Source organism: Lepisosteus oculatus, chromosome 10 (genome assembly GCF_040954835.1).
Source record: "Lepisosteus oculatus isolate fLepOcu1 chromosome 10, fLepOcu1.hap2, whole genome shotgun sequence".
Taxonomy (NCBI): domain Eukaryota; kingdom Metazoa; phylum Chordata; class Actinopteri; order Semionotiformes; family Lepisosteidae; genus Lepisosteus; species Lepisosteus oculatus.
In genome coordinates, this window is record NC_090705.1 from 32,988,847 (window position 1) to 33,277,204 (window position 288,358).

The 288,358-nt window shown below is 38.7% G+C and overlaps 10 protein-coding genes across 34 annotated transcripts in view; 6 read left to right on the forward strand and 4 right to left on the reverse strand.

Annotated features, from left to right (window-relative positions):
* Positions 1-15,457, forward strand: part of stm (starmaker) — a 23,428-nt gene extending 7,971 nt beyond the window's left edge. The window contains exons 6-16 of one of the 3 annotated variants that reach the window (XM_069195094.1): positions 89-136; positions 2,755-2,799; positions 3,836-3,874; positions 4,449-4,493; positions 5,873-5,908; positions 6,908-8,539; positions 10,506-10,547; positions 10,756-10,794; positions 12,040-12,108; positions 14,039-14,128; positions 14,883-15,457. In XM_069195094.1, the coding sequence (XP_069051195.1) occupies positions 89-136; positions 2,755-2,799; positions 3,836-3,874; positions 4,449-4,493; positions 5,873-5,908; positions 6,908-8,539; positions 10,506-10,547; positions 10,756-10,794; positions 12,040-12,108; positions 14,039-14,079 (2,036 nt within the window). In that variant the 3' untranslated portion in view covers positions 14,080-14,128; positions 14,883-15,457. The remainder of the gene's footprint in view (positions 1-88; positions 137-2,754; positions 2,800-3,835; positions 3,875-4,448; positions 4,494-5,872; positions 5,909-6,907; positions 8,540-10,505; positions 10,548-10,755; positions 10,795-12,039; positions 12,109-14,038; positions 14,129-14,882) is intronic. The other 2 variants (XM_069195095.1, XM_069195096.1) reach the window with 2 other exon arrangements.
* Positions 15,458-31,701: 16,244 nt separating this feature from the next.
* Positions 31,702-65,037, forward strand: LOC107078615 (dentin sialophosphoprotein). Of its 16 annotated transcripts, none has more exons than XM_069195097.1 (43): positions 31,702-31,769; positions 33,526-33,590; positions 34,226-34,294; positions 34,794-34,829; positions 36,432-36,473; positions 37,831-37,872; positions 38,064-38,108; positions 38,253-38,288; positions 39,550-39,600; positions 39,705-39,749; positions 41,169-41,207; positions 42,126-42,182; positions 42,509-42,547; positions 43,972-44,016; positions 44,236-44,274; positions 44,762-44,806; positions 46,613-46,657; positions 46,839-46,883; positions 47,657-47,701; positions 47,899-47,943; positions 48,564-48,608; positions 48,711-48,740; positions 49,490-49,528; positions 50,198-50,236; positions 50,683-50,721; positions 52,462-52,503; positions 53,252-53,296; positions 53,409-53,459; positions 55,260-55,322; positions 55,551-55,595; positions 56,075-56,119; positions 56,449-56,493; positions 57,232-57,276; positions 57,585-57,617; positions 59,073-59,114; positions 59,450-59,488; positions 59,650-59,697; positions 60,459-60,503; positions 60,721-60,765; positions 62,224-62,259; positions 62,545-62,580; positions 63,747-63,791; positions 64,524-65,037. In XM_069195097.1, exons 1-43 carry the CDS (start codon positions 31,759-31,761, stop codon positions 64,556-64,558), a joined length of 1,863 nt encoding a protein of 620 aa, XP_069051198.1. In that variant the 5' UTR covers positions 31,702-31,758; the 3' UTR covers positions 64,559-65,037. The 16 variants fall into 16 exon arrangements, with proteins under 16 accessions (XP_069051198.1, XP_069051199.1, XP_069051209.1 ...); XM_069195098.1 differs by having other exon boundaries at positions 60,468-60,503; XM_069195108.1 differs by lacking the exon at positions 60,459-60,503.
* Positions 65,038-65,602: 565 nt separating this feature from the next.
* hsf1 (heat shock transcription factor 1) lies at positions 65,603-92,032 on the reverse strand. 2 transcript variants are annotated; one of them, XM_015357479.2, is made up of 14 exons: positions 91,581-92,032; positions 85,954-86,062; positions 84,367-84,503; positions 83,711-83,835; positions 78,303-78,378; positions 77,924-77,985; positions 77,504-77,600; positions 77,034-77,170; positions 76,557-76,760; positions 74,203-74,274; positions 72,260-72,365; positions 71,772-71,837; positions 71,549-71,612; positions 65,603-71,407 (listed from the first exon to the last, which is right to left on the reverse strand). In XM_015357479.2, the coding sequence occupies exons 1-14, from the start codon at positions 91,710-91,712 to the stop codon at positions 71,211-71,213; spliced, it is 1,584 nt and encodes a 527-aa protein (XP_015212965.2). In that variant the 5' UTR covers positions 91,713-92,032; the 3' UTR covers positions 65,603-71,210. The 2 variants fall into 2 exon arrangements, with proteins under 2 accessions (XP_015212965.2, XP_006635898.3); XM_006635835.3 differs by lacking the exon at positions 74,203-74,274.
* Positions 92,033-92,336: 304 nt separating this feature from the next.
* bop1 (BOP1 ribosomal biogenesis factor) lies at positions 92,337-170,438 on the forward strand. The gene is made up of 16 exons (XM_069195112.1): positions 92,337-92,472; positions 94,081-94,332; positions 103,096-103,245; positions 152,118-152,272; positions 152,781-152,898; positions 154,649-154,750; positions 156,231-156,443; positions 156,874-157,035; positions 157,201-157,281; positions 157,961-158,030; positions 164,328-164,460; positions 165,676-165,856; positions 167,176-167,464; positions 168,148-168,232; positions 168,540-168,647; positions 169,370-170,438. The coding sequence occupies exons 1-16, from the start codon at positions 92,356-92,358 to the stop codon at positions 169,521-169,523; spliced, it is 2,370 nt and encodes a 789-aa protein (XP_069051213.1). The 5' UTR covers positions 92,337-92,355; the 3' UTR covers positions 169,524-170,438.
* On the reverse strand, positions 122,298-131,514 carry scxa (scleraxis bHLH transcription factor a). Its single transcript, XM_006635789.3, has 2 exons — positions 130,751-131,514; positions 122,298-123,209 (listed from the first exon to the last, which is right to left on the reverse strand). Exons 1-2 carry the CDS (start codon positions 131,264-131,266, stop codon positions 123,171-123,173), a joined length of 555 nt encoding a protein of 184 aa, XP_006635852.1. The 5' UTR covers positions 131,267-131,514; the 3' UTR covers positions 122,298-123,170.
* A 30,976-nt stretch (positions 170,439-201,414) lies between the features above and the next one.
* On the forward strand, positions 201,415-208,498 carry LOC102694099 (testis-specific serine/threonine-protein kinase 5-like). 3 transcript variants are annotated; one of them, XM_006635837.3, is made up of 8 exons: positions 201,415-201,842; positions 202,765-202,872; positions 203,415-203,617; positions 204,111-204,166; positions 205,538-205,670; positions 205,921-206,036; positions 206,900-207,070; positions 207,839-208,498. In XM_006635837.3, exons 1-8 carry the CDS (start codon positions 201,642-201,644, stop codon positions 208,249-208,251), a joined length of 1,401 nt encoding a protein of 466 aa, XP_006635900.2. In that variant the 5' UTR covers positions 201,415-201,641; the 3' UTR covers positions 208,252-208,498. The 3 variants fall into 3 exon arrangements, with proteins under 3 accessions (XP_006635900.2, XP_069051214.1, XP_015212859.2); XM_069195113.1 differs by lacking the exon at positions 207,839-208,498 and adding an exon at positions 207,216-207,831; XM_015357373.2 differs by having other exon boundaries at positions 201,626-201,837.
* Positions 208,499-209,357: 859 nt separating this feature from the next.
* On the reverse strand, positions 209,358-216,509 carry hgh1 (HGH1 homolog (S. cerevisiae)). 2 transcript variants are annotated; one of them, XM_015357327.2, is made up of 7 exons: positions 216,425-216,509; positions 214,879-215,501; positions 214,119-214,219; positions 213,303-213,401; positions 211,961-212,052; positions 211,449-211,571; positions 209,358-210,323 (listed from the first exon to the last, which is right to left on the reverse strand). In XM_015357327.2, the coding sequence occupies exons 2-7, from the start codon at positions 215,418-215,420 to the stop codon at positions 210,123-210,125; spliced, it is 1,158 nt and encodes a 385-aa protein (XP_015212813.2). In that variant the 5' UTR covers positions 215,421-215,501; positions 216,425-216,509; the 3' UTR covers positions 209,358-210,122. The 2 variants fall into 2 exon arrangements, with proteins under 2 accessions (XP_015212813.2, XP_006635901.2); XM_006635838.3 differs by having other exon boundaries at positions 216,389-216,472.
* A 373-nt stretch (positions 216,510-216,882) lies between these two features.
* Positions 216,883-239,781, forward strand: recql4 (RecQ helicase-like 4). Its single transcript, XM_015357326.2, has 24 exons — positions 216,883-217,277; positions 219,437-219,470; positions 219,918-220,042; positions 220,720-220,866; positions 221,839-222,932; positions 223,069-223,168; positions 223,405-223,552; positions 224,496-224,612; positions 224,949-225,098; positions 225,515-225,607; positions 225,723-225,859; positions 226,283-226,366; positions 229,414-229,602; positions 230,435-230,617; positions 231,372-231,570; positions 233,148-233,425; positions 233,723-233,860; positions 234,540-234,726; positions 235,390-235,519; positions 236,102-236,268; positions 237,247-237,442; positions 238,045-238,213; positions 238,534-238,642; positions 239,456-239,781. The coding sequence occupies exons 1-24, from the start codon at positions 217,194-217,196 to the stop codon at positions 239,575-239,577; spliced, it is 4,380 nt and encodes a 1,459-aa protein (XP_015212812.2). The 5' UTR covers positions 216,883-217,193; the 3' UTR covers positions 239,578-239,781.
* A 2,513-nt stretch (positions 239,782-242,294) lies between these two features.
* mroh1 (maestro heat-like repeat family member 1) lies at positions 242,295-284,346 on the forward strand. 3 transcript variants are annotated; one of them, XM_015357481.2, is made up of 43 exons: positions 242,295-242,397; positions 243,468-243,570; positions 244,593-244,738; positions 246,012-246,143; positions 246,586-246,748; positions 247,188-247,286; positions 248,220-248,371; positions 248,851-248,991; positions 250,120-250,212; positions 250,666-250,744; positions 251,628-251,741; positions 252,028-252,101; positions 252,771-252,890; positions 253,260-253,367; positions 253,827-253,971; positions 254,590-254,630; positions 254,714-254,855; positions 255,691-255,743; positions 256,312-256,419; positions 257,572-257,691; positions 258,559-258,681; positions 259,236-259,382; positions 260,350-260,376; positions 262,381-262,503; positions 263,282-263,361; positions 264,749-264,884; positions 265,196-265,291; positions 266,107-266,211; positions 267,816-267,951; positions 268,276-268,388; positions 269,771-269,923; positions 272,889-273,043; positions 273,757-273,922; positions 274,010-274,212; positions 275,237-275,374; positions 276,065-276,179; positions 276,855-277,001; positions 278,362-278,550; positions 278,856-279,005; positions 279,623-279,757; positions 279,876-279,978; positions 280,448-280,513; positions 281,927-284,346. In XM_015357481.2, exons 2-43 carry the CDS (start codon positions 243,549-243,551, stop codon positions 282,007-282,009), a joined length of 4,941 nt encoding a protein of 1,646 aa, XP_015212967.2. In that variant the 5' UTR covers positions 242,295-242,397; positions 243,468-243,548; the 3' UTR covers positions 282,010-284,346. The 3 variants fall into 3 exon arrangements, with proteins under 3 accessions (XP_015212967.2, XP_006635903.2, XP_015212968.2); XM_006635840.3 differs by having other exon boundaries at positions 242,304-242,570; XM_015357482.2 differs by lacking the exon at positions 260,350-260,376 and having other exon boundaries at positions 242,304-242,570.
* An 826-nt stretch (positions 284,347-285,172) lies between these two features.
* Positions 285,173-288,358, reverse strand: part of slc39a4 (solute carrier family 39 member 4) — a 19,517-nt gene continuing 16,331 nt past the window's right edge. For both annotated transcript variants that reach the window (XM_015357359.2, XM_015357355.2), the window contains exons 11-12: positions 288,061-288,248; positions 285,173-287,384 (exon numbers count right to left, since the gene is read on the reverse strand). In XM_015357359.2, coding sequence (XP_015212845.1) covers positions 287,256-287,384; positions 288,061-288,248 — 317 coding nt within the window. In that variant the 3' untranslated portion in view covers positions 285,173-287,255. The remainder of the gene's footprint in view (positions 287,385-288,060; positions 288,249-288,358) is intronic.

Genomic DNA, 288,358 nt, shown 5'->3' on the forward strand with positions numbered 1-288,358 from the left:
GGATGTGATTGCCCATTTTTGTCACTGTCTGTAAGTGATCTTGATGATGTTAGTGCAGGGAACTCATTCCAGATTATTTTTCTTTCAGAGGATGACTCAAATGGCTCTTCAACATCCAGTGATGACAGCTCTAAAGGTAGAGTAATTATTTTATTGGTAAAATATTGCCTACATGTTCAATTTACTGTATGTTGGAAAACAAGAGGTTGCATGTAAGATGTAGTTCAAGTTACAAGTAAAACATACTGTATATTGAAGACCTGTAGTGTTCAATATATAGCTTATACTGTATATACTATATATAAACTATATATGATATATTGAACACCTTCAGACACAGATACACCCTGAAAAACTGAAAAACAGTAACTGATGCAGTATGTATTTTGCAACTTAGCTAACCTTTTTAGAAAATCAGTGTAGCATTAAACCCTAAGCTTTTACATTACTAAGGTCTTATGCCATTACATTGCTATTCAAGAACATAGAAGATGCAAAATGAGATCAGTAATTCAGACCAACATCCTCATTCAGAAGATTAGTAGCGAAATGAATTTAAATATTTGTTCAGGTGTTTCTTAAAGGTCCCAGAGTTTGGGCTTCAGTTACTTGGCTTTGGAACTGGTCCTAGATACTCTTTGAGTGAAGAACTGTTTCCTATTCCCTGTCTTCTTCCTTCAGTTTCCAATTATGACTCAAATATGCATCCTGTTTTCACTACTGCGTGTGAAACATTCCCTGTGTTGAACCTTCTGTATCTTTACACCTTGTATACCTGGATCAAATATCCTCTTAGTCTGTTCTGTTCGACTGAAGAGATTTAGCTCCCACAACATGTCTGTGCATGACCAGGAAACGTTGCGGTTCTTTTAACTTTTTCTATGGCAATATTATTTTTTATGAGGCATAGTACCTAAAACTGAACACTGTATTCTACATGAGCCCTTACTAGCATGTTTTAAAGCTCAAGCATAACTTCATTGGATTTGAATTCCCAAACGATTTGGATGGATTTGATTTGCTAATTCCCCAAGCCCTATGGCGTGCTTGGTCAGATTGGCCCAAAAGAAAGGTATTTAGTCCTATCATTTAATTTATAATAACTTGGAATAGCAAAAATCACCCTTTTATTTAATCTCAGAAGTTTTGTGTTAAACATTTAATGTCTTAGAGGTGGACATTTTAAGATATTTAGTTGCTGCCAAGTTTATGCGTCCTCTTCATCCAATTCAAGGTCACTGGGGAGCCAGAGCTTATCCCAGAAGCCAATTAATCTACCAGTACATGATTGGACTGTGGAGGAAACTGGAGCACCTGATGTAAACCCATGCAAACACAGGGAAATCATACGAATTCCACACAGCTGGCACCCCAAGTCCGGAACTGAACTCGGGGGACCAGAGCTTCAAGGCAACAATGCTAACCACTGTGTCACCATGCCACCCAGGTTCATGCATTGCTTGGGAAAATAATTTTGTATAACAAAAATTCAAATGTATTATCCAATTATAGCATTATACAGAAATAGCACTCACAGACCAATTACAAAATGGGACAAAAGTAACACTCATTTTTGATCTAGACACCGATGAAAGGGATTCAACTTGTAAGACATACAAGTCAATGGATGTAAATGGATGTTAATTTGGTTCACGCCAAACAATCGTTTTTTCTGACAGAAACCACCAGAGCACTTAATGTGTCTGCTGAGAGCAAAGAGTCTGCTGAAACATCAGGTCAGAAGAGAAATGGGAGGATTCAGGGCCTTGAACATAAAAGAGATAAAAACAAAAGTAGACAATCTAATAATAATCTAATCTAATATCGCTTTCTAAAACCTTGTAAAGTAATCTTTGTAAATTGTAAAAAAAAATCTGTTTTCTTAGGTGTACGCCATTGAACATTGGGTATTTGCAAAAACTGGTTACTTGGTATTTACAATTAGTTCTTTCATGATACTAACATTTTCTGGTGTTTTTCTGTTTATCAACGACGTGTACAGGCAATACCAATAACAATCTTTTAGCGTTTTCCAAAAACATTTTAAGGCTGTGACATTTCTAAAAGAATGACTTTGAGGTTGCTCAGTGCTTAGCCATTTTTTGTAGCTGCTACATTGTCCTACAACACAGTTTGTAAGTAGCTGTTGTCCATAATATTTCATAAACCCATAGTTTATGGTGACTTTAAACTTTGGTTTTCTAAGTGTGTGAATAAGAAAAAACGTAACCACTGTTGAAAGGTATAAAGCACCATAACACCAAATGGGAAAAATGAATTTTACAACATGAAGTTCTAAATAAGAGATGTTAATTTAAAATCAAGGCAAAATGACATATGGTATATTAAGGCTCAAAAACATCAACTTCAAAAACTTTGCTTTGACTATACCTCTCCGAGTAATGAATTGCATACTGTTCAAATTAATCTATGCTTAATTTTGACTTTTTACCTCATAGGTGTGCTCAATTCTCTATTTTCTTAAACTGAAGTAGCTCCTTGGGTTAAAATGTTTAGTATCTCTGGGCTTTTTGCCTTTGAATCTTCCTCGCTCCCGGCTTGAGAGCTTTGCTTCCTTTAACTTGTGTAATAATGTTTAACTTGAGATGAGAAATTCTCATCTCTCTTATTTGATTTCTTCTGACTATCCGAATACTCAGTTATCTGCTTCCCTTTTCTTTAGTTGAAAAGTACCTCCCATATTATTTAACGTTTTATTGAGATGTTCATAACATGAAATAATATATTCTGCAGATGAAACAAAGGAAGATAAAGAGAAATCAGATGAAGACAAGAAAGGTAAGATCTTAAGGCTTTATACTATATTGTATATACAGATTAAAAGCACAAACAGATATATGAGCACTTAATGCTTGGAAATTTACCAGAAAATCTATCAATCTATCCATTTCTTAACTGTTTTATCCAGTACAAAGTAGCGAAGGGCACCAGAGTCTATCCTGGCAAGAAAACAACCTTAATACAAAAAGTTCATTAGCTACAAAAACTGTTTCTCTACCACACAGACAAGTAAGGATAAAATAACTTTGGCTGCTGGCAGTGAGATTCCTGACTCCATGGGGGTTTGACCTTGTACAATGGCGTCAATAATTTGAGTCACTGCTTGAGGAATGGTAGCTAGCTGAGAATTCTGATACTGGAGCCACTCTGAACAGAGCAAACAAAATCACCCCTAGAGCGAGATCATTAAAATACCCAACGTCTCCCCAAGACTCTCTTTAGCTTTTTCATGTGATAGCAGTGGATGTGAGTAGCTGGACTATCGAAAAAAAAAGCTGGTCATCTTGTAGTAATGTACAGTACTTCTGGTACAGTACTTCTGACCCTTCTGCCAGAGAGTTGTAACATGCTATATTCATATACATTCCTCAGTGAATGGATAGAAGAGACTTTATGACAAGGTGTGGTGACTGGGAATCTTCTCACTGTGAAACTCAAGAACTGGGTGGCTATTGAGCTTAATGTCAAGCCATTCATCAGAACAATATTATTCTATATTATTTTACATTCTGTGAAAGATTGCTCTGATAATGGCTCTTTATGTAACCTGAGAGTAACCAAATACAGTATTCATGAAGGCAAGGTTAGTGTATCATTGTATGATCAGAATGATATGAACTGTTATCTTCTTAATTATGTTGTTTTAAATGTGACAGAAAATGACGAATCCATCACAAAGAGCAGTCAAAGAGTTAGTTTTTCCGGATTTAAAATAAAATTCTACTCTGGTTTAAATTTAGATTTAACACAGTACAGCATTTTCGAAGATTTACAGTACAATACACAGTAAACTCCTTTTTTTCTGTATTTGTAGATACAGATGAATCAGACTCTGCAGGAAATGATTCCCAAGGTAAGTTGACATATATATAGGTACAGTATTCTGATAATCTACTGTACAAAGCCACTGTGAGTTGAAATAATTTGTAATCCTTCTGAGATTGCCTCTAAGGGTAAGATAATAAGGCCAAACTTCAATGTAGTCTATGGGTTCCAGCCCGATTTTAGATATTATAGGAATGAGCATAAATTGTGACATGAGTAAAAAAGTGCTAGACAGTTAGAGTGAAAAAGTAATGATGTTTCAGACCTCCATTTACTTGTCCTATGTTCTGTCTTAAACCATTGTACTAAAATCAGAGCTTGTGGGACAATTTTGTGTGGATACTGTATGTTCATTTGCTAAAAGCAGACTACTGTTATACTGTAGCTAGAAGCTAATGTGGATCTCAGTCATCTAGTATGTTAAATGTTCAGGTGGGTAGCTGCGTCAGCATGCGTAGGCTGCAAAGGAACAAGTAATAGGTTTATTCCATGCTGAAGAAGGCTCCACGGCCGAAACGTTGTGTTCTCTTTCTTCTTTTTTTCAGCATGGAATAAACCTATTACTTGTTCCCTAGTATGTTAAATGGTGTTTCTTCCCTCAGAGCCTGAAGATAAAGATACTTCAGAGTCCAAAGAAAATTCAATTGGTAATGCTTTTTCTTTGATTCTAGTTTTTGATCATTGTGATTCAATTGTCCTTCATCCTTAAACATATTGAAGTCTTTGTTTCTTCGACGGAAATGGCCTACCCAATTTTCAGGATCTCATGAAAACTTACTTGATCCCTGGGTTTTCTTATTTCATTTCTTACATTCCACACAACTCTTAGTATAGTATAGCCTCTCACATGGTGAATAATTAAGTTCCTTCAATAGTCAATACAAGGGGCTCTGATCCCTTCTCTATATCACTTTTGTCTCTCATCTAAAACTATTCTCCTACTAATGATCTTTATATGGCACGTTGGGTGGCAGTTGTAATTGATGATTGGGATGTTTAGCACAGAAGTTAATCCATTTTTAAGAACATATGCAGTGCCAACTACTGTACATCTCCAAAATACATTTACTCAGGGTACACCTCATAGTTTGGACGTTCTCTGATGCAGTGTGCTTTTGGGTGGTTGTGACTTTTGTGCTGTCACTATGACTGTGCTTCAGAGCCCCTAAAAGCTCATTTCTAAAGATACTTCTCATCTTCAACTACGTCATCTGTTGTTCACAGGCTAACTGCTGCCAAAAAATCTAATTACCAGACATCTAAGATCAGACAGGATTTCAATACTGTGACATTTTAATAACTAAATGAATCTCGATTACTTGAATATAGAGGTGCATTGCTATTCTAGTTTGTATACTGTTTCAAAAATGTTATGTTTGAAAAAAGATAAGATTAATGCTTGGTAAGCTGGAGAAGAGAGAGTCTTTTATTTTCCACTGCTTACACCTCTCACAAAATGTATTTCACTGACATACTTTTCTGCCTTGACTAAAAACAACACATCTTTTGCAAAAACAGATAAATTAAATGAACTCAAAAATGTTGCAATGAAATCTATCGTTTAAGGCAGTATCCGTAGCATTTTGTGTAAATTCACTTTACTCTTTGTTCAAGAACAATGTCCCCCATCTAGGTCAAATGTATGGGTGAGATTTTAATCCTTAAAATGTCTAGGAGTTTATGTTCTCCCCAGATAAGCATGGTTTTCTTCTGGGGGCTCCAGTTTCCCCCCCGAATTCCAAATTCCATAATTGTAGGTAAATTGCCTTCTTTATAAAATTGGCCGTGGAGTGACTGAGTGAGTGTGTGTGTGTCTGTGTCTGTGTATCCCCTGTGATAGACTGGTGTCCCATCTAGTGTATATCCTGCCTTTGTCCTGCTGCTTTTTGGGTTAGTCTTTGGCTCCTGTGACCCTGTGCTGGATAAGTGGATCAGAAAATGGACAGGTGGTAAAATGTCTAGTTTATTCATGAAAGGGGTGTCTGATGGAACAAGTGCTCTAATATCCTGTTGGTTTGTATTACAGATGAGGCTCTGAAGTCTTTGAAGTCAGACGCCAGTGGTAAGCGAAGAGAACTTTTAATTATCATACAATTTTATTAAATTAATTGTGAAATGAATTGAGGTTGTTAGTCATACCTTATAAAGACTGAAAAGTACATCAGGGTGAATGGATGACGACAGGGTGAAATGGATGATGACAACAAAATTAACTGAATGGCTGCAGTCACATGACACAATTCAAAATTTCTATGGGAGAAAGATTCTTTATTTCAATATCCTCAGTGAGCAGGTTATTAACTTTCTAATAATGTTTTATGAGGTCAAATAGATTTTAAAAATGTTATTTGTAACCCTTTAACTAAAATGATCCTCTAGGTATCAGTTTTATGATTCGTATTGAGCCCCGACTTCAAAATGTTCATCTGCATTTGACCAGTAACGTTGTGTCTGTGCAGCACTGCTCATAGAAGTTGAAGAAAGTTCAGGTGCAAGTGTGTTAGCTACAGTGAACCTTAATCCATCACACCAAGGTTTGAGTAAACATGTTTTCTAGTTCTCTACTGAAAACATTTAAATGCTGTAAATGTTTAAACAGCAGCGTTGAGGTTACACCTGTTGTGAAAATGCAATCTGACATCTTGAAGGTGATTAAGTAATTTGCAAATTAATTAACAGTTGAAGCAATATATTGTGTGTAATTCTATGTATTTTGAAAACTTAATATTTGCTCTCCAAAACCAGCCATTTATTCTGCTGGTATTAAGCTTAGCTATTTATGATCCCACAGATGTTACAGGGGATGAAGAAGATAATAACAGTAACAGTAATGATGGTGGTAATAAGGAGTAATAAAAATAAGTACATCTCTAAAAATTCTGAAGGTAAGATACTATACAGAATACTAAAGTACATATAACTTAACCTTAATGTGTGATGTACTGTATACAAATGTTTTTAGCTATTGTTTTATTGTAGGGTATAAAAGTATTTATAGTAGGTTCCAAAAAACTCAGAAAATGTCTCTTTTGGCATGACCTTTTATTTTCTGTAAATGCAGACAGCGACAGTACAAGCAGCCAAGATAAGGATAGTGAGTCCAGTGAGGACAAAGACAGTCACCACAGCCACGATAAAGACAGCGAGTCCAGTGAGGACAAGGACAAGGACAAGGACAGTCACCACAGCCATGATAAAGACAGCGAGTCCAGTGAGGACAAGGACAGTCACCACAGCCACGATAAAGACAGCGAGCCCAGTGAGGACAAGGACAAGAACAGTCACCACAGCCATGATAAAGACAACGAGTCCAGTGAGGACAAGGACAGTCAACGCAGCCACGATAAAGACAGTGAGTCGAGTCAGGAGAAGGACAGTTCCAGCAGCCACGATAAAGACAGCAAGTCCAGTGAGGAGAAGGACAGTCACCACAGCCACGATAAAGACAGTGAGTCGAGTCAGGAGAAGGACAGTTCCAGCAGCCACGATAAAGACAGCAAGTCCAGTGAGGAGAAGGACAGTTCCAGCAGCCACGATAAAGACAGTGAGTCGAGTCAGGAGAAGGACAGTTCCAGCAGCCACGATAAAGACAGTGAGTCGAGTCAGGAGAAGGACAGTTCCAGCAGCCACGATAAAGACAGTGAGTCGAGTCAGGAGAAGGACAGTTCCAGCAGCCAGGATAAAGACAGTGAGTCGAGTCAGGAGAAGGACAGTTCCAGCAGCCACGATAAAGACAGCAAGTCCAGTGAAGAGAAGGACAGTTCCAGCAGTCACGATAAAGACAGTGAGTCGAGTCAGGAGAAGGACAGTTCCAGCAGCCACGATAAAGACAGCAAGTCCAGTGAAGAGAAGGACAGTTCCAGCAACCACGATAAAGACAGTGAGTCGAGTCAGGAGAAGGACAGTTCCAGCAGCCACGATAAAGACAGCAAGTCCAGTGAGGAGAAGGACAGTTCCAACAGCCACGATAAAGACAGCAAGTCCAGTGAGGAGAAGGACAGTTCCAGCAGCCACGATAAAGATAGTGAGTCGAGTCAGGAGAAGGACAGTTCCAGCAGCCACGATAAAGACAGCAAGTCCAGTGAGGAGAAGGACAGCTCCAGCAGCCATGATAAAGACAGCGAGTTGAGTGAGGAGAAGGACAGTTCTAGCAGCCATGATAAAGACAGCGAGTCCAGTGAGGACAAGGACAGTTCCAGCAGCCACGATAAAGACAGCAAGTCCAGTGAGGACAAGGACAATCACCACGGCCACGATAAACACAGCGAGTCGAGTCAGGAGGACAGTTCCAGCAGCCACGATAAAGACAGCGAGTTGACCCAGAAGAAGAACAGTTCCAGCAGCCATGATAAAAACAGCGAGTCCAGTCAGGAGAAGGACAGTTCCCACAGCCATGATAAAGACAGTGAGTCCAGTGAAGACAAGGACAGTTCCAGCAGCCATGATAAAGAGAGTGAGTCCAGTGAGGACAAGGACAGTCACCACAGCCACGATAAAGACAGTGAGTCCAGTGAGGACAAGGACAGTTCCAGCAGCCATGATAAAGACAGCAAGTCGAGTCAGGAGAAGGACAGTTCCCACAGCCATGATAAAGACAGTGAGTCCAGTGAAGACAAGGACAGTTCCAGCAGCCATGATAAAGACAGCGAGTCGAGTGAGGACAAGGACAATCACCACGGCCACGATAAAGACAGTGAGTCCACTGAGGACAAGGACAGTCCTCAGATTGTCTAGATTCTGGAATAGTTATATAATATAATGTAATTCCCATCTGTGTCTGTTCATTTAAGATAACGAACCAAATTAGAGCTATTTAATGAGAAACCATGGTGCAAAATCAAAATTAGAAAATTGAAAAAGCATATACAGAAGTGCTATAATGTGCCACAATTGTATTTATTTTTTAGGGTATTTTAGAAACCCAGAATTGAGAGCACAAAGAAATGCTTAAAGCAGCAAGCAGATCAATCTAGTCTAAACAATGTAAGAAAACAAAAAAAAGGCAACCTGAATGCTAGGATATATTACCTGAAACAGTGAAAGCAGAATTTAAATCAAAGGTAAAAAAGTGTAATTAAATGAAATAGTTCAATACACTAGTAAGGTCTAATTTAGAATATTGTAAATATTTGAAGACCTTTATACACAAGTAAAACTGAGATTAGAAAGTGGCAACTGAGTACAAGCCTGGGATTAAAGGAATGTCCTACTCTGACAGGCTAAAGAAATTGAATTGTTTTAGTCTTAGTCAAAACCACAGGGGACCCAATTCAAGTATTCTTCATCTTCAAAATATATTGATAAATTTAATCCTATAAACTTCATGAACGAATCATAAAGGGAAGAGAAACTCCTACACACTGTCGTATACAGTATAAAACCCTTGTATGTCGGTGAAAGACAAAAAGGTGATAGTTGAATAGTTGCTTTTTATCAGAACAATGAACTCACAGAGTATGTGAATGAGCAAAATCACTTTTAATTACTCCATCCATTTTCTACCCACTTCATCCAGTTTAAGGTCAGGGGGGTGTCAGCCTCTTCCAGCATGCAAGGAGCATAAAACAGAATACACCCTGGATGGGTGAAACACACACACTCAGAAACACACACACAGACACAAATACTCACACCAGGGCTAATTTTCCCAGAAGCCAATGAGCCTACCAGTACTGTATGTCTTTGAATTCTGGGAGGAAACTGGAGCACCAGGAGGGAACGTATGCGAGGCAATTATTACAAACTTCATTCAAACATACATATTAGCTATTGCAAATATCTGTTGTTACATAACCTGTTACTCAGATTCCTGATATAAACCCTAAGGTTTGAAGAGTAGAAATCCACAATTCTTCTTTATTTTCTATAATGTATCAACCTTGCCTGTCTGAGAGTGATGAGGAAATTATTTAGTTCCAAAAAACATTGGTAATCCTCTGTTTAAGCAAGCCAAGATTACAATGTACTGCAAATTATTTATATGATCCATTGTAGAGTAGAATATACTGGCAGGGTTGCTCACAAGATAAAACATTCTGAAGCTGTCATTTATAAAAGAAACACAGATGTTACCCTGTTGCATTACAGTTTAACCTTAGCATTATGATATTGCCACACTCAGGTTTTCCCAAACTGATCTGGGAATCTGGGAAGTTATTAAAATGTAACGGCTATTACAAAGACACGAATACTTACAAAAATCCCCAAATCTCCCATAGTCCTTTGAATTAATATCAATTGCTGTACACATCCCACATGAATACCCACAGAAATACAAAAATACCTCACAGTCCTTTGAATTAACAGTATATTATTTGCAGTGTATATCCCTTTTTCCATCCAGGTTCCTGAGTTTCTAAAATTTCTCATTTCCAGCTACTCCATAGGCCAGCCAGGAACAGCAATGAGTGCAAACTGGTCAGACCACTCATCACAAAATAAACTCACTGCTAAAAATACAATGTTATAGAAATGAAAGTTTATTTTCTATTTCATAAAGATGTCATGTGCACCCATTGTTAAGAAATTAATTTCTACACAGAAAATACTTTATTTTAGGTGGTTGGTATTTTAGGTGGGATGTGGGAAATGTTTTTGGTTTGTGTGTAAAGGCGATTGATAAACGGTTCATATTGCATTTTTCTCTGTGCTGTCTTTAGACGATGACAAGGATGAAGACACCTCTGAGACTGAATCAAAAGGTACTTGATCAACAAACAAATTTGTATGACAAAAAAATTAACATTAAACAATCATGCCAAAAAACATTCTGTTAAGCTTATCCCTAAATCATGAGGTATTTAAAGTGGCCAAGTGACATGAAATATATAAAAAAACACGTTTTTGTGAAAGAATGAGATGTTATGAGATCTTTTCAGGTCATTTCAGGTCATGCACCTTTTGTTTCAGATGACACAGAATCTGCCAGCAAGGAGACAGACTCTACTGGTTAGTTGAATTGATTCCTATTTTTTACAGATACAGTATTTCAAGTGGCATGTTAGGATAAGATGTTTTTAGGTTAAAATAAAAATAAAACAGTTGTTCAAATTTGTGTGGGGACACGAGAAATCACAGTGCATTTTGAAATGCTCTTTTGGAAGGCCCTTCCTCAGACTGCAACAAATATATGACATATATGTAATTTATTTCTTAAGTATTACATTATAAAATGTAGCAAAATGACAAAGCAATAAAAACCATTACAAAACCAACCAAATGCCTTACCTCTCCAAAGACTGGGTATATACAGGGTGGTAATTATACTGTAGATACTGTACAACAAACGAATTATCTACATAATCTATATGATTATTTAGTTATATGAATACTGAAAACCTGGTTGATTTCCAAGCCAGAAAAGTTGTCTAAAAATGTATAATAAATACTTAGGAAATGGACAAGACTAAAGAGAATCATACAAAGTACACACTTTATCTAATACTATCAGATTAGAAGGTCACACAAAAATGGTTAACTGAGAAGGTGTTGTTAATTATAGCATTATAATAGTTCAACATTGAGAAATGTTATGGACACTAGTGTTTTTCCACTGTATATGCGACACCGTGTGTAACAGATTTGTACGTCAAAAGTACGTCATTAATTTTGTAAGAGACTGTGAAATAAACCAGTGACATTAATTCCCAAGGTAAGATGAAACCTGCCTTTTAAAAGACCTTTTAATTCTTCACAACTGGTTGGGGGGGTCTGTAGCATCATTGTAAAGCTACTAAAATGAATTTAAAAACCGGATCTAGGAGAGAAAAGAAAGAAATCTAATCACACGCAAGCCAAGGCAAAGAAAACAAAAGATTTAAAAGCTCAACAGAGAGATGGGAAGAGTTTTCAATCTTACCATTGAAAAACAACAGGAGAGGATGAAGTCAAATTATTCTCAGATAAAAACAGGGCACTTCTGAGAGACAAAAGATAAATGGGTGATGTACTACATGAATATTTCACTCTCACTTCAATCTGCTCCTTACTCTACATGGGAAAGATATTGTACCTGAATCCAGATACTGAAAAACAAATTAAGAAAGACTATGAACAGTAACTCAAATTTTGCTTTCATTAGTCTTCGTAACTGGGATTTTAGAAAAATGTGTTGACAGATCCCACCAAGCAAACAGTTTTACTTTAAAAAGTTTTAAAAGCTGATGGATTACTGAGTTGTTTCTCCTTTATTAGATTCAAGTGATCAAGTAGATCCACTAGACAGACCAATCCACAGTACAGAAAGTACTCATGGTACTCCCGGTAAGTTAAACTAAAAAATACTTTCAAGTACAGTAGCCCTCATTCTGCAAAGACAAGCTTTTAAATAAGTTTACTGAATACTGAATGGAATAGTAGAGAAGTTTATTGCCATATGCACATGTACATTGGAATTCTTATTCGCACTGATCTCTCAGGACATACACAGTAGACAGTACATTAAAAACATAATAAATAATACAACCATTGGAGAACAAAAAATATGTTGTAGTGAAAAAAACATGGCAGTCCATGCAGAATGTGCATAGTGCAAAGGTGCATTGAGTCTGAGGCATTGCAGTTAGCTGTTAAGAATGCACGCTGCAGTAGGGTAGAAGCTGTTCTTAGGCCTGGTGGTCTGTGCTTTAATGGCGTTTTACCATTTGTCAGAGCGCAGGGGGTAGAAGTTGGATGGTTGGGATCTTTTACATCTCTTGATTTGTTGTGGAGTATTGAAGACGGCATCTTATCTACAGAGCAAATGAAGAAAATCACCTGCACATTATGAAGGGAGCCAATCGAATAGAATGGCACAGTCCAGTGATGTGCACGCCAGTTGCAGCATATGGTCAAAGAATTCATTCGGAACCAACAATATGTTCCAAGGAATCACGACATCCAAAAATCAAATACTTTAAGAATTTATGTTGCGTATTTGTGCATAATAAGTGCCCACTGGAAAGGTTTGCAACTGAGTGCGACGAGGTCGGGATGAGATTCAACACCTCTAAATCTGAGATCATGGTTCTCTCCTGGGAAAGACTGTCTGGCTCTCTCCAGGTGAGGGAGAACAGCTGCCCCAAGTGGAGGAGTTTAAATACCTCGAGGTCTCTAGTGAGGGTAGAGGGGATCCTGAGATTGACCAGTGGGTTGGTACAGCGCCTGCAGTAATGTGACTCTGGACCATTCTGGTACTGGTGGTGAAGAAGCAGGAGTTGAGTTTTTGGATGAAACTCTTAGCTTTGTGGTCCATCTATGTCCCCGTCCTCGCCTATGGTCATAAGCTTCGGGTAGTGACAGTAAGAACGAGATTGCGGGTTACAAGCGGAGGAAATGAGGTTTCTCCGTTGGGCTGCTCGGCTTACTCTATATGACAGGATGAGGAGCTCGGCAATCCGGGAGGACCTTGGAGTAGAGTCGCTGCCCCTCTGGTTCGAGAGGAGCCAGCTGAGGATGTTCGGGCATCTGGTGAGACCCACTGAGAAGAGACCCTGGGGCTGACCCAGGACACGCTGGAGGGATTATATCTCTCGGTTAGCCTGGAAGCATCTGGGAATCCCCCAGTTGGAGCTGGAGACTGTTACTGGGACTCTTCTGCCCAGCTCACCCATTACCACCATGACCCTCACCAGGATTAAGCAGTTAGAAAATGGGATGATTCCATTCCCATTCCATTGCATTCCATTCCATCCCAACTGGGGGACTCCCAGCGCCTGGGAATCCCCCAGTTGGAGCTGGAGACTGTTACTGGGGAAAGGGAAGTCTGTTCTGCCCAGCTCAGCCCATTACCACCATGACCCTCACCAGGTTTAAGCAGTTAGAAAATGGCTGAATTTATAATAGGTTTTGGTCAAACCTGCTTGGTTAAGGAGGAGAAAAAGGAGGCTCCACCCCCATTCAGAGAGTTAAGCAAAGGGGAGCTGCAAGGTGGAGATGGATGCATGAAATAAAAATGCAGAAAAAGAGAGATTTGTGTGAGATAGTGAACGTCAGGAATGTTGCTATCCCTCCCACACTTCACCAAAGAACTTCCTTTTAATTTACGCAAAATATCAAATGGCAGCTAGATAAACAGTATCATTATAAAGTTAAATGGAAAGCTACAATTATGATGTATTATTGCAAAAACACAGTATTGTCTGATAATGTATGTAGCATTTATGACCTTACATTGAATTTTAGAAATATACTTTATTTTTTTTTATTTTTTAAGGTCCCGATGATGAGGGCAGCGTCCCACCAAGAAATTCCTAGTGTTCTAGTGTTGTGCTGCTAGATTCTGTGCTTTCCTACTGAACCAGAGGTACAGTACAGTACAGTTAACATACAGTAATATGTTTATGTTCCTAAATTAATTACCTTCAGATGCGTTATACTCCTCTTCTTTTTATGCTCAGCTACTAAAATTTCCCTTTAGTGGTAAAAATTCCATATAAATATTCAATACTAATCAGATTAAAACGTGCACAGGAAAGAGATTAAATGATTAAATCTTTTCAATACTGACCAATGCAACTTGAGTGCCCCTGTTGGTCATTTTGGCCAGCCAATCACTTAACGTGTTGGACTGCGGTGGCTTGTGGGTAGTTGCGTGTGGTACGGGTTTGTACCGTGCATTTTGAATGGCTGCATCTGTACCTGAAGCTAATCCTCTTTAATTACATATACTGTACACTTGCAGACAAAGGATTTACAGTATCTGACCCGACATTTGAAACAATGACATTTGAAACTGTTTTTGTTTCTGCCCTTCTGCTTCCCAGCATGTAGGGTTTCCACGCTATTCCTGGCCTGTAGAGATCTCATTCATTTTTGAGGGTTTCTCCAATGGCATCCACATGAGATTCCTTGTCATTCACGTAAAGAAAAAAAGGAGAATTCCGTTATGAATATGCAGTGGAAAGAGGAAAACAACCTCACCTCACACCACTGTTTGTAACACCACTGAGTGTGCTGTTTTACATTAATGTATCTATAAGCATGCGCTGTGGTAAATAAAACTCTTCCAGTCTAGCCCTGGTGTTGTACAATGTTGACAATTTTGCTTTTTTTCCCAGACAGAAAGACGCCGAGACTCACCTAAAAGAGTAAAGAGATCCTGGTACAATCTAAACCCATAAGATACTGCACCAAAGCCGAAAAATTGTTCAATGTCTCCATTATTTCAATACTCAATTTTCCTATTGAGAAATGGCTGATGGATTTTCATAGGGCTATGGAGAAAAAATGCATTATTATACTACTGGTATACTGTACATTGTTTTGAGCTCGCTTTATTTTATTTACTGTAAGCAATATTGAGAACCTTTATGCTCCCTCCTCAAACCTGTGTCAACCTGTCCATATATTTTGATTGCCTTTACTTTTTGATGGTGAAATATTTTGACGTATTCTTTCTTATTAAGAGAATCAACTGATAAGATGCTGACTTTCAGAATGAAACTGAAACTAGATTGACATTTGTAGGGTTTCTCTTTTGTCTAGGGTTTCTAGTGTGTCTATTGAGAATAGTGTCTTTTAATTTGTACAATCCTACTGACAAGGTACTGTACATACCTTCCTAAAATGTATTTGAGTGTTTGAAACGAATTCACTTTGTTTATGGAATAAAATATACAAACTCAGTTTTAAACTGGCCAAGGACTTGCAATTTGTTTTATGAATACAGATTACATTTGCGTTTGTAAGTCTAAATAAAAAAACATTCAAACACATAGCCAAATGGTTTCTTACATCAGTCTTATGCTGGCTTGGGGCCACATTTTAGCTTTGGGTTTATACTGTAATTGATTATAAATGTATGTACAGTATATACTTATACAGAATGCATCGATTATATTTGTTAAATGGATGTGTTAATTTCTTCTAAAGAATTGTACTTTCAGAATTGACTTTATTGTCCGCTTACAGTGGTAATTTTACTTTGGCCTCACTGAGACAACAAAATGAAGAATACATAAAAAATCCACTGAAATCCAATCGGCTTTCCATATATAATCAATGCAACACATACAGTACAGTAAACATAACAATTTAATGGTAATTTTCCAAACAGAAAGTGTAGTGGGTGTGTTTTGCTCCCAATGATTTTAATCCTTGAGATCTTAGCTCTACCTCTGACACTAAGACTCCCATACCAAGTGGAAGTGTAAAAATAAAGCCCACTGTCTACCAGACTTGTGTAGCCCCAGTTCTAGGATGTGTTTGCTTCCATCAAAGCTCCTCAACCTTCAAGAGAATTAATCTCTGCATGGCTTTTTTAAGACTCTGTGTTGTCTAAGAAATGCTATCAAAGTATATACCCTAATACTTAACTCAGGGGACAGTCTCCACAAGCTCCACAAAACCTTTTATATTTATAAATTGGAGTTTGACTGGTTTAGACCTGCCTGAGTGTAGCACTATTTGCAATATACCATTTTCTTGACATCTATTTCTAAAGTGCATTTATTTCCAAGTGGTACCAATTAATAAGAGCTAATTCTTTGTCAAAGTAAAGTGCTTGGTCTAGCCTTTCTGTTTCCTGCAGAAGGTCAAGCAAGGCCACATCATCAGCATATTTTCATAAGTCACCATCAAAATTTTAAAATTTAAAATTAGGTGGTTTGTATAAACATCCAGACATCTTACCATGAAATACTATTGAAATTGGTTTTCAAATGTATGAGCCTGTAACCCTGTCTTAATGCTGCCCCATAATAGGCAGTATCTACAGTACTAGTACTGGGAGTATGGCTTAACATCAATCGTGGTTTCAGAAACTGGCTGCAACCATGATTGAGGAGGAGAGCACCAGTCTGCTGCATTACTTAAAGGAACTACAACTCCCATGAACCCTCTGGGCAACTTTTTGACAGCATCATGTCACAAGTCCTTAAGCTTCCTCACCATGGTGACATCCTGCAGGTCACCGCCAGGAGGTGGTCTGCTATGACAGGAACACACAGGGAATATACTCACTTCAACTTTATATAACTGTCTATGATAGAGATATATAAACATATTGGGTACAGTATGGGGTATTAGATAATGTCTTATTTAATAGACAATATAATGTAATAGACATCTAGTGCACATTGTGCACTATCAGAAATTCCCTAGCTGCTGCAGAGACTGTAAGAGTACAATGAGCTGTTCAGGGTGCTCTGTTTGAAATTCAGCATCTGAGATGGGTGACTCAGTTGTACGTCAGCTATCTACAGAAAGGAGCAAATATTGGGGGTCACTACCGTTTAGTGAGGACACAGAGCAAAGGCCAAAAGTCAAGATGGAATAAGCAGGAGCTGACAAACAATTTCTTCTGTTGAGGTCATCCATAAAGATCTCAAGGTAAAATTCTGATTTGAAGCCAGGCACAGAGAGCCAGGCGGTATTTTGGTAAAGCTTTACTTGAATGAAGCTAACAATCAGCATCATATATCCTTCATTAACATTACAGAACATGATATTATAACTTGCATAACCCTCTACAATAATCTAGTCAAATGACATTACATGCAATTATTTGACATGGTTTATAATGCATGATTTCAACCAAAAGCTAAAAGCTACAGTAAGTAGAGAGAAGTCAGATTAAAATTTTGGTAAGAAACATTAAGGACTTTCTACAGAAGCAACTCTGTAACAGTGTTACTACTGCATTTATGAGAACTTTTATTTAGCTTACATGTTTTTGTATGTTGTTTCATTACACTGTCTAGCGCTTAGGAGTTATGACAGTTTTTGTTTTGAAGCTTCATTCAAAACAATTCCCATCCGTATCAAACAAGTGCCCTTCAAAACAGTTTGGCGCAGAGCCCTTTCCGGAATTGTTTAACAGTTGCATATTGTACAGCAACAGCTGACTATGTGGGCACTGAAAAGAGGCAAATAAACCCCCCAGTGGCAGAAAATATACCTCTGGGGATCCAGTTACAATGGTTTCCACCCACTCCATGCAATGTGTCACGAAGCGTTTTTCAGGACCCTATGCAGACGGCAGATTCCGGAGGGGAGTGAGACAAACACGGGGAAAGCAGACTAGGATCAGGGCTGGAAGAAGAACATGGGGGGCGTGTCAACGGTGCGCTGTGCTCGGGGGGGGCGTGGCCAAGGCAAACAAGTTTGAAGGGAATCCGTAAGAAAATCCATGGTTGATCAAAAGTCCAGAGCCGGGTAATCCATCCTTGACAGACTCGACAGAAATTAAAAGCCGGAGTGGGATCCGGCGAAGGGTCTGGGTAATAAAAAGGGGTAACGGGGCCAGGCAGTCCCAGTCCTTGACCCAGATGGTCAGGACACCGTTGTGAAGCCTATGCTGTCGAGCCACTCGTGGACTGTCTGGTAGGCGGGCTTCCGGACGTCCATCTTCCGAAGATGAGCCCAGATTGGTAGGATCGTCGGGCTTTTGTAGGAAGGGGGGCTGGAACCAGAGGCCGGTGCAGAAAATCCAAAATAAACAAGAAAGGGCTGGAGCGTCCTTAAGAAGAGGGGCTTACGATCGTGACAAATGTGTTTGTGGTGAAATGATTACAATTACTGCAACATCAAGGGTTGAGATCCTGCTGTCCTGGGTATCTGATTAAAGTAACTGAGGTTCCCTGGGTCTGCCATCTTGGGTTTGACACTCCAGGTCATGATGTCACAGATCATCAGAAGATGCCTGTTTAGCATCAGAACCCAGTACCATGATCCAGGCAATGGGAACACAAAACGATGGTAAAGGTAGTAAGGTTTTTTTGACAGAAGACCGCAGTTTGAAGTACTGTCCCAAAATTATGTAACACACGCAGAACATTGGCAGCCCTAATAGACTACAGGCTCAGAAAGCAGAGAGAGAAGATATAGGTCTTGATGTTTTCCTTGATTTCAAAGCTAAGACCATTGGGGTAACTCTTACATGTTTTGGAGATCATTCCTCCATTTAAGAGCCCTGTAGGCAAAGTCAATACAGTGCTAATTAATATTTTGGAGATTCTTGGAATTGTTTAGTAACCCCAGATCTTGGGCTGGTGTACTCTGCTAGGTGTCTATGTTGCCATATGCAGTACCATGTCATAAATCCTGAAGAAGATTCACTTCATATCCTAAACAGCCTGCACAGGATGTAGTATATTAGTTCTCCTTGCATTCTGATACTCTCCTCATCTCCCTTTCTCTCTACCTGTGGCTCTATCTCTCTCCCATCTCATTCTGAAAGCTCTCCAAATTGGGAAGTGCAAAACTAAATATGAGAAGTTCAAGTGGCAATAACTGGATCTCCTTTGAATGCTTAATAAGAATGGTCTCACATGTGCAGAAGCAGACATGGGACTGAAAAAAACTGGCATGAAATTGAATTTATTAAGTTGGAAAACAATGAATCAGAGGTTTAGGAAAAATATTCAATTAGTGTACTATAACATGTTTGTTAATATTTTGAAAAAATCCAGCAATAAAATAACCCAAGAAGCTTAAGTAGGTAGCTGCATCAGCATGCATAGTCAGCAAAGGAACAAGTAAAGGTTTATTCCATGCTGAAAAGAGAAGAAAAGAAACACAACGTTTCGGCTGATGCATCTGCTAATGCAAACATGATAAGAAATGGTTAATTGTTTTTTAGTTAGTATTGCAAAGTCCAATAAAATCGTAGTTTGATGCCTCTGAGCAGATGACTGGGAGGTATTGAATTACATACGCATGGTTGTATCAGACGGAGCTCAACCACACTCAAGGATGATGCTGCTAAAATTGAATAATGCACCTACTGTATGAGACAAAGCCCATTGTCGGGTTCTGACCTGCCATAAGAGCTCTCACTAATTGTTTTAATATTGAAGGACTTCTATAGCTCCCCATTTAACTATACAGTCTGAGACACACATATTACACACATTCTGAAAATTTAACAGAAAAGAGTTTTAATATCTATACTCCTTATCTTTGGTTTAAAATCCTTATTTTGAGCAAACATTTGTCATTTAATTTTGGAAAAAAGTAACTATTATATACAGCATTGCCAGCATTTTGCTTCACGAAAGCATGTTAATTTTTTTTTTTTAATTTGTCACACCCTATAGACTCTTTCACCCTCAAGGCCATAGGGTGGTTTTCCTCTTCCAACCCAGGACTCGGGACTAATTAAATTAGAAATATTACTCAAGCAACATTATGCTGTTACTAACTAAAATCCGACTATATGATTCCCCTTCCGAATTTGGACCAGGGCCAGCAATGCCAAAATAGCATTTTATGACATAGACACATTGTAAATAGTAACCACATTACTAGCAAACCAAAATGTTCTTTTCTTTAACCAATCGCACATAAAAGAAAACACACACACTTCCCCAACATGACACGTTTCTCTATTTTTGTGAACCAAACAGTTCTATACATATATAATACTGGTGTGGCTCTGTTACTGATTTTTAAAAATTTATTTTCATTTTTTTAAGTTAAAAAGGATACAAAGGCAGGCTCAAGTAAAAAGAAAGAGACAGAATTCCATAAACAGAACCTCTCCTGCACCATAATAATATGTCATATTATGTTGTCAGCCATATTGTCAACAACTATACCACTCTGCAACTCACACCTGCAACAGACTGAAGCTAAGCAGGTATGAATTAGCCAGTAAAGGTACTGTATGTTTCATCATGCCTCCAGAGAACTCACCGCCCTTAATCAACTCCTTCACATTCCAGTGCAGTTTCCAATTAACTAATCAGACACACCTTCTTCCACCTGCCTACTTAAACCAACCTGACACACCCCTCCTTGCTCAGTATTGGGTTTTTACCCAGCTAGAGTTGCATTGTTCCCTGTTTTGCAAGATTTCTAGGTTTTTTTTTGGCTCTGAGCCCTGGCTTTGTCTTCTGGATCTCAACTTGGTTATTGTGGATTTACTTGACCCTGGCTGACCTCTTGACCCATGTTTTTGGATAAACTCCTGCTAGTACTTTTGACTTCAGAGGATTCTGCTTAGGGTCCTTCTTCTGCACTGTAACACTGGATGGGAGACTTCCAGCAGCAACCTGAGCTTTCCCAGGAGGAGGTGTTAGTGGGGGCCAGTAGGGGGAGTTCACTCTGTGGTCTGTGTGGGTTCTGCTCTTTTCCAATGATGGCCTCCCTATCTATGAATTGGCTTCATCACTCTGTCTTCTCCACTGATAGCTGATGAGTGGTGAGTGTACTGGTGCACTTTGGTATAGGTGGGTGCTACACGCTGGTGGTGGAGGGGAGTCCCCATTGCCTACAAAATGGTTTTGAGTGGGGTGTCCAGGAAAGTGCTACATTATTATGGTGATGAAATGAAGCTTCTAAATTTGCATATGTAAAGGAATTTAGTACATTGATAAATGTAAACCTAGGCCTGAACTAGATTCATATGAAGTACAGCCTGCCATCATGTTTGAAAGGTGTGTATGTATATATATCATAGTGTATTGACAGGATAAAGCCTCTTGAGATGCACCATCTCAATTTAATAAAAGTTGAGGGTGTCCAGCTGTTTTTCAAAGGGGCTGCTTTCCTACAGCACATCTGTATCTCATCTAAATAAGATGCTTATGAACTAAGGAAGTGAAGGTGTACTGAATTAAATATTGCATATACAGTAGTCAATGGGCAACCATTCCAATATTTGTTTATCATAAGGGTTTTCAACAGATGAAGCTTTAAAATTGTTCAAAGATACTTGGTCTCTAATCTAATTGAAAAGAGTTTGATGCATCATGGTTATAATTATTGGCTAATGCTTAGGAAGGGTATATTTAAGAAGGATAAGAATGGGCTTTTTTTCATTCACCTCTGCACCATTCAGATTTTACCCTTATTCTGCGGTTAGGTTTCTTTTTCTACTCTCAGGTGTTAAACTTGTGCCATTGTTCTTTCCTTAATCACAATAGAAATGGAATGCGTTTTACATATCTGTTTTTAAGGCACCAGTATTATCAAATGGGGAAAACTACCAAAGATGGAAACAGACAAAAGAAAAATGCCAAATGCCAAACTCGGTCATCAAATGTTTCTATATTCACCTGGTACTCCCAGATATATTTTCTTTGAAATTTAGACTTCATAAAAAAGATATAAATCAGATGAGTTTTGTTGCTTGAAGATTTTTGATCAATAAAACTACATAAACTGTAACACAATAGGCAGCTGCACAGTCCAAACAGTTTTAATAGCTCTGTTCTCTGAAAACTTATTCTGTCCTCTAATACACCTGCATTTCAAAATAATGGATATTTTTTATATTATTTCAAACCTAGGGACAAAGACAATAGTCAAGCATTTATGTAGCAATCTCATGCAATTAATTACTGCTATTTAATTGGCACATTACCCTACTGGCCTGGGTTGAGAGGGTGAGTTGTATTAGTCATGACCCCAATCAGATGTTGCCAAAAGAAATCACTGAAGGCTGCAGAGGAAGAAATTAATTAAAGTGTAGGAACAACTGGGTGATTAAAAAAAAAAAAACCTTGCTATTCATTGAATTTTGTTCTTTACCAATAATTGAAAGTGTTTCCTATTGCTTATCTTGTGGTAGTAAAACAGGTGGAAGGTGACTGCTTCATGAATACAGCAAGTTTGCACATTCTGTTGTGTGTGATAGGTCTAAAGTGAGTTCCCTACAAGAATTCATGATTTTGCTTGACTTCCTGTACTTCATGCATTTAGCCTTATTAATAACATTCAAGAAAGGCATAACAGCAATTCCATTCATTTTTTGTAGTATTCGGTTTTCACAAATGTTATCTTCTGCAAAACATTCCAAAGGCAACCAAACCGAATGCTTTTAAATATAACGTTCCTGCTTCTTCTTATTTGAAGCATTCCCCTATATGTGACTGCTTGACCCTCAGTGGTGGTTCAGAGATCTAGTTTCAGTGTTCACCTTTGAGGACCAAAGTTCAGGTTTTACTCAAGTTACAAATCAACTGAGCTTGGTGGTCCTGGACAGAGGAGAGGTGCACTGAACAAACACTCCAAACATTTCTCAACAATGACCAGACCCTTGCCAATATAAAGATCTCATTTGCTCCAGAGTGTAAATGATTGGTTACTTTTGACAAGAATGAAGGCATAGTGATGGAGCAGTGTGGTTTGCTTCCAGAACTATGTTCATTGATGCTTGACGTTTGCATTAGCCCCCACATTCCATTTTCTCCAAGATGAAAAAAAACCCTTGCAGACTCATTCATTCATGTAAGTATGTGCAGAAAAACTGGAATATTAGACTTCAGCTTAACTTGAAGTGGGTTATGTTTGGTCCGCCTGGGAGGTTCCATTCACACACCATGATATCTGTGAGAAAAAAGGCTACCTTTTACAAATTCTGAAGTGACCATTAGGGTTTAACATGTTTCCATGATGCTCAAAGCAAGATGGGAATTTCAGCTTGAAAACACACTCATATTCTGGTTCATTTTCCTTTTGTGAATCATAAAATGGAAAAGTACATATAGTACAAAAGAACAGCTGAAAAAATAATGAAAGACATGGTAAACAGGTATCAGTCCTCACTGGACAGAAGTCTTTTTTTTGCTCCATAACTCAGGGGCTGTGCAAGTAGTATAGTTACACAGATGTAAAAAAAGACAGGTTTCCATGATCACCACTCTTTGTCAGTACCATTTACACATTCACATTCTTGTGGATGTTTGGAATTTCTGTCAGGGTGCAATTTTCTCAATCCCAAATTTCCCAGTGATAGTTTTCCCTTTATCACAGTCTTCAATAACAGTCCCCAGGATATGCCAGGGCTAAGAAAAGGATCAGACAGACTCACAGTATCTTGTGATAAAAGAAGACCAGTAAATAAGTAATCTTGTTTGTGATCTAATAATGTAATAATGAAAAAAAAACAAAAACAAGTTTATACTCCATAAGAGAGTCTTAGGAAATAACAGCTAAACAAGTATACTAGTATTATTAAGGGGCAATAAAGGAAGCATTTGAATGAAATCATGGATGAAATATGATATAGTGAAAATTGATGTGTAAATAATACAATGTTCTTTATCTTGTTGGGTATTTAAAAAGTGAAATGGTATTAAGAAATGACTATTCACAATATGCTTTTATAAATTTCTCGGTATTGTACTCATGTACAGTATATAACCTAGGGAAATCTCATTTAACACCAGGATCAGGACAAGCAGTTTAACAATAAAGTGTAGAATTCTGGAATAAGTAACCCTGACATATTATTTATTGAAACCAATGTTCTGGTCTCATTGAAGGAATTACTGAAAGAAATAAGATCCTAAGAAACAGCCCATCTGTAATTTGTCACATTTTCTTATGTTCCTATAAATTTGTGAGGTGCTTGTATAGTACTTACATAACTCATATAATTACCATTTCTGATTACTTAAAATTGCTGTACAATGTTGTTAACCTATTAGAATGCTTATGTGGGATAACTCAATTGTTATTGTACTGTACCAACATGCTTTCATTAACAATGGTGAATACATTAAGAAACAGACCATATTTCTTTGTGATGAAAACCGGCTCATTTGAAATAGCCATTTTCTGATGCTGAATTACCAATTAAGAATTGTAAATGTGAATTTTACCAATCAAATGTTAATTTACAGAGCTACTAAATATGCAATGCCCTAATTAATTCACAGCTTATACAGCTGTTCCACCAATCACAGCTGAGAACTAATTACTTGATAGTGGCTTATTATTTGCAAGCTTTTTGCTCCCAGAAACTCACAACTCATAAGAAAGGAGGATATTTAGCCCCTGTGTTTTAGTGGCAAACTAAACTAACGGTCACATCCAGCTTAAAGGTTTCTTAAAAGAAGCCATACTATTAGCAAAACAGCTAGGTAGGTTGTTTTCAGTCACTACAACCCTTTTTGTAAAAAGATGCCCCGTTCTTTATTTTAAATATAGTTTCTTCTTGTGGCTCCTGGTTCATGTTTCTCTGTTGTTTTTGAAGTCCATTGCGTTGACTTTGTCAATGCCTTTGAGGATGTTGAATCCTTTTATCACCTTTCCTTGTAGATTTCTCTATTGAAGACCAAAAGCTTAGCTTTTCATTCCTGTAAGGAATATATTTGCTTTTTCAACGACAGATCCAATATTCCAATATTAATATTCCAATAAGTAATATTGGTTTTTTTTTTGCAATATGGGGACCAAAACTGAACACAAGATTTTTATTTATTCAAAATAAAGTATGAATTGTAAGTTGTTACTGTGAGTTGTTGTTATTTTATGTCAACCATCCTTGATTTCTGTTCTATGCTTTTAGCAATATATCCTTACATTCCATTAACCTTTTTTAATGATTCTCCACATTGTCTAGAAGAAAGGGTTACGGTATCAACACAAACAATTGTCTTTTTCATACTCATTCCTCGAGCTCAGTGTTTTGTATTTATCATTATATTTTTGCCACTTGCCTGCAATACTCTGCCCTCATCGATATTTGACACTCATTATTTTTAGCATGATATCAAGAAGGATGGAAACGAAAGTAGTGAGTTTAATGACACATACTTTTTTGCCTTTGTGTTGATTTAGTATTTAATATTATTCAAATCTCCATATTTGTTCTGCATGAGGTTGAATCCAGAACATCAAATCTTCTTTTATATGTAAGTTGTAACAATATTTTGAAACTGTATTTTTAGTAGATATGTGTGCAATTAGAAAATATAATAGACCTTTTATGAATTCAGTATCAAACTGAAGTCTGTTCATTCCACAGATAATCTCCCTTTCCCCCTGTAGTTATATATTTCAAAGTTTTCAAAGTCAAGGTGTAATTGGATCTAATGCTGGAAAGAATCCTAGACCTGTAATTCTAAACAGATCATGTTTCTAAACAAAATGAGTAATTTAGAATCATTGCCTGTTTGTGACCATAAATCAAAAGCCTTAACAAGTTTCAAGCTCAGGTTAAATTCGCTGTAACACGAGAAAAGATCTGGAATGTGTACAATGAAATCAGTGTCCGTGTCAATAAAGTCATTCGCCGTCCACCAACTTAATCTTTTTGTTCCTTACAGCACAATTTAATTGGACTTGTGTAAATATTTTAAATAATATTACTGGAATTATTTGCCTATCCTGATGTTTTACAGTGGTTTTGTTTGAGGTAAATGCTGAGGTTTGCTGAAATGAAATTTTAGTTGAAGATTGTCTGCATTATGTACAGTAGTTCAAGCAGATAGCTGCAAGGAGGAGCGGTGGCTCTGTGGCTAAGGATCTGCACCTGTTGCTGGAAAGTTGCTGGTTCAAATCCCACAGCTGGCAGAGGAATCCTACTCTGTTGGGCTCCTGAGCAAGGCCCTTAACCTGTACTGCTCCAGGGGCGCTGTACAATGGCTGACCCTGTGCTCTGACCCCAAGCTTTCTCTCTGTCTGTGTGTCTCATGGAGAGCAAGCTGGGGTATGTGAAAAGACAAATTCCTAATGCAAGAAATTGCATAGGGTTAATAAAGTGATGTTATGTTATTATCAGCATGTATAGGCTGTAAAGTAATACTGTATGCTGTATCATGAACAGTAATCATACGTAAGAGGCATTAAAATGCAACAGAGAAATATTTGAACACATATGTTGTTACTCTCAGTCAGTTTAATTTACAGTAGTCTAGATATTCAGTGACTGATCCAAAAAGATGTGTTGGGAAGGTATGGTTTGGAATATAGGTCTCTGTATGATCCATAGACACCCATATTTGGTGAACAAACTTTTTTTTCATACTGTACATACAGTAAGAATAAGATGAAAGGATTTCCCTCATTTTAAATAAAAAATAACATTTTTAACATGATTGCTTTAATTTGGTCACATTTCCAACCATGAGAAGTTACACTTGTTGCTAGATGGATGTCTTAATTATATATACAGTAGTAGAAGGGACTCCAGCATTTTTGGATTGAAGTCCCATTTATTAAGAAACTTCATGTTAAACATAAAATCCAGCTGAAATATTGTCATTAGAAATAATAATGCTGCTAATTGGTAACTTAGTGGCTTGAAAGCTAGAATTGGTTCCACATACAGGTTTTCTCGAGCTGCTCTGGTTTCTACTGGGGATCTGCTGACTAGATTAACAGGATAGTTAAAAAATGACTTTGTAAAATTTAATCAGTCTGGTTCAGTCTGTTAGACTTTTTGCTGTCATCTAAAATAATAATGTACAATTGAGACGACAGCCTTAGGAATCCAGATGTTCTATTTTTCCTTTCAGAAACTGGATAATACATGCATAGAAGCTGGTGTTACAAGATTTGTCTCACAGAAATAGATGTCTTGTTTGCTTTTGACACAATGTCTTTAATATACTGCATAAATACTAAGGTTGTTAAGCAATGATCATTATTTTGCAGTGGGCTGTTGAATTCTTTGGATTGAAATAGCTAATTTATTCTGTTTGTTAGACAACAGAGGTGTCATGACATCAATTAAAATGGAAGTGTGTTGTGCATTTTATGCCCTTAAATCCAAACTTGATTTCAAGTGAGGACTGAGCTTTGCTTATCCGTAAGTAAAGTACATAAGAGCTCAAAGAGAAGCCTTTTCATAAGACGTAATCTGACAACATGATAGTGGGGCAGCAGCCTTAGGAATTTAGTAAGATTGGGTCTGTATATCCTGCAGTGATAGGGGATCAATTTGATTGATCTTCTAAACTCGTCACCCAAGGCTGATTATGCTGCTATGGTTTCGCTTGATAACAAGTACTCATTGTCTGGCCTTCAGATGAGCTGATGCACCTGAGCCAGCAGGATATGTAACATGGAGCTAGCTAAGAGGAAACTTGGCAGAGAGGTCCAAGAACCCAGAAGTAAGAATACACCCTTTCTATATGTATTTTCCATTAACACAGTAGTTTCGATATGGACACTGCATTGTACAGGTCGCGTTAAATGCCTACTTCTCTGGAATCCTAAAGGCCATTTCCTCTACAGGATTTAGAGGCTGGATAGGGCCGTTGCACATGAGTATTTGTGAAACAGATATCTGTGTTGCTATAGGCGATCTTCAGAAAATATATACCCTTTTATACCCCTTTCATTCCACGAAAGGGTCAAGGTTGCGATACATGCTGTGGATGTTGTGGAAATGTTTTCCATTTCCTGGTTATCCAAAATGATCTGACTCTCTAATTAAAAGTAAAAAAAAAAGAAAAAAACAGATACTGCATGTTAACTTTAGCTTTGGTGGCCTACTAGAGACGACTGGAGGTTTTATCTGCAATTTAAGCGTCTAGAGATGATCAATTTGAAGACATTCATTGTTCTTTAACCTCTAAAGTGGGAGAGTTAAGATTTTCTACTATAAGCCCCAAATAGCCTGCTCTGTCAAATATTTTTGTCAAAGTAACATCTCAAAGGTGACCATCAACAAATGCTTCTTTTCCTATGCGCCATCCCTATTTCTTAAATGTACAGCCTTGGAAGTCATAGTTGTTAATTCACAACTACAATTAAAATATTAGTGCTTTTCATTTAGACAACAAGGGAAACAGTCATATTAGAACAACATTCACAGCAGGATAATAAAGGATTAAAGAATACCTGAAATGACAACATTGGTTAGATGTGACCCTTTGTAGTTCAGTCATGTCAATGTACAGTAATCTCTTAGCATATGATAATGGTCTTTATTTAAAATGAGAGAAAATTGCTACTGTAAGTTGTCTTGCAAACTATTTTAATTTGGGAAAAGATACACTGCAGGATGCCTCATATTGGGTTCCAAAACATTTGCTTCATCATCTTTGTATCAAGCTATTTTTAATATCAATTCTAAAAATGTCAAACTTTGTATTACTTGTTGTAGCTGTGATTGTAGAAGTAGTGGTATCTACAGATAAGTACCGGCAGCAATGCCCTTGTTTTGAAATGTTTTATTTAGTTCTGAAGAGGGGGGGTTGTGTGTATTGCCGGTTTAACAGAACTATTGCTGAAATTTAAATTTGTCACCAATAATGGATCCATCTTTTGGATAAGACGTTAAACTGAGGCCCTGACTCTTAGTGGTCATTAAAGATCCCCAGGCATTTCTCGATAAGAGTGGGGAGTTATCCCGGTGTCCGGGCCAAATTTCCCTCTTCGGCCTTTACCGTGGCCTCTAGATTGTCCCCATGTATGATGGGCTTGCACTTGCCCTGCGATGGACTGGTGTCCCCTCCAGGGTGTACCCTGCCTTGCACTCGTTGCTTGCTGGGTAGGCTCCAGCTTCCCGCGACAGCGTATGGTATAAAGGGGTTTGGTAAATGACATGACGTGACGTGACCAATAATGGATTTGGTGCAGATGACTAAACTAAACTGGTACTAAACTAAAGATAGAAGTGGGCAGTTATACTGTCTCAATATTCATGAGTTAATATGTGTACTATTTGTTCTGTTATTGACAGTTTATTCTATTACTTATTTTTAAGTTTTAGCCTATATACTGTATTAGAACTGTTGCAAAAGGTATTGTAATTTCTGTTTATGGCTATTTTTGATTTTTTTTCCCTTCTGATTATATTTATTGTAGATAATCAGACCCCTGCTTGGCTTTTAGCTGCCAAGAGATTGTGCCCGTTTTAGTACCAGTCAATTCAGGTTTAATGTGTATTCCAGCAGTTTCTTGGATTGTGCACAAAGTATTTTTCATTCTACTATATTAACATACAAAGCAACAGATAAAAAGCCAATGAAAACCTAGTCTAGTAATTTTTTGGAAGCTTTAGTAGTAAGGTCTAAATCAGTAACTTGTCTCCCTCACACATACAGTACATGATCAATATACACTTTAATTTCCAGCAATTCACAAAAAAAATACAACAAGCTTGACATTTTCACTCTGGGTTGTATTGAATTAATTTGTTCTTCATGAAATTGATTGTCTCCCCCCCTAAAAATTACGACCTCAAATATACAAATATACAAATGTTATTTTGCAGTGGAGCCCAGAACCTCCACTTTTTCGTGCAGATTATAACACACTACAGAATTCCATTAACTTTAATCCTTTATTGTGGTAATGTACAGTAAAAATGACAAGGTGACCAGTTATATTTAAAATTAAAGTGTTAGATGGTAATTCAGTCTTAGATTGAATAAGTCCTTTGTTTCTCTTAAAACTTCTTAACCCTAAACTAATCTTTTGTATTATCCAGTGTTTTGGTCACAGTTGAGGTTTCCCAGACATTGCTTAAAGAAAACCAAATGAGCATACAGGTATGTGTTTAAGATACTGCCTGTAGACTTTTCAGTGTTCAGTTCTTAAACATCCTGCCTTTGAATTAAAAACGGTAGATGAACAGGTGCTATCGAACATTGTCCTAATTTTAAAAGTTAAAAATAGGCCTTCATGTCTATCCACATCCACCATTCCTTAAAAATAATGGAACGTGAAAAGACTGCCGATGGAGAGATGTCATGGAGGGTTGAATTAAAAGAGGCAAATAAAGTGGCATCTTAACCTTTGACATAAAATACGTCAATATCACAGTGGATTGCAGATTTAGCGGAGACACTGGGTAATATATAATTAACCCAGAAATGATAGTCTTACATTTCACAGGGCAACAATCAGGGCCTGTCTCCTTTAGAAGCAATTGCTTATGTTATGTGAGACGTTTATCCAAACTCATTAGTGACTATTCATTAAACAATGAACAGTCTCCGTACATGACTATATTAATGTCTGCATAAAACGAGCATGTCATCAACAAATACTCATTAACCTGATCTAAATAGGAATGCCAGAGCTTTATTTGCTCAAGTGAATGGATTTGATGCGGTTTTGTACTGTCAAACTTAAAACTTATTTTACAGAATACACCTTAGACTGTATTGTGTGCTGTTCTAAATGCCATAGAATATTGGGTTTGATTAATACTTTCATAATCATGGCTCTTTCTAAAGAAGTTCTTATGTTTGAATAGAAACACAGTTGTACAATCAAATGGATTGAATGAATATTGTCAATAATGTATTTAAAACTGTAAAGCTCAACTTTTGGACATACATACACACAAGCATAACATTTAAAATACAGCATTAATGTGCATAATGGTTTCTCCGAGTTATTGTAGTTCCATTTTACCAAAGTTTAAGTCGAGCAATTTGAAATGCAACTGAAGAAGCTGCATAACAGACACTAAGAAAACATTAAATGTGCTTTCTGCAAAAAATATAGAAATGACTGAAGAAAACAAAAGCAGTATTCAGAATCACACTTAAAGAACTGGATGTTTCAGAAAATAGCAAATGGCTTTAATGCACAAATCCACTTGCTGTTTGGATTCATTTCACTTGGTGCTATTTCACCTTTAGTCAACATCTTTAGGGGAAGCTGGATGAAACTCAAAATCAGACTTGATTCTGGGAGTCTTAGCCTCCATTGTGTAAGACATGAGAGAGCCTCAGTGGGGCGTGTTTCTAAGATGCTTTTTCCCTCTATTGCTAAAACATGGTCTTCTCATTTCACAAGAAGGATGGCTGTGCCCTCATCTGGCCGCTCAGCTAAAATGTTTAACTCAAACCCTGGTCCGGACTGCATCACAGTTGTCTGGAGTTTGTCATAAACTCGGACAAGAAAAGACATGAAATGTGATTTGGAGTCAAAGACACAAAAGCTTATAAAAATGAGAGCTGATGGAGCAACTTAAAATACATTTTCTTTCTTAAAATTTTCTTAGAAGTAAATACAGTATGTAGTCAGTTATTCTAGCTCAATATAAAACACGCTTCCTTATAAGTTCCCCCAGAACAGCCTTTTTGTTTTATTGTATTTTAATTAAAGTAAGCTGGGGGAGCCACTTTGGTCCTAGGGGCTGGGGTTATCACTCAAGCCCTGCCCCTTCTGGAGAAAGGGAGCTGAAAGGGTATAAAACATTTGGAGATACCCAGTCAGGCACAGGGAAGTCAAGTCAAAAGCTTGTGTGTTACCTGCCCTTTCTTTGTTCCTGTGATATCTGTCTTCACTGAAAAGATGTTGTGCCGGTAAGTGAACAAAGCAGCATCTCTAAATAGTGTGTTATCTGTTACCAGATGAAAATGTATATGCCCTTTGGCTTTCCAAGCACACACATTAAATTTAAGTGGAGAAAAGGGATTATATTTCTGTTTTATTCAGTCACACGTTGGTATAGGTGAGACTTTTTTAGGGATTTTTTAGGGGGGGTTGCCTGTATGTGTTTTTCAAATGCTTTGGGCATCTTAAGATCATGTATTACAAAATTTGTGATCCAACACTTCAAATCAGAGGTCTTTATGTGGGACATTGCTCTTATGTTCAGTACAAAGTTTAGATTTTTTCATATGAGGGCAGATTGTTGTTGTTTAAATCTGCATTTTCACTTCCTACATGTGTTTATTTCCCTACGGGATTAATAAATTCTTATCTATCTTATATCAATATATCACAAAAAACAATTTTAGTTGTTTTATGCTAGTTTCCAAGAAATGTGACAAGAAATTTCTTTTTATGTTTTCATGCAGTTGGACACAGTAAATAGTTTGAATAATTTAACCAATTTTTAATTTAAATTCGTTTCTAAATTGCACGAATTATGCATATGCTGCATCTTTCCACATTGATGTCTATTTTTGTATGAATAAATGAATAAAGCATTCTTTAAAATAAATAACTTTTTGTAAACAGTGTATCCATTGTGCCAAGAGACATTTAAATCCACAATTAACTGCAGTAATTAAGAAGAGAAGCAGAATTAGAATTACATGTCTCACAATTTCATGTTAATGTAAAACACACATCAGAACACACACCTTTGTAGTGTGGTTGTATAGCATGGATGTCATCAATAGAAGATTTTCAAATGTCCCAAAATTATATATTGATTCTTACTTAGATTTGAATAGTTCTTATTCTGATTTTGAAACGATTGTCACATGTCCAAAACACCTTCCATTCATAAATTGAGTTGGAATATAATTGGATTGCTTTAACAGACTTTTACTGCTTTTTTAGTTTCTGTGAACCAAGGATGTTTCCTAGAATTATAATTTCTTAAATTTATTTTTCTATGGTTATTCTAAATTATTAACTAAATTATGGTGTTAACTTCTGTTCTTTATTCCACTCTGCATTACATATTTTTGCAGTGTTATATAGTTATATAATATGTTATATAATTGACTTATTTGAGCACTAGTTCCATTTGATCATCAAAAAAGCATCAGTGAAATATAAGAATAAACTTTTTCTCATAGAAGGGATATCTATGTATGCAAAAGTACTTTCAAAAACCATCAAACTAGAGTTATTATTTTAATGATAATTTAGTTTGTTATTTTAATAATAACATAAATAATTGTATTGATCTAAATAACTACGTATTTAAGATATTATCTTGTTAGTAATGCATGAATGTCCTACTGTGCTTTGGTTGAATTTTAATTCTATTTTGTGGTGATCTTTAATTCAGATCACTACAAAATAGATACTAGGACACAATAATGGCTTTTAAATGAGTAAAAGTGATAGGAGAATATTGGTTATAGTGGCATACATACTCCTTTTGCTCTACCTAATGCTACTACTAGTAAATTTATACTATGTTTTTGTTTGTAATTTAAATTATATTTCCTACTTCTGGGATTTCATCCAGTTAAATATTAGAGACGTGTAACACTTCACAAGTCGCAAACAGAAGGACTTTGGAGATGTCACTTATATTGTTCCCTTGCAAAATGGATGTTTTATTATCTTTTTTTATTTCTGCACTGTTCTTTGTAGAAATCTTTTAATATGTTCTTCTCTGCTAATACTTGCGGCTGTGGTTGCAACTGCTCCTGTAGAAGGTAAGCCATTGTTCCAATGTTCCAAACCATTTATTTATCATAAAATACCAGTCAATGTCCTCTCTGCAGACCCTGCCGTTATACCTGCTGTTAAACCTGCTGTTATATCTTGAGTGAGGTACTTTACCATAGTTATGTCAGTCCACAAAGCTGTATAGGAGTGAGCAGTGACCATTGCTGGTGGGTTATACCTGCGATGGGCCAGTGTCCTTCTGGGGGGGATGTCTTGTGCTCTGGATACTGATACTCTGAGCTCTGACCTCATGAAACACTGTGGTTCTAGTATGCACTCTTACCTTTTACTGAACAACAGTTAATCTCCCAAATCGATCTGTGGTATAAAGCAAAATGTAAGTAAAATTTAACGTTAGTCACTGAATGCTTTTCTTTGTGCCTAAAGAGCAGCAACACAATTAAAACGAATCAGTCAATAGAGATCAGAGGTTCAGAGGATGAACTGCATAGAAATCATGTGTTGCTGCCTTGTGTCGAATCTTTTCTGAAGAACAGATATTAAGCACATGACAAATCCAAATCAGACACTGGTGCTAAAATTAATATAAATGCCCTGTATTCTTAAAAATAATGCTAAGGAATAATTGCTCATCTTTTTCGCACCGATGCCTTGTTTATAGAAAAAGAGACCGAAGAAGTTGAAATCGAAGAGGTAGAAGAAACTGAGGCACTTTCAGAGGAAGAGGAAGGTATGATATTCTGAAGAAAAACAAAGCATCATCCTGTAAACAAACTGTGAATTTCCCAAAGGGATCGATTTCAAGCACACTTTTGCAAGGCCTCTGAGTGGTAGTGTTATACACACGTTAACAAATGTCTGGCATATTTTCAATCAGGGCTGTCCAGTCTTGGGCCTGGAGGGCCGGCTCTTCTGATATCAAAACCAGAAATCAACAGGGAAAATCTAACTATAAACAGGCTATAAACTAACACATCTACAGTACATATCCAAATGGCTTCCCAATTGACCTTAAAAATGGGAAATGAAAGCAAATGACTAAACTGAAATATAAAATAAGGATGTTTGAAATTGTACTTAAATTTGATCAAATTAATATTATATTCTCAGCCCTCCAGTTGAACAGACTGATAAAGCAGGCCTCCCAACACCTGTAATAGTCATTTTTCAGAAAGAAGGAAAAATGTGAACAGTTTTTATCAACTGTATCATTTTCCTTTTCTTTTCAGATGATGATGACACCAAAAGTCAGGATATGAATATGGGTGAGAAGTTAATAACTTACCACCACAATGAGTTAGGCGGAGAGCGTTTTGTTATGTGAACGTTCGAACTAGTTGAACAGAATCCTTTTCAAATTGACACCGCCAACTAAAAAAATGTTCATTTACAGAAACAAAATGTTTGAAGTCCATTTAAAAAAAAAATCATAGCTGAAGTACAGAAAGAAGAATAACAAATAATTTAAGTCCTGAACATTTCATGATTACTACGCAATCACTTTCTAAACAACAATTGTCTCCCAATTTGCTGATTCATCTTTGCATCTTCAACCTCCCTTGGCATGGCCTCCTCTTTAGGTCAATGAGCTGTCAAGATACCCCCTTCCATGGCCAAGTGCTTAACCCATCAGCTGAACACGTAAAATGCAAAGAAAACACAAAAGAGCTTAACTCATAAATGCTGGTTTGTTGCTGCCAAATACTGAACAAGTTTCTAGAAAGTTTGTCTTTTTTTATAATTTGATGGCATCTACTTTCATCATTTTTGATTTAGTCATACCAGACATATTTTTGATTGGAAGGTTTGTAACTGCAGAATATATGTACTGTTTGCAGACATCGAACGGGGGTTTATAAGGACATATACTGTAGGTAACAGTATTGTGCAAAATAATACGGTCGTATCTCTAAAGGTCAATCGAAACAGTGTACTGGAAGAAGAGACAGGTTATCTCCTTGGTGTAGGTGGCATTGTGAGGGTTTTAGGATATTATACATTGGGAATCATCCATCTGTTATCAGAAAGCTGCTTGTTCCTGATAAAGGTGCAACAATTCAGAAAATATCCCAGGAACATAAGGCGCAATACAGAATATTGCAGGCCACATATTCAAATAGAGACACAAGATCCTAACAACCACGTTTTTGGGTGAGAACAGGTGTACCAGGAGAAAACCCAAATGCACACAGGAGAACATGAGAGTTCCACACAGACGGTGCTCCAGTCCAGTGTGGTATTGAATTCACAACCCAGAAGCCACACTAACCACCTCTCCCATCATGCTGACTTAGATTTAATTCAATTCAGTCTAGAACTTCATTAAATGAGAACATTTTTCTGCTAACTGTGAAATCAGTGAAGTCTGTTTTGGAATCGCTAGTGCAAAGAGATTGACATCATTAGCATTATAGTGTTAGTTAAATTCAATACTCATGTTATCTCATATACGAAAAGCAAAGGAACATCTCTGTTGTTGCATTTCATGCGTTGTGCATAAAATCTATTTTCAAGGCACAATATTCATGCATTGGTTCCAAACAAAAATGTACTGTACTGAAGAAATGGGTGTTTCAGTAGTGCCAGGTACTCACATGAGAACAACCTTAATGAAGAACATATCCAGTATATTTTACAACCTCTCCATAACAATAGCTGTCTTATTACCAGTCTTCAGTTTTGATTTCTATAGTTTCTATCTATTAATACAGTGAACAAATCTGCAGTGTTTAGAAACAGGTGAGACAAAGCCTAGTTAGTGCTTTTCTTGTGAACTTTGGTACCTACTTCTTTTTTACCCAAATGCTTTGCCATTATTAGTTATTTGGTTGAATGTGAACCTAGTTGTTGTGGTTTTGTTTTTTAAGGAACTGGAACTCAGAAGACTACCCCTACATCGAAAGATAAAGGTAAGAGAAAGCTATTCCTGCTCACTCGTATGAAATGAAGTACTGCTATGTATTCTTCTGAACAGGTGTTTAACTAAGATCACTTTATTAGTCATATACAATTTTTTGCATTAGGAACTTGTCTTTTCACTTGCTCTCTATGAGACACACAGGTGGGGAGGGAAGCTTGGGGTCAGAGCACAGGGTCAACCATTTATTCAGCACCTCTGGAGCAGCTGGGGTTAAGTTGAACTGGCAACCTTCCATCCACAGGCATAGATCCACAGTGCCACTGCTCCTGAGGTCATAGCTTGCTCAGTGCTGCACAGAGTACTGTACATGTGTCCAGAATTTAGGTTTTGCTCAATCTGATCAACTGAAATTTCCCACTTAATGCCACTATTGCTGGGGCCCTGGGTTCAATTCCTGGAGTGCTTTGTGCACAGAGTTTGTATGTTCTCTTTGCGTTTGCATAGGTTTCCTCCAGGTATGCAAAGACTTATGGTAGGTTAATTGGTTTCTGCGAAAATTAGCCCGCGTGGTGAGTGGGTGTGTTTATGTCTGTCTCTGCCCTGTGATGGACTAGAGTCCTGTACCGAGTGTATCCTGTGCTGCACCCAAATAAAGTGGTTTGAAAATGGAGGAATAGAATTCTATTGTTCAAGTAATTTCACATTTCTCTTCTTCATCCCTTGGTTTGGGGTACCAAATTCAAATAAAAAGATTTATAAGAAATCATTTGTCCCCTCTACAGTAAACCTGCTCGATGAATGTATGTAAATGTACTCTCCTCACTATATGTATCACATACTGTTGTGATTTCATGTACATCATGTGATTTTATGTAACTTTTATCTTTTGCTTGTGTGTTTTGTACTTTTATGGGAGACGCCAAAGATACATTTTCACAGTAGCGGATAATATAGTATCTATCCTTCTCAGGTATTGGGGATATTCTGTTCTGGTATTATCTCAGTGTCATGCACAGGACGTTTTGAACAACATGTTTAGCGTTCGGTGTACTCTGGTTACATTTCTTTATTAACCACTAACGAAAGACTTTTTTCTGTACATAGAACATAGAAATTTAAATAAAACATTGAGAATTCCATAAATGAGAAACAACACACTCGTTAGCTCTAACACAGGGTTGTGGGTTGCACTGAGGGAGCAAACTGTTCAATGTTTTAATTAAGAGCATTGACAGTTTTGCAGCATTTTTCTTCAAACCTAATGGATAGGCAAACTCTGTACACTTGAAGTACATATCTACTAGACGATGAAACTTGAGAACCCTTCATAGCCATTTCATATTAAAGCTGTGTGCAAGTGAATTGTCAATTAATGGCTTCTGAATGAAACATTGGTCTTGTTCAAGGTACAGGAAGTCAACAGGACAGTTCTGAAACAGATCCTAATGGTAAGTTATACAACTCTCATTTGCCTCCAGATTTCCAATTGACCATTTCTATAGTACTGTATGTGCAGTCCATCTGCGCTGCCTTGTCAACATGAATACATTTTAATTGAATTAAAAACTGTATAATCCATTCTGCAAAATTAGTTTTTACTTTTTCACCGCATTGCATTGTTGTTTTGCCATCGCCACAGGAAAGAAGCAGAGCAGTGGCAGCGCCACACAGACTGATCCCAACAGTAAGTGTAATTCTAATCATTTTAGCCAAACTACTAATCTTATTTCAAGTAAACACTGTAATTAACTCAAAACACGATAATCATTATTGTCGTACGATTATTTCATTTTATGTAGACATTAATTAAATCTTCACTTTTACGTAGCATCAAGCAGTACCTCTGGAGAGGCAGGAACTAAGGGTGAGTGAAAGTTGACTTTTTCCATCAGTAATACTGAAGCATTGGTCTGGCATTCGTCACAATGTCTCTCACAGAGTATTTTATGTAGTATTTATTCTTTCTACACACGTGAATACCAAAATAGCAGTAAACTCATTCTTTATGTTGTCAAATTCTTTCTAGTAAATTCTTTCAATAGTTTGGTCAACTTCTAATGACGAAACATGCCAACGAGCATAAAAGGATAGCATACTTAATACTTAAGGTTTATGTCGCCTGGCTGAGAAATAACAGTGCTGGTCGGAGATCAGCGCTCTCACATCCTTTGCGAAAGTCTGGGAGGCATGAAGGCAGCCAAATTAATTAATTACGCCTCGACAGCCTTTTTTCACCAAGCATGGAGGTCACAGCCTTTCCATCCTACGGCCAGGCGGGTTAAGCCAAAGTCTCACAGTCTTCGGCTGCTGTCATTCTCCGAGAAGACAGTATGAGCCAGGGAGAAATCGCTGCAGCGGTGAAGCTGGGGTGGAGGGAAAGGTGCTGTAAAGGCTGTGCTCTGCACCTCGTGTTCAGCCAGCGAGCTTTTATGAGTAAGGAAGCGAAAGGTTCGAATCTGACCTCTTTCCGAACTTTTAGTTAGCTAATAATAATTAATAATTCCTTACACTTACATAGCACTTTTTCTGGACACTCCGATCAAAGCGCTTTACAGGTAATGGGGACTCCCCTCCACTGCCACCAATGTGCAGCCCCGCCTGGATGAAGTGATACCAGACAAATTGCGCTAGTGCACTCACTACTACTAGTGAGGAGGAGAACAGAGTAATGAAGCCAGTTCATAGATGGGGATTATTATGGAGGTCACAATTGGTAAGGGCCAGGGTGAAATTTGGCCAGGATGCCAGGGTAATACCCAGAGAAACACCCTGGGTATTTTAATAACCACAGAGAGTCAAGACTTTAGTTTTACATTATAGTTTTACAGTATAGTGTCTCTGTCACTGTACTGGGGCTTTAGGGCCCACACAGGCCACAGGGAGAGTGCCTTCTACTGGCCCCACTAACACTTCTTCCAGTAGCAACCTTACCTTTCCTAGCAGGTCTCCCAGCCAGGGTGTGACCAGGCTCACACCTGCTTAGCTTCAGGGTGATATAACTGTTGGCTAAACTAAACACCATTTCTCGTAAGTGTGGAACACCACTATTTATTCTCTCAGTTGGAGCCCAAATCATTCTTTTTTCGTCTTGTAAAAAGCATGACAGAGACATGTTTGCAATACAGGTAGCAGCGTTGGAGTCCAGACTGACAGGCCCTATGACCTCAGTTCTCACGGTGAGAGGCTTCTTTTCATTGTGTGATTTGTGTTGGCTTGATTCTGAATTGCCCCTTTTCCACTATTTTGTACAATCAGTGATATTTGTCTTTTTTTATTTTAGATATTGGCATCCAGACAGGTTCAAGCACTGAAACAGCCGCAACAGGTGTTTACTCACTGTTCATTTTAAACTGAAAATGAAAATGGCGAGAATGCAACATTTTAAAAATTCGGCTTGACGTTCCTATAGATTTAAAACTAAAAATGGCAATAAATTCTGGATTCATCATGAATTTCAGCCAAACTTGAAATAAGTTATTTGTGCATTTTATTTCTCTATCAGAATTGATTAGGAATTTTGTTCCCATTATCTGAAAAGTGACTTATCTATTTTTATATTGAATGTTCATATTCAAAATTAGATAATTTCTTTCAAAATAACAATATTAGGTAAATTAAAAGCCCCTTCAAAGCAATGCAGTTCAAACTAATTACGTCTGAGACTGAAAGAGATAAGAAAATGTGTACAAGAGGTACATTTTAAAGGTTGTACTTGACAGATCCCTGTCTTCAAGACATTTAGCAAACACAACATGCAGGCATTTCAATGGATCTAACAATGCAAGTAAATGATTGGAAAGTTCATAATATGTGCATGGTTCTAACATATCAGCTGACAAAGTGCAGTGGTTAGCATTGCTGCTTTGCAGCACTGGGGCCCTGGGTTCAATTCCTGGGGTGCTATCTGTGAGGAGTTTGTATGTTCTCATTGCGTTCATGTGGATTTTCACCTGGTGCCCCGGTTTCCTCCAGTTCAAAAGCATACTGGTAGGTTAATTGGCTTCTGCGAAAATTGCCCCTGGTGTGACTGTGTGTGGTCCTGAGTTTTCATCTGTCTACCCTGCAATAGACTGGCATCCTGTCCAGGGTGTACCCTGCCGTGGGCCCCTTGCTTGCTGGGATAGGCTCCAGCTCCACCCCGACACTGAGTTGGAAGAAGTGGAGGATGGATGGCTCTAACACGTTGCTAGCGTAATGCTTCTTGGGGTTTCCGCCCTTGCCCCTCCAGCCCTGGCAGCTCGTCCCTCACTGCCGGGGCACGAACCCGGGTCTCTGGCGTCACGCAAGAGGGAACTAGCCAGCTGAGCTAAAGGAGAACTCCCGCAGCCCGGGGGACTGAGATCCCTGTTATATGCAGGGGCGTATTCATTACACTAGGGAGGAAGTCAGGAAGGAGAAACTGTTCTATAGATCTTCAACATTGCAATGGAAGGCAGTGGCAGGTCTGCAATGTGTTCTGGAACATTCTATGTACAAAAGGAAGGGATGTGACGAAAAGGGCTTAACATGTATCATGAGAGTAGAAGATACTTAGGCTTAGAAGGCTTAGTAGGATAAACAGAAAGACCAGCTTGGTCACATTATTATACAAAGCACCTTACTGGACAAAAGAGAAAACAGGTAACACTGATTCGAGAGAAAAAGATTTTGAATGTCTGTGGCATTCAGGACTGAATTGTCTGGAGGGCTGTAGTTTGCTTAAAAAACATGTATGCTGAATCCAAGTGTTTTATACATTTTACAGGTGAACAAGGAAGCTCAAGCTCACAAGCACACTCCACAGGTAAAGCAACTCTTCTGTGTGAAACAGGGTTTGTTCAGTCCTTGAACCCATTAGATACGTCCCATAAAGTCAGTTTCTGTTCTCCCATGGTCAACGGCCACATTTTTGGTACAGCAGAATTCACTGCTGCTTGCAAAAGGTGCTGTATGGCTCTGACCCCAAAATGCACTTTTTCAACAAACATTTAGTTTTATAGACATATTCAACATGCTAACATGCTCGCAAAATCAAGCTGAACATCCCCATCTTCATATACATCTTTATAATGATCTCCAAATGAGTGAGATTGATGTTATGGGTGGTAATATAATAAACTAAAATAATTGAATATTTTGAAATCTGGGGAGTTGGTTGATTATGAAAAAGATGTATTTCTTCGTGTATTTTCATTTGGTTTTAGAAAAAGAGCAGGTACTTCACAGTGTAGCCTTCTGGAACCTATACTGAGAAGAATGTTGATATCTCCTTGGGTTTCTACCTATTACCTAAGAGAACGTGTGAAAATATGGGTGCGAAATATAAAAATTGTTTTTTACATTTCCCACAGTCTGTATACTGTTGAATTTTGTTGAGACTAGATCTGAAAACATTGTTTTATTCCCGCCATTAAAATCTTAGCATTTGTTTCACGTGGGAACCCAGTAATTTCAAATTGAATGTATTCTGTGCATTTTGTGCTGAGAAATCAGCTCCAAATACCACTGAAGCTTTGACATTATTTTTAATTAAACAAAGGCACTAAACTCAAGAAGGGGCATCTGAAATATTCATTTCAAATATTTAGAAACATTCTGCAGGGTTTCAGAGTTTTGCGGTCAGTGTAAAGTGATAAGATCAGAGTTCTGCTGGAAGTGTGTCCAAATAAATGTGAAAGGGTATGTAGTATTTCGCAGGTCATTAACAATATCATTATTGTAGGTTCTGGAGGTCAACAAGGGAACACTGCAGATACCATCATTGATGGAGATCCCACAGGTACGGTAATAAGGAATTGAGCCTTACCGCATTCTGTAAAACTGAGAAGGTCACTGTTTTCTCACTGTACTCTGACACGCTCCAAGTTCTTAGTTCAGTTGGCACTTAGTTAAACTACATTTTATGCCGTTCCTTTTGAGCTTACTTGAACACACAATAGTTTGATGAAAAATAATCTAAAATACAAAAGATGGGAAGCAGACAGAAGAAAATGAATCTTTCTAGAAAATAGACTACTTTATCCACAAATAGCCACAAATCAATTATCTCACTAGAATCCTGTTGCTTAAAGCATAAAAATCTATTTCTAAACTTTTTTTTTTTAGTAACAGATCAGCAAAGCAGTTCTCAGGTAGATGCAAATGGTAAGTTATGAACAATGTTGTGCTTGACTTTGCATTTTGATTTGGCAGGAAAGTGGCATTTTGGGCAGAAAAATGGCCTTAGAATGAGTAAAAAATAATAACTTGTTTAAATGTAAATTTTCAACATTTTAAATATTTTTATGTCACTTTGCTGAAAAATGTCAAATTTCAGGAAACGTCACACATTTAGAAGCAGCACTCATTGATATTTCTGGGAATTAACACCTTAACCTGCAGAAAATGAGAAGCTAATGTGAATTAAATAATCATTTTCTTTTTCTTTGTCACGGAGGTTAACATTTTCAATGCTTTAAGTAGCTTTCCCTAGTAGCAATATCCGAACAATAGCTAATAATTAACACTTTTATAAAGTGTTGTGTTGGGAATTTAAAGTGTTCATTTAAGACACATAAATAATGCAAAACATCTATTATCCATTTTCTAACCTCAACATCCAATCTATGGTCTGGGAGGGAGCCAGAGCCTATCCCTGCAAGCAAAAGGCAATTTTGCCCACAATGCAAAACAAATTCCTCTAAATATAAATTCATACTACTAAAATGAATCACTAGAATTGCAGGTAGGTTAACAGCATCCAAACAAAATTCCACAGCAGCATTTTGACTTATACTGCATGTATCATTCTGATCACTTTCATGTTACCCAGGAATACAAGTTCTGAATTCCAATTTCGTTCTGCTTGGATGATGTCTGAAAAAATTTTAGCCAGTTTTGAAGTTGTTTGGCTACAGGGTGTTCAACGACAAACAGTTTGAATTCTCTGAATAAAATGGTACATGGCCAATTTGATTTATACAGAAACTTATTTCCATATTTTAATTATATGATCACTAAAATTTATAATCTAACAAATTTAGAAATTGGCCAAACAATCTTTGAATGGTAGCAGATTTGTGGCTGGTTGAACAAGAGAGCAAAATTAAATGGTAGCTAAATAGCCTCTCAGAAACCCCACTTACTGCCATATATAAAATTAATGATACCTAACAGGAATGTAGATAATTGGCCAGCATACAGTGATTTATAAGAATACGCTTGCAATGTATCAACCAGAATTTCATGACTCACTGTGACAATAAAAAAGATTTATTAACCTTTTAGGAGTAAATAAATCTGAAGCATTGTTAAAATCTTTTAATTAAATTAATACACCATCACCAATTGTCCACCATCTTGGTTGCCACTGGGCCTTACTTTCAGCAGATGCAATTACACAAATGTTGCAATTGTTTCACATTTCAAAATGTGTCCATATACCCACCAAGTTTGAACTTCATCAGTTACATGTTTGCCCGGGGCCAGTTAGACACTTGGAAAGAAAAAAATAAACTTTTTTTGGGGTTCTGAGATTTTCCATCTCGGACACCTAATAATAATGAAAGATTTTTTTTCTTTTATTGAAGGTGCTGGAAGTGTCTTTGGCACAAGTTTACAGATAGAGCAACCAGGTAAATTTCCTTTTTCTGAAAAAAAAATTTGACCAGGGCTTTGAAAATTATCATAATTTTATTTAATGCAATCTCTGAAATGTGATATCTGTATAATACCTGGTTGTCCTAAGGTAAGAAAAATTCAATTTAACTATGTTATAAAACAAAAAATAAATTAAATAATATTGTCAATGTTGTGTTTTAGAATATAACTAGAAAATATTTTTCTTCCATTAGGTTCAGAAGCACATTCTGACTCTCGAACAGAGTTTAATGGTAAGTAAATCATTTGAATATTTGGCACATTAAATAGAAGTTACTTTTCTGAAGTTCAGGAGGGATAACAATGACAAGTCAATCTCACACACCTCTATCTAATCAACATCCTCACCAGCTATATACAGTAACTGAACCTGTTAATACTACCTCATGTTTCAATCCGTTTGAACGGGGTTCGAGTCTCCTTGTGCTGTGGCCATTCAAACTTTGAGTCAAACTTCTCTTACCAAGTTTCTTCCAAACATTCACAAAGTATTCAATCCTCCCAAGCTGCTGTCCCTAGTGAAGTCCTGATGTATCAAACTCGGGATCCTACTTATTAAAATTCATCATTTTAAAATGCTTTACCAGGTTTGTTTTGTATAGCCTTAATAACTAAGATTTTTTTATTAGCCCTTCCTCATAAAGAGTTATACATTTCTAGTTATACATTTTACTGAATTATAAAATGTATAGATTTATAAAGAGTTTGTTTCACTCTCAGGAAATGGGAATAAGCTTATGGCTGGATCTTACACTGGAACTACAGGTAAGTCAGGGGCCTGAGCAAACAACTCTTTACAGAAATGTGTTTTCTAAAACCCCCAGCAATATTTGGGGTGCCAAAGTGTCATTTTTATTTTACACTTTTTCAAAGGGTCTGTCTTTGTTCTTCGGACTGCTTGTGGGGCCCTAAATCTTAACCACTCATCTCCTCTCAGAGTGAATTCTGCATTGTTCTCTTCCCTCTTGACAACACAAAGCTGATGGTAGTAGCTAGAACTCTTTGATAGTCACCAGATACTAGAGCATTCACTTCATTGCCCCCTGCTGCTCCCTCTTCCCTCCATTTTAATCAGCAGGCACTGGAGAATTAAACTCAATTAACTCTACTTCACTCATTTCTCAATCTTCACTTTACACAAGTTGACACTACAGCACTGAAAGAAGCTTATCCTTTAACGCCCAGGTCTCAGTCTTCACAACAGCTTTTCTCTCGCACTGTTTCCCAAGCACCAGATCTTACATAACACAGCACCTGTATTTAACAGCCGATCCTGTTTGGCCAGGGCCGCCACCGCTCTTTAAATAAAAGGTTGTATCCCTGACACAGCAGCAGTGGGTTTGTTGTTTTCTCATCTCACATTCCCTGAGACGTTCAATCTGTCTGCTGATGTTAAGACACAGGACGTATTCCGGAGTCAACCTGTGTGCCAAGCTATGCCCAGTTCCTCAATGTCCTCATGCTTAGAGTCAGCCCTGGTTCAGCTAGCTCACCTTTTCCTCAGCAACATACTTCTTCCTCATTGTGCCTGGCAAGCTACCTATGAAACAGCCTCCTTGTCCAGCTCCTGCGACCCTTCACAATATAGCTTATGCTGTATTTAATTAAGCATACCTAGCCCACAATCCCCCACAGCCCTAGTCATTTTAAATCATCCCTCCACTTGGGATCTAAACTTCCAAACTAAAGTCTAAATAAAGCCTGAAGCCCTTTCCCTTCTATTTCTAGCCCAGTGCGCCAGCAACCATATCACCCTCCAGCTCACAACTGGCAACCCACTGAAGCTAAGCAGGTGTGCCCTGATCAGTACCTGGATGGGAGACCTCCTGGCAAAACTAAGGTTGCTGCTGGAAGAGGTGTTAGTGGGGCCAGCAGGGGGTGTTCACCCTGCAGTCTGTGTTGGTCCTAATGCCCCAGTCTAATGATGGGGCCACTATACTGTAAAACAAAAAAGGTGCCATCCTTTGGATGAGGCATAAAACCAAGGTCCCGACTCTCTGTGGTCGTTTCTCGAAAAGAGTAGGGGTGTAAACCTGGCGTCCTGGCCAAATTTTCCATTGGCTTTACCAATCTTGGCCTCCTAATAATCCCCATCTATGAACTGGCTTAATTACTCTGTTCTCCTCCCCACTAATAGCTGAAAAGTGATGAGCATTCAGGCGCACTATGGCTGGTCACATCATCCAGGTGGATGCTGCACATTGGTGATGGTAGAGGGAAGTCCCCATTACCTGTAAAGTGCTTTGAGTGGAGTGTCCAGAAAAGCACTATATAAATCTAAAAAATTATTAATTATTATTATTACATGAAGAGCCCACTAGCACCTTTCCCACACATGGAATTTCACTCCATCTGAGTATTAATGACTCACCCAGAGCAGCTGTGTCACATTCAACAGGTTAATTACTAGATGGCCAAGTTGGTTCAAGGCCCCACTAATGACCTTGCATTTTGAGCCAAGATGGTGGCTTTTCACAAACCCACTTCACATGTTGATTATTATCATAGAACCGAGGAGAAGTATGTATTCATGGTATGTATTATGACTCATACCTTGTGTGTTCACAATAGGAGCAGACCATCAGCAAAACATTCCTTCTGAGACCCATTCTGCAGGTATGGTCATCTAACTTACTTTGGTAACATTCATCCAAAACCAATCACCAACACAAAATATAAAAGTAGAATTCTTATTTAATTTTTTGACTCCCTATGCAACAGTGCAAACACGGATGTAACTTTTTTTGTCAAAAAGCTGTAGACTATATTGAGCCGGTATTGCACTGTTCTTTCTCAGACTACCCAGATCAAACTGCTGCAAGTGCCCAAGCAGATTTGACAGGTTAGTAAAACACAAAGATGGTGAAACTGTGGTGAGGATTGCTGCCTTACAGTACTGGGGACCTAGGGTCAATACCTGAGGGGCTATTTGTGTAGAGCTTGTATGTTCTCCCTACTGTATGTTCATGTGGGATTCTCCCAGGTGCTCCCACAGTCCAAAGACATACTTGTAGGGAAAATTGGCCCTGGTTTGTCCGTGTCTGTGTGTGCCCTGCAATGGACTGGCGTCCTGTCCAGGGTGTATCTTCCCTTGTGCCTTTGCCGGAGGCTCAGGTTCCCCACCGACCCTGTATTGGGAAAATCGAATTGATATTGGATAGATGGAAAAAACACATTTATTTATATCATAAATAATGTATAAATCTACATAATGAACAATTGTTTTGTTCTTTATGATAATTTGTACAATACTTGCACTATTACAACCATTTGTTGAAAAATATTAAAAATAAAAGACATATCGCCTTTTGCATCTGTCATCATTTACAGGTGAAGCACAGGGAGGTCAAATGTGAAACGGCTCCAAGTCAGTCACACCTGATTGTATTCTGAAATGACATTTAAATAGAAAATGATTTCTGCTGCAGGGAAGCAGATATGAACATTCAGTCCTAACAAATCTAGATTAATGAATCAATCTGCATTTCAAATGAATAATCCTGTCTTTATGAGTCTCTGTTCCTATCTCTATTCCTGTCTTTATTTAAATCCAGCCAATATTAATATTATGACATTGCATCTCCCTGAAATACTGAAATATTTATTTTTAAACAGGAAACGCATCAAGTGCCGAGGTTCTTACAGAGTCAACAGCCAGTGGTAAGTAAAACTCAAAGCTTTGTTTCATCAGACTTTAATAACCTGTCTGAGAAACTGGGACTGCAGTTCCCCCTTTAAGCCACATAAATAAAAAACTACAGTATAATTTGCAAAAATAAATTAATCATGGTGAAGTACAGTATTTCATTATTGATTATGATAATTATCATTATTAATTAAGTTAATTCTGATATTAGGAGCTATAGATCCTACCAACACCGGCTCCCAGACGGACATCACAGGTGTGTTCCTTTGCTTCGATTAATTTTTCTCTTAAGACTAATCTGCCCACGTTTGTATATGTTGATTAACATGAAGTCTGAAGACATCATCAAAAAATAATTGTCTTAAACACTAAATCTAAAAAAACATGTAATTTGGGAGTTCATTCCTCTGGTTGAACCTGAGAGAACTATCTGTAATGTACCTGTGTTCTGGTGGTTGTATATTAAGGATTAACTTTCAGAACTATTTTATTTTTTATTTTAGTATATTTTAATTTAAGAATATCCAGCTTGCTCTAGCTTGTACAGATGTATCTTTTTTTAAGACAAATGATGAAATGCACACACTGCATGGTTAATTCCGAACTCCCCCAGTTCTTTCCAAAGATATAGCAGTAAATCATCAGCATAGGAATAGTGAGGTCTATTTAGTAAGAGTGAATGAAAAAATAAGGTGCTGAGCGGTCTCCTACTTTACTTTACTTTCCTAGATTTTCCTAGATTTTCTCAAAGAGGTCTCACTGTTTCATTTTCCAGTTGTAGATTTAAAGGTATTGCAAATATATATTCAAGGTACTTCTGTATATTGAGTACGTATATTTCTGTATTATATTTTTGCATGATTTGTTTTATTTCAGATACAGGTCATCAGCTCAGCACTAGTTTCAGCACAGATTCTACAGGTCTGTGTGAATAATAATAAAACTTTAGATATTTCTATTTGAAAAATGTAAATATACAGTATAACAAATTAGAAGCTCTTTTTTCCCCTGTACATTCACCAGATTCAACTAGCTCACAGATGGATCAAAGAGGTGAGTACTTTTAATCAACGGTATTGAAACAATTTACCTCCTTTTTTATTCTTGTTTATTTTAACATCACTTTTATTTGATGAGACATTCAGATGTTATTTTTAAAGAAAACTTCTTCAGAAACAACCATATAGACGTATCTAGGGCTTCCAAAGTGAAACCGCCTTTGTGTTTGAAAAGGAAGAAGTGGAGGTTAATTTAATGCTGAATTCCTCCATTTGTTTCTTTGCTGCCTGTCCGCACTGACACAGTTCTCCACTCAACCTGTGCATTTCTAGTACAATGGAACAAGGTCCAAATTCAACAAAAGCAAAGACGCATTAGCTGAGTCTTAAAAATGCATAGTAAATGCTGCATTGGTGTTTAACAAATCCAAAAAAGTGAACTTTGTTCATTACAGTAAAAGTGATGTAAATTTGAAGAAAAGAAATACAATCATTCATTTTGCCTTGATCTCAGTCGAATATTTTAATAATATGGTAGTGCAATAAGACTGCTGTCAATGCCCTAACAGAGCACTGTAGGAATGATTAGTGTTAGTGTATTAATGATACAGTTACTGTAAGTTCGAGTTTAGCTTAGTTCTGAGAAGAAGGTATAAAATCTTCTGGAGTATGCCTGCCTTTTTTCCAAAATCAATCAAATTTCCACTTTAAACCTTCTGTACTTTTCCCCGAAAATAATCCTATTAATAAAAACAGGCATAGGATTGTGTTTCTCTATAATGTCTGTTTCTGTTTTGGCTCCAGGAGACCATCACAATAGTAGCTCTCAACAAGACAGAACAGGTACTGTCACACTAACCCACAATAGAAGGTGCAGTGAGCGCTTATGGCTTTTCTAAAATGTCAAGCCTGAGGTCCCTCTCATATATTATTAATGCTACCCCTCCATGAGACTGTTTTCAGACCTGTAACAAAATAAATCTCTTCAGGATCACAGAAGATATTCACTCCAGTACATGTAATGAGACCCTCCTAAATGCTTCAGTGAAAGACAAGTAGCAGAGTTCCTTAACCTGCAAATTAAATCAACGGTCATGAAGTCAGTCAGAAGGATATCATTTTAAACCAACTGGATAATCTTTACTTTTGCCACAAGAAATAGCAAAAAACAAAACTGTTGTGCGTTGAAACCATATCTGCATGTCCCGCTTTGTTATATATTTTTCAAGCCTAAAGAACATTGTGTTGTTTGCAACAACCTTACATTCATTAATTTCAGTTCAGTTTCAGTTCAGTTTATTATTTGTCATATGCACAAGTTCAATGAAATGGTTATTTGCATGTATGCTCCAATACAAAGACATTAAGGAAACACCAAATATAAACACAGATCAGCAAAGTTAAATAACATACAGTACAACTAAAATAAAAGTCAGCACAAGCAAAAAAAAAACATCAGAATACAAATAGACTAAAAGCTTGCAGGGAGAAGCTAATTTCTTGTTTTTACAGGGGATCCTTCTTCAAGCAGTTCACCAACAGATCCCTTGGGTCAGTATTTCATTGTATAGCGTTCCCCAATCAAATGTTAAGGGAACGTCACCAGTGACAGCTTTGTAAGACCTTGAAGATGTTTCTTTTAGTTGTCAACATCCTATTGAAAGAATCAGCACAACCTGATGTTAGCCAGTTTAATTTTGTTTTTAAACTGTGCACCCATTTTAGGGTTTCCATTTTAACCTAATTAAAAACTGAAATGAAAAACAGCTCCTCGTTACATTTTAGTTCTATGTAAGAAACCAGACAGAGCTTAGAGATAAGCTCACCCACAGGCTGTGCCTTTTATTATTTCTAAATGTGCTCCATGTAATTTCTTTGAAGCCTGGAGACAGGAGTCACAGGTTGGGAAGAAATGAATTGATTGATTGTTCTTACTTAAAAATGTCAAAAAACATCTAAAGCAGCAATCTTCTGCATGGTTTTGTTTATACTTGCAGGAGAACAGGCAGGAAGTACCACACAACCAGAGACATCAGGTGGACCAAATGTTTTTTTTTCTGTTGAAATAATATTCTCACAAAAAGCCTTGAATATCAAGATTTAGATCATTTATATCATTGTACAGTAGCAGCAATAGCAATTCCTTGCATTTATATAGCAAATGTCACCCCAAAGGATCCTAAAGTATTTGACATATAGGAGAGGGCCCACTTTTTCCACCAGTCAGGTGCAGCCCTGGGTGATGTCTGATAGCCTCACTAGACAACAGATCAGGCAGAGGAGTGAAAACATACTTCACCCACTGAATTAATAAGGAACATTGGGTAGCTAGGTCTGCAAACACAGAGTGAAAGCTAAGCTACGTCCCTAGTAGGGTACTATAGGGTGCTCTTACAAGGATCTTGGTTTAATGTCTCATCAGAGGGACAGTATGTCATAGAGCACAATGTCTCTGGCCATCATTGGTTTGGGGCATACTGCTTCAGAGGGAAGAGTGCCTCTTACTGCGAGGCCAGCAGGGGGCACTCACCCTGCAGTCTGTGTGGGTCCTAATGCCCCAGTATGGTGATGGGGACTCTACTGTAAATGGCACCGTCCTTTCGGATGAGACGTAAAACCGAGGTCTTGACTTTCTGTGGTCATTAGAAATTCCAGGGTGATTCTCGAAAAGAGTAGGGGTGTAACCCTGGTGTCCTGGCCAAATTTCCCATTGGGCTTTACCAACCATGGCCTCCTAATAATCCCCATCTCAGAATTGGCTTCATCACTCTGTTCTTCTCACTGATAGCTGCCGTGCAGTGAGTGTACTGGCGCACTTTGGCTACAGGCGCATCATCCAGGTGGGGCTGCGCACTGGTGGTAGTGGAGGGGAGTCCCCATTACCTGTAAAGTGCTTTGAGTGGGGTGAATATAAGTATAAGGATTTTTTTACTGGTCTCCCAACACCACTTACAGCAGATATCTTGTTCTCTTTAGACGTTTCCCAACAAAGTAAGGCTCACTTAGCTTTTGAGATCTGTTGAGTTCAGGTTAAAAGGCCTTGAAGCAGCTGCTTATTTGCCATTTTATATATGAGTACACAATGCAGATCATCTTTTTCCTATTTCTTCTTCTGTTAGAAAATGTTTAATGTGAAATTTGCCGCATGAATACATCAATCGGTAGCACAGTTTCATTTCCCTGAAAAGCAGTGATATGATTAAGTGGGTTTCCCACAGTCCGAAGACATCCTGACAGGTTAATTGGCTTCTGGCAAAACTGGCCCCGGTGTGAGTGTGTGTGTTTGTGTCTGTGTGTGCCCTGTGATGGCCTGGAGTCCTGTCCAGGGTGTGCCCTGCCTTGTGCTTGTTGCTTGCTGAGATAGACTCCAGCTCTCCCAAATTGTGCTAAAAAAATTGATGGATGGATAAATATTTGCTGCAGATTTTTCAATGCAATAAAAAACATTTTTACAAGAATTACGGCAATCTGTGGGACTGATAAAAGTATCTAAAATGTAAGTCTAAAAAAACAGATCTAAAACAAAACGCTATACAGTATATGTAATACATATTGTTATTAAATAATATGAAGTGAATGATATGATCGTGTGGGGCATGCTGGCGTTTTTAGACTTTTGAGCTATTTGGTATTCTATTAACTATTGAGTTGAAAATACCTTATGCAGTGTCTCTCATTGTTCCAAATTTCCCTGCACAGGATGTTCATTTCTAACAGATTGCATGGAAACCAGCTTCTTTACTTTTGTGCTGACAGTTCTTTTTTCTCTACTCCAGGGAATCAACAAGAAATCAGCTCACTGACACCAGACTCCACAGGTTTGCATGAGGAACCCATTGATGTAGTGACTCTCAGATTGACTCTGGGATTAAATCAGGAGCTAAACCAATAATAACTAATCTCATCAGATTATTTGGATCAACAGATCATGTGTATATCAGGTTTCAAAGAATAATTGAATTGGGAATTCTGGAAATGAGTTTAGTTTTGTAAAGGGCGGATTTCCTTAAAAAAGCAATTATTTGTATTTGATGCAGTGTTTTTGTGGAATTTACAAATCCATTTGTATTCAAATATATTTTAGTTGTCGGTTTTGCTATAGTGTTAATTGGGTTTCTATCACAATTCTGTGCTAGTTTAAAATATAGTAGCAACACAAAATTCCAGGATGAAGTAGAAAAATGGAAGAAAAAAAGGTGAAAAGTAAAAGATCTATAGCCTGTTATAAACCATAGCCTACAGTGAATAAATGTATGTTTCATAGACACTGAAAGTTTTGTTCCTAAATAGAAATTATCCCTGATGTTTGACAATGAAAGGCTAACCCTTTGGTACAAATGTTTAAGGATAAATATATTGTTAAGAATAACTTCTTTCCCAGCATTCATTGTTTTGTCACAAATTGCCACACATAAGACATAGACAATTCAGTAGTGGAGTTACACCCACAGAATAAACATTCTATCATCTTTTAACATCTCCAATGTCAAAGTACTCAAGGGGTGTGTCTATTTCAATGGTAAAAACGTGATTCCATTGTCTGTAATGTTTTTTTGTGGTCTCCAGGCACAACAGATCAGATAATATCTAGTAACTACACAGGCTCTACAGGTGAGGTACAGCACTTGGGTTCCTACATGTACTGAGCCAGAAACTGAATCAGAATTAGCACTGTAACTTTTTAGACTCAATGTCACTCAATGCCTTTATTTGCCTATTGCAGTTTTGGGTGCAGGAGAACATGCTGATACCAGTCTGCATACAGATACAACAGGTAATGATTGCAAATAACATTTTTAAAATGATCTCAGACCAGTGTAAGACAAGCCTCACTTATAGTTCCTTGCAAATGTATTCACCTCCTTCCAATAATGTCGAACACACATTCAGATAGCCAGCAGTTATATCAACCTGCAACTCACAACTGGCAACCCACTATAGCTAAATAGGTGGGAGCCTGTTCAGTACCTAGATGGGAGACCTCCTGGGAAAGCTAAGGTTGATGCTGGAAGAGGTTGTCGTGGGACCAGTAGGGAGCGCTCATCCTGCAGTGTGGGCCCTGATGTCTCACTATAGTGATGGGGACACTATATTGTAAAAAATATGTCTCTTGGAAAGAGTTGGGGTCTTAACCCTGGTGTCCTGGCCAAATTCCCCCATGCTCTTTATCTATCACTAATAATTCTAATAATTCCTATCTATGAATTTGTCTTCATTGCTCTGCTCTCCTTCACACTGATAGCTGATGTATGGTGAGCTTACAGGCTGCTGACGCATCATCCAGGTGGGGGCTCCATATTGATGGGAATGGAGGGGAGTCTCCTTTACCTGTAAAGCGCTTTGTTCAGAAAAGTGTTGTAGAAGTGTTAGGATGATAATGATTTTATAATTTTTTAAATCAAAAACTGAATATTCAGTCTTAAGAGTTTCATGGGTGATAACCTTATTCAGTAGCTTAATGACCCAAAACACTAGGGTGTCTTAACAAGAAGAGAGAGCATGTCCTTCGGTAGCCAAGTCAAAGTCCTGACTTAAAGGGTTAAAAAAATGTCTAGTGACTCTCGAAAATTGTATCCAGCAAGTTTGCAAAGAAGAATAGGCGAGAGTTGCACCAACCCAGAGTTATCCAAAACGATAAGCAACTGTATTTGCTCCCAGAAGGTTTTTACTCAGAGGGGTGAAAACTTGATGACAATATTTTGAACAAATATCTTAAGACATATTTTAGTTTTTTGTTTTTCTTTGTAGGTTTCTCTTATATTTAACTTCTTTCAAAGATATGAGTAAAGGTTTATCCCATGCTAAAAAGAGAAGAAAAGAAACACAACATTTCAGTTGTGGAGCCTTCTTCAGGTGCGTTTTCTTCCCTTTTCAGCCTGGAATAAACCTTTGCGTGTTCCTTTGCAGCCTACGCACGCTGACGCAGCTCCCTAAATTGAACTTCTTTCAAAGATATTCAAGTTTAAGTATTCAAGTTTTTAATACTTATATTCATTGTAAAAATATGTATACATAATTTGTAATTATAAAACTTTTCATTGGTACTTTTTAAACACATTTGTAAGGCATGGTAATGAAAATAGGTACAACAGCAGCAAAATATAAATTATAATATAATATAAAATATTTTTAGTTTTTTTCAAGAACAAAATGGCATTCTCTGAAACTCAAGAAAGTTAAAGTTTTTAGAAACAACAATTTCTGAAACAAGACAGAGATTTGCCATCTTCCTTTTTGTGCTACTTTTTAGGAGAAAGTTAATCTCTACTTGTTTCTTAGCAGCTCACAAAACGACACAGCTTTCCACTTGAAACCTTTAACAAAACACTCCATTAACCCAGTGAGAGCAATTACTTTGTGTAATTAATGGATTTTCTGTGGGAAATCCAAGGTTGATGACCATCAACAGATACTTAGCATAACATTATTAGAGTAATCCGCTCTTAATTAGAGATATGAAAATAAACAATTTGTGCCCATTACCTATTAGACCATATAATTATGAGAAAGCAGAAAAGCATTTAAATGGTAAGATCATTATCCGCTGTCAAAGAATATATTCATTTCTTTTCAGATAATGTGGGTGTTCAGGCAAGTACAAGCTCACAAACAGAACCTTCATCTATGGATTTTACAGGTATGTTAATAAATCATCATTTCGAAATGTCCTTATTCTGACAAACATTTGATCAAAGAGACCCTCATTTTTTTAATTATATTTACAATAATTAAAGTTAACGCAGCCACAAATGACACTGATATGTACTGTATGTACCACAGACTTAGTTCTGTTCTTAATAGGTACTCTGCAGAAGCGTCTTTTATACTTTATTACTGACTGACAGTAAAATGCTTTGCTTTGTAGAAGGCGGTACTGATCTGGCCAGTAATGACTCTTCAAATTCCAACGGTAGGAAGAAAAATGGAAAAATGCATATTTTCAGACCATTGAAAATATATTTTTTTATATAATACAAAGCTTATACCCTTAAAATGAAATTAGTCCCTTACTATGTTCACAGCCAGATTTTTCTTGTTTTTGTACATAGTTCATATTTTCTCATTTCATATTTAATATGGAAAAACCAATAAAGATATTGTTTAATTTGAGTACTATGAAAAAATGACTGTTATTTTAATAAAGGACTTAGTACATTAATTACAAAAAGTGTAATATGAGGAAGGTAAAGCTATGTTTTATTTTATATCAGGTGGTTATATTTGATACTAAATCCTATGAATCTTGTTCTTTTACATTTTGTCTGGCGATTGACAACATTCTGTTATGTAAAAGGCCACTAATAAACACTGTATATATATGAACATACACTGAAATACTCATTTGTTGCAGTTTAATGCCTTTCAGTTTCTGAAACATTTGTGTTTCAGGCAACGGTAGCCGGCAAAGACCTGTATCACACACACATCTTCCAGGTGCGTCCAGTGATGATACCTTGATTAACTCTAGATAATGAATTCCAGAATGATTAATTAATGTTTCATTCTAGGCGGATTCTTATTGCCTGGGCTGCATCAATTACCAATTTGCATTGATTTCTTTGGTTGTTGTGCATACCGTACGTGGGATCAGCCTGGTACTAGTTCCTACACACACAGGAAAATGGACTGCAGTAGTAATACTCTAAACTCTGCAGTGATATTGACTAGACAAAGTATGGAGCTGTTATTTTTTTCCAAATAAACAATAGATGTGTAATACTTCCACTTAGCATGGATTAAGTGTTATGTTTTCTTTAACACAGGAACAATGAATCACCATGGCACCTCCTCAGAAATACAGTCTGCAGGTATTTCTTTATGAACTTTCAGATATTCCCACATCATCTCATTAAGTAACCTTTTTTGTGAAGGAAGCATAAATGTATCGGCATATTGGTAATAAATTGTGTGCATATTACTGTATATTACTAATATTTTTCCTTTTCTCTCAATACTTGATTTCCAATACATTTTCTTTAAATGATTAATTTCAAATTTAGCTGTTAAATATGAATTGCAGCTTTTCTTTACTTCTGATGTGTAGAATTTAAATATAAATCAGCAACTAATTTTCTGGACAATGACTAACTTATCCCACATCTTAATACAGGGGATTCTCTAGAACAAAAAGTTTTTTTGAGCCTTTTACTGATGCACATTTTTATTCATAATCCTCCTTATTGAAATTCTAGAAATTAATCAGAGACAGAATATATCAAGCAATTAGTACATTGACACCATGCGTGAATTGTAGAATGCATTGAGGAATGCATTTCCACTAATAACTTTTCCTAAGGATTTTTCTTAAAGTTTACATGATGGAAATTATTAGGTGGAAGTATTCTGGAAAGCGCTCTGTAAGTGTAAAGAATTGTTGTTATTATTATAACAAGAAAGAAATCAACGAAAAGATATAGAGGGTGGGATATGCAGAAGTTACGTACTGTATATGCATACAGTACCTCAACTGTGGTATACAAATAAAAAAAAGAGGGAATTTAAGATGTTTACTTTCTCCCTTTGTCCTCTAAATGTTATTGCTTCAGTTGATACAGGTACAGGAGATATTCAGAGCACTGGTTCACACATAGGTGAGTTAACTATTAAATGTACAAGATACTGTCCTTCTACATTTGACTTCTACATTAATATGAACTTTTTATTCCTAGTTTGCTTGGTGGCATGCAACATTTTGAGTTACACTCCAACGGGGCCTGGTTTCACTTTCCTTAACATCTCATCAAACTTCTCACTTAAGCATTGCATTTGATTTGAGCGGTTGTTGAAGCGAATGTACTGTATGATATTTTTAGAATCTTGGACCTTCTCTGTTCAAGCATAGTAATCCGTTTTTCTTCGTTAAATTCTTGTTCCTAAATTGTCATTTCTATCATTTTAGGAGCAGGCGCAATTCATCAGCCGGACTTCACAGGTAATGGATTTCCGCTGTGTCACCATACTTTGCAGTGAATTTTAAATGTAATGAAAAACTATCATAACGTTTGGAAATTATCACACAAATCATTGCCAGCAGCCATATCACTCTGCAACTCACAACGGGCAGCCCACTGAAGCTCAGCAGCTGTGAGCCTGGTCAGTACCTGGATGGGAGACCTCCTGGGAAAAACTAAGGTTGCTGCTGGAAGAGGTGTTAGTGGGGCCAGCAGGGGGCGCCCACCCTGCGGTCTGTGTGGGTCCTAACGAGCCAGTATAGTGACGGGGACACTACACTGTAAAAAAAAAAAAAAAAAAAAGGCCCCACCCTTCAGATGAGATGTAAAACCCTGGGTGTTTCTTGAAAAGAGTAGGGGTGTAATCCTGGTGTCCAGGCCAAATTTCCCATCTGCCTTTACCAGTCATGGCCTCCCAATAATCCCCACCTTCAGTACTGTTCTCCTCCCCACTGATAGCTGATGTGTGGTGAGTGTTCTGGAGCACTATGGCTGCTGTCCCATCCTCCAGGTGGATGCTACACACATTGGTGGTGGTGGAGGGGAGTCCCCATTACCTGTAAAGTGCTATATGTAAGCTAATATTACTACTAAAAAGACAGTAAAGAAAATGGCTTGAAATAAAAGTAAATTATATGTGATACAATTAGGATGTCTTACAGTAGGCACATTTGTGCATACACTGTAAATCTAGTTAGTATATATAAATCTAGTATATAATATCATTATACCTATGTACAACCCATCTGAGAGATGTGAAGCATACTGTCCCAGCAGCCACACTAACAGGCCATAATCTAAAATTACTTCACCAATTGAATTAAGGGGAAAATTTAAGCAAGTAACAATGAGCGAACCTAAAGTGGAAACTAGTGAGGACACGGCGTTAACATCCCAAGAGTCTTTCATGTCCACAGTCCCATTACTTATGCATCGGGTTGGAAATTCTGCTCCACAGGGACAATCGCCACCATCTGGCCCAGAAACAGCACTTACAGTACAGCTGCAACCATGTTAATTCCATGTGTCGTTTAATCCGAGAGGTTCGATAGCTTTCAAGGTTATTTTGATGGATTCTTTTATAGCATTTTGACATGGGATATTTACTTACATGGGGTGTTTAAACATGAGATATTGTATTTAAGGTCGAATATTTATGTTTTGTGATATTTAATTATGATTTCCATCACATGTATTTTTGTCACTTTTCTCTATGACAGAGCAATGTGTCCTTGTTATGTGTTTATATTAATGAAAGATTGCCTATAGAGCCATTGTTACTTATCCAAATTAAGCCTTCTATCTGTTTTCCGAGTTCTGTATTTGATATATTTATTTATTATACTCATACATTAATGTAATGTATATTATACTTACTATATAGGATATAACTGGAATTTCAAATTGCATTAATATAGTTTTAATCTGTATTTCAGGTCCAGGAGAGCTACAGAGTTCAAGCTCACCAGATTCTATGGGTAAGTAGAGGCAAATCATAGCAATGGGATATTCCAAATATCACAATCCTCTTGTGAGGGTGTGAGAGCACTAACCATTACTCAATGGTGTAACATTTTAGTTACACCATGGTGATAGGTGTTAGGTGATATTTGATTCAGCCTTGTCATTCGACCCACACGTGTAACATATTGTCAAAACATCACTTTTCACCTCAGAAATATTGCCAGTAAGGAAATGCAAGGAATGTTTGATGCTTTGGGAAGTTACTTAATTGGGTCACATTATCTCTCAAATAATTTCCTAAAGCTTTTTTAATTTGATAATTTAGCAACTTTTTTTTTCCCTTTCACAGGGATTGCAGCTGTAACCAGGGCTCAGAGTGATGTAACAGGTTTGTGACACTCAATCACAAATACACCTGACAGCATTAGTTCCAATATTAAAAATGATTATTTAGGGATAAGCTCTCCCTAAAAAGACTTGTTGTGTAGTGTTTGTGCCGTTCCACTGTGGCAAAGTTATTGGGATAACTATTTATTTTGCACTGTTTAGGGAGAGAAGATAACTCTGGAGCCAGCACAGGCATGACAGATTCCACAGGTAAGACAAACTAAAATCATTTTCACCTTCAGAAAACCATAACTGTGCAAAGTGATTAAATCGTCATCAGATCTAGCTGTGTTACCTCACCATAATGTTCATTGTCAATAAATTGTTTATCCCTGTTGTGTGTAGCACAAAAATAAAATAGGATGAGGATGATTATTTATGACATTAGCACTTGTATCTCAATAGTGAAGGTCTACACTGACATAGCAATGTGATGTATTTGGTGCATAGTTACTGAAATCCTGTTGAAGCAGGCAGTAGCATGTAGGCTATAGTGTTATGGGTGCAATTTCCTAGATGGGGTCTCTGCATTACCCTTGAAAACGGAACTTTTGGAAACATACTGTACAAGGCTTTCTGCAGTCTTGACTAACTATTTCACGATTACAGGGGATACCCTCAGTGTCCTTGCTAAGTCAGGTTCATCTCGTAAATAGAACTCAGTGTAAGACCAGTTGGTCTGATGTGTAAAATGGGAAAAGAGCAGGGGTGAAGTAGGCTTTGTAGGTAGGAGCCATAATACAGAGTCATTGAACGAATTTCCCCAGGTTATTTTACATAAACCAAAGACATTCCTCCTGGCTTAGACTTCTCCATTACACCCGTCAAGGTTTAAGCCATAAAAGTCATTTCTCTTCTTAACTGGAAATACATTTGTTGCAACTCTTGACATTATATGTACAGTTGTTCTGTGTGTATTATTTTTAACTAATATGCTTTTGCTCTCATTTCTTTTTGCTGCTTTGTCTTAGGTTTGGTAGAACAGCAGGGTTCAATCATTCACACAGAATCACCCAGTAAGTTAAGATTACAATAACAATACAAACAATACAATACAAATAAATACATAATAAAAATGCAATACAAATAAAAAAATGAAAGTGCCATTTTTTTATCCCTTATATCTTACCCTCCAAAAAATGTCTCTTATGATCTATTTGATAATTTCCATACGGAAATACACCGAGCAGGAATTTGTTTCATTTTATGAATTGTTTTAATCTGATATTTTAGTTACAGGAGATCCACATGGCACCATTTCTCAAACGGATTCGACGGGTAGGTCTACTGACATTTTTTTAAAAGACAGCTTGAATTTCAATTTTATGTTGTTTTTTTTCTTAGATGTTCATCATTCAAGTCTTTCTTTTTCGTAACACACATAACACACACACAGGGTTTGGAATTCCAGAATATCTTTTTCCATTATGAATGTTGACAAGGATTGCTGAAGGAAGACAAGACACTCTGACACCAGTGTGTGGTAGTGGTAAGAGGCTTTGAACTCGTAATTAGAATTATCGTGGTTCAAAACCTGGGTAGAGTGCTGTTGTTGTACTTTGAGTACAACATGTATTTTATTTTATTTGATCATTTTATTAAATGATATCAATGTAAGTCTCTCTGGAGAAGAGGATCTGGTAAACATCTTTTTATATAGGAATAAGTAGAGGTTTATTCCGTGCTGAAAAGAGAAGAAAGGAAACACAACGTTTCAGCTGCGGAGCCTTCTTCAGGTGTGAGGTAGCCGAAACATTGTGTTTCCTTTCTTCTCTTTTCAGCATTGAATAAACCTTTACTTGTTCCTTTGCAGCCTACGCATGCTGATGCAGCTACCCACCTGAACTACCTTTTTATTTAACCTTATACTGCCTCCGCACCATATTTATATAGACTTGTCATTTTCTAAATTCTAGAACTATTTTGGAGTCTTATCTGTTTAAATCACTTATGCCTTTTTTCCTCATCCACACACACAAAACAATAGACCCTAACATTTTAACTAGACTTTTTAACCCTACAAATAGATATCCCCCATAATAGTTTTTGAACGTTTCCCAGAAATTATAGGCATAGTGTGTGTTAGTAGTAATGTTCTCATTCAAGTGAGAAATTAGATGTTCTTGGTCATAGACATGTCCATTACACCTGCCTCTGCTGTATTCTGTAACAAACCCACACACTTCATTTCATGCATAGGTCCATTTAATGAAAGAATAAGGGCACACATTTGACCGTGAATTAAGATATTTTTATTTTAGCAGCTATGAAGACTCATATCAAGTGAACCCTCACAGGCTAGCAGATTGGGCTGTTGGCATGTTTGGAAGAAGACTCTTTCTAATATTGCATACAAATTACAATAACCCAACAGCATCAGTCAGCATTTTGCTTCCCTGTTCAAATACATTTATGAAAAAATAGTGGATGCCGACTGCCTCTTTTGTTAGCAATTTATGGGGTTCAGAATATCCCATCGATTAATTGACAAACCCGTTTAACAAACCTTGTGGTCTTGTAGGGTCTGAAATGCTGATAATGAGTTTCAGACTAAAAGTTTCTTGTGCCATCAGTTTCAAAATGTTCTGAACTTAAAGCCAAGTGAGAGTTACTACTGTATGTGATACAGCAGCACAATTTAACCACTAAAATGGCCTGAGGTCTCGCCTTAGAACCAAATTAAAATAATCATGGTTGTGATATTTTAACCCCATATTCATTTCTTTTTTAATACAGTTACAGCAGACCCACGTGTTATCCGTGATCGTTTAAGTAAGTTCCCGAGAAGACTTTTTAAAGACTTTTCGTCATTCTTCCAATCTGTCCTCACATGTTATATGGACACATACTGTACCTATGCCATTATAAATGTACGGATGTATATGATATGAATAGATAGAAAAAAGGTTATGTTAAGAAATGACACATTCTATAACAGTTGATTCTAGAATAGGTGAAATTTGTGGAATATGAATTCCAAAGAAAAGTATGACTTCAGAGTAATATGAATTAATATGAAATTGATTTTTGTAACAGTTTTTTTTTTTGCCTTGGTAGGTAATCCAGGCACCACTTCCCAGACAGAGCCAGCTGGTAAGTTTCATGGTAGTTAATTTGAGGGTTAAAATCTATGGTATTACTCTCTAAGAGCCTCAAGCGTGGTTGCTGGCACAGTTAGGATGCAGACATTTCAAAATAGTAACAGCAATATATACAGCGAGGACATATGACAGGTTACAATTGGATTTTCCAGAACTGGCATATTTTTCCTTAGTCATCATCACACCTACATGGAGGTTCCCAGTGGGGCATACTGGCTAATGACCTCATTATTTGTTTTCCAAAAAGAAATTGTATCCATTTTTTAAAAAATTCTCAGCACCAATTTTAGGAAAAAACAGCAACGTTTTTATGCAGAAAACCGTCTGAAAGATTGTATAAACCTTTCGCATCTCTCTGAAACCAACACAACTGATTAAGCATGAGGGGCGTACCTACTGAAAATGATAAAGTATGGTGTCGACATCTCCTACTTTTAACATCTACAATTCAGCCTGCCTAATGGGGTCTTATATGGACGAATAGCAGAACTGAGCAGAAGGTTGTTAAGAGCAACTTTCAAATTAGAATCATGAAATGAATATTATATGCTTTTATATTATAACAAACCCTCCCGATTCTGCGCCAGCCTGAGGGATCAAGCTTATTTTAGATGATTACTAGAACTTTGATTTCTGTTCTTAGCTTTAGTTGATTGATATTATTTAAATTAACGTAAATGCATTAGTACTTTAATTATCATATAAGGGTGGGTTACTTGCCACTTTCAAACCATAGACTGGTACTATACAGTATACTGTAGTATACTACTATTATTACTTAATTATAATTTAGTAATAATAACCATAATTTAGTGCTATATACTGTATTGTACTAGTATATAATACTATATAGTGTAATACATTATGCAACAGTCTGGGATGGACTTATATGCGCAGTTGGCTATTTGCAATGGTTCTCTGCACCCAACTCTCCTGAATGTCAAGACCCTACGGTAGTAAACACCATTGCCAGTTGATTCTGACCATTGGATATTGCACAGCAGTCACACTTCAGGCAACTGTTTTCCATTTAAAACCATTTAGACTAAGTTATAATGTTTAATCCGGCAATTGTGTGCACATATGTCATGGTGTGTTGAAACCCGAGTAGTTGCTCAAGAGCTCTTTTCTTTTCTTGATTTTGCCTGCTTTTTCCAGTTTCCACTGGTGAACAGTACATCACCTCTGGTCAGGGTCCTGAAGGTGGGTTACTGGGAAATTCATCTCTTCCCTTTTCGTATTTAATGTTTCTGTTCTCATGGACTATGTGTAGACTTATGTAAAGCTGCACTTGTGTATTGCTTGAAAAGCAGAACACTATTACTAGACAAGGATGAGATGGGACTAGACACGTCCTATAGTCAGTCTATATCTGCAGATTATTAGATGTCAAAAGAGCAAGTTGGATCATAAAATCATTAATTACTCCATAGTTGTGAGCAGCAAAAACCTACATATCATATTCCACGGAGAAAATATTTCCAATTCTTGTGCATGTTGATTAAACAAGTTAGAAAGTAAGACAATTTAAGTAACTCCAGTAGACCTTGGCACAGATCTGAAACCTTTCCTTTGTTCAACACTTTTTTTGAACTTTTGGGGGGAAACAAGAGCTAAAGGTTAATATTAGATTGAGCAGATGATTACTGAATGAAACTTCCGAGCTCTCAACATCGGTAAGCCAGAACATACAGTAGATAAAAATACTGTTGTTGCAGGAATTAAGACCACTCTGTAGTCGTAATTTGGCATATTACAGGCCATTTAAATCTGCACCTCTGAAGCAAATTCTTAAATACTGCAAAGTCTCAACATCTTTATTCACTACAGAGGTGAAACGCTACTTCTCAGAATATATACAGCTTTCTTGTGAATATTGGCACAAGAAGTGAATCACACTTAATATGACTTGTTTTTTTTCTCCAACTGCTGAAGGTGCAGAAAATGTGGAATTGGAGGATACCTGCTGATTTCCATATTAAACCTCGTGTCAAGATCCTACGCTACAGCCTTGAGTGTACAGAGCAAACCGACTGGAAGAAAGACAGTGGTGACCCAACTGTTTAATAATATAATTTTTGAACCTATTTAAAAAAGAGCCAAGTTACAATGTTATCTTTTATATTCATTTTTTGTTTTATCTTGCATGAGGTCTAATAAAAAAAGACAACTGGATAATCAAATATTGGCAGTTTTAGGAAACAATTGTGGTATTTAAAACATAAGAAGCCCTCATCCCCTTGGAACCTAGCAAATTTTGTAAAAAAAATGACAATGTTAAACAAACTATTAAAGCTTTATTATTATTTTGTAATGTGCACAAGTGCAGTGTTAGTTTTGTTAGCAAATATCTGAAGGATCTGATTAACAATGTACTAAACTGTAAATTGACAGATATATGTCCTTTGAAAGCATTCTTTACATTAAAATAAACTATTTGGAACATCAACTTTAGTGATGCTTCTGATCACTAATTTTTGTAGTTAAAAAATGATTTTTTCAGAATTTTGTGTGTGCAAAAATGTTCCTTTTTAATACAATCGACATCTTATGACCGAGTATTTTTCTATATTTTCCTTGTCATGCCATAAATTAGTTATAAGAAATTTTACCAACATTATTTTAAATGAAAAAGTAAAATCAATAAAGCTAGTTTATTATCTACTTTCATATTAACATTTCAACACAATGCAAATTTCTCCATTTGCCTTACTTTATAAAAGTGGATTCAGTAATATTAAGCTGAATTTTTTTGTTTCAGATTGCAAAGGCAAAATATTTAATAATATATATTTTGATCTGCTGGCTAATAAATTGGTGCTAAAGATGAAAACTGACTAAAAAGTGATTATTTTAGAATTTGCTGAAATGAAATGGATTAGGGCAACCTGGTTCAGATTGGTTTAAAAAGCTATGTGAAACTGTCACCTTTGTAGTGTTACATCGAAAAGTACGATAAAAACAAGCTATCTAATAAAAAAACAGGCAATTAATAAAAAAACAGAGCAATCCAGTTACATATATAGCCATTTATTTATGAATAAATAGTAGCATACATAGTTTATTTGTTATTGTAGAACCCCTCTTTATCTTTTGCAGTAAAAGATACAACAACAAACCTTCTTTGTATACTTCTATCATAAATCTGGATCTGTGGAATACTTATAGCTGCCTTTGTTTATTGGAAAACCAAACAAGAACATGTTCATTGGAAAACCAAAGAGAGACATTTTTACAAACTGTATTGCTAAACATGGAGCTGTGCTCTACTGCTTCAGGATGTTATTTAGTGAAAGCTGGACAGGGATGAAGGCCAGAAAGGAATGGGAACAGGGAGATGAAATAACCAGATAAAATTAGGGTCACATTTTAAAAGTAATCATTATTCAGGGTTTCCTTAACTCTTTTGTGTTTTCTTTAAACTAATAGTGTGGACCTAATACAGTCATTTTAAATAAAGTTGCCATCTTTTTGCTGAAGCTTTGAACAGTGTTTGTTAACTAACACATCACAGCTCAACCCCCAATTAATGGAGTTTATAACAGAGGTTTGGGAAGAAGGTAAGATCCTAATCTTGCCCACTACTGCTCTCCTATGTATATACAGCATATATACTTCTCTACACACTTTCAGCAACTCCCTGTTGTAGATCACTCCTTGCAATAGAGGGAGTTTGGGCAGTCTTATCCTCATGGCTGGGCTGTCATCTCTCTATTGCATTCATTTGGATCTAACCAAACAACTGAACAGTTTCTTAGATCCTCTGCTTCATCACAATGAAATGCGATAATTCAGTACAGCAAATAAGGAACGGGGTAATAGTGGAGGTAGGCCACAATTTAGTTTTTTCCATGTGAGTGGAAAAAGCAAATGGAAAATGTGATTATTAGTCTGGTATTGGACGTACTGGTGTGAAACAAAACGCAAAGAACAGTACTCTCTCTTAGGAAATGTCGACAACGTCAATGGCTTTTATACAGGCATTAGAATCTTTTTGTTCACTTCCAAAGCCTGCCTTGATGCCTCACTGCTACAATAACCAACTTTGAAATCGTTAAACAGAGAAATGCTATGTGTTAAGTCGCTTTAGCCACAAGAAAGGAAACTGCCCCCCCAGAAAGTGTTCTTGTAAGTTAAACCTAAATTAAAACCAATGGCTATTATCACAGAACATCTATAAAGATCATTTTTAGATTTCAAACATCTTTTAGGTCTAATGTAGCTCCTAGAGAAGTAATATACTTTTTAGTTGTCTTATTAAAATTACATATGCATTTCGTTAATTGCTAAATATTATATTAATTGTTTGACCAGCTTCGTTCTAATACCCAGATTTTGTTCTTGATTTTCTACTGCTTTATTTAATTTAAAACATCAAATTTCTCTGCTCGTGTCCTTTAGTGGGTGGAACATAATTCATTGACCACATTCCTTAAACATACTTGACTGTGAAAGAAAAAAAAAAGACTGACTGAAGATGACACTTCTGACACGGTTCTTTCTGTTTGCGAACAGAGAAAAAGGAATTTGCAGGAAAAAAATACATTTTTGGTTCAAAGGCAGAACTGTTAGAACGGTCTCCGATGTATTTACAAAAAAAAAGCCAACCTGACCATCAGAAATATTTGTGCAGCCAGGTACTAAAGCCTACAGACTTTACTTTGGGAATGCCGAAAAACAAGTTTAAATGAATCTCATGTACAGTATATTTCAAATCCATATATGTAGAAGTGCTAACAAACACCTCAGGGATTCAGTTGGTTTTCTAGGATCTGAATCTTGAACTGGCGATAGAAGAAGCAGACATCATTCAAATAGTTCCTCTCCAGTATTTGACCTGACCATGGAAGACAAATAATGACTAAGGATTGTAGCTGGGGCACCAGAGTGTTCGCAACTAAACACTGTTACTTCAGCATACTGAAAAACGGGTCTTGTGAACTTAATGGTCCAACCACAAATACTACTTTCTAAAATGCTGTGTATGCAGTCTGAGGACATGGGTTAGTTCAGCAGTAACAGGCCACCAATATAACTAGACGTCACTGCTTTAAGCACAACATGAAAAACAGATCCATAAAACACAAATTTCCCCTTTTTCCTCACATGAACCTGAGGGAAAAGTACATTTTTTACAGAAGGCAGCATGTATTAACATTAGGTTTTGAATAAAGAGCTTAGACAGTTCAAGGTGGTAAACTTTTCAGTAGAAACAAAACCATTCAAACGATCACCTCAGGGAGGACCTTGACTTATGAAACCCACCAAATGTATTTTCCACATCTAAGTATACAGAAAGGCCGGCTGTGATATAATAATGAAAAAAGATCTATCAAAAGAAACTATATCATACTCGGTTAATTAAAGGAAGAACAATCTTGGAAGTTTTCCTTAACAAAGAGTGTTACACTCAATTCAGATCTTGTGATTTATGCAGTTTTGTGCATGCTGGTTTAACTTGGTTAAAGTGCAAATTAATAGAGTAATAAATATGAACTAAGGACCACATCTGTAGTTTGTAAATTAATCCCGGCAAAGGGTTTACTAATTTGAATGTTACTGTGATTTGGTAATGTCTCATAATGTTGATTGGGAACCTTCTATGAATATGAAATAAAATACAGAAGAAAATGTTTCCTCAGTAGCCTAAGCAAAATAGTTCTACGTAGTGTATCATTTTGTTTCAAAAATCTTAAGCACTTCCATTTAACTTCTACTGTCTGAAATCCTCTATCACAGAAATCATACCAAAAATCATCACAGAAAAAAATTATTTTTAAATTTTATTATTATTTTTAAATTTTAAATGGACTTGAACCACAGTATGAACAATTAATTTAATCTGAAGTTCAAGTCGGTAACAAAGATGTGTCTCGTGTGTTCCTATCAGAGCATGTCTTATCAGATGGAAAAAAAAACTTGTGAATATAAATAAATCTAAAAAATAACTTGTAAATCTTAGGTGGTAAACAAAACTAACTTCTATTAAAAATTCAATGTAAATACATGTGTTTTCCTTAATCTTTTTAGGCATTTATTGCTCACTAACAGTTAAACAAAACTATTTGTAATATTCTGAATTACATATGGTTTAATACAAATTCTAATAAGTTTATTTCACTTTCACCATATGAGCACACATATAGATTTACAACTGCACTTAAAATGTTTAAATAGTCAGGCATGGGTTTTTAATTTCAGTGCTTTATGGTTGAGCTTAGCCTTTATTTATGTTATCAATTCGGAAATCTGCAGAACAAAGTTCAGAGTGTCATTTAATGTAAGACATATCTGGACAAGGTGATAGATCAATTAAACTTAAATGATTTAAAACACTGTGTTTGATATTTTAAAGGAAACTGTCAACAGAATTAAACAAATTTGAACAATTAGTCAATGGAAAGTATTTGTTGTTAAATGTTTTAATTTTGAGTTACCCACTGTCACAAACTGTGGGCAATAAATTTCTAGGAATCTTCTTAAAAACGGTGCTTTATGATTTTAAAGTGAAATTGTATTTTAAACGGTTCTAATAACATAACCATAAGCTTAGGTCACAACAGAATCGTATTACAAAAATAAAACTCTGAACCACAAATATTTAAGTGTATGAAGTGGGTATTTTATGTAAAATTCAAAAATACAATTTCACTATTAAATTAAAGTGTAAATATACAAATAACAATGGAAAAGCATAAAGCACAAACAAATACAGTTTAGTTTCTTGTAACCAAAATTTAAAAGCTTAACCACTTTGTGCACAGCTTTTTATCATTTTAAAATAAAACAATTGTAGCACAATCTCAGAGAGCAAAGTGCTACGCACATGCATTTACACGGTTGCACGCATACAACTCAACTTTTGTTAGGGATTAAAGACTTCCAACGAAGAGAATATTCATAGACCGTCATTTCCCAACTGACTGGTTTTCTGTACCATTTAACGATCATAAAGTCCCAATGGAATCTCTAGTATTGGCAGAAAATGACATTTCTATTCCCTCAATTGAAATTGTGTAAAAAAATGTCGTGAACATTAAAAGAAACTGGTGAGTTTGCTTATGCTCAGCGATATCCTAGCAACAGTTGGGTAGTATATAGGTGATTATATATAAACTCTTTCAGCTTCAAGCACTGGTATATAGGTCACAGGTTAGCTGTTCTTCCCCATTTAGACATCTTCACTATTTAATATCGAGACTGCCATTTCAGAACAGCAGTGTGAACTCAAGCTACAATGACAAATGACTGGGGATAAAGTATTAATTGCCAGTAATCCTACTCAGCTCCCTTCTTTTCCAGATATGAATAAGAAAATATCTGTCTACTTTACACACTGATAGTAAGAAAAAAAACCAGCACAAATCAGAAAACATTTACAAGTCCCAAAACTTTTACCCACTTTGTAAATGTATGCATATATACTGTACATATATACATTCAAACGTTGCACGACCTCAGCAAACAACATATCTCTTTCTGCTATGTACAAAACCAGATTTTTTAGACCAATAAACTATTGCTAGAAAAGGCCATTTTTAAAAAGAAAAAAAAGTTATGAACAGTTTGTCATAAATGTCATAATGTCATTAATCCCCATTCAATTGGTGTTCAGAGCCAAACGTATTTTGTGTTCTATGTAGTATTTTACATTTATATAATCTCAATTTAAACAAATGTTTCAAATAGGATTTTTAGGCAGATCATGGAGCCATGTAATCAGGGTTTGAATTATTATTTGTTTAGCAAACACCCTTATCCAGGGCAACTCATGAAACATACAATAATACATAAAAGTAAATACAAAAACCCCAACTTATTCAAATACAGTAGAAAAAACAGAACTGATCCGCGCGGCTATCCAGAAGGCCAGCAACACGATATTTCTGATTTAGTCTCCAACAGGCACAGATTTTTACTGAAATTGTAAAGAACTATAGCGAGGTACGACAGATACGCGTCTACTTTTGATTTTCTCCGAGTCTGATTTTTTTCCTCATCCATGTACTTAAAACAACAGAGATTAGAGGATCTATTTTTTTTTTCCTTCGAATAGGATTCTCATAAATGTAAAGGTAGTGTTTCATTTGACCATCTAATTAGGAAGGGCCACTACAACGGAAATATTTTCTTAGAAATTCTTCCATTTGATCAGATTTCCTAATTATAGTGCATTTAAGTCCTTTAAACGCACAAACACAACCTACTGCATTAAAAAAATAATAATACACCCTTCGTTTTTTCTATTAATGTTCTAGAGCTTAACATTCTTTAAAAAGACAATATTTTATGAACTACTAAAGTACTATTAGAAGTGAGACGCGCTCTTCTGTGCTGTAAGTAAAGCAAAAGTGCCCAACAGATCCTATTTGTAGCATTTTAAAAGTACAAAGCAAGCCTGTTGTGAGATCAAACTGCTGACGTTGCCAGCAGAGACGTGACCGGTTATAATACTCATGAGACAGTTGGCAGAAAAAAAAGAATGGCGATTTTCTCTCGAAGACATCTCAAAGTGGAAGCGCCGTCGCCAAAATCCGAAACAAGCCATCCACGCGCCCTTGGAGAAAACGGGGGGGGGGAACAACCGCCGTGCGTTACGGCCCTTCGTAAAAACGACAAATCTTAAGAAGACGTGGGGTCCTCGGGTTTCTGTTGGTAGTCGTTTGAAAGGAGGGAAATGGTGGGGTCCTCTCCCTCTTCTCCAGTGCCAAAGTCGTTCTCCAGGGCAAAGAGGATAGGCAGCTCTCCACTTGTGATCTCGGCATTGCTGGGGTCAACCAGGAGCACGGGCTGGGCTGTGTACTGAACCAGCTGCTTCCCTGAAGAACACATTAAGACATGGGTAAGACATACAGTTTTTAGCTAGGTTCTGTGAAAAATACAGCGTCAGACAAATGATATTGAAGGAGAACATTTCAAGTTTGGGGCTACAGCAACACGAGGGGCTTGAGCTTACTCACCAGCGTCAGTGGAGGGTTCAGTCGTTTCCGTGGCCTTTTGATCTTGTGTTAGCAAGTCCTGGATCTTTAAGAACAAGCGAGAAAATTGTTCAGTGCAAAACAAAAATCCCAAATGAAAAGCAAAACGGATCCAACGCAGAGCTTGTCATTAAAAAGAAGGGCTGTACTGCAAACGTTTGGAAGAACAAACATTGAACAACGTAGAATTTAAGACCACACTTACACTTGCAAGGCTGGTGTCCAAATCGGGCAGATTAAAATCAGGAGTTGACATTGAGGAGTTGAAGAACTGCGAATGGACATAAACAGTCATTTACTTGTAGATGTATTATGCAACACATTTCCAGAAGACTTCAGAATTCTTTTAACAATTTTGGTTATACTTACATGGAAAGCAAGTCATTAGATAAACTGTCCATAAAAAGCTAACATTAATCTGCCGCATATAATTTAATTCAACACTAGTCTTTAAAGAAATAGCTAGTGATTTTTAAACTTACTAAAATAAGCGCTTGGAAATTAAAGTAATTCCCAGAAATCCACCGCAACGGACCAAGAACATATTAAATGCATGTATTTACTGTGATACACAAAAGTGCAATGCCATGTTTTTTGGGCACATTATGTCGTACACCTGTTTCTTTCAGTACAGTTAAGCTAAAGTTCCTTAAGAATGCGAACTAATTTTAAAAAAACTAAAAAAACGCTTACATCGAAAAGTGGTGAAGAATCAAAATTGATGGATTGCCCATTTAAGATTGTCTGCAGGTTCTCCAAACTGGTGTCAATGTTATCAACGTGATCATTTAGTTCATTCCTAAAATGAAAATAATAAGGTTAGCCATGTGCAGAAACATTTCTAAAACCTGGCTAAAATACTTACATTGTTTTGATTTTTGTTTAAAAGATCTTATTAGATGGTCAGGCATCAACATAAAGTGTAATTTCATTGCATTTCTTGTTACTCAAGTAGTACATTAGCCTGAAAACCCAAAGAAAGAAGTACCCAATTCTAAGAAGAACCTGAAAGCAACACTAAAACACGCGTTCCTATTTGAAATTTGGAATTTCTCCTCATTGACAACATTCTCTAATGTTATTATGGAAGCCAGATTCTTTCACATAGCCAACCCAATTTACAATCTCCAATTGTTTGAAGATCTGGCTCTTTGATAAGATCTCCTGTGCCCTGCTGAACGAGATGTGTGGACAAGCTCCTCTGACATGCCCTCCTGCAGAAACATTCATCATCTGACAGTCTGCAAGCACCACAGCACCGATGATGACACCGATGGGAGAAGCCATCTCTCGCCAGCATCACTGCAAGCCTGCAGCTACTGAGAAACTCATGGGAGTCACAGTTTGATGGAAATCCAAGAGAGACTTCACACACAAATTCGAGCCCTACCTCAGCTGGGTTCTGCCAATCGTGCTTGGGAAACCCACTGTTGGCTAACATTTAATACAATTTAAAGGAACTAGATTTGTAACAAATGAAAAATGAAAATCACAAAGACCAGTAACAAGCAATACCCACTAGTAACCAGTTAAATTATGGGGAATTTCATGTCAAAGTATCATCTATGGACACAGAACTTTTCACACAGTATTACTCTGCTCTTCCCAGCAAGGTGGTACTGATAAGTGAATTTGTTAGCCTAGCTCAAGAACTAAGTAACAAATACAACATCACAGTTTAAAAGTTATCATTTATGCAAGTTATATGTCTCACTGCAAAACATCAAAGAAACTCACATCTGAGTAATAAGAAATTCTTGTGCAGACAACTCTTCACATGAAGTTAATCTTAAAGCACTAAATTAAGTTCTGGAGAACATCTGGAGAGCTATAATTTAAACTTGATTACTTTTTTGTTTAACAGGAAGCACACAGTTCATACACTTTCACCTTCTCTAAATACAGTAGCTAACAATAAGATTAAAATAATGATTAACTGTAATTTTAAGTTTTAAAGGATTTACATGTCACTGGGGTATTGCATACATTTAGAGTTTTAGATCTGTTACAATGCCTATTCTACTACACAGATGTCAAGTTAAAAACATAACCATATTGACTACCCAAAAGCAAACCCAGCAGATTAAATTCTTGACCTCTTGCAATACATTAGTCTAAATTCATTCTGGCACGAATGTATTCCAAAGATGAATTTCATCAGCATATATTTCTAACAGATGAAGAAAGGACAGTGAAAATAGAAAAGAAAATATTAAGCAGAGAATTTTCGTATTTACTTAACATACCTAAGCTGCCCTAAGTATACAGAAAAAACTGCCAAGTATGCAAGAAATTTATTTTGGAGACAGACTAGTTGCCCATCTACTCCAAATCCAATATCTTTATATTGGCAGTTCACACCAGAAGCAGCTTGACAGACAGCTATAATACACATTGGTCTGTCCCCAGATAATAAAAACTGTGACAGGAATGTACTACTTATGCCTCAATATGTCAAAAAAAATCAGCAGCTACTAATTTTTCAAAGAATTTAGCGTCAAAGGTGACCAGAAATTTCGTTTGACAATAATTTTTTTTTTATGGTCTGACACCATAACACGTTTAAAGAGGCTCTTAGTCATCAAGCACAGTTTCTTAAGTAATCTGGGGACAGCATTGGCCACAGAAATGCTAACCCTTGCTGTGTTCTGGGATGAAGAGAGGAAGGACTGGGGAAAACACAAGAGACCTCTGACATCTGTGGAGAACTGAAAGATACAAGCACAACAACGTACTAGGAATAGACTAATACATCTGACAGAGTGTAAGAAGGTGATGTTCTAACATCACACTTTCAAGAATCATATTTATTAGCTCACAAGGGACAAAATGCAGGTGTTGAGGACAGGGCTCTTGACATTTAGGTAATTATACAGTACCTTATTTTTAAAATATGCACTTATACATTAGGAAGGAGAAACACATCGATTTTGCTGCTGTGCTGTTTTCTGGTATGGGGAAGCTTAACAGCTGAAATGTTGCATTTCTTCTTTCTGTTTTTCAGAACAGAATGAACCTTTACTTGTTCCTTCGCAGTCACCACACACTGACACAGCTACTCACTTGAACATCTTATACATTACTCCTATAACACTCCAGTTCATTACAACAGCTGCTTTATAAGTCTGAAGCAAGAAGCTGTAAGTAGACTTGCACACAAAAGAAGTACAAAGTACATATAGAGTACATACAGAAGGAAGTTGATTATCCAGGAGTTTAATGGGTCTAAACAAAGGGTACTCACAATCTTGTGATGTGTATATCTTTGATGAGTAAACTGATTATTTTATTTGCTTCTCAGCTGCTCTGGCACAAGTGTAATTGGAGTTTTGAGAGCAGGATAAGATCACCGACGTGCTTACTCAACTCAGGGGACCATCTAATCAGATAAGCTATCCCCAGCTAAGTGGAGACAGATGTCTTATGAAGGTCTGAACATGGAACTGTCTAGAACAGATCAGCCAGCCCGCATGTTTGACACTATTTATAAAGGTATACAGCGATAGGAAGAGGTAGAGATAGCAAGAGAAAAGACTGAAATGATGGCAGATTGAAGTGATAGGGTTGTGCCACTCAAGGCCATCTCCTCTGCTTGTATTCCTCACTGGCAATCTGATGACTTTGGTTAAGAAATAAATGAGACAAGCACCAAACTTTAGTGCTATTTACTCACACAGTGTTTATGTATCACTTAGACCACCCTGAATATCAGAAAATCTGAAAGGGTACAAACACTTTTTCACAGAACTGTACGCTCGGCAATAATGTCTTACATAATGCCAGAAAGAAAAACAACCAGATCAACTCAGATACAGACAAATTACAATTTGTGGCAATTTACTCAGCAGTACTTTGCTTTTCCATTGTGACCACAATCTGCAGATACAGAGGAATGATATAATAATGGAGGCATACAAGTGTTAATCATGGAGCATTTCAATGAGAGAAGGATCAATGAATGTATAACATAAGCAATCTCTAGATTCCAATTTCATGAACAGGAGTTAAGATCTTCAGTAGCTTCTTCTTGTAACATGTCATAGTAATTTGTGCTATTTTCAGTATTAATAATAACATTATTCATGCACAGTGGAAAGTTCTGTATTTGAGTATTTCTTTCTGTCAAAACATAAGTATTTTTTGGTTTAAAATATAATTGCCCTATGAGTGAGTATTTAAAATATTAGTTCATGAAAATGCATCAGGTAAAAGAAAAAGGTTTCTGCTCACTTGTTTGAAAAAACTATTAAATTCATTAACCTAACCTAAATGTTGAAATGACACTGATTGCAGTTAAAAATATATATCACTGTATTAGAGACAGTCAACACATCTATGTGGCTTGGAGAGACCACCTCATACATTGCTGTGTAACTTAAAAGTATAAGTAGGGGACTCCTGAGTGGCTTTATTGATAAAAGCAATTGCCTGAGGACAGGCTGTGCTCTTAAATCACAGGTTTGAGCCTCAGGCAAGCCAACTCCTGACACTGACGAGGAGATCTACAACTGGCTGGGAAGTTGTCAGTCAATAATGTTTCCCCTCCTCTGCTCTCAATTACTCCAGTACAGTCTGTGTGAAGGAGTGGTCTTGGTTTCCTCCCATAGCCCCCAAAACATACTGGCAGATTAATTAGTGCATCTGGGAAAACTGGCCTAAGATGTGAGTGTGTGCGTGTCTGTGGGTCTGCCCTGCAATGGACTGGCGTCCTGTCCAGAGTGTAGCCTGCCTTGTGCCCGCTGCTTGGTGCAATAGGCTCCAAGTTCCCTGTGACCCTGACTTGGAAGAAGCAGTTAGAAAATGGATGCATGTCCCATGTTTCACTTTAAAACCCAACCTCTAATTTTTGGACAAATCAATTCACCAGAGCATCTACACTACTCTGACCTTCTGGATATTTGACGTTCTTCTGTATTTATACATACACACAAATATTTCATTTTTTTAACAATGTCGTTCAAAGGGCAGACACATTCGTCTGAAAACTTACTTGTCTAGGCAAGCAACACTGAGACACTTCTCCTCAGATGGGGGCTGAGTTGTGCTGGCTTCACTGTCTCGCAGTATAGAGTCAATGAAGGTGCTGGGAGACAAAGGGGTATCTGTAGCCACAGTGGCTGGGCTGACCTCCTCAACTTGTGGACTATGAACAGGGCTATCGGGCTCCTCCTTTATATGAACTAATGGGCTCGTCCTGTTGGCAGAAGCAGAACACCCCCGTGGTAATTTAACACTTGGCTCACAGGAAAAAAAAAACTGTCATAAACAAATAGTCAGTGTCCAACTAAAAAAAAAAGTAAGCCTTTGTGCTTTTAAAATCACTCATCTGCAAAATCAAAACTCACTTATTAAAAATTGTAACTTATGCAACAAAACTAATAAAAGGGTATTTTAAGGGAAGAAATAGGAATCTCTACGCTTACAAAAAGACAAAAAAGATATGATGCATATGGATATCAGTACATACCTTTCTTCTGACCATTCAGTTGCCGTATCAGAAGGACTAGACTGAGCCACATCAGTAACATCAGAGATTATGGGACCAGAATTCACAGGTGAGTCTGCAGAGTACAGATTTGCTCCTGTATATGGCTGCGCAGACGACTACAAAAAAAGACAAAAAAAAAGTTCTGAAGACAAACATGGATCAAATCTATTATTTGTAATGGAAGACTAAAATAAATCCATGGTTGACGTTGGAGAAGAGTCTTGATAGGAAATTACAGATGTGACAAAAGTGTACACTACATTTTACCTGCATAGACTTTCCTACAATACTGAAGTTATTATCAAGCACATACACGTTTAAGACTGACAGCTGTACTAATTACGATAAAGGTGAGCATTTTAGACAGGCAGGTAACCATGACTTAATAAAAAAAACATAAACTCATATATATACACATTTCACCATCAGTGTTTCAACTGTACACTCACCGTGAATGTAGAAGACGCCTGTAAGTGCTCTAGAGGATACGGCCGAGTGTACTTAGGTATGGAATGTGCTGAGCTGCTGTCATTGAGCATGAGAGGACTGCAAATAACAAAAGGTAACATTTATTTAATAATGATGGTGAAACATAGTAAGACGTTTCAGAAATTTTGAACTTTTAGCATCGCAACTTCAGACATAAGGTATCACGATTGACTAATTATAAACAAAAGTGAGTATTTAAATACTAAACAAATCTAGCACAAAACAAGAATGGCTGAAAAGTCTGATAGTCCTTTTATAATCTGTACTATTATGAGCCAAGTATTCCTTTTACCAGAAAATATTCTCAAGAAGATAAAGAGATCTGCTATTCAGATAAAAATAAACATTTTTTTTACCAAAATAAAATCCCAAATACTTACATTTTCCTTTTCATTCCCAAAACTCTGTTAGACTGTACTAGTGAAATTAAAAACTGAATAAGCTGTGGAAATAAAAGAACATTTTCAGCTTAGCTGGGGAACAAGTGGAAACAAGTTGTTTCCAACCAATGTACAATAAAGGATTAGCTAGAAATTCCATTCCACGAATACAATGAACAAAAAGATATACAGTATATATAAATTCTTCATATTTAAATTGCAAAAGTCTTGAAGTGTATATTATACAAAGGGGTTGCCTGTAATTTCAACACAATGAAGAGGCACTGTAAAACCCATTTGCCAGACTCATTTCATGGAACTGTATTTATTTTCACACCAAAACGAATCCTTTAGCTAAAGATGTTAAGTGCCGTTTTACCTTGTTCACAACTTTTTGCTGCTGGACATGTTTCTGTCTCAGACTTGCCACTTCCCTCCATAAAGCTTCATTCTCACTGAAAAGCAACATTTCAGAAGTTATAGTATCATTTCCATCAGACCACTGAGGAAAATCTTGTTATGCTGATACTGACTTAAGTCTTCAAAAAGCAAACTATGAAAAAGACTTAGGTGCTTATGTGAAGAGATAACATTCATTTTCAATACAATGTATAATAACAATAAAAAAGCCAACTTAATGTAAGATTACACCTTCAAAATATCCTTTAAAATCAGGTAGAGTTGTAGAACAATTATACAATGTAGTAGACCAAGACCTCATTCAGAATACAGTGTACAATTCCGGTCTCCATATAACAAAAGAGATTTGCTTCTAGAGAATTATTTTGAAAAGAATGACCAGAAACATTCCTACATATCCAGGTTTAAGAGAATATTAAATGCTGACAGACTAAAATAAGTGAATCTGTTTAGTCTTTATCAAAGAAGACAAAATGGGGACACAATTCAAATACTTAAAACATACAAAACCAAGTCAACCAGCTGCACATTTTATTAAGAAATAACAGTGAAACAAGAACCAGAGGCCACAAGTGGAGACTATAGAGAAGTGTATTTAGACCTGAGACATGAAGGCAATTTCCCACACAAATGGTTCTGGGAGTCTGGAACAACAGGTGACACAACCTAGCTATTGAAGACAGCATTCAGGATTCTTTCAAGTAAGAGGATCATTTAGGTGCTCATAGCAACCAATGAGATAGATGGGCTTCACATACAACCTTTCTTAAGCTCTTCCTTGGGCGGAAGTGAAAAGAAAGGCTTTTTTTCCCCACAGAAACTAACTGCTGACCTACGGTATGTATTACATTTAAGCCTACATGAAACTGAAAAGAAAGACCAATACAGATCTTCATATTCAAAAATGTTTTGATTGAGCGTGGACAATTTTATGGAATTGCTGTGTTTTTTATTCCAAGACTTATTAACCTCTGCAGAACTGGACACCGTTTGCAATTAAAAAGTGGGACAGTTAAATTGTGATTCTGTATATTAAAATAAAGGTTTTCACAATTTAAGATGCAACACCCATAACAAACTCTTACAAACTCTATTTTAAGATACGGGATTATAAATACTTGTATGTGAGCAGCAAACTCCTGTTGGTGCACTGATGAGAAAAAAAGGCCTCCTAAAGACAAAATAAAAAAGCAACTACCTTTACACCGACCTGAGCTTTGGAATTCTAACAAGGATAAAAAGGCAAGTTGGTTTTGATATACGGTATAGTTAAACAGTCAAAAAGAGATTTGAAAGATACTTCAGAACGTTTACTTTTAAAGTTAATGATTATTGAAAGATCTTAGAAGCTTTTATTTATTTTAGTTTTTAATACAGTCTATAAACCCTTTCCTTTCACCTGACCCTCTTAAAACTAAACTCTCCAGGCTCTCTTTAAACTGCTTTCTGCGTGTGCTCATGCTACAGCCCACATAAAAGAAAAGAACAAAAAAAACAATACTACTACTATGCAGATAAGCAGAATATGAAAAGACAGGTCATTTTTGCATATTTCACCTTTAGTATTATCTAAGAACGTAAAGTGCTCAGCATGCAACATTTTACAGCTAACATGCAAATCACACAAAATTACGTTATTGAAATGTCTGTTAAATTAACAGTTCTTTAGGCATTCACAAATGTTAAGTGAAAATATAATCAAGAATAAAAAAAATTGAGTGACAGAGCAAGGAATACGACTGGCACTGGCAAAAAAAGCTAAATAGCATAATACCTCAGACTTCCACTTTAAATGAATCAAAGAAATCTATTCAATATTGTTTAAATCTGAAATTACTTTGTTTTGCGCTTTTCTTACATAGTCTAATGCCATAAAATATTATATTATTGTTTAATAAGCAAGTATTTTTATTTTACAGCATTCATTGCAGGATGGTCAAGTTAATATGTAAAACACATGAAACATCTGCCTACAAAAGAACATGCTGTGGTAAGTCATGCTGATCAACTGTCAATTATTTCAACAGATTTCAGGGGTGCTGTCTAAATAACTTTTTTTTTGTAAAAGCTGAGCACTCCAGTCAAAAAGTCTAATCTTTTCTTTTCCTCTAAAGGACATACCGATTGTCAAAGCATGGATTACTTTGTTAGCTGTGGTTGCTTTCATAGAGCGTATTAACATGACAGTTGGGTCACAAACATATGCACAACATAACAAGCATTTAATAAAGCAAGAACATTATGCTTTCCATTGCCTTAACAGTGAAACTTTACTGCTCTCCATCTTTAGTGTTACCAACTATAGTGATCGTGGTGGATGAAATTCTTTATCTTTACAGGCTTTATCTGTCAGCTCTGCTCCTCTATAAAACAGTGTATTCTCATAAAAGCGGTCTGCGCAGGAAGCTCTGTTATCTGTGCTGTCTCGGGGGGGGGGGGGGGGGGAGGGGACAGAGCATTCCCAGTGGGCAACAGTAAAACAGTTTATAGGTACAGGTGCAGATACTGCAAGACACTGACCATTTTCCCGAACTCCCAAAGAGGATTCCGATTTAATCCTCAGCGGGAGGATTATAAAATTATAAGTGTGTGTAGATATACACACAGCATATAGCCTATATATACTTCGTAATACAACAGATTCAATTATAGCAACAGATTCTTATAACAGCAACTCTTTCACTCCTTATCACAAATTACTATACAATGCTATACAACTAGAAACCACATCCCCTGTTTGCACCCCTTGTTAATTTCTCAGCATGAAATGCCAAAAACTGTGATTTGTGCTTCTCAGCTAAGCACAATAAAGCCCTTTTAGCATTTTTATCACATGCTATTGATGCCATGGTTTGGCGAAATGAAGGAACGTGCTGGAAGGGATGTCACATTTTAAGGTATATAGAACTACCAGAACAATACTCCAACAGTGCTTCTAAATGACAGGAACGAGCTCGGATTAAGCAACTCCGATCCAGTCCAACGCTAGTAACAGGATCATCACTGGATGGAGTGCTTCATCGACATCTGTAGCTATGAAGAATATTTGGGCCTCATGAAAGAAAAATGAAGAATCAATGCTATTCAATGAAGCTACACATCTGCAGGTTGCACATTTACATGTAGAGATTTGAAAAAGTGCAGTGCTTTCTGATTAGTCCAGGCTCTATTTCTCCATTAGATGATGGCTGTGCTTCTGCATAAAGGAAAAACTATGAAAGCTAAGTCCTTTGAAAAAAATGAACTGGATTTGGTGGCAGCAGCACTGTTTATAAGTCAGTTTGTTGTGATCACAGTTGAGCTTACTTCACTTATGTATTACATCATTAATGTGGAATGATGTTGAAACCTTTGCTTCACTTGTTACTGCAAAATTTAATTTTAAACTAATGCCTTAATCTTACAAATCAAAAATGCTGGATCCACTATGAATGTTCCAAAAAAGTCTCTCTGCTCAATCTGGGCTCAGCTTCATACACTGGCTCACTGAGTGATCTTGAAGTCTATCAGCTATTACACACTGCACAAAGGCACAACCCTGTGGTCCATGTGTAACAGTTTGCTAAATTTACACCGTGCATTTTAACTAATAGTGCACAAAAAAAGGTACTGATTGCCCATGCAAGAATGTCAATGCAAGAGTTGAACAATGTAACCCTTTTCAAACATGACTTTCAAACTTTTTGGCTAGTAATCTCTTTACGAATGAGGCTACATCCAAAACAAATATAACAAACCCAACTTTACTGGGCTAATTTCAATCAACGAAAGAGTTTGATTAAGCACTCGTTTATATATTCATTCAAAGATACTTTTCAAATTACAACAACTTTACCAATCATGGCCTCCTAATAATCCCCATCTATGAATTGGCTTCATTCCTCTGTTTTCCTCCCCACTGATAGCCGATGTGTGGTGAGTGTTCTGGCGCACTATGGCTGCCGTCGCATCATCCAGGTGGATGCTGCACATTGGTGGTGGTGGAGGGGAGTCCCCATTATCTGAGCGCTTTGAGTGGAGTGTCCAGAAAAGCGCTATATATATATTGAATGGACAAATGTCTCTCGTTTTGGTTACTGAACTGATTCTTGTGTCGAAGCACACTGAATATCCAAATAAAGCCCTCGGTGGTTTTGTAATCTCCATTTGATTTAGATTTCACAGATTTGTTTTCTTCAGTAGACCAGGACAGAAAGACTTTTCAAATTACAACAACTTTACCAATCATGGCCTCCTAATAATCCCCATCTATGAATTGGCTTCATTCCTCTGTTTTCCTCCCCACTGATAGCCGATGTGTGGTGAGTGTTCTGGCGCACTATGGCTGCCGTCGCATCATCCAGGTGGATGCTGCACATTGGTGGTGGTGGAGGGGAGTCCCCATTATCTGAGCGCTTTGAGTGGAGTGTCCAGAAAAGCGCTATATAAGTGTAAGCAATTATTAAATATTATTTAAACCTTGTAACCCAGATCTCCAGCACTGAAGGCAGCAATGCTTACCACTGTGCTACTGTACCAACCAATATAGATTCAGGTTGTATATAATAGATTTTCTTATACAATAAAATAAGGGTAAAGTTCAGTACAGCAGAAAGAAAATGGTGCAGTCACACTAAAAGTAAGATCCTGAAATTGAAAAAAGGCTGTGGAGACAGTAGGCTCGCCCACATGCTGCAGAGTTGACAAGAACACTGACAGCTCAGAGACAGCTGACTTACTGCATTACAGCAGAATGAAAGTGACTTTCTGATTTAGATCAGTGACTAATTCTTCTTGTAAGTGAGAGGGACTTCAATGGCATTGTCTCAGAAAGTCAGCTTCACAGATATAATCGACAAAACCGGGGATAGGATACATAGAATAAATAGAAAATGCACAATGGGTTTTGCATATCACAAAGACGTGATATGACAAATCAACAAATCCTGTATATAGACAAAATATAACTTAAATATCTTGGGTCACAATATAAAAACTCCATCCATTGCCCGTGCAAAATCTAAAGTTACACTGCAGAGATTTTTCCTGCAGCCAAAGCATTCCTTTTTACCACTGCAATCAAAGAAACTGATTGATTCTGTGATGTCCAGAGTCCAAAATTCATATGCACATTTGAATGGACAAATGTCTCTCGTTTTGGTTACTGAACTGATTCTTGTGTCGAAGCACACTGAATATCCAAATAAAGCCCTCGGTGGTTTTGTAATCTCCATTTGATTTAGATTTCACAGATTTGTTTTCTTCAGTAGACCAGGACAGAAACTCTTTCTTGAATAGAAGACCACAGCCAACAGAAGCAAAGAAAAAAAAAGTTATTTGCACTGTTATGGTCTCTCGCCACTGAACCCTTTTCAGCCCAAAACTTACTGCTTCATGGCAACAATTTTGGAATCCATGGTTTCCTGCTTTCCCCTCATAAACTGCACATCGTTCAATAGTTTGGCAACGTCATCGTGGCGCAGTTTGAGGTCCTCGTGTTTGATATTTGAAACCTGAGAGACAGGAAGATGACACTTGTAAAAACCCAAGTAACGTCTGACACAGCCCATCCTGAACCCACAGCAAAACACAGGATAATTTATGGCTTTTTATTCCGCTTCATTTCATAACATTTAGAAAGGCAGAAGGAAACAAAACTCTGCCTATCCACAGCCAAGCACAAGTTTTCATAACCTTGTAATTATCTTAACGTTTTGCAACTTAAGAGAGAAAATGTAGCTTTTGCATTTAAATATCTTCCCTTGATAATCAAACCTTTGGCTACTACGATAAGATCGTTATTAAAGAACAGGCAGAAAACGAGGCGCTTCAGATACTGTGTAGTTAAGCTTATCCCTCTCAGAACAGAATGAGACATAAATTACTAACTAGCCATTTTTGAAATGATTATTTCACACTGTCTTATTTTACAGCTGATTTCTTCTTTTCAACAAATTATACCCTTGGACTTTATGCTTCAGGGCCTAGAATGTCTCTGCAGAACCTTTCACACAGATATGCATCTGAAAAAGCTGCCTACTTACATTGGTTACTTTTCTTTTGATATTCTCCAGCAAGTGCTCTTGCCCTCGGGTGAAATACGGATGCTGGAATTCAGTATCGTCTTTCTCCGGCTTCACTAAGCCACCTTGCTCAATGTGAACAACTTTGCGAAACCCATCTGTTCAGAAATAAATGAAATGGTGAATGAGGGCATCAAATATTTCTTCATCCTTTAGATTTGTAACAAAATGTATTTAACAATAATACTTGAATAGCACAACGGATGTTTTAAAAACAAAACATATATCTCTAGGTCCCTACCTAAGTTGTGGTAATAATATAATAACATCTGTGGCTCAGCTAAGGGTAAAATAAGAAAACTCAGGAGTGCCGTGATTATCATTCTTTAATAATCGTAGTAATACATCAAATATATTGGATTTTTTTTTTAAAGAATGCAAAAAAAAACTACAGAAGTATTTTATACAATCTAAAGAGTTTGACTTTAATTGTATTCACTTGGAGACATCTATTAACAGCAGAGGAGCTACCGTTTCTAACTTTTTTTCTAGGATTTTTATTTATTTAAATGGAATTCTTCAAAAAAATGTACCGGATCACAGATTCTGAGGGATAAAATTGTGCCCTGATACAAAAGCAGTGTGGGTTACAGACAGGAACCCTACTGTTCCAGTTAGGGAGAGAAGCCAGGAAAAACTGACAGTATATGCTGTCAAATGCCGCAGCTGATAGCGAGTGCTGTGAAGTAAATGTTCAGCACTGAACTGAAACATTTGCTGCAGTTCTGCATTTTGTAATGCAATCTTGTTATACAGGTATGAAGCTTAATATCGTGGGATCTGCAATTTCTTCAGAATCAGGAATTGAGGAGGGCCTTAATACCATAACATAGATCTCCAGACCAATACAAGACTGTTTCCCAATTCCTGCTTCTTATCACTACCTTGAAACAGGTGACTAAGCTTAGACATGATGTATTAGTGAAATTCAAGATCCTGGCAAAAAAAAAAAAGATGATAAAACTACTTCAACATTCTGTCAAAGCTGCAAAAACTACACTTTTCACAAGGATTTTCTCCAAAACGTGAAAGAATGCAGTGCAGATGCAAAATATTTGATATGTGATTTATAGGGAATTATTTAATGTGTTGAAACGTCTGCAAAGTTGGGCGTGTGTTCGAACACAAATGAAAGAGCCGCGCTGGTTAGAAAAATGCAGCGTGAAACCCTCTGCTAATCACCTCAGAGCTCCTGACTCCAACATGCTCATATAGCAGCACCACGTCCCTGCCTGCGGGGACAGTTACCATGCTGTTAGAAACTGTTGTGGAGACCATCGACAAAAATAATGATGCCCAGCCATATTGAAATGGCACCCTCCACACGCACCTCAACAATGCAGAAGGGGGCACCTGTTCTGGCACCTTGGCCCCGTTTATGAGTTGAAATAGGGGGTCTGATATCTACACTATGGAGACAGTAATTCTAATTGAAAACTGGACAATTCCATGTTTTTGGGTGAGTGTGCTTACATAGCAACCAGCTACACAAGAATACAGCCAAGCTCTTTGAATTGTTAACTTTTAAAAGAATGAAATGACACTCACACATATTAAGCTGGCGGACGAAGCTGGCCATGTTGTTATGCTTGAAGTATTTGGGAAGCACCTCCTTGGAAAACCTGCCCTGGTCGAACACATGGAAGCTGGTGCCATTCTGCAAAAATTAAGAAAACAAAAATCATTCCGCACACATTAGACACAGCAAATGCCACAGGTGAATCAACATTATAAGCCTTCGGCAGTAACGGACAACAGGAAGAAACTTAACCCCCACAACTAGTGCTAGGCGATAATTCGATAACGATAATTATCGCAATATAATTTTCCTCGATATAATTTTAACAAAAGTTCGATAAATGTTTGATATATGTTTATGCTTTGCGCATGCGCACAAAATACTAATGTGCAGCTACTAACGGGCAGCTAACGTGGTGGTGTTTACCCACACGGTGGTGGCTGACAGGATTTGTAGTTAGAGTGGAGAAATGAGCGACACTGAAGCAAATGTAGTGCTGCCAACGACCAGCTGCCAAGGACGATGACATCGTCGACAGAAAAGGTCATTCAACTTTGGTAATTTGGAGATATTTTGGCTTTTTACGATCAGACATCAAACAGAGCACTTTAAACTTTGCAGTCTATCTGAGCCATCTTCTATGTGTGATTTATCACACTGCAGTATTTCATTTTTCTATTAAGATATTTATTTTGTAAATTTTACTCATGCATATTTTGACATAAAAAACACTTGAATACTCTCTACCTCAGATTTGTTTAATGTTTCTGCTGTTTGGCAAGTGTTTGTTGTGTTCTTAAAATAAAGAGTTGTTTAATTTACCAATTAACCGTCTGGTTTCTTCAACTTTCACTTAGGAGAAAAAAATCTGCCTTTAAACTTGAAAGAAATAATGATTTGACATTTATCGTGATAATTATCGATATCCACTGATATGAAATTTTTTATCGTGATTATGTTTTTGGCCATATCGCCCAGCCCTACCCACAACTGTGTACACTTTCTTTGAGAGGAGGTGAAATTGGCCATAAAACTCTTTCAGGTGCTCATAGCTCAGGAGTCACATCCCACCACATAGCCTGAGAGGAGAAAACGCAGCTGGGTCAAAAACTGTGCCGTCTGCGAACTTGCTAGAACATTGTCTTCAAATGTCTGTGACTCATAAACCTTTAAATAAATGCATTTCATTAAACACAGAAATGCAACAGGACTTACCCCAGGTTAGGATTTCTGGGCAGCCATATACTTTAAATACTATAAAGTATTTATACTATAAAGCTGGTGATTATTCTTTTGATTTTTAAGAACAAAAAACTTCACGGGTTTATAGCCTGTGGACATTTTATAGCACATATGCTGTAAAATGAACAAAACTCTGCCATCTCCCTCATTACAAAACCTGGTTTAAAAAAAACAAAAAAAAAACAGATATGCTTGAGAGACGGTGTCAAACTTCTGAGACTGGAATACTTGTCTTCCTTTATCCTTTCACTCTCTAGAAACTGAGTCTAACTTCAAGAGCTAAACAAACCCTCAAAATAATGTCACCTACCGGAGAACATTAATCCATCAAACTATACACTGAAGAGGGGAAACTGAGGCTTAAAAAGAGATTCAATTTCATATATGAATCATATTTATAAAAAGACTGATACTGGCCATTTATCTTAGTGCAGGAGTGTAATAAACTCCGGACATATTTTCAAAATATCTTCACTCATTTACGTAAATGCACTCAACACGCTGTCATTTAGGCCACAACCTCTACCTGCCCAGGTTTAAGAACAGATGGTGAATTTGTCTTAAAATGTGAATGCTATGACTGATCCAATAGTTTTTTTATATTTCTGAAATTTCAAATGCAGATGGACGTATCGCTATCGTTTTTACTATTGTTCACTACTAATGCAGTAATAGGCATCATACTTACAAGGACAACTGGATTGAAAATGGATGAATAAACTACTTTAATGACTGCATCATTCACTCTCAATATAAATCACCATTTCCTATTAGACATAAAGATAAAAATGCACATTGTGCAATGTCAACCTTCTATTTCAGCCCATTTTGTGAATACAGAATGCCTGGAAGAGGAATCCTAACTGTTATTGAAAATCTTAGACATCTACTAAGGCATACCACATAGTGGATGCTTTAGAAACTATTTTTAGAGCTCCCCAGAACCCTACCCCTCAAAGAAATGTGGCTTAAGTCAATTTTAAAAAGGCTGCTCTTCTTTGACACATGTGCCAGGCAACATCTATTCTCTCAATGTTATTGGGTTGTGCTGTTCAAACCAATTTCTGGGCTGCTAGGAGTTTTTAATATGAGGTAATGGATACATCTCTAAGGGTTCGAGGGGCTAATAAGGTCAGGCTCTGCTTCGCCAGCGGGTCTGGACATTTTGGCATTGAGGTCACTCACTTGGCTTGGAACCAGTGATAGGAATTTGTTTCTCCACTAGGCAGACAAAGCCCCCGAGCGTCTCAATATTAATGATTTTCTTTCAGGGGAGTGATGCCACACAGCCCCACCTACAATAACAGAGGTCCCAATCTCATTTGTTTGTGCTGGCATCATGTTACTTTGTGATATTTGTCAGACTGAAGCCTCTTGCAGCTCTGACACCCCCTTTCTTTTGGTCCAGTTGCGTTTATGGACAAAATAAACCTTTAACCTGTTGTAAGCCTGTCAGCACAAAAGATGTCCCTCAACAATTTTATTTGAAGAACATAGACATATTTCTGCAGTCTTTAGTCCCATACTCTTCAGATATCCCAAAAGTATCTGTCAATCGGTTAACATAAATGCTGTAATATCCATTAACCAAAAAAACACTACAGTCTTTCAACACTGAGATAAGATGATCCCTGTCACAAACCTTACCGTCACTTTGCTCCAGTTTGAACAAATTAAAAACACCAGTGGAACACCATTGTCTGTGAGCCTCACGGACTCAAACGGGTACACAGCTGTTTCTTGCCTTCACAAAACCCAGCAGAAATAAATAAAAAATTGCAGGACCTCCGCATTTCTTTGCGATGTCCCCACATGCAGAGTTTCATCTGCGTTTTTGCCATTCACACTTCAGTGTTAAGTGGCTCAGCAATTTATGTCACGATGAAGTCTTTGTGAAGAGCTTTGTGACAAAGTGTTGTGAAGGGCGCTAGACTTAGCAATTAAAAGACGGGTTAAGTGAAGAGCTTCCCTCTGGAAGATGGTTATTTGAAACTGTAAAACCTTGCTTCTCTTAAACAGATCAAGGGATATTCTCTGTACCAGATTGCCACAATAAGCTCTACATGTTAGGACTGAATAGTCCTGTTCTTCAACTGTAAGCCTACACAACCTGAGCTGATTTCCTTCCACTTCTCAGATGATAAGAAAACTTTAGATATTTCGGACTTTTTTGTAGTTGCCTAATCTGCTCTGAGCACTGGGTGCTAGACACCATTTTATCACTTCCATTTTAAGCTTCTTTCACATTTAGGTCCATGTTAACTCCATACATCTCCTACCTAATTTTGGCCTCACACATTATATCTATTTGCCTTAACAAATGCTTGGAGTTCACCAGTAACTGAACAAAACAAAAGAGGAATTAGGGGAAACAGCTAATGAAAAAAGTAAATATTGAATGAAATTTAATGAATTATATAAATCAATACATTATGCATAATCACATAATTATATAACTTAAATTGAATTATTGATTGTTGTCTTTCTGTCCTACATCTTGATGTAGGACCTGGTAATTCATGCAGTCTGCGTGGCATGAATATGTCTTTGTGGCACACCATGTTAAAAAAAACAGGTTATTTTAAATATTTATGATATATAAAACACACAGGACTGTCAAATATTTGCTGTGATGCTTTAAGCAGAAAAAAATGAATGGATGACTAATTTAATTTTGAACTCTTCAAGTGTTTTCTTTTACATTTTCATATATGGTAGCCATCTTGCGAGGGGAAAAGTTGGTCAAAACTAAGGCCATGACAACATACGCGCTGCAGTACCGGCGGGTTTTGGTAGGGGGAGTAGTCGAAACAAAGCAAGACAATAATGGCCAGAGTAGAGGGGAGAAGACCACAAAGCATAGTGAAGGAAGAGGTAGAGACGATTACGAGCTACAACTTCCCGGATCTTATTTCTCTTCATTTATCAAATCTATGCTTAGGACTTCACATAAATGCTTTATGCAAAATGTTTAACCTAAGCAAGACAATAATATCATCTTTCATTTGAGGTGAAGCCTATTATGATATGTACTTCCTGGACAAATTCGCAAGCACGTTCAAAACTCAAAATAGAGTTAACACACCTTTCTTTCAATTGTAGAGTCACAGAAGGCAGACTTTAAACACCAACATTTCCAAGGACTTATTGTCCAAACGTGCACTCCTTTAAAGCGATACGTGAGGAATACAACGCCATCTTAAATTCACTCGCTCTGCCCAAATGGTTAATTGACACCAGGGGACTTTTAAACTACTTTTAAATTTGCATGCTCTCCCAAAAGTAGTCCATAATAGGTTGTGACGCAAAGCAGTAAAAATGAGTGATGACATTTTTCTTGACCTGTGTTAAAGAGCAAGGGGGCCCAATTAAAGTCACCGAAAATAATCCTTTATGTGCATATGGGAACTTTTAGCCGTGCGGCGGTTTCACCCGCACGGCCTCCATCCTGCACGAACTCTGAACAGCAATGAGTTCGCACTCATACTTCAAACCAACCGAAACGCACTTGGACAGACCCCCTCCTCCCCTCCTCAGTATTTACTGCCGATAAAGTTTCCGAGCTCCAAAGATGTTAAACGGTCTGGTTCACGGTGCGAGTAAACCGTAAGGAATCGGTCGCGTTTTAATTCAAAAGGTCGTGCGGAACCGAAATTTGCAGGGGCTCTTCCCAATGAGCGCAAGCAGCTCATCTGGGGGGGTTTAGACTACGGGCCAGGCCTCCATTAGGCCCCACAAAAATAGCATTAACGTTGCGTTTGTCTACTTAAACCAATCCCAATCCCAATTTCCCGCAGACCAAAACCAATCATTTCGTTTCGATTCCCACTAATCGATTGTCCTTTCGGATTCGCGGAGTCGGTCACCAGTACTTCGATTTCAGGTTAGAGATAGCGGCCACACCCCCTTTTCCCAATGAAATGGCCTCTCCCTCAACTGGCAACAAGTGTCGTCTGCCTGCTTTTCACAACTACAAGGGGGGGGGGTTAAACTCGCACCCGCTTCCACGAAACTCAAGAAAACAAATCCGAAAAGGCGAGATAAGAGTGATTTTCACAGATCTCTTAGGATAACACAAACCATTCCGGCAGCTGCCATTAAACTGCAACAGATATAAGCTTATTCAAGTAAATGATCACCCTGTGGTGAATGATCAGCAGCCTTCGCCTCTGACTGGCAAAATGACATTTATAATGAAAAGAGACACACTTTTTATAACAACCTGCTAAAAATAAGACGAACGTGTGTAGGTGGGGGTCAAACCGAAACACAAACTGAAAATAAAATGCACTGAAGGATCGCAAAACAAATAAAAGTAAGCAACATCCCAGCTTGTTTACTGTCACTGAACCATGTTCACACAACTGAATCTGGTCTCTCGTCGCCCAGATCCGCCTTCAGTGCTCCCACTTACCGGACTCCAGCAGATGAGCGAATCGGTATCGGGGTCTTCCACCAAAGTCCAAAGTTTCGTGAGGAAAGCAGGGACATTACTTCCACTGACCAAACTTCCACCAGAGCCACCCCCATGAAATTCCATATCCATAAAAGCAGAAAAACAACAATAAAGAAGAAGGGAGGAAAGCAACACAAAGTAAAGCAGAATCTAAACAAAACAACAAACAGATCCGATATGCAGACCACAGAAGTTCAAAACTAGACAGCAGCCTTGAAGGGTCGCAACGTTAATCCCACGTTGTATTATTCCTCTTCTCGACCTTCAGTAAATTAAATGACACTTATCACTGGCCTGCCTTTAGCCGATCGAAAATCAAGACATTGATTTTTTCACCAAAAAGGGATTTTTACGAACTGCGTAGAAACGAAACATTCCACACTAGCATGGTAGTCGCCATTTTGTGACATCACCAAAAACCCCAAAATACACATTTGGTTTCGGCAGCAATAAAATTAAATATATTGTATATTGAATTTCGTAGAAGTATTCACTATTGAAAAAACATAGTTTTTAGAAAAACATAATTTGAGTTGATTAAAAAATTAAATATCGTGAGCCTTTGACTTTTAACCCCAATTTGCAGAAAAATTGTTTATGTTACGTAGATATCTTTAAAGCAGGGCAGATTATTTATATTTTTTTGGTTAATATTTTTTTCATTTCAAGTAGTAATAAACGACGATTTTTTTATTTCAACTCTGAACTATAAACCTTGACCCCTGCGTCCCACATGGTCAGTCTCCACAGCATGTCTGCAGCCTTCAGTGAAATTGTGCAAAACGGCAGCATGAGTAGAAAAGCTAAAGAAAAAAGTTTCAAAAGAACAGCGGAAGAAGATGAGGAACAGGTAAAATAATAAACATTATTTTTTTTTATTTGTTCAAAATACTTTCTAGTAGTATGAACTAGTTTCAGGACCGTTTAATGCCAAGATGTTTCTCAGTTTATAGAGCACTATAAACAAATATTTAAACTTCGAAAAACAGTGTTTACTTCTGCGTGTCTTTTCTGAAAATATTTTATTACAATGTATATTTCTAATTTGAGGTATTCATTTATAAACGGAACGCATAGTTAATTCCTACAATTTGCCTTAAGGAATGAGTCTTAAAACGTTGGAGTATCATTTTAAGAGATGGTTTTTTCACTACCTTAGATAGTCTCATACATTGATTATTAAAGGGAATAACAAAAAGTACATATTTTGACTAAATGTTTACTGACTGCCTTATGTTCTCTTAATATGTTAGTGTAAGGTTCGTAACCACTTGTTTATCTGACAGAAACAGTGGCCACTTTCGTCTGTAAACGAAAGATTTATGAAGAAAATAATATAATCATTTCTGGTTTCATATCCAGGTGTTTTTTTTTAATTTACTTGTGATTTCGGCATCATAAGGACCTTAATAGGGTTGTATAATTCATAGGTTCAAAGCCTTAGTTAAGTGACAAATGTTGTAGTTGCCTCTCAATGTACATGTGCTGGACAAATGTTGTATGTATTCAGTAAAGCATTAGGATTTGCTGGCACAGTGGTTAGCAATGCTGCCATGCAGCGCTAGGGCCCTGGGGTAAATTCCTGGGGGTACTGATCTGTGTGGGGTTTGTATGTTCTCCCCCTGTTCGTATGGATGTCCTACAGGTGCTCCGGTTTGCTCCCACAGTCCAGTGACATAATAATAATAATAATAATAATAATAATAATAATTGCTTACACTTATATAGCGCTTTTTCTGGACACTCCACTCAAAGCACTTTTACAGGTAATGGGGATCCCCTCCACCACCACCACCACCAATGTGCAGCATCCACCTGGATGATGCGACGGCAGCCATAGTGCGCCAGAATGCTCACCACACACCAGCTATCAGTGGGGAGGAGAGCAGAGTAATGAAGCCAATTCATAGAGGGGGATTATTAGGAGGCCATGATTGATAAAGGGCGATGGGAATTTTGGCCAGGACGCCGGGGTTACACCCCTACTCTTTTCGAGGAACGCCCTGGGATTTTTAATGACCACAGAGAGTCAGGACCTCTGTTTTACGTCTCATCCAAAGGACAGCGCCTGTTTACAGTATAGTATCCCCGTCACTATACTGGGGCATTTTGACACATATACCGCAGGGTGAGTGACCCCTGTTTGCCCCATTAACATCTCTTCCAGCTCACACCTGCTTAGCTTCAGTGGGTTGCCAGTTGTGAGTTGCAGGGTGATATGGCTGCTGGCTTACTGGGTATGTTCATTGGCTTCTGGGAAAACTAGCCCTGCTGTGAGTCTTGGCATGTCTGTGTGTGCCCTGTGATGGACTGGCATCCTGTACAGGGTGTACCCTGCCTTATACCTTTTGTTTGCCAGGATAGGCTCTGGCTCCCCTTCAGCCCTGAATGAAGCAGTAAGAAAATGGATGGATGGATTAGATTTTGCTTAACTATATAGCAACCTTCTCTGTTTCAGCTCCCCTTGTTCCAAAAGGCTGGATCTCGAGGCAGTGATGCTGAGGAAGATGAGGACCTGTCTGACAGCGAAGAGAGTGTTTTCTCAGGGCTGGAGGACTCGGGGAGCGACAGTGACAGTGAGGAAGAGGAGGAGGGAGAATCAGACGAAGGACACTCCAGTGCAGATGAAAATGGCGAGAGCTCCAGTGCTGCTGAGGCTTCAGGGTCGAGACAGAACACCGAAGGAAAACTGAGTAAACTACTGGAAAAAGTAAGTCTAAACCCAAACCTCACAAAACTAACTTTATAATAATAATAATAATAATAATAATAATAATAATAATAATAGCTTACACTTATATATCGCTTTTTCTGGACACTCCACTCAAAGCGCTTTACAGGTAATGGGGACTCCCTGCACCACCACCAATGTGCAGCATCCACCTGGATGATGCGACGGCAGCCATAGTGCGCCAGAACGCTCACCACACATCAGCTCTAAGTGGGGAGGAGAGCAGAGTAAAGCCAATTCATAGATGGGGATTATAAGGAGGCCTTGATTGGTAAGGGCCAATGGGGGAATTTGGCCAGGACGCCGGGGTTATACCCCTACTCTTTTCGAGAAACGCCCTGGGATTTTTAATGACCACAGAGAGTCAAGACCTCGGTTTTACGTCTCATCCGAAGGACGGTGCCTGTTTACAGTATAGTGTCCCCGTCACTATACTGGGGCATTAGGACCCACGTGGACCACAGGGTGAGCACCCCCTGCTGGCCCCACTAACACCTCTTCCAGCGGCAACCTTAGTTTTCCCCAGGAGGTCTCCCATCGAAGTACTGACCAGGCTCACACCTGCTTAGCTTCAGTGGGTTGCCAGTTGTGAGTTGCAGGGTGATATGCCAGCAGCCATATCACCCTGCAACTTTCATAACTTTAGATTTGTTAAGGAAATTACATGTTTGGTGAGCAACTTTTTAAAACATAATTCACAAACCTGTCGTTTGATACCCTTGATTCTTGATGAATGAACTCCTTCTTTTCTCTGATGTGATCAAGAGGTAACCACATTGTCTGCCCATCTACTTCAAATTCTTCTTTCATCTTCTGCTTTGCATCACTTCATTATACAGTTGCAAGAAAAAGTTTGTGAATCCTTTGAAATTACCTGGATTTCAGCATTAATTACTCGTACAAAAGTGGTCTGATCTTCAACTAAGTGACAATAATCTGCTTAAACTAATAACACAGAAACAATTGTACTTCTTCTCGTCAGTATTGAACACATCTTTTAAACATTCACAGGCAAGGCTAGAAAAAGTATGTGAACCCTTGTATTTAGTAACTGGTAGAACCTCCTTTAGCAGCAAAAACCTCCACTAAACGTTTCCTGTAGCTGCTGATGAGACTTGCACAATGGTTAGGAGGGATTTTAGACCATTCCTCCTTACAAAACTGTTTTAGTTCACTGATATTTCTGGGATTCCTTGCGTGAGCTGGTCATGCCACAGCATCTCAATTGGGTTGAGGTCTGGACTCAGACTTGGCCATTCCAGAACACATTTTTTCATCTGTTTAAGTCATTCTGTTGTTGATTTACTCCATTGTTTCTGGTCGTTGTTTTGTTGCATCACCCAACTTCTATTAAGCTTCAGGGGACGGACCGCTACCCTGACATTCTCCTGTAAATTGTCGCGATACACTTGAATGTATTGTTCCCTCTATGATAGCAAGCTGTCCGGGCCCTGAGACAGCAAAGCAGCCCCAAAATGTGATGCTCCCTCCACCATGCTTCACAGCTGGGATGAGCGTTTGGTGTTGGTGTGCAGTGCTTTCTTCCCCTCAAAACATAGCATTGTGCGTTACTGCCAAAGAGTTCAACTTTTGTCTCCTCCGTCCACAGAACATTGTCCCAGAAGCGTTGTGGAACATCCAGGTGGTCTTTTGCAAACTTGAGATGTGCACCAATGTTTTTTTTTGGAGACCAGTGGTCCTCCGTGGTGTCCTTCCATTAACACCATTCTTGTTCAGTGTTTTTCTTATAGTGGACACATGAACAGAGGCTTTGGCAAGTTCAAGAGATTTCTGCAGGCCCTTTGCCATTACCCTCGAGTTCTTTTTCACCTCCTTCAGCATTGCACGCTGCACCCTTGCCGTGATCTTTGCAGGATGCCCACTCCTAGGGAGAGTAGCAACAGTACTGAATTTCCTCCATTTGTAAGACAATTTGTCTTACTGTGGATTGATGAACACCCAGACTGTTAGAAATGCTTCTGTAGCCATTTCCAGCTTTATGCATCTCTACTAAGGTCCTTTCTGAGAAGAGCAGACTCTGTCAGTAACCACCCTTTGTGTGCCTTTTTTTATAGGGCAGGGCACCCCCAACACACACCTCCAATCTCATCTCATTGATTGGAACACCTAGCTCCAATTAGCTTTTGAAGAAGTCATTAGCCTAGAGCAGTGGTTCTCAAACTTTTTGGACCAAGTACCACCCTTAATCCAACCAAAGCATCCAAGTACCACCTACAAGTCATCTTCTCATAGGAACCCCAGAAATTCTCAATGACCAACATGAGCGCGCATGCACACACTCACACATACATATAATAAATATTATAATAATAAACATTATTTGATATAGCGCCTTTAAAGGTGGCTTCTCAAAGCGTTTTACAGAAAAAAAACATTAACAACAACTAATAAAAAAAGCACCATTTCAGTGAGAGGGGTGAGCCTGTTTAGTTGAGCAAAGCAGATGTGAATTAATTTTTCGAGCCTTGATACAATTCACAACAGAGTCTAACAGATATTAAATCGTCAGGCATTTTCTTGACGGCAAAGGTCTCGCGGTAATTTCTGGAGCAACCTATCTAATTCGTGCAACTACACCGTTATGTCGGCTTGTCATCGCTCTAGCACCGTCTGTACAAACTCAGATGCATTTTATCCAGTCGAGGCCATTCTCTTCGGTAAATTCATTCAGAAGCTGAAATATGTGCTCTCCTGTAGTTCCTGTTGGTAGCGGTTTACAGAACAGAAAGTCTTCATGGGACATGCCCTCAAACTCGTATCTAACGTAAACGAGCAAATTGGCCAAATCGACTACAGACTCATCTAATTGCAGTGAAAAACATCTGCTCATCTTAACGCGCTCTATCAGTGTACTTTTGAAATAATCCTTCATATCAATAATTCTATGAATGACTGTGTCTTTCAGGGGAAGGGGGGCAGCAGGTCGAACTGTTTAGCAGCTTTTTCTCTACACATAATACGTGTCAGCTCTTTTGCCAACAGTAAATAAGGTTCTTCAAAAATAGTGTAGCTTACCTGCTTTAGCAATCCGCAAGCTTGCATTTTTCCGCGTTTCAGTTTTTATTTCCGTATTTATTTTAAGTTTTTATTTCATGCGCATGGGAGCAAAACACAGAGACGCTCGGTGTATTTTTCTCAAATTAGAACAGTTCTTAAATATTTTTCTGTTATCACTCTGTCGTGTGCTCACAAGATTACCTGCATTCGTAGCACGTATTTCTATGCATTCCTGTGTTTACAACGTTAGCATTGTTCCAAAATCACGCACATTCTCCTTTCTCCCTATTTGCTGGAGATACAGTAGCTTTTTTTTAAATACAATTGGTCACTTGCATCCGTAGCACGCATTCCTATTGAGTGGTATAGAATTACAGAGTATCTCTTGAGTCCACTGAAGTATTAGCGCGCACTGTATCGTAGTACGTAGGCTGCGTATTCGACACGTATTAAAATACAAAATATGAAAACCCGTCCCGATTTTTCAGCGCACACGACACAGTTCCAGGGTCATTTGGCGTACCACCTGGCGGCACGCCACGTGCCACTGCCGGTACGCGTACCACAGTTTGAGAACCACTGGCCTAGAGGTTCACATACTTTTTCCAACTTAGACTGTGAACGTTTAAACGATGTGTTCAGTACTGACAAGAAGAAGTACAATTGTTTGTGTGTAATTAGTTTAAGCAGACTGTTTGTCTGTTATTGTGACTTAGTTGAAGATCAGAGCACATTTTTATGAGTAATTAATGCAGAAATCCAGGTAATTTCAAAGGGTTCACAAATGTTTTCTTGCAACTGTATATATTATTATAATAATAATTTTTATCTTTACATTTTTATGTTAATCATGGCACAGCTTATATGTTTATTATATCCAGAAGGTAGCTGCATCAGCATGCGGTTTATTCGATGCTGTAAAGAGAAGAAAAGAAGCACAACGTTTTGGCTTCCACAGCTGAAACGTTGTGCTTCTTTTCTTCTATTTTCAGTTGATTATATGTTTATTTGTAATGTCAGGAGTCATTGAACAGTTATTGAACATTACATATAACCATTTTTTAATCTGAAGTAGATGAAGCAAGCTAAGAATGAAACATTGTTTTTAACATTTCTTGGAAATGAACGGGTAATTAAGTGGTCTGTGAAAATGTTTTCATATAAAAGATAAGGCAGTTTTTTTTTTTAAATAGGGAACAATACTTCTTATTATCCATACTGAAACAGGTTGCACAAAAATTGTCCCCTGTTAAAACTGGATCCGGTGGTCTTGTTTGAATTTTGTGTTCTTAATGTTGATTTTTGTAAAACAAAAAAATGTTTTTACAGAACAATTAACAAGCTCTGAACAAGCTGCAGTATGTCCAAAATTCAGCAGCCAGAATCCTGACCAGATCTAGTGCAAGTGTTCACATTACTCCTATCCTGGAGTCCTTGCACTGGCTTCCGGTCAAATTCCACGTAGACTTTAAAATCCTCATGCTCACCTACAAGGCTTTACATGGCTTGGCACCTCAATATCGTCTGAACTTTTATCGCCCTACTCCCCACCTCGCAACCTCCGCTCTTCAAATTCTGCCCTCCTTACTGTCCCCCAAGCCCGTCTACATTGTATGGGCGACAGGGCCTTCTCCTGCTATGCCCCCAAGCTCTGGAACTCCTTGCCCAAGGATATTAGAGAGTCACCTTCTCTAAACTCCTTCAAATCCAGACTCAAAACCCTCCTTTTCAGAAAAGCCTTTACTTAACTGCTTCCATTCTTCACCCCTCTGCTCTTCTTAATACCATCTTCCACGGTCTCCTCTATTGTTATTGTTGTATTGTTGTAATTATAATTGTGTCCTGTCTTGTGAAATTTTCTTATTTATTGTTGTAGTCTTCTTATTTATTGTTATTGTCATCCTGTAAAGCGCTTTGAGAAGCCACCTTTAAAGGCGCTATATAAAATAAAGTTTATTATTATTATTATTATTAATTAGATGCTTCTCCTGCAAGCAATAGAACAATATATAATTTTCTGATATTGCTGCCCCCCTGTGGTCTGATTGTTAAGTGCAGCCCCCTTTTCAGGACAAATCCTAGTTCTTAAGCTAGTGAGAGCAGCGCGCAAATTTAAAGCAATGACAAGGGTGTGAATGTCAGTTTTAGGTAAACCAAGATGTTAAGATGGATTTGAAAAAGAATCTTCGCATTTCTAAATGGTTTGCTGAGATTCTGAAGAATGAATTCCTATTTACTAAATAGGGATGGAGAGTGGTGTGGCACTGTAATAATAATATTAATAATAATAATAATAATAATAATTGCTAACACTTATATAGCGCTTTTCTGGACACTCCACTCAAAGCAATTTACAGGTAATGGGGACTCCCCTCCACCAACACCAATGTTCAGCATCCACCTGGATGATGCGACGGCAGCTGTAATGCAGTGGTTAGCATTGCTACATCACAGCACTGAGGCCCTGGGTTCAATTCCCCAGGGTGTTATCTGTGTGGTTTGTGTGTTCTAAGTGTGTTTGTGTGGGTTTTGTTCAGGTGATTCGGTTTCCTCCCACAGTCCAAAGAATACAACTCAGGCTGTCAGATTACTGAACTCTACCCCTACCACTGGCTCACACTGACGTTTTTTTTCCTCTAAGATGTATGTTATTTAACTTGTTGTTGCTGCCGCTGTTCTGTGTTTTTGGCGTTTCCTTGATGTCTTTGTATAGGAGCCATACATGCAAATAAGCATCTCATTACACTTGGGCATATGACAATAAACTCTACTGGTAGGTCAATTGGCTTCTGGGAAAATTGGCCCTTGGCGTGAGTGTGTGCGTCTGTGGTTGTGTTTGTGTGTCTGCCTGTGATGGACAGACATCCGAAAAGGGTGGTCCCTGTCTTGCACCTGTCGCTGGCAAGGAACGGCTGTGGCTTACCCGCAACCCTGAATTGGAAGATGGATTGTGAGAATTGTTTCAACCTCAATGAGAAAGTGCTTTTTAAGCCGAGTACTCTACGTAGTCATTTTCCCAGTACTGGCAGCATGGTCTCTCAACCTGCAGGGCTTATTTTGAAGACAATGTGATTGCTTAGATCTCTTTGGGATCTGTTTGATTTCTAGTCACACAGCCAGCGATATTTACTCCGAGTTTTTAGTCCACAATTGATCAATTCTGGCTGTCAGTAAGAAATAAAACCTTATTTCGATTCTGAGAGCCGGAGTTATTAGAGGTTAATGGATCGTTATAAAGGTAGTTTAATTTAAATGTATATGACGCACATTATTCATCTTCCAAAAAAATAAAAATTGTATAAAAACTTTATTTCGATTATTTGAATTCATTTAGATAAGTAAACGGGTCTCTAGACAGTTTTTAGCTTTCACAGAAAGTTATATTTTTGTTATTTTTTTTAAAGGTAAACACCTTTCAGGCTTATTATTTCTCTTGGAGTGGTGTCAGCACCATTTTTCTTTGATTATTTTGTGGTCCTTGCCGTTCCATTCTTATCGGGAGGCAAAAATTGTATTTTATTCACAAACAAAATTTCAGCGAGTAGTTAAGAACATTTTAAGGAAAAAGTGAAAACGCAGCTGTTTATGAATTCTGGAACTCCATCCTAGCCTGGGATTCTTTGTCTGGAATTAGTGTATCAGCAGCAGACATTTCTCGTCTGCAAGTTCTAGTCAAAGCTTCTTCTGCTCGCGTGTATTTGGAGTGAGCTATGTAAGTTAAACACACGGCAGAAGTAAATGGAGCTCAGTGTGGGTTTACTGTCCCAAAGGGATGCGTTTCCTTAGTGGCGGGATCAGTTTACGTTGTGTCGGCTGTGCTGCCGTGTGAGTGGGAGAGCAGAGGGGCTCAGTTTTCCAGGAAGGCACTGTTTCTTACATACGCACCCACGCAGGAAAGTTATCCTGCAGACACCTTTCAACTCCGAGATTTCCACTGAGCTAAGATGCAGGCCAGCTCAGTTAGAAGAGGTGTGTTTATACACGAATGTCAGCCGTCTCTTCCGGGCAAAACTTTTGCTTTTTTTCCTCGTGTCAGACTTTTTTTTTCCTCTGCGTCTTCGCAGTGGAGTGGAGACCCCAAGTTAAAAGCTGCTTAAGTTCCGTTTCTGTTTCCTACTGGCAGTGGTGAGCAGCAAAGGCTTATGGGCGGCCTAGGGCCTGTGACTTTTCTGAGCAGCTCTGATGACAGTAAACCAACTGACGTTGAAAACGCACAGAAGTCTGCAGGAGGCTCTGGATTCCAACCTTGTTTTCCACAATATAAATGATTTGCTTTAACAGTGTTTCTGTTAACACTGCAAACGGCAAGAGCTCAGTGCTCAAGGAGAAACATTTTCTGAATTGGTTCCAAGAAGGTTGGGGATTGGTTAGGATTGTTACCTTGCAGCGCTGGGGCCTTCAATCCTGGGGCGCCATATGTGTGGAGTTTGTAAGTTCTCCCCATGTTTGCGAGGGTTTCATCCCACAGTCCAAAGACATACCAGTAGGCTAACTGGCTTCTGGAAAAAACAGGCCCTGGTGTGAGCCTATGAGGCCTGTGATGAACTGGTGTCCCGCCCAGGGTGTATCTCTCCTCGTGCTCATTGCTTGCCAGGATAGGCTCCGGCTCTCCGGTGACCCTGTACTGGATCAGTGGATTTGAAAATGGTTAGACGATTCTCCATGGAGGTTTTTGTTTAATGATCAAATAAAAGGCCCTGCACTACAGCCTGGCCCTTGTAGTGAAGTGGACAGGAGACCAGCATTGATTGCAAGTCCAGAGTTTTGAGTTGTAATCGCTGTGGATGTTTCTGTTGGAGAAATTCACCTGTACTTTTTTCTTTTTCCAATAAACGGTTAGATTGGGTTTAAATAATGAAAAGCTGTGCAGTGTGAAATTTCATAACAGAAATGGATGTTGCGGTGGCTCTGTGGCTACTCCGTTGGGCCCCTGAGCAAGGCCCTTAACCCCAACTGCTCCAGGGGCGCCTTATAAAAATGGCTGACCCTGCGCTCTGACCCCAAGCTTCTCTCCCTGTCTGTGTCTGTGTCTGTGTCTCTCATGGAGAGCAAGTTGGGGTACACGAAAAGACAAATTCCTAATACAAGAAATTGTATATGGCCAATAAAGTGATCTCTTAAAAAGAATTGTTCTTTTATTGGAGGCGAACTTGTTTTATATAGTAGCTGCTTTGTTATAACTTCTCACTTCATTTGCTTAATTTGAATCACTTCAACAAGCTTCGCTTGGAATGTGCCTTGAAGCTGTGACAAAAGTCTCAGTGACTATGTTCTGAATAGCTTGGCTTCCTAGTTTCTAATTTGAAACTATATTCTTTGTCCTGCCACTCCAGTTTTATCCAGGGATACTACTCTGAGGAAAAAGGAGTGCATTCACGTTTCAGTAAATATTTCTAAAAGATGATCCATCACTCATCAAAAGAAATTGTTCGATTGTTTGCGTATTGTTAAGACTTTATGGATGCTGGGCTTGGAGTCTAGATAACATTCCTGCTTGTCAAAGGAATTGGAAGACCTTCAATTATATTAATAAAATAGTAGCATATCATGGAACTCGCATTCTTTATATTTGTGCCCTTTGTCTTAAGATGTATCCCTAAGACCTCTCTTCCTTGACACGGCCCATGTAGGTTTGCTGGAAGCATCTACATTTTGCCAATTCTATCCCGCTAAGGAGAATCAATTGCTACAAACTGAAATAAGCCTTCCTCTCTTTTTTTCCAGAGTCCGAAATCGGCACATAAGAAGAAGGGGAAAGGGAAAGCTCTGGCTGGAGGAGGGGAGTGTGGAAATACGGAGCATCAGAGTGACCTGGCGCGCCAGCCCAGCAACCCTCCACCAGACGAGTACGAGCAGGACACCTCGGACGAGGAGGTAAGGAGATGGCCTCCGCTTCTCTGAGTGTATCCCAGGGGGCAGAGATCAGCACTCGGACTGAGAATACGATTGCGTGTCCAGCACGCACCTCATTCCCTGTAACATAAGAACAGCACACGTTTGTCTGCTTTAAGGGGAGGAGCTCTCTTTTCATGTCCACCCTGGACTTTATAAACGCCTGGCACTCTTATTTACAATCTTGCTAGTGCCTATACACATGCTACAAGAGAGGATGAAGTTGACGTTTCACCCTGATGCTCTGTTCTCTGAACAGCTGAGCAGCTGTGAGGTCAGACTGAAGAAACTGCAGTGGTTTAAAGACTGCACTAACACTGCCGTACTTAACATGCAAAAAGATGGCAGTGTTTTTCTTTGTAATACTTTACACACTCTTGCAATGTTGGAATGGAGCTAACAAATGGTATAAAGAAGTTTGTGTTTTTCCTGAATGTTGAAGTTAAGTGGTGCTGCTGTTAATGTGAGATTTCGGATTGCGTCTCGATATGTTACAGCAGTGCTTTGCTTGCCAGTGACTTTGGATTGTACCTGGTAGCCCACCTTCAGAGAATTTTTACCGTAATTTTTTTTTTAAGTTGAAGATCTAATGGTGTATAAAGTTAACTATGGAATATATTGATATTGGGGAAAAAAATTGTCAAATATAGAAATCTGATTCCTAGTGTGTACTAACTGAATTTAAATTAGTTCAAAATCAATTATATAAATCAAACCATATTAAAGGGCTAATATAAACCTGTTCTTATATTATGTTAGTTTATTTGATTCCCCCAATTATTTAATATTTGGACATTTTAAAAATAAATGCCTTTAAGAAGGCAATTTTGAGTGATTTCCAAATCTAAATGCATGTGCTTCTTAGTTCAGAGGCGAACCATACTTTTCCTGAAAGGACCACATCACAGAATGTGGCCTTGTGACCTGTAGCAGACATCTAATTATCCAGCTGTTCGCTCAATTACCGTTCAGATAGACAGTCGTGTCAAGGTCACGTTTAACGATGCATTTGATCCTGAGGTAAGAGCAAGTGTTCTGTAATTCCAAAATGACAGACGCGTGTTTGCGTTTATAAAGCACTTAAACTTTTTGGAAAACAACTGAATTAGATTTATAGAATCTGTGGGTCCTGACAAGTAATTCGAGGTATTTGACAATATACTGATAGGTTTATACAAGCCGTTAAACCGCTAGTACAAAGGTGCATGCACATAAAAAGTATACTACTGTTTGTGTTAGGTATATTAGAATATTTTACTGTAGCTCAGAGATAGTGCAGCAGCGAGTACACCTTCTGAAAACCGAGGCAGTACCAAGTGTAGACAGTATTTTGGAACATCATGCAATTGAATTGTAATGAGGCGGCTATAGACCTTTCTAGTAAGTTAGCGGATTTTTTAAAAATTTGTTTCTCATTACATACTGTGTAAATATACCCCTTCTCCTAGCGGAGTATAACTCAACGTACATAAATCTGACTTTACGCAAAACCTCCCAGAGGTTCGCAGATTTTTGGGTCACGGAAAGTCCACGTTCGCTCACGTGAAAAGCAAGCCTTGTGGTTAGTTCCTTCCGTAGGGGAATATTGCGGAATAAGGGTAGGGCGGCTGCCACCGGCATCCGTCCGCGCTCCATTTCACTCTCCCTCTCACTTTGTTCTCCCGCACAATGCGATGCCACCCCGTGCTTTTTCACTGGAAATTGTGAATAACCCACGTGATTCCAGGGGTGCCCTGGTAATGCCAGGACGTCACGTGTGATACCTTTGAGCAGAAAATTAACAATAATCCTAATAATCCCCATCTGTGAATTGGCTTCATTACTCTGCTCTCCTTCCCACTGATAGCTGATGTGTGGTGAGTGTTCTGGCGCACTATGGCTGCCGTCGCATCATCCAGGTGGGGCTGCACATTGGTGGTGGTGGAGGGGAGTCCCCATTAAAAAGTGTTTTGAGTGGAGTGTCCAGAAAGGCATTATATAAGTGTAAGGAAATATAAATTATTATTAATTCAATGTGTATCTTGTGTTTAGTTATAGAACAGTAATAATAATTAATTAATAACGCCGGGGTTACACCCCTACTCTTTTTGAGAAACGCCCTGGGATTTTTAATGACCACAGAGAGTCAGGACCTCTGTTTTACGTCTTATCCGAAGGACGGCGCCTGTATACAGTATAGTGTCCCCATCACTATACTGGGGACACTATACTGTGCATTAGTGAGCACCCCCTGCTGGCCCCACTAATACCTCTTCCAGCAGCAACCTTAGTTTTTCCCAGGAGGTCTCCCATCCAGGTACTGACCAGGCTCACACCTGCTTAGCTTCAGTGGGTTGCCAGTTGCGAGTTGCAGGGTGATATGGCTGCTGGCTGTACAGTGTAGGTTTATGACATGTACAGGACAGGACTTGATATATAAATGTATTAAAAAGAATTTCTCTGCAATGTTAAATTTGATTATTTACTGTTATCTTTAATTGTATGCTGCATGTGGTGTTTATTGAAATTGTAGAGTTGATTTAGTGCCCGTGTACAGTAGAATATTGTAGAAAGCAGTCCCATCCGAAAGCCGAGCTGTCTTTCTAGATATTAGAACATTCTTTTTCAGCTATTTTATTGACAAGGTTCATGGAACGTCTTTCAACCAGAAAATGCTGTGGTTTAAATAATTTACCAGGCCATAGAACCTAAAATATCGACCATGCAAGTCAGTTTCTGGCTGTTTACTTTGGAACAGTGAATTATTTAAGTTAGTATTGTTGTTGGGATAGCCTAAGATATGCTAAAACGTGTGGATTAAATGCCCTGTGGAAATTATATGGAGCCCAGCTGAAATGAAGAGTGCAGTATCATGGCAGCCATGTTATAGAATCATCACATGCATTTGATGGGCCCAGGGATTTATACTCTGGGTTCAGTTAAATCTTATCTTTTTACTAATTTATTAACAACATAGTCTTCTGTTACTGTGGTCGTGTTTATGAGGGGAGAGGTCTGCGAGATTGGTGTTAGTTTTGTGGAGGATGGTAAGGAACAGACCCCTATCAGGACAGTGGGATCAGTTATTATTATCCCGCAGTGAGACACTGGACACCTCGTGAATTTTGTCCTGAGTCCTGGCTCATGCCAGGCTGCTGTGTTGACCAGTTTCTGCTGCTGCTGCTGCAGCAGACTACGAGCGTCTTGGGATATATGGCCCGTGACTGCCTGAAGGAAAACTGAGAAACTTCCTTTTAAGAAGTAAAACTAATGCAAACCTGACATGGAATACATTAAACTTGATTTGAATCCACCAGTGTCGTCATGGTACTGAAAAGATAAACATTTCTGCGGTTTCCGTCTTGAAATTTTATTTTCAGAGGATTTATTATTTGAGCTTTTGCCATAGCAAAGTGTTGGGAGACCTTGGTGCAAATAAGATCAAATGGAAAGATAGGTGGTCTTTAACCTTATCTTTTTCGGTGATCTTGCAAAGTTTCCAGTTTCCTCAGTTGAGTAGCACAGATTAAAAATGTTAAGGCATGTGTGGTCATAGTATACTCCAGCATGTAGGCTTAATGGTGGTGGTCCTGAGCCATTTGGCTTGTATTAAATTAGCCCCCCGCCTGCATACACCAGATAGGGTTGCCTCTGTGCCGTGAACGGCCCTGAGCAGACGTTGTCTACAAATAAAGCTCTGCAGAGTTTAAAACGCTCTGCGTTTTTCCTTTGCAATAAAGGGCCATTTCCTGCTAGCAGATTGAAAGGGAATATGTGAGACTGTAGTGTCTGTCCTAAGGCTCACTGGGAGGAAGAGGTTTTTCTCCACAATGACTTTTCCATGTGTAGTGCGAGATGAATGAAGACACATTGTGGAATAAAAAAAAAAAAGCCCTGGCTGCAGTTCTAAACCAGCTTCCTGCCCTGCGCTGCTACTGACCTGAGACTTCACAGTGCAGGAGAACTCAATTCAGTAGCTGCTGCAGAGGGGAAGAGGTGGGGGGGAAATCGCGATCACAAATACACAGCAGGCAGCCAAGTTTTTAACAAGTTAGAGTGAAACTGGGCTCCCTCTCCGTTTGGAACCAGTTCATATTCATCCGAGGTTCAGGACACGATTTCTTCCAGATCAGTCATTTGCCCGTGTGCTTGACAGGTCACAGACAAATCGTATGTGTCTGGGTACAGAGCAGAGAGTCGGAGAAAGATTCCTCAGGGACAGGATTGATATTTAGTTTTTTTCTTCCTCTCAGAATGTCTTTTTTTTCCAGCCTGTGTGTTCTTACCAAAGCTACGGTAAATGTTCCTAATGATGTAAATTTAGCTACAGTGCAAAATGAGACTGATAAGCAATTCCATTGTCTCATCTGTTGCTTGGGGTGTAAGATGCCTGCCCGCTCAAGTAGGTGTTGAGTTTTGGGACATTTTACAATTGGAATTCTAATCAGGGTCCAAATGAAACAAAAGTGTATTCATTATTAGGATTTGAAAAAGGGAAGAGCAACTGTTACATCCCAAAGAGCTTTCGGTACATAATAGATCTCTCGCTATACAACTCTCTAAATACCTGTTCTTTTTTTACATACCAGTTATTTTCTTACAGTATGTTGCTCGAATCAGCTCTTCTTTTTACCTATAAAATAGAAGACCTGGTTTTCCTATAAGGAGAATATCTCCCCCTGACAGAGCTTAACTAGTATTGTAATTTATTTCTGCTTTTTTCCCCTCTGTATTTGTAATAAATAATGAATCCTTGCATTTGTATAGTCCAGTTCATCTCAAAGGATCCCAAGGCACCTTACATACTGTATAGCAGGGAACCCACTTTATCCTCCACAGAATTGCAGCACCATATGGGTGACACCCAGCATCCAATGTACGCCAGACAGATCCACTACCCAGTAGATCACAGAGATGTGAGAAGGTGCTTCGTTTGTTGAGTTGAGGAGTAACTTGAGTGTTAAAACATATAGGGGAATTTAGACAGAATAGCAGGGTTAACACCCCTACTCTCCTACTCTTTGAACAGTGCCATGAGATCTTTGATATCAAATAGCCAGCTGCCATATCACTCTGCAACTCACAACAGGCAACCCACTGAAGCTCAGCAGGTGTGACCCTGGTCAGTACCTGGATGGGAGACCTCCTGGGAAAAACTAAGGTTGCTGCTGGAAGAGGTGTTAATAGGGCAAGCAGGGGTCCATGTGGGTCATAATGCCCCAGTATAGTGACGGGGATACTATACTGTAAACAGGCGCTGTCCTTTGGATGAGACGTAAAACCGGGGTCCTGACTCTCTGTGGTCATTAAAAATCCAAGGGCGTTTCTCGAAAAGAGTAGGGGTGTAACCCCGGCGTCCTGGCCAAATTTCCCATTGGCCTTTACCAATCATGGCCTCCTAATAGTCCCCATCTATGAATTGGCTTCATTACTTTGCTCTCCTTCCCACTAACAGCTGATGTGTGGTGAGCGTTCAGGCGCACTATGGCTGCCGTCGCATCATCCAGGTGGATGCTGCACATTGGTGGTGGTGGAGGGGAGTCCCCATTACCTGTAAAGTGCTTTGAGTGGAGTGTCCAGAAAAGCTCTCTATAAGTGTAAGCAATTATTATTATTAATAATAGTCAGGACTTGTGTTTAACATCTCATCTGAAGGAGTCACCTCCTTTAGCTCAGTTGTTAAGATGGGGCATAGGTTTGAAGCTTATGGTCCCAGAGGCAGTGCCACCTACTGGTGTGCCAACACCATTTCAAGCAGCAGCCTGTTTTCTGTGGAGGTCTCCCATTACAGACCAGGCTCTGCCTTGTTAAACTGCTGAGGTCTGACAAGATCAAGCTTCAAGCACGGACTTCTGCAATATTAAACTCCTACAGGGAGCCATTTTTATTCATCAGTACTGAAATAATATTTTTGTTTGCTTAGTACTTAGCTACTAATTTCTTGAATGAATGCATAGACCCTAATGTTCTCCAGTTTTCCTCTTATAAACTGTCCTCACTATCACGGAAGCTGTCATTTACAAGGTTTTTGATCATCTCTATAATTCCTTTTCGGCAGGTGTTGTCGCGAATCCAGAGATGATTCTGTATGGAATTCTGTGATAGATTTAAATTTGACCTGTAATCTCATTGAAGGTCAAACCCAGAAACCCTAGGTAATCTTAACAGAGGATCAATTTGACTTTAAAATGTCCTTTGGCAAATAGCAATAGTCAATTTTTATAACACACATTTCTGAACAGCTTCATTGAGTCATAACATTACATTAGTCCTTCTCTGTAATTCTTAATATACAGGGTTTACACTGGTTCCCCAAAAATGTATCAATTGTATCATTTTTGCTTTTTGTCTCAAATTTACATCACATTTTTTCTCTTGAGGTTTAGCCACCCAGTTTAGTTTTTAGGCTCAATAAAATTCTTGTACTCAAATTTGAGTACATTTAAAATTCAGTTTTTAAGATGCATGTCTTCTTTTTAAGTTAAACTTGCTTAGCGGGACTAAACACATTTCCTTTATTCAAGTCCTGGAGGTTAAAGGCCATACTTTCTGGTTACTTGGTCATTTTGTATTACAAAACCCAAGCTTTACTAGCTTATTAGACTCACCTTTTTGACATTACGTCTAATTTGTTGTAGTGTTGCTCTATTTGCTGGTATAAGTTGATTTTGTAAGTTGTTTGTGAGTTGTTTTATTCTGAATTAAGCGGCCTGTTTCACTGCTAAATCAATTTGTCCTTTTTTATCTGTTTGATGTGTTACAGTGCCCAGCAAGCTGGGTGTGCTTAAGCACCTTCAATGTTTTGGACTGCGTAATTGTTAAACCAAGGGTGAATGCTTTTTTAAAAATGTGTTAGGGAGATTATCATAGGATTACTTTTATACCTAGTCCTGGACTCTGTAGTCTTCTAATCTGACTGTTGACTAATTAATTTAGTTGATTCGTTGTTTAATGAAAAAAAATGTGTCTGCAGAATGACTGCTGTCAATGAGTAAACTTAACAGGAGCTGTATATTTCAGAAATGGATACATTTTTAATTTGGAAAACCATCCCTAGCCCGGAAATTCTCAGATTCAAGTAACTGGGCTTAATTTGACTTCTGATAGTTAGAAAGTGATATTTCAATGATCTAAAAAAAAATAGGAGCAAAAGCTAAGAAAGACTGGATGTTCTTGCAAGAGTGCATTTTCAAAGAGATTGTTTCACTGGACATGGAAGGTGCCACAAATAATGTTTTAATTAATTAGGGGCATAACGTGAGGAAATACCTTTTCTGTAGTGCTGTTTTTTCGTCTGTTTTTTTTTTTTTCGAGCTCAGGTGAGCATAGAGGTGAGTGAGGGCAGAGCATAGCTTTGGCAATGTGAGCAGTTGAAGATGAATACCCCTGATAAATTTGAAAAGGTGGTGCTATTTAATTGTGACCTCATTCTGCTGATTCCTGTTGAAGACATGAATTGGGCTGGGTGCTCTTTAATCTGTCAATTGTGTATAACTATAGTATAAAGGATTATAAATCCATAACTTGTAACTTCTCTCAGCAAAGTGTTTTGCTGTTATGATTTGTTGTTTGCAGAGATGTGTCAGAGGTAGTAGAAATCTAGTGTGTAGTATGAATAAAAATGTGGATGTCATTGTGTTAAGAATTATTCTTTTGCTGATGTCAGCATATTAGGGATATTTAATTTAAGGCAGATTTAGGCAGAATATTATATAGTTTATGTAGAACATGGTTTGGCACAGGTACCAGATATTTGTAAGACCAAATTTGAATCTGTGGTTGTTTTTTATGTACAATTGTATGTGTAGACGTACAATTGTGAGTGTAGACCTTCTTTCTAATAAAATCTACTGCATTTTTAAGAAAGTACTGGGAACATTCTGGGTACAATATTAATCTACACTTCTGAAATATACAGTTTTTAACTTGATTTTGTTTTCACCATTAAAAAATTAGTTGGGATATTCAATAGTTTTGTGATGCGTTTCTCTAGCAATCTTTAATATGGAAACTTTCAACACCGAAAACTATCACAATACATGTCTTAACGGGAAGTGTGATTAGTTCATTTATCATTTCAGTTAACATTATAGGGGGTTATAGTCTTCAAACAGATTAGTTTTGTCCAACCAGTTAAATGGATTCCTTTGATTTTGCATTGAATCTTTGCAAGTACACAATTTGTATTGTTGAGCTTAGAGAAGAAGATTTACTGTAGGCAGTTGTATCTTTACTTTTAGTCCCAAAAAACAGCCTGGAACAGAATAATGGCCTGTCATTCTGTTTGCCTGCTTCCTAACCATACAGATGAAATACTTGTCCATTTTTGTTTTTTTTATATGTACTCAAGGGCAAGTGTGTGTTAAGGCTACATCAGTGTCTTAATGCAAAGTTTAAGGTATCCCATTAAACGCGAGACATTTCTTCCATTTCTTTTGGGGGGGGGGGTTAAATTGATTGTAAAGTGGCACAAATGACAGCGAATTGTTTATTTTTTTTTCTTTTTAAATCCTGAAGTTTAATTTCGTGATTGGGAGAGATCCAGGTGGTTGGTTAATGCAGAACAGATGGGATTCACAACGATCACAATTTTCCAGCACCGGCCGTCTGTAATAAAAGCTGGGATTTTCACAGTTCCGCAGACACCCTCGTGCTCAGACTCTCTGAGGGTAACGAGAGCGAGTGAGACCGCAACGTTATACTTTATGTTTTTATTAAAGGCTGAGATTGACAGCAGGGAAAATTTTTTTCCAGTATTAAAATACAGGCCCAATTGAACAGGACATGGTGCACTCAGTTGAGGCCTCCAGCTGTTGGTCGCTCTGGGGTCTACTGCTTCTCCAAACTCAGTCTCTGCTTCTTTACTTCTTTCCTGTCATGGGCAAGCAGGCGAGGAATGATAGATGCCTCTTTAAATGGAACATGTAAAAAAAAATTGCGAACAGTGTTCTTGGAAGTGGGATTTGTAAACAAGACAAAGTCAATGAAAGGCCTTGATTAAAAATACCAGTTTATGATCCCTTTTCTTTTTCGAAGTAGTGTTAACAGACCCCTTGTTTTGCCTGTGATTTGCCAAATTATACTTTTGCCACAAATAATTCATTGGTGCTTCATGTGCCAGGGTAAATGTGTCAATCTTTTTGTATTTTAAGTCTATTTTAGATCTGTTCAGGTGGGTAGCTGCGTTAGCATGCGTAGGCTGCAAAGGAACAAGTAATAGTTTTTTTCCATGCTGAAAAAAGAGAAGAAAGAAAACGCTACGTTTCGTCTGTGGAGCCTTCTTCTGAGAAAAATAGGGTCTAAGAAAGATAGGGCAGTCAGAAAAGATGCCCAATCTTTCTTACACCCAAAGAAGGCTCCACAGCCGAAACGTTGTGTATATCTTTCTTCTCTTTTCAGGATGGAATAAACCTATTACTTGTTATTTTAATTTTGTATTCTTTTGATTCACAATATAGCATTGGATTAAACATGCACTACGAAATTGATTTGCACAGATAATCCTAACTCTTCCATAGGCGTAATTTATTGTACTGAGCTGGTTTGCTCTTTGACCGCAACGCTAAGAAGCGGGGGCATGGCAATGTCATGGTTTATTAATTTAAACATTTTTTTTCCTTAAAGTAATCAATTCATTTAAGAGCAAATGTGTTGTCGGTTCTGCATTACACAACTGGGTCCCTGTTCTATAAATCTCCTGTCTTATCTTTGTGAAGGTTTTGGAAGGACTTTTGTCATGGGGCAGTTGGACGAATCAGCCAGTTGAGATTTTTTTTTGTGTTTGTGCGACCAGTTTTGACCTTCTGGCAGTCAAAGTGATGATCCTTTGTTTAAATGGCTATCTTGAGTTGAAGATTTTTACCTACTTCTATGTTGGTTTCTGCAGGAGGAATGTAAACTCTCTTGTGCTGTCAGTTATATGGAAAACAGTTGTTGGCCATGTCTTGATTCATCATTAGTACACAGGTAAAATTGTGTTGAACAGCAACCATATGTATACCCAAGGTAAAATTCACAGAATTGCTATACTAGGCAGATGTCATGTGTGCAGTCTCTGTGTCCTCATATTTTTTTTTCCTCTGTGCTTTAGGTATGCGAAAAGGCTCCTCATGGTCAAATGTTCAGCTGCCAAATATACTTTGAGAGCAGTGATGGTTTTTCAATTTTTCAGAATTGTTCCAAGCTGTTTTCTCTCTAGCCTATAATATTTTTAGATGGAGAATTTTGTGTAAAATTGTCTGGTCTTAAAAAAAAAAAACGTATTATATATAAGATGTGTATATATATATTCATTTTATATAGCAGACGTATTTAATTGTATAAGATATCCAAAGTAAAGTACTGAATTCATTTCCAGTTAATGCTGTGAAAAAGATTGAAATCTAGCAAGGCTTGCTCCCTTGAAGAATTTTATTTCACATAGTGTGCCAACTGAATTTGGTGCACCGTCTTTCCAATGCCCTTTTTGTTCTTGTTGCAGAATATTTCAAACAACTAATGATTATTTTGCCAGGAATACGTAATTGTGTGAACAGCGCAGCTAGTACTGTATTGTAAAAGAATCCCTGCTTTTCCCAGCAGGTGTCACTGTCTCTTATCATTTAAGGTAGTGGTTCAGCCATGAAACAAATTTAATGTCAAAAAATGGATATGGACTGAATCTACTTTTTTGACCAGTGGAGTTTGAGCTTGTTCTTCTGATCCTGCAAGAAGTAACCTACAAAATGCATGTTACTTGTTTATCTGCGTTATGTTAAAAGGGAACAGCCTTACAAGGAAAATAGTTTAAACTGCATTTTCTTTCCTACTCTTGTATGTGGCCTTTGCATCCTGGATTTAAGCATAATGTCCTAGCCGGACCTGGGAATGCTAATCCCACCAGTAGACCCAAGATGACTTCATCCTGCATCCTCTTCAAATATGACGTTTTTTAGGCTTTTGTATGCAGAAAAGTTCCAGAGACCTCAAAAGAGCTACAGTTGGGCACTGTAAGCCAGGTAGATCGGTACTGGAGAAAAAAGAGGTTTGCTACTGAGCAGGAATGAAATAACCATTGCCAGGCCTCAGCGGCCACTAAAACTTCCTTTATGAAAGTCAATGTAGCCGTTAAGAGTGTATGAAGCGGAGGTGGTTGTGCCTTTCCCGAAACCATCAGTGTTTTTCTTGTATCTGCTTCTGATTTAGGTTTACCGACTGTTTTTTCTACATTCATAAGTGGACTCGATCTTTATTAAAGGCACAAGAAGGCCCAAGGTTTGTGCAGATTTTATTCTCTTTTTTTTCCCCCCTCTACAAGCCATTTGGCTGAAAATGTTCTGCAAAAAAAAAAAGTTCAACGATTAATATATTTTGAATTACAGCAGACACGGTATGGTTTTATGATACGTCTACCGCTTTTAAGACAAAGAGTACGTTTGTTCCCGAATCCACTGGATTGAACCTGCTCTGGGTTTATCAAATTAAACTGATTAAGAGAACATGAATGGTTTTCAGTTACAAGTGGTAAAACTCTCTGGAAGTTAAATGGAGTAAACTGCTCTGTTCCTTAATGATCAGGCAATGTGATTCACTCCCACGTCTTGCTGGTCTCCATATGGGGTTTTGTGCAATAGACATTTTCAATTGGGTTTCTGCTAAATTAATATTTTTTGGGAGGGATGAAACACCAGTTGCTATAAAACTACACCATGACCTCTGTAAAATCTTAACAACTTGAATGAGTTTCAACATCTGCCTCTAGGAAAGGCAATGCTAATGATCCAATATTCTCTGTATGCCTAGTTCTCTGAAGAGGAGCAGTGCCTGCCAGCTTTGAGTTCTCCACAGCCTTGTGAACACTGAGCGATCTCCATTGTTGTGCTGCTTCCAGATGGCCTCAGTCCCTATTGATCTTTACAGTTTTGGTTTCATATATCCTGGGATATGTTAAGAGTTGATATGATACTGTCATATTTGGAAAAAATGTGTTAACTTTAAACAGGTTTTACATTGAAGAGGCATAAGCACAGTAGTTGGAGATTTTTTTTAGTAATGCTGCATTAGAGCGGTATCAATTTCATATCTAAAATTGCCGTTAAGAGTGAGAAAGCACTGAGCTAGTTTTGGGTCTTGCTAGGTCACTTATATATCCAGCTATTTCACGATTGCTTAAGAAAAGTTGCAAAAAAAAAAGGAGGTTTCCTTTCAGCTCATTTGGTAGCAAGTAACTATTTGATCTCATTTGATTTGATATCATTTCATTTGATTGATCTCATCCTGCCATTTTTTGTGGGGAAAAAAGTAGGAAATACGGAGAATTAAAGAACGATCACTGAATTGATGCATCATTGCTCAGTGTTTGTTGTAATTTCGGAAGGAAGTGATCTTTCTACCTGGTGCGTTAGGACCTTATTCCACCTTTATTTTGGCCATAACTAAACGGATACAATGTTTGATTCTGAAGCCTACATTTTAGGACACAAAGGTCTGTATTCCGTCCAATTTAAAGCTGTATTGTTTTCCTGAAATTGATATGGTGATAAAATTGACAGATCAGTAGTAAATTATTTGGAGTCTTGGCCCATCACTGCTCTGTCAGCAGGAAATCTCTTTTTAATAGTCTATTTAAGGCGAGCGGAGCTGTGTTTTTCTGAGTCGGGGAATGTTGATACAGAAGACCCATCGGGGGAGGAGGGGTTGCATTGGCAGCGTCTCCTAAGTGGCGGGATAAATCGCGTGCGGCTTTCTCTGTGCAGACAAGTCCGAGCTGTGGTGCAGGGGACCCACACAGGTGCGCGTGTGTGTGTGTGTGCGCTTCGGGAGGGGGTGGTGGGGGAGTGAAGGCCTGCCAGACTAGCCACCTGTCGTTCTGTGGTTTTTAGGACTTCCTTTCATCCGGTCTTCGCACTGCTCCCAGTCGGCCCAGCATGTGTCCTGCCAGAGTCCTGATTGAAACCAACTGGAAGCGGGGGCTGCCTTGTGCAGCGGGGCTCGCTAGGTGAGCCCCTGGGAGGAGGAGAGCTCGGGGCCAAAAGAGGAGGGAGCCGAGACAGTAACCCCACACATGACGGAAAGATCATTTTCCGCCACTTTCCAGCTTTCATTCGGACGGGGGCACTTCAGTGCAGGCACCCTTGCACGTTCGTTCTGGACGTCTGGTCAAAAATCATTCAGTGGCATCAAAATAGTTCCTCTCCAGAAGCTCTAGAGCTCATTTAAAGCCGTAACAGTGCGGTCAATCTTAATTTCGGATTGAGTAGATCACATACGTAAATGTTGTGGAGCAACAGTTCCTGGCATTGTTGTGATGGAAACATGTCGTGAGTAGGGGAGGGAGAAAGGATAGATACTGGTGACCTGGTGTCAAAAAATAAGTAAAACTTGTATAAAAGCACTTTAATTAACTAAAGGACATTTTATATTTGATTTGCTTGACCGTTCCGACAGCATTGCCACTGTTTGTTTTAAAAACAAGTTTCGTTGCAGTTCTATATCTGCTACCAGACAGTTGTCAATTGCTAAAACCCTAATAGGCAACCTCTGGTTAACTACGTGTACAGCTGAAATAGTTTTCTCTTCTGTCAAAATCTTGAGCTCTGTCACTGAAAGCTTCAGGGCATCATTAGACATTTAATTTTCAATAAATAATGACTTCTCAAAATGATATAACGGATGCTAGTCCAGGTGGAAAATCATTTAAATTTGAATAGCCAGAACTCAAATTTCCACATGCGGATGAGTGGGTTAACCCCCATGTACTGGATCTGGCGTCCTGACTTTTTTTCCTAGTCCTCCAACCTAAAGCGGACACAGCTCATAGTGTACGAGTTGTTCCTACTAGGTTATAGTTTGTTACACGCTTTTGCATTTGCACTTTTAAGAAAGTGAATTTTGGTCTTAACGCAGAAAAAGAAGATTTCAGTTTCTGTTTGCAGGTTTATACAGCAGCATATTTTTGCCATCCATTACCAAATACTGCGAGTACCTGGTTAGTTTGTGTCCTGACTCCACTGAAGAAACGCAACTGGCAACAGCCCAGCGTTCAGTTAGAAAGAAATGACGTGTGGCCGTAGGTCCAGTCTCCCACACGGGTGCATACGGACCAGGATCCTGTGAGGCCAGAGTGGAGACGACAGTGTGAAGCCACACTGAGCAGCCCAGTGTCCTGCATTGGGCCGATTATCCCTGCTTAGCTTCTCAGGGTGATAAGAGAAAGACTTGTCTTGGCATAGCATTCCTGTCCAACCAGTCTTCCTACTTCACCTGGCATACATGGCAAAAGTGAAGTTTAAACCTCCCCCCCCCCACCACAGAGTTCATGGAGTTTAGAGGAACACATAATTGAAGATGGTGGTCATAAGGAGGAGTTTGGAGACTCTGCTGAGTATTACAGAAGCTGAAGACGCCTGTATAACAGGAAAAAACGGTAGGAAAAATGTGTTGCACTCCAATGCTCTTTATAATACCTCAAATTCCAGAAAATGAGTTGCTCACAAGTTACAGAGATGGCCCGAGTAAGCACCGAGTCCCGAATAATGATGTCCTCCAGGTTTTGTGACGTGCAATTCCAGATTTGCCATTGCGTAATCCCAGAGCTGTAAACAATAGTGGTTAGGCAGTTTGCTTCGTTGGGGATGACCAGTGACGGCTGACAGGTGCAGAAAGACAGAGCGGTTAACTGTTCTTCTTTCTATTTTTCAATATATAAAAGAAGAAAAAAAGGTCGTTGACAGTTGTTTTTCTTGGGAATGTAAATCGTTAGAATGTCCTTGTCACAAGCACCACAAAACCCCAAGAAGCTCACAGAGTTCAGAGACCTTGAGGGAAAAAAAAAGGATAGTCTGTTTTCCTGTAACACTTTCCTTTTGAGACTTAAAAAAAAGGTATTGCCTTGGAAGTTGTTTTAATGCGTCTAGGAATGAAGTAAGTTGGACGAATGGGTCACTTTATTTGTAAACTAACAAGCAGCTTTCTGATTTCCTCTTTTCAAAATACAGACAGATATCATTCATTGAGCCATACTTTGCTGTGAGGGAAAAATGAAGTTGTACCAATGAATATTCTATTTTTGTAAAAAAATACTTGGGGTTTTAAATCTTAAAAACAGAAAAACATTTATTTTCCTCCCGTAAACATGCTGTTGCTTTGCCATGCATTGCACAGAAAAAAGTATCGGCCGAAGAGGAAAAAGGCAAAGATTATGATTTTAAAGTCACTTGAGGTCCTGTTCTTATTTACATTTTGCAAAGTATGTAATATGCATCTAATATATTCACTGTTGACCTCAAGTAATCTGGGTATATTATGGTTATTGAAATTCTAACCCTTAAAAATGTTACAAACCTCTGTAAATAAATGTAATTATCTAAAGTAAACAAACTGTCATAATATAATAAATCATATTTGGTTTAGGCATTTTAAGAACAAGTGAACAATCCTTTACAATAATATGGCGTATAACTTTTTAACACATACATGCTAGGAGCACACTTATCTTAAAGTTTAAGTTTTAGAGAAATTAAAAGAACTTAACATCTGGTTTCTACTTTTTGAAATCTTAAGCTTACATGACCAAAAACAAAATCATCAAATACTCATCAGTTTAGAATTCAGTCTAGGAAATGTATGTTTTCTTAAAAAAACATATATCCTTAAAAGCCATTCCTATTCCTTAAATCATGTAGACTGATGTCATTCTCCTTATTGGGATTTGTTTTCATTAACTCATTTCATTAATTCGTCTTAAAAAGTAACATGAGCAAAATGTAAAGCATAGAGAAAGTGAGATGCAAGTAATTATAGCAGAGATTGGAATGGCTTATTTTGTTTTGGGGACAGGTAACCATAGGACGCTTATCAGGGTTTAGTTCTCAGAAAGGATCTCAACTTTAGCATAATATCTAGAAATGTAACTAAAGTTGTACTATGTACTTGGTTTCACTGATAAAACGCATTGCTGAGAAAAAAAGAACAAGCGGACACCACCTGTTGCTTACCACTAAACCACTTCTCATGGTGCTGAAAGCAGTGTGACAAATTGAAAAACTTGTGCAATCCTGCCCACCTATTATTGGCTGTTTGTGAACATTTGCGTTTGGAAGATAATGTGGGAAAAGAAAAAGGAAAGGTGGTTTAAACGGTCAAATTATAGTGTTCACCGTTCACAGGAGTAACATCGGGCACAATATTAGCAACTGAAACCAGATGTCTTTTAACTTTTGGGGTATGGACCGTACTTTAATTTGTGACGTCTCGTGCAGGTGAGCTCTGAAGACCGAGAGCAGCATGGAGACTAGTGTCAGTGTTACCCTTCATTGTAACAGCCATGCTCACAACCTAATAGGGGAGTATGGCAAAAATGAGAGTGCTATTCTTTTATGAAAACTTCTATACTTTTTTTTCTTTGTTTTTTTCTATGGTGCCACATCACCAGTGTCTTTATACCAGGAAGAGCAAAATGTAATCTTTGTGTCTGTTGTGTTCTCACTTGTCATGCACTGGGCGTTGCAGTTAGATAATCACAGCTGATACCTGTGTGTACCTGTAAAGACACTGTGCCAGAAGAGAGTGATCATAATCTGTGTTCAAGGGGGCTTAGTACTCCGGACTGGATCAGAGATGAGCAAGGTAGTCATTCCTGGGTGGTGTAATGATTATGGAGAGTGTACAAAAAAAAGCTCATAGTGTATTCTGTTTTTATGTGGGTTTTTTTTTTTCGTAGTTTCAAATATATTTCTCTTTACCCCAAAAAGTGAAGCTGCGGAGTAGTAGCCCTTATGTTTCCCAGAGAAAAAGCACAGTCTTTTTGAGAGAAGGGAGAGGAGGAAAGTGACAGCGGGTCACGGAAGGAGAGCCCCGCTGTAAAGAGACAGTGGAGTAAAATTAAGATGCAGCAGGGGAATGAGCAGACACTGCATGCATTGTAATCCGACCAGGAGAGGCTGTGAGTGTGCTCCCAGGAGGGAAGGAGAGCAGGAATCAGGAGAAGGCGCGGAATTCCAGAGGTGCGACGGCTTCCTCCTTAACCAGACGGACAGTCAGGAGATGGGCAGACTGCCAGGACCCTACCTGCAGATCCAATCTGTCCTGCCGAGTCTCACAGCTGGCCTTTTAAGGGGTGATGCATTAGCCCTTCTGCTCCTGGTGTTTCCTGGAGCTGTTCTCTGATTGCTATCAGCTTTTCCCTTTCTTTTTTTTTTTTAAGGATGCTCACCAGTTCAATTTGGAATATCCGCCTCAAATCATAATCAGAACTTGTTACCAGACGATGACCTAAATTCGTTCGACCACCTGTAAAATTATATCACAGATTCCGAATTAAGATCCCTTTTCTCGGGTTGTTTTGGATTTTGTTGGTAGAATTCCGAGTTGATATCCTAACTCGTTTCTACTGCTGCAGCTTCTTGTATTTATTGTTTGTGGAAATGTGACCGGAAAAGTACTATATGGGTTTAAACAGCATTGTGTGTTAAGAATGCAAAGTGGGATTTAGACATCATTTAGAGAGACAGGAGGTTAATGGAATTTATAATAGGTTCTTGCAGAGGCAGTGTAGGTGCTTTATATCTATTAAACCACAGTACTGGGATGGCAGATCTTTAAGGAATACCGGGTTATTGTTTTCAGTGTTGTTAGTGGACCAGCTGTCTTCTCCCTGGACCAGGAATTTCTAAACCAGTTCCCCGGTATGGTGACTATTGACATTGTGCAGAAAATCCTAACTGTTTTATTAAAGATCCAATGGCACTTTTTGTAAAAGTAGGGCCATTAACCTTGATGTCCTTGCTAATTTTAACACCGAACTTCCACAGCCAAGCTTGGCTAAACTACTTAACTGTAGTAGGGGTGTTGCTGGTGAGGTGCCCTAATATGTGTATGAGGTGCTTTTGGATCCATTGGGATTGAAATATTAAATTGAAATTAAATTTTAGAAAACAAGAAATTAACATCTTAACTGTGCTAACCATGAAAACGGTCTAGGCAGTGCAGTCCTTCGAGAACTTCAACCATCGAAAAGTGCTTGACTACTTTCTGGCTTTAGAAAAAATGCAACCCATGACAAAAATAGGGCAAATAAATCACATACTCCAAAGTCTAAAATGACTAAAAATTAATAAAATTGTGCTGTATTGAACAAAGTAGCGCTGCTTGAATATTAGTTTTGGTTCTTTGGTGTCTGCTCCTTAAATCTCTGGATCGCCTTTAACAGTAATGAAACTGCTGCTGGAGTAATATCTTTGCATCATATTGCTGCTTCAGAATCGCAAATCCTCTGCTTGAGCCAGAAAATAAACTATAAAATGTTTGTAATATTTTCATCTCGGAATTATTGTTTCCGTCCGACTGATATCTCTGGATTTGTGTTCAGGGTCAGTCACAGCATATTGACGGTTTTCAATATGACCGTTCCGTCAAAGATGTAAATTTTAAAGAAAGTATTAAATAGACGCAAGACCGAAATGTTATTTCATGCAATTAAACATTTCTTTAAGTAAACCCCTCCATTACAACAAAAGACAAGGAAGTCACTTTGGTAATGGAGTAATCTGAGCTCTTTGCTTCTCTGAAAAACATGGGATGTAAATGTATAATTCAAGTATGGAGGAAAATGGCTTTGTTTCTAATTGAAGACATTTTTGGCTGTTATTGTTGGGGTGAAGCTGTAGAAATACTTTTAAAATTGGGTATGAAGCTGGCAAAGGAATGTCAACAGTCAAATCTTGAATTTTTTAACAAAATACTATTGTTTAGCATTTGTAAATAACGTAAATTAATTCACACCCCTTTTGTTCTGTGAAAAGCCATTTTATGTACACCATGTTGATTGGGGAAAAAAATACTGTTTAGTGTTTAAGCTTGTACTTATTGTTATGACTTGTTAGTGTTTTGTGTTGTCTTAATTGCATAACACAGTTGTTGGCATTTTGATAGAAAATGTTACAAGGCAGAACCAAAACCCTGAAAAAAAAAACAAATCGCCTTTTTCAAAAATTAATATTACAGTCCTCCCCTTGCAGAAAATGAAGTAAAAATGTCTCCGTAATATTTCTATAGAAATGTAATTTATTTTTCCACACATAATATTTACCATTTTAATATACAATTTCCACGACCTGAAAATCCAGCATGTATTGGTAAGAGAGAAATAGAGAGCAGCAAAAGGGTGATCCTGTTGTCTTGGTTGCACTTCAATAAGCGCCAAAGTCTCTGTGAAGCGTGTCCTGAACGTACAACATCAGGCGCTTGAGATCAGCTGTGCTCTTTGATGGAGGGGATATGGTCAGCAATGAAACTCTTGACTCTTCTACAGCTCCGAGAATTAATTTTAGAGCCATTTTGCAGAGGTGCCTCTGGTGGGTATTCGGAAGGCAGAAAGCCAAGACATCCCGTCACATTTCAGCTTGATGCTGGTTTCTGTAAATTTTTATGCAGTACTTACACCCCATTCTGCTCTCACGCCTTTTGGTCCTTTTGTTTTAATTGCAGCCTTTTTGAAGAGTTTTGAATGAAGGTACTGTAGAAACAGAGGTGACCACCGAGTTCTTCCCTTTTAAGACATCTAGTGTAAATAGTTCTCCGAAGGCACTTATGTTTTGGAACAAATGGGGGTGTTAATAGAAGCAGAGGGAGTTTTTTTTTTTTACAATTCATGCACTTCGCCTGCCTCCCAGGGTAAGAATGTGATGTAATATATTAGCTAAGAAGAACGGAAAAAGAATCCATACGTCCTGTGTCAGACACATACTGGCATATTCCGAGAAGTCCAGCGTTCATCCCATGAGAAAAGATGAAATTCCCGTTTAAGACATTAAATCAGTGTTTGTATATACAACTAATACATGTCTTTTCCAAGAGTAAGTGGACATGAAAAAGCTTGCTTATTAATATAGTTATTTTCTTTACAAGTTTTGTGGTGAATTTGTTTTCTTCATTCTTCCTTCAAATAAATATTAACTCCTCAGGGCAGATTTTCTGTCTCTGTCTTTGCTCTGAAAGAAAACGGAAAAATGTAGTTACTTACAAAGTGTGTAGATGCCAGTGTAGATTTTTTTTTCCAAAATGACTTCTGCAATTATATTATTCAAAGTTAAACTCGCAGCAACTTTGTGACATTTTCTTACACATCGTTAATTGTGACTGCTGAAAATCATAGGGTGTTATGAGGTGGATGACTCATCACAGCTTGGGCAAATACATTCACTGTATACGTGCCGTATGTCAACATTTCTCAATTTTATGTTGAACACTTATTGAACCAAAATTAAATAATAGAGGTAAATAATTAAGTTTCAGTCCCAAAACAACGAAGCCACCATTTCTTAGCAACAGAAACTTATCTGACCTAATTACACACTAATGGCACTACAGTGCCATTACTCAAGCATTGTAAATTGTCACTTTCCTCATATTAATTGTGCTTTTACTCTTAAGAAAAAAAAAAGAGCTAATGCTGGTTATGCTGATTACAATTGTAATGGTGTATTATTTGGTATAGAATTTAATCGTCATTGCATACTTCAGAATTAAAGAAAGCAAATAAAACACTCCTGTCATCCACTCATGTGTAGTTACTGCATTCAGATTGTCCTTTAGAAAATGAGCATGAAATTCCAACCTAATAGATGGGATGTCTAGCAGTCGCCCATTTATCAATGCGAAGCTTAACCCCTCGGCTCTTTCAGAAATACATTTTTCTGAGACTGTATTTCCTTGAGTCCAGGTTGTCTGGCCAGGAAGTGGAGCTTGGAAACAGTTAGCCTCATATTTTCCGTTCTCACCTTTCCCTCTTTTTGTGGCACACACCTGGCTTACATTACTTTTGTTTGCGCTGGTGAGAAAGAAAGTAATTGGAATGTCATTGTTTCCTCGGCTGCAGCGTGTGTGATGTAGGCTGGTGTTCGCAGTCAAAACATGCCATTTAAACTGATTAACACAAATGGAATCTTATTTGAAAACAAATCTGTGTCTTTTTTTTTTCTGCTCCGTACTCTTTTGTATCGTGACAGCAATTTTGAAGGGATTTTTAATTAGAAGGTTTTCCTTTTTAGTCTGCTTTATTTTGCGTGCGCCTTCGACAAAGCTGTGAGATTGAATTTTCTGTCTGCAGAAATTAATTTGAATAGCTGGAATTGAAAGGCACAGAACAAGCAATGGAACAGTTGGAAAAGAGCTCTAATTAAAATTCAGCTCACACTTTATTAGGTGTTTCTACAGAACTTAAGCCTTAATTGTAAAAGTTACCAGTTTAAAAAAAAAAACTGGGCGATCTGAAAAATACTTCTTGATTTCAAATTTTTAATTTTAATATTGGGAGAGGCAGCAGAAGACATTTAGAATGCGGTGTCTGCAACTGGACTTTTGCAATAGAAACAGGGGATGAATTTCAAATGTTGAGAAAAGGCAGCAGCCCTTAATCTTATTTGTTTATTTTTTGAAGTGTGCCTCATCTTTTCACTTGGGCTTCAAGTTTAACACAAATATTTAGTTTTAGTCCAGCCTGACAGAACGTGTTGGCAGCTTGGTAAATGATTACAATGGGGGTAACTTGTCAGTTACTCCCGCTGTGTTTGGAGTTGATGTATTTCTATACCTGTAACTTTACCCTTAACGATGAAATGGCTGCTTCAGCTTAACAGCTTTAATCATGTGCCACTCCAAGACACGTCAGAGCTCATTATAATGTTTCTGACATTTGATTCAACTATAATGCCGCTGTTAGCAGTAGTAAGTACTAGTCGAAATAAACCTATGTATTTGCAATTGATAGTTATCTTTTCTCTCTAGTACGCAGCATGGTGGTGTAAAGGGTCAAGTGTTAAGCGTAGCACGTATTTGATTCTGTAAAGCAAAAACCGCCCATACAGTCGGTTTGTCGGAATGCATTAAATAGCCAACAAGAAGCTTCTCAATTGGGAGGAGGCAGTTCAGTGAAGAAGAGGATCTGTCATTATTTATAGAAAAGCATGGAAAAACTTGAATAAAATAAAAAAGATTAAAAGAAAATGGTGGAGGGGCTTTTCGACTTTGAAACCCAACTCAAAAGTTTCATCTAAAACTCCTGATTGGTTTTTAAAAAGAAGCTGAGAGGACATGCCAAACAACTGCAGACATTCTGTCTTATGTGTACATTTAAAAATGATATTTTAGACATTTACAACGTTTCCTGCTCTTGGGATTTTCTGATCAAGGTCTTTCATCCCCCTCCCTAGTTAGGCTTTTGTGTGTGTGTCCTCATTCTTCATATAACGAGGAACAGCGAGAAACCGCAGAAATCAGTGTTTTTAATATCTAATTCTGTAAGAAATAAAGATCATTCTGTAGTCACTGGATGTGTATGGAGTATGCAAGAGCACAAACCAAGACTGTGGATGGACTTTTCCCATGTTTTCATTTTTAATACAAAAACCTTCAATATCAATGCAGTCAACGTCATTCTTAACACCAGCTTTTTTTGCGTAGATGTGGCTTATAGGGATATTTCAAGATGTTAAAATAAGTAACTTTTCCTACAGCAATAACCAATAATGAAATCTGCAAAAAAAACTATAAACAACGTAGAAGTAGTACTCTTATTTTAACAAAAAGTGTTCTTGCTAACTTTCATTTCTTAATGCTACTGTAGACTATATTAGTGGTACACTCTATGATACTACAGGAAAAAAGAGCAGCCACTTTCATGCTACATGATGTCATTATTTGTATAGCATCCTATAGTACTCAGTACACCTATAGAGTGAAGCGCCTATTTCCAAAACCCAGCCAATCTCTTTGCAAGGTGATAGTCTGCTCACTCAGGTATGGTAATTGGCTGTGACTCACCACACTGGCCAGAGGGGCTGCCAGTACCCTGTACACTTGCAGGATGTTTTTCATTACTACCGAACATTATTGCGGTGGAACCAGTCTGAACACCTGCAAGTCTCTTAAAACTTTTTCTTTTGTGAACGGTTCAGGTCTTGACATCAAATACTTAATTCCCCACTATAATGAATTCAACTTTTGCTCATTAGTCAACCATTTAAAATTCATGATAGTTTGTTCTGGCCTAGCTTTTAACCAAGGCTACAGCTGAATTATGTGTGGTTCATTCTCGTGTCTTTTGGAGTTTCTTCGTGACAGCTAATCTGAGGACTTTTGTAAAACATTTTGTATTCCCAGCAAGAGATTGAGTTCTGTAGTATACCGGTTTGGACTATTAGCTCTTACCAGCTTTTGATTATAAAAAGAGATGGAAGCTAATTTGTTTATTCTTAGAAATGCAGCTCTGGTCACTCATTAGTAATCTACACTGTTTTATACAAGGTAGAGAAAGAAGAAATATTTTAGATGTCATCTTAATTTAGAAATTGCTAGCCTTGTACGTGAATAGGTTCATTTTCATGGCGGTCTTTTTTGTGTAGTTCAGTGTGTCCGATATATGACCCGCAACTTTGTCAGTGTATAAAATGTGGTTGATGTTGTGTTTAATTGAATATTAAATAATAAAAATTATATCATGGTAACCCTTTGGGTGAATCTGTAAATTAAAATTGTGACAGACTTTTTATAGGAGAATGTCTGGTATGACCAAACAGATAAAAACTAGAAGATTCTGTTCAGCCTCTTTTAGTTATAAGCTTACAGAGTTAAACTTTCTTGAATGGATATGTGCCACAGCTTGTTATTGGTGAGAGGTTGATTGATACCAGGTGAATACACAATTAGAGACTGCTGTCAGCATAAAGTATAAAAAAATCTGCAAAAAAGTACAGAGTTTAAAAAAATAACACCTGACTGTCCCTGATCTAGAATAGGAAAGCTAAAGTAGAAAAATATATTTCTTGTTTTTATAGACTTTACTTATTTTTGAATACTTTTATTTCTTGTTTTGATATACTTTTTACTTATAGAGTATATAATATACGGTCCAATATATTGAGCACCTATAGGATTTTGTTGAAGCCAGTTATTTATTTGGAAAGGTCCTATTTGTAGAGAGGTGGATGAGCACTGATTTGACATTTTGATATTGCTGTAATTAATGTTTAATCAAATTTGCATTGACCCATTGTCCTCCATTGCTAATAAGCACGCATATTTCTTTAAATTCACATATATGTAACTTGGATTGTGGAAGTGGAAATATCCCCCGTATGTTTCTTTAAAAAGAAAAAAAAGGTTGTCTTGGCTGAACACTACACTTCAGTGGGTAATGAGTACTTAATATGGGTAAGGAGCGAGTGTGGTTAAAGAGAGTGGTTTTAGCTTTTAAAAGGCAACATCAAAGCAAATCCAATCTGTTTCAAATATCAGCTGAGCAAAAACTGTATAGACAAGGCTTTAATATTGGATAAAGACACTTAAAGTGTTATTATCTCATTTGCTGGTTTACTCTGGTAGAGCTGGGGGGAAATGGGATTGCTTCCAGCCAAGGGAATGTTGTCCATTATTGTTTCATTGTTGGTAATCGTGTGAGTTTTAGTTTCTATACATTTCCATATGACTGTAATGAGAACTTTGTGCCAAATGAGCACATAAATTCATAACAAAATGGAAGGAACTGGGAAAGAAGCCCCACTGGTAATTTTTCTAAAGATATAATAGCTAAAATGTTGAAAGTCCACATTTGATTTTTTTTTTCAGCTCCAATTTCTCAAATACGTGGTGACAGAAATATTTAGATGTGGACATCGAGACAGAACACCAACACAAATCTCATCATACCGTTTTTTGTTTGGGTGCTTTGGATCTACGTGATCCATCGGAGTTTGTAGATAAAAGGAGGAGATTGTGGCAGGACAAATCTGTTACCTAAGGTCTGCATCATGGAGGATCACATTAAAAATATCTTAGCTCCAAGAAAGAAAAAAAATCTGACAAGCTTTTTAGCAGTTCTGGTGCTCTAGTGATCCAAAGACTGAGGCAAGGGTGCTTGTATCGGTCGTTAACACTTTACTGAAAATCAATGGGAAGCCCAAATTTCCTATTCGTAGGCAAAGGCTCTGTATCATCTTACACCACAGAATCAAGTGTAAGAATTGTTTCATAATATGCTTTTCACAAGCCTGGGATTCATATCAGGTTTGTGTGCATGTTAACGAAAGACTAAAAATAAAGGTTAATACTGAAGCATTTCAGTTTAATCCTATATTTCAATAAATGAAACTGCAAATGAAATATTTGAACTTTGGGTATTCATACTGTTACCAGCCTGACATAAAATGACATTTTAATTAGGCTTTTGTCTAAACCAATTAAAGGCGTTACAGATCATCTTGTAAGTTACAAATAGTTTACTATAGAACATAATGTATCTGTGGTCTTGTCATTAGCAGCATAGAAAGTTTAATTTGGCTGTTTTTGAACACAAGTAAAACAAGTGCCAACTGGTGGCTCTGCTTGATTAACTTAATGACCTGGTATAAAAGGAAACCTATCGCTTATTATGCAAATGCATTTTGGTTTGGTGAGCATAATGATATTGGTTTCCACAGGTGCTCTGTGCACTTCTACATGTTTATTTGGAACACTTCAGTATGAAAATAATGCTAATCTGAAAATACAGGAAAGTGTTATGTGTTGTAATGAAATGTCTGAAACTCCATTAAAAATAGTTATTGTAATATGATCCAAATAATTGGTTTCTTAATTAAAATTAAGAAAACACTTCAGTGCACATGATGTAGAAGAACTGTAGGTTGAAAACGATTTCCTACCTTCTCTGATAGTAACGTATCCCTAATCATATCTGGTGTTTTAATCCACGGGTAACATATAATGTCAAGTACCAAAACCTTTCAGAGATATTCACTTAGTGAACTGACTTGACAGCATTATTAATTAGTAGGCAGGGACAAGCCTTAGATCAACACAGGATGTGCATTTAAGTCTTTCAGGGTACCTTTGTAGGCACTTCTGAAAATACAGTATAACAGATGTTAGGACAGTCATATGGGTTTGATATTTAGAGTTTTGTGAAATGGCTTTACAAGTCTGAAGTTTATTTTTAATGTGCAAAATACATACCCCTCTTGTGCTTTTCGTTCTTAAGTGTGAGTATTTCTATTCTGAATTTATTGAAGTGACCTTATTCTCTGCAATACTGTTCTCCTTTAAAGTTTTTTCCCCCTTATATTTATTTTTAACTACATATAATAAGACAATCTGGAAACCTTTCATGCTCCCTGGATGAAAAATATTTTGTGGTTATGATATAACCAAAAATGTAACCAAGTCATGTTTGTCTTGAAATTTCTCGAACATATGGCAAATTTCAAGTTTGAAAGATCTTTACTCTTAAAGTTTTAATTAAGGCTTCTTTTTTTGCTATTGTTTTTTCTGATTTACTTTTGCTTTTATTGCATGTGCTGTGCGTGCTGTTTTTATGTGTGTTTGCTGTATTAGATTAAGATGTTTGTCTTCATTTTTTCTTTTAGTTTTTACTCGTTTCAAAATAACATACACATATGCAATAAAAAAACTATGGTGAGCTTATGTTCATATCGACCGTAACTATATTCCTTTTCAACACCTTTCATTACAATGAAGTCACCACAGACCACAGAAGACACTGGTGCACTGCGGGGTTAATGAGCATAGCTTCTGTGTAGCATCTGAGCTTCTTGTCAGTGTATCCCATTTACAACAGCTTATTCTATAGGATAAATGAAATCTCCACATAATAAGTGTGCTTTTCAGTTTTTATTCATGTATGACTCTTTCTATATGTATGTTTCTACACAGAACACAGAACTGTGTATACATGCATACACATTGTGTAAAATTAGATGTGTTTTTAAAAGAAAGTCAACTTTCAAAACTCAAAGCAAGTTGAGAAAATACTATTTTAGTATTCAAAGTATAATTAAAGTATAATTGTAACACAGTATGATCAAAATAGTAATAATCTTTGGTGTTGTCAAGTTTGGAATGATGCTCTTTACTACTGTATGAATGTTATAAAGGTCAATTTAAAGGATTCCTTTATTATTATAATTTTAAAAGGGAGACAATGTAATTATACATTCTCAGTGCCGACACATTTATTTATTTCGTTATTTTTGTTTCAATGTTAGTTTTGAGTTCACATTTGTCCCCCTTTTTTAGATTTTTTTTAAAGTCATGCATTTATATTGTATGTTTGTTTGTGGAAGGAAAAAAAAAACCTTTCAGCTGTCTTTAGCTTTGATGCAGAATATATTCAAGGAGTTATTTCTATTCCAAGCTGAATTTGTAAAAATCCATGTCTAACACCTAATATTGTTGTTTAGGCTACATATCTGACACCCACACTTCATCTAAGGACATTTTAAATACAGCGAGACAAAATTATACCCAAGTTCCGTTACATTTGTTATATGTTATTTGGCAGATCCATTTATCCAAAGTGACTTCAAGGTGCAGAGGTATGTACTTTGGAGAGGTGTGAGTAGTGTGGAGCGATGGAGGTGCATAAAGTTCAGGAAAAAAAGACTGCCATGATGATGATGATGATGATGATGATGATAACCAGGAGCTGCTACAGTGCCTCCTGTGTTAGTGGGGTACTCACCATTTTCCTTTGGTTGCTGAGACAGAACGTGCAGATCTGTTTGGGCTGGGAGTTCTCGCTGTCCCTGCCCGGGCTGCTGTGGTGGTAGTAGGACGAAGTGGTGTGGCAGGGCTGCCCATCCCCACAGGCCTCCCCCACGAGCAGCACGTTCCCCAGGTGGGAGATGTAGCTGGACGCCAGGCGCAGGGTCTCGATCTTGGACAGCTTCCGGTCGGCGGGCTCCGTCGGGATGAGGGTGCGGAGAGCCGTGAAGGCGGTGTTGACGCTGTTGGTCCGGTCGCGCTCCCGGGCGTTGGCGGCGTTCCTCTGCCGGATCTCGCCCACGATTGGCGGCGGCCGCCGGCTGCCGGATTTCCGCTTGCCGCCAACCTTGATTTCGTAGCCGGAGTCGTCCAGGCGGAAGGACTTCTCGTCGGACCCCGAGCTCTCGCTGCCGTTTTCTTCGTCTTCCGAGAGCATGCTGATGTCGGAGTAAAGAAACCTGCTGGGGGCTGCGCGCACCATGGCAAAAGACATCTTGACTTGGTTTGAGTTTTGTTTGCGATATAACTAGTGCCCCCTTGCCCTTACCATGTATAGGTTCTAGTTTTGACAAGCTCTTTAAGAAACGTCAAAACAGTATCTGTGTAACTAATCCTTAAGTTTCAGAGCACATAGATTGCACATGATCTCAGTTGAAGCTCTTGTGTGGCATGGAAAACATGGAATGAGTTCCTTTCCCTCTGCCGTTTGCTTTTAAGAGAATGCCTTTCCTACGATACACATACACGTGTGATTTCTGTCTGAGTATTTCAGTATGGTTAGATTTTATAGCCAGTGGGAGTGTCCAGTGTGTCTCTCCCCCTCTGCTGTTTATGCAAATCCCAGGGCTGGCTAAGAGAGAGTCTATCTGCTGTGCTGCTATTGATACTTGTTTAACCCTCAAACGGCTTGCTTTTTTTAGAAAAAGAGAGGGGGGGGAGCTTAAAATTAAATTTGTCAAATTGCAAAGCCATTCATTTAGGATTCTGTCTGGGCTTCGAAGCTGCACTGCCCTCCAGTTTAATCTCCATTCCAGTACAGCTTTACTGCTTTTAATTATAATGTACAGTAGAAGGTAGAGAGTCAGCATGTCACAAAAAACAAAACGCAGCCCCCTAAACTATCCCTGGGCTCCACCATAAAACCCCAGAAGGTTCAAGGTAGATTAAATGTCAGCAGTTCAAAGTAAAGATATTTGTATTTAAGACCTAACTCCCTCCCCACCTCCTCCAAAAGAAAATATCAATTGTGGAGGGTGAAAGGATTGTGTTCTTTGTATTATTAAATAGTGGAAAAGCTGTAAAATAACCTTTTGAATTATTAAAACATGACCTTGCGCAGTGGAACAACTCATCTGTAATTTTCCTCCTAAAAACAGTTAAAGATGAAAGACTTCATCTGTTACGATGACAACAGGATAAATTATTTTTTAATTAGGTCATAATGCTTTAGAGGAACAGAGAAGGCTCAAGAGTAGCTTTAAAACACACCACTGGACGTGTTGAAAAGTGAAGTGAACTTGGGAAGTGGGAATAATGATTTGAGCAGAGCAAACTGTCTATCGGTGTAAGTAAAGGCTCTAAAAGAATAAGGAGAAAATTACATACCTGAAATGTGACTAACTATACAGTGACTGTTTTATTTACTGTTTGATGTGCTTGACAGAGTTTAGCACAGAAGGATCCAAAGTTGTGACAGCCAAAGTTAGAAATTATTACATGGTTATTCTTTCCGATTAATGCAGCGCACTTTTTTTGCAGTTTTTTTAGTTTAATGGTTTACACCTGCATGCAATACTTTTTTTTTCTTTTCCATTTAACTCCAAATTGATATTTTACATTTTTTTTAAATACACAGAGCCTAAAACACAGATGCCAACTTCTCATTGCTGAGTCACTTGATACAGAAGATCAATAAAAAAAATAGACAAACTTCATTATTTTAAATTTTTAGTTGTAGCTTCTTTTTCTCTTTTTTTCCCCCATGGTTTATCTTCTCTATATCTTCAAATGGAATGTTGCTGTGCAAATTGAGGACAACTAGTCACCTTTCATAAGATCTGTGTGTGTTACTGTCAAATGTTATTTAGAGCAAACATTCAGTGCCTTGTTTGAAACGTTTCTTTCTAAATATTTCTATTTTTATGTGATGTAAAATGGGTGGCACAGTAGCAATGTAGTGATGAGCATTGCTGCCTCACAGTGCTGGGGCCTTGGGTTCAATTCCTGACCTGGGTGCTATCTGTATGGGGTTGTCCCTGTGGTTAAATGGTTTTCCTTCAGCTGTTGTGGTCTCCTTCCACAGTTCAGGAGGCTGATAAGCTTCTGTGAATTGGCCTTAGGTGTGAGTTTGTGCGTGTCTGTGTTTTTCACTGCGATTGACTGGCGTCTGACTCAGGGTATACCCTGCCTTTTACACATTGCTTTCTGGGATAGGCTCAGGTTCCCCTGCGACCCTGAATTGGAAGATGTGGTTATAAAATGTTTTTTTCTAACTTCAAAAGGATTCATTCTGTATAATACTAATGTATCTAAACCTTACTGTGCTGAAAACTTTGTGTTTTCATAAATGGAATTTATCTTAAATTTCAATAAACAATTTTGATATTAGTGAGGTTAACAAAGTATTGGGAATTCTTAAATAAACCCACTACAATCCGCCTGTAATTCAAACCTGGCAAAATCTTGAGCAAAGAGATGCATCGTCTAACAAGCAGGGTTCTGTTCAAATATGTTTTAGTTGTACCTGTAGATTTTAGTTGTCTTATTCATCATGCTTTCCATATTATTTCAATCTTTCAAGTCTCATTGGAAAATCTGAAATGATATTTTGTGACTTTTTTTTCCAGAGACTTAATATATAAATGTCTAACATATAAGGTCTTGCCTGCAGTTTAATGATGTGGTTTGGTATAGCTTTACTTTTGCCATTTCTTTGCAAATGACAACGTATGCTTCAATTAAGTAATGATAATAGCATAATCTGAAACCCATTCAAATCATAATTTGAAACCCAAGCCCCATAATTGGGGACATTGTAAATCCACTGTAATATAGACCTTCTATTTGGTACTGTTTCCACTGGGGACTTTCTGAGTCAAATTTGTCTTTCGAGCCAGTAGGACCCATTAGACCTAAACAATGGAGAGCCTCTTCCTCTCTTTCTGTGACCTTTTAGCTCAAATGAACAGCAGAATCATCCAGTATCTAATGCATACTTTAATGGAGGTCTGAAACACTTTACATCGACAACATCACTTTATTAGTTATAATAGGGAGAGAGCCTGGGGTCAGAGCACAGGGTCAGCCATTGCCCAGCGCCCCTGGAGCAGTTGGGGTTAAGGGCCTTGCTCAGGGGCCCAACGGAGTAGGATTCTTTTGCTGGCCACAGGATACGAACCAGCAACAAGCGCAGATCCATAGCCACAGAGCCATTTCTGTGACGAAATTTCACACTGCACAGCTTTTCAGTATTTAAACCCAATCTAACCATTTAGTGCTGTCTGCGGGATTTGAGTCGACAACCTTTTAGCCACAGGTGCAGATCCTTAGCCACAGAGCCACTGCCCTCCGCCCTGACAATGATGCATCAGATCAGAATCATTGTCTTGTGCATCATTGTCTTCACGTGCATCAATAAAAGATGTTGATGCTCACTGATGTGCGGCAGTGAACAGCATGGAGCCTGATCGAATTCCACTTCAAGACAATGCATTGGATAAGTCAGAGATATCTTAAGGGTATTCCTGATACAGAATTATATGACTTTTACCCCAAACTAAAAGCATTTACGATGGCTTTTTCCAAGTGGCATTTGAGGAGTGTTGTAGGTAACACTTTTAGCAGTATTATCAAAGATACTGTATGAACTGTTAGTTTGAATCGCTTTCCAAAAAGTTCACTGGCTGCCAGTTTTTGCTGGTGCTTGTTTTATTGCATGTTTCCATTTCCAAAATACTCTATGGTTTCACACTTCTCACAGTTTAATGTTTAAGTAAGATCTCAGCCTTTGCAAATACATGGGAAATTAGAGGCATGCTTACTTTTTTTAAAATGGCAAAACAGCAATGAGAAGTGTACAATAAAGATCAATTGTGAACTTATTGTTTTGGTTTATACAGTATATACAATAATAAATTAAGGCACTAGGAAACTATGTTCTCTACATAGTTCAGTCATGGAAGTGATAGGGTGGACTTCATTTAAAAATTAAAATAAGAAAAAATCCATATTAATCCATATTAGTATTTGCACTTTTAATTACATGTTGTGATCTGAGGTATGGGTGTACTTCTGGTTTGTGTGAAAAAAAATCATTTTTACATAGGTTATCCTTTATACCTCATTTACAATGTTTTTAGTTTGTGGCTCTCTTAAAGAAATAAAGTTTTTAAGTTAATCATTTTTCAAGCTTTTTTTTGTCAGGGACATTTGGTGTTTGTTTTGGACACAATATGTGTTTAATTGCCTTTTTTTTTTGTAGCAGGGCTGTTTTTTTCCTTTTAGAAAATTCCTTAATTTAAATTCTTAATATCATGCAAAGATTAAAAGATTCCTTTACAGGGAGTAATAAATCACCAGTTCATTTTTAAATACAGCAGTAATTAAATGTTTTCCTCAAGTAGAAACATGCTTGTTTATCATGTTCCAAATAAAGAATATTCCTTTTCTCTTTTTTTAAAGAACTGGAAAAACTTAAAATCATCTGGTATTTCATTTCCCTGTGAAACCAATTTTAAATCAGAATTGCTTTAACAGTTGCCTTCAATACGGAATTCACTGTTGGAGAAAACTGTCAAATAAGTGTTTTGGGGGGGGATATGTACGTGTGAATGTATTTCTACATTTAAATTTTGCTTTTGTGGTTTCAAATTACTTTTTTCTGTTCCTACAATGTGAACTTCATTATCTTAAAATGAAATATATGTAATTGGTTATATTTATTGGTGGTGTGTGACTTTTCTGTGGCAACTTTTTTATGAATATTGTGATTCATTTCCACAGTTGAATATTGTCTAAATAATCAGAAGAAGAAATACGGCTTTTTCAGTGTTCAAACACGTCTTCCGTTGTCCTGCCTCAGAACGGTCGTTTTGCATTGTGCACTAATGCTTAATCTGCTTCTGCCACATTCAGGAAGAAAGTAAATGTGAAACTGTGGAAGAATGGTTTTAATAAACAATACTCACATCCACACCTGCTGGCTCGTATTATCAAAAGGCTTATTATTTTTTTATTTCATTTGCATAACTAGTAAAATATGGGCACCAGGAGCTGTTTGGTTTTCAAAGTGTTCCCTTGCTGAATAAACAGGAAGGGCTCTGGGCTCAAAAGGTGTACAAGTTCATAATTTGACCTGGAGAAAAAGGTCCTGGTGAATGTAATTGTCCTAGTTTCTTCCTACATCATAAAGACATGCAGGTTAAGTTTGATGTTGGCTGTTTTGAAACCTTCCCAGTTCAAGAGGATTTCATCCCTAGGGTGTTTTGTCCCAGTAAAACCAGTACTGGCTGTGGGATTGTAGAGCGAGCCAAGTGAACATAATGGTTCCTCATTTGTTAATTTTCTAAAGTTTGCTTACTAAAAAATACATTTTTAAAGCAATTGTTGGTCTGAATTATATAACTATTTATTTGGCTGACACTTTTATCCAGAGCACCATATATTTGGACCCTTGTAGGGCATTTTACTAGAGCAAGCTATGTCAGATACCCCTGTTTAAGGGTACATCAGCAATGCAGGGCTGTTCCCCTATCTGAGTTTTGAACCCACAACCTTGTAAGGTATTCCTTCCCTTATTTTACTGAACACACCCTTGCAGATGACATTCAGTCCTTCCATAATGTGCTTCATGCTGTCATACAAGTTAACATTTTTACTTTTCATCATCATTTGTATTGGTGTGTATTTTTCTCTAACTGAAAGTTGTCTTTGTTTTTTTTTATGTTGTGTTCAGAATAATTTGGTGTATCCAGTTTTTATTGTTAATTTTACAATTTGGTGATTTTCTAGATTATTTTCTAGATTTTCAAAACCCGCCTTCATTTTGAATACGACACAAGGTTTTGCTGCTGCAGCCTTTTTTTTTTCTTTTCATTTTCGTCTGTGCTTTAAGACTTGTTTATGAGGCAGCGGCTACCAACAAATGATCATAAATGTTCCTTAAGACACAAACATTGACCCCAACATTTATGATGGTGACCCTTATGGTAGCAGTCAATTTATACAAGAAAGAATCAGTTCATAAAATGACAACCTCCATTAAGCATATTTAAGACCTGTTCAGTCCTCTCCTCAGATGTAACGTTTTGTTACCTCATAAACACTGACATTTGAAGTAACAAATGACAATGCTTATTATCTCCTAGTTATAGAAATGCATGCTTTTTTTCCCCCTCTTTAAAGTGGAAGTATAGTCTGGCATATGATTGTAATTATTTCCTTTTGCTTCCTCCTCTGTCTTCTGACATTTAATCCATACGCCCATCTGTAAAAAGCTCTTGGTGAATTTCTCCCCCTGCTCAATCCTGGAGCTGCTGAACTGTTCTGACGCGGGTCTGTCGCGGGTCAGGGACCTGTCGAAATTAGGAAATAATTCCCTGGGCTGGACCACAGATGGCCCAACTGGGCCATTAGGATGTCTGTTGTCCTGCCTGATGTGCAGCTAAGGGAGAGTGAAGCTGTCTGGACTTCGCTGTATTGTTTTCAGCCTTTTACTCTCCCTTGGCTTTAATTTGATGCAGATACAGCAGCTGCAGTTATTAAAAGGAAAATGGTGGGAGTGCAGACTTGGGAACAGAGAACCTGTTAGGGTCAGGAAAACTGATGTCTACAATTAATTTAAATGGTGGCGGTACGGGAGTTGTGCAGGGGGGAACTGCACTTAACGAACAGATCCATTTTGTTCTGGTCTTCGTTCAAAACAATCCTTTACTCAGCCGTTTCATAATGTACAACTCCCATTGTTTCTCCTCACACGTCAAGGGTTGCAGGCCTTTATAAACCGTATAAATGTTGGAAAATAAGCCGACTTTTAATGCGTTCATAAAGTATTACAGACGGAACAAGCCAACTTCTACAAATAACCACAGGGTCAGAGGTATGGTTCGTGCAGTTAATCTACAGTATAGGTTGGCCGCCATATCTGTCACTCTATTAGTACTTTAGTTGTATTCCATTTTTAATTGTATTTTCACAGTTTATAAATAACTTAAAAGAATTGTACAGTGTTTAGCATCGCTCCCTGGGTTTCATTGTGGACCCGAGGAGCTTGTATATTCACGGAGTTGGTCTCTTCTTCCTGTGGGTTTCCTCTGGGTGCTCCATGTGTCCTCTCACAGTCCAAACACATACTGGGAGTTAATTGGCTTCTGGGAAAACTGGCCCTGGCGTGAGCGTGTGGGCGTGTCTGCCTTGCAGTGGACTGGCGTCCTGTCCAGGGTGTAACCTGCCTGGCTCCCATCGCTTACTGGTCAAGCTCCCCCGTGACTCTGAAATCATGAAGCAGTAAGAAGATGGATAAGCAACTTAGAAATGGAATTTACTATCACTTATCTTACAAATTGGAAAAATATTTCGTTTCAATCACAATTAACCTGGAATAATAGATTCTTAACATTAAGTGTTTTCCACAGCTGTCTTTAAACACATTATACAACATTTCATAATAGGGCTGGATGACATCACATTGCAATAAACATTCCAAAACATTAGAAAACAATTATTGGTGAGCTTATTTATTTTTGCAGTGTCTTTAGGGCCATTATTTATGTGGACTAAAGGAGTTGGTAATAGGGGCATTTGACAGCGTTTCCAGACAAGTGTTTTAAAAGGATGGCAAACAATGATATAGGGTTATATTACAGCCACTTATGATCTGTGGTCCCAAAGGGAGGTTCGTTTGTCAAAACCTTGCTCAGCAACATCAAACGCATCTTTTAATAAGATATTTTCTTGTTGGAATGAAAATCAAGCCTTTAAAAAGCTTAGTGTCTCGTGAAAACTTCACAAAACTGTAATGACAAAAAGACATAAAGTACAGTTTTTTTATTGTGTACGGCAAATGTCTAAACATTTATGCCAAGTTGCATATATAAAATGAAGTCATTATGAAGTTTAACATGAGTGTGTATAAAGATGTTCCATATTGTGTACTACTATGTAGTGCCTGTTCAAGAGCAGAGGGTTGTGTATTTCATATGTTGCTGGTGGACTGCTTTGTTAATAATTTGACATTAATTACACTCTTCCTGAAGTCCTTGATTGCTTTGGTTTTATTACAACAGGACAGGACTGCAATTTCATGGTTAGACTGACTATCACAGTTTATAGGATGTTATATGATCAACAGGCAAATCAAAGCACCGGTATAGTTCTTCAAATGATATTATTATACTAGTGATGGAAAAACAAAACTATTTGTTTGTACCCTCAATAACCATATACAGACATAGCCAAAATGTGTTTTGTTTTCCTACAAACAGTAGCTTAAGCTTTCATTCACTATTGTCAGTAAGTGTGATGTAAGGAGACATTCCTAAATAGAAGTCTGATGATACAATAAAAATGACAACCCCTGCTTTGGAATGTTTTATCCATCACGTTTTTTCAAGCAGTATTTTGTTTTTGCGTTTTGGACCATTTCCACTGTAAATCTTTTCCAATTTCGTCCGACTCACCGCCAGCCCTGTGCCAATCTTTCCTTGTTAGTGGTGACGGCAAAACTTTGTCTAACAGGCTGTGCACTGCAGTTATTTGTAGAACCCACTACGTATTGACTAATACACATTCCAGCAGCAGTCAGATCACCAGTCAGATGATTCATAATGGAAAGAGAATGGGATGATCTATGGGAGCAGTGTCCGAAATGTATTTCAGGAGTTCAATACCAAGATGAAAATTATGAAAATGATCTTTTAAGAAGAAAATAAAATTGCTTGATGCCAGTTGTGTAATTTTATGGCAGATAGATTTGGGGAGTGTAATTTCTTTGCACGATGTGTACATTATTACTGTCCCTGAGATACAATATTAAATTTCTAATTGATCTAGCATTTTCAGATCAGTCATTTACAGCGTACTATAAATGACTATGGTACTACAGTACTTTGTACTATAAAGTGCTGATAGTGACCAGGAGATCCTTCATTATTTCCCCCAGGAGCACGTATCTTGGAGAATTAACTGCCATTGAGTTGTGATTGACATCAGCATAAAACAACACAAGTATGAAATCACACTGCAGACTTTATACAATGTAATGTTAGCGTGAAGTATGAAGTCACCATGCAAGCTTCATATAAAGTGAAGTGACTGGTTTATATTGAGTGTCTTCCTATATACAGTATATGCATCAACAATGCTAAAATATTCTCGTTATTCCCGTAATGTTTTTCTGAATCTGCATTAATGTCTAGGGTCTAGGTGTGTTGGATTTCCCAAACATGCAAGTTTTACTTGGGCAGAAGACCACATTGACCACAGGGATATCGACAGTGCCAAATATTAACTACCAAGCAGAGCAGTGCAGCACCTTTTATAATAACAGCAAGATTTTGCATTATGCATCTGATCTGCAATGCAATAAAATACATTTTAATGTTTTTAATGTAGAGTCCACAGCACCAAAAAGGAGGAAGACAGAAAGCGGCCACAAATACCAGAATGTCATAAAATGACGTGGAAGCCTAAAAAGTAACAAAAAGCATGATGTCATACTTCTCTGTAAAATGTGTCAATAACTGGAATGTGCATTACATATATTACAGAAAAAAACTTCACTTACAGCTGCATTAAATATTCAGTTCAATTCAATTTATTGTTATATAGCGCCTTTCACAACGAGGTTGCCCCAAGGCGCTTAACAATGCAATTGATGATACATTTTGTCAATACAAAGTCAATACAAAACAGAAGACCAGAAGACAATACAATTACAATACACAATATATGAAATACAACCTCAGATGGGATTTGTATAAATAGCCAAAAATGGTCTACACTACAAGACTGATATAAAGCTGAGCAGATGAAAGTGTTAGAAAAATCCAATTAATTAAATGCAACGGCACATCTTTTCCACTAACACAGCCTCTCATAGGATGTTTGCATACTTTAATGAAAGTGTATCTCTTCCACAGAAGGTGATGTGTATTGTACCCGACATGTCGCACTTCAGACAGATCCCGTTTGCTGAATATGACTTGAAAGTTACTCAGGCAGGCCGAACAGTACTCAGGGCTCCCCATACCCCAACCCCTAGGGGGCAGGGCTGCAGCATCTATAGAGACTAAAATTCTTTACTTATTATGTGCTTTTCACGGTCCAATAACCTGTAAAGTCTGAATTAGTCAGCTGCCCGACTGACATTCTTATCTGCCTGTCAAAACCTCATTGTGATTATTTTTCAACTTAAAACATAAGAAGTTTCAGCTGAGGTATCGGGTAATGGAAAGAGCAGTGCTGGAGTGAAAAGGCAGAGGGAGCGGATTCCTACAGAGGAACAGAGTTAGACAGCCATGGCTTAATGATCGAAAAGTTCTGGTTTTCAGTGGTGTATGCTTGTACTCTTGTGTTCAGTGCTTGTGGAGAGACTTTTGTATGTGCAGTACACTTTTTCAACCTAGACAGCAGTATTACAGCTTTTTCCAGACATCTCTATACCCTTCGCTTAGGAATATGTTGCTACTGAAGGCACTGTGGTTCCCTCAGTCCCCTTTTAGAAATTTCTTTGTGCTATGGCAAGTTTAGTAGAGAAATAGATATATTGTTTCATTTTTTGCCCACCTAAAGCACATAATCAGTTCTGCATTATAGGAAATGTAATGTTGGATAACATTTAGTTTTGTACTTTGTCACTATTATACACTATGTGGAAGACAACGCGTAGATGTGTCTTTGTGATAAAGCTCCATTGTGAACTTATTATTGCTTCTAGTGAAAGGCAATTCTCCACATATTGCCTGTATTTATATAAAATTCTGTAAGTGGTCATGAAAGAGTTAATTTTAAGGTGACTGTTCTACATTCTCCTACACAAGTACTCTCTTAAAGCCTTACAGTCCTCTGCGCTGCAGTTCATGCAGATATAATTGGCTGCTACTTTATCATTAAATCATAGACATTGGGGGAAAAAATGACTAAAAAATACAATGGGTTTTATTTTTAATATGTTATGATTTGCTGGAAGTTGTCATTCAAACCAAAAATGCTTGGATCCATATCTGTTTTTTATCATTTTGTCTTTATGAAGTAAACCAAAAAGGTTAATATAAATGTACATATTGGTGTTACGTAAAGTTTTCTCATTTCAGTTTTACAAAGTGCTTACAACTTTAGCAAAAACAAGTAACTATCGAGGAAATGTTAGAGTAAGGGTAGTGAATCTGGTGTGAAGGACAACACTGATTCTGATCAAAATACCCACAGAACCGGAAACTGATGAAGTAATGCAATGATGTGACTCTCTTAATTACATGCATGTTTAAAACACTTTTGTGACAGTTTATTCGGTATGATAAAACAGTGGTAAATTCTCCTCCTACTAATAAAATTTTAAAGGTCTCCTTTAGTCATGGAAAAGAAAATTGGTTGAAATTTGTGGTTTTCCACTAACTGTTTCAAGTTGGGAAGTTTCATTGCATGTGATTAGATCTGATGTGAATGCAGGGCCTGCTGATAATGACAGCATAGCACCGAGTGAATCTGCAAAAAGCACTATAAAATGTGCTCCTCCACAGGTGTGCAGAGAACTACAAAACTTCCCAAACTATCTAAGGTGGCACTGATTTGCCCTGGTTAAGCCTTTTCTCTGGTTGTGTGTAAAGCTATTTTTTTTGTCTTTGCAATTACAAGTTTTCCCTCTGAATTTTCCTTGCTTGCCTGTCTGCTCCTCTTGCCTCTTGGACAGATCCTGTGTTATTGCACCATGTCAGTTCTTGTTGAAGGCTGTGCTGCTACACGGGTTAAAGGGGAAAGGGGGTCCTCTTTAGTTCCCCTGAGGGTCTTCCTCCTCCACCTTTGCAGACAGCGGTAATGACAGATGGGCGTTCAGTGTGCGTGTGTGATGTACAGGTGCTGTAACGCGAAACCCAAGCCGCCCCCCCCTCCTTCCCCTCCGAAATCCAGGGATCTCCCCAAGCAAACAGCCCGTCTATAAACGTCTGGAATATCAAACACACTTTACTAATAGACCTCTGTGCATACAGAAAGACGCTGTGCAAACTTGTGCAAAATCACATCCGCTACCAGCTGTCGAAAGCATTATATGCGTCTGGCATTGATTTCTGCTCCCCCCCATTCTCTGCATTGTCTGTTATTTTAATGTGTTAATTCAGGCAATGGTTTGTTGTTACCAACTACTGAGAAACTATGGTTGGAAGTGCCTTGCTTTTCATCTGTCTTTAGAATAACACGGTAAGTGGCATTCCTCATTAGCTATTGCATGCTATAGTGTATAACGCATACAGTGGCTACTTTGGTGAAGAAAAGCTGATAGGCTGAGCAAAGGTTGAAGTAGAACCCAAAGATGTATTGTTTGCTCTTTCCAAGTCAGGAAATCAGTCCTAAATCATGCTGTAGTTGAGGTTGGCAGGGAATTGGCAAAAAATTAAAGCTTTTGACCTCTGGATCATATGTTAAGTTGCCGTTTAAGGCATTAGAAAGTTCAATTAACTTTCTTCCCCCAGGGCTGTTGTTAGTAGAAATGTTCTAGTTTTTCGGTCTTTGCTCAACGTGCAGCTAAGACTCCTGCTAGTGCATACAGTATGTATGCATATATATAAGTGTATATATCTGTGTGAAACTTTAACCACTTAGCAGGAAACACATGCTGCAGGACTGGCTACTGTCCCCTTCAGGGAATGGTAGTTGGGTTTTTTTTTTACTAACACCAGTGGAAACTTTTTACTTGTTGTTAAGGTCAATACTATTGCACGAAAGGATTAAAATATTCTGTTGATCTCTCCTGATATCTCAGACACTGCAGCAGGACAGACAAGCCTTCTGGATCTGCAGATGCAGCCTTTTTTTTTTTTTTTTTAAGTCTCTGGTGCCGCTTTCCACTCTGGTGGGGGGTTTCACAAGCACTAAAAATCATGACATTCAAGATAAATAATAAAAATGTAAAAAAAGGAAAGAGAAGTGAAGTCAAGTAGCAATTAATTTTCCCGGAGCGGCCGCCAGTCCCTTGAGCTGTACACGTATTCCGGATATTTTGAGGGAAACTATTTTCAAGAACCCTTTTCCCTTCTTGCCTAAGTCCAAGTGCTGGGTATGCTGCACTTCCAGGAATGTGTCTCCCTGTCCAAAAACAACTTCCAGACAAGAGCTCCCCAGTGACAGAGAACAGGGAAGGGGGTGTTGGGGAGGCGAGGAAAGCACTCCTTTCCAAAACGAGAAACTGACTTTTATGGCAGGTGAAATGCTGAAGCTCCTGGGTTCAAGAGGTGTTAGGAAATGAAGCCACACTGGACCTAAGCCCTTTGTCCCCCAATTTCTTTACAGCATAAAAGTTGTCTTCCATAATTATTAAAAGCCACTTTCAAGCTACTGTCTGTACCCAGAGGGTAGTGGGGACTGCTAGTTAAATTAAAAAAAAACTGAAGGAACAGATTGCCTAGGGCCCAGTTTTATCAAGCATGTTTAAAATTATGCTTTCTTTCTGCTTTAAATAAACTTAATAATTCCCAGGAGAGTGGTATATTTCCATACAAATCAGCTTAAGCTTTAAATAAACGTAGCAATTCCCCAAAGAGTGGTATTTTGTGTCTTTTGTGTGCAGATAGGGGATAAAAATTATTCACGTTTTGCTAGATCCAGCATGACTGGTTATTTTTTTTAAGTTTAATTCATATATATACATCATTTGACGTTATAGTAGTATTGTCTGTTGTCATTATCCATTTAGTTTAGAATAAAGTACCAACTTAAAATTAAATGCATAGAATAAAAACATCCCAACAGATTTCAAGGTTATATAACTGAATTTCATTTAATTTCACACCTGTGTTAAAAAGTATATACGTGAGCATGCAAATAAAAATTAAAATTCTGATTCTGTAAGAAATTGAATTTATTATGTGTGGTTTCAAATACTTGGAAAACGCCGACAACATTTCTCCTTTCCTTGTGACACACAGTCATGAGTTACCGTTAAAGATGAATCACTGAGCAAAGTACAAATTGGGAAAACACTGTCATAGTGGTTCGTCTGTTGTTCATGATGATACGTAAAAGACTCTGGAGCCTGAATGAAATGGATCTGCTCCTTTGGTACAATCAGAACAGGAACATCCATCCACCTGTTTTCTCACTGCTTTATCCAGCACAATGTCGTGGGGAGAGCCAGAGACTCTCCTGGCAAAGTTACCACAAAGGGCACAAGGCGGGATACCACCTGGGCAGGACACCAGTCCATCGCAGTGCCCACTTAGAAACAAACATGCACACGCACACACCAGGGCCAGTTTTCCCAGAAACCAATTAAGCTAAATAATTAACCGGTGTGTCTTTGGACTGTTGAGAGGAAACCGTCCCAAAAGAAACCCACTCGAATGCGAGGAGAACATGCAAACGCCACGCATATAGCATCCCAGGAAATTACCCCAGGGCCCCTGCTCTGTGGGGCAGCAAAGTAACCTACTTTGCCAGTGTGCCACCCAGAACTGGAACAACTAGACGGTAATCTACTCTGTTGAAAAAACTCCACTATAATCTACTATAGCCTCATGTTTATTTTCCTTAACAACCAAATGGGCTAAATTGGCCAAACGGCCTACTCTTACTTGCAACATTTCTAATGTACTTATCTATTTGTAGGCTGAGCACAAATTTCTTTGTATTAATGATGCAGTACCTCAAGATGCATTGCTTTTAAATTTAGTTATAAACACCTCTGTGGGGAGATGTAAATGAAAAAAAGGAAAGAAAAAGTATTTATTGGACGGTTTACAATGCACCACCATACCCAAGAACGCAGTTCTACTTAAAATATCCCTGTGCGACATCAGAAAAAAATCTGTATTGTCATTCTGCAAAACAAAAATCATACCTCCAAAACATGATTATTCCTTAAATATTTAGAAGTTATGAAGTTGAAACTGTTATGCGGTTTAGGTAAAATGGACAAGTCAGATTTGAGCAAATAAGCTGTGAGCTGTAGTCATCAATCAGAACATGAAATGATCCCTTCATTATGAAGCAAGTGCAGAAATGTTAATCTGAGAACTTTGGATCATTTGGTAGTAGTAGTCGGCGTTTGTAGTGGTCGCCGTTTGCCCTCTGTCTAGACAGATTCAGGTTATAGTGTGTATTTAAATTAGTGGTTGTGAGCAATATATATATATATTTTTACTAGACATAACCGGTACGTTAGTGATGTAATTCCTGTCTGACGAACTGGGAACAGAAATCCTGAGATCCACTCAAGAATGCCGAGAAATATAATGCACTTTGCTAGTTTCAGTCTAAATCAAAGACATTCCTGAGAGGTCTGTTGTTGGGGAAAAAAGTAAATACTTAGTTGGGTTCTGTATCAAAAAAAGATGAAAACAACAAAAAAATCCTTTTGTAATTTTGTTTACTTTAGAGTTGCCAGGTGTCACTCCAGTAATAACAGCACTCCATTAGGGAATGAAGTGGGATCCCCTATATGTAAAGCACTTTGAAATCTTTTGGGGTGAAAAGAGCTACATAAAATCAAGGAATTTTTGTTAACTAGGAGGCAACTTGTACCAAACAATCCTAAATTTTGTTTGCTGCAATTTGTTGTACTTTTGTCATAAAGGAAGAAATATCTTAAATAGAAATGTTAGCTGGTAATGAGGAATACATTTAATATCCTTCTTATGAGAGACAAAAGAAACATTACTGTCTCATCCAATAGCTGGTGTAATATTTGAATATCTCGCCCGCCTGCACAGCTGGTTTTGCTGGCAGTGGCACTAAAAGAAAACTTAATGTGCTGTGCAGTCGGGCACTCTATATTGAGGACAAAAAAAGTGTAGAAGAACGCAGACGAAGAATAAACAAGAACTTCAGAAGCTTTGCTTGCTGTGATCAGCTCAGAAAAGTCACGGTCATGTCGCCTTTGGTACCACAGTTGATTGAAAGCACGAGTAATAATTTGTCGATCTTGCTCCCAGCTTCTAAATACCTAATTGGAGTTTTTGGGCTATTTTTCACCATTTTTTTTTTTGTAATAAAAGATGAAGTCACTCTCTTCTTAAATTCCATGCTGCAATTCTTCTGTTATCCCCCTGCCAAGGAATTCAGCATTCGAGTGGGTCAGCAGTGCTGAGGAATGGAAAAAGTGAGCTGCTCGCCTGTCTGAAAGACAGGCTCGAGAATTTATTTGCCAACCACAGCTATTCCGACGGCTCACCAGCTTATTTTTACTGCGTTTCTTCTAAAGGGGTAATAAAGCGGAACCGATTAACACTCGTTTTTAAGAGGGAATTCTGATTTAATTTTTGTTTTCCATGAAATGTCAATATCCTGGGTTGGACAGGTTATTTCAGTTAACCAAGCCACACCTGGCATAGCACACTATCTGGCTGAGGGACCCGAAGATTGTTACTAAGGCAGTTTTCTGAAAGAATTTCACATTCACAAGTGGTGGAGGTCACCATCAGAACAAGCCTCCATTGTTCTTATACTTGTGTCCCTGGACTTGCATATTTCATTATAATAATGTATATTCATTTAAAAAAAAATGCAATCAGCTTTTTAATTTTGTAAAAGCATCTGTAATTGTTATCTCACCATATTTAGTAGTGTATTTATGTTACCTATATGCTGTGCTTTATCTTTATCTAGCCTTGGGGTCTGCAACTCAAGGCCTGTTTGATGTTAATTGTCTCTAATTAGCCCTCACTAGGGGCATCAGTCTAGTTTGCCCTCCCAGCACTCACTTCTTAAATGCTCGTGCAGACAGGTTATGAATTTTCAGCTCAGTAATGAAGTACGCCAGCGTAACTGTGCATGTAGGTGTGTGAGGTTTTCAAACGAAACAGTAACAATTACTTTTCTCCGCCTTTTTCAATGCAGTGAATTCACAAGTACAAATGTATGCGTGTGAGTGTGGGTATGAGTAAGCTAGCCACTTCAAACAGTTGTATCGTGAGACCCATGCATTGGGGAGCAATGAAATTCGGTACATGTATAAATGGAACCGCAGGGAGCATGTTTCCATGGACATCAATACATTACACATGTGAGGACATCACATCAACAGGTGTGTTCGTGATTCTGTACCCCCTCAGAACACACTGCTGGCCTCCGTGCTGTGTAACATCCACAGTAAATATCGGAAGAAGCTTAATGGTATCTTCAGCCAATTCTTGGTTCGAAAAGTTTTTGTCGCCACAACGGTTGGAATAAGAGGCTTAAAATGGCAAAACATAGTAGAGTTTGTATGATTTTTCTATGTAGTTGATTTCTTCATGCTGTTTTTAAGGCACACATATAATGTAGTGCTCTGTACTTTAACATAAAGCTGAGTCCTAAATGTGTACGTTAAAATAGCACAAATGGAATATAATTATGTTTAAGAATAAGGGGTCAAACTTGGGCCTTTGGCAGGAACTCTCCTACTTCCCATTAGAGCATTGCCACTGGGGAGGTGGTAAAACATCAGATCAATCTTTCTGGTGGTCTTCATCAAAACAGCCTAAAAATTAGCGGTTTAAATTACTATACCAAACTCTAAGGGAGAGTTAATTCACCGAAGAATAATTGACATAGTGAACTCATTCATTCTGAAGGGTTTTTGAAAAATGGGAAGGAAAAGCTTTTCCTTTCCTGAGTGAGCATTCATACCAGGTGTAAATCTTAATCGTGACAACATAAATGAGCTCTGCAGTTGTCATTGCATGAAGACCGGCACAGCAACACACTCAAGACACTCATCAAGAAATACTTGCTCATTGCTGGTTACAGTTCTTAAAATTGCCTTAATATATAAAGCATTGCAGTTTGTCTTTGTGAAAGAAGGACTCGCAGGAAGGCAGGTCAAAGAAAAAAAAGATATTCACTTTTGTCCACAGTCCCTGCTTTCCCATTACATACGCAGGTCAGTTGTCTTTTTGAAGGTCAAACCAATGTCTTTGCGGTTTTCTTTACATCAGCTTTACTCTGTGATTTTAATATCCTCTGCGATCTGAAAGTAAAATTGTTGTAGCACCATATGACATTATGGTTTCACCACCGGCATCTTTGTTTTGTCTCCCCAAATGGCTTGAATACTCAAGTTTTGTTCATTGTATAATCTTTGCAAAAAGAAAAATAACCTACTACCGTAGAACAGAGTTTTTTGATTGAATGCGGTCTTTCCAAATTTATCATGGAATTATGTTTCTGACCTTGAATAAACGAAAGGGATATACCCTCTATGCCCTCAGCAGTGGAGAGGTTAGGTCTTTTTTTTTTGGGACAGTACTAGAGACCTCAAAGGATTTAGAGAGTCCTGAAATGTCTTTTAAAAAACAAAGTCGGCGCTCGTGAAACGCGGGGCGTGTTGTTTTACTCGGCTGTGGAAATCTGGGAGAAATGTGAGGCCAGCTCTGCCCGCGGCCCCCTCTATTTGATGTCGTCGTGTTGTAAAGTGGCAGCTGGAGAGCCAGTCCCCAGGGGAGCCCTTCGGCCAGGCCTCATAAAGCTTCGCTCCGGGGAAGAAAAACCAGGGCCCAGCTTTCCCAGTCCGCTGCATTGCCAAGGCTTTTCGGCTAACTTCGGAAATCTGTTGGAAATGGAAGTGGGATTCTTTTTGTTTATTTTTTTTCCTCCCAGAATGCAACTCAAAACTGGTTCTTGGCCCCCAGGTGGCAAGATGAGCTCTTTGAATATGCTTGCAAAAAATATTCTTCACAACAAAACACCTGAACCATACTGGGTATCACAAATACCTCCAACAGTAAAAAAAAAAAAAAAAAATTCTGTGTCCGCATGTCAGTATTGCGATTTGGTTTATCCGTGTCAATGACCTATTTTGAATGTCGGTTCAGATTTTAGCAGAATATACAAAATTATTTGATTTTCTATTTTGTTAGAGGTCACTTTTCGAAGTGCTCTCCCACTCTCACTTCAGAAAAATAGCTAAAGTAAGGATTTTACCATAACAAGAGTTACCATTTGTGAGGATTTGGTCAAAATAACCAAGTGATGGCTTTTTTAGTTTCTTTTCTATGTTTGGGTTTCCAGATTTAGAGTAACCAACGGATTAATACCCAATAAGTTTTAACTCTGTTTGACATTAATTACTTTACCATATGTTTTATGTTTCTATTTTCTAGTGTTTCAATGAGATTTGAGGTTTATTTAACCAGTTTGCTGTATCCTTTCCAGTCAGAAAAGGATGTTACATTGTCTTTTTACTTACCTGTTTTTTACAACACAGTCATGTAGTAAGCAGTTTAACATTTTTGACAGGCATCACATCAATTAAAACGCTCTTGAACACGACTGGATAAAAGCAATCAACATAAATGCAATGGGAGTAATTTGCATTTGCCCCTCATTCAGTAATTGCATACTGTATGTATGACCACTTCCTCCCCAGAAGAAGAAGAGGAGAAATGAACTTGCAGTTCAGTTTTGTACTGAAGTGTGCAATTCTGAACTTGGTGAATTTCTTTGGCATTATTTTCCAGTTGTATCTCATTCTGACTGACAAGTGAAAGTAAAGTTTCTGGTCTTGAAGTACTACTGCAGCATAGAAGCCTGCTATTCAGCTGTTGTAAGGGCACATTTGTTGCCTGCACTAATTGCTTGCCTATGGCTTAAGCGAAGGGAAATGGTTAGTTTATGATATGAGGCACTTCTGAAATGATTTTCACAGTAGGTGTACTTCTTTTTATAAGAGCTTGAGTTTCCAGGCAGGAAATTTCAAATTAGCATAGGTGATTTTATTCATGCTCGTTGACCGACTTGGACGTGACCTACCTGCCCGACTGTTAGAAAGACAGAGCTGAGTGCCGAGAGGCATGTTTTTGAGCTGCCATTGGCGGCTGGGCCTGGGAGCTTACTCAGGGGGAAATGAGACCCCTCCAAATTCCGTGGGGCTCCAGGTCTCTGGAATAGTGGAAGGTTCACAATTTACCCATTTTCAAAAAGGCAAGGAATTGCCCACCGAGCCTGCTCACCATTAAATCTGCACTATTTGCTTGCTAGTGCGGGGAAATGAAATACATTCACAGGGGAATACTGTGAAATGTAGTTTCTGTGCATTGTCTTAAAAAACAGTTTATTTTTTGTTTTCAAGTGAATGTTTTTTGAGAACCTGAGGCATTAATTCTGACTTCGACATAGTTAAATACCCGGTGTTTGTTTTATTATTAAAATACCTTTAAAAGTGCTTGGGATTGAAATAAGACACATAAGAGATGTTCAGTATGTCCTCCTCTAATCTAGACTCAGTTAAAATCACTTTTTAAGTATACTCCAAAGCATGTGAATTTCAGCAAAGTAAATGTCTTTTTCTGTTTCTGTCTTAGAATCTTTTTGGCTGGCTAGTTAACCTGGTGATCTTGATTCTTTTATTGATTATGTATCCACAGGGAGATTTCAGTGTTAACATTAGGTTTTTAGAAATCAGGCTTTGAAGATAACATTTCCCATTTTTTTTACATTCATGAAATTCTGTTCTGCTCTTAGCTATAATTGCCTTGTAAATGTTAATAACACTTTACAGAAGTTATTAACGGTTTGGTCAGTAGCAGAAGAACAACTTTTCTTTTGTTTAACTGAATTTTTCTCTGATGAAATGAGTGTGAGCGAGCTCAAAGAGTTATAGGCTTTTTGCACGTTCAGTTCGCTGCTAGGACTTGGCACAACTAAAATGCGGCTAAGCATGACAAAGCAAACTGCTTGTCCCTTTTTTTTGGGCGGGGGGGGTCTTTTACAGGTGTAGTGTAGAGTTTAAAGAATAAAGAACTATACACATTTTTTGCTCTTGCATGTTCTCTTTCAAAAATTATTTTAAATATACATACTGTTAATATAGTTTTTTTTTATAGTTGACCAGTGTGATGTAACAGGTTTGCATTATGTTGTGGTGATGGAAGCCAGTTTGAATGTGATGGTTTCAACAGGTCAACAAGGGTCTCCTGGTTGCTCATCGAAGGGCTTAAGCCGAAATCTAAACAGCAAGACTTCACTGTAAAAGAGAATAAAGGAAACATTGCTGTCCAGCAATTAATCTAATGTACATTTTGGTAGAGGCGAGTGGTCATTGAATAAAAGCCATTTTTTGTGGTCAGTGTGCATGCTACGTCATATTTAACCAAGAGAGTTTTTGCAACTACACATTTTTTAAATAATGTTGTAATAATCTTCTACTTTACCCTTTTCAGGATATCCGCAATACTGTTGGTAATATTCCTATGGAGTGGTACAAGGATTATCCCCATATTGGGTATGACCTGGATGGGAAGAAGATCTACAAGCCAATAAGAAACAAAGATGAACTGGATGAGTTCCTGGACAAGATGGAAAACCCAGATTACTGGTATGCATTTCACAGCGATGTGTAGCGTTTCAGGAAAAAAGCAACCATAGGTTTTATGTTTCAATTTCCTCCTTTTAAAGATGTAGAACTTTTTGTTTATTTCCAAATTATACTTTTTAGAACAGAAACTGTTTAGATAATCACTAGTAACTGTTTTCTTGAGTTTACTATCTTTATAAATGTGTTTCTTGCTTTACATTTTATAACAGAGATCCCAGTGTCCCAGCTTATTAAGGAATTCTGGGGTTTTCTTTTAATTTACTCCTGCATTTCAAAAAGGTTTCCAGGTATAAAACCTTTTACTGTGTGATAATCTTTGTAAGGTTGTGTTGAAAAATGTGTGGCTTCAGCAGACACTGCAGTGATTGCTGCACAATGATGAGGAAAAGCAAAGAGATGATGAGCAGTGATTTCTACCTGGGTTGCTTCGTTTAGTAAAGTCCTTTTCAGTGGGAGGCAAAAAGAATTTTACTAAAAGTTATCCTGTGTCATCTTCTCTGTTCCCCAGGCGCACAGTCCATGATAAGATGACTGGGATGGATATCCGTCTTTCTGATGAAGAAGTTGATCTTGTGCATCGCCTGCAGAAGGGACAGTTTGGAGATGCTAATTTCGACCAGTATGAGGTAAAACATAAGGGATTCTGCTGTAGCTATTCTGTTGGTTTTATTTCTCCACAGTTTGGAAAAAATAACAACTACAATTTAATTGCTGTCGTTGTGTTGCTAAATCTTTTTGTGGTTTTTAACTGTTTCCACATCATAAAGGAATCAATGTGTGTATTTGTAATACGCTTGATAATTCTTAAGATGAAAGGCAAGTATCTATCCTCTTGATTAAGAAATGCAAAATTATTGGCCTTCAAATTCGTGATGTGTAGTGAAGAAAGATATGGATAAACTGTCCTGTATCCCAAGGCATGTCTTGATTTCAGGGTGTGTTTTTGGGTTTAGATTTTGTCAGGCATGTGATTGAAATAATTGTTGAAGATTTTTCAACTTTCATTAACACTAATGCTCATTGTAAAGCTTTACACTTCCACTTTAACGGAAATGTGGTTCAGACATTAGAGGCTGTAGCTGCTAAAAAACAAATGTTTGACACCAGCTTTGAACTTCATTTGAAACCATTAAAAAACTGTACAATAATACTTAAAGCCTTTGACTTCAAGTTAAATGGTCTTAAACTGCCCTTAAACAGGGTAGCAATGCCTCTGTAAAATAAAAATAGTCCAGCTGCTGCTATTTTATGGATGATACAACATTCAAGATTAGTAGTTTCTGGATGGTCTTTTGTTTTTTGCTTTTTGGTAGACCATGGAAATAATAAAACAGCTTTTAACTCGGCTGAACCTGGAAAGGACAAGATGTACAGAGTTGTTTTGCTATTTTTATTGAATAAAATGATTTGTACCCAAAGGCCTTCATCCGGCGATAATTTTTGGAGCTAACAAGTGCCATCTCAAAGCATCATCAAGAAGCGCCTCTTCCTTTTCCTGTCCAGCTCTGCCACTTGTCTTTATAAGTTTGCAGTGCTGTATTACATCACGTATATCCCTACCTTCCCGTCCACTTAGTAATAATGTGGTAGTCTTTTCGTTTCGGGTGTCGGCCGCTTTAAATCTCTGATCACAGCTTTTGCAGCTCTTTCTGAGCTAGCTGCACATCAGGGGGTTCCAACTACCTCATCCTCAGACCCAGGCTGTCATCCCTCTGCCAGGCACATTGAAGGCAATGAAAGACTGCATCTGACTCTACTCATACCTATAATTTCAAGTGGGTCTGATTGAGGCTAATAAGCCAATGTCCCATGATGATGAATAAAGTAGCTTTTGGTCCAAATATCTACCAATTAGTATTGCATTATTTAATCTTTTTAAAATCTAATGCTCTAAATAACTTTATGAAATCCCAAATCCTAATTAAATAATCCCATGTGATTTCTCGTGTTGCTCCTCAGTATTAAATTCCTCTCCGATGTGTAGTTTTGGTCGCATACTCATTCCTTCCTCGAATTTCAGTTGAGCAATTTAGAGATTGTTTTGCCACTCATTAAAACTAAAGCTGTGCTGGTTTGCAAGTAATTACTTTCTTCTTTCTTTTTTTTATTTTTGTGCTGTATCCTAGTGTAGCATTACAAGTCAGCAGCCTCAGTATGAGGTTTTCCCCACTTCAGCAACCCTGACCCAGAAAATTGTACAGTTAGACAGCATAGCATTTATAATCTATCTCTATTTGGAAGCCCTTCAGAAAATGTTTTACAGGCATCTTGTGAAAAGGCAATTAATGATTATGCCCCCTTGCATTATGTAAGGGTGAAAAACGCAGTGTTGTTTTTATTACTTTTATAGCGTTCTTTGATTTTTCTTCTTTGCAGCCTTATGTTGACTTCTTCACACACGAGACCATGATCCACCCAGTGACCAATCGCCCAGAGGACAAACGTAGCTTCATCCCATCACTGATTGAGAAGGAGAAGGTGGGTGAGCCTTTTCAATGGACTCCTGCTCTCACAGTGGCTTGTAGAGCTGTATAATCCCAGCCAGAAAGTTCAGTGCCTGATCGTTAAAGCACGTTAGTGTACAAGAGTACGAATGCTTAAGCATTACAAATAAATCATGGGTTGTCTTCTTTTTGTTATAAAAAGTACATTTTAGGTAGGGAGCATTAGGTGAGGTCATCAACACAATGCCTGTAAATGTTATACCTTCTTTTAGAAAAATTGACACGACATGATTCATGAGCTATCCGTTGTACAGAAAGTTTCTTCACAGCAGCCAAATATTTCATGATTAGCATGCATTGTAGAGAAGGTAAAATCAGGGAGAAGACTTCAGTGATAATATGTCATAGGAGCCATGTTCTGTAGAGTACTTAGATACTATATGTACTGTGAGCCAGCCTGCCAGCCTCATAGTTCTGAATCAGTTGACCAAGTTCTCTTCTGTGTAAACTTTACCTATGCTGGGATTTTGTGCTGAGATTCGCATAAAGTTTTTGCAAGACTTAAAGCACTACACACTAATGCCTTTTATAAGCTCTTAACCTATCAAAACAGTCCCTCATCCCAGTGACAGACTTTCTATTGTATACATTACAGTATTTTATTTTCTATTTGAGATTTAGTAGTGGTCTGGTTGAGAAGACACAGACACCCTTGCATGGTGTTTTTATGATTTTTGAAAATGCTGAAAATTGATATTTATAGTCACCATAAATAAGCCTTGAATGATACATAATTTTCATGTTTCAACCAATTTGAAACATAACTGCTCCCAGATGTGTAGTATTAAATGTAATGATTCCCACATAGTTTTCAAAGTGGAATCGGAGGTGAAATTCTGTAATAATGGGGCTTTAAAATTGAAAGCTTAAAGAAATTAGAGCTCCAATTGAAAATAAAATTGTAGGGTTTTTGCCCACTGACAGTGGCACAAGAAGTGAGTCTGCAAATATCGCATCAATTCTTCTGTTACTTACTAATCCTTTTTTATAATGTAAGACATTTATGAATACTTTAAGTCTCTTATTCACTTAAGGTCTTTTGTCATTGATCTTTAAAAACACATGCAGTATTTTTCTGTTGTTGCAAAAGTGGTTGACCAATAATGTTTGCAATATTATTGCAATAGTATTAATATATACCAACAGCAAAAACTCTTGTTGTGCCAGCATGGCTGTCCTTTTGTTGGCACAGACCAAACAAAAGTTATTTGGAATGTGAGAAAAGTTGGGTTTCTTCACGGCCGTGTCTTTGCAAACTGTTAGCCAAACTTTGACTTAAGGTGTTGAAATCTTAAAGTACTTTACTCTGCTTTAAACTATTTTTCTTTAAAGGAGGTCTAAGTAATCACTAAAAGATAAGAAATGGAATCGGTTGTCCCAGTTATGTACAGAGCCCCACAGTTATATTTTATTTTGGTGATTAACTAGTAATCCTGCTTGTGTTGGCTCTCCAGGTCTCTAAATTGGTCCATGCCATAAAGATGGGCTGGATCAAGCCTCGCAAGCCCAAGGACAGCACTCCACAGTACTATGACCTTTGGGCTAAGGAGGATCCTGATGCCATCCTTGGGAGGCACAAGATGCATGTGCCCGCACCTAAGATGAAGCTGCCTGGACACGAGGAGTCCTACAACCCTCCACCTGAATATCTTCTCAGTGAGGAGGAGGTAAAACTCAACTGACTTGCCTCTGGAAAGAAGCGGATATGGCCGGCTGATGATGTTATACTAATATGCAACTGCGGTGAGCTTCACTGCTCACTCAGGACAAGCCTACTGTTTTATTAACTGCCTGCTTGACTGGCTATCCGTCTAGGATGAAAACTTGGCTGAAGTTACTCTGTATTATCTGTCTGGATGTGTGAGTCTCAACTGTTCACTTATTGACTAGTTTGTATGACTACTTCAATATCAATGTCTTTACTTCTTGGCCTTCGAAACCATTGATGGGAAGAAAATAAAAGCAGAATATAAATCGTAATGCTAAAAGTTAAACTGTAAATATAAGATTTCTATCTGCAAAATGTCCTTAAGTTTGAGAAATGTCACACATCACATTGTGATGTTCTCTGAAGCGTGTGTCAAACTCTCTGCACAGAAACTGGCATGGGAACAGCAGGATCCAGAGGACAGAAAGCTGAAGTTTATCCCTCAGAAATTCTCATGTCTGAGAGCCGTCCCTGCCTTCTCCCGCTTCATCCACGAGAGATTTGAGCGCTGCCTGGACCTCTATCTCTGTCCCCGACAACGCAAAATGAGGGTGAGTGCAGGCCATCGGGCCTCCAAGGCTTGTTTTGAAAGAGGATGCGCTGTCCACTTGTGTGGCCAACATTTCAAACACAACCCACTGCTTTTAACACAGAGACACAAATTGGCGGCCAACTGTCCATGACAGTTTTCCAGTAATCGTCGTCTTCTGTTCCAGGTGAATGTGGATCCAGAGGACCTGATCCCCAGACTGCCAAAGCCAAAAGATCTCCAGCCTTTCCCCACCACTCAGTCACTGGTATGACTGTTGCTCTAGGAATCCGGACATCACAGATTGAACTCTTGTTTGCTGCTCAAAAATCATTTGGTTTGTGTTAGTGAATTTGAGTGAATTCTCCCCATGGTGATGTAAACTTTTAAATGTGAAAGTGACTTCATCAGAGGGAATAATGTAAATTGAGAAATTCCATATGCAAGTTAAAGGTTGAATGATGTTACAAAATCTCAGTTGTCAGTCGCATCCAGTCAGCTCAGACTTCAGGATTTTCCTTTTTGTTAACCCTAATTAAAGAGCAAGAGTTAGTTTTGAAACCTATTTTATACTGCATTCTGTCTGGCTTGAGCGAGGGTCTATTTATATCCAAGAAAACATACAATCGTCTTGGTCCGGCAAGTAGACAAAGGGCCTTGAATCTTAAAAGAGATTGTTCTTGGTTGTTTAGCTTTCAGCTCCAGAGCAGAGCTGTTGATGGATTCCATGTGTAAAGACGGCAATCCTTTGATTAGAGCTTTTAAAATCTCCTGAAAATGGTTTCCCCTGTTAAATCGCGGTGGGCTAGGACACCTGCGAGCATCTTAGGTCCAGAAACTTGAGTGTTTCTCCCTCACACGATCGCTTTGTTTTAACAGAGCAATGAAACTTTTGCTAATGTCTTTGGCACCTTTTGCTGACTGTTTGTGACTTTTGCCTTTTCCAGGTCTACCGTGGGCATTCCAGCTTAGTCAGATGCATTAGCGTGTCCCCCAGTGGGCAGTGGTTGGTCTCGGGTGAGTGCCAAAGTTCCTCCTCTTTGATGTGGGGAAGGCTTCGCTGGGATTCTATTTTTAAAAGCTCAGAGCTCTTCGATAGATTATTTTTTGTGGTTTGTTGTAATTTAAGCAGTAGCTAACTGCCTGCTTATATCATCCCCACAGCACGAGCCATGATGTAATGTGTTTGGCTTTAAAACGGAGATTAATAGTAAAAAACAAGTGATTCGTCTTGAAAGAATAGAGGAAAGGAGCAGAGGCATTGTGGGTAAAATAACTTGCTGGCACACTTTAAATATAAAAAAAATAACCTAAAAGATGTAATATTCTCTGTCCCCCTTGCCCCTAATTGAAGGCTCCTTGGTCTTTTTTAATAGTTTTTGGCAGCCTAATCTTACTGTGAACCACATCAGGAAACAATATGAAAACCCTTAATGCAGGTTGTAAATGTTCAAATGGTTTGCAAAATAACCCTTGAGGCTTTGGCTTTAAAAGTTAACGCAAATGGCTGACCTACGTTGCAGTGTCCCTGCACTGCCACCTCAGTATGTGTGCAGCTGACACCAGCATCTCCTGTTAAAGCAGTGGCCATATACGTAAGAAAACTGGGGTGATCATAAAAAACACAATTTTAGGCGAGAATGAAAACCTGTGTGTCAGCGTATGAGCTGTAAAGGCGCGTGTAAAGATTACTTCTCTGCTGACAGGTAAAAAGAAGGTAGAGATAACAGTTTCATCTGTGGAGCCTTTTTTATCACAAAGTCTTTGTTAGCCAACCTGATTTGGACTAGCCAGCTGTGTCTCTGTGGGTGGCTATGAACCCTTCAAGCTCACATGGGGGAAGAATGAGGGAGTCCAGACAGACTCCTCCAGCGTTGCCACCTTTGAGCTGCTCATATTTATTGTTGTAGTCTTCTTATTTATTGTTATTGTCATCCTGTAAAGCGCTTTGAGAAGCCACCTTTAAAGGCGCTATATAAAATAAAGTTTATTATTATTATTTTTAACACATACCTTACTGGAGGTTAAACGCTAGCCTGAGGAAAGATCTGAACATTAATCGCAGTCAATCCCTGGCAGCGCTCAGCCAATTATGAGCTGCCACTTGGGGAATCCCAGTCATGGTTGGCTAGTGATATGACAGGAACTAGAACCCATGACACCTGGATCATGAAACCCAACCTGCACTTGGGCAAGTGCAGGTTTTGTCAATCAGAAGCCTTCCGTTTCATCTTTCTTTTTACTTTTCTGCATGGGATCATAGAAAAATGGTTACATGAATGTAAATTAACCAAGCCTTGCAATGCAAGGCGTGAATGAAGTAGCATGAGCACAGCTGGTGTGTGTCAGTAGAGGCGAAACAGCCCTTAAATGATCTTTTCATTCATAGCCTTCAATTGTTTGTATGACGGGAGTGAGAAATAATGATTTTCAGTACTTTCAGGGAAGGCCTTATGAGACAATTTATACCTGGTCTCTGCCTCAAGATTTGTGATGCTTGAAAGACCTTAAACTTCAAGGGTAGTTTAACAAAAAAGGACAAAATTACTCCTAGGTTTAAGTGATCCATGCTAAGATTCGCGTCTGAATAAGCCAGGCCAATGCTATGCAGAGTAACATCTGTAGAGTTGAAAAATGCTAAATATTAAAACTTCTTTAAAATAGTGTACTCACTAAAAACCTAAGTGTCAACTGCTGTTCGTACGGTAAAAAATAGGAATTACAACATGCATATACTTAAAAGGGGTTTAGAGAGTGTAGGAGAATTATAAGTAATATGTCAATTATATTTTGATTGGATAGGCAGAGTTTTTGTCGGGCACACTGTATATGAAGGCTAACAGTATCGACATCCTGCACTGCACCTGTTGTAATTTGGTCCATTTTGTGTTTTCATAAGACGTAAACCCCTCATCACTCAAGAGATAACTAATTTTTCAATCTTTTGTTTGTCTCCTCCTGCCTTTCGTGAAGGACAAGTCTTAGCTTCTGTTGTGTTGTTTTTTTTTCCATCATTCAGTTAAATTAACCTTTTTCTGCTTTCCTGCTATAGGAGACTAGTATTAGATGAAGTGCTTTTCTCAGTGTTTAGAAAAGCTGAAGTAAATCTTCAGGTGTTGAGATCAATTGAGGCCATCACTTGAAAACTTATTTCATTGTGAAAGAATTGTTAAATAGAATATGAGAATAAAGGACATGGTTGAGATCACAACTAAAGTTTACACTCACTGAATCTTGAAGCTTTAGAGAACCAGGGGAATACTCAGTCTAAAGCTATGTAGAACCTTGGTCAAGCTTTTCCAAAAAAGTGAAGTATAAGATATATTTTTAAGCTTTTGGAAATGTGGCTAAACAGATTTAAATTTAGTGTTTGGGTTACGATCTAAAAATGCCCAGCAAAAACAGGAAGGTGGTTGATGTTGCCCAAACTGAAGTATCATATGGGAAACATACAAACAATTGAAGGCTGTGAATACAGCAGCAAACCTTTTGAGGAGATGGCCTCAATTTAGAGGCAATACCCTCCATAACAAAGGACTTCATAAACCCTAAAACAAAAACCACTACAGTCATGGCCGGTCTTTGTCTTTCTATAAAATCTATTAGTGTTGTAATAAAACATTCTTTCCCATAGTAAAAAAGTACTGTTGACAGCCCCGGAGGATTTTTTTTTTATTTCCAAAACTATACCCTCATAAATTTAGCCCCCCCCCCAAACACCACCACCATTTATTGTCCTATGGAGGGACATTTTTAAATTGTCCTAACCATGAAGGACCACTGTACTGTATATCTCTGCCCTTCTCTGCTGGCCTCCCAGGACTCCTGAAGTCCACCTTTGACTCACTTGCCAAATCGAAAACGTTGGGAGGTTTCCATCGCATGTAAGGAAGAAGCCTTTCACAAGACAAAACATTGCCTTGAATAGTTTTTCTGGCCTGCATTTGTTGGAAGTGGGTAGGAGTTCTATTTCAATGGGATATTTAAATGAAGATGAATGTCCAGTATACTTCCAGAGGCAGAATTGTATGTTGGAATTCACTAAGGTGTTAACCAAGATAAGAAGTGACATCAAGCAATTTGTGTGCGGTTTGTGCCCAATGATTATATTAGTTAATAGGATGAATGGTTTCTTTTTAAGTTGCCTTAAAATATTAAGTTTCAGCAAAATATCTCTGAAAACATTGTGTCCATATTACTACTTGTGTATGTAACAGGGCCACATCATTAAAATCAGAATCCCTAAATAGTGGAAATCTTCATATCTGTAACATGAATGCCATGACCGTTATATGACATATACAATGATTAGATTGATAATTAGATAATTCGATGGCAGGTGGCTGTGTGCGCATTACACTTTCGTTTTGATGTTTTATCAGTTATCTTTCTATGCAGATTGCTTATTTTAATACGCCAGAGATATAATTAGCATTTCATCTTTTTCTGTTTACCTAAGTCCGAGTCGTGCTGCTCTTCTCAAGCTGTAATCCTGGTGAGCGTTGCTTTCTTTCCTGGATATGAGCCAGGATGGTTTTCAGGAGCTGAAAATCATTACACTGTGTTCGTGAAAGACTGTAAAACAGAGAAGGCAAAACTGAAAATAAACAGTGGAAAAAAATCTTTACAACACAAAAACCACAGCACAGTTGATGAAAGACCGTAAATTTGTTGTTTTTTTTTCTTTAATTCAAAAATGTTTTCATACTTTCCAAAGTCTAAGCACTAAATTTGTCAGAAAGCTGTTAGGCTCAGATTTTTTAAGGGGAGTGTGGCGGGGGCCTTGAGTCTTGACCATATCAGACACATGTATTTAGCTACATTTGCTCTGTAACTGCCTGCTTTTCCAACCAAGCATCTTTTAATTGAGCCTTATTGGCAATTCCCTGTGTATTTCCACTGCATTTCAATTGCTTACCACAAATATACATGCCAGACAGGATTTTTTAACCACCAACAGGACATAACCTTATGAGCAGTTCCTCTTTCTATATCTGTAGTGAAAGCACTTAATACTTAAAAAGTGATTATGGTTTTCAAGTTATTATACTCCACCCTCAAGCTTGCTTGTACAAGAAAACCAAGCTTTACTTGTTTTTTTTTATTAGGCATACAGGTATAAAAATAATTTTACTACCGCTTTAGCACTAAAAAAATAGTCTAGTCGATTTCAGAGGTAGAGTTTGACCGTGGTTCATAGCAAGCAGTAAAACCTTATTATAGAAGGAGGTTTTGGATATACCGCGGTTAATCATATCCCCAAGACAGATGTAATTTATTTTTCTGCAGGCAAAGTCTGTAGTCCACTGTGAGTGTGTTAAATATATTGTTCTCTAGCTTTGTTGATTTTTAAAATGTTCAGTTTAATTGTGGCACTGTCCACAGAAGCAGAGTGACAACACCTTTTTAGCTGACATAACAGGAATGCACCAAGACTGTATCTATTAATCAAGATCGTTCTTATACCTGCACAATCCCCAGTGACTCAGAAACTACTTGAAGGCTACAGAACCCATTAAATTGAAAACGGAAGTTGCAAAGATGGGTATACCTTCCAAATTCTTCTTCTTGTAGCTTCATTAATATATTAACAGTGTCGTAATAATGACTACAAAATGAAATCTTCAAGATTTATTATAACAGTTAAACGCGGCGAATCAAAAGCCAGTTCATCTCTTACTGGATTTGCCAAAGTAATAAACACTTGGAAGACAGAAGAAAAATTACATTCATTCATTAAGTTGCATGTGATGTCCCCTGTGGTGTTCTGAGTTGAAGAAGCACCAGGTGAATAGCAAAGTAGTTAGAACATCAGACTGATAGTGGACACCTTCGTTCATTCCATCTATTCAGTATTAAGAATTGCTCTGTCCCGCAAAATAAATTATATTTAGGAATCCATGTCTTTTACGTCGTTATGTACTCATCTAAAAAGAGAAAGAGTGGTTCCAAAATTTCGTATCGCTTATGACACAGGTAGATTATGATGCAGGTGCTGAAGTTGTCCCCCAGCACGTACATTCTCTCGTGATTGCTCCTGGAAGACGATGGCTCTTGGAAGAATATCTGGGAAGAATCCAAGCTCTTTGAGACCCAAAGACAGCAGAAGAAGGAAGCCAAGCTGGAGAGTCAAATGGAGCTTGTCTGGGTTTTTGCACCTTGACTGGGTTGCCCACAAGAAGTTGCAAATAAAGAGAATATCCTTGTGATAACTAGAAAAAAATGACAAAACATTATATCATGTCCACAGCTTAGTCAGGTTTTATATCCCTAAAAGGCATAAACAGCACTGTTCTTTGGGAGACCTGTAGTACTTTGCATTTTGGATCAGTAACATTTTTGTCAACATAATGTAGTCTGTGTTGGGGAGCAAAGGAAGTAGCCTTATGTAGAATAGTTTCATATATTTGGTTATGCTGTGACTATCTGTGCACATGGACATGTTAGATAATGCAGTCTTCCTTAATTCAATAGAAACATATGCTGAAAGTCTAGATATCTCTTAGATAGGAAGCATAAATCTGATTTGATTCCATTATTTGAAGCAGAAAATAGTGACGTTTCCAAGCGGGAGCCTGTATAAACTCACTACATCCTGCCTAGTCTATCAAAGAAAGTCTGGCCTGATAAATAACCATTGCGGTCCCAGTACCTTTGGTAATTTGGAAGACCTCAATGTTTCCTAATGTAGTGTTTTGTGAAATTATATCCTGTCTTTATTCAGGACCAGATTTGGCAAACATAGTAATGAGGTGTGCGGTATAAACACTGGATTAAGAAATTACCCAACATACAACTGAATTTGGCTTCACTCTAGGTTATGTAGGACTGTTTCATTACTCTTCCATGCATTGGGGCTCAAAGCCTGAAGAGGTCTTTCATCCCTTTTCAGTTCCCCCTTCAGTCCATGGTGGAGCGCTAATAGAAAGCAGATCAAGTCCATAAACATTTCCCTTTCGTTCTCTCCTCATCTGCCTCAGGAGAAATGCAGCACTTTTCGTATCGCTTTCTAGGGCTTTACCAAAAAATTATCGGCATCTTAAATGTGTGGTTTCCAAAAGGTTCGTTTTTCAAGCAAATGTAAGTGACAGAGTTGCATTGCTCAGTGGTAGTGGAAGTCTGGGTGAGGTCGCAGCTAAGTATACAAAAGTACTCAAGAGCGCTCTCAGTAAGCCGCCTTCTATAGTTCATGGAAGCGATGTTACTCTTTGCTTGCTTGCTTCCCCTTGTTTCACGCAGCCACTGTAGTGTTTTTTTTAAAAGGGTTCTCCGATTCTGACTAACCTCTCCACCCTCGCCCCACCTTGTACTCAGGCTCCGACGACTGCACGGTGCGGTTCTGGGAGGTCAGCACGGCCCGCTGCATGAAGACACTTGAAGTGGAAGGAGCAGTCAAGAGCGTGGCCTGGAACCCTAACCCAGCCATCTGCCTCGTAGCGCTCAGTCTGTAAGGCTTCTTGCTCTGTCTTGTAGCGAACCTTTTCTCCGTCGAAGTGAAAGCAGCTGAAATTGATATGAAATGAACTTCAATTCCTAATATTGATTATTGTTGATAGTGATTTGATAAAAGTGTTCACTTGTTCATGCCCGAGCATGTGTTAAGATTTCTAGAGGACTAATTGGCCCTGACTACCTCTGTTGGTAGAGCATGAGACTCGTAATCTCAGGGTAGTAGGCTCGTGTCCCACGTCGGGCACCAGGTTGGGCACAAGGCTAACAACCCTGTCCAATAAGAAAACAATGTTATGAAAACAGGAACAGGATGTTGCTGCGCCTATGTGCCTGAAGGCGTAACGGGCAAACAGTAAGTAAGTGAGACGACTAATTAGAAATGTTCAGAGGCGCATTTCTGCCATAAAGAAAAATAAAGATCCTGAGTTATCTTGTAATTGTGAGATACCAACCATCGATTCAGTGTATGAATAACCTGTTACATTGTGCTACGACAGCACCTACAAGCTGCCAATAGCTTTTAAATAATTCATTTAAACGTTTTCTGTAGGTTTAGTGTTCCTAACAATGTGCAATGCAGCAAAATGCGTGTGGACTTTCTTCCCCCTCGGGTTTATTCATGATGACATTACAGTTTGTACCTCACGTAAACACTGTCTTAACCATGAGGACACTCACACGTATCCTCAAGCAAGAACAGGTGTGCCCTAAAATGGTTTCCACCACTTAAAACAGAAAGTCAGGTCATGGTATTGTAGGTATTGTATGACAGTTGGGCTATTGTGATCACATAAAGTACACAATTACTATCTCATAATTACGAGATACAGGATTTTTTTTGGACAGCAGCAATGCTCTTCCGTAGAAATGCACTAACTACTTAATGTTTTCTAGCTTTTACAGAATACTGAAATCCAGTTTGTCTCTACATTCCTTTTTGCTACTACATGCTTTGACACTTTATTTCCATGAATATCATTAGCATAAGTATAATGTATAATAACATAAGGAAACCTATAAAATGTTAGGTAAATACATATTAACGTAACAAAATACATTTGCTTTATTTTTTAAAGTATGAAATTTTATTAGTCCACAGCATATCTGTATTATCATTTCATTTCTATGCTGAGGCTTTAGAATGATGCAGAACGTTTTATTCATTGTGGAAACCATATGACAAAGTCCTTTCCTGCCGCTGGTTTTGCAGTGGGCAAAAGGTGGTGGTGGTGAATCCCGGCCTGGGAGACCGACTGGTTTCCAGTGCCACCGACCAGCTCATCTCGTCCTACGAGGAGCAGGAGGAGCAGAAGCCACAGCCTGTGCAGTGGATCGTCCCAGAAGGCAAGGACTTTGAGAAAGGACTGCGCCTCATCATCAGCCATCCCAAGGTACCACAGTGGGTTAAAGGACATATTGGGGACTTAACCTTCCTCACAGTATGTGAGGCCCTAGATTAACAAGGCTGTTCTGAGGCTGGACTTTGCTTCAGCAGTGAATCACAACCCAGTTCCCGTCCAGCATTGTGGATGACAACTCTGTTACACTCGGAGTTATCACCTCGAAGGGTTTTGTTTCCCTTAGGGGGTGTAATTTCAGTGGGGGATCAAGGTTTGTGTGCATGGCTGTGTGACGAAATCCTTCCAAAGAACCTGTAGCTTCTCACATGATTTGTAGTGCGGGAAACTGTAAGGTTTCTGGCACTATGCAGGCAGATTAGGGTATTTTTTTCCTATGGAAAAAAATGTTTTAAAAGCCACTAGTGTTTGAATTAAGGCGCAAGGAAAAAATATAGTTGACATGAAATATGAGCCAATGGAGATCCTGGAAGTAATAATAATAGAAAATTGTCCTCGAACTTTTTTCCTGGTCTGTAACCAGCTGGAAGGACCGTTGGTTGATAAGCTAGGTTACTGATAAATTAAATCTGAAGAAAAAGATGTTACATTTTCTTTTAATAAATCTGTCTTCTGTGATTTTTACTATGCAGAAATAGAATTTCAGTTGAAAAAAATCCACATTAGGAAAATACAGTATGTTTTGCAGTTTAACATCAGGCTTTGCACGTTTGTGGGACTTGGTGGTTCTGTTTTCAACTAATGTGCAATATGGTAATACAACACTGGATTGAACGACATGTTCTGATTCTATAGCCAACAGCTTTATTACCCTATAACTCAAAATTGGGAGCCCACTGAAGCTCAGCAGGTGTGAGCCTGGTCAGTACCTGGATGGGAGACCTCCTGGGAAAAACTAAGGTTGCTGCTGGAAGAGGTGTTAGTGGAACCTGTAGGGGGCGCTCACCCTACGGTCTGTGTGGATCCCGATGACCTAGTATAGAGATGGGGACACACTATACTGTTAAAAACGCACCGTCCTTAGAATAACTTGTAAAACTGAGGTCCTATTTCTCCGTGGTCATTAAAAATCCCAGGGCACTTCTCGAAAACGTGTCCTGGCCAAACGTCCCATTGGCCTCCTAATAATCCCCACCTATGAACTGGCTTCATCACTCTGCTCTTCTCTCCACTGAGAGTGGTGTGTGGTGACTATGCGGCACACTATGGCTGCCGTCTCATCATCCAGGTGGGCGCTACAAACTGGTCCACATTACCTGTAAATGGCTTTGAGTGGAGTGTCCTGCAAAGTGCTATATAAGTCTGTATAAGTCGCTGCTTAACCCCTGTGTGTGCCTTTTCTACCCGGGCAGTCTGTGAAGCAGGTGACATGGCACGGGAAGGGTGACTACTTGGCCTCCGTGCTGCCGGACAACGGCAACATGCAGGTGCTCATCCACCAGCTGACCAAGCGCCGCAGCCAGAACCCCTTCCGGAAGAGCAAGGGCCTGGTGCAGTGCGTGTCCTTCCACCCCATCCGGCCGTACTTCTTCGTGGCCACCCAGCGCTACGTGCGCGTCTACAACCTCATCAAGCAGGAGCTCACCAAGAAGCTCATGGCCAACTGCAAGTGGATTTCCAGCATGGCCATTCACCCTGCAGGTCTGCAGAACTCCGCGTTTGTTCCTTGTTGTGGGGGAAAGGGGCCAGACAGTGGCAGAATACTGCTGCAAAGTAGATAGAGCCAACGGTTTGCCTGCTGTGTAAGCACTAACATTAACCAAAACTAAGATTTGACATTATGTGAAAAAATAGCACTCGTCGGTGGCACAGTGGGGCATGAGTTAGCAGTGCTGCCTTGCAACGCTGTGGCCCTGGGTTCGATTCCAAACCTGGGGTGCTACCTGCGTGGGTATTGTATGTTCTTCCTGTGTTGACGTGAGTTTCCACGGGGGGGGTTCAGATTTCCTTCCACAGTCCAAAGACATGCATGGCAGGTTAATTGGCTTCTGGGAAAATTGGCCCTAGTGTGAACGTGTGTCCGTGTCTCTGCAGTGGACTCGTGTCCTGTCCAGGGTGTACCCTGCTTTGCGCCCATTACTTGTTGGGATAGGCTCCAGCTCCCCCGCAACCCTGAATTGGATGAAGCTGTTAGAAAATAGACGGATGGGATCGGAATTTCTGGAACTGTCAGCTTATGGATTCCTCCAGTGGTTTGTGTGTGTTTAGAAGCCTCATAGAAGCAACAGATAAAGCTGGAGGACTACTGTTGTTTGCATGCCTTCGATAAGTACGTCTGCGTACTTATGGTATGTCCAGAGTGACCAACATGGAGATTGTTGCAGGTGATAATGTGATCTGCGGAAGCTACGACAGCCGGCTAGTGTGGTTCGATTTGGATCTCTCTACAAAACCTTACAAAGTTCTCCGGTGAGTAAGCACCCCACGTTAAAATGAAAACTGGATTACGTCTATTTATTGTTTCATTAAATCAGTGATGTAACATACTCTATGTGACCAGACAGCAGAGTACAGCTTTAGTTTAAATATCTTGCCTTTTTTTAATTAAATACTTTCCTCGGTTCTTTTCTTGATCCTTGGTGGTCAAGGTACGTCCGTGTGAAAAAATGTTGCCAGAAAGCACTTAATATTTACCCTGGATAATGATTTTTTAAAAATAAGCGGTGATTGTTTTTGTGCATTATCATCATTCTGATACCGTGTTTGAATATCTTAGGCATCATAAGAAGGCTCTCCGAGGTGTGGCATACCACAAGCACTACCCACTGTTAGCTTCTGCCTCCGACGATGGCAGTGTTATAGTCTGCCATGGCATGGTCTACAAGTAAGTCAGACTTTCCTATTTCCTCACTCCTCTGTTCTCACCTTATCATCGAGCAAAGCCTATCATTAAGATGCTGGCATTTGGATTGTAGTCAAGAGTCCAGAGGTCCCAAGTACTTGAGACTTCACAAAAGTGCCAGTTAGGAGTACAAGTTTGTCTGTGTTCCCAGGATACACCGAGCGAGACGCAACTTGCTGAGTACTGTGAGGGATGTGTAGGCTTGTCTTGTCTTGACACCCTTCCAGTTGATGCTGATTCTCCTGTCAGATCATGTCAGATATCATGACCCAAGCAAGCCTGCACCGCATGAAAAGTGTCAGTGGGCTCTAGAAGTGAATGTTTCCATCAGATAGCACAATCCTCCTGTAACTGCAGCTCATCAAAGGAGACTAAGAGCTGATCTGGTGAGAAACATTGAGATAGAAACTCAGTAGCACTTTTACAGCTTAATTTATCATCAAATTATAACAATCCGTAATGTACTTTTTCCATCTCGTATATGTGCGAGTCTCACAATCCTTTCTGCTTTCTGCCGTGTACATGTTTGCATGAGAAACCACAAACCTGCTGTTCCTATTGTAAGAGAAGGTATTCCATTTTGCTCGATATTATTATATTTCATGAGCTGCTGATCAAAATCGAACAAAGTCTTTTCTGCACAGACACTATTGTTCCTTTGTGCCTCACAATGCCTGAACCCATTGTGTCTGCCTTGTCTCTAGTGACCTGCTCCAGAACCCACTGATTGTTCCAGTCAAGGTCTTGAAGGGCCATGAGATCTCCCATGATCTGGGCGTCCTGGATGTGACTTTCCACCCCACCCAGCCCTGGGTCTTCTCCTCCGGAGCTGATACCACGATCCGACTCTTCACATAGAGCAGCTGCAGGCACAGGTGTACTGAGTTTTATGGGTGCTTAATGGCTGCACCTGTGAAGAATATTTATGCGCTGGCTTCTTCTGTTATTGTCAGCCAGGAACTCTGCAGAGATGAGCTAACTCAGAAATTGTATGAGGAAGATACAGTATGGATCCTTACTTTTCTGCAAAATTTACAACCAGAAAAGCAAACTATAGAACTCTGTAACCTAAAACCAGTATCCTATTATTTTCTGAAAGTGTCAAGAATATGATTAGGGAAGATATTAACCTTCTGTGGAGAAAATAATGTAATATCTCTACACGGTACTGTTGAAAGTGTCATTCTACAGTTTCCACAGGTTTTATCAGGACCATATATATATAAATTCATACCTCAAAAATTTGACCCTTGTGATTTGTTCAAGTTTTCTATCTAAAAAAAGTTCAGAGCCAAGAGCTCAAAAAGCTGAGAAAGACACCAGGCTGTACCATTTCTTCTGTAAGTCTTGTTAAACTTAGAGGAGGGGGGCATGTTTAGTTTTCATGCAGCACCCCGGTCTTGACTGGATGGGGAAGGCTACTTTGCTGAAATATGCAGCAACCTAACAGTGCACGTGACATGTCAAATTTGACAGAGTTACTAGGCTGCCAGCGAGAGGTAATTTGTGCATAGTGAACTGTGCCAATGGAAACATCTGAAAAGACCGACCAAAGCAGAACTGGGTTTAAAGTGCTGTGATGTAAACTAATTGATCGTGCAAGGTCTCCATTCATTATAACAGACAGCTCTTTAGGGAATATTTGCGTTGATGTAAGTGATATTCAATTGATGACACATTGCTTTTATTTGCTGTATGTGTAAAACCTCTTTTTCTTATAAAAACCTGTTGAGAACCATGACTTTTTAATTAAAAACTTGCTCATGAGAACTACCTGAAGTTTGGAGGTTTTTATGTCTCATGTCCTTGTGCACAGATACTGAATTATGAACTCATGAATAGTAAATTCAGCAAGTGGATTTGTGACCGAGAACAGTAAATGTTTACACAGTTGTGAGAATCTTGATAGAGCTACCCCACCATGTAGAAGCTGATGTTCAGCACCTTCTCTAAGAAATCTGCTTCAGTCAGCACTTAGTCTACATAGACAAAATGCCCTTTATTCTAAATTTACTACTTCAGACTTAGTAGTGAAACAAGAACACAGAATCAAAATTGGAAATTACCAATAGGAAATACTCACAACTTTTTTTGTAAAGAAGTATATTCAAAAGATTTCCCAGCAAAGTGTGTGAAAATTGATTCACTTTACTGTCTAATAAGGAAGCTTATTAGCAGTACGGAGAAAAAAGTTGCATTTATACAAGAAAATTATTACATTTAAATGCAATAGTTTGAGAACACTGTTGCCTACTATTTTAACATCTTGCATTATATATGCAATGATAGTCATGTGCAAAGTAGGCATTGACTTTAACCACAGAATAATACTCGCACTCCTTTTTTTGGGGGAAAAAATAATGTAAAGGAGCACATGTAGTGCCTTTTGTGTATATGAAATTGAGTATAGTGTCAGTGAGCATTCCTGGGTTAAACACATGCCTTTGTTGCCATGTCTGTGACAAGTAGAAATGACACAGCTTTCCAAACTATATTATATATATACTATATTATATATATATATTATATATAATATATATTATTCTTGAACGTGAAACTGCAGGGACATACTGTACATATATTTGCCTACGTGTTAAACATTGAACAGAATACAATCACGATGACTTGACAGTCAGACTTACAGCTGCTGTTGGCTTACTGTTACTGTTACTGACGCTATTCTACTGTTGTTAGTCAGTGCTACTTTGCATGGGCCAATATTATTGCATATGTAATTCAAGATATTAATATAGCAGGCCGCATTGTTTACAAATTAACGCCTTTAAACGCAATAATTTTCTCAATTAAACGCAATAATTCTCTTGTAGAGATGCAATACTATCTCTTATAAACGCAATTTTTTTTTTCCCTCAGTGGTGGTAATAAGCTACCATAGAGGAGCAATGACATAGCCAAATACCCTCCTCTCCTTTGAAACCTTTCTCAGCTGTACACAGTTGTGGTCGGTCAGAACTCAAGCGTGAAAGAGTTACAGATCAGCCCATAAACACTCAACGTTTACGGAATTGAGTGCACTGGAAAAACAGATTGAAAGTGATAAGCGCTTAATGTGATGATTAAATAAATAGTACTGCCTGGCTGAGTTTGGCACTATACTGTACAGAGCTTGGATAGGTCCGGCTGGACAGTAAGGAAAAAAGGCTGGGGTGTGTCAGTCCAGGGAGGGGTCAGCTCACTGGACCTCGGTTGGAGAAGGGAAGGTGGCACAGCACAGCGCCAGCCGAAAGCGAACCTGTCCACCAAAGTCCGCAAACCGAAGTCGGGGAGCTGGGGCCGCCAGGGTGTCACACTCATCGGCTGCTGAAGAGGAGACCCCCGGGGCGGAGGCAGCTGAGCGGGCAGACTGAAGTGCAGGGGGGGGATGAGCCACCGAACCCCGCGGCTGTGCTTCGTCCAGGCAGTAGGCTTCACTTGCGGAAAGGTCCAACCTCCCAGGCCGGGCAGGGAACTCTGGTCATGGCGGTCCAGACAGAGGGCTTTGGGAACCAGTCAGTTCAAGGCACACGTCCTCAGGGGGGGGTCCCCTCACTGGCCAGGTCAGTCATGTGTATTAATAATAAGAACATCGGCCAGCACGAACTGTTCATATGTGACATCACAGCATGTACCAGACTCTGGAGGAACACGTGTGTCTGCAGATTTTCATTCCAGCTGTGCTTTTAACCATCTGAATCGGGTTGCTATTTTCTCAACTGTAGCAGACATTTTGATTCAGTTTGAGTTTTCAGTTTTGGATTAAAAATTCAATCACAAAATATGTATACATCATCTTTAATTCAACCAAATGACATATCGTTAGAAGGGTGTGAATAAGTTTGCAAGGCACTATACTTCATTACTGTTAATCAAACAGTAATTTCCCCCATTTCCATCTCGGTGCAATATCAGTAATGAAGTGCAGCTTTGTAACATAGTTGCAGAATTTTTTTGTCAGCACATTTTCCCTCTTGAAATGACCCAATTATCGAGTCTCTGTCTGGAATTAATACATAGTAATTAGAGGTTTACCCTACACTGATCTTTTGAATTTGCTTTAATAGTGCATGCTACAAATTGGGTGTCGTATCTTTTGACTGTAATATTATAGCTTGCTGCTGAGCTATTTACTTCGATTCTTTCCTCTTTCTCCACTTTAGGATTGCACTGTAGGGACCACTCCCAATTCAGTTTTTTTTGCAAAAGCTGGTTCAAAAATTATGGGAAGCCGGTACAGAACATTGGTCAGCGAGAACAGTTTATACGTAACATGACAGCATGTGTCAGACACAACAGTGTGTCTGCAGGTTTTCTTTCCAGCCTAACTTTGAATGAGGGTGCTGTTTTCTGAAGTGGATAGTTCGGTTTTAGGAGTTCTAGACACCTGAACACTGCGTGGATGCAGTTGGCAGGATTGGAATCGCTAGAACGCACGTTGCGAATCATGGGAAACTGCTCCAGGATCATCAGTGAAGTCGCCGGTTGCCTGGGTAGTGGAGTGTGGAGGGTTCATGGACATTTTTGTATTGCCAAGAAGTCATCACCTGTCCTGCTGGGGGGGTTGGGTTTTGTAATCCTGGAAGAAAACGCAAACTCGACGCAGATAGCACCCCATGTTCAGAATGAAACCCCGGACCCCAGCTTTGTGAGGCAGCAATGCTAAAAACTGCACCACTTTACTGCCCTATTTAAGAATATACGTGTTTTCCTAGGAGCCTTCAACTTTCCACACTTATGCTAGGAAAAGCTATTTGGAATGTCATCAGTAGAAACTGAGGCGGAGTGGTAGGTAATGTATGATTAATGACTATTCAAATCCTCAGTCTGTCAGAGAGCCTACAAGACTGCCTGAATTGATGTAGTAGTTTCAAGCAATCAAGACCGAGTGAGGGAAACAGAAATGAGAACCATTAAGGAACTGCGATCTTAATATGTTATGTTTGAAAGTCTATTTTAGTCAGTAAGTTCACAAGTTTATCATTTCAGGGAAGCAGGCTTTGGAGGAGTGAGACAAACTTTAAGAGAAGCAGAATGACATAGTATTGATATCAGCCCTGTGGGGAGTGAAGGGTAAGTTTAGTGTAATAAATCTATTAAGAAAAAATATAAGAACTTTACAAAATGACAGTTCCACTTAAAAAAACTAATCGTATAATGTATTGCTCTGGAAGCTAAAATAATTTCTAAAAGGTTTTTCATTATTACAAACAGTAAATTAACAGCAACAGATGAAATGACTTGAATTATTGAATTAAGTCTTCATTCAGGTGTCAAGTAAGAAATACCATGGCTTGGGCTGAGGAAGATCAAAGCCTTATATTAAATCATATTTAATAGAAGTCCTACAGTTACAAATAGCATTAGGGATTTAACAAATACCTTGGGCCTGTAGGTATTTTAATATGTCTACTTAAGAAAAGAAGATGCCGTGAATAAAACTCCTCGAACATGCATTCAAAACTGGTAAAACCCCTTAACTGGAAACTTACTAATGTAGTGTCCATTTTTTAACAACACCAAGGGACACATGCAGAACAAATGATACAGCATATTTAAATTTCCAGAAGGTCTTTGATAAAGTACCTGGTATGAAATTAATAATCGAATTGTTTGGCTTGAGAATTAATGGATAGAAAAGGTAAGGACAGAGTAATTCGTGGAATACTTCATGGATCTGTCTTCTGTCTGCAGCTCTTAACAATTTGTATCAGTGATGATATTGAACGAAAACCACAAAAATCATTGTTTCTCTGGAATTATTCCCAGAGAAAAAAAATATACATCTTCAGGTTTTAAGGAGTGCCCTATACTAAGAACTAAACATTTGACTAAGTATGTCAAACCTTCAAAGGTATTGACAAAGTAAACCCATTGGATTTCTTGTGAAAACCAATATTTCAACAGTGAAACATAAACCAGGAGTCCCTAGTGGAAACTACATGGAAGTGAGTGGAAAATAGAGGGCTGTGGGGATCTGGATCAAGCAACCCAGCCATATTGTTGAAGCCCATACACTGGATTCCTTCAAGAAACAGCTGGATGAGATCTATGAAGCAACTGAGTGGTTTCATTTTGGCTGGGGCAACATTAATCAAGCACAACAGAAAACAAAGCATACAATTTCAAAGTCCTCAACCTGTATTCTACAGAATGTGGTTTTCAGTACAGAAGAAGGCTGATAAAAATGCTACATATTTAGTGACATAAAACAGATCTCTTTGTTGTGTAATTGTCAATACGTACGTCATTTCTAATTAATTATTATTCAGTAAGGTAACTTGCCATATAACCATGTATGGTAGAAGGAATGATTTGTCATGACCCTGAAAAATGCTTAAGGACTATATTTATTACAAAAAAGTAAATTGAGTGAATTTTACTGTCACTTTGCATATATTATATATTTTGTATAGTATGTACTATTGAAACAATGGGTGTGGGATACTTGTTGATCATTTCGTGCCCAACTTCTCCTCATGTTATCATGCTTTAAAGATGACTGAGATGACTGCTCATCCAAAGGAGAACACTAGTGTGGTTTCCCACACAGAAACCAAACTTGCTCACTGTTGGACAGTGTCCAATGATAGAAAGCAGGAGATGATGCATTTTTGTTGCACACTGAGAGTAAATTAGTATCCCTTCAATAGGAAATGCAAATTCTGAAAGAAAAGTAATGCAAATTCAATGTAGCAAACATTCGCAAGACATGAGAAACTGCCAGTGTTTTAGGTTTTAGATAGCAATTCCCCCACTAGACAGCACTGAGCAATAAAGTTCAAAATGTTTTACTAGTCACTGAATAAGGTACACTCCTCATGAGACGGAAGTACTGTGATACAGCACACGAGTGATGAAGTGTGCATGCTTAAGAAAAGTATGCTCCCTGACTTGGAGTCTCCTGTTAAATGTGCTTCTTCCTTGAAGTTTCACAGACGACATGGACATAATTCTCTTTACCACATTTATCAATTAACACCAGCAGTAGTTAGAAGAGTCAAGAGACTCAGATTGACTGCAGCTTTCCCTTTGTTCCAACTCAGCTGGTAATACATCATATATTTAGGCCCTTATCATAAACATCTTTGCAGAACATATATTCATAGTCAGTGCTAGCCAAAATGTTTTGTTTATTTGTGCAGTTCCCTCAATGGGGCAAACTTTTACCTCATGCATACCATCAGAAACTCAAAGTCATACAAGTGGCGACAGGAATTTAAATTGTAATGTTAAAAAAGCTCAGATCTGTCACCGTCATTAGCTGTTTTAGAATGAATACATTTGAATACTTTTAGTTATTTTATTTTAGTGTCAGGTGTTCATTCACTCAAAAATAAAATCATAGGTGTTTTTAAGTTTCTAAGGTTTAATACATTTTAAAAGTGAAGAGGAAAGTCATAGATAAAAACACTTTTTTGATCAATGATCATTTTCAGCTTCTAATATTAGTGTAGATACTGTATAATTCTAATGTGTTTATGCATGTGCTTTACGTACTGCTACCTACACTGGATTTATTGATGATGTTTGTAATTGTTTTTTCGTAATTTACAAAACACAATTAAGTAATTTACAAACTATTCCGCATGGATGGTTTGTATGAATACTGCTCTTTGTAAGCTTAAGTTGTATTGTAGTGAAATTTGATGCCAACTTCAAAAACAATTTTATCCATTAGCTTCACCTTATGGTAGATTTTGATTTCTGAAAATGCGACACAAATCTTACAGCTACATTGTCTGACCTCCTAATAGTCCACATGTATATGCCACGGGTCCGTACTGTATATTAAAAGACCCTACGTTAAATATGAGAAATTTTCTGCCTCATCTTTTTGTGGGCAGGGCTGAGTGCGTGGGCAATGAGTTGGCAATGAAGTGGGGAGGGCGAAACTGGCTTTCAGCAGTCAGCCATTGAAAATCCTCAAGGGCTGATTCACTGTATAGAAACCCCGACTGAGCAGGTGCTCTATATGTCTCACTGGGTAATGAGCTGGGATTAATGCTAGGGCACGTTTTTCCTAGATCAGAAAATGGAGCAATAAGCAGCACCATTGTGAGTCTCACGCTTGCCCATGTACAATGCTGGCAATATTTCCATTTGGATTTTATTTAAAATAAAAGAGCGGGTTTTTGTGGCAATACAAAACACCACACCCAGATTTGTGCAGCTCCAGGAACTGTACTCTATTTTACAGTACATATTGCCGTACTGTGTTTAGTGAATACCGATTTCTTTTCCAACTATCCAAAGTTTAACAGCTGCCAATGTGGTCAGGTGTGTAAAAGCGGCGTCTCATAGCAATACTCTATTAAAAATAAAAAGATTATTTATTTTCTTATGTCCTATTTAAGAATTCCATGATAGATTATGATAGAATGCCGTACAATTCAAAACAAGGTTCATCTCTGTGCCATTTCCGTTTCCATAGCAGTTACACGGATCCCTGCATAGATTCCACACAGGCAATGGTAGTAAAGTACAATAATCTGCTTCTGCTGTAAAATAAACGTTTAGGAATATTTGGTCTGTTGTTATTACGTGTCTGGCCCTTAAAGACACCAAGCACTGTGTACCTGTGGTTTTCCTCTCAGTGAAACTCAATAACACTCATATTGCATCACTTTGAATAGTTTAAAGCTATGGAAATAGGCCTGGCAGAATAAGACGCTTTCCATACAAGGAATTTTTTTTTTTGGCAAGGTGGGGGTATTATGGTCAAATTAAAAAAAAAAGGTCAAAGCTAATATCCACTGTAGACATACTGAGGTCATTAAAGGCTCTCTCAAAGTGGGAAAAAAAATGCTATCCTTTTCTTTTTTTCTAAAGCCCATAGCCTTTGAGACTTCCCAGTTATCGTGTTGCTCCAATAGCAAGCTCTTTGGGGCTGTGTTTTTGAGATATACAAATGCTGTCCCAGATAAGGTACCATCCTTTTTTTCCAGTGTAGTCTTGTATTCCATTAGTGTCACCATCATTAAGAGCTAAAGCTATCTACATCGCTTACTTACTGTGCAAGCTAAAAAATACTGCAGCATGCATGTAACCAACAAAGATTTTATGGGTACATTTCAGACTCTAGTTCAAATACTGTTGGGAGCTCTGGTGCAGACGTCACTGTATGTACCACTCCTGTTATGCTCTTCCCTTCTAAACATCTCAGTGATTGATAGGCAGCAGTTGTCATGGTCTCAGTAATATCACCAATGTGTTGTGGGCACCTGGAGCTCAGATTTAATCCAATGATCCACATCCCTAGAGCAAGCTAGAGTTCTGTAGCCACATCCCTAGAGCAAGCATCAACTCTGTTGAGCTGACAGATGGGTTAGCTGGCTCAGAGACATAGGAACACCTTTGAAATGAGCCTGGTTGAACAAATGCTGCAGTATATTAGTTTCAACAAACTTTCTAGTAATGAGTTTGCCACTGACTTTGCAAAACTGATATGTATGTAGTAGATAAGCAAGCAACATTCACAAAACAGAGGATTCGGATAAAAGTACACAACCATTTAGATGATGGAATTATTTTTATCTTTTTGTTTGTGTAATATATATGTATTGTAAAAGAGATGGTGGATCTCAAGGGGTTGTATCCTGTCAATAAACTTTGATTATGCTCATGTTGGAAGAGGCAAGCTCAAAACAGGCATTCAATGACTATGTCCATGGCACAATGGGAAATATGGCAATGATAAGCGACAGGGAACAGGAAGGGTTTCTCTAAAGAGTGTTTCATCCCAGAGACAGATGGCTTTGGTAGCTCTGCTGCTATGCCTTTCAAAGGTTGAGTCACTAAGAACAGTAGCAGCCAAGCACATTATTGACATTGCAAGTTTATATTAATATTTTCCTTGCAGTTGGTATGTTGCAGACTCTTCTGAGGTTTTTCCTAAATCGAGACCGCAGTTAGCAGTAGAGAGCTTCCTGTCTATATTTGGGAGATCATATTTTTAAGTATATTTTGGTTTCTGAATGACTTTGTAGCAACACAGAGGAATTTTATTATTTGTTGCAATAAAATATACACACTTTCGATTCAGTAAACCAAAGAGACTTACAAGGTTTTAGATATGGCTGTGGAGTGAACCAGTTTAAAGTGCCCAGTGGTCCAGTTGTAGTGTGGCAGCTTGCAGTCTCTGGAAGTATGTACCCACAGGCCCCATGTAGGGCATATCTTAGGCATTATAGCGATGTTCATTCCTGAGCAACTCACAGTGACTCAAATATATTTAGACAGCTATTACATTAATACCAATCGATCAACAAACCCAACAAAAACCCGAGCCCAACAAAACAGCTGAAACGTTTCTTCAATACAATTTAGGGTAGTTGGGCTAAGCTTTCAGGTCTCATCAAAGGAGCTGAGAGGCCAGATGATGTGAGTCCACAGTGTCACAGTGTCAGTGCCGTTGATTGTGACGTAGAAAGCTGCAGTGGCTGCCAGAAAACCCTTAATTTGGCAAGTGCTTTTCCTCCTGCTAAAGGGAAGCAACACACGGACACAGACCCTACCACCTGTGCAACAGTGCTACCCTGCCATTGCACTCTGTACGCTGGCCCTGGGGCTGTTGCAGTGTGAGGAGGGTGTGGGAGGGACAGGTAGCGATCTAGGGTGTGGTATGTTTTCTTTTCGTTCTACTCCTGAAGTGCTAATATCCAGTCCAGATTGGTCAGGGCTGCTATCACCTGTAGCAAGAAGGAAAGTGAGCACAAAATAGGCAAAGATCTCTGGGGTTCCCGAAGCCCAAAAGATCCCAAGAGCGTTTCCTTAAAACTGAGGGCTCAGCTTTATTATTTGCAGAGTCCCCATTGTCAAGCGGGCTTACTGCAGTAAGGCACAGGGTCTTTCACATTTGTGGTAGGGTGCTTATACACAGCTGTGAGGTGCCAGTGACGTGGCTGTAAAGGGTTGGCATCTGTGTGCCATTGTGTCTGTCATTTGGCTTTTTTAGGTGACCACATAATCAGGCAATCCTAGTTTTCACAGTCACAGCCCTAGAGTACTGTTGAGGTGAGTCATGTTATTAAAGCAATTCCATCTTTACAGACTTACACTGAATTTTTATTCCCTCTAACACTTTAACACGTTTTCTCAGAAATCCACTGTTTTATTGCTACCTCAATCAAGTTTTATGAAGCTCAGTTTACTTAATCTTATAAATGTTTGCGTATTAAATGTTTACAGTACATGCACCATCCTCTTCTTATAAAACCAAGTAGAAAATCATGTACGGTATTGAGACATCGAATTGAAATCATTCTAATTTTTTTGGCATTTTGGATTGTGAAGCTTCGATTTCATGCTTTTTTTTCTGCCTACTATAATGAAACTTTTACACCCAGGCAACTGCTAAGTACTTTTCCAAATGAAAGCCTACTAAACCCTCTTAAAATCAGCCAACAGACAGATGATGCCTCGTTAGGAACAGGATTTAAAAGGCCAACTCCAGCATAGAAAGAGTGGAGTACAGTTTCAATGGCTACGAAACAGAGCCATCCACATAGAAAATTATACTAAGCACAAAAAATAAGCACCACACATACATTCTCACACATCCTGAGTCTTGTTTAGTCTGTCCTTTCCTTTTTGACAAAAGAACCCTTCTTCCACTTTGAAGACTTTGGCAGACATTGAACTAAACATTCCTGTGTGTTTCTGAATAATCGGGAAGAATAGCGACTCTGCATATCCAATTCACTAATACATCTTTCAGCAAACTAGCAGATTTGATACTGTCTGACCCCAATTTGTGGCACCTGCACATGTTAACATTTTAGTTTACAGTCTTTTAATTGGAGAAAAAACAGTCTTGTGAACTTTTGGCAGCCGGTTTTATTCAGATCTGTTACAAATTACCCAAAATAAAGCACTTTTTTGCTCCATATGTGTCTGCAACATACAATGACATCATCATATTTTGCAATACAAGCAGTTATAGAGGTAAACCACAGCAGAACTGATTTGAGTTTGCTCGTTAAACAGCAGGTCTCCAACTATTTTAAACACCATGAGAAGAGGGTGGCTTTGAAGAAAGGCAGTTCCTCATCCTCCAAATACAAGTAACAGGCTGCTGTGGCCCATCTGAAATAATTTGTCTTTATTTTGGGTAGGTCACATTTGGCTCCCATGACATAAAACTCAAGTCTGGGCATTCTTACTCCTGTGGTTCAAATAATAGGATTGGAAACCTCTCTTTCAGAACATTATGGAAATTATAAAAATTTCACTGGACTTTCATGCTGTAACTACCATGAAACTATTCTGTTCCATTAAAATATATAAAAATTATAAGGCATAGGATCGAATTGGATTGTCTCATGCAATAGATTTGCTATTAAGAACATCTAGCTTTTATCATCATATACTGTACTATGGCACAGAGGTTAGCATTGCTGCCTTACAGCATAAGATCCTCCCACAGTCCAAAGATATGCTGGTTGGTTCATTGGCTTCTATAAAAAATCAGTCCCGGTGTAAGTGTGTATTTGTGTCTGTGTGTATCCTGTACCCTGTAGTATTATGTACAGGGTTTTCCCCACCTTGTGTCCAGTGCTTGTTGGGACAGGCTCTGGGCCATCATGACCCAGAACTGGATAAGCACTTATTGCATGTGGTGTGATATTGTACTATTGAACAAAAGCATAAAACGAAGTATTACGTAAGGATATAAAGGCAGTTTCCCTAAAGCAAGCAGGATTGTTACCACAATTGACTGTTTTGTGAATATTCCGTTTGGGCTTAATCAGACCTCACTATCGATCCGAGCACCCAGCGACTTCCAGCTTTCTTTCATTTTGGTCTCTCACATTTCTAAAAAGTGGGTTCCAAAGTAAAAATGAACGCGAGAACAAATGGCAATACCCGATAAAAAATACCTTTGGACCCACTTCTGGCCAAGTGTTGTCCATAAGTTCTTGCGTGTTTAAGCAGTTTGACAGTGGCGTTTCTCTAAAAACAGGATGTGGTAGGACCAATTTGTGCCACAATTCATGAAGGGGCTGGCTTCCAAAAGCACTGTTCTGGTTAGGTTATTAGTAGCTTATTTGGCGAGTCTATAAGCGTTTTAATACATTCTCCTCTTAAAGTTGTAATATATTATTATCCTAAGAATATTGAGTACTTCTTGTTCAAAGTTCTTTGTGACATTCTTTAGATTTCTCATTTAAAGTATACGGTACATGTATAATGTAGTCTATACATACTGTATATACAGTATGTCTGTTAGAGTATATATACACTGAATTCTCTGTATATAAATTGATGCTTTGTCAAATATACAGAAAGACCAAAAAAAGCTTCCAAACATCCATTTTCTAACCACTTCATCCAATTCAGGGTCGTGGGGGAGTGGAGCCTACCCCTGCAAGCATCAGGCGCAAGGCGGGGTACACCCTGGATGGGACGCCAATCCATCACAGGGTACACCCTGGATGGGACGCCAGTCCATCACAGGGTAAACACACAGACACAAACACACTCACACACCAGGGCCAATCTCCCTGGAATGTGTACAATGGAATTCTTATTCTCACCATTCTCTCGGTACATGCACAATACAACAGACAACACCGTACTTTACAGAACAGGAAATAATAAGTAGTGACAGTGTGTGCAGACAATAAACAGAACAATGAATATCTGGTACTAGCCAAGTCAAAAGTTTAGAGTGCAGAGGTGCGTTGAATTCTGAGGCATTGCAGTCAGCTGTTGAGGATGCGCACTGCAGTGGGATAGAAGCTGTTCTTAAGTCTGGTGGTCTGGGCTTTAATAGTGTGGTACCGCTTGCCAGGGCGCAGGGAAGAGTACAGTTTGTGGCTGGGATAGTCGGGATCCTAGATGATGGATTGGGCTTTCTTGCGACAGTGGATGGTGTGAATCTCATTGATTGATGGTAAGTCACATCCTGCGATTCTCTGTGCCGTCGCCACTGCCCGTTGTAGAACATCTCTCTCATGTAATGTAGCATTGCTCTACCACACAGTGATACCACTAGTGAGGACACGTTCTATGGTGCTGCGGTAAAAGTTCATGAGTTGCTGCTTCCCCAAACCGCATTTCTTTAGGCACCGCAGAAAGTGGAGGTGCTGTGGTGCCTTTTTCAGACTCGCTACAGTGTTGTGAGACCAAGTAAAACTGGCCAAGTTCTGCAGACTGAGGACTCTGTAGCAGCTGACAGTTTCCACTGTTGTGCCCTCGATGCTGACTGAGATGTAACTGGGGCTCATTGAGGAGATACTGTAGTACTGTAGGTCTAGAATTGAACCAAGGGCAGCTCTGCAAGGGCAGCAATACTTACCACTGTGCCACCCAGTTTCAAAACAGTCTGGAAGTTTCCTAGTACTTTTAATGTCATAAACAGAGGTAAAGAGCCTTAGGTATGACCTTCTCTAATTATCTACAGTTTAATTACATTTTAAAGAAGAACAAAGAGATGGACATTCCTGCATGGGGCAAAACTTTAGTTGAAATTGTGATATGCTCAATTAAAATAATTAGTAAGTCGTTACATTAGTGTCTTTCATTCTAACTGATCTCAAAGCAGTTTACACGTATCGTGGGGACATATATACTCTTTAGGCACAAGAAATAGGTTTATTCCATGCTGAAAAGAGAAGAAAGAAAACACAACGTTTCGGTCGTGGAGCCTTCTTCAGGTGTGAGGGTGTGAGGATGTTTTGAAGCTGAAGAAGGCTCCACGCCGAAACGTTAAATGAACGTAGACTCAACCCTGGTTTAACCTCTCATCCTAATGACAGTGCCTTCTACAGCCACCACACTGGGGCATTGGTTTTACAATTAAATTTCCAATTGAAATTCTCTTCTTCGGAGGAAAGGCTGCCTCCTACTGGTCTACCAACAAGACTTGCAGCAGCAGGCTGGCTATGTCTGCAAGAAATCAGAAAGGTCAAATTGACTGGCTTCGTCAGTTGGTTTAAAAAAAAGACTACTGGTAACGCCGGACTCAAAACGAAACAAAGATTCTTTAAGAAACGCTTGAGATAAAGAATATATTGGAGTTAAACATGATTTACTTCCTTGAGAAACGTTAGAATTAAACTCAGGTGTGTAGGCCACTACCCTGGGAACCTTCTAAAATCATTCTTTGTCTTACTGTGACTTTTGCTCCATTACTTGATTTTGGCTTCAAAGGTGAATCGTAAAGCGTCGCTTTTTTCAAGTTTCGAATGCAAATACTGTAAATAACATTTGTGCTCAGGACAAAAGGACAACAGAGCTTCCCCTTTGAAATAACAGACCCCCCACCCCCCCCAAACCTATTTCTTCAGTCTCTAAAACCAGGGGAGCTCTCTCTCCCCTTTACCCCTATGTTCTCGTCATCCACTCTCCAGCAATCTGATCGAGTTCCCCTGATTTATTTCCCCAAAACCTTCCTGCCCCAGTTTCTAGTAATCCCTGCCCCAGCTGTGGAGTCCCTATGGGATCATAAATCTGAGCTACTAAATCCTTACCTGGACAGTGTTCAGAAACTGTGCTCACTCCAGGAAGCTTGGGGGCAATTTGATCCCTAAGCTAGCTTTTAACCGTATCACACAGATAGAAATCCTTGTTTTTTTTTCTTCAACGGACAGTTTTCTTTTCATTCCAAGGCAGACAGAACTGCTAAACGCGTTTTTCCTCTGTAAGTGTTTCTGTTGTTGTAGACGATAACATTATGGCAATCTCACCATTGCATAATCCCTAGTTCATATTACTCTACTGCCGGTGATAATTAATGTGCTGTGAGGGGGAACTGGGTAGGAAGTTGTGTTTTTTTTCTTTCTTTTAGAAACAGCCTTTCTAGAGTTTGTGTCAATCAAAGTTTACTGCAAATTATACCCACGGTTCACTGAAAATTAACCGTGTATGTTTATGCAATTGCTGCCCGTGTTTAGCATTAAAATAAGTTAATAGGACCACTCTGTGGGTTTTCTATGAATCGAGACCCTTGAACCTTCTATGCTATTAATTGAGCTATAGTTTAACTGTTCGCTGAGGTTATAAGACATGTTTGAAGACTCTGCACTCATCTGTTCCACATTACCTTGCTATATAACATACATTTTGCCTTAACTGTTTAATTTTATGCTTGCAGTAATTATAGGGCTGTGGCTTAGCCTGCTCCAGTCATTCATAAGATCTTACAGTGTGTAAGCCTTCATAAGAGCTGCAGGACTTTTTCTCTCCTTTTGTTCACCTTTACTTATCAATACTCCTCCATTCAGTGTGACAAATGGCCCTTCAGCCTCCTGGTTATAGTCAGTTATCTCTTCTCCAGTTACAGCTGCTCCCCTAGGACTTTAAAGAAAGATTTTGGGTTAAGATAATGGAAATGTTTCTGTTCTACCCTGTTCCTGTATCCACAGGGCTGTGGCCTGACATTGGAGTTGAAATTGTTTTCAGCACTTGGTAGATTCCATTGGTTTCATTTGAGAGGATTTGTGGAAAACCTGGTAACCCTCATTCATTTTGTGCCGAAATAAAAATGGTGCTTAACGCACGTTTCCAACTCTGAAGAGTTGAAATATTCGGGGAGCGGAGATACCAGGTGTTCTCATCACACCGTTTTTTAGTTGTTGTAGAACAAGAGGGATTTGTTATTTTTTATTTTAAATATTACTGTGTATATGTGCAGCAAAATGCACACATTCATCATGAGACACACAGATTACAGTGTTGGAAACTGCGGGATTAAAATACAGGGCATTCGAGCAGCAAGCATAGACCAGAGCAAAGGGTTCAGCTGAAGGTTAATTAGGAACTGTGGACTATCAGCTCTTTCCAAGACAGCCCTCAGAAGGAAGGTTCCCATGCTATCTGACTTTCTGCTCCCCCCAAAAACAGTAAAAGCATAAATTATTGGAATTTCACACCAACAATTATAAAAATTTACAACAGCTATAAAACTTCGAGAAATATAACACCTGATATATAAGAAAAAGAAATACAATGCATATTGAATACATTCAATCTTGCCACCTTAAGATGAAGACTAGACTGTAGTGAAATGGACCTTTGCCTTGAATTCTCTGGAGACTAGTTACAGAAAGTATCACACTTGACAAGAGCGCGGTCGGTTCAAGGCTATGTGCTATAAATGGAACACAGATGCTGTCTGAGACGGAGGAGATTCTTGTCACTGCAGCTTTACACACGGCTTTTACATACTGTGTTCTTGGAGAGTGCAAAGAAATGAAAGAACGTCTCTAATAAACGAAACATAAAGTACTCCTTTTTATACTACATGGGCACAGAAGAAAAAAACTGGCAATTGTTCAGTCTTAATATGGGTCTTTACCAACTGTAACAAGACTCTTGAGTTGCAGCACAGCCCTCTTCTATGTGATTAAATTTAACTAATGGAAGACCTGCGCTCCTGAGTGACTCATCCAGCAAGGGTTTATCTCTTGCTTGTCATTAAGTAGGCTTGAGGTCACAGGCTCAAATCATGATTGTGATGTTTGTTAGTGGAAATCCAATAGCCCTACCTAAATTCATTTGAATACCACCAGGGTGGTACAGGATCAGGGCAGCTGTTGTTGCTCAACAATATCATGCATATTGGATAAAGAAATGGTGAAAATAAAGGGATGGATGGTAAGTGTTCTGTGGTTCAGCTTTTTTGCTAGCCATAAAGTTTTAATTCTTTATAACTAAGTTCACTTTTAATGTTGGGAACATGTCTTTGATCCACATTGTCTTAAGACATTAAAAGGCTCATTTTACTAAGGTGCTCTTCTCTCTCATTGGTTCCAAGTTAAAGTATCAGAAGATGTCATACTTGGCTCCAAACATTTGAATAACAATTTTGTAAAATAACAAAATGGAACCAAAGATTCTGAGTAGGACAGGGACTAGTAAGGTAATTGTTGTTGTTTTTTCTTCTAAGCACCTCATTTCATGACAACTCATGACATGACATGGAAGGTCCAATATAAAATAAAGTTCTTATAATAATGTTTTCCTGGTTTAGTAAATAAAAAGGGGTTACATGCTTAGAAACCTGTTACTAATGATTCACATATAATTAGTGAAATGTCTGTCAGACTTTGTTGTTATATGGGACAATACATACTCTGAACATCACTGGATGGAACAGAGACTTACTGTAGAAGACACCCTTAATCTTTGTATTGTGGTGTTTGTCAACGACTTCAAAGCAATCACTTATTCTTATCGATTATTTCTATCAAACTGGCTACAAAGCAAAAGCTCTGATTGAAGCAGGAGATCAACATTGAAGGATCCGAAGACCAGTGAAACAAGACTTAACTGCAACTAACAACAGTGCAAAGCAAGAGCACTGTTTGTTGTGCCACAATTCCAGCATTGCCTTCTGCCCAACTGATGTTTGGATTCTCTTTCAGGAAGCATCAAGCGCTAGTTTGATGACAATGTCCAGGATCAAGCCTTTTGTGCTTGGCAGCCCCAAATAAAAAAAAAACCCTGAAACACCACTGACTTTCAAGGCAGAGTTTCAAAGCAAGATCTATGAGTTGAAGAACGGAGGGTAGGAAGATAATACATAGCAAATGCAACATCTCACCCGATGGTCCCCATTATGTGTATTTTGTTTTTCAGAACCATCAAAAGCCATCTACAGCAAGCACCTCCATTGTGAGCTAGGAGTGGAGATTTGATCAAAGGGACAGAAGCTGTCCAATCTCATTGAATGGAGTATTTTGAAGACCTCTTCAATCAAGACTGCATTGCTGTAATAGAGCTGAGATAAATGTGGAATCCACCTAACACTTGACAAAGTGACAAAGCGTGAAGGCCTTTGAGGAAAGCCATTAAGCAGATGAAAAATAAAAAGGGCATCTGGAATGGCATGAATCTCTGGTGGTCTTCAAACAGGGGAGTGTGGAGCTCACATCATGGCTCCACACCTGTTTCTTGGGGACTTGATTGATGAAGAAATCCCACAGTTACAGAAGGATTACCTTACTGACCATCACAGGGTAGAGATCTCTTGAATTGCCTCCTTCTAGTTGCACCTTCCAGTATCTCAGTGTGGTTTTAGACCATCAATAGGCATAACTGGCATGATTTCTCAAATAGTCAACTACAGGAAATATGTTGGGAACGATATAAAGCTCTCTATACTGGTATTCTTTGATCTGAAAAGCCGCCAAATCTATCAGCTGAAAAATAATGATTGTGGTTTGTCACCATTCTTCATTTGCTCTACAATGATATGTAACCAGTGATTACCAGTAATCATTCATTGATTGTATTAGTCTTTTTCCTGTTTCAACAGTAGTCATGCAAGACTGCGTCATTAACCCAGCACAGTTCAATATTCCATAACATGATGCTGCAGCTGACCACTATCATTCCGAGTTGGACTTACAGTAGCTAAAATACATAGAAGAAGGTAAACTACTTCGCATCAGTAGATACTGGTCAAAAACAAACACCGTTCTGATGTCATTTGTCTAGCACTAGTATGCTGATGATTCTGAAGTGTATACTCACTCAGAAGTGGATTTTCAGGCAAGTCACTGAGACATTCAGAAAACTAGGATTCATGCCTAAAGCTCAAAAGTCTGCAGTCCTGCCTCAAAAAACTTTTATGAAGAGATCCAACATTGCCTAAACTTTGCGGTAGCAACTTTCAGCCATCCGAAGGAATGGGTGTTTGAAGATCAGCAGATCCAATACCACACTAATGGTCTATAGAGGAACCTACTTACTCTACAGAGCTTTGATGTGGACAACTTATGGAACACACTTCAAAGAATTTGAAAAATATCATCAAAGCTGTCAAATATAGCCAGAAGACATATCAGGATGAGCATCCTTTGACACCGATAAGCATCAATGCAAAGATTGTGCCCCATCAAACTTGCTGAGCCATCTGATGTCTTAAATCTGGACTTCTGAATTCTGACATTTTCTCCTAGCTCAGTCATACAGCACACACTCAAGAGGAGAGTCAAGAAAGTGCTTCATAGACCCTCAAGGCCATTATGAAGAAATTACAATGTTGACAGTCCAGGACTGCAAGAAATAGAGGAGGTCTCTGATGCAAGGGTCCCCAGATAAGGTACACTTGAGAAATTCAAATGGAATCTTTTTTTCTGTTGTTAAACCAGAAGTGGCCTGACCAATCATCGCTTCCACACTGCTTATGTTTTGTATTTTACATGTTTGTCCTTCAAAATACTCCACTAACATCCTTTTTTTGGAATTCTATAGACTAATATTATAATATGTAGATCTGAATTGTGTATGCTATACTGAAAATGCTGTGCCTCTTTTATTTTTTTATTTATGAGGATTTATCAGGGGAGTATCAAGATAAAGATACAGATATCCCCACAGGATATCATTTAATTTCAATGGTTCTAACAAGAAACTTTACAAATATAGCTTTTTTCTAAACCAGTGTAGGAGCAAATCATACTAATGCCCTGTATATGGTGGTTTTGATGACAGCACTTAATTAGAGTCATTCAGAAAGAAAAAAAAAAGACCTGCCTATTCAGTATGACTTAATACAACCCCAGTAGCCTCCTGTCAACTCTTTGGCATTTGTTGTGAAAGTATAACAATGAAATCTAACCCCATCCTGTCTTTTTGTGTGAGACTAAGGTTTCCGAACCAGTACATTTTTTGTGCCTTAAGTAACACTCATAAAAAAGAAAATTTTTAAGAAAGGGGAAATATGAGTTATAGTATTTGGAGATTAAACCAGCAATTAAGGGATTCGCTATCCAAACATTATCGCATGTCGACTCTATATATATGTCACTAAATAGAAAGCTGCCCAAGACAAACACATGAGCTCAGGGCATGCTTGTGTAACACAGACACCCAACATAAGGGTGGCCTGAGGTTCGAAATAAAATTTTATACGATCCGATTTTCTGATTTACAAACTGGCAAGGGTCATTATGAAAGGAGAGAAAGAACTCATATTTTGGAAGTGTTGAGTGCACCCTTGAGATGTCAAATTCTAGTTAACAGCTGTTAAAACATGAACCCCTTCAACATGGTTAATAAGAGAAAGCCCAATTAGGTTGTAAAATAACATGTAATAAAAAGTGGCTAAGCTGTGATCTTAACACAGGCAAATAATGCATGAGATAGCCTTGGTGTGAAACTCAGTATTTTCCCTGTGTATCCATTTGGCACAACAGCTTTCCCCATGGAGAACGTGAGCAGATGGTCCAAAGAAAGCACCATTCTGAATTTTGATGAGTTATTTGAATAAGAGGAAAGGAGTTTATCATAATATGACATAACACTTCATTCAATCCTTTTGAATAAGAAATAAATGGGACTCTCCTCATGTCATCTACCTCTACTAGCTCAAATGTCCCTCAAGATGTTGAATTTCAATCCATGTGTCATCTTTCTTATGCCCTGTCAAAGAGACTCCCAAGTGTCTTGGGTTTAATGTTCTGTAGCTAATATCAAAGAAATATATTTATGTCACAATTTCAGTGCAATATTGTTTTTTATTTAAAATATTACCAGTGTTTGCAAATAATTACTAATAATAGTAATGGTTTCCAAGGTTAAAAATACCATTGTCCCTGTAATATTTCTTTACTACTTCTTTTAACAACAAACATTAAATCTTAGGTTTATCCCCAAACGACCCTGTTTGGTTCTGTTTTTAATTGTTTGATACTGTAGTTTGAAAATATTTTTGAGGACTAGCTCACTGTCTCTTCTCGTATTGGACTAAAAGAACAAATGAGGTCATCAGTCTCGGGAGGTCTGTAACCACTTCTGCTGACTGAGATCTATTGGATGTTAGAGGATGATGTCTTTTACCAGCACCCTGCAAGTGGAATGGTAGTTTTAGTTGATACTTATATTTCAATGATTGCGCAACAGTAGCACATTGTCTATCCTGAGAGCTGAACTACCCATGACCTTCCATTTCCAGAGCTTGGCAAAAAAGAAACCTGACCTCTCGGGGATAAAATCAAATAAAAACAAACAACACTACAACAGTCGTCCAGAAGGCCTGAAGAAATATGAAAACTCCGCAGATGTTTATTTTAGCAGTAATGCGATTTTACTTATGTTATATATTTTGTGATTTTTGCCCTGTCTTTCATTCTGCAGAGAAATGCAGAAGATTGTTTTCAGTGGCATCCATCCATTTGGTTTTCTGGCTTTTTCCTGATTAATTTTCTTTCCGCCTGTTCGACTTGTCTTTTCTGTCCTTGTTGGAGCAGTGCAGTGGTGACATGAAAGAAGAATGTATGGATTTTCTTATTTATTACACAACCATCACACACAATTATTACTAACTTAAATCTACAGGTGTTGAGTCAGGCTATATAAGCTTGTAGGTAAAAGTTTATGAAAACATTGGAGGAACATTGGAGTTTCCAGACTACTTATAGCAGTCACATTTTATGCTACATAACCATCTAAAAAATTCATAAGAGCAGTTGCAGAAGAGAGGAGGCAAAGGATTTAAGCTTCAACATTATTATGACTGGGTATCCTGTTCCATACAACCACAACTCTGCACTTCTACATAATTTTGACGTGTGTTCTCTGGTCTATGTTTCGTTGTTTATTCCCGAAGAACTTCACTGGATTGGTTTTGTTAATGCCTGGGAGGATTTCAAATGTTTGGTCACTTGAAATGTTCTCTGTATGAGACGAATAAGGTTAGGTTTTTTCTGCCTTTCAATGTAGGACATCCTATTAAGCCCTTTGATTCATATGGTTAGTCTTCCTGTGGACTGATTACAGAGCAGCAACATCTTTTTATAAGGTGATAACCAAATTTATACACAGTATTCTTCATAAAGGTTTACTAGTGTATTGTACAATTTTAACATAACACCCATATCATCTCAATTCTACACTCATAATAATAAATTTGAACATTTGTTTTGTCTTTTTATTGCTTCCATACTTTGTCCAGAAGACACAAATAAGGTGTCAACACAAACAGATAATTCCTTTTCATAAGTAGCCTCTTCATAACAGCATTTCCCAAGTCATATTTATAGTTAATGGATTCACTATCCGCACATAACATTCTGTACCTGTCAATGTTAAATGCCAAGTAGGTATCTGTGCCAGCATGTATAGGAACAAGTTAAGGTTTATTCCATGCTGAAAAGAAATGAGACACAATGTTTGGACTGTGGAGTCACACTGATGTGAAGAAGGCTCCACAGCCGAAACGTTGTGTCTCTTTTCTTTTCGGCATGGAATAAACCTCAACTTGCTCCAGTATTACATGCCAGCTGCCAGGTGTTTGCCCAGTTTTAAACTTTACCTAAATCTTTGCAAATTTCATGTGCTGCTTCTAAAGTGTTAAGTAATCCTCATTTTTAAATTATTGTCTACAAACATGACTATTTTACTAACTCTACCAGAATGTAGATATCTGATAGAAATGAGGAATGTCAGTAGTCCTAGTACTCGACTAATTGCATCACTCTGGTTTGAGTTTTCTTTCTTTATCTGTATTCTCTGTTTTCTGTATGTTAACCAATTCTCAGTCCAAACATGTGTGTTTCCCTAAGGGATTCCTAGTGTATAATGTCTGCATTTAACTTAGAAATCGAACACAAACCTTCTCTTATAATCTGAACAGGTACAACTTCTACTTCATCCCTTTTCACTTGGAACGTGAGAAGTATGTTTTCCAGTAAGACAGAAACTATATGACAGGAAGATGTTTTTGGCACGGAAACTTCCAGGTGCAAGTTTTGAAAAGCCCCAAACCGCACTATTAGCACAAGAGCAGTCTGAAGTATTATCGTTTCCTAAATCATTTGATTGAAATCACTCGCTGCAAATAATCTTTTCTTTTTTTTTATGAAAGATGGCCGACAAAACAAGCAAATGTCTATCACAGACAGGAAAGGGGTTGATTAGACTTGGCTAGGTGAGAGAAAGGGTTCGTGTTTTGGTTGAAGCAATACCTTCTGTGTAGAACAAGCACATTACTTCCCTTAAGACAGCAAGTCTGTGCACCATATGGTAGGGGTTATTAGATTCATGAACATGCCCATTATCATTATTTTCAACAAAGCATAGCATTAAAGTGGCCTTTAACTTACATTTCCAGCCATAAGCCTGTGTGGCCTTAGAGTTAGCAATACCAATGCCGAAATTGAATATCTCTCTGTCCTGTTCTATTTTGAATAAATGTAATTTACCTAAATCTCAACCATAAGATAGTATGAACAAAGCTTTCTTAAAGAGGTGAATTTTCCTAATGCTTTCTTGTAGAATGTATGTCCTTGAACTCCACAATGTGATAGCCTGTTTCATATTACAGAGGCAATATTGAGTTAAAGGTTTGCAGGTTCCAGTATGACAGAACCTTCATCCACACATAAAGAGAAATTGCTGCGTTCGTAGAGCATTCCTGTTGAAGGAGATAAGGTTTTTCATTTTCTGTTTCCTCTGCAATTGGATTCCTTGACATCTTGAAATAGTGCTTACTGTTTATTTAGCACTTTGATGAGCAAATAGTTTATCCCTTCTTCTATACATACAGTAGTACATCATAAGACAAGACTACTATAATGACATAAAACAGGAGAAATTTTATTTTATCACTATACTTCTTTTGGTTCCACAAGAGAAATTGTTCATAAAAGATGACAGACACAAAACTGCTTTTGTGTACGGACATGTTTTAAGATTTTTAATTTGGACCATATTTGAACATTGTACAGTACTTGGCATAGCAAACCTCACCATGATTGATGTTCTTTCTCAGATTCACTTTGCATAAATATCATATACCGATAGTGTGGTCAGGAAAGATACAAAAGAGCTGATGTTGGGAAAAAATATTGGACAGAAGAATGATTTATTTCCATCTAATAAACTATTCAATGGAATGACAATGCAATAAATCAAAAACACAGGCACGCCCCTGAGTCTTATCTTTTTATCTCAGAGAAAATATTTGTGCATAGTGTAACCATTGTTTGTAGATTAACTGTTTTATGTTGAGGAACCTTGTATATAACGTATCGATAAGACATTGGGAAACTACAAAAATACCCCAGACGGATCAATTCTAAACATAACAGCGAAAAACAAATTCCTACGTAGTGGTACAGCAACAAACAATTTTTCTGGTGCTTTTTTTATTTTGTCCACAGTGAAAGTGTGGTTTTACCTTAAGAAAAACTCAAAAAACATATTCAAAATTGTTAAAAGCAAATATTTGATAAATGCAGATGTTTCTCCCTGATGTTTAACAAAATAGGTTTACTTCTACAGCATATGCAGAAGTTCAAATAACACTCTCATCTTCATATACAGTAGGTATATTAGTATTTATTCTAGAATTGCTTACACAGACTAGGTTTTGTTATGCACCACCAATGTTATGTCCCTTTTGTTAAATGTCATAGAAAACTATGTCTTTAATGTTATTAGCAGTGTGGGAAGTGTTATGTAGAATGCTTTACCCTAGGCATCATCAAAGACAGTATGACTATGCAGTCAGTCTGCATGTGAGTTATGAAGAATGCTGAAGGAGAAGTTGTTTTCGTATTTTCTCCCCGTCGGTTTACTAAGCACTCGAAGGATGTATGACCTCAAAGGAACAAAAAAGTAGCTAATGCAAGGCTGAGCTTTGGAGTCTGGCCATGTGAAGCTGAGAGATTTTTTCATGGGGCGAAAGCTTTTTACAGAGTAGGACTGCCTCCAATATTAGAACATTCCAGCGTTCCCTGAGCTGAAACAAGACTGAGATCTGAACTGTTACCTGACATGGCACCATATGAGTACCCATCAGCTTCAAGTTCACCTGTCACCACAGGCTCCTTAGCGCCTAAAGTCTGTTTTGTCCAAGACTGTAACAGGAAACGCCAGGCATTCAGTCAGACACTGATTTGATCAATGAGGTGAGCCTGTGCAGCCTGTATTGTTGCTAACACGCACACTATTTCTCAACTACTACCAGTGTTGTGGGGTAAGTAAAAACGAGAAATCACTGATAAACACTTATTTAATTAATTCCACAGATTATTTTTAATTAGATTAAGTGATTATAGTTGTAGATGGTGTGATAATTTCGTTTCTTCGCTTACCTCCACATTTGGCAAATGTTGGATTAAATTTAGGGACCATTTACTGTACATGTATTTTAAAAGAGCATTTTAAAGCTCTTTTCAGATATTAGCTAGAAAAAACAAAATAGAAGAACTACGATCTTAAATGTGGAGCCATTAGAGACAACACTTTGAAAGCGAATGTTGACAGCATCAACCCAAACTTTGATGGTTGATGGAAAAAGACAGGCATGTACAGTAAAATCGTTTACTATCCCGCTTCACAGCTTGTTTCTCCGGTTGAGAATTGGCTTCACATTTTCTATATCCAGTAAACAAATTGCAAAATATTCCCAAATCATAGGTGGGTGGATCTTTTTCTTTTGTCCCATACAAAATTCACATTAGCAATGTGTAAAATTATCGGAAAACGGGTTAAGAAAAACAATTTTAATTTAATAATGGCAATGTCCAAATGTTCTTTTGTACAGAAATATTCTACTTACAGCCATACATTCATGTTTATATGAAAACTGTTAATACAATGCCTGTTTTCACTTTCACGTTCTTAATTGAAATAGCACATCAGCAAAGGAAAAATAATCTCTGACTGGAGCAGGGGTTGCAGCTGAGATTCAGCTGGAAGCAACTTCAAAGTTTGATCGCCTTTTTCTGAAGGTTTGGAATAATGGCTATTATTATTTATGTACCTGTCCTTAAGTGAGTAAAAACGCTGAAAGATGTGAAACTCAGGTTTAACAAGGTCACTGTAAGATCATCATATCAACCATATTAAAATGTTCAAACATAAATATTCAACAGTGACTGGGCCACCCCTAGTGAGATCATTAAGTCAACATAGAAATGGACCACAGCATAGAAAGGGCAAACAAGGACAAGTGAGAACAGACAGAAAGAAGGGGAGTTGTCGTCGTGATCTATCATCCTCATCTTCATCAGAAGCTTGTGCTTGGAGAGAGTGCTTCTTTCTGCTTATATAGTACTTGAAATCTGGCTTGTTTTCAAATGTACTGGCCTCTGAGCTTTAATACGTAAGAGAGTTTGCTGCCTCATCCATCTATCCATTTTCTAACCGCTTCATCCAATTCAGGGTCACAGGGGAGCCTGAGCTGGACAGGGACACGCAGACACAAACACGCACACTCACACCGGAGCCCTCAGAGCCAATTAACCAACCTGTGTGTTCCTATGGAAGGAAAACCTCAGCACCCCGAGGAATCTCACACAAACACAGGAAAGAACATACCAACTCCACCAAGGTATCACCCCAGCCTGGGATTGAACCCGAGACATTGCTGTGAAGCAGCCATGCTATCCACCATGCATTCACCACCCTTTTCAGTCTTATTTATTCAGAAATTCTAGTTTCTTTCCCTGTGGACAATGCAGGTTAAAGATGTCTCTCCTATTTTACTTTGTTGGGATAGAGAAATTGGCTCTCTGTTTCTACAACTGCTGGCCTATTAAACACTTAATAAGCCAAATAGAGCATTTCTCTTTTTGTCTTATTAAGTTTTTGACATCTTTAGATTATAAGGGTACGATTCTGAATTGACTATATGAAGAAGGCAGGGCTTGGTACCTCACCGAATTTTGTGCATAGTGTAACCATTGTTTGTAGTGTAACTATTTTGTGTTGAGTAACCTTGTGTGTAACGTATTGATAAGACATCTTTGAATTGTCTAAGTTGTGGGCCTCACTAATTATATTTTTATCTTTGGTAAGCAGTCTGATTTTTATTTGATTCAATAACTTCCCTATTTTGTAATGTTATCACACCTCTGGTTTGCAACAATATACTGTATATGATGTTTGTTGTGAGACAAGGCAAAGAATTTAGCAACTAACAGTACAGTACAGAGATACTGTAGTTCCTTATTGCAATTTTAGTGTTTGGTTCACCTATACTTTGTGACTTTAAAATCATAAAACTGCCCAATGACTAATTTATTCCAATTATCTTAGAAGATTTCAACTTTATATCAAACCTTCAAAAATGCTTAATGTGGTCAGATCCAATTCTTATACATTTTGACTCCATAAAGGTAAGATTAGAGAAAATATCTATGAGATAAAATCCAAGCTCCCACTCTGTGTTTTCTTCACAAAAGGAAAAGAATTTAGGATCTCTAAAATTGCAATGCTAGTAAATCAGACAGAAAGCATCAAAAGAAGTGGCCAAAGTAATCTCAAGATTTAATAGGACCTTCTTCCTATGAAAAGCACCGAAATAAACTTCTAGCTAAGTGTAATTTTAAGTCAAAAACACTGCCAAGAAAAACATGAGATCTCGAAGGAGAATAGGGTGTAAACACATACTTTACAGCTTGTTTTTGCATTTAACTATTTGCATTTAAGGTCACTGGTCTTTGTAGACCCATTGTCAGGTTAAAATCAAATGGCTCACTGCATTCAGCTAACAAACAGCGGATGGCACAAAGGACTTTTTGAAAATATCTTGATAATTCTGCAAAAACAAAATCTTGCTGATTAGAGTTGTGTTACTGGTCCAGAAACGATATTTTAGATGTGCTTGTCTGAGCCATGTTCTGTGCAGATTTTCCATCCAGAAAAGAAGCCAGCAGCACTAGTATTCAAAGTGTGGTCCCCAGCTTTGTACATGAACCAGTTAACCCTTCATAGTAGCATCAGACCCATTGGCGAAGTGAGAATATATTTTTTTGTTTCTTCTATTGTATAGACCAGATCTATTCCCCCTCCTTCAAAATCCACACTTACCATGTTGCTTCTTCGTCAGATCTATCACAGCTGGGAAGGGACGCTCTTACTCCAGTTCTTTCACCTTACAGATGTTTTACTCCAGCACTATAATTAGCTCCCTATTTAACTGATAAATAGTTTAAAAAAAGCAGGTTCAATGGAGCACCTCCATCAAAGGGACTCAGCCACTTATGTATTTCTTAAGAAGAAGATATGCAATATTGAATTAACTGAGAGTGTATCCTCCATAACACGAACCCACTGATTCCCACCCACCCTTCACTTTTTGAGTTATAAAGATGTTTTTTTTCCAGCATTGGATAAAATCTTTCACATTTATATTCATTGAGAATCTACAAAATTATCTTACAGTGTCCTAAAGGATCCAAGACATAGTTCAGTTTATTGTACAACTCCTCAGCCTAAATAAATCAAACTTTCAAAATATCTTAAACTTTGTTACATGTATACTTTACATCAGCAATTTTAAGCAATAGCTCAGGGAACCCCGAACAAGGCAAAGTTTTCTCTCCACTCTAATCCAATACTTTAAATATTGAATACTGTAAGTAATCACATTATAATAAGCATTTCTAATATTTTTGAGGCTTATCCAGGTTTGAATTTGATTTTGTGCTTATATGAATGCCTTTATTAAGAGGGTTTTCTTGAAAAGTTGTCTACTTGCCAGAAAAGATTGAAAATCCCTGCCTTAGGGCACAAATTCATTAAGCAAGTTCCAGTTTTTAGAGAGGATTCAAATCTGATAAAAATTCCTTACTGGTACCAGAGTGATATAACTAATAAATCTGTCTTTGACCCCTTTTTTGATGTAATTTATCTGTAGCAGAAATGTGATAGTTGACATATGACACATATATGTCCACTGGGGGGAGACAAGATACTCACAACACAACCTTCTGCACTTCATTGTCAAATTCAATTTTTTGTTTTTTTTCCCCCCCAAAAAATAGAGAATAATTTTCTCCATATTTGCTTAATTTTTATTTTAAAGTTTCCATAGAGTACTGAGCTCTGAGTTCTGCTCAGGCTCCTAACGTTTTATCTCTTCGTTTGTAACCTAATGCCTTATGTTCAAAATGTTTGTTGAATGTCTAGAAAATGATTAGGATTATGATTTCTATAGAGAGAACCTTCACACGGGGGTTATGTTCTTTGTCTTTCACAAAGAATTTCTGTTGTATGGAAACTAAAATGTGTTTTGGAAAAGTACGCTTTTATACAGTAAGTTGTATCCATGTGAATTCCATAATAAATATTTGGCCTGGTACATTTCACAAGAAGAGAAATAATGTATAATCATTCAACAATATAGACAGTTTGGCTGTATTTTTCAGTGGTCCGGTCCATACACAGAAATACTTTATTGCAAATAGTTTACCCTTTGATATATAACAGTATTCAACAGGTCATTGAACCCTTGGGAAACAACCCCTCATGTTTTGTTTTTTTTCAGCTATAAAGTGATTCAAAGATTTCTGACAATTATATACATTATGTGACAATTCCATTTGTTCTTTTTGCTTACATTGAGCCAGTTACTTTTGCTACCACTTTTTGTAAGATAACATTCTTTAGTTTCTTTCTGAGCACACATGATAGAATCTTGGCATCCCACTGAATGTAGAGAGCCAACTCAGTACAATAGGACCCTAACACGTCTACATAATAATCTATGTGTCTTTTAATCTGTGTCCACATTTAGCATAACGAATGCAGTGCCATACATTTCAAGTGTAGACCGGCGGTACAATGGGATGATTAATGTGGAGCGTCAAAGCAATCCTTGCTAAGAAAGGTTGTTTCAAAAACAGTGAGGCCCCAGCCCATGAGTCTCCCCCGTTCAGGAGCTTGCCCCAAAGTTTCTATAGAAAATCTAAAAGCATGGCGAGTCCTGCCACAATTCTCTGGTTGGTTTCGCAGAACACAAGGGACTGGGTATCTGGAAAGGGGTGAGCTCAAGGGGAAGGCAGGAGTTCGGGAAAGGTCTTGAGGTCTTGAGTCTTGAGGAAAGGAGGGGGGAGGGTCAAGGTGTTAAGGATAAAGGGAAAGGTTAATTTTTGGGGGGAGGGTGTGGAGGCTATTATTTGTAAAGCTGTTTTGTTATTGTTAAGACTGCAAAAAAGAAGTGTATACAAAAAAGTAAGCTAAGCAAAATAGATTAAGAGCAGCTAAAATCAGAAGGAGCTTACCAGGAGGACACAGGCATCGTCTAACGTCCCACACAGAAGGCAATGCGGAAATGGAGTGAGAGATAGATGACTCACAACCCAGGTCTCCTAAACCAAAACCAAAACCCACAAAAAGATGATGTGACTAGGCCTTTAAGAGGAGACTAACCTCCTGCAGAGAGTGTAACAACCCCAGCTGGCCAGCATTAATCCAGCTTTCCACAGCACCAAGGACGTTGCAACCTTTGAACATGAGCAAGTGCATTGAGTTATATGGGGAAAGGTAAAAAAAAAACTTTCCTCACTAATACAAATTTTGCAGGAAAAAATAAACTTTTAAAAAGTTAAGAACCTGTTGGATTTGCCAAAGGTAATAATTCCCTGGCTATCTGCATGAGATGAGGTTTTTTTAATGGTTTGTTCAGCTCAGTGTATTCAGCTGAGAAAACACCCCACGCACTCCACTCAGAGACAAGAGTGTGTCCTTGTACTGACCTGCACACCTCTACCATTAAGCTTAACCTTATTGTTGCTGGTTTTCTAAGACAACTCTTTTGTAGATGTGTCAGCTTAGAGCAGTAGAGGCATCGAGACTTCTGTAACAGTGCTTCCTACAGTTTATAACTAGTTTGAAATAAAACAAGGCTCCTGTACCTGTGATGCCGGGGAAAACAAAAAAAAGCAAAACAAATATCCTCACAGCATCACACTTTTAAATATAATTTATTCCCCTCTACAGCAATCCAAAGTAATTAAGCAGAGCAGGGTGACTTCAATGGCAGAACAGAAATAAAAATAACAGTAACACTCAATCAATTAATAATTCAATCCACAAAACTTGGTACAGTTTCAGCTTCTCTAAGGCAATGTGGTAACACCTATTCTGAGCTGGCTCTCTAATGGGCTTCCATCATTTAGTTTCCCCAGAAGGAAAATTTGTTCTTCAACTAGATTCTAAATAATAAAAGACACAGAACAAGGAGACAAGCTGATGAATAACTTCCCTGCAGAGACGTACATATATTACTGAGGAGTTTGCAACCTAAGCATTTCCCCTGAAAAAATATTCTTGCTTTTGGGAAATGAGTGGATGGACTTAAATCGCACCAAGTCCCCCTTATAAGGCAAATCAAGGCCAAATCTATTCAGTGTTATGCATTCCTAATTAAAAATGGTCTCTCGGAATGATGTCCGTTGGCTTGTAATTTGTTTAATTTTGATTAATAAAACTTTAAACCGTCTCTTTGTCTCACTTGCCTCCTTAAACCTTTCATTATACATGCTGTATGAACTCCAGAGGATTCAATGGGCAGGAAAGTTAGCCTGTTAAAGTTCTGTTCCGAGTGCATAGCTGGAGCAGTGAAACTATAGCATTTCATAAACAGCAGGCCTCACAAATCAACTTGTGTTACATTAAATGGGAAAAGACTGGCTTTTACAACTCTCACACAGACACCACAAGAATAAAACTCAACTCAGAAGAGCATTGTGTAATGTGCAACTTTTTACTTTTACAACAGTTAGAAAATATTAGACACCAGTTAATTTGATCATCAGTTTTTTAAATCCAAACGGTAACAGAGAATATTACATCATAATCTACAGAAAAAGCCACATTGCAACTAAATACAATGATACGGCTAATACTTTCATTATCCTTCTTGTAGCAAAAATACCAATAACAATACCAATGTTTTATTTTATTATTTTAACAATGAAAGAATTTTTCTTATGTTCTAGAATGTTCTACACTATTTAATGGCAATCACCATGGTAACATTTCCAAACATTGTTCTGGGTTTGTTTTGGTTTTAAGAGCGAGTTTATATCACTTACTGTAGCTCAGGAAATTAATAACTGCCAGTTGGTTCAAGAATGTGAAAAGACACGAGGAATCGAAATAATTAAATCGGGAGCAGAATATCTGCACTAGAAGGAAGCATCTTTAATTCATTCATATGAAAGCACTGTAAAAAATATAATATAAAGAAATGTGGTCATATAAAAAAATAAGTTGGGATTTAAGTGTTTCAACATGAGTGGCTCTAAAACAAAGGAAGTTCGGAAGTCTCTGCAAGAAAAGGCCGTTGAGTGCCAGGAGAATGGATATCTTCTCACAGCCAAGAAAATCGGCACTGGAGCTTTTTCCAAAGTCTACCTTGGATATGCAACACCAGATAAGATCTGCCAGAACTACAGGCTGGCCAAGGACCTCAGGAGCAAAAACCACAGTATGGTACAGTACTGCTGATGCACTCAAATACAGATTTTTGTCATCACAGGCTATGAAAGACATTTAAAGAAATATGGAACATATTTTCTTATCATGAAAACCCAAACACATCATTCGTTGTTGCCTTTATTTTCCACCAGGATCAGTTGCTGGATTCTTTTCTAAACAGTCCTGCACGTTTTAAGAGCAACAAGGAATAGGCCTAAAAGACACCTCAATGAGGTGATCTGCATTAATTATGTGCAGTACTTGTTGTATGTAGTTGGGGTTGGATTTGGATTTAGATAAAACCAATGCAAATATAATTATATGGATGTAAAGTCAGCAGAGAAGATGCCTTGTAGTGTGACTATAGAAATCCTTCTCTTTTGTTCTCCGGGACAATTGTGGTTTATGAAAGGATTTGGTCAGGAGAGTATTTGCTTGGCTATCTATGCTGGCCTGCAGTATTGACACCGACGGTTCATTTACAGAATGCAGCACAGCAACAGGAAGGTAGAGTTGACATTACATAATGTAATGACACAAAATCACCAATTTGCTTAAATGTTTAATCCCATCGAACTTTCTGAAAAGTATAATTTACAATAATTTTGATTGGAAGAAAATGTGCATTTGCTCGTCTTTGCTCAATCTCGAATTTTCACAAAATCTCTGAATTAGAAAGATGTACTAAGGATTATTTTAATCTGCTCTACATTCTCTGAGCCTTACTGCCTGCTTTTGTAGTCTGTGTGGCCGAAATGAATGCTTTTTAAAAAGATTACATTTTCATTTGTTTGCTGGCTAGAGGTGTCCTGCCTAATATGTCTTTAACATAACTGTTCGGGCTATTATTCTGTATTTTGTAATGAAGCTTAACTATTTACAATTTATACTACTCTGTTGAATTTGCCACTTGCTTTAATATTTTTCATATTTTTAGGTTGCAATCAAAATAATATCTATACATGAAGCTCCCCCTGAGTATTCAAGAAAGTTTCTGCCAAGAGAAATCTATGCTTTAAATGCAACCTACAAACATCCCAGTGTGGTAAGGTTTAGACTTACAATTTGCATTCACAGATTTAAATATATATGCGCTTTCATAGAAATGTCATTGTTCATGCGAAATGCATCCTATATCCTAGAATACGTACTTAAAGAAAACGTCTCTCATGAAAATGTCCTTACTAACCGTATCTAGAGATACTGCTATAGGCCACCTGTTACCTACAAGAGTCTGAAAATTAAGTATTTTACATCAGCATTGAGTCAGGAAATATAAATGCCGTTATTCACTTCTGATATCCAGGATAATCGGTGGAAGGAGATTATTGTCATGCGTTTACTCAGTTCAGCATCCACTTGACAACATCTGAACGACAGCTTAGGCAATACAATGGCATTGAAAGGATCACCTGAATGCGTCTTGGGGTTTAAATGGAGACAGGTTTGGGGTCATCTACCAAAACGACTAATAGGTGGAAATCAGTCTGGTTTATTTTAAGCTGCCGCTCAGCTTTCAAAATCTTTGAACGCAAACGGAGAGATTCAAGTTCGTGTGCATGACGCGGTTATCTTTCGGTTGCACAGATCCAGCTGTACGATATGTTCCGCTCTCCGAAGCGGGTGTATCTGGTCCTGGAGCTGGCCTCGCAAGGGGACTTACTGGAACACGTCAATGCTGTGTCCCGGGCCAAGGGCAGCCCTGGCCTGAACGAGGAGGAGGCCCGCGGTCTTTTTAAGCAGATCGTTAGTGCCGTGACGCACTGCCATAGGAATCATATTGTACACAGGTACGGGGTAGGTCACACGTCTGTCTGCAATTGTGTCGTCGCAGGATGGAAACAGTGTGAATATAAAGTGTTAAGAGTAGGTAAGGAAAGCACCAAGAGCTTTTTCATGCTTTCATTTTTTCCCACATGCTTTGTTGTAAAACGAACCGCAAACATATGCAGGGCTTGAATTTGATTTTAAATTCTTCGTATTAAAACTTCGCACTCATTAGCTTGTACAGCTCTTTTTACAGCCTTTAATGTAAAAAAATAATAATTTTCTGTAATTTATGAATTAATTGAAATATGCAGAATGCTTTAAATTTGAAAGACTGGATTAAAGTTGTGTTAAAAAATGATTAAAGTTAAAGTTTAGCAGCACAATTGGATTAAAGGCTGCATGAAGAGTGCTTAAGACCTCAACTGGGCATAAATGCAGAGTAATTAACTTCTTCCAACCCACAACAAGAAAATCCTGACTGGTTTCCCTATTGGTGCTTTTTTTCCCCGATAGAGACTTAAAATGTGAAAACATACTATTGGATGCACAGGGATATGTAAAATTAACAGGTAAGTGAATGATGTTTATGTTTTCATTGTTCTGATTCTTTTCTCATTGAATTCAAGTTCATTAGGTTTTCAGAGCCTTTTAAAAACACAATGACACTTAATCCGTTTCTCTTGAGTACTCTCTCTGACACCACAAACATTGAAACTGGGATCATTTGCCATTAGTGACTGAATTGGTTACATGTATGTCATTTGCTAAACACAATTGCACTAGAGAAGGCCAGAACGATATATAGTAAAAGCGAACATGAACATCCTCAATTTCTCGGAGATAATGGTGCTTAACTAAAGCAAATGGAGGAGTAACAACTGGGATGAAGCCCAGCACTATAAGAACCAAGGATGTCAGAACTGGAAGTCAAAGGAAGACTGATGAAGGGAGCTCACTATGAGCAGTTTGTGCAGATATCTCCCGAGACAACACCTACTCAACCTTACCAGAGACTATGCAGAGTCCTTATTGGCCTTTGAGTTCATGGAGATCAATCATCATGAACATGATATCCCTTGATCGTGAGAGATACCCACTGTAAATGTGCTTGTATTTACATCTTCAGATACCTATAGCACACAAGCCGAAGAAGAATGTGGTTACATTCATACTACGCTGTGAGTTTGTGTGACAGAGTGCTTGTTATTTTTCTTTCTTTTACAATGTGAAATACTCCAATATTTCCCTCTACCCTTCTGGTACGTTTGAGAGTGTGTATGTGACACGAAGAAAGTGTGAATGATACTTACCCTTTTTGTTGTTCCCCGTTGGAGTATTGTGTTGTGTTGGACAACATGGCCACCAGTCACTTTCTGTTTGTAGTTTGTAGTTCCCCACACTGCCAAATCAGCAGTACTAAAAACACTGCTGATCTTAAAGGGAAAGGTTTCTAGTAGGCCATCTATAAATAACTAATGTATGATTATTTGTTTGGTTTGAAGGTATAAAAGCTGTTGCATGACTTTGTTCAACTTTACAGCTTACTCTGGATTTGTATTAAGTACTTTATTTGTTTAAAAACTGTCCACCAGATATGAGCAAGTCCCTTTAAGAGAGAAGGGCCCTGGGATAGGAGGGGCTATAAAAGGGACTGGGAGAGCTCAGTATGGAGGAAAGGTGTGGAGAGTACTCCTGTGAGGGTTTTTTTTTGGGCAATAAGTCCGGTTTTGTTTGCATTTGAAGACTGCTTTGTGGGAGTTTCTTTTCTTTTGAGCCAAGCCTGGTCACTTGGCCGGTGACAGTTTGTTACAAAGGGAGGTTCTTCTCCTTTTCTCCAAGCAACAGTATGGAATGTGTTACCAGGTAACACGAGGTAATGATTTTGATCTAACAGTACAAAACATGTCGGCAATTCAATAACTCGTTTTGTTGTTAAACAGATTTTGGCTTTGCAAACAATTACACGGATAAGAGTGTGCTGATGAACACCTTCTGTGGCTCCGTGGCTTACACGGCACCTGAAATTCTGTTGGCTCAGACGTACAACGGCGAGCAGGCAGACCTGTGGAGTTTGTAAGTAGGTGCAAGCCTCACACTTCCATTCTATTCCTACAGAGTCTGTATCTGGTTTAGCATCTTCTATCCCCTTCTTAAAACATGTCGTGTACAGTAGTGTACAGTAGGTGTGGACCATTGTGGTCCTTTGCTTTAAAATAGGCATTGATGCTTTTATTTCAATACAAATGTGAGTAAAAATTCTAATCTTCTGCCCAGGTGCTATTTTTATGCTGAGGCCTTCTGACCTCTCTGTCTGTCTTCGCAGAGGAGTGATTCTGTATGCCATGGTAACTGGGAAGCTTCCCTATCATGAAAGACACCCCCGCAAGCTGGTCCAACTCATGAGGAAAGATCTGCCATTCAATCAACCAGTCTCACCCGGTACCATCCACCCCTTCAATTTATTCAAATAAAAAGAAACGCTAATGAATCACATTTGCACAGCCGGCTAATTAGAATTGCTAATATGGCCCTTAAAAACCTTGAGGACTCTCTCCTTATGTGTTGCCTCCCATGCTAAGGGAATTTTATGCCTTAAACGTCTGAATTTTCTGGAGGCTGCCACAGATTAAGGGTTAGTATTGAATCCATCAAGTTCCCTCATCACTGAAATTTTAGACCGATTCCTTCCCCAAGCAGACTCCAAAAAAAAAAAGAAAAGAACTGAAATCTCTTCAAGCTGAAGCACTGGCCCATATTTCAAGTTGGCACCGATGTTGAGGAAGGTCTGCTATGCAAACGGTTGATTTCCACTACTTGGTACAATACGCTGATAGTTGCATCAGTAAAAGTCACACACTCTTCATCATGTAAAATTAAGGAAAACATTTTTTTGCCAGTAACAATTAGGTTTGAAATTTTTAAATTCTCACAACAGGGACTCAGCCCCTCAGAGCTGGAGTGGAAATTTCTACCCTGAGCCAATTCACTCAGCTCAAGATACAGCAAATGATAATCTACTCAGACAGCACACATTTTGCACTAACTGGCAGGGAAACGAAATAGAAATCAACAGTATATGATTATTAGTCACGTACGGGCTCACAGCTATTGCTGTTAAATGCTGGCTTCCTGCCTTGGCGCGTTCGAATCTGAAGGTCACTTTCTTGAATATTGGAAAGAGTGATTGTGAGTAGAGATAGTCATGCCTGGAATGTACTGGGAGAGTTTTCTCTTTGCCTGGGGTCATGGAAAGACTGGCCCCAGTAGTGCTGCTTTTCAATCACTCTTTCCCTTCTATCCAGGCTGCCAGGATTTGATCAGGAAGCTCTTGCAGTGGAAGCCCTCTGCTCGACTGGGTTTGAGCCAGATATGCATCCACCACTGGATGGCGCCAGCGAGGTCCAGCGTTTTTCACACACTGAGGACATCCAGGAGCGACATCACTGACAAGAACAGAGTCCAAGAGAAGAAAGGTATCCCTGCATTTTCCAGACACCTGGTGCTCCAAAATGAACAAATACGATATGATCGTCCGTATGGAGGTGTTTGTTGTTTGCCTTTTCCTAACACTTCAATGGTATCCATCCATCCATTGACAAACCCCTTTATCCAATACAGGGTCTCAAGGGAGCTGGAGCCTATCCTGGCAAGCAACGGGTGCAAGGCAGGGTACACTCTGGATGGGATGCCAGTCCATTGCAGGCCACACAAACAGACATGTACTGTACACCCTCACGCCAAAGCCAGTTCTCCCAGAAGCCAATTAACCTACCAGTATGTCTTTGGACTGTGGGAGGAAACTGGAGCACTCAGAGGAAACCCTTGTCAACAGAGGGAGAACATACAAACTACATGCAGACAGCACCCCAGAAATTGAACCCAGGATCGCTGAGCTGCAAGGCAGCACTGCTAACCACTGCACCACTGTAATACCCACCTGAATTATTATCCCACTTCATAAATTGATTTTTATTGGTAAGTCTCCTCAACGTGCTGTGCAAGAAGTGATTTGTCGAGCACTTCTGAGCTTGTGACATCAGTGACAATCACATGACTCTTATAGTTGACAGTGTTGCAACTTGCAGTGTGAAACATATAAACATTGTACAGTGCTGACAAAGTAGCTGCCGGTCCTCGTCCCTCCTGCGGTTGGATGATTCCAAATTAGGAGCTATAAAAAGTAATCAGAGGTCACACACTTTGAGAAGACAACTCTGCTTTGCCCTGTATATATCTTTTAGGTGTTGTCACGTCAACTGCTAGGAGTTCCCCCTACCGGCAGTCCGCCCCAGTCATCCCTGATAGGCACCTGAAACAGGGAGGCCACAGGTACACAGCATGCAGTGAGCAGGGAGGAAAGAGGCCTCAGGAGCAAGACAAGAAGAAGGAAGTATGGGACACCCCTCGGAAAGCAGGAGTCCCTCAAAGCCGTCTCTCCCTCCGATCTGCACACCAGTCTCCGAATCCCAACAGGCTCTTCATCAGTAGACCAAGGCTGCCCTCTAGCCCCAAACCCTTTTGCAACCTGCCCAACTTCCACAAACCTGGCTCTGCAGGCCCCCATACTCAAAGACAACAGCACAGCCTCTCCCACGGGTCACCTGAGCCTCCAGTTAGCCTCAGACAGTCTCGAAAAATCGCAGCGCATTTCTAGACAGTGAAACGCAGTCGCCCAATTGTGTTCGGCTGTCAACATTTTTTCTTAATAACTTAAATTGAGAGCCCAAAAGCCGTGGCGATTCATGATTCTAGGATAATCTTTAACTAAATGCCTAATGGACTGACTAATTACCGGTTACACTTGTGGTTTAATGATGCGCAGATACATGACATGATTTACAATAGGTGACTCAAATAGGAAATCTGCTGTGAAACAAAAAATAAATAAATAATAAATCATACTAAGCTGGAATTCGTATTGTATTAGACCACTGTATAATCATTGTATATTCCTATGATCCTATGTGCCTGTACAATGCCCATTAAAAATAACCTAATTGCTCTTTACTATTTGAAAGGAATAAAGTAGAATGAATCTGATGGTGGCCACATTGACAAAAATGTCCCGATTTACTGTCTTCTGCAGACGCAGGATGCATCTAACAATCTAAGTCACTGATCTCTTCATCCGAAGGAGTCAAGTGAGCACAAGGACATGGTTATATATGACCAGGATGCCAGAGATTTTCTTGCGACTACTTTTGCCCCATGTCATTCCCAACCCAAAGCATTCAGTGTGTCTATTGCCGACGTACTGAAGTTTTTTGGACACTTGCCCAGTCCAAGTTGCCTCTCTTCATGAAACAACAGAAAGCCATCTTTCAGTTTTAGAATAGTTTTGCAGCATGAAATTATTAAACAATGAGCTAACTACTGATCTTCTGAAATGAAGTTTGGGATACCTTATGTTCGATGCTAGTTTTACACCCCTTCAAAATTCAATATTTGTTTAAAAAGTGAATTCCTCTTTAGTGATTCATCTCTGGTATAGGTATGTATACATATACTAATGACTATGCCTGTACTCGCACATATGTGTCACTGTTCTAGCAGTGACATTAACATTGATATTTGCAACTGAATGTTTTAGAAAATATAGTATTGATAAAACAGTCTGGGTTTTATGCAGAACACAACCTGAGGTGCTTATCATCATTTGTAGAGTTTAGGTTTTCTGCCTCAGCTCCTTCTTCTTCCAACACCAACATTCTTCAGTGTCTCATGCAATCTGATGCAGAAAGAAGCCTTTACTTCAATACAAAGATATCAACATGTACCTCTTTAATTTTATCATCCTTAAACACTTTATGATTGCCTCAATGACAGTTGATAATGCACTGAATTTTGTATCAGATTACAGCTAGGTTACTATTAGCATTTACACTCATGTTCTCCACAATGCCCATACTTGGGGCGGAGCGGTGGCTCTGTGGCTAAGGATCTGCGCCTGTGGCTGGAAGGTTGCCGGTTCGTATCCCGGTGGGCCCCTGAGCAACGCCCTTAACACCAACTGCTCCAGGGGTGCCGTATAAATGGCTGACCCTGCGCTCTGACCCCAAGCTTCTCTCCCAGTCTGTGTGTCTCATGGAGAGCAAGTTGGGGGTATGTGAAAAAAAGAAATTCCTAATACAACAAAAATTGTATATGGCCAATAAAGTCATTTTATCTTATCTTACTTCTTCCTAATGCTGTATATACATAATATTACATGTGCACTGTATATAACATTACAGTGACATTACATGACATTAAGGGACAGGAGGCTGCTCTTAAAAACTAGAACACTGTTTTAAAATAGCAGATTTCTAATTAGAATTAATCTATTGCCTCGGGAGCTATCATTTACATTGAAAAGCCTGATTTAAAGATGGCGCTCGTTAATTTTATTATTTATGCATAACGCAGTTTTCTTCATTTCAGACTGTACATACAGAGCAAACGGACTTTTCTATATACTGTATTTCCAGTTGGCAGGTTGCTTTCGAAGTACAGTGTGATACTCCCCTATGCGAGTGAATACAGCCTTCACGGCTGAAGTTCTTTATGATCGCTGCTCTCCGATTCTGCTCGTCCCTCACACCCGGTTTTTAAAAACTCCTCCTTCTCTTTCTCAAGCTGCTCCTGTTCCTTTGCATCCCAAAGACGGAGCTTTTCTTCAACATCTTCCGGAATGTTAACTTCCAACAGATTATCCATTCCTGGCTCAGGTTCATCCCCAATCAAGACCTAGGGATATTAACAAACACAATTTAAAAAAATGAGAGAAGGAACAGGAAAAATAATGGTCTAAAGTCATGGTGGCTTTCCTAAATACAAACCATATGTTTTGTGGACAGGAGCTTGATGTCAGAACTCATTCAAATAACTTTGTTTATGTGATCCCACTTTAAAGCCACAGTGAAACTATACTGTGAGTTTTAACCTCCAGAGGTTATTTAAGCATCATGCAAACAGACTTAGAAACTAATTGTTCTAAAGAAAACATGAACCAAAATGTTAATTATGACAGCTGATGGCAGAATTCAGGTTGTTCTCCTTAATAAGTTGGTGGATGTCAGGGAACCGAGATAAAAAGAATAATGTCACAGGCCAATACAAACAAATACTAAGTCAATCTCAAACAAAATGAGCAGGAAACGAATTAAGTGTCATTTAGCCAAACATTTCATTAAAATAAATGATTGAAGTTATAGCTTTGTTTTTCACAGGCTTCTTCAGAAGTGAAACAAAAGCTGCTTGAAAGCCTCGTATTAAAAATGGGGGACTTTTTGTCCATTAATTTTTAAGGATGAAAGGAAATATCAGGCTAAGGCTTTCTTATTTTATGTTTTATTGAACTGATGAAAGGGGCTGGGTAACATGTAACTATGGAACAACTCCGCTTGGCTTCTGGGACCACAGTTCAAAAGGACCCCAGATGTTATTAGGTCTATCAAGATTTAATGCAAGACAATGTGACATCTTTTCCATTCAGAAGTTCCCACTTAAGGGACAGCCACACCACCACAGTTGGAGAAGGGGGGTACTACGTTTTTTCCAGAAAATTGGAGTATCTCGTTTGCAGCCAAACTCGTAAATGTCTGTAGAGAATACTGTTTTTAATTTCAGTATCTGGTGCCTTACCAAGCATAACAATGGACACTTAAGAATGTTTGAGAAAGCACAGTACATGTGTAATATACAGCACAGGCTCAAAGTCAAGGGGAAATCTCAGTATTTGCTTTATGCAAGTGCTTGGTCAAATGACAACCTTTCTATGAAAACAGAATGTAATTAACATTCATGTAATGGAGTACAAATGGCTTGAAACAACCAGGTTCAAAGTTTTAAGTTTAAGGTCCAAATGCTTACCTGAACCAACTTCTCGCAAGAAGAAACAACATGTGGATCCTTCTCCCACTTGTGAAACTCCCTCATGATGGGGTAAACGTTCTTATCTTTTAAAATCTGTCGACCGGTCTTTGTTGCAGTAAGCTGGAGAAAAGAAACAAAAAGATTAGAGACATCTGTAACAAAAAGAGCATACTTTTTCCATCCAGAACGTACTGTACATGTTCCGGGGGCTTTCAGTAATTGCACTGAGATTAATCAGAATAATTCCTAACAGTAGTAATTACAGTAATCTGAGCCTTGAGCTGCAATCAAGTAATCAAAACTAACCAGCCATTTTACAATTCCCTTGTAAGATAAATGTTTATATAAAGACAGATTTCAATTTGTTTAAAGGCTATAGTTAGAACCGCAGTCTTTATTGTACAGCAAAGGTATAAACATGAGTTTGGGAATGATCACACACTATTTAACAGATGTGATTTCTACATCTCCTTGGTACGTTTTAACGTATAATTGATAAATACACACACCAGGAGCACTGTCTCTATCAGCATTTGTCGGATATCTGGGTCTTCCTCTCTTTTCTTATCTTCAGGCAGGTACTGGAGGTCCACAGGCAGTCCTGTAGCAGACAGTCAAGCAGCATCTTTATTCTTTCTCATGGTTTATCAAGGGTTTCAGTCAAGGATCTTGAGAGACTAGTATAAAGGTATGAAAAACAAATGCTCCTTAAGGAAGACCTGCTGCTCAACTCAGTCCACTGTCATATTAGGTACATGTTATTAATGGAAACATATGCAAGATGTGAATGGGTCTGTTGGGTATTACTGCACATAACCATAGATTATAAAGGCTCTGTTTGTTAATGACAAGGGTGTTTTGTGTGGGATACGATCATCTACACAGACTGCTTTAATTATTGCACAGGTTTATAGACTCTTAAGCTCCATAGTTTTTCCAAGACTGAATTCATATTTGAAGCTACTGTAAAATGCTGAAGAGCAAGAGGTCGCTGCATCTTTGGATTAACTTGTCATGCTTTTTAATAACGGACAGTACAATAAGCAGCTGTCAAGTGATCTGGGCTTTAGACCCCTAACTGGAAGGTTGTGGGTTCAAACCCCATGTGGAGACAGTGCTCCTGTACCTGGGAGCAAGACACTTTATTCACACTGCTCCAGCTCTAGCTGTTTAAATGGATGGCAAAATTCACAGGAACTTCTGCGACAAATAGGTTATAAAAAATAGGTTATAATAACCTCTCTAAAGTTGCTTTGGATAAAAGCTTCGGCCAAATAAAATAATAAACATAACAGGATAAATGGAGAGTCCCTGAAGATAACTACTACCTATAAGTTTTAAACGTTGGACAAAGCTAAAAATTCCTTGTTCAATCCCTTCTGAGGTCAGGAGAAGGAAAACTAATTGTTTCTGCCATCACATCTCACTGAATGGAAAACAAGAACCTCAAGAAGGCAACATTATATGTCTGCATCTATCTATACACACACAGTATTTTGTGGTCACACTTCAATAAATCTTTGCATGGCATTCTTTCTCCTTAAGTTTCCATTCAGCTGTGAAGTTGGAGTGCGCTCCAACACAACATGTACAGTGCCAAAGGAAAAATCTCACAGCATACACGCCTCCCCTACCCCGCCCCACCCCCATACTCACATACTGCCCTCTGCTGGGCAAATGTGGAGATCTTACAATATACAGACTTCACTTTTCGGATTTCCCACAGCCTGTTTGAATGAGGCTACCAAAAAACTCAAAATGAAACATCTCTAAAATGGTTTAAGAAAACTCCCCATGCTATCAATAAAAATGGGGACCTGCGGGTTACTGCAAGCCAGCAGTTTATTTTACCTTCATTCTCCTCCTCTGAGAGCTCTTCAGGGCCGGCCAGAGGCAGCAGCAGAAACGGGAGGATATCCACTGCATCGCTTAGCAACCACTCATGGTAAGCTGGAAATACAGAAATCTTTCAGGAATTCACCTGGATTGGAAGGGCCAGTTACTGGCAGGGGGCGGAGATGATGGGCAAGTGAAACAAAAGAGAAAATGTAGCAGATGTGACTTTTTTTACTATTAGTTACTGATTCTAGAAGGTCATAGCCCAGTTTTGCTGTTGGTGCTGTGGTGAGGAGAATGAAACCGAACATAGAGTCAGTGAATGAATATTATTCTGTCTTTTCATAGTCACAATTTGGGGTTAGACTTTTATGTCCCCAGCAGAATCCAGTCTCTTCTTAACCCAGTCGCAATTTGTTTCTTTGATTATGGGTATTGAGATTCACAAGGTTATACTGGTCACCGATTACCCTAGCTATACTTTATATATATATATAAAATACCAAAGTCTAATTTATAAAAGCAAGAAAGAAATGTTCATATGCCTTGCAGTGTACAATAAGGAAGGTCATTAACACCACATGGGAAAAACTGTATTTTGTGTTTAAACAAGATAATTTTTGCATTTAAATGTGATACAATAAACAAGGTAGTGTTGTAAACGCATCACCAGCAACAGGACCACAAATGCAAACGTGGTTAAATGTAAAAAGTTTTTTTTCTCTGTGGCACTAATAGGCTTCCGTAGTACAGCAAGGAAAACGTAATTATACTACTTTGAGGTCAAATGACTTAAAGGGTCAAGAGGGTCTTGTTGAATTAATTGATTACCATAATCAAAGCAGCAGTTTCTCAGAGTGCCCACGACGCCACCACGTCTGACTGTCGAAGCTTCATACTGGGTAAAGGGCAGGAGTCGCTGAACCACACATCTGGCGCAGGGGAAACCATTAGAACATGAAGGGTTAGCAGGCTGCCAACTCATGTCTTCAAATACATCTGATCACCATGTGACCATATTGTACACTTTGATTTCAAAACCTTTTCCTTAGAGAGAACATAATTTATTAATGAATTCTGACATTTAAAATTCCAGACATCTTCACTTCAGATTCCTCTATATTTAAAATGTTTGACACAAGCTTATTCAATGATGATATTTACAACATGATATGATAGAATTATCAGGTTAAGAAGACAATACTATCTGGTGACCATCCTCTCAGTATGATCAGATTACAAACTCCACACACACACACTGCTAACATTCTATTTTCCATCTTTGCAGGTATGTTTCATCTTGGTGGTGCATGTAGTGGATTGTTCTCTTTTGATCTACATAGATGTAATTTTGACTGCAAAAAAAATGCCAGCCTGCTAAGGTATGTGAGGCAAGAAGATGCTGAAACATGAATATGAATGGAAGATTTTTTCTTAAAACCAGACAACTGAACAGATTGAAAAAAGCAGCTCTAATCCAACACTACTGAAACATTTTAGCACACGCTATGCATGAAAACTCTTCTCCTGATCCATAAGTAATAATACAAAGCTGTGGTTCCACAGAGCACAGGTGTTCTGTCTTGTCTACCTGTTTTTATCTAGTATGAACTGCCGGGTCTCGGGTAGCTGAGTCAGATTGGAAAGAAGAGGTCCCAGGTAGTGCAGGGAAGCCTTTGCGTTGTATCCCTCTGTGCAGAACACTTCCACTATTTTCGCCAGGCCAATCCCTTCCTCCTGTAGCACCCGGAAAACAGCCTTGCAGGTCTTCTCGTGCCGTGAGAGGTTGGTCAGAATGGTGCAGATCCGGTCCGCAAAGGCATACTCGGGATCTAAGAGGTTATGGAACAGGCGTGGCAATACGTTGGCCTCTTTCACCATTGGTTCATGCAGCGTTTCATCCGCAGAGAGGTTGATCAGAGCGTGGTAGCAGTCCTTCACAACGGCCACCGACGCGTCGCTCGTCAGGGACAGGAGAGCCTTGAGGAAGTCTGGTTTGCCACGCAGGTACCTACAGCCATCTTTCGTGCCAGTGAGGCCGAGAATGTATGCCGTGGCCTGACCTTTGACATCCGGCCGCATTTCCGGGGTAAGAAAACCCAGGAGGTCCTGTGCCTCCTTGTCATTTAACATCTTTGTCCTTTTCAAGCAGTCCAGACAAAGTCTTCTCGGAGATTACACAGCGGACTGCATCCAAAACGTTAGAATATAGGCCTAAAACACAGAATAAAAGATACATTATCACAGCTTTCAATTTTGTAGACTGTTCAAGGGAGTGTTAAAATGTAGAACAAACAGTAATGGAAAATCACCATATTTCCCCCCAAAGAGCCTTTTACTTGGCATACTCCAGCTATTCTGTGTTCTACATATGCTCTGAACAGATATATGTCATTAGAGGCTGTGACTGCATAACTTAACTCAATACAGTATGTGTGCAAAGCAGGTTTACTGATTTTGCCCGGTTGTCTTTGGAATATAGGAGAGGTGACTGGAGCAAGGAATGATATTATTCGTAAAGTGAGATTAAAATCACGTGTCTGCTCCATCAGAATGCAGTTTGTACACTTTGGTAGTTTCTATTTTGTGGCAAGAATAGACAACAGGATTCAAGATAGTTCTGCGCCAATAATTAAATAACATCTCAATACAATACTGTAAAACGACTGGACTGGCTTTAGCAAAGCCAATGACTGGCATTACTTCTGTTTATACAATCCCACAGACCGCATAAATAGACTGGTACAATTAAGCACTTTACTGTATATTATACGTAATAACAACATAGAAACATTAGGTCATTAGCATTAATACATATTACTAATAATGAGCTCAAATCAAACTACATTCCTGGAGTGACTTGGGAATTACTTTGTTGTGATCTCGGTGAAAAAGTTATCCTGTAATTTAGCAATGAACCGCTTTTAATAACCGTTTCAAAAACAGACAGCTTAGCAACAATAACTGAAACACTTCATTTGAACTACAACTACACTTAAAATCATGAACACGTTGCATTGTTTAACAACAACAAGAATCACAACATCTCTTTATTTTAAAAACTGTGGCTTCAAACCTTGATATTAATACACTGTACTAACCTTACTCTATTCAGCGTCCACATGTCGCACACTTACCATGTCTACACGCGCTTCCGCTGGACTGCGGAGTGACGCAGTTACGCCCAATCAGAACGCGACGTGGATGACAGCGATTACGCGATTGGTTGTTCTAATCAGCCCGTGTCTCGTTGGCACAATGCTTTCTGGGAATTGGAGTTTTCACTTGAATGCAAATGTTTTAAAAACTAAACACACGCCAGCCGTGTCTGCGCTACTGGGGGAAGCTTTAAGATGTATAATTTGCGGTATTATGTATATATGTTAAGGAGGTAAGGCCAGATTTTTGCATTCATTCGCGTTTTAGGCAAAACTTGGTGGACGAAGGAAAAGAGAAAGGAAGTCTTAGGGCTTAGGCAGGCAGTAATTGGTCAGATGAAGTGACGACTATGAGGAATACACAATCTGATTGGCTGCTCCTGACAAGTAGCGAGAAACGTGATTGGTAGACATTCAGAATTTACATGCAGGACGCGCTAAAATTTGGCTTTAATACTGCAGTGGAAATTGACATGAAGATTTCAGCATTTGATGTTTAATGCTGTCCTTAGTGTAACTGCAAATGGGGAAATATTGTTGCGTTTTAGTTTAGTCAAGCCCAGCAACCTGTGACAGTTATATATACAACTTCTCGTGTGAATATTTTTCTTTCGATTTTCGGACTTTCCTTTTCCTTTGAGACAGAGTGCAATTCTTTAACCTTAAATTGTTTGATGAGCAGTCGTAGTTTATTTTTATTGTGGCACTTATTGTTGTGCAAATAGAGCACAGCGCATAAATAAGAGGAATGGATCGTTACAATGAGTTGAAAATGTTGTTGAAGAACTGGGAGCTGACGTTCGTTCAGGAAAACAAAAGAAAGCCGACTAAGGTACGTGCCTTGTAAACTGTGCGTCATTTCATTGTTAGATCTGCATTAATTAATGAGGTAAGTGATTATATAATAACTACATAATAATGTGGACAACGTAGACAATTATTTTGTTTTACCAGGTTACAGAAGTGGTTTCTAATGTACAGTGACTGCTCCTGAATTACTGGATCAAAAATCCATGATGTCATCCTTTTGTTTCCTGTTAAATTATTCTTAAGTGATTATTATAACTCGTATTTAATATGCGATCTTTTCCTTGAGTTTATGGCAGCGTCAAGATGAGCTAACGTTCAAACTTCACCATGCTAATTATACGATGGATGCTTCTTATTGTGCTTTAGTTTCATGTTTCTTATACAACGGTGCCCCAGAGAACAACAATCAACTTTATAGGTGACTCTTAAATAAGCACTATTCGTTAATTGGTTCAGTTAAGTCAGGAAGGGACAAAAGCAGTCCTTCACAGCCACAGGGTTTGTATTTATACTTGTGAATTACTTAAGCGAACAAGAGCGCATGTTCAAAACAAAATTGCTCCACGTTTCTTAGAATTGATTATTTAAAGGTGAATTTTGACTCTCAAAGATCAATGTCAACCTTGTTCAGGAGAAGTATACTCTGTGAGATTTTCTTTCTAAATGGCTTACTAGGAAAGAGTTTTTTTTAAAAAAAAGTTTCTGGGAAGCTTTTAAAAAAACTTTATCTGACTTTGTATCATTTCACAGATTCTATAAACATTTCTACACAACATCATACAGTAACAAAAGTTGCTCAAGAAAGCAGTCATTCAGTCCGTCTTGCTTAATTACTAATAGTTGATCGCATCTAGCTTTTCCTTGAACGTTTTGGTGAAATCTGCTGCAACAACATTGCAGGGCAGCTTGCTCCACCAGCCTTTGTGTGAAGAAGTACTTCTTGTTCTCAGTATAAAAACATACCCATTCATTCATCGTCTAACTGCTTTATCCACTACAGTGTCGTGGGGAAGTCGGAGTTTATCCCTGCAAGCAATGGGCACAAAGTGGGGTACAACCTGGATGGGACACCAGTCCATTGCAGGGCACACACACACACCCACCCACCCACCAGGGTCAATTTCTCAGAAACCAGTTAACCTACCAGTATGTGGGAGGAAAATAGAGCCCCCAGAGGAAACCCACACAAACACAGGGAGAACATACAGACTCCACACAGATAGCACCTCAGGTCTGGGATTGAACCCAGTGCCCCAAAACTGTGAGGCAGCAATGCTATGCAGTGCTAGTATGCCACTGTGCCACTTCCTATATACACAATCCCTTATTTTCTATTTGTGTACCTGGGCCTCAGTTTCATTGCTCAACTTGAAATCAGTTGGATTCACATTCAGACCACTCAGAACTTGAAATGCTTTTATCAAAACCCCTCTTAATCTCCCCTTCTTGTGATTAAAGAGTGCTTTTAAGCTTTCTGTGATAAAGCTGTTAGACCAATTTAGCGAACGATCTTTGAACACATTTGAGGTTATGTATCTTCTTGTTATAACACGGTGAATGAAACTGTGCCAAGTGTTGTTCACCGTGAGGTGTGCCTCATGCATTTTTGTCAAGATCAAGCCGGCGTTTAACGAGAAAGATATACGTTTTCCGTTTCGTTATTAAATTATGGGTTTGCAGTTGGCGTGGTGATTAGGGCTACTGCTTCACCTGTCTTGGGTCCTGGGTGGGATTCAGCAGACCTTTCTTTGTGGAGTTTTCTGTGTTCTCCTGGGTTTTCTCTGAGTGCTGTAATTTCCTTTCACCCTCCGAAGACATGCTGACTAGATTCACTGCTGTTTTTAAGTGCTTGTGCATGTTTTGGACTGTGGACCCTGTGATGGATTGGTGTCCCATCCAGCAGTATTTCCTGCCTTGTATCCCATTTTTGTTTCCAAGTTTGACTTCCAAGTTGTCCCGCCCATTACTGATAATAAGCAGCCTTCTGATCAATCTGGAGGGATTTATTTGATTAGCCTTATGTTGACAATATAGTTACTCTCATATTGATTTTCAAAATCCAGGTGGTTTTGAAGGGCCATACCTTAGGCTCATGGAGATCTGGAGTATTTGTGGGTTGTGTGTGATTCTGAAATGTTTCAGCTTTGAATGTGGTTCTCAGTGCTTGCTTCTTTGTTTCAGGATGACATAGACAGAGCATCAGAAGAGACTAAAAGTAAGTATGCTGTAAACAATATTTGACGCTGTGCAGTGTCTTGCGTACATGTGACTGAGCAAAGGATTCTTTTTCGTATGTCTTCATACCCTTCCGATTTTCAATGTGTTTTTGAATTACATTTGGATCTCTCTTTATTTAGGTGTTAAATTGAGGTTGCCAATGTCTAGTATTTGTCGGAAAGTGCCTCTAAGAATGCAGTTTTTAGCTCTTAAAGAATGAGCCTCCGCTTCACCCGGTGGATTGTGGGAAACTAGAGCAAGCTGGCCAGCCTTGTTGGTGAAGCTGCTATCGTGGTTTTTTTTCAGAAATGTCGGGATGAGAGTCTTGGATCAACCGCTAACCACCAGACAGTCTAGAAGGGTTGGATGGCCTCCTCCCCGTAGTCTTTCTATATGTTTTTTTCAGGTTGGGCTGTAATATCATTTTGCTTTCTTTTACCTGTAGATCTGTACAGAGAATACAGGGAGCTCAAGCAAGCGAGAGAAGAGGGGAGTGTGGGAAAGAGCTGTAAAGAGAATTCTGGGAATGTCGGCCAGAATCCCACCACGACGGGCCAGTCAGGTGAAAAGGTGGGCAAAGCACACAGGCTGCCGAGGAAAAGAGATGTGCAAGAAACTGCATGTTTTTTGACGTATTTGACAGTTGAGGAATATGTGACCTATACATTGATCTGATAATCTCAGAAGATCTTAGCTCTTTTATTTTTCAGGAATTGTGATTTGGCTGAATTGATGAACCATATGAATACAAATTCCAATTTGTCTATACGCTTTTCTTTTTCCAGCATTACCTTGTTTTATTATTCGAGGGCTTATTGTAAAATTCAAAGTGCTTTAAAAAGCAAGTGCAGGATAAATGAGTGGTGGTAAAGAGCAGAATGACAGGAATGTTTTAAACTTGCATGTAATTGAAAATGATGCAGTCTGTTTTACACCCAAGGGAAAAGCATAGTGAATGTTATTACTTAATGCAAGATAGGAACTGAATCTCTTGTGCATTCCTGTTAAGTACTGATTTGTTTAATGCACAAGTACTGTATTATAACAGTCTCTTATATAATAAAAAATAGATATTTGGTATCATCTAGACGTGTTTTTTCTTCTTTTTAATTAATGCTCTTATGGACTCTTTCTTGCCTAAGTGGTAAAGTGTGAGAATTATGAAACGTCCCAAACCATGAAGTTATGTTTGAGCCTTATTTTGTGACGGAGCTTTTTCCAATCTCAAACCTCTTCTATTTGAAAAGGAGATGGATTGCTGGGGATCTCACTTGAATCGCAAAAACATGCCAGTGTCCACCCAGAGACTGACACCTAAGGACAGTGATGCACTCAAGGCTTCAGCCCAGTACTTTGGGATGAAGCTGAAGTCAAACCTAGGAGCTTCTATAAAGGTAAGCTGTGGAGGTATTAATTCTTAATCCTATATTTAATGATAAATTACTAAGCTCATAACTAGCCAAAGCATCAGCTGTGAATTTCGATAGATCAGTGTGCTATGAGCTTTCCAATTTTGTGGGACATATCTGTTTGAGGTTGGAAGGTGGAGCAGTGCATTGAGCCCTGCCTTTCTATAACATTGATCAGATATTCAGTGTGGTGTCCTGCAAAGTCATGTTCGACTTGGACTGCTGCTTCAGTCCTTGAATTTTAAAAAAATGTAACATTAGCAGTGAAGAAATTGGTTGGAAAGTCAGTAGTCTGGGTTCTCTGGGGATACTTATAAAATGCTTTATTTAATTTGGATGTGTACTACTACAGTATGTTTTCTAGAAGAAATTCATACATTTCTAAAAGGTACCTTAATTTGCTGCATTTTATATTTAATGTAGCCTTTTTTTGCACGTTAAAACAGTCCCCTGGAAGTATTCTGGTTTATTGTTGTGTGCAGTTAAACTATTCTAACCAAGAAATATTAATTCTGCTGCATTTGTATTTCTTTAAAAACTCTGTGTTCCAAAGGAGTTGTCTGATGGATTTTAATATCTAGATATCTGGAATTATTTTTCTCACAGTCTCCATTAAACTAAATGTAGAACATTTATTCTACATTACAACATGGACGCTTGTGACTACGCCACGCATGGGACACGTTTGATTATATGAACGTTTTTTTGGGGGGGGTTCTGGAAACAGTTTTGTGAAGCTCTAGGTGAACCTTTTTGGATTGATAAAAGGTTTTCTGTAAAGATTTTGTGGTTTTGGTAATGTAAAACGATGAAGTGAGATGCTCCTTTTGAGTCCCGTTTTTCTTAGACCATAGGCGCTTGCGTCCATGACCAGCATTAAGAGGTTATTAAATAAATATAGCTACCTTGTCAATTAAATAGATCGTTTTCTAAGTATATTTTTTCCTATAATTGCAGGACCGGCCATTTTCTTTAAAGAAGTCTTTTACCCCAAAGACAACGCCTTTAAAGTCATTGAAAGAGGGCTCTAGTCCAAGAGCTTCAATGGGCCCAGCAACTCCACAGCTCAAGCCAGCCAACACCAGCCCCAACCTCAGCACCTCAGCAGAAACCTCGGTTCACGAGGAAAGCGAAGAACTATTTGCACCCATACCAGGGTTTACACCATCCAAGATGAGCTCACTTGCAGTTCTTCCAAAAGAGAAATTTTGCAACAAAGCCCATCTCTTGCGTGAATCCATCACCAATCGACTGTCTTCAGTGGACAAGGGCTGGCTGGAGCGATGCCAGGTCTTTGATGAAGTCGAGAAAACGGAAAAGCCGGTCACGGGCAATTTGTTGTCTCCCGCTGGCGAAGGAATGTTGCCGTTGACAGAAGCCAACAGAAACGTGGCTCACCCTAGTCTTTCTGCTGCAGCAGCCCAGCAGAACTCTGCGCTCCTGGGAGAGACTGCTTCCAAGGAGGAACCTTTAACAGTAGAGGGAAGTGTGCAGCTCAGTAATGGGTTGTCTGCCTCGGAAATGGACACTTCAGCCCGAAGTGAATGCACTTTCACATTCAAGGATAATGTTAAAGAAAAAGAAGGTGAAACTAGGCTGACGTTGAGAGAAGATTGTGGAAATGAATCGGGGTTGCCTTCTGCCTGTGTTGCGGCCAAGGAGAGTAAAAAAGAAGTTTCATACAAAGAATTGCCTTCCCAGGATAGGTACAGCCCGGTCAAGAGTGACACAGGCCGGAGAGAGACAGAGAAAAGGAGTAGGAAGAGGCAGAGGGAACCTGGGGCCGGAGGAGAGAAGCCGGCCGAACTTCCAGAGGAAGGCACGGCTAAAAAGAGGAGAAAGACAAGGAGGGAAACTTCAGGCAGCCCCAAGTCTCCCCGTGTGAAGAAGAGCCACGCTAGGCCATCCCAACGGGAAGATGGAGAAAAGGAGGAAACTTCTGGCTCAGAAAGAAAGAAACAGAAACAAAAAATTCCCACAGAGAATCTCCTGGGAGAAACTGAAGAAGAAATTCCTGTTTCTACACGGGTTCAGAACAAAGTTAAACCAAGGTAGGGTCAGACATAACAATTTTTCTTAACCTTGGACTACAGACTGCCATGGCAGTGAACTTTCCTTCATCTTTTGCATTCTTCTCAGTCGTTTTAGGCAAATCAAAGTAATACTTGCGTGTCATTGCTCCTGCAGAGCTTCATCGAATAAAGACGGCAACTTTGTGAAAATTAATCTGAAGAAAAAATCTCATGTGAAAGGCTATGCACTGAAAGGTGCCTTTCTTCGCAAACAGGTAGGCTTGACCGTTGACTGAAGAGTCGTGACTCTGATTCTCATTTGTAGGAATCGTCAGTTATTGTGAAAATGTCGGAAAATGACAAAAATGGAAGCCCGAAAAAAACAGACTGTGCAGTTGAGCGCCGTTAAGTAGTGTTGAACGTCTGACTCTTACTCGACGAGCAAGTTATCAAGAGCGTTTAGACCAAAACGTTCCTTTTATAATGGCGTTTCTCTCTCTTTCTGTCCCAGCTGTACATGGAGAAGTTCCAGCTGAAGGGCGAGCGCTTTGGCGGGGGAGGGGGGCGCAGAGGAAGGTGGGCCAGGGCGGGTCACGGCGGCGACAGCTGCTTCAAGTGTGGGGGCACAGGCCACTGGGCCCGGGACTGCAGGGGCCGAGGTGAGAGGGCACTGTTGAAAACACGAACGCCAACACAAACGGAGCGCTGCCACATGCCTCTAGGCCTGCGTTCGGGGCTGTGGAATACATGGCTAGGCCGCGCATGCTGAGAATTCCTGTTGGTTCATAAATATCCATTTCAGTACTGAAATAAAACATTTTGACTACCTTTTTACTGAATCAAAATTAAGTAAGTTTTGGCCTGTACATTAGACTTGTGTTTTACGCTTTAGTTACAGTAGGTTCCTGACATAGTGTGTATACCCAAAATCATGTAAAATCAATCGTAAGTGCATTAGTATGTGTATGTAGTTTAAAGTATTGTGAAAATAGTAGTACAGCAAATACAGTACTGCGCAGTATCCAAAATAGATCAAATGTAAAAATAAAATGCAGGAAACACAGTAGGTGGATAACTGTGTACGAATAGCCTTTTCTCTGTCTCTGATGGCTCTAATGGCACAAATCGAAGATTCATTCTTGCCATAACACCAAACTGGTAACCGTCTTCCCACCCCTTAACTCACTTTTTACCTAAATCAGGCACTTTTCATGACTTGAATTTCCCCTTGATACTGGTTTTTGGTTTACGAGCTGTACTGAGAGTGATGCTGCATGTTAAAGAAAGCACCGGTGTGCTATAGCCTCTGTAACTAGTTCCCAAAATGTAGCTCAGGTGCGTGCCGTGAAACACTTAAATTAGGGAAATGTCCCGCAGGATTTGCTTCTTAATTTGGATTTTTTCTTCGCCAACCACGTATTCACAAGTTCGCGTGAAAACATTCAGCGTAAAACATGAGTCTTCTGTACTTGAGTGACGAGTGCCTTTCCAATTCCGACAGCTGGGAGCTCGCATTGCACACTCTTTGAAATGGCCAAAAGAAGGTCTCGTGCATCAAATTGCAAGGGTTTTCTCGATCGAATGGATGTTGTGTTCCTCTAGCTCCTGCCCCTGCTGTGGAGAATGAGTCAGCGGAAGAGGCCGACGCAGAGCCCTTCGAGTTGCCCACACTGGAGGAGGTAGCTCGGGCCACAAGCACACTGCGCTCTGATCCCATTGGTGTGTATACATAAGCACTGCTAGCGAACTTCCCTTGTGCTCGGCTCGGCTTTTTACATTTAATGGTGTATAAAGTTAGCAAGTGAAAACTGCTTCTTTCCCAAAAGGTTAACTTGAATGAGAATATCCAGTGAATGTAAGCTCTCAGTATTATTGGATGATACATTGGAGTCTTTGCAGGACACAAATGTGTCATTTTACTGTTCGTTGGACCCCGTATTTTGGTAAACATCAACAAAAAAGTCTGCTTCACCTGGAAATGCTGTAATCACGATGGGTACAGTGGTTTTGCGGTTGGAGTGAGCTTACCTGCCTCTTGTCATCTTGTCCGCCCAGTGCCCTCCAGCGACGGTCAGGAGGCAGAGTCTCAGGTCAAAGAGGAAGATGACGTACTGTTGAATGTGGTCCGACCTGACTACGAGAAGCCCAGTCCCCCTCCATCCATGGAGCCTCTCTACAGTCTCGGGGAAGATGGCAAAGTCAGAGGTGCTGGAGCTGCGTTTGTCTTTTTCTGAATTAATGCTGAACACTTGGCATGTCCTTAAGATTTTGTCCGTTGCTCATTCCTGTTCTTAATCTTTCCTAATCTTTATTCTGTGAATTAAAGATGCACGTCAGTTCCAGTGTTGCTGACAACATGAATTGGGATTGCAGGAATTCCCAAATTAATTTCAGTGCTTTAGCCGTGCTGTATTTTAGGCCAGATCTGAACTGAATCTTTAATTCATGGGATATTCTGAGCTGATTGACTTTCTCCTGAAGAATGGTGCCACATTCCTGCCGGAAAATTTCCTGATGCTGGTTAAGTCTATACCATGGTGCATAAGGTTGTAATGGCCGCCCATGGTTGCGTTGGTATGATTAAAATACTTGCTTCTTCTCTAATTACCTTGTTTTTTTAGATGTACCTGAAGAGGTTTATGAAGCTCTCAGAGACTTTGGTTACAAATCCTTCAGACCTGGACAGGAAGTGGCTATCATGAGAATCCTCTCAGGTAGGAAAAGACATAAAGTGTAAATATGAATTACCGATGATATAATCAAAAAGGTTTCTCTTGGAGAACTGGGGAAAAATGTTAAAAGGGTTTGACAGTGTCTTTGTACATGCAGGTTTGTCTACCTTGGTGGTGCTCTCCACTGGTATGGGGAAATCTCTGTGCTACCAGCTTCCAGCCTACCTCTATGCCAAAAGGTCAAAGAGTATTGCCTTGGTTGTGTCACCTTTAGTGTCCCTGATGGATGATCAGGTAGCATTGCCTTCCTTTTTGTAAATTTTGTGTTCTGTATCTATATGATTATTTAGATGTTTATGCACACAAACATGTCAATCTAGAGTTAAATCACTACCCACCAATAAAAATGTCCAAATGTAAAACATTGGTTTCTAGTGAAATGAAACAGTGTTATGTAATAAATTATTATATAATATAATAAATTATGTATTACATTATGTAATATGATACCATTATTTATTTGTTAAAGTGTTTTTTTATATATTAACACCACTGGGTTTAAGTTGCATTTTGTGTTATAAGATGGGTATTGTCTATCCTGAAAGTGAGGGCAAACCTTAAAATGTATATAACGCACATTTAAAAACATTGTTACTTAAGTACTAGGGAAGTATTACATGTTCTTTCTTGCGTGTAACTTTTTTTCTTTCTCCCCAGTTATCTGGACTTCCTCCAAAGCTCAAGGCTGTCTGTATCCATTCTAACATGACACAGAAACAGAGGGAGGCGGCTATCGAAAAGGTGGAAAGTTTTTCTTTCTTGTTTGAATGCGTTGACAGTGGAAAAACACTGTAGTGGTCTGAGTCTTGTATTAAAGCTAAACTTACGTCCAGCTTGGGTATCCCATTTAACTTATTCACTTACCTATTCAAGTTAATTATTGTTGATATTGGATTTTGTAAGTTTGTCAGTGTTAATTTCACTGAAAAAGGCATGAGCAACTAATCTAGGTGATTCGTTAGTTTTATTTTTCTAACATTTATTATTCCGCAGCTTAGGATAGCTTCTGACTGCATGTATTTTGAACCCTGAAAAGGTTCCTCTTTTCATTTGTGAATTTCCGTGTCAGATAGCAGTTACTGTAGTCAATTTTCTGATTCGTTTCTACAGAGTAAACGTTTCAATTGCACTGTGAAATGTCTAATGCTGTAGGAGAAGGATGTGCAGATATATTGCTGACCGTTAGGGACTAGCACGACATGGTGATGTGGGAGGAAATGAAAAGGTGTTTATTGTAGGCAGGAAGGGAGACAACATTTAAGCAGCTCTAGAGAGACAGCACAGTGTTCCAAAAACTACAAGTCTTAAACACTTTGTTGCATCAGATATAAACTACATTTAATGCTTGCCAATGGTGTTTAAATTTGTGGTCGGCAGTCTGCGTGACATGTGGAGTATTCTGGAGAAGCTCCAGTAGCCAGGCTACATCTGTAGTAATACATCCCAAAATCCAGGTCCTGCTTGAAAAAGTTAACACACTGGAGACGGACATCAAAGGGTTCCAGGAGACTGAAGAAGTGACAAAACCAGCAGGGCAGTGGGAAGTGTTTACCCTGGACTGTCAGAGAAACAATACAGAGAAACTAACTTGGAGAATTTGGTTCCAGAGGGTGAAAAGGAAGAACTTCCGCCAGTCCATCCAAGCAGTACTACCCTGATTCGGAACACCGAACAAATGTGACTCATTCCAAGACTTGGAATCGGATGCGAGAGGCCCAGACCAGGAAACCTCAAACACTAGACTGCAACCAGAGCCGGTGTTACTAAGAATCCAAAAAGAGAAGTGTTGCTTATTGGGGAAACTTAATTAATGGGAACACTGCGATGGAGATTTGCATCGAAGCCCATGAGACGGCAACTGTTTGCTGTCTTCTTGGAGTTAAGGTGGCTGATATAATCCAGCAGCTCTGTCCCTCCTGAACAAATGTATCCAACCTGGCAACAAATTGAAGAATGGGACTGAATTAGGGGTTTTCCTAGGAAGCTTACCAACACCAGGCAAAGGTGAACAACTACAAAATAAACTACACTTAATCTGTCCACACATCACATGAATGATGACATGGTGTGCAGCAGAAGGCTTCAGCTTTCCTCACCACTGGAGAATTCTTTCCATTGCAAAAAATATCAGTACAGATGTGCTGGATTACACCTCAATGGGTTGGGCACAAGGAAACGCAAAGCAATCCAAGAACATTTCAACTAGAATAGAGCAGGCAAAGAAAATGTCAAAGTTATTTCGGGAGTACACAAAAGGAGAACCAAAGGGAAGAACAAGAGCCCAGGGGAGTAAGCATTTAGTTGTGATATTATTGGAATCACACACACAGAAACGTCTCTAACCAAAACAGTGGGGATGAATGTAACATTAGTGGACACACTCTAGAAATCCAGATTTCAGAGCGATAAGAACGAAAAGGGGGAGAAGTAGCACTATATATCAAAGAGTCTTACGGCTCGGGAACTAAAAATAGAGGAGTCGGGAGTCTGTGAATATATGGGTTAAACTTGACTGAACCGTTCTAAAGGTACAGTGGTAGGAGTATGCCATAGATCACCAAATGCTGATGTCAATTATAATTGAACGCTGTATAATGAATTTATTTGCAAAAGAAGTCAGCTTTATGGAAGACTTCAACTTTCCCCACATAGACCAGGAAAAAAAAAAAACAACAGGAATGCAAGAAGCAAAAACTGAAATGTTAGTTAATGCTCAAGACAGAGCGAAGCAAACAGAAGTGGTAGTACGAATAGGGAATGGTAACCGTGACGTGGTGTGCTTTGAAGCATACATTGTTATGTTAATGTCATGCTCGGAAGTGGTTCTGGGAGCACAGTCCAGGAGTGTTAAGAACCCAGCTGCTGGATGGACAGGTGGCTGAGTTGGGAAGCCTGCAAACCATGCACAACAGCCCAGAGCACGGAGGAAACCGACGTATGATGTAAAACATATTTGGGACAAAAATGAAAAGCTTATAGATGATGACGGGGGGAATACCTTATATGCTAAATGACTATTTCATCAGGTGTTCACTAAGGAAGAAGTCATCAACCTGTCTCAGAATGTGACTTTTTTGACTGCGTCTTTTAAAGTAATTTTTGAAAGTGTTAGTATTGAAGATCCAGAAGTGTTTTGGGTTCTAGAAGCACTCAAGATCAACCAATCCCCAGGGATTTTTAGTAGCTTATCAGTTGTACTCAAGGTCACAAGATGTTAACAAGATTTAGACAAGGTAGATAAACACAAAATGGAAAATGGTGAGCAAAAAGAAGCTGTTAACGTTGACACATCATTTACATGTTCTAGACCTGCTAGATATTTTCTAGATGTGGATCTTCTGGATGTGGAAAGGAGTAAAAGCAAATAACATTAGTATATAAACTAGAATTTAAGTCGAAGGATATGAGACTGAAATCACCCTCTGGGACTTGAAGGACCATCCTACATGACAGACCGAAACCTTTTTAGCTTTGAACAGCAATGCCTACAGGAGGACTCTGTGTAGGCGAAATCATCAAAGAAGTGAATTTCTTCAAAATCAACAGTGGAACACAATCTTGAGGGCAAAAATGAATACTATGTGAAAGTCACATTTAAAACCGAGATCAGGAGTTTGTTTACCTACAGGGTTGTGGGAGCATGGAACACGCTACCCTGCCATGGTGTTGAAGCTGCTTCCCTTGGCTTCTGTCAAGAAACGGCAGGATGAGATTCTTGGATCTGTAAGCTGCAAACTGCCAAACAGGCTAGACGTGTTGAACGGCCTGTTCTTGTGTTGCTGTTCCAGGTGAAAGACGGCCAGGTCCATGTCCTGCTGCTCTCTCCTGAGGCCTTGGTCGGGGGGGGTCACGGAGGGTCGGGCTGCTTGCCCCCGGCTGACCAGCTTCCCCCAGTGGCCTTTGCGTGCATCGACGAAGCCCACTGTGTGTCCGAGTGGTCCCACAACTTCCGACCTTGTTACCTGAGGCTGTGCAAGGTGAGCTTGGTGCTGGGCTCATCACTGACAAAGTTCGGTTGAATTGGACTCTCGGGCTGGGTTAAGCCAAGAGTCTTTGGTTGTTTTTCTTCCAGGGATCCCTAATTTTTTTTTTTAATATCCCACTTCCATGTCAATTAAGAGTATAGCTGAAAACAAAATGTAAGAATACATTTGGTGTAAATTAAGTTTACACTAATCATTTTTCTGGGCACTCCACTCAAAGTGATTTACAGGTAATGGGGACTCCCCTTCACCACCACCATCGATGTGTAGCACCCACCTACACCAAAGTGCGCATGTACGCTCACCCCACACCAACTATCAGTGGGAGGAGAACAGAGTGATGAAGCCAGTTCAGAGATGGGGATTATTATATTAGGAGACCATGATTTGTAAAGGTCAGGGGAAAATCTGTCCAAGACACCAGGCTTAACACCCCTACTCTTTCCTGGAAACACCCTGGGATTTTTAATGACCACGTCATTAAGAGTCAGGACCTGGGTTTTACATCTTATCTTGAAAGGTGGCGTCTTTTTTACAGTGTTTCGCAGTCACTTTGTAATTAATCATACGTTTCAGCATTTGGTTTGGTCTTTTACAATCAGATTGGATTTTTTTCAAAGTATTTTTTCCTGGTGTAAGTTATGCCCCTAGCGGTATGTTTGTTCCCCAGATAATTATGGACAGAAAGAATGAAAGAAATGATGTATCTTTATGTTGTCTCTTCAAAAAAAATGTATGAAAGCCAGGTTTCATCTTGTGTCCATACCACCATCATCAACCTTCTTTCACCTTCAGCTGCAGAGTCACGGCTGTGGTTCTTTTGCAGGTCCTCCGAGATCGGCTTGGGGTGCGTTGTCTTCTGGGTCTGACGGCCACCGCCACGCTCGCCACAGCCCTGGACATAGCCCAACACCTAGACATCAGGGACAGAGAGGGCATTGCAGTCCGGTCTGCTGCTGTCCCACCCAATCTGCAGCTCTCCGTGTCAATGGACAGGGACAAGGATCAGGTGCGTCACCCTCACTGGGTCCCTGGGCATGAGCCGAGAGTACTTCCACACCCTGAATTGAGAACGAAGAATGTCTGAATTCTGAATAACGGATGTCTGTGTGCGCCGACATGGTGGTACCATTTCTGCCTCGCAGCGCTAGCACCCTGGGTTCAATTCCTAGGGTGCTATCTGCGTTTAATTTGTATTTTCTCCCTGTGTTCATGTGGTTTTCCTCTGCGTGCTCCGGGTTTCTTCCAGAGTCTAGAGACATACTTGTAATTTAATTGACTTCTGGGAAACTTGCCCCTGGTGTGAGTGGGCTCATGTCTGTATCTGCCCTGTGATATACTGGCATCCTATCCCGGGTGTAACCCCGGCTTGTGCCCGTTGCTTGCTGAGTTAGGCTTCAGCTCCCCGGTGACCCCGTATTGGATAAAATAATTAGAAAATGGATGGATGGAATGTCTTTGTTTTTAGGTAGAAGCATACAGGAACACTAAAGATGCTTTCTTGTCATCTTTAAGAAAGCTGGCTCCGTGGATTTGTAAAGTTTCACGCACAAGAGAACAAAGTGTTCCCCATTTTCAGAGTGACTCTGAAAGGTGAACAGTGTCAATTGAGAAATAACCTAGACGTTGGAAGAACAGATGAATTAATTACTGATTTAAGACCTAAGTGAGAAAACGTGGAAAAGGCTGTTGTACTTGAAAAAGATGCTCTCATAATTGTGTGCAATAGTGTGGTAGAAGTTCACCTTTTTGCACTCTCCCAGTCGCTGGTGTCCTTGCTGAAAGGGGAGCGGTTTGGGTCCCTGGACTCTGTTATTGTCTACTGCACCCGGCGAGAGGAGACCACCAGAATCTCTGCTCTGCTGCGCACCTGCTTGCAGGGGGTGATGCTGAGAGAGTCGTCCAGACCGCTCAGTGGGGAGACGGAGGAGGACACACCAGGGAAGAGGAAGAAAGCTCTCGGTATGCTTTTGTATTAGGTGATGTATTTACCCAAAGGGCTGTGGGAGTATGGAACAAACTACCATTTTCTCAAGAAATGTCTAGAGGAGACTCTTGGATCCATGAACTACTAACTACCAGATGGGCTAGATGGGCTCATTTGTAACCATTCATCCAGTATGTTTCTTATATTCTTAAATGCAATTTAATTGAACATGAAATGTGCTTGAAATGGAATGGTTTCTTCTGAAGTACTGAGCCCCATTTAAAAAAAAAAAAACGTTTCCTTGTCTTCATAACACAATATCAGTTGTTGCAATCACCAGGAGTAGCTCTTTTGGCTCTCTGGCTTCAAGTTTCGTTGTAGTTGTGGTAAGGATGTGGTCAAATTAAAATGAAGAGCAGTAGCTCGGGCATGGTTTGAAGATACTCGTGTGACTTGCAAAGTTTAATTCTGTTTGTGGATACTAGCACATTTTGGGTGATTCTTTCACTTTTTCTTTGCCACTTTTTTGAGGCTTCTGCAATCTGCTAGCACAGAGGATTGCCAGTATGCCATTTTGGCAAAGGGTTATGCCGCTGGGGGTAGTTTGTATGTGAGTTTTTCCCAACTTTATGGTGGATATATGTCATGCAGATTCTTTTGGTTTTCATCATGGACTCCTTATAAACAATACTTCTTTCTTTGCAATAAAGGCATCAAATCTCATCCTTCTATTCATCTCCTGACACTCCTGGTATTCCCCTGGGGGGTGAGGTGTTTGGATAATCTGTTTGATTCAGAATAAGCAATCTGTCTTTTCTGTTTATAGCTTTCAATCACAGGCTTCATATACTGTATACCCCTGGAAGTGTTTACCATTTTAAATAGGGAGTTGAGTGGTGCAGATAATGTCAATTCCTGGGGAAATACAAATTCTCTATCATTGAAAATTAAGTCTGTATTTCACCCCCTGTATAGACTTATCTTTTGGTGATTTGTCTAGCTCCCTGAATACACTTTAGAGGATCCTTTCGGTACATTTTTACATGTTAGGTGTGTCTATAGATAGCACTCTAGAAACTTTTTGTTCCGGTTTGTCTGTTATTCTAAATGGGGACATTTCTGGTTTCCATTTTTTCCCAAACAACTGGGTCTCTGGTGGCAGAAACAAATTTAGGTACCTGATTTGACTGCATCTGAAAAATTATTGGTTCTGCATTGGGAGACTGGTATTCCTTCTGCTGGTATTACTGGGTCCTGACTTATCCTGATGACATTGTTAAGGAACGTGTAAAAACTTGGTATCAGTGAGGAGCTGTGTCATGCAAACCTCAACTGTGACAGCCATGTTGCTTGAGGGTTCCTACAACGGGGGTTGTAGCTGTTTGCCTGTAGGTTTAGGGCTCTGATGTGGAAACTTTTTATTTTTGTGGGAGAATGAAAATACATATTCATTCTGGCCTCTTCTGCTTCTGTGGCCTGGCTTGAACAAGGACAACAGAATAGCCTATGGAAGCTGCTATTTTACGAATGCAGGGAAATTCAAAATAAATAAAAAAAGAGCTTTCGGACGCTAGCCTTTGCGATCCATTTTCTCACCTTCTCTATTCCACAGCCAAGAAAAAGATCCGCAAGCCCTTGAAGTGGATAGCGGAGTCCTACCATGCTGGCTTGTCGGCCGCTCAGCGCCGTAGGGTGCAGAACAACTTCATGTGCGGGGAGCTGCGGATCGTTGTTGCGACGGTGGCCTTCGGCATGGGCCTGGATAAGTCAGACGTCCGGGGAATTATCCATTATAACATGCCCAAGAGCTTTGAGAGCTATGTGCAGGAGATCGGCAGAGCTGGGAGGGATGGAGAGCCAGCCCACTGCCATTTATTTCTGGATCCAGAGGTAAGTTAAAGCCTAGCACAGCAGTCTGGGAAAAACCTAAATGGCAGCAGTGGGCTTTTCCTTATGGCTTTCCCAAATGACCACAACAGTGTTTGCACTGCTTTGTCAGGTGTTCAGCGTGTTAGTTCACACATGTAGCAAACGTTTCTTTCTGACATGTTCTTTGACCACGAAACAAGGCCATGTAGGTTAGTGTCATAACATTACAGTGTGTATGAAATTAGTAGGTTTGAGTAAGGAGGATACTTCAGTAAGCGCTGGACCTACGGTAAATCCTGTAACTCCTTCTCCCTGCAGGGCGGAGACCTCCATGAGCTTCGCAGACACATCTATGCTGACACAGTTGACTACTTTACAGTCAAGAAACTCGTCCAGAAGGCCTTTCCTCCCTGCAAGTGCAGACAGATCCACCAGAAGCAGCTGAGCATGATGCAGGTAACATCAAGACAGGCCTTGCCCTCTGTATTTAACATCGTCTTGATGTTCTTGCATACGGTTCTCTGTTTAAAAAAAAAAAAGCTTTTCCAGTTTTCTGCTATGTAGTCTTTATACTCTGACTTATCATCCTGTCAGAGTTCTTATAACGCTTTTGCTTACCCATCGAATGGACTCACTTGTTTGGTTAGGGGTAAAAACAAAATATAGGCATAACAAGTAGAACCAATTTTCTAGTTAGTAAGAAGTGTGGAGAACAGTCAGCACGGTGGTGCCGTGGTAAGCATTGCTACCTCGCAGCGCAGGGGCTCTGGGTTCAATTCCTGTTGTGCTGTCTGTGTGGGTTTCCTTCCAAGAGCTCCAGCTTCCTTCACAGTCCAGCTGCATACGGGTAGATTAAGTGGCTTCTGGGAGAAGTGGCCCTGGTGTGTGTGGGCGGTGTCTGTCCTGAGATGGACTGGCGTGTCCTGTCCAGGTTTATCCTAACCGAGGGGCTGTTGCTTGCCGGAATAGGCTCTGGCTCTCCCCCCCCCAAGACGGGATTAGCAAACGGATGGATGGAATTGTGCAGGCAAAATTGAACCCTTGTTTTTACATTTGCCACCTTAGCGTCATGGGTGGTCCAAGAGAGAAATCCCGGTCCTCAGGAGCCTCATGGAAGAGTGCGTTGTGATTTTAGGCTGGAGAGGTGGATGACCAGGAGATGCTGGAACTGGCAGATCCCCCCGTTGACGCAAGTCCCGAGCAAGAGGAGCAGAAGCCAGAGACGAACGAGAACGGCCAGCCCGTGTCCCGAGTGTGCCTCACACACGAACGGGCCATTCCTATCCAAGAAACGGTGGAGACGCTTGACATCACAGAGGAAGGTGGGAAGTTCACTCTGAAAAACGAATGAAACTCCAGTCTATTGTGAGCATGTATGGATGGTTTATTAACCTGGAATTCCTTGTTAATGTTGTGAAGTTTATTTTTGGGCAGCACTTCGACCCTGGGCTTAATTCCTGGGGTGCTATCTGCATGAGATTTGTATATTATCCCTGGGTTTGTATGAATTTGCACCTGCAGTGCAATAACATTGTACATAAATTGAGAAAATTGGCTCTGGTGTGATCGTGTGTGTGTTTGTTGCTGTGTCTATTTGGCCTGTGATGGACTGGCGCCCCCTCCAGGGTGTATCCCACCTTGCTTTCGTTGCTTGCCAGGATTGGCTCTGGCTCCTCTCCATCCCCGTATCGAATAAAGTGGTTAGAAAATGGATGGACGGAAGTTTATTTTGGATTCTTGAAGGCTTCAGTCCTGGATTTGTAGTTCTGCAAGTTCAAGGAAGACACAATCCTCTATAACAGTCACCAACAAGTTCTGAGTACATGAGATGCGTTTGCTAGTTTTCTCCTGAACGGTTTGCCTGGTTTTAAAATAGAGGCGTACAGATTGTGTTAAATATAGAAATATAGGTATTTAACGGATACCGGTGAGGTTTTCTAAAGACTAAGACAGTAGGATTTTCGTGTGCGTGTGTCTCCCCTCAGGTATAGAGACTATGCTGTGTTACCTGGAGCTGCATCCCCAGCAGTGGGTTGAGCTGCTGCACCCCACTCTTTCCAGCTGCCGCCTGGTCTGCTACGGTGGGCCCCAGCAGCTCAGGAAGCTCACCAAAATGTGAGAGAATCTTATTCATCTGAGTTGTCCTAGGATGGTGCCACGATAAACGATCTACACAATGGGCCTGCAGAAAATGCTGAATGGACAATTCACTGGGCTTTATTACTACACAGAACACTTAGAGTAGTCTTAAGAGTGCACTCTGGCATTCTGTAGACTTCCCATGACACTATTCAGTGCTTGACTTGTTTGATTAAACAAGGTGTATGTGCAATACAGTAATTACCATGCAGAATATGGAAAGGTGCGCAGTAAGATTGCGATATTAAGATTTTCCTTCTTCCTTAAACCAAGTGTGCTTTATAGAATTTTTTGGTATTTGAACTTTGAATCTACTGTGCTTTTATTTACTTATTTTTGTCCCTTTTGTTCTTGTCAAGTTATGATTTTTCTTTTATCTCTAGGGAAGAAAAATAAAACTCTGATTTATGTTGTGATTTTTTATTTCTTAAAAAAAGAGCTCAGAGTTTTCCCCACCACCAAAATCCTGTGGATGTTCAGCTGTCCTACTGTAGGAACATTCAGTGCGCAGTACTGTCGCCTGCCAGGTGGGGTCACCTCTGGGTGTTGTGTTCTCAGCTGCCCGCCTGTAGCTGTGACCCTGGCGCGGATGCGGCTGTCAGGAGTCCATGTGGAGCACTGCAGCTCGGTGGAGTTCGATGTCGTGGAGCTGGCTGACACCATGGGCTGGGAGCTCGTCCCCGTGAAGAGAGGGCTGAGGCAGCTCCAATGGAGCATGCAGAGCGGTACAGACTCCTGTTCTTTTTATTTGGGCTGCTCCCACTCTCGTGCCTTTCTTTTCACCACAGGAAGCTCATTTTTGGGACACAACTGTTAAAATGTTAACTGTTACTGTCAGGACCAAGTCGTCCTTTAAGGAAATGGGTACTCTTTTATAGTACAAGCTACTTGTGCACAAGGGAAAACAATATAATAATTGAAAATTGTTCAGACAGCATATTGATTTTGATACACAGTGGGCTGACAGTATCGTTTGAAAACGGAACAAAGAGAGATTTTCACTACATCTCCTAAACAGTTCAAGACCTAAAACAATTTCCTTGTGAACAGCAATTTCATGATCCTTGGAGAAAACAAGGAGAACATTTGTTAAGAGAAGGACTGGAGTGTTGAAAGCCAAGTTAGGACATTTTTAGCAGACCTAGCACTAGAGGCCATTAAAGACCTCTAATCACTGTAAATAGACACACCGGGCAAATATGAACTGGATTAATTTGTGAATGTGAATGAAAGACACGTTTTCACTTGGATGTGATTAGGGATGGTTGGGTACATAAAGGGTTTTAGTGTTAGTTGGTTTTTTGAAGCAACTTTATTGGACACTGTAGAATAGTTGGGTAACTTGAGTATGGTAATTTGAGAGTTGTGTTGCTACTGTTTGGATGAAATAAAGACTACTTTCTCTGTACTTCTTCACGTCATTGTGAGTTTTGAAGTCTTTGGGCCCCATAAGCCACCAGGTTTGTGTTGGAGCCTATTGCTTGAAGTAGCAGGAAATCGGCAGAGGTCAGCTTGGACGAGAGGTGAAATCCAGTATGCAACTCAATTTCATTACAGACAATACATATTGTTTTGTTACATACCCTGTCGCTGTGTAACAAAATAGCTTCAAAATCCTGGTCAAAGCATCAGCAGGTGACAACTGCTTATGTCCTCTGAATATAAAGAGATTCACCTTATGCTTTTATTTCTTCTTTGTCCAGGCTTTCATGGATCCAGTGGCACAGGAAGGAGTGGGGTTCTGGTGGAGTTCTCGAATCTTTCCTTCCACTTCCGTTCCTATGGTGACCTGACTCCCGAGGAGCTGGATGGGGTGTGTGAGTTTCTGCATCGGCGAGTGCTGGCTCAGGAGAGAACGCAACTGTACCAGCTGAAAGCCTGTTTCAAAGCCTTCCGCAGGTAAGAGCAACAGAAAAGCAGGACCGATGGGCTTTACATAGCGATACTGACAGATGACTTTCTCTTTGTGTGTAGTGTGGGCCAGTGTGGGACGGAGTGATAAAACCGGAGCACCCGGTGAAAACCCACACAAACACATACTAACTGCACACACATAGCACCCCAGATCAGGCATTGAACCTAGGACCCCAACACTGCAAGGCAGCAAAGCTAACTACTGTGCTCCCTGAAAATAGACGTGAAGCTTAAAAATACACAATAGGATGCAGACCCACAGGTTTTCAGTATGGATTACAGCATTGACTCCCAATGGGCAACCTCTCCCAGTGTAAATTAGCCATTAATTTACTTGAAGTGCACTTAGACTGTTAAAGTAAGAGAGCAGGGAAGGCCTCTTGGAAGGCTTTAAAGCTGCTTGCAAATTTCTAGTTAATCTGTTTCATTTTAATTATTAATTTAATACACACAGTCATTTCCTGTGCTTGCATGCATGTATTTATGTGTTTAGGATATAGGTCCACTCAAACAAGCCTTTAAAGGAAACCCTAGAAATTGGTCAGCCTGAGCAAGATTTTTTGTTTTTATTTCTTCCATTCTCCCAGCGTTGCGTATCGAAACTGCAGCTTCTGCACCGATGAGATGGACGAGGAAAGGAGCCTCAAGTTGAAGAAGCTGCTAAGGGACTATTTCGATGAGAAGATGGATCTAGACCTGAGCAAAAAATATGAGGAGGATAAAGAGAAGGAAAACGAGGAGCTGAGTGAATCCAAGGTTTGATTTGTGTGATGTGGCCTTAGATGGCCTCGGCTGAAGTTTTCTACTCTTTGATAAATGCACATAAATTGTATTTTCTAAGATATTCTTTTCTAAATAGACTGCATATACACCACCATCTTACTAAAAAGACCTGTATATAACATATGATATGTGCCAAAAGACTGAGAGAGCCCTCTTAAAACTACCTCCTAGTGTGTATTTCATTCTCTGGACATTTTGCATTTAAAAGTATGCATAGTTGCTAACTGTTCCATTGTTGAAGAAACGTTGAGGAGAGAATAAAACATATTCTTAAACGGAATCTATAATTTCAGCTCAAAGACTGGGAAGATCAGATTCGAGCCGATATCCGAAGCTTCCTTTCCTGCCACAGTGATGAGAAGTTCTCTGGAAGAGCTGTTGCCCGGGTTTTTCATGGAATTGGTGAGCGGTCCAAAAGACATTGGTTTGACTTTATCGTTATCGAGGCGTTATTTATTTTTTTTAATAGGGTGGCGCAGTGGTGAGCATTGCTGCCTTGCAGCGCTGGGGCCCTGGGTTCAATTCCGGACCTGGGGTGCTCTCTGTGTGGAGTCGGTTTGTTTTCCCCATATTCATGTGGGATCCCACTGGATGCTCCAGTTTCCTCTCTCAGTCCAAAAACATACTGGAAGGTTAATTGGCTTCTGGGAAAATTAGCCCTGGTGTGAGTGTGACCATGTTTGTGTCTGTGTGTGCCCTGTGGATGGACTGGTTAGGCTGTCCACCAGATGGTTCTCACCCTGGCTTCCCTGCGACACCGAATTGGAAGAAGAGTTTAAAACATGGATGGAAACTTCTCTCATTTTTCTGAAACCTTTTAATCATAGCAGTTGAGATTTATGGAATATTTTTGGGTAAATACAGAGGTTCTTAGTTGTAAACTTTAAAGGAAACAGCCATTCTGGCGGAATGTGATTAAGATTTAAAGATCGTAGGTAGAGGAACGGGTAAAAGTTTATTCCATGTTGAAAAGAAAAGAAACGAATTGTTTCGGCTGCGGAGCCTTTTTCAGATGGCTCCTGCTTTGTCACCTGAAGAGAGCTCACAGCTGAAACGATTTTCTTTTCCTCACCTTTTGCACGGAATGAAGCCTTACCTGTTTCTTTGCAGCCTACGGATGCCAGCACGGCTACAAACTCAAACTTTTGTCAAGTACTTATTTACAACCTGTTCATTCTTTTTTTTTTTACTTCCCTCTTCAAATTCAATCTGCAGGAAGCCCCTGTTACCCAGCTCAGACATTTGGCAAGGACAGAAGATTCTGGAGGAAATACCTTCACTTTGATTTCAATGAAATCATCCGCATGGCAACTCAAGAAATAATACGAACAAAGTAAAAGTAACTAGACTTTTTATAAAAGAGACATTAAAGTGAGCATGTACCAAGTTGTGATACTGTAATAATTATTTTACACGTGCTCAAGGGACTTCCTGGCTCATTTGAACCAGCTGAGAAGTATATTTGTATTTGCATTTCACAGTTGTTATATTATTGTTTTCATGTCATTATGCAAGTATTAAATTATTTTTCTAACATAAAATTTGGGATACAGTGCATTTTCTTGCAAACAGCTTCCCATCGCGAATCAGGTGAGGTCTCATCTTCACTAGATGTCACGAGTCACACTGATAACCCTGTGAAATGTACACGGACAGAGTTGATTAGCAGACAGGAGCTGGGTGGCTAGCTCAGTCCTCACTTCTCCTTTTCCATAGACATTGCAATGCACCTCTGGCTCTTGACCCATCTTCTCCCTCAGCCTCTTCCTTGCTGTCCCTGAAATTCTGAGAAACCTCTGAGCCCTCCGTACCAACCGGTGTGAGGAACCAGGACTCCCCACCCTTACGTCTCACGCTTATCCACCAAAAGCTGGAGCTTTCTGAGCTTCTCCTGTGCCACCACTAACCTTTCTTCCTGGGATACTGGCGATTCCCCAATCACCTGAAACTGGATGCCTGTCAGCCAGGTTACTACAGTACGTCTGGCCTCACCTCCCAGGTTGAAGTACATCCTTAGAGACCTCTGTTCTCCTCTCCACTTTCTTTCAACCTGGGATGAACAAATTCCCATTCCATCTCCTCTCCTGAATAACAACAAATCTAATTATCGGTTTTAATTTAACATTGACGGGGAATTAATGGCCTACTAATAGCAGACTCACTGGCCTTTTATATGTAAACATCAGAAATTTGCAAAAAGGTTGCCAAACGTTCATTTGCACTAGTCTTGTTTTACACCTTTTCGTAAGATAGGGTGATCACCCTAATCTAGCTGTCTTTGTAAATCACTGAGTTTCTAAATACTTTCTAATATTACGATTCAGTCCAATTCAGGGTTGCAGCGAAACAGAGACTAGCCTCACAGACAGTGGTTACAAGATGGGACATCCAGAGCAGACTCCAGCACCCACATAATCTGTTACAGTAATGTCATCACTGATAAAAATAAATTTTAAAAAAGCAGTCGGCGGGGCAAAGTGGTTGGGCTGAGTGCTAAAACTCGTACCTGTAGGGGGCAAGTTAAAGATGCTAACTGAGCTGAACAGCGTGTTGGATGAGGGGAGGAAACTGCAGAAGCCTACGAAAACCATGCACAGGGTTGTGAGGAGAACACACAAGCTCCACACAAAAGGCACCCCAGGATCCAAGAGCTGCGAGGCAGCAGAGCTACAGTACCACTGCACCATTGCTCTGCCCTGATAGAGGTTATCTGTCCATTCATCCATTTTCTAACCGCTTCATCCAATACAGAGATATGGGAGGAGCCATCTTATCTTGGTAAGCAACAGGCACAAGGCAAGATACTCACTTACTGAAGCCGATTAACCTATCAGTATGCCTTTGGACTACAGTGGGAAACTGGAGCACCTGGAGGAATGGGAGAGCATACAAGCTCCACACAGATAGCACTATCGGTCTGGAATTGAACTCGGGCTCTGAGCACTCTGAGGTAGCAGTCCTAACCACTGTGCCGCCATGACACCCTAATATGGGTTATTTAAAAAAAAAAGAAAATTACAACACCCTGTATCTCTCAAGGACCACAGTTGGACACATCTGCCTTAATGGAACCATGTAACTTCATAAATTAATCAAAACTGATATATTTCACATTTGACAGCTCTCACACCTGAAGAAGGCTCCACGGCCGAAACGTTGTTTTTTCTCTTTTTTTTTTTCAATATGGAATAAACCTATTACTTGTTCTATTTCACATCTTTACAAATTGATGATATGCTGAGACTGTGTCTCTCCTGGACCAAGCTTGATCATCTAGCATTTACAGAATATCCAATCTTTAGTAACTGACTTGCCAGCACAAATTCTCAAATGATTAAATTACACTAGTATTTAAATCCAGGAGAGCGAACAGATGTATTGACTCATTTGAGTTCAGTTACACGTGTAAGTTATATAACCCAGTTTAATTTCCTTAAGTGTGCCAATTATTGTAATTTGTGAAATGTAAAATCCTGTGAAAGGGGGTGTGGGTACTGTAACGCTGAAATATGTTAATCTGAGTAATATAACGGATTAAGGAAATGAGGGATAAAGTGAACGTTTTGTTCATTGTGCATTCAGCTCCCAAGGCTTTATCAACGATCACATTCAGATTACAAACGTACTTCTTGTAGACGATTTGGAAAGTTTGGCAAAAACTCAAGTTTGTTTTATTTTAGAACTGTAATTAAAAGGAAAGCGTGTACTGAAAACGATTTTGTTAACTCGAAAAGCTTTCATTATTCAGCCAAAACTGAACACGTTCACATGTCGCTGTACTTCAGACTTCAGCTGCAAGAAACATTTTGAATGATGATGAACCTGTTGCAAGGACGCTCCAAGATAAATATCGCAGGCTTCTTTTTTTTCTCTAAATACATCTCAGAGACTAATCTACCTTCCCTTTAGCGACTTTCAGACTGTATTAAGTAGTGTATTAAAAACTAAAGTAGCGGAAGTGCGTACACGCGTAATTCCGAGCTCTATGGTGCCTAGAAAACGCTGCCGAGAGGCCGGCTGGCGGACTGCTATGGCGACACGCCTCCTCTGTACGTCCCTGCTGACTCAGAGCACATGATTAGGCGTGTTTACCTGCGATCCTGCAACTGCAACATAACTGGTGTAGTACCGAGCAGGGAATGTGAGAGAAGTAAAATGTGTGTAAAAAAGAATCCGAATATCTCCGTGTAACAATTTCGGTTTAGGATTTACGGTTTTGCATTTCCGGAGATCTGAACGATTATATCCATTGCGAAATCAGCCTTTTTTTTCCAGTGGAGCTTTAAAAGGGGGAGGAGGGTTTGGTAGGTCTTGTGCATACTTCGTTAAGGTAGGAAGCGATTCTGCTGCATTGCATCAACCTATCGATTAAACAAGATAAACGGAATAAACACTTCTGGTTTCACGAAGCATGTAGTTGAATGTTTTACAACTTAAATAAGGAGCACGTAATGCAGTACCGATAAAAGCATTATCCCACTTTTAGTACACACCGTTCCTGACTCGAGGAAGTGCACAGCGGAGCCAGACATAGCTAGTGTAAAGATAACAGTCTCAATAGGGGAAAGTGAGACAAATCCTTTTTATGATTTTAAATATAGCGTCTGGATTTTTTTGTGCTGCAGCCATATCGCCTTTGTAGTCGTTTGAGAAACTGTAGTGTAATTTGCTAGTTGTTCTTCAAATAATACGCTCTGTATATTCATGTACGTCTAGGATTCGTATCTGTGCTTTCTATTAAAACAATACGTCATATTTGTTTTATACGTTATTTTGAAATATATTTTTTCCCTATCTATAGAAGCGAAAACAAGTGTTTTGATGGGGCACGGAAGCAGTACAACCTTTTACCCACGCTAAGGAAATCAGTGCTTATCTGCTAGGCTGATTTTTAATTCTTGGAATTATTCCATCCTAAAGTAATAGGGGACAACGAAAAAAAACAGCTGGCATGGACATTTCCACTAGGTTTCTTCTAGGTCATGCATTTCTCGAAATTAGCCTTGTTTATTAAAATGAATCACAAAATTAGATAAAGCAGTTAGGGGTTTGAGTGCACTGCCCTTGCAAACCAATCTTGAAACTAGGGTATTCAATGTTACAAACACAGTTGGGATGTGTACAGGTATATTTTAGGGGGTAGTAATGTTTACTGGCATTGTATCATTTAGTTACAGATAAAAAAGTAACTTGTTTTGTGTTGTGCCTAACCTTTTCCCATTTAAAGCTAAACACTTTGGAGGTTTAATTCTTCTGAGGGTGACAGATGCATTCCTGAATTCCTGTGAGAAGCCTCTCAACAGGCAAAATGGAGGAATCAGATGTCGAGCGTAAGTACATATCAACCTGGCTGCTTTCATGTAAAAGATGACGCTGATGAATTGAACTTCCCTCTTTTTTTTCTTTACAAGAAACATTTCCAGTTGGCCATCTGTGAGCAAAGATAGGATGTGACCATTTCATATTATTTCGCAATGAATCACTTTTCTGTTGCTGTTCAAAATCTGGAAGGAGTATAAAAAAGTGGCAGAGTAGTCAGGAAGAAGAACTGACTGCACTGCTCATCTTGCAAATGCTCTTACAGAGAGTTGTGTACTGTACCTGACATTTTTCCTTGTAGTATGTAAATGTTCCCGAAATGTCCTGGAGTCACTTTTCAGTAACGTAGAAATACCTTCAGGGTTTTCTGGCCTAAAGTCTCCAAACATAGGGGCAGGGAACATGCAAATTCTTATTTTAGTTTACTATTCATTTTAATATATGAGCTTTTTTCCAGTATATAACCTTCATTGATAGAAGGTAACATTTTTTTTACTGCTACAAGTACTTCAAGTTGTAGTTTCTACTTGTAATTAATTTTATCTCTGAACCTACGATTTATATACACTGGGCCATCATGCTTATGTTAACTAACAAGGCAAGTGTTGCAATGCTCGACTACAAGACGTGACATATACCCTTCAAGCCACACCCAGCTCAGTTTTGGCAAGTAATGTGTTGTTGCAGGAGGCCTTATTTGACAGTGTTAGAGATGTTCTCTGTCTTCTGGTCAGAAGGTTCAAGAACACAGCCATTTTTGCAACGCTGAACTTTTGTGTGTCTTTCTGATCTGTTATTTGTTTTTATGTGCCAATATAAGTTTTAAGAATAATAATTATTATTTTTTTACTTCATGGTCTCCTATTTGTTGGATAATCATGGATCCCAGGAATACATTTCCCACAGCATTTTTAACTGGGCACTCTTAATTTGGATGAGAAAAAAAAAGACTTACTTGCTAGTAGGTTCTACAAACAAATTTCCTGGAGGACAAAATTACATTTCCGAGTCATGTTTGCCCTTTTTTCTTCAGACATATGTCTTGCTCTGATGGATGCGGCCATTGACAAGGATCTTCTTGTCCAGGACCAAGTCAGGAAGTCACTGCTGACTCTGGGAAGACAGCATCCTGACAAGATCCTGAGCATGTGCCAGGGCTACCTCATCAAACACCCCAAGGTACTGTAAGTCTCTATCGCTCACCGATTTTGTTGTTAGAAATTCCCTAATATCTACCTCTCTCTAGTGAAGTGCGACCGTATTCTCAGTTATAGTTGCACTGTGGTAATTGTCTGGCGCTCCGACACTCCAGTCTGGAAAAATGCAGGGAAAAAAAACATACAAACATGCAAGGTGGGATTTTGCTGTAAACATGGAAACTATTTTTTAAACCTCTTTAATAAAAATGAAATAATGAACTCGGAGGTTCAGAGAGAACTCCGCCCAATTTTATTTTGAATTTGCATCCATGAATTGTAAAGATTTGCAAACCCTCAGTGGATTGACATGATTTAGTTTTTTTCTCTTGTTTCGTCCTTTCGTGTGAAAATGGATTGCAAATGTTGTGACAGCCGAGTGTTGTGTGTTCTAGCTTGGCATGAATTCTACAGAGGTGTATTTTTATTGTTTATGGAGCATGCTTTGGCTTGTGTAGTTTAAGACTGTCACTCATCAGTCTCTTCTGCTGATTGATTCAAATCTGCACTTGCGTGGGATTCATGTGATATTCATAGTTATAGAAAAGGGAACTCATGGTGTTATGAAGAGAGACACCAGGGCTACTGTGCCAAACAGAAATATTGATATTTAATTTTCTCTGCAGTTCCTCCTTCACTAGGTGATTTGGGGAAACTTGGCACTTCTGTTTCAATTTCAGCAACTTCTGTCAGGGTAAAAAGAAACTCGTATGAAGCAGGTTTAGCATGCTGATCTGGCCTAGAATGAATGTCTTCACCTTGACAAAGATAATTTCAGTATGATGGTGTAGATAATAAAAACAATAACTTATTTATAAACCGTCTTTGCAAGCCCAAGGATGCTGTACATAGTTCTAAAGATAAAAGACAAAAAAATAAAAAGTAAAAGAACAAATCAAACAAAAACATGCAGGAATGAAGGTAGGGCAATCAGACATACTGTAGGCCCTATTAAAAAGGTGCGTCTTGAGTTTAAATTTGAAGTGAGTCAGATGATATCTGCTGTACCTACAAGGGAATGGTACAGGTGCTTTGAAACAGAATTTTAGACTTAGAGTGATTATTGATAGCACAGTCATACAGTAGATTAGAAATCTGAAATCTTTATTTTGGCATTAACCTCACACTACATAACAATAATTTCTACCTCTTTTTTGTACAGTTAGGTATGCTATGCATATACATGTTTGAAAGTGTTTTTTCTTGAAAGTTTAATCTCCATATGAACACTAACTGCTTTTATTTTATATGTTCAGCTCATCATAGGGCATCGGGTTATAATACTGCAAACCATTGAGTTGGTGGTAAAGTGCAAGATAGATGCAATCAGCTATAAAAAAATCAAGAGTGTCATCTCTTTTGCCTCAGATGAAATGACAAGGTCAAAGGTAAGGCTTGATACTTGCAAGTTTTTTTTAATTCAAGTTGTTTTATGGGAAATGGGGAAAAAAATGGTTGAATTATTAGAATTCTTATTGAAAATCCCAGTTTATACTTAACTGTTCCAAAACCTTTCAGGGGAACTGTAATTTCTTTTGGGAGACTCCTAGGTTAGGAAAGAAACTGAGAGTTTTCATTATTATAAGTTAATTATTTTATTTTCAAAGTATAGCTGTACTTCTGATTATTTATATATGCAAGATTACATTGAGTTTGGCATGACTTCCCCATATTCTGGGTTGTTTCTACAAACGGTTTTTGCATTGTGATCTGTAATGAGGGATTTTCCTTTGTTCTGTCCATAAAGAGCAATATACAATAGTACAATAAAACGTATACCTACGGCTGCCAATTAACCCTGTTGTGACTTGTGCTTTTTCTTACACCTAGGAAGTTGTCCCTGATTGGCAACAGGCAGCTAGCAACATTCTGGTTGCTGTGGGCAACAAACACATCAATGATATTATGGAGGAAATTCTGAGTAAATTCCAGCCAGGAGTCCTGCCTCATTTCTTTGTAGTTCAAACACTAGCAAATCTGTCTGATTCAAACGGTAAACAAAGTACTTTTAATACACACCCTGTCTTTTTTTTATACCACCTCAGGTGAAGTATAAGAAAAAATAGGATTCAGAATCAGATTTCTTAAATTGTAGTAAGGTTCTAATTATTTAAATATTTCTTAATTTAAAGTGCGCTTTTGAGGTATTAATTTTAATCATTATACACTGCTCAAAGGGCATAGTGAAACAGTACATGAAGACTGATTTTGATAAGGCCTTTTGTGAGCATTGGGCAATGAGTAGACAATTTAATTTGATGGAATTTTAAGTATTAGATTATGTATTTGTTGATGAAATTGTAATTTTCACATAGTCACTTCAGCTTTGTTTTTATGTTTCGTTTGAACAACAGAGTAGTAAAGAAAATATGAATTAAACTTTTTCTGGGCAAGTCTACTTAAGTCAACACTATCTTTTTTTTTCCCTACAGTTTATGGCATGGTGCCTTTTCTCAATGCTATCTTGGGTACCATGCTGCCCATGTTAGGTATGGCCAAGCAAGACAACATGAAGTGGGTGTTCTCTTCAGGTAAGAGCAAAAACACGAAACATGTTTTTTTTTCTGCAGAGATATGCTGTTAAACATACTATATACAAAATAAAAAGATGGATGCAGCTAATTAATAATGAATACTCTTTATAAATGACTAAAATAAAAAATAGCTTTGTAAATTAATCATATGAAACTGATATACGTTTAAAACTATAGCACACTCTCCCTCAGAGTGCTTTTCAGAGTGTCCAAGAAACACTAGAACTGAATGAAAGTGAGGATTTATTAAATGTTTGGAATAATCGGTGTACAATATGTAGTTAGCATCCTAACTTTTTTGAGGAGATAATACTAATATTAATGCAAGTTGGGTTTTACAGGGATCTGTGATGAGGTTTTGAAAGGTCTAAACTTATTCTTCTAGATCTCAGCTTTTTGACATACTATCTCTGTTTATTCCTAGGTAGTAATCTTTAAAAATCTTTTTCTGACATTCTTTGGGCTTAAATATTTAACTTAATTGTTGATGTTCTAAGCAGAAACCTTGATAAAAGGATCCTAATTGACACATACAGTAACAGGCAATAATGTATATACTGTAGGGGGTAATTAGGGGGTCTGAATTTGAAGAAAGTTAAAGGCCAGTGAATTATACAGTGTAATGCCACAGGAATTAGTTTCAGGGAAATGTGATAATCAAATTTGAAACTCCTGGATTATAAAAAAGACTCTTGTCTTTCTTGTTTCCTTACAAAGAGTTATAGTTATTTCATTTTAAGAAGAGGAAAAAGCACCTTGTATCTTTGTGAATTAAGGGTGTTTTAGTTTGATATACATGGGATCCTGTCTTCAGACGCCATATAGTGGATACGTACAAAGCATGCATGTTGTAAAGGCTTAGGTGCTCACCAAGGCACATAGCAAAGGTATCTGATAATGGAATTTTTGTACTTCCTTTTTATGCTGTAGCGCTGTCACGTTTCAGTGAGAGTATTTTGGAATACCTGGCAAACCTGGATAAAGCTCCTGACCCCACAGTGAGGAAGGACACTTTCTCCAGTGAGATCTTCGCTGCATACGACATCCTCTTCAACAGCTGGCTGCAGAGCAGGGAGGCTAAGGTACATGAAATTAGAAATGCAGTGGGACCAATTTGCAATGACTTGATTACGCTTTTCAACAGCGCTTCTGTTACCGAATTGCCAGTTGTGAAAGCCCGTCTGTTCTTTGCTTTACTGGATGCGAAGAAGTAATTTCACAGCAGGTCACGCTGTCAAGAACTAATCTTCCATTTTAGTTCGCTTAAGTGAAGCTCCTGTATAGGGAAGAACTTGTAGATTTCACTTTGTGGAAGTTTTCTTCTTTGAACCTTGTTAAAATGTGGGTGATCCTGCTGATTAGTTGCTTCATAACGTACACGTTGACAAAGAATTTGATACTTATGTGAAGGTGCTGGATACAATTTTGTTTCCCTAGAAATTCAAAACAAAAAATAATCAAAATATTCCCTGTTTTCATATCGTTAAGAAGATATCACATATGCCATGACTGTTGTGCATGTTGATAAGATCTTGAAGGTCTTTTGTAATCTGTCTTCAAGCTGAGGCTGACTGTTGCTGAGGCTCTGGGTCCTATGAGTCACCTGATGGCCCATGATAAACTAGAAGAACAACTGCCCAAGCTGATCCCCACAGTGCTCTCTCTGTATAAGAAGAACTCGGAGCATTACATCTTAAGCAAGGTCAGTTTCTGTGGTTTTGTAAGCAAGATTGGTTTAGGAGGTTTTGAAATATGTTTGAACAAAGACAAGTCTTGCAGCCTTGTTTAGTTAGTGTTCTGTAGTGAAATAAAGTGAATACATAGCTATATTTCTGCCTTAGAATGCAGATGTGTCTTGAGAGAGTTTTTTTCGTAAAACGTTATCACAGGCAGTCAACCTGCTACACATTTGTTTGCACTTATGTGTTTGATTAATGGAGAGAACCGACGTCTTACAAATTCCCCTCATATGTATTTTTTCAAGGCACCAAAAGCCAGCAACATAGACAGTTTGTGGATCATTTTGTTCGGGAATTGATTAAAAATTGTGAAGAGCAAAATCTAACATGAATAATTCTTCTTCTTGAAAAACCAATCTGTTGCCACATGGCTTCGATTAGGAGTGAGGCCCCAGCATCCAAGCTGAGTTTTTATCACCACACACTGCGTCGCTGATTCATTCAGTGGATCAAGATGTTATTCTAACATTAAATGCATGAACAGTGTGTGGAAAATATCTATCCTGAAGCGGTGACTAACTTTGTTGGTTTTGACAATACCCCAGTTTGAAAGGCATTGATGACCTATTTCTATTCTATTTTATTTGAGTTACATTAAATCTATAAAAGAATCTCAAGTATCCCAAGCTAATTATATTATTCTTTGTGGATATTAATTCCCCAGAATGATTGTGCTAGCAGATGAATTCTATAGGAACATGAGGATCCTGTGTGCTGTATTTTAACAACAGGTGAAACATTCAGTCTAACTTAGAATCAGTGTAGGGACTATATTCCTTCAGTTCTCATGGAAGCAGCCTCCTGGTTGAAGTCACATGGGTAAAGTTTACTCTTATTGTCCTAAATCCCTCCATATTTACATTGTTCTAATGGAAAGAAATTCCACGTTATAAGTTGTTCTGCTATACACAGTGACTTTCTGGTCCCCAACCCTGAAGTATATCGAAACGTCCTGTAATGTGTGACTGCTTATGCTGGTGTGTCTGTTTTGTGTGTTGCTGCATGGGTTTACTAATGTTGAGGTAATAAATCTCGGTTCCGGTTAAATTGTTTAACCAACGAACATAATTCGTTGTTGTTATTGTCTGCAGAGTCTGTGTCAGATTCTTGATGCCTCTGTGAACATGGGCAGTCGTATTTTGGAGACTCAAATAGACAGCCTGCTGTTCACCTTACATCAGCAGGTAAATGCATTTAGAAAAAACAAACCGTTCTGCTAATGAGCCATACGTTACCTCTTTATAGTACTCGCATTATTCATGAGCTATTAAAATGTAAATAGTCTAAGATGTCAGATATCATACTTAAATATTTTAGCCAGGTGTTGAAGTCTTAACATGAACTATACATTTTCTGATTGAAATTATATTATAGAAAATACTGAAGAGGAAGGATTGTGCCTTGTGACACTCAAACAGCAGAATGAAATCCTTTATAGTAGTGCAATTTAAACATTGCATGCATTAAAAATGGCACAGGGCAGGAATTGAGAGGGAAGGGAGTTTTCAGTAATTGCATTATTATAATAATTTTAGAATTCTAATACAGTATTGCAGTAAGCTTATTTCAGCAAAGAAGTTTAAAAAGTAACAAATGCAAAGCAATTAACTTTCAATGCAACTGTTTTACTGCTTTAGGTATGCACCCCAGTTGATTACAGTAATCCACCAACTGTGAAAAATCATAATGAGATATTGCGATGCTTCAGCATATTAGGTAGGTGTTTTATGTTGTGACATTTTTTAAAAATGTATAGCATACAATACAATTCAGACTTGGTTATGTTACTGTTTAGGTCATGAATTTAGTTTTACATGTTGACTATTAAGTAACGTGCAGACTTTTGTGCTTAGTCATAGTCAGTTGACCATTTTTTTGGTTACATCATGTGCGTCTGTCCTGTGATGAACCTCCTTCTTCTCTCCCTCCTTGTGCCTTACACTAACCCGATAGGCTCCTGGTTGCCACATCCTTTGGCACAAATAAACAGCTTTCAAAAAATTGATGGAATAGATCTCTGAGGAAACACCATGCCACTTTGTGACTTTATTTCTGAAGAGAGTGCAGTTCTGTGCACATTGTGCAACACATTTCAAAATTCCAGCTATTGTCACAAATATAGAACATTATTCTAAATTAGTTAACGATCCTTCATTTAAAAATAAAACAAATTAGCAGGCAATATTATTCATGATGTGTTTTTTTATGTCATGTCCATAAAGTCATGAGATTTAAAGTCTGTATGTTACAACTGTTTATAATAAACACCTCTGTTGGTATTCAGTTGTGTGCTTCCAGGAAAGTCTGGATTTTTATATAAGGCCTACAACAATATATGTACAAATAAGACCTAATACGTTTAGTACTGAATTTCCAACATATTTTTATTTCAAACGTGTGCACATTAACAGCTTTAAACTATAAACACAGATACCCAAACTATTTTAAAAAGAATAGTTGAGCAAATTTTTCTTTGGCGCTGAATAAACTGTAGAGTAGCACCTCCAAAGAAAACTTCAGCTGCGAATAGGGGTGATTGAAATATTTGTGTTCTATAAGATGTGTCCGTTGACCTTTTTTAACTTTCTGTTTTTGACAGCCAACACTTTTCCTGACCGCTTAATAGGATTTGTCCTCCAGAAGCTGGAAAACAGCAACGAGCGAAATCGCATCGGTTCCCTCGCAGTACTGAGGCACCTCATCAATTCCACTCGTAAGTTCCAGAACAAGGAAACTGCTCATCTCTGAAGGGAAGACTCAGATATCACACACGACAGCAGTGAAATGTTTTCAGCGTCGCGAAAAGATGATTTCCCCAAGAGTTTTACTTTACCGCTGCTATTTTGAAAATGTGTTCTTGCAGATGTAGCAAGAAATAGACAGCTTTGGTTTTGAGCAGAGAAAATTCTTATCTAAAGTGTTGTTGTTTTTTTTTTACTTCAATGTGATTAGAAGTGCTTTGAAAAATTCTCAAGGATTGATCTGCATTTGTTTTCCAGCATCAATTATGGAGACCAAGAAACCTCTTATCCTAGCCAGCATTAAGCAGCCATTGCAGGACCAAAGTAATAAGGTAGAGTTCCGCTCGGCTTATAAAATATCTGTTGGCTAGATCAACAGAAAATATTTCCCTTTTATCTTTTTTTATGTGCTTGGCAAAGTTGTAGAGTGAATTGGCATTTTCAGTTCTGCAGTTTACACTAGTTCTTTACGCTGTGCCCAAAGATAAGAATCCCTTGGGTTTAAGCATGATAATATGGAAATTACAGTGAACAAACCATTAAGTTTAAGCCTGTGTGCTTATTCAGTACAGATGGCTGATCAGCTTACTGCTAAAGGAAATTAGTTTCAGAGCCCTGAGAGTAGCAGAAATGATAACTGGGTGAAGTTAAGGTTCAGACATTCAAACTCCACACATCCGGTCTGCAATTAGACTCAAGCCCCAAGAATGGTGAAGGCACTAAAAACCATGCTCTTGCACAGCTAGGTCTTTTTACTCAGACATGCATCAGTGTGCCGTATTGCACTTAGTTCTTCTCGGCTGTGTGATGATAAACCTGGCAAATATTTTTCTTTTTTTGTACTTAAACTTAATATAACACATGGCAATTGTTCTGACTTTATCTCCAAAAGACTTTTCTGTACCTAAATACAAGAAAACAATGACATGTAATCCTATTTTAAAGCCTTCCGTGCGTTATTGTTGTTCTTTATTCAGAGTGTTGTTCATTGCCTCCTGCAGGTGAAGAAGATGGTTGTCCAGGTGATCAGTGCCATGGCTCACCATGGTTTCCTTGAGCTTGAGGGTGGAGAAATGCTGGTGAAATTTATTGTGTTTCACTGTGCTCTTCCAGACACAGAGGTATTTTGTGCTCTCCTTGTGTAAAAATATAAAGTACAAAGAGATTTGTTTGATTTATACCTTTCTTAAGTACAGTAAAAAATATTCAATTTGAGAAGTACAAAAAGAGTTTCTAAAAACTGTCTTTCCTAATTTTGAAGCAGTAGAAGTTTCTTATGGGATTATAATGTGTAGATAAACGCTGTATATACTGGAACCAAAGTAATACAAGACAAGAAACAGGTTAGAACAAAACAGAGGCAGAATAAAGGAGACAGTGCAGAGCTGGGGGCTATTCAAAGGCCAAGAACAGGCGCTTCGACCCAATTCCAGGTTTTTGTAGTCCTAAGATTTGAAACTGGGTTTTGTATCCTCTCATTCGTGTTTTAGCACAGCCAGCGTCCACCCGATCCTGAGTACGTGTCCAACGAGTCCCTCCGGAGCATGTGTGAAAACACTCTGCATCTCTTTACGACCACCGTGGGCAGGATGACGGATGTAGGTAGTCTAGTCCTCTTGTCTGCCCGCAACACAAGTACCAAACAGTAGAAGGAAGAAAAGGCCATGTTGTTACATTTCTTTGAATTATTTGAAGTAATCTCTTCGAAAAGAAAAAAAAAACCCATCGGAAGCAAAAACAAAGCAGGGCTCATCAGCTCTCCGTTTTATTGCTTTGCACTTTTATCATTTTGGACTGGTCCTCTCGGGGGTCTTGCCCAGAAATGAAGTCGTTTGCAGGGTGTGTTCTGCCTTGCACCCATTGCTAACCAGAACAGGGCTCCAGCTACTCCAGCTGAAGTGGTTAGAAAATGGATACATGGATTATATCTATTTTTCATCTTTATATATTATATTCTGTTGCAGGTTAAGTGGAGGTAATATTGGGGGGGAAAAGCAATTACAAACAAGATGGAATGAATTGTCTATTCTTGCTGCTTTCTCCGTCTTCCTTCTTAGGTGCTGTGGCCCAGCTTACTTTGTTACTTGACCACTGTCCAGTGTACGAATGCTCTGACTCCTCTGTGCAAGAGCCTTATCTTGCTGGGGAACAAGAAGAAAGCCGCCCAAGAGTCGAATTTTATTATTGACTTCAATGAGCAAGGTATTTTTTTATAATGGTTTCATAGCCATGCTATGGTAGCTTCTCTATAGGGAGACTTTTCACTGTAGCAGCAGTGTGTTAAGACACTTACTGCTTTAAAATATGACTTTTGGGAGAATACCAAAAGCCAAGTTGGGAGACTTCAATGTAGACAAATTCAATGCATTTGTACCCATTGTGACACGTTAAAAATCCATAATACAGCCTTATTATGGAGCTTTACCAGACACAAATGTGTATTTGACAACATTATTTGACAGCAAGCCTAAGATTCTGTTTTCATTTTGCCTTAACTGGTTTCAAGTGGATAATGTTGTTTTTGCTTTGAAGTCCTGCTCATAGCTGTCTAATGACCCAGCCCACATTCAAACTTGTAAGGCACAATGAGCTCTTGAACAAGCATCTTCAGTAGTTCAGTAGCCTGAACCCCCAGAAACAATCATTACATATAAAAATCAAAACCTTATTTTGCAGCCCATCAAAAGGTGATGAAAGTTGAATCACATCTGATGGAACAAAAATGAAATGATTAAGCCATTTCCATAATGAAAACAGAATGACTAACAAGTGGAAAGCAATGCAAGATTATAATTGACTGTTTTGTGTTTTGTGTTTTAGCTCACCTTCCTTCACCACAAGCATTAATGACCAGGCTGTTGGTAAGTGAAGGAAAAAATAAATAAAACAATCTCTAAATGTTTGGTAATGTTAAGTAACTCTGGCATTTGAATGTTTTTTTTAGGTCATTGCCTCTTTCCCATTCCAAAACAGAGGTCGGGGTATTCCCTCTCTAAACTTGCTCCAGCTCATGAGCCCCAACATCCACCCTCTCACAGAGAAACTGTGGGAGGCTGAGATCCCTGTCTTGGTACACTACCTGGAAGGTAAAGGCCTTTTAACTGAATGCATACTGAATACAACAGAAAGTTTATTACTTTATTACTTGGGACATGCCTAAATAAGGTTGTATATGCAAAAAAGGAAGACTTGCTGATAATCTCCCCTTTATTAATGCAGTATATACCAGCATAGAGTGTATCCACATTTACATAATATATACTGAGCTTTAAAAGAAACCATTTCACTCAATTTCTCTTTCTATATTTTTGGAAGAAGAAAGTGCAGGGTTTTTTTATAAGAATCATTTTTGGAATCATTAATTAATTGATCATTGCATGATGAACTTTTGATAACACCCGAGTGATTTTGATGGTCGCATTGGTGCTGAATTACCTCATTAGTGAGAGCGTCGATCGGGCACAGAAGGTGAGGTCATTGACGCTGTTGAATATCAGAGCTGGTGAACGGAAAGGAACTGATAAGTAGTGATTCTTAAGATACTCATTATATATTTAATTTCTTACTAAACCAGGAAAAGGCTTTACATGATGATGATGATGATAGTAAAAAATAATCATCATCATCATCATCACCAACACCATCATACATTTCTGATTTTAGGCTTTCTTCCTAAGATGTCCAAAAAGCTAAACTAGTGAAAGGAAGCTCGTCTCCACAAGCAGCCACCTGGCTTTGTGCCATTAATTGTTTCCCCCATGAAAATAAACATTTGATTTGCAGTGCTTAGTTTACAGCCCTGTGATGGTCAGGTGTCTTGGGAATGTAGTCCTGCCTTACACTTTTTTTAAATTCTTGTTCATTTTTCCATCTTTACGCATCTGGATATCGTCTTAAAGTTGTCTCTTTTTTGGCATTCAGAATCAACTGAGGAAACAATAAATATGAAGAGATGGGAGGAAAGCTTGCTTGAGGTGTGGCATTATTCCTTTTGTTCCTAAATAAACTCGCTCCCAGTAATTCAGTAATTACAGTTATTTCGTTCCGCAATATATTTTTTTCCACATTAATGCAGTAGCTATATTGCTTTTAAATTGTGAATGTTTTAAAGCCATCCCTTTGTATATGTAAATTGCGAATTCTTAAATGCACTGTCTCCTAGGGATGCAGTTTAAGTTGATATGTGAATCTAATCATGATCTTTTCATTAAGTGGGAACAACTTTCAGAATTTAATAAAGATTTTTTTTATCTCAAAGAAAATGTGTAATTTTCTTTTAGCTTTACACTTTTTTCCAGATTTCAAGATTGACAGTGCAATATTACATTCAGTCTTTACCTGAAAATTTAATTACCAAGTGAAACATTAAAAATGAAGCTTATCAGGTACAATTCACAGATAAGCCAAATGTGTTTCACAAAATGAGTGTTGATAGGCAGGGAAATGTGTTAAGTTACAATACGGTGGTTGAAACGGACGTTTAAAAAAAGGCAGTGCTTTCCATCAAAGTATGCTCAGGCTAGTTTTATTATTTCATTGTAGTTCCTTTCCAAAACTCTTCAAACTATCTCCGATGAGAAATGGACCTGTCAGCTGGCTTCAGAGATGACCAAATGTCACACAACTTACAACAACTTCTTGGAGGAGAAGGTACGTGTCTAGAAGAAGTCGCACTACTGTAATGCCGAATGTGGTTATTGTTTCAGATATTTGTGTTTTTGTCCGTCAGTGTATGAAATGAAAACATTTTCAGATGATGTGCTGTTATACTTGCAAGGACCATCAAATTCTTTACAAGAGGACATCAGTGATCTCAGTGGATGAAGTGACGGCAGCCAAACTTCACCAGTGTGCTCTCCACAGATCAGCTATCCGTGGGGAGGAGAATAGAACTTCTGATTCATAGAAAGGGATTCATAGGATTGTTATGACAAAGTCCAGGGGAACTCTTGGCCAGGACACTGGGGTCACACCCCTATTCTTTTAAAAAAAAAAACACCCTGGGGTTTTTCATGACCACAGAGAGTCAGGACTGCTTTTTTTCGTCTCACCTTAAAGACAGTGCTTTTTTTACAGTATAGTGCCCCATCTCTATACTGGGGCATTAGAGCCCACACAGACCGCAGGGTGAGCGTCTCCTACTAGCCCCTTTAACACCTCTTCCAGCAGCAGCCTTAGCTTTCCCAGAAGGTCTCCCACCCGTGTACTGATACCTGCTGAGCTTCAGTGGGTTGCCAGTTATGAGTTGCTGGAGTTATGCACGATGTACAGTAGCTACTTTCAGAAATGTGTCCTCTTAAACTGGATATCTAGAGACTAAACATTTTCAATGGCTTAGCCTTCTTACAGATTACATTTCAATGGAGAGAATGAATTGCATCTCTCAAGAATAAAATTTGTACACCTTGAAAATAATTAGTTCCATTCATTAACACTTTAAAATTGACTATTCTCTCATATGGACGTATATGCACTAAAAAGGAAGAGAGGAATGATAGAACCTGCTTCTGAAGTAACTAGTGCTCTTTTTTCTCCTCTCTCCTTTTTCTTCCTTTTCCTTCTACACGGAGTATGTCGTGGTCATGCATGTAAAGTCAGTGTTGATACCTGTACCTATATAAGTACTCTCCCTATATCCACACCTGAAGCTATGTTCCTGTCTGTGTCTATACTGTATCTGTATGTGGTAAAGGAAAAGACTATCGCTCATCTCAGATAAAGATGGAACACTCATTCTGTTGAATTTAAATGTAAAAAAAAAGTATGTTCAAGTGCACCTGCTCTCTGTCCTCACCACCACAGAGATTTCTCTACAAGTGCATCGGAGTGACCCTCAGGCAGTGTTACAATTACGATGTTGTCAGAAAAGAGCTGCAGGAAATGCTGGTCAATGCACGACACAATGATGCCATTGAAAGAGAGGTAAAACACGCCGACTTCCGAGCCACTGGTATTCTCATTCTTGCCATAATCTGTGAATACAACTACGTAAATACGGATTGTGTCTTATTCTAAAAGTTTTTATTTTCTCTCTTTTTAAAACTTGTTTAAACTGGGCTGAGTTCTTGTTTTGTTAATTTTTGTTTGGTTCTGCTCATAATTATAATTGCTTATACTTATATAGCGCTTTTCTGGACACTCCACTCAAAGTGCTTTACAGGTAATGGGGACTCCCCTCCACCATCACCAATGTGCAACATCCAACTGGATGATGTGACGGCAGCCATAGTGCGCCAGAACGCTCACCACACATCAGCTATCAGTGGGGAGGAGAGCAGAGTAATGTAGCCAATTCAGAGAGGGGGATTATTAGGAGGCCATGATTGGTAAGGGCCAATGATAAATTTGGCGAGGACACCGGGGTTACACCCCTACTCTTTTCGATAAACGCATTGTGATTTTTAATGACCACAGAGCAAAGCATGCAGCTGCACCTGCCATTAAATAGAGCTAAATATAGATTAAACAATGCAGATTGTTTTTTTACTTACAGTAATACATTTCCTGTTTATAGTTTTTGCAGATAAGAGGATGGTCCTCTTCTTGTCCCATGGCCTCTCAGCTTAATTGCTTCATGAATGGAAGCTTGTGACTGCTTCTCTCAAATAGAGAATCTTATTCTCTTGTCTTCTTGGCCTTAGTTGTAGCTTCAGGATTTGTATTTAATTTCTGAGAATACTGAAAATGCTGATTTTTTTAAATCTGCAATGAAAGACAGCAAGGATATTACCATGGCCAGACTTATCAGGTTTAATGAAACAATTTGTGTTTTGAATAACCGATTTACAGGGCGTTGCAATGGGAGTTGGACTCTGTGCCAGTAGTCATCTTGATGATGTGTTGGCAAAGCTTGAAGATTTTGGTAAATCTGATGTCTTTAAGAAAGCTTCAGGAATATTTGGTCTTCTAAAGGTAGGTGAAACATGGCTGAATCAAACTAATAGTTTTGACTGTGCTAGATACAGTATGTGTCATAGTTTTTCTGTCCTTATAGTTTGTTAATTTTACGGATCAAATATCTCCTGGTAACATTTCACCGTTGTCCTTTTTTAAAATTCATATTAAATCCAACCTTCAAATGATCTGATTGCAGATTTCCATTACAGTATTTGATGGTGATTTTCCTTTGCATTTGCAATAGATTTGGCTAATGAAATTGGTCTGTTGTCCAACCAAATGCCAGTTTTGCAGCTTGTTCTTGAATGTCTTTCTGAAAATATGAATCTGTTGGACAAGAGTCCACAAAGGCATGTCAGTTCAAAGTTGCCTACTGTTAGCCACACTCATAAAGCTCCTCATGCTTGATGTATTGAACTTACAATGATACAGTGTGAGAATTTTGTCTAGTAGTGGAACATGTAAATTATTGAATTGCCTGGTTTACATGTTTGGTATTACACGAATGGTATGGAAACAAACCTCACTCTATTTAAAGCAGTAATATCTGAAATGTTTTTCTATTATAGGACAAAAATGATGTGGATATTGAGAAGATGAAAAGCACCTTAATTTTATGTTACGGCTATGTAGCTCTTCGTGCCCCGGAAGATAAGATTCTAGGCCGGATTGATTCAGACATTTTACGCAGCATCGGGAAACACTTTAACACCAAGGTAGGTTACATACACTGGGACTTAGAAAAACTAAAAGGCTCTTGTGAGCTACCATTACTAACTGCCACTTGAGCTTTATGCATGGATAGACACTGTTTTTCTTTAGTAAATTGTCATGTGCTAAAAAATTAGAAGAAAAAAAAAGGTTTGTACAATTGAGCACTTTTGGACTGTAGTTTTCTGGTTATGTAAAAATATCATAATAGTACATTTTTGGTGGCTTAAAAATAGGCCTGCAGATACCTATGACTTTTGCTGTAACGCTGTAATATTTTCCTAAATGGTAAGGAAAATTGTCAAAATGACTGTGGTTTAACATTATGCTTGAAAATCCATTTTTAATGCTGCTGGAACACTGCTCTTGATTTAGTTGGCTTTCTGCTGGATGACTTCATATAACTGAAGTGAGGTTTTACTAAATGCAGATCAAATACTCAGTGATATTAACATACCAATATAGGAATACAGTAGGTATTTTCAACGTAGCCATTTTACAAAGCTTGCAGACCAGCTTTATTAAATGGGTTGTGAATGTTATGTGCATGTGATACTAAACAGATACTAACTTACAATTCATAATACATTAGTAACAAGCACCTACTAAATTACTGTAAAGAACCGCTCTGTCCAAAAAGTAGGAACCCATTAAATGTAACTAAAGGAAGCTTTTCAATTTTTTTTGTGGTTTAGTGGCTACGTACATCAGTCATTTCCTCTTACTGAGGAAGTATTTTCCTAACTAAAATAAATGAATAGTTCATGTGTCTGCTTTGTAAGCTCAGCTTTACTTGCTTTTGTTGAGTGAGTTTAATATCTATTTGCCGATCAATAATGTAGATATAAAGGGGCTACTTTGCTAATGAATGAAAGTAAAAGAAACTTTTTCAACAAAAATCTTTTCAGTAACATATGTTTCGGTCAAAAGAATGTGAATGTGAATTTTAAATGTTGCTTTTATGTTATGCAGGTTCTGGGAATTAAAGTAGAGACCAAGGTACAGTGTGAGGAAATGTGTACAAAGTCTTTTTCTTCACTAAAATCTTAACTGTCTCTAAATTGCTTTTCTAAATCTTGGTATGAGGGTAGCAAGGTCTGAGAAGTATGCTTCTGAGCTTCCTAAAACGGCTTTCCTAATGGACATGTTCTGCATTTACTTTGGATTTCCTGTGTGGAAAGAAAAGAAAACACAAACTGCCGGTTTTAAAGACGTGCAATATTTTAGAAGTCATCCTGAAACTTTGTTATAATTGGAAGGGAGACACCGACAGCCAGAGGATAACACAGTGAGAACCACATGCTGTTTTTAATGTCTTATGGATTCATTTATATTTGAGGCTCACTGATCGAAAGAATCATACTACATCTTGGCAAGAATTTCTCTATATTGACCACCTGTGTCTCGGACAGTTCCAAGTTAACTACGTTCTACTGTATTCTGTTGATCTATGAAAACACGATGGAATAATTATCTCCTTTTCTAACCTTCCCATAGAAACCAAAATATTTGAGAAGAGATAGCATTTTAGGAAGTTCAGAAGAATTTGCTGGTTTTGTAAGAGAGCCCTCTCAATCTTATTGCATCTTACTAACCCAATGAATTCAAAGTTTCTCTGTTTTCTACTAATTCCTTAGATTTAAAAAATAGTCACCTTTTAGGTGAGCTTTACCAATGGGATGCCTACATAAAATATTTAATTTTATTAAAAATGGCTAATTTATGTTTTCAGATTACATCCTTGCCTTTTACTTAGAGAATCTGAATACATTTTGTTGAAAAGTATTAAAATGTGAAGTTAATACTTTAGTTTTTGTTTGATTATTTCTCAAGCTTTACTAAAGATCTTTCAGCCATATTATTTTTTGTCGATGTGTAAGCTACATTTTTTTTATAAGTAAGAACCATGATCAAAAGATCGAAATGTAACTGTGAACAAAATGAATATTCTGGAAACCTGAGTTTATGTAATACAGGTAAGGAGGTGACTGTTTGGTATTCGTATTTGCTTTTATTGTTTTCCTTTTGCAATATTTTCTTCTTCTACACATCTTTCCTCCAGTAGCATTAAGTACAGTTGAAGCTTGCATTTTCTGTGGCCACCTTTGTTGTTGGAGAAAGAACAGATTTTTTTGGTGTCCTTCATATCTAAAATTACATTTTTAAATGCACGATTTGCGATGGAAATCTGTTGTGTGTACAATTTAAAATGAAGCCAGGATCTCTGCGTTGGATTCCATTTAAGGGTGTGTGGTCATAAATGACAAAAATGGAAAAAATAATTGATCACCTGCAGAAATCCTGTAATTCATGATAGCGTCTAACATTAATCAACAACAGTTTTTAAATCGAATCGGAAACGCTACACAGAAGTTTCATTGTGACATTTGTTTCTGATTCTTCAGCCAGTTTCTTGGCAAGTAAAATGAGAATTAAGGAAACATTATACGTTTTTTTTTTTACAAATTTGGTTTTGCATCTGGCAGACCCAATGATCAGCCTAGATAAACACTAGAAACCTTAAGTTTAACTCGTCTCGCCAGGTGCATGCCCTATAGGATCCACTACAGTACAACCAATGAACTCTATTGAATGCGTTTCCTCTCCTAAATTGTTCACACCTGGAGGTGAATTTTGTTATCCCTTTGGTCTTTGAGGAGAGATTGGCCAGGAGACTCCGGCCAAGTGCCTGACCTGATGCGTCATTTGTTTTTAAGGGTGATGTGTCAGTAGGGATACTGAATTTTTCTTTCCTTCCTGTGCACTTGAACATCAGGTTTTGATCCCACAAATTAACTGAGAACCTGGACTAAAGGTTTTGTACTTTAATTGCATCGAGTCTGTAATATTAAATACATTTCCAGAGCCTTTTGCTGAATGAATCTCCTCCTGCCAATAGATTGCAATGTTGCGAGGACCACAGTCTTGTTTTTAAGCCTCTGCGGTCGCTTACCTTGAAATATCAGGCTGAGGCGGTATGTGTCTCTGTTTGACGCTGTGCAGGATCTGACCATGAAGCTGAGCCTGATCAAGAGTGTGGGGCTGATCGCCAGGGCCATCAGCGCTTGTGTGCGGAGACAGAGCTACATGTTTTCCCGAAAGCAGGAGCTGATGGGTCTCATGATGGTCAGTATATTTCACGGGAATGTAGTTTCATCCCTGATTTCAAGACCATATAGATCAGCAGATGGGAGTTCTTATCTTTTTTTTTTCGTCCACTACTTCCAATCTTAGGAGAACAACTTTGTTTTCTCTTTTTTTTCAAATTCTCTCAGTCTTTTTTGCAATATGTTTGTGTGCCTGGTGCCATTCAGGTCAGCCTCTAATGGGCCCTATACGCATTTAAATTAATCACTTTTCCTCTTCAAGCAATTAGCTGTGTTTTCTTATTTAATCTGTAACACTGCTTTATTAATCCATTCCATGTATGATGGTCCTATTCACCCAGTTTCGCAGAAACCAATATTGGTTTAGAATCAATGAAGCATGAAAAACAGCTCCTAAGTATTTTAAATGATGTATCAATAAGAGCTGTCAGACATACGTTGCTCTAGTACATGTTTTCCGAATAACATGTTAACGTGACTCACAAATCTTGTGTGTATTGGAATTTATATTAAAAGTGATGAAATACAAAGACGTAAACAGTTCATTTTCAGTTCTTCAGCATTAAACCGAGAACAAATGAACAAATATCAATGTGTGAGTAGAAAAATGTAACCAGTATGAATTCCATCCTTAGGAAAACCGGTTTTCCTTACTTTCATGTAATTTGCTTCTTCCCCCTATATATACACATTCACAAAAGAGGACAGACAGCGTGCATTGCCTTTTGTTATTTTAAAAGAAGAGTGACTGTTGTGTGTTGATCATTATTCCTGATTTTTTTTCCCCCTGTTCAAAGGATTTCATTAAAAGTGAACCAGTAGAAGTGCTGAAGACTCCCATTCGCCACCAGGCCATGACCACCTGCGCCAACCTGATGTATCCTTACATGGTGACCAAATAGTACTTAAACCTCAATAGGAACTTTCAAACCTTTCAAACTTTCAGTGCTGCTGGCAAAAAATGTCATGTTTGTATATGTCAAAATGGAAGCCTGTCTTGTAAAACAAATTTATTTCAGTAGTTGTGTGGCTTTAAATGGCTTTTCTTAGTCTTGTGCGGTCAAAGTAAAAGAAGCACTTTGTACTCTACATCTGTGGTGAAACAAAGGTCACATTTTGCACTGCCTATATAGCTAGATGTCTGAAAGGGTCTGTTTAATGTGAACCATAAAATAGCTAATAATTTTCATGAATGAAACGAGCATCATGTCAAAAAAAGGTTCCATGTTCAATCGTTACCTGGCCATCTTTGTTGCTTTTTGCACCAAGAGATGTTTGAAATCTATCCATTTCCTAACTGCTAAATCCAGTTTAAGATCCTATCCCAGCAAGCAATGAGTATAAGGTGGGATACACCTTGGATGGGACGTCAGTCCATCGCAGTGCAGACACAAACACTCACAGCTTGAAGCCGGTAGATTAATTGGCATGTTTTTAGATAGTGAGCAGAAACTGGAGAACCCAGAGGAAAACCCCACCTAGATAGCACTCCAGGTCTGGAATTGAACCCCAGCAGTTACCTTGTCTCTCCCTTCGATAAATCACATACAGGATTTACTAATACCAAATACTGGAAGTTTATGCAAATTATACATCGAAGGTGTTCTTTTAAGGAAAATTTGCATCTGTTCACTTCAGAATTCAGTTGAAGAAAGCCCTGTCTCTCTCACACCTGAAGAAGGCTCTACGGCCGAAACGTTGTGTTCTCTTTCTTCTTTTTTTCAGCATGGAATAAACCTATTGTTCCGTTGAAGAAAGCAATACTTTTTTGGGTTATATTTACACAAAACACACCGTACTTGTAGGTTGGCTTCTGGGAAAATTGGACCTAGTGTGAGTGTGTGCATGTTTGTCTCTATGTGTCCCATGATGGATCGTTCCCATCTGTGGTACCTCCTACCTTGTGCCCATTGCTTGCTGGGATAGGCTCCGGCTCTCCTGCAACCTAGTATTGGATAAAGCAGTTAGAAATGGATGGATGGAAGATCCGTTTTGGTTTTAATTAATCACAGGTTAATGCCATGCTGAAAAAAATATTAATCCTAAGTTTGTTTTAATTGTCTGGTGACTGGTCTTTGAGGGAGGATGTAATTTAAACTACTCTTAGACCAATGGATCATTGGTACTAAAAATGATCTACTGTACCTATCAAAGCCATATGGAGGATGCAGTTTTAATAACGGTTTCTTAAATTATATATATATAGTCAGCCTTCATTTTTATCTATGACAAAAACAGCTGTTTGTCTTTGACTCATGGAGCAGCAATTTAGAGCCTGCGCTGACAGAAAATGAAAACTTTGACATGTTACGCACCTGTCTAAACAGTGTGTTTGGGCTCCCCCCTGTGGATGCAGACAGGGGGAAGGATGAGGAAGCCGACGACCTTCAGCAGAGAGAGGTGAGGTTTCAGCATGATCCTTGTAGTGATATTTTCGGAAGGGCCTGATGCAGTGGCTCTTTATCCTGACACTACCAAGCTCCCGAGAGCTCCTGAAAGAGACCGCAGGCTATAAAATCATAACCTTGCAGTTTAGATGTGGACATTTCACAGTTTAAATCGGTAACTTTATAGATAACCACATACTTAACTAGCAGTTCTGCAAAAAAATTCCTTCCATCATCTTATAGTTTTAACCTGAAGATGAAACATGTTATTTTAGATCTGTTGTAATTACTTAGCTTTGTCTGTCTGCATGGATTTGTTAACAGGCCTTGTACGCAGACACATTCAGTGCTCTACAGGATTTATTAAAGAACATTCTGGCTCACGATTTGAGTCCTGACGGTCTCCAGAACATATTTAAGGTAAGAACGCTGAGGAAATATATATGTCTATAAAGTGCTATATGGTTTATTCTAATTATTTCTTGAATGTAACATTGTTTTCTACTTACACCAAAATAACAGTTGGAATGTGTTTTAATACAGCTAATAAATAACTGGTATCTCTTGATTTCCGACCATCTGATTAACAAATTTTTACTACATCAGTGTGCAAATTAATATGGATTTTTTTAAACAAATGAGCATGTTTTGGATCTAGCGAACAAAATCACTTTGCTATTGAGCATCCCACTGTAGGAATTTACTTCGGTGCAGTAGTGTAGGTCAAAGCATCCTAATTGTGCACTATGTGTTACAAAGTGTCCAGATGTAGACTGTACATATTTTGTGAAATACAAACTTGGTTTTGCCACAACGAGAGTACTTCCTTCTTAACTCCTGCTTATCAAGGTCAGCTTTCTAGAAAGTGTTCAGTTTACTATATCCTTAGTAAAACCTTAAATGTAATTTTAACACTTTGAATGGCTGCATCTGTAATAATGAAAACTGTACCGTATTTTAACGTTCTTTACTTCAATTTATGTAATTAATTTTAATTTATTTCAAGTACTACACAAAAGTAGTCTGAAAATTGTAGCAGAGAATTTCCTATAATCTAATGGGAATTAAATGTTGATTAATTATTTTATTATTTTATTTTATTATTACAAATACTTTTCATTGAACAAATTACGTTTGGAAATTAAGAGATGCCTGTACACTCAAATCCTGATCTTGCACAGTATATGTTCCATGATCGCACTACTTTAAAGTCCACTTTGGTGTTGCTCCTTAAGCACATTGAGGGGTGGTTGAGCTCGGCGCAGGATTTTGAGCGTGAAAGGGCTGTGAAGATGACAGCAGAGATGCTGGATTTCTATCTGGAGAATCTCAGTGTCAAGGTAGGAGCAGCTCATTATTAAACCCATTTGTTGATAAATGCAGGTGTGTATTTAGTTAATAAGCATGTAGATTATACATTTCACCTTGTATACCTTAAACCTTGTATGTAATATTTTTTGGACTTTCATATTCAGAAGGAAGAAAAACATTAGAAAGTAGATTTTTCACCCATTTTGCTCATTTCAATTATAATAATGGTGTTCAACTTGTAGTTTTTTGAAGAATTAGAATTCCATTGTTGCATCTACAACACACTTTTAATACAGACTGAAGAAAAGATGCTAAACATTGAACTTGAAGAAGCTGTCTGGGAGTTAAGGTTTATGTTGGCGCCTCATTTTCATCTTGTAGACTGTATGGAAGCAATTAAAAAAAGCAACCAAAATGTTCGTATATATAATTTAAAGTTAGAATAGGGATATTACAATGTTATTGTTCAATGTGCTTGTAAGATAAATTAAGACGTTTGAGTACATTTTTGATTAATGTGCTGTTAAAAATAACATCACTGCTTCCGGAATCAGTCCAGAGAAGAGCAACCACATACATCTAGGTTTAAAGAAATGTCCTTCTGTGAAAGTATAACACTTTTTAAACTTTAAATAGGTATGGCTATGAGTGACGTTCGTTCAAGTAGGCACAAAGACATTGATAAAGTCAACCCAATGGGAATCTTGAGGAGCAGCAGTTAAGCATGAACCAGGCACAGCTGGGAAATACGAGGACGTTTATTTAAGAGGCTGTGAGAGAAACAAAGCTTGTAGGCAGACATGTTGTTAAAGCTGGTACCCTTGGTTTCTTTCAAGAACTGACTGGATTTAAACCTTGAAACCAAACAAGCTAGATGATCCAAACGCCCTTTCTCGTTTGTAACCTCCCTTTTGTTCTTCACTGCACATCCTCTTAATGTCCACATGTATGCGTGGGTTCTCGTTTCTCCTGAAGTCCTATAGTAGTCCTGTGGGTTGACTTTGTGAACCGTCTTTCAGAATTCTCACATCTCCACATAGTTTCCGCTATTCAATACAAAAGAGTTTCGGACAAATCGACATGGAATGTTTTAAGTCCAGGCAGCAAGATAGATAGATAAGGCTTTATTGATCCCGAAGGAAAATTGATGTGTTACAGCAGTCCAGCCCAAAACAAGCAAAAACAGACATCAGAATAGACGAAAAATTATACAAAATAAATATAAAATAAATACATAGGTGTGTGCAAAATATGATGATCATAAACAATAGAATATGTGCAAAATGTGCATAGGTTTATACAGATTGATTTTCCAAAAAGTATTGTCCATTAAGGTAACCTTAATGCTTTTCTTTAAACTGAATCTAGAACACCAGTGCCCATTTATGTGATGTCGACTCCAGTCAGAATTATTACATTTTTTAATTTCTTGTTTTTTTTTTTACATACCAGATTTCATTTAATGGTTTTATAAAGGGTGAACTACTATGAAGAGCAGTTGTAGTCTTTTTATGCAGTGATGAATAAAGTAGTACTCACTTTGCTTTTTTTTTGTGGTAAGTGTTGCAAATATCCGGACTCACTAGTGTATTATAAATCAGTAGTTTAACAGCTTGTTTGTTTCTGTCGGTAGAACATGGTATCTTTTCATAACCTGGGTGCCCTGCTGGGCCGTTTGGCTCCAAGATGTACCGATCCACATCCGGTAGTCCGCAAGGCCGCTATGGACTGCATCTACACTCTTCTCAACATTCAGCTTCGTTACGAAGGTATGGGGATCAAACGCATAATTATTGTAGGTTAAAATACTGAAATGTATCTCAAAATTGTATTCCAGGATACAGTGACTATAGGAAGTCTGCATACCGCTAACCAAGAAACACATTTTGCAGCCTCACAGCCTAGGATTTCATTTGTCATAACTTTTTTCAGCATTTGTTTTTCACTTTTGGAGGTTGTGTGTAACAATGTAGAAATACATTTCTAACAAAGGAGCCTGCTCCCAGTTATGAAACAAAGAACAGTTGTGATATTTTCCTTAATATTAGGAATTTCACCTTGTGGACCACTAACTGAGATTTTATTTTGTTCAGGGTTTGCCCTAGACCACAAAGATGAATCAGTTGAAAGCCTGATTATCCTGAGAGATAAACTGGACAATCCTGACCCTTCTGTCCTGTACAAAACATGTTCTGAGCTCACAAAGGTAAAGAGTGCAGTACTGTTAAGAGTGTGGATATGTGTTTATATAGGCAGTGGGTTAAAAAAAAATGGAAATGGATGCAGAGACATCAAGTATATTGAAAGCAAGGGCTTCCTCAAAGCCCTGGCTCATGCGCTAATTAAACAGATAACATCCCAGCATGCTCAAAGTCAGGTATAAAAATGCCGAACAGGCCTCATTGCCTATAATTATACTTAGTCTGGCTGCAAGGGCGGAGATATCAGTGACTTTGTAAGAGGGTTTCAATGCTGGGGTGCATTGGTGTGGAGCTTCAGTGACCAAGACAGCCCAGCATGATGATTCAGAAGCGATAGTGTCTAAGGCATTGTCAGCTTGGAAATCAAGGGATAGACATCAGCAATAAAGGGCAGCAGTCGGTTGAAACACATACTTCAGGATCAGGATGTCCTTGTGTTTTTTTTTGGAACTGCAAGTCAAAATGGGTGAGCAACTGCAGATCCGTTGACTACAAATTTCGACCTGGGGCAAGAGCAGCTAGTTTGATCAAAACTACTCATCTGACTACTCCTCAGAGCATATTTGCTCGTTGAGTGCAATGCGCTATCAAGCATGGGAGGAATGTGATATCAGACTCCTCACCATGTTGCAGATGAGTGCACATGTGGCACCAACCTTCCTAATGATATGACTCGCATTTTCCTGGCATGGTTTAGGAGCAATCATTCCCTTAGGAGGCCTGGTCAATGCTTATCATTACATAATGTACTGAGTGGTCATCTTTACCTCATGTTCTTTTGTGTTGGGAGGGCTGATCTCCAGAATCACAATGCTCAGATCCGCAGAGATATGTGGTCTCCCAGTGGCTTGAATAACATTGATCTTATTCATCCATGGCCATTTGAGCATTTCTAGAATATTCTGGTGAAATGCCTAAGACACCATTTCTTACCTCTATCAACCAGGTGTGAGTTGATTGACTTGATGGTGTCACAACCCTATTTCTGAATTCCAGTTACTGATGGACTCTATACAGACTGTAATGGCTGCATGCAATGGCCCAGTGCCATCTTGAGTGACTTTACATTGGTGTTTCAGTTTTTTCTTCTCCGCTGCGTGTGTGTATTATTAATTTACTTGACTGACACATTAAGTAATATGGACTTAACATCTGTACCCCTTCATACAGGTGGATATTTTATTGAAGCGATTTAAGTGAAGCGACTTCCTTAAGGGTACAGCGGCCCTATCCCAGTCAGGGATCTGAGCCTGTGACCTGCCAGTTCCGAATTTCCTAAGCACGGTGCCAAAACCGTGTCGACACAATCGCATCTCGTGGGAGAATTTTTGCGCTGCTTTGGAGTTTAATCGTTTTCCTGTCGGTAACGTGTTTTCTTCACCTTCAGATCATCAGCAAGCGCCTGCCCCAACAGCAGCTGAACACGCTCATTTTCATGCTCTTTGAAGGCCTGGTTGATTTGCAGCCCAACTGCTCTCGAGCTTCGAGTGTGGTTTTAAACACTATTCTCAAAACCCGTGGTGCTGGACTGCAAGACCTGGTGAGCGAATTATTTTCTGTCTCCCGTAATTTGTTCCCCTGTTGTGTTCAGCAGCTTTAAGAACTTGGTGCTGTAAATGCATGGTAAGCATGACCTTTTTTTTGTAGCATTTATTTGTATATGTAAAAATTATGGGTGTAAATACCAAAAGGCTTATCAGGCTTAAATGGTCTATTTTGAATTAAAATGTGTCATCAAAATATTGTCAGTGGACAATAACTTCAACCATGGTTTATAATGTGTATCAATGAGAAGAGTAAAGGAGAGATTTTCGTTAATTTTAATATATACGGTGTCTCGAAAAAGCTCTCGGACAATTCCTGTGTTTTCCCATTTTGTGAAGTCCTCAATTGATGCATACAGATTTTTTTCATCTTAATATTTTACTCCAAACCTGAAGGCTCAAACTGAGGACTGATCAGTCAAGGGTAAGATACAGTTACACCGATTGTCAGTAATATCTTAAGAAAGAAAAAAGTTAATTATGTTGGTTGCAAAATGACTCAGATCCATGACCTCAATATTAGATGGAAGCACCTCTGGCAGCATTTACAACCACAAGTGTTTTTGGGCTAGTCTTAACGAATTTTGAACATGAGCTTGGTGCAATTTTTTGCCCATTCTTTTTGGCAGATTTGCTTAAACTCAGTTTGCTTGGGGGTCACTTATAGATGGCAATATTCACGTCTTTCAGCAGATTCCCAGTAGAATTCAAGTCAGGACTTTGCCTGCTTCACTCAAGGATATTCACTTTCTTATTCTTAAGTCGCTCCAGGGTAGCTTTGGATCAATGTCCTGCTGAAAGGTGATTTTTTTTTTTTGTCCCAGATTAAGGTCTGAAACAGATTTTCCTCTAAGCTTTGCCAGTACTTTGCTTCATCTTTTTCCCCATCAGTCTTGACAAGCTTCCCAGTCCCTGCTGATGAGAAGCAGATCTAAAATAAAATGTTACAACTTCCATGCTTGACAGTAGGGCTGGTGTTGACTGAGTGATGCACTGGGGTTGGGTTGTGTGTCAGATGCAACACTTTGCATTTAGACCAAAACGGTTCCAGTTTAGTTCAACCAAAAGATTTGCCACGTTTGCAGTAATGCTTTGTTGCAAACCTCGTGTGGGATTTGAGATTTTGAGGGGTTTCTTTTTCAGTTTCATACAAACTATGTGGAAAGTTATGTTAAATGTTTTTGGATTCATTGAGAGATGTTGACCCCTGGATATTTTCTCCCTTGTTAGCCACTGGACTCCTTCAGAGTTGCCATTGGCCTCGTGGTGCCTTTGATAGACTCGGATAGTGTCTGGGTGCCTTCCACTTCATAATAATTGAATTCACCATTCTCAAAGACGTTCTCTAGCCTCAAAACCTTCTTCTTTAGAAGGGCCCTTACTTATTTGGTTCTGTTATTTACCCCTCTGGTCCTAGTGTTTTCAGTACCCCCATCTACTGTCTCCTCTTATTGTGTTTTTTTTGTTGTTGTTGTTGGCATTCTGTAAAATTTTATTTTATATAGCTCCTTTAAGATGGCTTCTTAAAGCTCATTATCAAAGTGAAGCGATAGTCCATTTTATCCCTAAGTTATTTTGAAAGTGCCTTTTTTTTTGCTTGAAATTCACTGGCTGAAGGACCTTACAAAGACATTTGTACAGTATTTATTCTGAAATTGTGTGAACTACTATTGTTGCTCAGACGGAGACCACTCAACTAAAAGTGTCTGTCTTGTTGAGGTAATTTTTCACCAGAAGTCACGTTGGCCACAGCAAAAGGGTTATACAATCACGACTTTTCCATTTTTCTTTCATATGAATTATTTATTTTTTTGTTTTTGCTTTGAAAAAACAAAATGTGAAAAATGTGCAAAGATCTACTTTTGCAAGTTACTGTATGTATTATTTCACAGTCACTAGTGAGTACAATTTCTTTTGCTTCTAGAAAAAATGGCATTTGAAATACATTCTAGGTTTCACAGGGGGCGCCATTGTCTTTTGTTTGTAGTAGAGAATAAGCATTGAACATAACTTACTACATAGGATAGAAATTCACGCAATTTGCTACTAAAATTGAGTTATTACACATTTTAATATTTTTTTACACACTTCTAGCATTTATAAACAGTTTAATGATGTTTTCATGTTTGTGTCACGTCTGTGTTTTTTCTTGACATATTGAAATGGTTTAGTTATTGTTTTGTTTTATGTTTCATTAATACAATTTCAGAAAACATTGTGAAAATATATACTGTAATTATATAGCTTTTGTTGTCCATGTTTGACAAAATGCATTGTACAATACAGGTTAATGCGGATCTTCCTGTAGTTCACTTGAATGGTTTAAAGCACTGTATATTTATGAAAAAGAAAATTAAATACACTTGATTTGCAGAATTCGCACGCAGTAACACACACCAGACATTACACTGCATTTTGCAATGTCTATGGGAAGTAAGCAGCTTCTGTACAGAAAATCACATTGTTTACATTGGGATATCCCTGGCATTCGGTGATTTTGATTGTATGTTGAAGATAAGGGAGAGCTGTGTTGCTTTAGATTAGCTTGACTCTGTGTTTTTCCAGGTTTCTGCTGGAAGACAAAACTGCACATCAAATGTATTTGCCACATATTGTAAAAGGTCAGCTTGCCCTCTCTGAAAACTAGACTTTGTGCCGTCATTGAGAACACATTGACAGGATTATTATGGGATATCGACAGGTGATTCATTCTGTCGGCTTCACCTAGAACTTTCAGCTTTGATTTTAACATATAGATATAAGTATCAAAACTGCTAAATTTTAATTGATTTCACAGAGATTGTCCTTGATTTTTACCCTGTGTTTCAGAATTGCTGTTACTGGATTTATATTTAGACTGTTTTAACAATAAACCCAAGTTGTAACCAATTCGGGCTTCGGCAATGCCGTATAATCAGCCCTCAGTAACCGGGAAAGTCGATCTCTTCTGATCTATTACAGGTTCCTGAAATCCTTGAGGTTCTTCACATTCGACTCCAGTCGATTGCAGAGGAGCAAGTGAAAGTAGCTGTGGCCCAGTCCATTCTCATTCTGGCCACCCAGCACTTGCAGACTGTCGTGAACACCCTTATCTCCTACCCTCTGCCTTTTGACAAGTAAGAACTGAATATTCCAAAGCCAAGTACGATTTTTTTAGTATTCATTTTGTAGCTTCCTTGAAAAAAGCCTTATTTAACTTGCACAATTTATATTATCTTCCTTCTCTTAAAAAACAAATGGGCGGAACGGTGGCTCTGTGGTTAAGGATCTGCGCCTGTGGCTGGAAGGTTGCCGGTTCAAATCCCTCACCCAGCAGAGGAATCCTAATCCATTGGGCCCCTGAGCAAGGCCCTTAACCCCAACTGCTCCAGGGGCGCTGTACAATGGCTGACCCTGCGCTCTAACCCCAAGCTTCTGTCTGTTTGTGTGTGTCTGTGTGTCTCATGGAGAGCAAGTTGGGGTATGCGAAAAAGACAAAGAAATTATATATGGCTAATAAAGTGATCTTCTCTTCTGTTTTTCTCTTAAATATGGCAATGTCATTGTGCTTAGAAGTACTCTGTACAATCCATGCGCGGTTACGTTCTTTTAAGGTTTTTTATTACTCTAATATTAATGAGCTAGTTTGGTGGAGCTAGAAGCATTTTTACCCACTGGGTAAATTCTGCCCAGGATCATCTACACCTCCAAATGTGAATTTTGGTTCATCATTTTAATTAAATGCATCAAAGTACTCTTGTTGTGCCTCTTCTGAAAAGAAATGACATATATTACATGATTAGTTTGAAGTGGGGCATATACTCATTTATTTCTTTTATTTTTTCTTAAGTTGGTGCTGTGAAATGTGGATAGCTCTGGGTGCTGATAGCACTTTGGCATCTCAGATCATGGAGCTAATAATTGAGAAGTTAAATGTGATGGTGCCATTTGTGGACAAGAAGGAATCCATGCTGAGATCCACTGTAGCAAAACTAGCAACCAGTCATCCCTTAGCTGTAAGTAATCGTGGAAATGTCTCAGACTCTTGAGTTTTTCAGTCAAGACTGCATTTGTGCCCAATTCAATCTCTGTGCCTTTGACAGATGACGTGTGCCTTGCGTGAGATGATGCTGAACGGCCAAACCCAGGAGGCTGTCCTGGCCATGTTTCCTCAGCTCTTCAGCGCTCTGCTCGTGCGCCTAGGCTCAAGCGTTGGGGTTCAGCTCCCCAAGGACATCAACAGCAACTGCATTAGCCAAGACCGGAGGTCGTCTGGCAAGCCCCCAGCTACCTTTGATGTGTGTGGGTGAGTGCTACTCAAATCTATGATCCCTCCACCTGGACTGCGATCTTTCAAGCGGTCCTAGCAAAAAGGATTTTCTCCCATTTTCAAATTAAATAGCAAAGACTGCATTTTGATTTCTTTACTTCCTATGGACTGACTGCTTTTAGAACACACAATCTCACCACATGGTATCCACGTGGCCCTTCAATGGTCCACATCAGGATTGGCCGATCCTTAACCTGATGCTTTTAATGCACTAAACCAGCTGGTTACTGGCTTAATGAGTGATAAGGAATGATCACATCACTCCTGTCCTGGAGTCCTTGCACTGGCTTCCTGTCAGGTTTCATGTTGACTTCAAAATCTTCATGGTCGCCTATAAGGCTCTGCATGGCTTTGCACCTCTGACCTACTGTCATCCTACTCCCCACTTCACAACCTTCACTCTTCTAATTCTCATCTCCTAACTGTCCCCCAAGCCCTTCTACACTCTGTGGGTGACAGGGCCTTGTCCTGTTATGCCCCAAAGCTCTGGAACTCTATCCCCAAGGGTATCAGAGAGTTGCCTTTCCTAAACTCCTTCAAATCCAGACTCAAACCTTCTTCTTTAGAAGGGCCTTTACTTATCCGGTTCTTTTATTTATCCCTCTGCTCCTACTGTGTTAAGTATCACCATCTACCATGTCCTCTCATTGTGTATTTACATTGTGCATATCTTGTGTATTTTTTTTATTGTTGTCATTCTGTAAAGCACTTTGAGATGCCACCTTCAAAGGCACTATATGAAATAAAGTTTATTATTATTATTATTATTATTATTAATCGGACAAGTTAAACAGCTTCTTCAGGAGCTTCTGCTTTAAAGACACAATGAGCTCCAGAGCCTGGATTGAACAGTGCTGGTCTATGTTTGCCTTACCCTGCCTGGGAAGTATACACTATAGAGCTGTGGAGTGTTTTTCTCATTTTTGAGCCTCTGGTAAGGTAAGAGTGTAACAGTCACCCCAAAGTCAACATTTTTGGGCCGTGGTTGTCCTTGCTGCAGCGTGGCAGTGGAGGCCCTGCGTATCTTGTTGGCCCGTGCTCAGCTGGAGGAGGTGGTGAAGCCCCTGGACCTGGAGGGAGCCTGGGAGAAGATGAAGGATCCTCCGCAGCACACGGCTGGCGTTACTCTTCTGGCCAGGTACGAGCGACTCGTGCGATAGAAACGTGCAAGGGTAAACTCGCTTTCTGTGGGGAAACCACCCCCGAAGCAGGAAGACACTGCCGCGTGGAATGTCGAAAACTCACCAGGTAGGTTTCCAGAGGAAAGGATTTCAAATGTGGGAATGTGTCTCTCTTTTCCAGTAACTCAATTTATTGTTTCAGTTGACTTAAAGAGAACATTAAACAAAATTCAAGTATTTATCATAGTACAGATATTTGCCTTCTTTGTTTCCATACTGTTTGTTCACATACAATATTGGAAGCATGAGCATTACTTATTTCACTTTGTTTTGCAATGTCCACTTCAACAACGTTTTCCCAGCGTGTTTGCTTTTCTTCTTAGCGTGCGAGTTCATGTGCAGTAATTCTAAAGAAAGTCCATTTTCCAGCATTTTCGAAGAGAATATAATTGGTTTTTGTCATGCTGAAAAGCCTTCTGCAATTTCCACAGGTGAATCATGTTGTTTACAGTTTAAATCTTGATTTTTAGGCACCATGGTGTGCAGACATTTTAAGATTTTGTACCAGTTGTAATTACAGAAATCTAATGCTCAACAGGGCCTCTTTGATGAAGGCCTACAGTTTCCTAACAGTTTTGTAGAGGGTTTTTTTAACAGTTTGTTTCAGTAGTGCAGCAAAGTGAGTTTGAGTGATTATTTATCAACAGGGCTATGGCAAAACATGCTGGCCCACGTCTGCCTGGCATTGTGGAAAACCTGTGCCCAAGCCTTAGCAACATTTATGAGTGCCAGAGGGTGACCATCACAGCTTTCTTCTCAGAGGTTAGTGAGGAAGTTGGGAATGAGAGAGCAGTGAACCGTAGTTATTTAATAAGGTTATTTTTTTGTCACAGTCAGGTTTTCACTTCAGTTTAGTTTAGCATCTTCCAAGTATCGAGAAAGTCCTACCGAATTATACTTTCAAAAGTAAAATGCTTATATGCCTAAATGTATTTCTTATTTAATGTTTAATTCCTTACAAATTTTGCTTAGTGATTGGGGGTGGGGATAGAGGGAGGGATCTGTGCCATACAGTATATATCCATCGCAGTGCCTCATTTGAAAATGGAAGTTACATGAATATGAATGGAATTGATTAGAAACAATCACAGATGAAAACAGAGCAAGATATCACAATAAAATACTAACACACCTATTTACTTTTAACTTAAGGACATGGTCCTGATTTTTTTCCTGTTTAAAGAGGTCCTTGTTTGTAGATTGGTAGCCAACATGACTTCTTTTGTGTTAGAAGTGGTAGTCTCTCTTTTATTTATTGGCATTCTGTGTTCTTTTGAAGTGCTTTTTTTTTACATAGAGGAGTGGTGTGAAAAATCCATCCATTATTTTTCAGTTAATATGTAGTCTAGTACAAGATTGCATTGAGACAGTACCTAAACTGGCAGGTACTGTATAAACGAGCTGTTTTCTCACTCCTTCAATGTTGTCATTCCTAAGCTTTTGAACCACCACGTTGTGACAGAGCTGATGATGATGGACATGCTCATGAACAACATGATGGAAAGGATTTCTGATCCTTGTGGTGTAGTCCGCATGCTGGCTGTGCGAGGCTTGGGGAACATTGCTGTAGGATCTCCGGAAAAGGTACAGTACCATCCTCTTGGTCTTCAGCTGCCTCCTCTGTAAGACAAGAAAGGGAGTAATACATGAACAGTGCAGAGAAAAAGTGTATGAACTCCTTAGATTGGTCCTCACTTAAAATGGAATAAGATCATCACAAAAGTCTAAATAGATGAATATAACCCGCTTAAACATGTACAAGACAGGTTTAATCATCAAAATGATCCATCATTAAATATTGTGTTAATAAATGTGTAAGCCCTTAGTTTCAGTAACTAGTGAATCTCCCTTGAACAGCAATGCCTTCAACTAGACTTTTGCTTTAACTGTGTATTAGTCTCCTGGATCTTGCATTTTTAAATTATGGCCAATTCTTCCTTACAGAATGTTTCAAGACATTTGGTGGTTTCCTTGCACAGACTATGTAAGAATCTACCATAACATTTGAATGGGGCTTAAGGCTGGACTTGTCCAATCCAAAATACATTTTGTTTCCAGTAGTCTTGTGGATTGTCTGGGTGCTCTTTGGCGAGCATCTCTTTGGTGAGAGATGTGTGGTAAGATTCTTTTGTTAAAGAGCAATGGTTTCTTCCTGGCTATTTTCCCAAGAACAAAATTAATTCATTTTTTCAGTTTTCTGTTAGCTAACACATAAACACTGTCATAAACTGCTGTGAGAAAGACCTGAAGATCCATGTTACTCTGAGTAACTGATGTTACTCTGATGGTTTTCTGGGCTGTTTGGGGAATCCTAGGTAGACATCATAGTTTTTAATATTCCACTCGTAGACAGTCTATCTGTCACTTGAAGGATGACATGTTTTTTTAACTCTGACCAGACTGAGTGTCAGCAACTCTTTTTCTGCCCTCTGCTATGAGCTTTGATTGTGCATGACATGTCCACATACCAAGTTTGTATGGAACGGAGATGGCCAGCCTCATTCTTTTACTTGTCATCCAATTATTTATTGCCCTGATTCTAATTACGGCCTTAATTCTGCTAAGGGTGTGCTTGTTAGTTCACATATTCTTTTTCTAAGTGATTAGTTGTTTCTGCTTTATACATTGTGTCTCAAAACGTTGGGTAGATATAAACTGTTGCTTATTTAAGAAAAAAGCAGTTTAACTGGTTTCTGTTAAACAAAGGGAATCATTGTACAGATGTGTAATTCCTCTAATTCTTTTGGGGGTTTACACACTTTTTCTCAGCACTGTGCATGTCTTTCATATTCACTGTAATGAAATATCTGTCTCACATGAACTGCGGTGACGTAAGTATTATATCCATAATCTTCCTTTTATTGTTTTGTTTTTTTTTAATGTGCTCCATTTGTACACGAGCCATGGGGGGAAACTGACACGGCTCTTTGTTCCAAACTAACAGGTGAACAAGTACGCCAAAGAGCTGCTGGCGGCAATGAGCTCAGGAATGGAGGAGAAAGATGATCCCGATAAACAGATCACCCTTGAGGCCATGTCTGGCCTCTCCAAAGTCCTGGTATACCTGGACAAGAAAAACGTCCAGCTCCTAGTGGTGTACATCTTCATGAAGATTAAACCTTTCTTAGAAAATGTAAGTTCTGTTCCCATTATACAATAACTGGTAAATTAAGAAAAAAAACCTACAGAAATTGATTTCCTTTTTAAACATCTTAAAGCATCCCAGAAAGGTTTACACAATACCACTTTTTCCGTTTTGGTGTCCTGTTGCAAATATCGTAATGTGTGTTTTAAAGACACTGCAAGTTGTGCCTTGTTACAACATTTTGTGCTTTGGCTTTGGTCCTTCTTTTAAGAACACTGCTCCAGCTGTTAGCCTTTGTAAAAGATAAGGGCTGTTAAAACCAAAAGAAACCTAATACTGCTGTGAATTCACAGGACAATGATGAAATCCGATGTGCCTCCATAACACTGTTGGGCAACCTCTCTAAGTTTGGAGCAGGAGAGCCTGTCTTTAAAGACCAGCTCCACAATGTACTGGTCAGCCTCCTCCTGCACCTCAACGACCCCAGCCCGGAGGTGGTCAAGGTGAGAACACCTAAAAGCATATAAGTGTGTTATTCACAGCACCTTGTTTTACACCAAAGGCACATTTCCCCTTTTTCATTATGTTAAATAAAACAGAGGTTTGTCCATAACAGGACAAACAGGTTTGTTTTGAAATAAACATAGTTGGTGAAATGTAAACGTGAAGGGGAGATGTTCTACGTGTGTGGCCTCAGATATGCATGTTTTCATCCATGTAACTGGAATCCATGAGTTGTGATCTCTTGTCCTATGAAAAAGATTCAAACAAGCAATTTCTAAACTAAGTAGCCCAACCTCCTCACTGAAATTAAGTCCAAATGCTAAAATGTCTTAGTGATCTTTATGAATTATTTGTTGTAACTAGTTGTTGTATCAGATTTGAACTTTGTGATCTACAGGGTACAGTTGGATAGCTTAGCGCAAATTGCCATTGTACTTATTTTTGCACTGTATTGTGGAGACATCTCGTTACCATCTGTCATTTCACAGAATTTTAGATGTTCCCATTTTTTCCCCCAACTTACAAACCATTGTATAAAAATGTTGCGACTTCTGGACGCTAAAGAAAGGGCTGACCAGTGTGAGCGTTCATATTGCCATTTCTTTTTCTTTACCAGGCCTGTAAGTTTGCTATGCGTGTGTGCGCTCCAGTTGTGGGGTCTGAGCAGATCACAGCCATGTTTCAAAACCACCTCCATGAAGACAAAGGATTGCACTACGGGGAGTTCATTAATGACCTGACTAAATACATAGTAATGTATTTTTTTCTTGGAGACATTTTTCTATGACAATGAACCTTTTTTTTTGTTTGATTCTCCTAGCGGTGTTTTAAAAATAGAACATTTTCTTTTTATGTCTATCTATCTGTAGATTCAGGACTTCCCTGGTATGCTGAACTTCTACCATATCACAGTTATTCAGTTCTTCAAAAGCAACTGGGCTGAAGTGCGAGCCGGTGCCGCGATGTTCATAGGTGAGAAGAATGATTAAGAAAAATCTGATTTTCTCATGATTACATGTTTCTTTTTTTCTAGCTGTCCTTTCAGGAAGAGATCCACATTAGGTTGGGGAAACCTTGTAGCGTGTATGAATAAAAACGCCAAAGCTGTACTGTTGAACTCATAACTGAATCAGACCAGATCTTTTCCTTTAAACAACTAGTATACAACTTTTATGGCATAATGGATAGATCAGACATACTCCGTTAGCAAATGTAAAGTGGACTTTGTTAAGGAAGACCTTAACACAGTGCAGATTTATGCTGATCTTTTCCAGTTTCAACTATCAGTGATACTGACAAGTAATTGTATGGTTTTGTAATGGGCTTCAGAACATCTTGTATCACTTCCATTGTTACAGTACTGCACATTTGTTCTGTGAGTATAAAAACTTGTAATAAAAATCATTGAGAAACTTGTTTCTTCTCTTATTGCAAATCCTAGGATTTCTGCTGGCAAATCTTCCAGAAGAATATTTCTCACACATGAACATGGGGAATGTTACCAAGGGTAGGTTTTTCTTTTTATTTGTAGAGTAGCTGTTTTTGACATTTCTTCTGGCATTCCTAGCTGCTTAGCTAATCCAATTTTTATTGTTTGTTCAATATGCTTAGTCACTTACAGCATGTTTGAAAAGTGATGACTTACCTGTTGTTTAAGTAATAACACATTGTTTCACAGAGAGCTTACTTGCTACATCTCCAAGAAATCTTTACTGACATATCAGATAATACTGACGCTTCCACACTGTTGTGTTTTTGTTCTTACAGTAGTTCCGAAGTTTGCTTTTTGCGTCATGTAGCTATTGCAAATATTGCTCTCCTTCAAAGACCGGTTCCGAGAACATCAGTCATTTACTTGTCATTGGCCAAGAGCCAGTGATTTCATGTAAACAGTGCTGTAGACAGGTCCAAAGTGTTGGACTGGAGTTAACTGGAGATATGGTTTTGCATATGTATAAATGGCTGACCCTGCTCTCTGACCCCAAGCTTCTCTCTCCCCGTCTGTGTGCCTGTGTGTCTCATGGAGAGCAAGCTGGGGAATGCGGAAAGACAAATTCCTAATGAAATTGTATATGGTTAATAAAGTGATCTTATCTTATTTGAATTAACTAAAACTTAGAAAGGAGCATATTGTGCTAAATGAGCTGATTGCTGGGTTTTGTAGTGTTCTTTTTAATTTTAAATGTGGAATCCCCATCCATCATTTTATGCCCTGGTCTTCAGGACTGCCTTTTGGCGACCAGGTTGACCTTAGCACTTCAACCTTGGTGTTAGACCAGGGGAGATGAGGAGAGTGCAGTCTCTCTTCCAAAAAGTGCAGTTCGCACACCGTTCCGCCATTTTCTGACAGCACATCTTGCAGGTGTGAAGTTTTACACTACACACTTTGCATCCGGTGGAGGAATAGCTCAGTGTTCGCTCACATGTGCACCGAGTGAGTCACTGGGGATGAGAAACAAGAAAAGGACATCCTGGCTGACTCAAGCCATCTAAACCTTAGCCATGTGTGTGCTGTGGTTTTGGACCTCCTGGACAGTGAAATAGCTTAGATTCCAATCAGCTGTATGATTACAGCAGTGCTCAAGGCCTGTATGAAAGCCTTCACTGTTTAAGACATACAGGAGCCTGTTTCCTTAATGACTCACGGTGTATTTTCATTCTGCACGATCAAATAAATCACATGATGTTACACAGCTGGAAATTAGATGGACTAAAACTATGGACATTTTAAAACTGCAGTGTTTTAAATGCATAATTAAACGATTAAAATATCAAAAACTGTTGTAATGGGAATGCATATTCTATTTGTGATCTCCTTCAAAGATGAAACGTTCGATCCGAGTCTGTCAGTTACTCTGCATGGTTACCAGGGAGATAAGTACAGTGCATTGGTCTTGACTTTACTTTCTTCTCCTTTCAGGTCTGGTTCAGTTACTTCAAGACCCTGAGCCTTTGGTTCGTGCGAAAGCTGCAGAAGCCATGGGACATTTCCATCAGTTTTAAAACCGACAGGATCACCGATTCAAGAGCAACATTGCTTCACAAAAAAAGTGATAGAAGTTCGCGTCGTACTTAAATCGCCCCTCATTCAGTATAGTGACCAAAGACTGTCTTTACAAACAAAATAGGAAGGACATTATCATTCCTGCCCCTTGAAAATAATTTTGTCATACTGTGACTGTTTTTTTTTTTTATCCCAGAGCTTTAAGCTGGTTGTGGTGACAGAAAATATAATTGTATTCCTTTGAACTGGTGATGGGCTGAACTGCCTGAGCTATTAATCTCAGCACCACAGAGAAACCTGCAGTACCTAATACGAGTGTTGTGATAGTGAATGAGATCATGCATCATCTACTGAATCTTAAAAATAGCCGGAGAACTGCTTAGGTTGTCAAAACCAGTAGTAGTAAAAGAGGAAGGGGCATTGTGTGACTGACAAAACAGAAGTATGGAAGCGAGCTTCATAACTGTAAGAAGATGGTATAGGAAAACATAAAGCCAGATGCCTTTTTTTGGACTTCTTCATTTAGAAGCCTTTCCAAGCACTGTGAGAATTGGTGACAGCACCGTGACAGCATTCACATTTCATTTGTGGTGACTTTCTCAAGCTTCCGTGTGCATGGGGTAGCAAATTGTAGTCTATTGCCAGCTGAGAAAGTGCCATACTAAGAGAGGGAGAGCCGTAGTGGAGGAGATTTGGTCCTCATAATGGCCGTCCTGGTGTTCATTATTCAGTGGTAGTCTCGTTTTCTATATGTATAGTAGCTCCACTCTCCACAAGGCTGTAGTTGTGATTATACATATTGTTCAGTATTCTGGTCAATACCAGTACTTTGTCTTCGGCCTCACATGCAGGCCTCCTTGCTCTTGCTCAATGAAGAGGAAACAGGGCTTCTCTAACCCTGACATTACTGTCGGTACAATTAAAAAGTAGCATTCTTGACCTGCTGTAAACCAATCTCTTATCAGAAGTATGTATTCTAAATGTTCACAGCTGTGCATTGTGTTAATTATGTTTCACGGTGGGGAATGATCTGGCTTTTGTACAAATCAAAGTATTTTGGTATCTCATGTCTGCTTGTTTCAAGAGGAGAGAATCTGTGACCTTTTAACTTTTTTGTCAGAGGTGTGCTAGTCTAGAGACCATTTTAAATAATCGACATGACCAAAAGGGTTTAGTCATGGGAACCTTTAGATGTTGATTTGATCTTGGATATACAATGCAGCAACAGTATGAAAATGGCACTTTTTTTGTCAATTTGTTTGATTTTATTTTTCTTTTTTCCGTTGAATTCCATTGCTGCATTTTGACCGCCTTAAACTTGTTTCTTTTCCCTGTGTTTGGTGTGCTGGTTCCGTCTGAAACGGAACTGAACTCTTTGCTCCAAGTTCAGGTGAGATTGGTGTCAGTTTTGATTTCACTGTGGAAGTGATGATGACGGAGACTCAAAGTCTTTTATTTCCACTAAATAGTAGCCTACTGTGCGAAAAATCAATCTCTTTGCATAATAACCTTTACAAGGTGGTTAAATTCATAATAAATGTTACAAAACACACATTTCATGCATGAGTAGAATCTCAGTGGAATGACAACCCATTTAGATACATCTGTACTAAGCTTTAATTGTATTTATGCTGGAAGGTTGCAGCTATTGGTTTTAAGATAAAGAACAACTGCCATTTATTCTGTTCCAGAAGAGCCCTTAAAATGTCATATCTTTGCATTCCTGAGTGTTGCAGCCAAACCATAGGTTGGTCCCCACGAGCCAGAGACTGTTCAAACATGGTCAGAATTGCTGGCATTCCAAAACTGGTCCAGTATGGCTATGATGGGCTTGCTTTATAGCGTAGACGTGCTTTTTTAGTTTTATTTTACCATGAAATAAAGCGGGGAGGGTTTTATAAAACCAGATATAAAGGAATCAACTGGTACGTCAGGTCATCAGGTACAGTTATGGCTAAAACATTATTAGCACATGAAATGTGTTATATGCTTTGTTGGGTTAGCATTATCTAACTTGAACATATTTAACACCATTACCACAGTTTCTGAAATAACTTCTGAAAAGTGTCGAAAGTTCAGTTAATCTTAAGATTATGATTTTACCCCTTAAAACATCTACAAGGTTTTCTTCTTAAGTGCATTGTAGACCTGGTTGATTGGGTTGTCATACAAAGATATCACTTCAAAGAAATGTGCAATATTTTATCATTGTGTTGCTTGTATGTGCTACACGGTGCACTTGAGTGTCTGTATGTGTGATTTAAGAATTGTACTGAATGCCTCAGAACTGCATACGATACAAATTTTGTTCAAAACTATTAAATGCATACAGTTAACTTGGGTGTAGTCTGCAGTCGTTTTCCATTGATTATTTCAAAATCTGTATGTCCTCATTGCCTCCATACCTATTACTAAGCTCCCTCTAATAGGGGCATAGTAATACATATGGTGGCAATGTACTGTATAAGTGTGTTAACTATGCAAAAGAAACTACTTCATAAACAGCTGTTTTTCCACTGACATCAGCAGGAAACGACAACTTTCAAAATCAGAGGAAGTCTAGATTACTGCAATGTCCTGTGCACGTGTTACATTGTGAAGAAGTATTGTATATTTCACACTTTATGAATATATACACACTACAGTGATTCTGTAACTTTAAGATCCCCACTCATTAAAAATCATTCCACAAACGCCTTTTATAACATTCTTCAGTGTTTGCTTTTGTTTAATTTTTGTTCTGGTGTTGTGGCACAGGAGGAAAGTTTTGCCTCCTCAGCATTCGTCTGTGTAATTTATGTCAGGCTATATAGGTAAATTTAACACTAAGACCTGCTTACTAGTGTTTTCATTCTTGTGCATTCTGAAAAGGTTTAACCTCAAGGAATTCATTTCAGGTGTGAGAAGTGATAGGTCCACAATTTTCAAACTGTATGTTTGTTATACCATAATTATGGAGTCAACACACCATTGTGCTTGAAGAGACTGAAACTGAGTACAATTGTAAATAAATATGTAGAAACTAAGATTGTAACTGGACACTAAGTAAACCAGTATTTTTCAGATTTGTTCTACTTTAACAGAAGAGCACTGACGTAGATAGTCCCATATTACTATCAATTAATTATGACTTAAGAAAGAAAATAAAATACATTGGCACTGTTGAACTTGCAAGAAGTAATTCCTTTATTTTTTGGCATTTGGATCAGAAGCATTTGCTTTTTTGTGTATAAACATACAGTATTGTGCAAGTTTGGGTGATTTTTTTTTTTAAATTTCCACTTGTTCTGTCATATTGTATTAAAATATTTTCACTTTCCGTTTTAGAACAACAAAACATTTAGCGCTATAGTTCTGTCCAAAATTTAAGTTTCAAATATAAACATTTTACTCATAGCTGTAAACAACCATTTCAGCATGGTCCAAAATAGTAATGCTCAATCCTGGACCAGTGTCTGCTGTTTTCTTTTAATCAAAAGTGCAAATTAGTGCCTCTAACTGATCTGTGTGCTGGTTTAGTCTTTTCTTCACTTGGTTAAAAAAATATCGTAGTTAAAGTGCATTATTTCAAACAACTTCAGCCCATAGAACTTTATACGGTACCCTGTCACCTGAACTTGCTAACTTCAGGACCAGGAGTAAGAACTGTTCTATGGTAAACAAAGCATGATCAACCCATAAGAACTCAGACACTTGGAGAACAAGGATAAATAATGTAAAATAGAAATTGTCTATAGTCTACCATTCTTAAATGCCACATAATTCAAAAACAGTTTCTATAAAACAGGAGAAATAAATTTCTTGACATCAAAATAAAAGTCACGACCATCTAGCAGTGTTATCACATATTCTAACATAGTTCAGAATGGTAATTCTTGGACTTAATGCACATTTTAGTCTGAGAAACTAATAAATGATCAATAAGAACAGAAGGTTTAATGATGAAGAAAATGTACTATACAAGTATATGCTACTACTAGACAATCTCTAAATCATAAATTGTCTAAGTAGGAATTTTTCCTGCAAGTCAAACCATCTACTGTACAGAGCAAATATACTGAGAGATGTACCAAGACTAAGTGCATATAAATATTTAAATATTTAATTACTGATATTTTAATTTTAACTTTAATGTGGCATGACGTTGAAAAGAAATCCCGAAACAAACATTGAACTTTGGATTATTAAAGGGTGTTGTCGGCTTTCACCTCCTTCTTTTTGTGCAGGTCTTGTTTGATTTAAAATGTCACAGCTCTAAGTGTGACCCTTCCTCTAGAAGAAGCAATTCAGTTTTTTAATAGCTTGAGAACTGGACTCCTAGCCAGCCTGCCCTAAAGGGTTTTGTGAGAGAGTCTTGTTTCATCTTAGCATTGCTGTGATAATGTTGTTGTCTTAGCTTTCTTCCTTTGCCTTTGATTGCATTGATTTTATCTTTACAAAGATGTCTTTGACATGAACTTTAAGCTCATATCTCCTGATGCCCCCATATAAACCAATACACTACAACATGGCAATACAGGTAAAGCTGGGAGACACGATAAGATTATTATGCAGTTCTTTGGACTAAAGATACTAAAGAAAACTTTCAGGCAAGCATTTGGTGTGCATAATAATGCCACATTATTCCTTGAGGGGGTTTAAAAGGAACATTAAAAATGTAATTTTGCTCATTTTTCCCCAAAGTGTTTTATCTTGTAAAACAATACTTACACTGTATAACATTTCTCAAACTCTGTATAAAGTACATATCGTTACATGTACATTGCAGCTGTTAATTTTATTTTATTTTTTATTTTGAAGTTTCCTTTTCCTAACATTTACAGATAATGTTTCTGGTTTCTGCAAGACCAAGACGTGATCAGTAACTCCAAGAAGCTTTAGCCTATTTGACTTACTCCAAGTAAATATATTTTCTTTGTTTCTATGTTGAGAAAGGTGTTAAAAAGTGAAGCGCATCACCGGAAAATATGAAAGGGAATGCACAAAACACATGGGGGGTGATGCTCCGTGATTGTAAGTGAAAGACTCTGTAAAAATAATTCATGCTACATGTAAACAGGTATCATTTGGAGGCAAAAACAAGTGCATTTAAATGTGGTCATTGGTGGTATCAACATTGCTGGGCTGTTTTGAAAATATAAAAAGTGGGTGTAGACGCTACATTTTGTAGAATGCATTTAAACCTTTATGCAGTTTACCCTTTGCCTGTCACATGTGCCAGAAGTCCCCTGTTTTGCTGGAGTCTTTAAAAGCCAATGTTATCCTCATAGAAAGAGAGGAGTAGCAAGATTCCCCATCCGACCATCAGTCCCAGATTATGAAGGAAAAAAACAAACAAGGGGCTCCTACTCTTCACGTGCATCATGGTAGGCAGCTGAGGAGAAACAAAATACGGAATGGGGAAGCATGTTACTCTGAAGCACTGAGCACAGAAATCCGTGAATAAGTGGTACTACTGGTATGATGGCCACTTATGGCCATGACCACTCTAATCTCTCCGTCTGTGTTCTCAAAGACGGTTTTCCGGACTCATACGTCAGAAAGACTGCAGAAACCCAAATTATCCTGCAGCTAGGATCACACCTTCCCCCTTCTCTTAACGACAGACTACTTTCCTTCTAAATTTTCCCCATTGGAAGTTTCATTTCACACCTCTCTACACCTATTCTGACTTCACACATCTTGATTGGCCTCTCTTTCTGTCCCCTGCTCCCGCCTCTCACTCCTCCTCCCTCCCATCCTTTGTTCTCCTGCTTCATTACCTTTGCCTACTGCCTTGTCTTTCTCACACTTGATGAAGGCTCCACGGCTGAAACGCTGCGTTTTCTTTTTTCTTTTTTTTCCAGCATGGAATAAACCTATTTCTTGTTCCTTTGCAGCCTACGCATGCTGACGCAGCTACCCACCTGAACTACTGGTATGATAACTGGTAACTGTCCTACACAGTTTCATCTCCAGTCTCACGACTTCACTAATCTTCTAAAATACTTCCCATGCAGTATAGTGTACAACGTTGCAGTAGGAATACAAAATGAAATCCTTAGACTTACCATATCTGCAAGAGCCACATAAAGAAAGAGACCAGCAGTGAATGCAGAAATCCAGTCCTTGGCTGATGGGTTGGTGGCGACTGACAGGGCGATGTAGAGTCCAATGAAGGATGTCAGGGCACTGCCCAAGTTCAGCAGGAGAGCTCTCTTTACAGACACTCCGCAATGGAGGAGAACAGCAAAGTCACCTAAGAAAAAACAAATATCCGAGCTGAAATATGTTTCTGCTTTGTGCTCAAACCTAAGCACTCTCAAGGTGAGCAGGGCCAACAAAATACAAATAGAAACACTCACAGTG

Coding starts and splice junctions, on each gene's coding strand:
- LOC107078615 (XM_069195097.1), top strand. Junction 59,489..59,649: donor GGCTCAGAGTGATGTAACAG/GTTTGTGACACT, acceptor TGCACTGTTTAG/GGAGAGAAGATAACTCTGGA. Junction 59,698..60,458: donor AGGCATGACAGATTCCACAG/GTAAGACAAACT, acceptor GCTTTGTCTTAG/GTTTGGTAGAACAGCAGGGT.
- bop1 (XM_069195112.1), top strand. CDS start 92,356: ATGGTCAGTCTCCACAGCATGTCTGCAGCCTTCAGTGAAATTGTGCAA. Junction 158,031..164,327: donor TGGGCAGTGGTTGGTCTCGG/GTGAGTGCCAAA, acceptor CCTTGTACTCAG/GCTCCGACGACTGCACGGTG. Junction 168,648..169,369: donor TGCCATGGCATGGTCTACAA/GTAAGTCAGACT, acceptor CCTTGTCTCTAG/TGACCTGCTCCAGAACCCAC.
- scxa (XM_006635789.3), bottom strand. CDS start 131,266: ATGTCTTTTGCCATGGTGCGCGCAGCCCCCAGCAGGTTTCTTTACTCC. Junction 123,210..130,750: donor TCAGCAACCAAAGGAAAATG/GTGAGTACCCCA, acceptor GTTTTCTTTCAG/AGCAAAGACAGAGACAGAAA.
- LOC102694099 (XM_006635837.3), top strand. CDS start 201,642: ATGAGTGGCTCTAAAACAAAGGAAGTTCGGAAGTCTCTGCAAGAAAAG. Junction 202,873..203,414: donor CCTACAAACATCCCAGTGTG/GTAAGGTTTAGA, acceptor TCGGTTGCACAG/ATCCAGCTGTACGATATGTT. Junction 205,671..205,920: donor CAGGCAGACCTGTGGAGTTT/GTAAGTAGGTGC, acceptor CTGTCTTCGCAG/AGGAGTGATTCTGTATGCCA.
- recql4 (XM_015357326.2), top strand. CDS start 217,194: ATGGATCGTTACAATGAGTTGAAAATGTTGTTGAAGAACTGGGAGCTG. Junction 219,471..219,917: donor AGCATCAGAAGAGACTAAAA/GTAAGTATGCTG, acceptor TTTTACCTGTAG/ATCTGTACAGAGAATACAGG. Junction 237,443..238,044: donor TGTTTCAAAGCCTTCCGCAG/GTAAGAGCAACA, acceptor CCATTCTCCCAG/CGTTGCGTATCGAAACTGCA.
- hsf1 (XM_015357479.2), bottom strand. CDS start 91,712: ATGGATATGGAATTTCATGGGGGTGGCTCTGGTGGAAGTTTGGTCAGT. Junction 77,171..77,503: donor AGGCGTCTTCTACATTCACG/GTGAGTGTACAG, acceptor CTTTTTTTGTAG/TCGTCTGCGCAGCCATATAC. Junction 71,613..71,771: donor TGGACACCAGCCTTGCAAGT/GTAAGTGTGGTC, acceptor TTGTTCTTAAAG/ATCCAGGACTTGCTAACACA.
- hgh1 (XM_015357327.2), bottom strand. CDS start 215,420: ATGTTAAATGACAAGGAGGCACAGGACCTCCTGGGTTTTCTTACCCCG. Junction 214,220..214,878: donor TTCATACTAGATAAAAACAG/GTAGACAAGACA, acceptor CCCCTGCGCCAG/ATGTGTGGTTCAGCGACTCC. Junction 213,402..214,118: donor AAACTGCTGCTTTGATTATG/GTAATCAATTAA, acceptor CTGTATTTCCAG/CTTACCATGAGTGGTTGCTA.
- mroh1 (XM_015357481.2), top strand. CDS start 243,549: ATGGAGGAATCAGATGTCGAGC. Junction 247,287..248,219: donor GAAGTGGGTGTTCTCTTCAG/GTAAGAGCAAAA, acceptor TTTATGCTGTAG/CGCTGTCACGTTTCAGTGAG. Junction 264,885..265,195: donor ACGACCTTCAGCAGAGAGAG/GTGAGGTTTCAG, acceptor ATTTGTTAACAG/GCCTTGTACGCAGACACATT.